Source organism: Diuraphis noxia, unplaced genomic scaffold (genome assembly GCF_037042655.1).
Source record: "Diuraphis noxia isolate RWA-SAM2 unplaced genomic scaffold, SU_Dnox_SAM2 contig0003, whole genome shotgun sequence".
Lineage (NCBI taxonomy): Eukaryota > Metazoa > Arthropoda > Insecta > Hemiptera > Aphididae > Diuraphis > Diuraphis noxia.
The window spans coordinates 80851047-81139404 of record NW_028301713.1 but is presented as its reverse complement, the minus strand read 5'-3'; the positions used below and the strand labels follow the sequence as shown (position 1 = coordinate 81139404).

Sequence of the window (288358 nt, the reverse complement as noted above, 5' to 3'; positions counted from 1 at the left end):
AAAAATTTTAAATCCAAAATATGGTGGGGACTTTATTACGATAAATCATGCATTAACTTTGGAAGGGCGTTGCGTGAGAAAACGTTCATTTAAGAATAAGGGCGTTACAAGTAAAAAGACTTTGGGAAGTACTGGTGCTTAGTGATAAGTGACTGAACGTGTTATCGTATAGAAAAAACCATTAAATGTTTCAATAATGTAAAAAAATATTTTAGCTCGTTGGAGTTTCGCAAGTCTACTTTATTTTATTACATACATTTGACGTTTCGACGTAGTTTTTGCACATATGTCAAAAAAAAAAAAAAATTTATAATAAAAAAACTGATTTATTTCTTAAAATGACCGTTTAACTATATACGTGTTTGGACACTCTATTAATAGTAATAGGTCCACGGGGAATGAATGTTTTGAAAAGTATTTGGTCTACGGAGTTTTTTTAAACGAATTTTGCAGCTATTACCTACTTTAAAAACTAAAAAAAGATTTACGGGCTTTTCCTTATCCGTGTATTTACGTTGAAGATACATTGGTTCGCTTCAATTCTATTCCACCTTTTATTTCTCACTCTATGTGTTTTTTTTTTATGTGTATGTCTAAAACTATCATTTTAGACTTAAAAAATTACGAAGGTGACAGATTATGATGGGTATAACAATATTATAGACAGTGTTGTAACTTATTTATTTTAAATTATATAACAGTTTATATTATAATGTAGTTAAAATTTGAATTAAGATGATTATTATTTTTATAAAAATCATCGTTATATAACACGTTTATATATGATCATTGATTATACAACGTTACAATTCGAATAACATTTAAATATATTTCATCACACGTAGATGTAAATTCAGACTGAATTAATATAGTTTTGTTGTTTTTTAGGTATATCTATTACGGAATACTGAAACAGTAATAGGATATATTGAAAGTGCTGTTCTTCACAAAATCAACAATTATGAATAATTGGATGTAACATGTAAAATGTATACTTTTTCAATAGATAGATATTATTTTAAATTGTTTCTGTTACCTACGTTATTCTCATGACTCTGCCATATAATAAGGCTATATAATATATAAGCACTTGGTATGACGTAATATTGTTTTAAATATTTTTGAACAAAACTAATGTGAGAAGTTAATATTTTTACTCGACTCTTGTGAAAATATTTATAATTTTTTTCAAGTTAAAATTAAAAACACTGACACGAATAAATAATTGTTTGTTTAATTAAAACAAAAATAATTTCTTTATTGTACTCAAGCGTACTAAAAAAAGGAGGAAAAATTACAACATAAATTGCTGGTGGCAACCCATCATCATTTTTATTCTGAAAACTTCTCAGTATGCTTTATGCTATTATAACTCCTAACAATATTGAGAGAGAGAGAAAGTGAGAGAGAGAAGCAAAACAAAGTTAGAGAGAGATCTCAAAACGGACCAACTGTTATAATATATTAGAAAACATCCTAAGTAATAACCGCAGTTATTTGCGTGTATTGTTTTAAGAAAATAGCCTACAGGAGCTTTTCATTCCAATAGTCATCGGCTACACGAATGTTCGGGCCAAAGTTTGTCCGATTAAACCCATACGCATACAAGACTCGCTTTCTTATCCTCAAGTCTATTATTTTTTGTTCCAATTTATCATATCAAGCGATGAATTTAGAATAATAATATTGTAGTAGGAAACCCTATATACAACGACTGCAACCAAAGAAACTGCGAAAAATGTACCTGTTCCTAATAACTTATATATATCACAATTTATTTTTCAATCATACATTAATAAATATAATTGAGTTATTATAGTAGCCAGTAGGTATAATTTTACTTTACCTTTATTCTTAAACTTTTATTTAAGATTGTTCTCTTAAATTATTCTATCATAATTATTGTTTGCAAAATAATATGCTTATTTTTAAAATGTTATAATATCGCGACAGTTGGTTTCTGAATTTAAAATTGATAATGCTATTGCAATATCATATTTAAAATATTGTATTATAATTTATAAGTGCAAGGTATGTTTTTAAATAACTTCATAAATTTTTTTTTTAAATATTTATAAAACAATAGAAATTAAAATTTTTTTTAAAGTTTCATCTTCTAATATTAACGCATTGTGCATAAAATATCAATGCTATATAATGTTGAGATTTTTTTAACGTCCAAGTATCAAAAGCAAGTAATCATCTCCCTTAAACTCTAGAGCGTATTATATGCATCAAGTATCTTTACTTAATATAATGAATGCACATTTTAAAAGTGGTTAATCTAAATCTAAAATATTATATGCGATGTGTGTTTTATCTTATGCATGTATTTGCGATATTACGAGTATATCGCCATTATCGCGCGACAGTAAAACATAGGATATGGGTAACAGCGCAAAAATCAGTGCATATTTATCGGTGATTTATAAAAAATTACATGGGGTCAGACGCACATTGAGTGGTAAGAGTGTGTTATTTAAAACGAAAACGACCGAAATATATTATTATTACGTGAACGATTGTACTTATAATGTGTTTTAAATTTCAAAACGTATTTCACCAACGGAATTATAAAATCGTGAATAGGCGTGCAAACGAACTAATCGCCGTTAAAAAAAAAAAAAATTATAATTCATTTATAGGATTGAAATGATAAAAAAGTTTTAATGATCGTTGGTTCTCCATCGTATTATTGCATACAAATTAAATACAGCACTTTTCAATATCGTTTACTCCGCGAGAGTCCAATTGTGTGCATTCAGTGTTCAAAGTTGGTTCCAAATAATCCAAATCAAAATTACGCTTTGTAGAATTATTCATCTATACCCGTTTTATTTTAGAGTATTATAGATGTTTGACTATAGTTATTGTACTGCCACGAGCACCGAGTCTGGACCATTTTATGGAAACAAGTCTTTAAATTTTAGAAGTTTGATCGCAAATTACCGCCGGCTTGATAAATGCTGAACAATATTTATACGATATTTTAAAAGTTTGTGTTTTTTTTCTAAAAATGTATTTTTTTTTTTTTATTGAATATAATAAACTCATGTTAATAAATAAAATACACCGGAAATTGACAAAACCTTAATAGAGCTCGAGTGTGAACTTGTGGTATCTATAGTAATAATACGGATACAGGTCGTCAGGTCGTGTAAGACCGTAAAAATAATTCTATACGAGTATAATACTTACATGGTCAGTTTATTAACGTTTACCAAAAGCCGTTAAGGTTAACATTTTACACATTGTTGGTTCAGTCGACCGAAATTACGAATTTACGATTTTATATTGGCGCGTTAAATTAATTCCAGCTATAGGTATAGATATATATTACAGTGTTAGTTTTATTAGTTTTAATTAAAAACCGTAAAATATTAATATATAATTTGTTATACTGTGTATGCTTTTTAGTTACTGTGTATCAACTCGTTTTAATATCATAAAGATTAGGTTTGAGGACTATTTTTTTTTTAAATATTGTAAAAATTGTATTTCATAATATAATGATGTGGTCGTAGTCTTTGTTTAAAAAAAATAAAACCCTCACAGAGATGCACCCCAGAACGTCCTCTTTACAGCAGCTTAATATAATATTACACAGGTAATTTAGTTTCTATATTATTATACAGGTGCCTTGCACACGTGAGGCTTTATCAGCCCTCCTGTAAATCTGTTTTTTGATTTACTGCCTACGATACTTAATTTAATGTGCCCATTGTAGTTGCTTGTATAAGACGTATATAAACGTTTATAAGTAGTATGCAATATGCATATTATATCCTCTTACTTGTACCTATTTAAAAAAAGGAGGTTCAAAATCCTTAGAATATTTAATATTAAAATAATTAAATTAGAAGACTTAAATCAATATTTCAGTTTATGTCATGAACATCATTATGAAATCGCCCATATTGTCCATTGTTTATAAATAGATACTATAAATTGCTCACTGGGTGGTTTTTCGGCAGCGTACAATTGAACTCTGGGTATAATATGGCAGTAATATTTATAAATTCGTACTTAAAATATCAACCATTATAACTATGATTGAGATCGTTGTGGGTATAACTGGTCACCCAGACTTGTCTGCTATCCACTGCTCGAGTACGACCACGATTAATGTTTTAGAATGATTATCGATTTGGTTGATTTAGTGTTTCCGCATGCCAGTGCTGGTAAAATAGTTACGATGATCGATATTGGCTACTATTTCATACGATACCATAGAATTGTAATCAATTAATAATTATGTATATTATAATTATTTTACAGACAAATTTTGAAATTTTTAAAACATGTATTCCTACAGTTTAATATAGTATTATGTAGGTATCTTCATATAGTTGTAAGTAAAATATAGCCCTGAAATTATAAATTCGTATATGCTCCCCTAATATTGTTTTTTAAATAACTATAACTATGCGCCTGCAGAGGTGCAGAGTAACGCACCGTTTAAATATAATGCCGCTAAAATACCACTAATGAAGTGGCCAATCTATAGTAGTCATAATTAGTGGTAATACAGTTTTATTAATTCAATTGATTGATCTCTGTATAGTACACCTGAATTTACAATTTAGTATATGCTCGTAAATAATTGTTCACAAACAAAAAAAATTGATCTGACGGTTATGTATGTATTTTATCAGCTGACGTTATTCAGAGTCATTTTATACTGACCTGACCATGTTTATAATATAAAATTTCAATCAAATTATTCGTTCATCCCGAATCCTGCCATATGATTGTAAAAAATTAAAATACTAAGCTATAAAAAATAATCAACTTTCATGTTTGATTGAAAAATAATATAAAAATGCAAATTAACCCAGGGATTGCATAAACTGTAATTTTCAACAAGTGACATTACACGGGGGTTATTCCAAGAAAATATGACTCATTCCAATTTATTTTTAGTGAAATTGATGAAAATAAAATAGTCAGATAGATGTGGATGTGACGTAAATCTAACTAAAAAATACAAATAAATAAACTGTAAAATCAAATACTTAGCATTTAGCAACAGCATATAATATTATGACTTAACCAACATCACCAATAACAATAATAATTATTAACGTTTGTATATGTACATTACATAAAATACATAGATAATGGTATAATGACAATAAATCACACGCACGTTACAAAATTGCATACCTACATACACACATAAATAATAATATATTCTATATAATATATAGTATAGTAATAACTGTTGCCACCGTCGAAACCTTTGATATATGTTATTATTAGTATTATTATATACGTAGACAGTGCTTTCAGCTCAATCTAAATTACGAAGTTCAAAATAATAACGTCATATGGTATAATATTAAACGAGATTAATACGGTCGTTGCGGGATCAATCGAAAGCACTTAAAATATAAATATTGGATATTTCAAAAACAGGGTTTAATCAGTTATAACTTATGACTAGTGCTGTGAATTTAATACAACTTGATTTTTTCCTATACTGTTTCAAAAGAAGTCCCTGAAGTGGAAATTGTATTTTAGATGATACTTAATTTTTAATGATCATTTATTTTAATTTTTTGACAAATATAATCATTAAAAATTAAAAATTATTTAAAAAGCTTTATTTTTTTTTTCGTAATTTACTTACTAAAAAAATTATTGTTATTAAAACCAGATTATTGGAAGGAGTAAATCGTACATAAAATGTGAACATAATGGCTGGAGTTATGTTCCAAACATATTCTAGGTATTAAGCAGTTCACGCTCATCACTATTTTTACAACTAAAAAATGTAACGATCAGTATTAGACAGGTACTTAGATTTTAGTGATATTATTCATTAGTATTTTAAACTGCATGCATAAAAATATATCACTTTTTATATCAAAAAATAGATTTTTAAACTCATTTTATATTGCAATTTTAGTGTAGCTATTAAAGGAATTTTGTAATTTTTTAGTGCATTAAAATCCAATCTCTAGATATAGTTGATAAGAAATTATAATCAAGATAAATTTAGTTTTGTCATGGGTTCAGATAATATAAAACAATAATCAACAAAAACAACAAGTATTTTTTTAAAAATTATGATTGTATTGACTTTAAGTGTTAAAATAGTTCACTCTATATTCATAATATATTACTTGTACAGTTATAGGCATATAGTATAATAATTACAATATAATAAACTACATATTTACAATACATCATAATTCGCTGATAAATACAGTAAGTACCTACGTAGATAATAATATATATTATAACAGTACCTATATAGTAATTATCAAATTAATTACTATATAATATTTTAATAAGCGTCTGTCAATATGAACGTCCTGTAAACGTCGTCATCATTTTATCACAATGATTATGAATGTCAAAATTAGCGGCAGTGATAAAAATCGACAGTTTAATTCATTTTTACCCGTACGTAGACTATACCCCGACGTACGCTCGTTTCTCAGCTCTGTTGGTATTACATAATATTATATTATCATAATAGGTATAAGCTTTCTACTGTTACAAACACCTATAATAAATGGGTTGATTTATTTACATTTTTTCACACGTCAAATATTTGAATAATTTATTATTAACACTTCGGGATATCGATGACATGTGTGCCTGAGCGATTATTTCGTATACCTTCATTTTATTATTTACAGGTTTAAATACGATGAGATCGGATCGTACGTTAATAATAATTCAATATTATATTCGTTGCAATGACCCGGCTTGGAGTATATTATTAGATTATGATGATCAGGTGCGGTGAAGCGTGCTTTTCTTAACTATTGAACCTAAAATGGTGAAATAATGTTTTAAACGTGCTTCGAATAGGCTAAACTTTTATCACTACTACCGCTGTTTCGACGTGTTTAAACACGAATGATGTTTCAACATTTTAAAAATTTTCCATGAAGATTCCTGAGAAAAACGTGACAAAAAATTATAAATATGGCAATAAATGCGTGGAATTTATAAATAATACAGTCCACATTATAATATTATAGATGATTATTTATGAATTTATAAAAGTTTAAAATCTATACATATAGTACAACCATACAAGATACAGCAACGTTAAATCGCTATTGCCTATTTGGCAGGTGGTCAACGGAAATTACAGGTTTATATTTTTTATGAATATGAATTATTTTTCTCAATCATCCGATTGTTTTTTGTTATATTTTGTGAACGGTCATGACTGTTGTGCAATATTAATATTTTTATTTTGATACGTTAGTGGTCTAAGTCTGATAAAGATTCGTTTAAACCAATCAAAATGACATCTGTCATAAAAAGAATGCTGGTTGTATCACTTGTATCGATGTAAGTGTAACTGAATCGCTTTTGACTCCATGTAAAATAAAATGTATTATGCTAATCTTTTTATGAAATCAATAGTTATACAATTAACAACGGTTTTAGTTATTTTATTATAGTTAAAAGTTTAAACAATATTATTATTTATATGAACTTGCAGAAAATTTTCAACCTGTACATATAAGTAATATATATATTGCAATTTCATAAATATATTTAGATTAGTTTTAAGATATTTCAGTTATTTATACGATTTTATCACGAACCTATCAATTCTTATCATTCTACAGTATGTTTTATATGATATTAGATGGCATGCTGGAGATTTTTGGAAATGTCTACCGACTACCAGTTGTACGTAATGGCGACAGGAAAACAACATATTTTAGACAATTGTGTCAAACATTATTCACTATGAACATATTTCGAAACTTTGAAGCTGATATGAGAACAAATACCAATTAATTTTATTTTTCTAATCAACTACATAATTAAGCTTGGCTATATAGCACATTGGAAATGCCTGACGAGTTTTCAAACTATGTAGCTATCATGCAGTAATAATACTACAAGGTGTATTTTTGGAGAATGGAGATATAATATCACACTATTTGATTCAAATTACAAAGAAAACTTACAAAAAGTTTTACAAAGAGTTTTTCTTTGCCCACATAATGATAATTGCTGTTTTTAAATGACAACATGTCGAATCATTTAAAGACGAAGTGAAAACCTATTATAATAGTGCTTATACAATTAAAACAGAAAATGGAAAATGAATACAATATTTTAGTACAAAGTTTTTTAAAATTATATTGCTCTTTAGAGCTGACCATCAAATAATTTAACAATGAAAAAACACAATAATAGGTAATAATGCTTTTAATAAAGCTATAAATGACAAATCGGACAATGGCTGTCCAAGGGAAAAATTTGCTTAATCATATTAAAATTAATAACCAGTTTTATTGACATTTAGTTTAAACGTTAAGTTGAATGAAAATTAGGTGTTTATTTCTTGTATTTATCATCAGGAAAGAGTAACTAGCCATTTATACTAAACAGAAGGATTCTAAACTGTTATCATATATAATTTAATGAAGCGAATAAATGGTCAAAGTACACAAAAAAATCAAAAAAATCACAAGGACACATGCAATTTTTTTCATAATATTATACCATAACCCGATATATAAGAAGGTACCTACTACTATTTAAAAATGAATGTATGATGGAATATAATCTTGTCATTATTTTTATTATGTGTGTGTGAAAAAGAGAGCGATCAACAACCAAATCTATATCACTCATGGTTATGAAATTTTGTATAAATTGATAAAGATAATATTATACTCGGATATATTATCCACTTTGAACCTAATATAAAAGAGATGCTTAAACGGGGATTTGATGGTTTTCAAAAAACTAATATTTGTTTGTTTGCGTAAGGTTGCTGTTGGTTACATAAAACAACATTGTTCTTAAAATAATTGTTCTTCGTTTTAGATCTTTTATATTAGAATTTATATTTGTTCAAAACAACTAAAAAACAAAACAGTGTTAAAAATCTGTATGACTTACATTTAACGGAGGTTAAGAAGGGATGAATCCATGGTATTTAAATTTCATGATGGACATCACCGTATATGATCAGATAGCATAATACAGTTTAATACATAAAAATTAATGTTTATTTTATTTTTTATTATTATTGATATAAAACTTTAGCAGATAATACCATTAGTTTTGTCTATTTGTGAAGTTAGAATTTTGTATGGCTGATGAGACTTATAGAATCAAAAAATATCCAATCGATTTTGATGATTCATGAAAGGTTTAGATAATTGCTTGAACAAGTTATTTTAGGGTGGATTACCCGCAATTAATAATATTAAATATTCGTATATTTCTGCTTCAGTTGATTTACTTGAGACAACCATTACCTGTTAGTTACCTATATTTTCTGGATCCACTGATCTGAGATATCCTGGCAACATCGGGTAAAACAGTTAGTAATTAATATTTATGTCTTACCTATTAATACCTTTATTGGCTTTATTAAACAATAGTATTTATAAAGTAACAAAAAATATGAATTATTCACTATTTTGTGTTGTATTTATTCATTTCATTTAAACATTATAGATGATTACATATGTTTTAAAACAAGTTTATACGAAGCTTTTATACCAAATCCTCCCAAAGTTTAGTATTTAAATATAGATAAATTAAAATTAGTTTAAATATTTTGTGATATCTAACCACTCCTCTATCGATAAATATTGTCTAAATGTTCTCTAATCTTTAAATGTATATCTTTAGTTTTTGTCTGAAATTTTTTTTTTTTTTATTGAACTAAAAAAAACATCAACAACAAAGGCTATTAGTTTTTTGTTAAGATACAATGTTAAGGATATTACAATGTTTATATGATGCTAACTACATATGGTTACTATTTAAGTTAATGTTACAATTTTTTTTTTAACAATATGTTTAAATTTTGTTGTATAAATCTGATCCTTTGAGAAAGGCTATCATGTTCGATGTGGTCTCGTTGCTCGGTCCCAGAGCTCCATACAAGTTGGGTGGAATTGTTTGAAATTTAATTAACGAAAGACGATAAGATTTTGAAATTATAATTTTATGATTATTATTAACATTTTATGTAGATTAGTAACTAAAGGAACCTTGTGTTTAACATCATAAGTTGTAGTGATTATATTCAAATAGTATAATTCATATAACTCAAAATAAATGTTAATTGATAAAATACATATTTTATCTACAGTAGTTTAAAAACACAAATATTTAATGAAATATAAAAAACATTCTTAGTCATTATAGTGTATGATTTAAGGTTAAAATAGGGAAAATTACTAGAAATTAGATTGTATTTTTAAAGAAAAAATAACGACGTTCAATTATTTAAATGTAGTTGTCAACTGTACCTACTACCTAGTAATAAAGAAAGCATAAGAACCATGTTTTCTTATAGAACTAATAATCTCGTGTAGGTACTCATGGGCACACCTAGTTCAAGTAGATTCATGAAAAAATCTATTGCATAAAACGAAAAGTAGGTTGTTAAATATTTTTTTATTTATTTAAAATGATAACTATGATATGTACAGCGTAACTAGATAAATAATCACTTATCATTAATGACCATTTTTAGTATTTTGGACAGTTATTAATGTTTGTATAACCTGAAAAACATAAAAATATAAAAATTGTGTAATAGTTGAAGATAGTGGCGCTTTATCGTTGTTTTATTGCTTCCGAAATTCTTCAAATTCTTACATTTCTACATCATATGAATAGTCAATACGATAACTTTACGTTGCCTCAATGTCCACTAGGCATAATTAAAAGAAAAATATGCAGATGATTCGATTCAAGTTTTTCATCAACTTCTGAATTCAATGAATTATAATTTTCAAAACTCAATTTTCAACAATCCGTACACTATTTAGTTTAACTGTGGTTGATAGCCGCCTCGTATGTATCTTATACCAACTATACAACACCAATATTATAATGTTTATGTTTATATTTCGCTGATAATTGACAGTAAGAAAGAAATAAATGATCATCTTACATAAAATATAGAATTTGCACATAACACATCACTGTACAGTGGTCCTAATTTTTGTGTTCAGTGGTAATTAAGGTGGCTGTAATAACCACGTATATACAACTGAAGATATATTATTAAAAACCCCAAGAGGACGTCACACCCGCATGCGTTGTCTCCGTCTTACAAACTTAGAACATAGCAAAAAATGCACTTGCACACGACCACTTTTCTCCTTCAGTATTTATAATAGAATTATCAAAATTCCACAACGCATAGGTAAGAACTCTATCTGTGTCATGACGTCGTTATTTTTTTTTGATAACATAAATATAATTAAAATTATAAGCTTAAGAAAATAAAGTTATTTTTTATTTTTTCATTCAATTGTTAAAAATTATTGGTTTGTGCCACAAAAAAAATAATCACGCTACGGCATAGATAAAGTTCTTACCTATGCTTTGTAAAATTCTGATAATTCTACTATAAATACTGAGGGAAAAAAGTTGTCTCGTGCAAGTAAATTTTTGCTATGTTCTACGTTTGTAAGATGGAGATATCGCATGAGTGTGTAACGTCCTCTTAAAACGAATTATGTATCACATACATTTTACAAATAAGATACCACTTAGAACCATTTAGCCATTTAGTAAAATGTTTTGGAAAAATTAAAATTATATCATTAAACGAGTTAAACTGAGTACGATTATTTTATTTGGGTTCCTCCTTTTTTTTGGAATATGATTAAGACAATACGACCATAACTATGACACATTATTTGTTCAATACTTGCTTATTTTTAGTCATAAAATAATAAAGTATTAAATCTTAAATTAATAATGAAGTTTTAAAACATTAATTATTGCAAATTAATAGGAATAATTAGAATTTCAAAAAATCAAAATAGCTAATAACAGAATAAGTGTATTATACCTATTATTATTATTTAATTTTTAATCGACAAGAGGTGTGTAGTTAATTTTAAAAATATTAGAGAAATCAATCAATAAAATAGGTGTTTTCAGAACAAAATATTCTCCTACACTCACAGAAAACAAAAAATATTTCATGATAATGTAATAGAATTCTTTTAAAGTACTAAACACTTTGTAAACAATTAATTCCTAGCTTTTTTACCTGCTTCATTTCGGCATTACATTGTTAGCTCATCGAATATTCTGAACGTTGGCCGTCTACGATATCCTATGTCACCGTAGATAGTTCTAAAGAACTTATGTTTCAAGTGATAAATTACGGTGGAACAGTCGTAAATTTGGAGTAAATTTCGATTTTTCTCGTGACCGGTAAATTGTAGCTGATGGCTGGATATCAACTGCGTGCGCTATTCGACAGACGACCACTGATTGTCAGACGTCAATGGCCTTTGAATATATTTTATGCCGTACGCTATTTTCATGAATTTATTCAGAATAGTGACAATTAATGGTTAAGATTAGATATCTCAGAGAGACGAATAGAGTCATATTGTTCAAGTTGATTGTGATTAGAACGTGTGAGACTATGATGATCACAATAATTTTAAACAATGGACTCAAAATGTATGTAATTATATGACCAAATACTTCGGAAAATCTTTATAGTATTTATTGTTCTGGTTGTAACAGATTACGTAATATACAGTTTTGTTAAACAATTATTTAATTAGTTTATTTACACAATCTAATCTTAGCGGTGGTGCGGTTACAGCTACGAGACAGTGGCAGTGTGATACTCATATCGTTATCACACCTTTAAAAAAATCCATCTATTAAATATACACACAGATATTATGATAGTGCTATAATTTATAATGATATCAATATTATTTATCGACAAATTGATGTAATCAATTTGCATTTTTAACTTGTTATGATTGTTTTTAATATGGTTATGAATTATAATAGTAATATAAATATAATAATATACATAAAAAAATATTATATTTTAATACAATTGATACACAAATTATTAACACAAATACAAAAACGTATCTGTATACAAACGTCGCAATCTTTCAAATCCGTTTGAATACAAATACCTAGTAAGTTTTTTATAATTCAGTGTTTTTTAATATTTTTTTATTTTTTATATTATTTAGTTTTGTCGAATTTGTATGAGGAAATTAAATAAATTCTATGTTTTTCCTTAATGTACCAAATAATATATTTTTAACCATCATTATAATTTTGTTTATTTTTAATTTTAATTGTATTTATCTTAATTAATAATAATAATAATAAGTATATAAATAATTTAATATTTATGCCGACGAATTAAAAAAAAAATTAATATAGTTTATATTGTTTGACGTTAACAGAAAGTAATAATAAGAGTAAAATATATATTAATTAATAATAAATAATATTATATTAAAATTAAAATTAAAACACAAACATTTTTTTTTTAAATATATAATTTTGATAATTTATTATAGATAAAAATAATTCAAACATTACAACAAAATGAAAATAATATTATAAAGGGTAGAAAATATTATTCATATCCTCAGAACGACAATATGGATTTCTACTTAATATGAAAATCGTTAAGTAAAAATAAGTAAAAAATAAACGAGTAATATTTTGATGTTTCGTACAAATTTTAACTATAATTTATTTTATATTAATTTAAAAAAAATATTTCATCTGTTATAAAATTGTGGATACATTCTGTATTAAAAAAAATTATGGAGTGTATTAATTTAAATTGAATTATCGGCAGTATCTTCTTCTTCTTCTTCTTCTTTTTCTTTTTCTTCTTCTTCATCATCACAATAATATCGTTCATCGCACCATTTAAACCATTCTACTGTTGACGGCTTATTGAAAATGTTTTTTAAGCGATAGTCTGAAACTTCCTTCAATGTTGACAAATACAACTTTAACTTTCTGTTTGGAATATAATTCACTAACGGTGATAAGATCCTGGAATTTTAATGTGAATTATTAACAAAATATTATTTATTATTATTATTGTTTTTATTGTTATTAATACTAGTTGTCTGTATTGATTAGTGTTATTAACATTTATTACGATTAATTATTAGGTTTTATTTTAATAACTAAAATTGGTCAAACCAAAATATTTACAACTTAGGTGGCAATTATCAATGTCTAAGGTTTGTACATTACCTAATCTACCTAATATCTACTTTAAAAGTCAAAACGTTTATCTGGTTACAATAGCATTCTGGTAAATGAAACGTATTTTAAGTCTGGTTTGAATATTTTCAAGAAAACTATTTACGAAATAAACATAACAAATCCAATGAATTGTCCATAATAATATAAACTCTGCAGCGTGTCCTAAAAGGAAGTTGTACAATTTGACAAGTAAATATTATTTTAACTACTAATCTTCTTGTGAACCTATAGGTGTTTAAATTTATTTGTGAAAAAAAACTCTTAATTAGTTATATAAGTACCTTATTTCGTTTATTTTTTTTTACAAGAGTGTTTTATAATTGAATAAATATAACAGACACGTATCTTCTAATCATATAGCATTAAAGATTAAACTATACAAAATGGAATTAATTGTAAATAATGTTAGTAGAAAATATAAATTCAATTTTACCATTAAAAACTTATATTTGGATTTCGATTGATAATTTGGGTAAATACTCATTTTTAACTGAATATTTTAATATGGGCTTATAAAAATATTTTATAACTACTTAAACACAGATCAAATTTACATAAAATTTTTTACTTTAAGGTATATAAATAATTGGAATTGTTCATGAAAAAATGTCTCATAATAATTCGTAAGCAACTAATAATTAAATTTTGACCATTTTAAACATTAAAATTTAAAAGATTTAAAAAAAAAATGTATTTAAGTTTTTCATTTGTTTAACTCTTTAACTCATAGTGACGTGCATTTTTAATTTTATATTTCAAATCGGAATGTTTTTCGATACATTTATGTTGTATTTTAAACGAGTGGTTAATCTATAACTTTATTAATATTTAAATCTTAGATGAGCGTAGTAGAAAAGTATCCCACAAAATATTGGTGCATTCTTTCGTTAATCTAAACTTAAAATAAGGTATAATATTTTTTAACAAACTATTCGTTTATAGTATAGTTATAATACATATTAAATTGTTTTAATGTATATAAATAATATATGATGTTTAATAAATAAAATATCTTAGTTAAAACATGTCAGAAATATCATTTAAAAAGAATTCATGAATTATGAAATAAATTCAAGTCATTTTATTTTTAATGTTTTCGATTCACTTATTAGTGCATATTTTATTTTTATATATCTGTGTAAGTCATGGAAATAGTATGTAATTTTGAATTGGGGATAGACATTGTAGACTTATCTATTGTCAACATTTCGTTCCCGTCAAAATCCGAATAAAAAATATGTCCCAAATATCGCGGTTACTCGTATAGTTTATGCGATTTAAAATAAGACGGAAACCTATAATTGTAAAAATCATCAGAAATTTCGGACTTTAAAATGTTATCAACTTAACGTTAGAACGCGATTGTGACATTTTGCGATAGAGAAAATTGAATTGACGTTTTTTACCAGTTCGTCAATATGGATTGTAGACTCGGTGATTTGGTGCCGGACACAAGACAGGCTGTCTTCTCCACGCACTTGGCCGATTGCACGAAGGCCACAAACTGTAATAAATTTCCAGCCGCACCCAGCGTGTCCAGACCGGTTGTGCTCCTCCTGAGTACTGAGTCGGTGATGCTGTCGTTACGCAACTGGATTGCGGTATTAGCCATTCCGCTCATGGGTGGTGGGGGCATCCCGGGGTTTGGCTGCATCATGGCCAAATTCTGGAGATAGGTCAGCAGGTTGGGCAACATGGGTAACAGGAGCAGCCTCATAAGCTTGCAAATAATGGTGAACTTGGCGAACAAGAATCCCTTTAGCACCACCAACAGCTTCAACTTGACCCACAGGAAGACGAGGAACTTGATCACTGTGAGCACCTTGAGCTTGGCCAAACCGATCTTGACCAATACCAGCAAGGCCAACTTGTATATGTCGATGGACATCTTGTGGCTGGGTTGCCGGACCTCAGCCACGACGGTCGCCGGTCGCGAAGATTGTGTCGGCGGGTCGCTGTACCAACCGATGTAGCCGTCCCCGCCGCTATTGTCTACGTTGACGTTTTTGAACGATTCCGACTCGTAATTGGCGCTCCCGGAATTGTGGTCCACGCTGTTTTCATAAGTGTTGTATCCACCGGTGATGCTGCTGCTGCCGTCCGCCGCCACATCCGTCTCCATGATCATTGGTCCGTATTTTTTCAATTGCCTATGACTGGGGTAGTATCTGTAAAACACGACAACCGATCAAACGCCATAGAAAGTGTGGCACCTGAGGTGAAATTGGGTTAGGAGAGAGGAAGACTAGACACCCTATACTACAAAACTGACTGTGCTTAAAGGTCTCTGCGTTTACTAATAATTAAGGTGTACACTGTTACGCTTTGGCCATAGCTTAATCAAAAAAAAAAAAAAATTCCTCCGTAAGGATTAACAAAAGTTTTTTTTCTTTTTAAATTTAGATTTATCAGTTATAATCAATTATCGAGTAAAGCATGATTTTTATAGTTTTTTTTTTTTGTTTAATAAAACTATTGAAAATGGAAAATATAATTATAGTATCGATTATATTGATTATGTCGATAAAGAAAGTTTCCTACTTAATCGAAAAAAAAAATGTTTGGTTCCTCAAATGAATGAATAATCTATTCTTTAGTGGCGGTTTATTAAGTGGGTATATGAGAAAAAACATTCATTTAATAATTCTATTAACGTTAAGATTTGACAGATTGTCGAATTGACTGAAACCAAGACTTTTCTTTATAGGTTCCTACCTACATGCTATGTTTTCTTATTTCATATAATCATTGTTCTTGATGTCATGATTTTTAATCATACAATTGTTCAATTCAACGCATTATAACTTATTCTCGTTAGTCTTAATAATTATAAGTTGACCATTAGTCGTGAATCACTATTATATTTTCATTTTTCCTACCTATATTTAATTATTCAGAATTATTACTATACTCGATTTAACACAATATTTATAACTTATTCTCTTTAGTCTAAACAATTATTATTGTTTATTTCAAATTAAATTAAATTGTAATTTTTTCTATCGCAAATAAAGTGGTCACCGCTTATTATGATCACGGTTAATGTTATCAATCATCTATTATTATCGAAAAGTATAAGTACGGGCTGAATTTATACTTATATGTGTAAAATAAGCCGGTTATTGTAATCAATACGCCAAATGTTATTAGAAAATTATTTGAAAATCGATGAAAATATACTTAGGTACTACTCAAATTATACTGAAGAAGATATTGTACATCTTAATCACAAACAAAACCTGGAGAAATTTAAAGCGATAAGAAATTGAGCTCGAGCCGTAAACAGATACCGAAAAATGTCCCAGGTTCTTTTTAAATGAGAGTGGCCCAACGAGTATTAAAAAGAGGAGTGCAAAAACACTTTATCCAATTTATAATTACAATATAAATACAACATTTTATCAATGATCTTTTAACGGTAAAAAAAAAAAAAACAGACATCAATCAAAAAATTCTATTGTTCAAGTTAGTAGTAATTAATATTTATTTACGTTTTATTTTATTTTTTCAACAATTTAAAATTTTGTATACCTACATAATATGTATTTTAATTAGTAATCAATAATAGTAAATTAAATAGTTAATTTTTTTAATAACTATGTGTATATTAAATTAAGAACTTGGTACATTATTATTATTTTTTCAATTTTCGTTAAGTGTTATCAATCGGATTATGTTATCAGTTATGTCCCGACCAAAGTGATTACATTAAGCGGCAACCACTAGTTGTATTATATTATTATTTTGTTAATTGAAAAATTATTTGATTTATTAAATGATAAACGACTAATATTGCGTAGAGTGATCTTTTTTGAGACTGTATTTATTTATTATTATTATTATATATTGAATAGTCATAATAATATATGTAGGTGGGTACTTATTATTTATCAGTGTATGATTGTGCTACTTGTCTGTAACTTAAATATAGAATTATAATATTGTAATATACGAACTAAAAATGAATAAACTGAATATGCATTGACGAATATGCTTATGCATCTATAAACACTATATAATATATCGCTCTGTTTTGATAATTAAATATTGTGTTGTTAAAACAATATTCTCACCACTCACCAGCATTATTACAACACAAGTTTCCAAACACTGTATGTACATAACCCCGTTAATTAAACAGACTGTTATTTTACGGTTAACTCAACAATAAAATATATTATTATAACGTCTTTACCCTTTATACCATTATAAATCGTAAAAACATGTTATAATATATCATAACTATTAGCGATGGAAATTTCACCATAAAAAATTTTCGGTAAATTTTACTTAATTTTTTTTATTAATTTATTATGAAATCAACAACATACTACCACATTAATCTTGAGCAATATAATATGCTGATGAGTTAAAATTCATTTTAAATATTAAAATGCGTTCCATATTACGTATGACTTTTGTACCTACATAACAAGTCTACCTAACGTCTTAGTGCTTCGCTTTATGAGTGTTTTAATATTATAATCTAAACATTTGATCGAATAGAGCAGCGGTTTTCAGCCTTTTTATAGTCACTTACCACCTACACAATTTGAAAATTTTTACGTTCCACATGACCATTTTTTTGCTTATTAATAATTTATAAGTTTTTGTTATATATTGTATAGAATTTTATTGATAAATTAATTTTTTATAAAAGCAGATTTTCTTCGCGTACCACCTATGAGCTTTCCGCGTGTCACAGGTTGAGAACCGCTGAAATAGAGGATAACAGGCGAATCGTGATATCTATTCTAATGCGACACTAAAATAAATTTAAAATTCAGATTAAACGTGTATGAGGTTGGTATATGCACCTGTTCCATCTTGCCGCCGAATACTCCGAACGCTGGTCTTCCGGGTCGGTGGTTTCTTGTTGGATGTTCATGCCGCCACCGTACAGATGATGCAGGTAAGGCGGGTGCAGGTGGTTGCTGACGTACCGACTCCGTGTGACGAACGGCGTCGAGTCTGTCGTTAGCGCCGGATAGACGTCGACCTTCGCGGTGACCGGCGCCGGACCGTCGTCGGCAGTCTGCTGCAGCGACGACAGCGTTTGGTAATCGTCCGACGACCACTTGTGGCCGGTGGTCTTGAGCCCAGCCGACAACATGTCAAACCCCTGGCCGTCGGTTTTCTGCTCTCGCATGTCCCTGGGTGTTCGGCGGTCGGTCCGGGCGCCTTGGACCGTGCTAGTTTCGAGCTGACGATCGGCTGGATAAACGATTGCACCGCAACCGGCCAACAGACCGAACGCCAGCAAAACGGCCGCGTCGCGATATCGGTCGTCCATTTTTTGTCGTTATTATAATTGTTATTATTATTGTTGTTGTTGTTATAGATCACCACTGCTGTTGCTATAGATGAAATCGTTTTTCTGTGTGCGACTACTGTTTGCTGACACTTGTTTTTAAGAATCACTTGTACCTGTTCAACATAATATACCAACAGAGGCTGTAACAAATAGACACTATTTTTTTTTTTTTTTAATCAAGGATGAAGTGCACGAAATAAATATGCAACTTTAGAAGTCAGTATAGTTGGCCAACTCGCGACTCACGGTACTCTGAGTCGTTTGAACTGTGTCTGGCCTTGGTCACATCCAAAGATAGTTTCCAGCTACAAAAATTAATAGCGATAGCCTAGAGAAGGAGAATAAATAATTTATATTAATTCAAAAATCTAGAACAATATCGTACTTTTATTATGATTTTTCTTTCTTTGTAATAAAATTATACCGTTTAACCATATTATGGGGGAAAGTATTTATTTTTTTTGCGAAAATTAAAAATCATGTATGCAGAATCACATAAACGACTACTATTACTAAACTGATAGAGGAAAAAAAACATTGAACAATTTGTGGAATTATTAACGAGCCGTAATTCATGGAACAAAATTTAAATAATATGTATTATTATAATATAATGGTATTATATTTAACCATATTATGATGTAGCGAAACCATTTATTAACTACATAGATCGGACGTGTAAGCTTCAATATAAACTATATTAATAAAACATTTGATATTCTTTTAAAATATTTTTATATATTATATTTATTTTTTATTCCATGTACATGTGGTAGGCTGATGATATAATACTACTTATGTATGATTAATACAAGTATTAATATATCTCACTTGAGGTGTGTTACTCAATATTCATAAAATATAAGTAGGTAGGACATTTTGAAAATATTTATTGAGTATTTAAACGATTGGTTTACATGTCTACAACACGCATACTGATTACATTTTAAATGGTATTCAAGAAAAATCCAGAAATCTGTAGGGAATATCTATAAGTACTCATAAATATATTATAAGCAATTGGCAACTGTAAATAGCTATCTATTAAATCTTTAAGGGATATTATAAAAGTTATGGCCCTCGATGAACATGCTGCAAATATATAAATTTTACTGATCAGACATTATAATATAACTGACAAACAAACAATACAATACAACAAGATATGTAGATTATATTTATATATAAGATATTTTATTCTATATAATATCATAATATATTGTAATTAGATTAGGTACATTAGAAAAAATAGATATATTTACGTTTTCATAAATTGTATTGGGAAAGTAATAATTAATATAACATATTATAATAATATAATATAATAGTTACATCATTACATAACAAGATTAAAAATGTATAAAATAAAATACTAAGTAACTTAAGATTTTGCATTTAATTAACCACAAATCTTGGTATTTCACATACATCTTATCTTTTATGACTACCTATATCAAACATTGAGGCATAGATATAATTAATGATGACTACAAAAATGAAAAGAAGAATAATAATGCTGCAATAACTTTGTCAGATCTTTACTGCCTATGGGAAAAAGTCTTCAATATAATAAAAAAATTTCATATGAATAAATTTATGTCATTAACTAATGCATTATATGCTTTTTTGATAATTCAATACAGATCCGACTTTATTTTTATGGAATTCACTAATACCCAATGATGCTAATACAATATAATATCGAATCGGCCAAAATTGAAGTTTTTTCGTTAAAGAAACTGTTGCTCCTAAGTCCTAATAAGTTTCGGTGAAGGTCAGTTTCAAAACTTGTAAGATTCTAAAGTTTGGAATACCTATTGTAGTAGAATCAGTTGGGGATAGCCGTTATTAAATACCTAATACATATTTGCGTTACCAAACCAAAACTTTAACATTTTACATAATTTATATCAAAAAAGATAATCTATTTTCTGGAAAATAAAAAATCATATTTTTTTCTCTTCAGATTATTAAAATAAAGATCCGTTTATTTTTACATACTAGGTGCACACTATACAGATTGTGTCCGCTCACTTTAGATAAGTATCATGGGCCATGTAGATTAGTTATTTCGTGACCATAATATAGTGACACAGTCCGCTGAAGTGGATATGGTTTAGGGAGACTGGGGAGATAACACGTATTACTTTATAACATAAAACTATGAAAATATAACTTACACTTGATGCACTTAAGTGGCTTGGCATGATAGAGTACACGCTTTATTATGTATATATAAGTATACACAAATATACTTTTATGTACGATACACACGAACTTATTGATTCGTATTTTATGTACTTGCGATGAAGACAAAACTTGGGGTTGATACACTACACGAGGTTACTGAAGATAGGGTCGTTTACTGTGTCATATTATACGGAAATATACGGTCGGGAAAAGGAAGAGTGTGTGTGCGTACAGTGCACCTACTGTGATTTTCTTATTAAACAGTTCGTCTGTCACATGGGCGTTGCCGATATCGCACACACAAACACACATACATTGCCTGTGATTCATAGCCGATGTTCATAGAACTTTATATGTAGTATGCTGGCACTGCACATTGGGGATTTGTGTTAGTGTGAGATTGGAAATGCGCTATAATAGTGTCTATGTAATGGATGGGAAGAGGTAGTCTGCCCGATGGTACGGACCGAGTACATGCTACATTGTGCAAAGGCGAGTATACCTGTGCTGTGGAATAGAAACGACTCGTCGACAATCGAATACATCAAGTCAGTAAAATCAACGAGATGAATGTGTCGACAGGAAAGCGGTGGGTGGGCTGGTTGGCTAGTTGGCACTCGGGTGAGGTAAACACGACGAGGACCACAGCAGAAGTGGCGTTGTATAGTGATCCCTTCGGCGGTCGCCGTTGCTACCGGCTTGACATAGATTAATAGCTAGTTCACACAATACATTCACTAGTGCACATGAATTCACACCCGCCATTCGCCGTCCAGGCGATGGGTAGGTATTACACGAGGGCAGGAAAAATAACTCCTTCCACATACTTTGTACTCGTTGCTGATGCTGTGTGTTTACCGTCCTCAAGAATAACATTGTCCCATTAAAAAGAAAGCGCACACGCAAATTATACAAGTCCTGTTGACATTTAACTTTTTTCAGCTTCCCTCGGTCGGCCCAATTGCTTTCGCTCTTTTTATTCATGCTATACCAGGTTAACAGTCCGTGAAGTTGAATCGAATTTCTTCTTAAATGAGATACCAAATTGCTCTTGATGATGGTAGTGATAGAACATGTGCGACAAATATTTTTTTTTTTTCAAGGTTTTAGTCACACACTACCAAAAATAGTTTTTTTGAACATCCAACGAGTATTAGCTCTAAAATGTAGAAGTATTTATGACGAAGAAAAGTAAAAGTAAGGGGTTTTCGTCGTTTTATGTGTTGACTATGCAAAATCGTGTAAAAGCAACACATTATCAACTATATAGAAAATATTTAACTTTAGAATCGTATTTATAAAACGTATTTTTATTATATTAAAACCTAAAACACAATAATATGTATATTTAAAAAAACATATAATGATATTAATTGGTATATTATTATTTTAAACTTACTCTTATATCACTAACCTATTAGGTAAATATAATATATGTATATATATTTTGAAAATTGTGTATAATCAATATACATATATATCATAACATAATTTATTCATGTATTTCACTGTAACACGGATATTTCTCTGATAATTATTAATACGGTCTAACATTGTTAAAACCGTTATTAGTTTAAACATATTATAATAGTAAAATATTAGAACATTAATAATTCATGTTACCATTATAGTTCTCAGTTTATCGTCTTTATTACAATATATGAAACCTTTTTTAATTACCCATAACGTGTAGTTAGAGATCATTTAACTAAAACAATGAAAAATATAAAATATTTAGTAAGTTATCTCATAGTTTTAAATTTTAGTATTTGTATGAATAATGTACAGTCAAATTGTCATTGCAGAATTTAATTATCGTTGAAAGTGTTATGAATGGTTATTATAAAATATTCAAAGAACATATTATATATGTATATATTTTAAATTACAATAATTTGTATCTGTCATATTATGGTGATAAAAAGAATGCTTGGATTATAGTTATGAGTAAAATATTTAAATGCAACATATAACATAATATATTTATAAATATTAAATTTCTTGTCAGGTGGCACTGCTGGGAACCTTCCTTTTCTGTAATTAATGTTATTTTTTTTCTTTTTCTTTTTAAGTCACCACACTTACTTATTATACACTGAAAGTATAGATTGTAAATACACTTTTATCTTCAATAAAAAAAAAAAAAAAAAAATTAAATTCATTGCAAAATTAAATTAAAGCATGATGTTTTTTATGGATCTACAAATATGATTTTATATACTATTCAAAACAATTGATTTAATCTAAGGTTCTTATAAGATAATGTATAGTTTCCTGTGAATTAATTAGTTTGTATAGGTACCTACCACAGGATTAATGAGTTTAAATGTAATGACTATAAATAAGTCGTCTGTATTTATATTATAATTTAAACCCATTATCATTGTATAAACCTATAAGAATTTTAATGATAGATTTGTGATCAATACTAATCACAAACCTCACAATAGTTAATATAATTTCAAGTATTTAAAAAAAAATAATGAAGACGTAAAAATTAAGTTTAATATTTACAACCTTGTGGAAAAACAATAAAAATAAACACACAAGAATATTACTAGGTATGTATTTTAAAATAGTTCTTTTTGAAACTTAGAACCTTTTAACTAGTTAAAATGGTATTTGTGTTTTTTGGCCATTGCATGAAAAACTACATTTCCTCTTTTTCGTTGTGTTCTACAGTGTTAAGTATAAAATTCATAAAAATACACAAAAAAAACTTGCTGAAATATATAGAAATTAAGTGGTTGTATTGTTTAGAAAGACTTACTAACGAGAATGTACCTAAAAATACACTTAACAATTAAGGGATTAATCGCGAAACAATCAAGATATTATTTTTGGGGAAGAATTTCTGTCTGTAAATACATTTTGCTTGACGGTTATTATTATACTAATTGCCAACATTATAAATTATATTAATTTAAATTAAAACCATTGCGTTAAAACTTTAACAACCAAAAATCGAAAAATTTAAGGAAATATAATTTTTTATATTTTAATATCAAAACTAACTAATTGAATATTATTTATAAAAAGGGAAGCAAGTAAGTATTGTTCTTATATGTACAGTTGTCGTAGAGTGGGTCACTGTAATAGAATGTTAAATTTGAATTCAATGATTTAAAATCATCACGTATAGTCTGTCCGTATATATTACTTAGTATATTTTATGATTATTATGATTTCTATTAAAATCATCTTTTTTTTTCAATTGGTAATATGATATATTGGACTAATTATGCATTTTAAAATGTAATTGTGTGTACAAAATAAAACAATATATGAAAAAATTTAGGAACCTTAAAAAGTAACCACTATAATAATATTTTTAAATAACGATAAAATAACAAAAATTATATTTAAAATATAGTTATTAATTTATATATCTTATTCCATGAAAATGTGAACTTAAAATTTCTATAATTCGTGAATTTATATAAAATTTTGTCAAACAGTTTTAACTTTTTTTTATAAAGATATCTACGGTCTGTCAACTAATAACAATATGTAAATTTGGTTTAGGGTAAATAATAAAAGTTTCATCTGAATAAATTTTGGGGAAGCTGTTCACTAATGGCACCACAGAAATTGAAACCTTTAAAAATAAATCATCCTGCACAATATGCAATACCTATGTATTTTCAATATTTTTAAACTGATGTTAAAACAGATTATGAAGAAACTTGTATTCAATTGTCAAGCTTTTTAACCTAGTGAAAAGTTTTTAGAAATAAAATTAAAAAATAATAATAATAAAATGTCTATAAAAACACAAAAATAGTAATTAAAAAAATAAATATTTTAACTGTTGGAATATTCATTTTTTCTAAAATTTTTGGTATTTAAAAATATTTATTTTATGTTACATTGAAAAATAAAAATAGATTTTGTAAAAAACTGATTTTGATCAAAAATTATAATTTTTACTCAAATATTTTACTGTTCTTTCCCTCTGTTGTTTTGATCAATCAATAATCATAAGGACTAACTCCATCATTTTTTTTCTTAGAATACATCTTCAAAATTGAAAATTGAATTATTTTTTCTGCTACTTGTCGTGTTTTCAGACACAAATAAAAACAACGAAGACTCAAAAATAGCCACATATATGATTATTTTAAACATAATACATAGTAAAGTAAAAAACAATTTTTAATTTAGTGGTTTTAACTTTCCTAACTTATTTGAATTGAAGCAATCAAAACTCTATAGTATATAATTAGGATATTAGGTACCTACTGAATAAATAATAGATATTTTATTATTCCTAAAATTACAATAAAACAACCTAATCCACATTGGATCATTAATATTCATGAACATGTCTTATGAATTGCAAGTATAATTTTATTCAAAGTAATATATTATAATGTGCACTTTCTTCATTGTAACAGATTATGTCATATCAGTTACTGAAAACACATCTAGTATTACAAAATAAATATATCTTATGAATTTCATATAGCCCTTACAATTTTAACTGAAAGATATTATTATATATCATTAGCTAGGCTATCTTAATTTTAATAACTTTCCGATTTTAACTGATTTTACAGAACAATTATCAAAAGTTAGATCAATACCATAATTTTGTTTTGATTTAATTCTTTAACTTTTTTTAAATCTATTTTTGTTCCATCTAAACTTATTTATATATTTGAAAATCTTAGAAACCATAGTCAAAAATTTCAAATTTGTAAAATTAATTTTAATATTATAATATTATTTGAAGCAACAAAATAAATGTATTAATAAATAAGTTATTTGTATGATAGGTACTTACTTTAAATAACTAATGTACTTAAATAATTTTCATATGCCACTATTAATAATAAATAGAAAACATTTTAAGCGTACATATTTTAATATAATATCTACGCTTAGTAAATAATCTTCCATACTCTAACATCGCCTCAATATATAGCTTATTCGAAAATTTAACAAAATACCAAGGTAAGAGTTAAGTGGATTTCTTTTTGTAGATATTGTACAATTTTAAAGATAAATTAATTTTTTCTACTGTAAAATGTTTGTACGCCCACAAAAATGTGTATTTTAGGTAGGCCATCTAGCAAGTTATACATACGTTAAAAATTGAGTTATTTGGATGGTCGATAGCAAAAGATCCTGAATCACTATTTTTGTCCTACTACAAAATTGTAAATATAATTAACTCATGTACACTTATACTATAGGTACAGCTCTCTTTTCAACTAGTATATCACACCAGAGGATGGATTTATAAGAATAAAATTAAGAATTTTTTTGACCTTGCTTAATAAACAATTTTTCATTACAGTAAGATGAACATAGTTTTGATGACCATGCTTGGCTAAAAGTTTACATTGAAGCCGGGAAATAGAAAAATTGGTGTGATCATTAAAAAATAATGTATATTTATAATAAGCGAAGTATTTTTTTTTAGAAAACTACTTTTTTAAATAGACGGAAGAAAGGGGAACTCGACAAGCTTAAGAAATTTCAAAACATTAAAAAAAATTGTGTAGTGTAAACTATCATATAATATAATATATTCTGCCGGTTCCATACCCATATCAAAGAAGAAAGTTGTATGCCAAAAAAGAAACAGATTTATTTAAAGGTGTAGTATGAATAATGTTACAGTAAAATATACAGATGGTGCTGGGAAGTATGGATCAGGGTCACAACACGATTAGGATACTGTTCAACTACTATAGAATTATTAATAAGTAGTAAATAGTTTGAGATCAAACATTGAAACATGAAAAAACTAATTGTTCTTGATAAAATCATTAAGTTTTAGCACTTCAAACATTCATGTTTTTTAAAAGTCAACAGTGCCGATAATCAGTCCATTGATATTATTAAGACAAGAAATGCTAAGGATGTTATAGGCTCAACAGAATAAAAAGGTGCAGTAGGCGAATGAGGGGTGAGAGCTTTATCATTTTCATATTGAGAGTCAGATATTATACTTATTACATACGTAATATTACGCTAACTTATGAACTTATGTATCTAAATAATAAATTATAAACTTTCATAATAAATTGTTGTCCGAGATAGAAGTTCGATATGAATATTCGATAATACGATACGTTATCCTTATCCATTGTTGGCGAGGAGAACGAATAAAATATAAAACACGAATGACAACAAATTTTGAATTTCATTATAATATGTGTTCAGACCTCTTTTAATAGCCGTATGGTGTAAAATTGTGTCAAATTAGTTATATAATGAATCATTAATGAGAAATAAAAATGTTCTGTATAATATTATACCTAATATGTGTAACAAAAAAATATTTTCTGTTCAAATATGTTGCACAGAAAATGATGAAGAAAAAAATGAATCAACTAAAATTTAAATTATTCTATAATTTAAATTCATTTTATGAATTGATATGTATCCTGATCTATAGTTAATAAATAGTTCGTAAAAATAGTTTCAATATATTTTTTTTCAACGTGAATGAAATATAGAGTGAAAAAAAAACTCAAACATGTATTTTATCCTACATTATATTTATCACGAGGCTCATAAATAATACATATGACTACGTTTGCTGGAATTCAATAGTGTACTAAAAATTGAATAGGTAATAATATTCTGAAATACGACATATTTTATAGGTAAGTACTTCCATAGAGTAACAAATTGGCCATTTTGACGTGTTTATGGAGTGCGTTGTATTATTTGGATTAGTAGATGACTTCTAAGAATAATGTATTTCTATCCTGGCTCATAACTTATATTGACGAATTAATCCCATTAAAGTCTTAAAAAACGTATAGTACGATATACCATCTTTTTATTAAACAGTTAAAAAAAAGAATATCATTCTTTTTTCATAAACAGGTAAAACTCATCAACTTTTATGAGATAAGAGTAGAAAACCACTTGTAATTTTCACTTACCAAGGTTTAATATTGTCGATATTTTATTGTAATGAAGAAAATTCATGACAAATAATTTATTATCTTGTAAATGAAAATATTGTTGAAAAAAAAATTATGTAGCTTTAAATAATACCATTGATTAAATAATTGTATATATTTAATCAATGATAATACTAAGAAAAATCTGCTATCCAACAAATACTACGAATCAATATTGGACTGTTTGTAAGAAAAACGTATTGGAGACATATATCGACCCTTAACTGAATACAATATAAAGTAATAACATATGTTGTGGAAAGTAAAATAAACGAAATAAAATGAAAAGCTTCCTATTTTGCTTCTCCACGCGTGAATAATCTTGAATCTTATTGGATCGGAAAATAAAGATTATTTATAATATATATAAAGAACACATTATTTTGCATACATTTTTACAGGAATGCATTTGAATGGTGAATTTTAGAGATTAGAAAAAGAAATCATCTTCAAGTTAAATTAATGAAAAATGTAGTTTGAAAATATATTATAATTTGTATACTGATATAAATACCTGTGTAAAGGACTTAACGCAGATTTTTACACGTCTCATAGATAAGAGATATCTTACATAATGCTTTTTTAGAGTAGACAGGTTTTATTTATTGAAATAATAATGACTGACTTATTATACTGTGACTATAATATATCATAAATATTATTTATTGGTCACCCTTAAATAGTAAGTAATTCACCGAATAAGTCTGTTACCACTAATTTTCATAAACAAGTAATTATTATTGAATATAATAAAATATATTTTTTTAGGGTTAAGGCTTCGACAACTGAGATCATTAGCCTGGGAAACTGTAGGGGAAGGTACTGTAGGTATTAACACGTGGATTTTTTGCCAGAATTTTGAATGGGCACCCGTAGGTTTCTGCTGTGCCAGGTAGGGGGGAGGGGGGGGCGGCGGTTTCTCTCTCCAGACACCACGAAATGCCCGAAGAGCGATGCCGCCCGTGACCGAGATTCGAACCGGCGACGGCGCGCTTCGCAACCAACGCCTTAGTCCGCTTGGCCACTCCGATATTGGTTCAAATAAATGTAGAAAAATATGTAAATACGATGTTTATAGATAAAAAAAAGACATAATCACAGAATCAAGATAGATCAACTTTGAAGTGGATGAACCTTGAATTTCAAAATATATATTACATTTAATAAAAAATAATACAATATACCATCATACAATACAAATAAATAATTATGGTTTATGGTTAATTTCACTAAGTAGAATTTGCTTAGGCAAATAGTATTTTTGTTAACATTTAGTATACCAATTTATCTATAACACAACATCTTAATAATTTAGTAGCAATTTAGTAATGTTTATGATGCAATTAATGTAAATTCAAAAATAAAAATGTAACGCCGACTAATAATCTCGTTGTTGATGCTTTAAACAATTAAAAAAAAAAATTTTTGTAATCTTTAATAATTTAGTATCATTATTAAATGCGTATCAAAACCAGACAAAATATACAAACTATACGTTGTAAATAGATAATGATTGTGTTCACTTCGATGTTTGCGTTACAATCGTACAGGTTTTTAACGATGTGTCATGGACCTAAAAAGATCTAAATAAGCGAAATAATATTTCCAGCATTGTTGATTTTGCGTTCGTTCAACCGTCAGATAATCCGCATTTGTATATCGTAAATACATTACACATTGCACGTAATTTTACATACTACCAGAACTCTCCATTCAAACAAGCATTCGCGATTCGGTTTGTACACACACGTAAATCATCGTAAAATGGAAAAGCCAGAATAGTCATTAAAACGATGTGGTTCGATAATTTGTGTGCATTGAACCCAACAATGAATGGTAGGTATATACATTATACTTACCTACGCGGTTTAATCGGGTGATGGGTATACCAAATATACCCACGTGCATTTATTCGTTATAATAACATTATGTTTGATAAAGATTCTAAAAAGTTACTGCTGTATGTTTATCTATTACGTAAATGATGATAATATTTACTTACATAAAAAATTGAACAAATAGAAAAAAATTGACTGTAATTAATATATAGATACAAAAATATTTTTTAAAGCCTTTAAGTAGTCTCAAAAAAAGATTTATTAATCTCACATTTACCACACAGATACCTGATTGACTATTTGTCCATGGGGTACAAATTTTTGCATATCATCATAGCGTAATATAAAATTTAAATAAGAAAGTGACTTCAGGTTTTGATTGAAATTCTCACTAATACGTGGGGATTACTTTTATTTATAATAATTTATAATGTTAGGTATCTTGAGTAGATTAACCGTAGTAACAATTAACCTGGTACCTTTTGAACAGACCTCGTATGACGCTAACCATTATACATGGTAAGCATATCCACGGAGATAACTTTAAGAGTCTGATCAAATAATGTTCAAAAAGAAATGGATTATTCAGTTCTACGATGCTAATATTTTGGATATTGCAAATTGTTTGAATTAACTTTTTTATACATAAGGAAAAGTTACCAACAGCTGTCTATTGGTTTTGAATTTATTTTACGTTCCATACACTCCATAAATGACTATAACTATCATTTAAGCTAAATAAATCATGACGAGTACCTTTCATCTGGTTTATGTATCATGTCTAGTTTTTACTTACAATATACGATATGCTCTTTTATTATATTGTTCAAGAACTATAGGTATTTAGCTACAATTAGGATTATAAGTAAAGCTCGGATGTTAATGACTAACATTTTATTAAAATATGCATTTAAAAAAGTCAGAATATGCAATTATATGCCATAAATTATATTAAATATGCAAAAAAAAAGGTAAACATTAATTCAAAAAAATTATATTCTCTTTTAAATGTGTATTTAAAATTACTTTGTTACGAAACACGCAGCAATTAGTTATGAAAAAATGATTAATTAGTTTCCGATCTATTAAAATTATATTTTAGATGGGTTTATTACATTAATTACAAACTATAGCAATTATTTTTCTGGTACTTTCAAATTTTAAAGATCTTTGACGATTCGACAATAAGTTTTTATAAATCAAAAACGACCGCTCCACGTCTACATAGTTTATCGGTACATATGTCTTACACCTAACAATGTTTTCAGTTCAAGGACGGTTTTTGAGAAGCCATAAGGAGGGAGGCGGTGAAAACATTTTGCATATACTTAAAATGTACTTGCATATTCCATTTATTTTTTCCTATTGCTTTCATTTTTTTTTACAGTCCATTGGAGGGGTGATGGTTAACCTATCTCCCACCCCCGGAAAATCCACCACTTTGTCAGTTTCTAAAGCCACTGCGTTTCTGGTTTATAAATATCTAATCTTCTAATTCTATGAGTGTGTTAATCATAATCACAATAATATTATAGTGATGGGAGATATTTTTACTGAAGTATACCAATTTTTTTGTGTTATATTTAAATAAATCTACAATATATACGTATTCTTTATACAATGAATAGGTTTGATAAGTGAAAAATAAAAGTAGTTAACATGAATCGTGAGATTAGAGAGGATACCCAGTGGTAACACCCTATAAGGGGCGTCATCCGATTGCGTTCCGTTTCAACCTTTTCAGTATGTCAATTGCGCGTACAAGTCGGATAGGTAAATTATTTTGTATTGCCTTTTTTTAATCTTATTGCATCCCATTATATAATATATAAACATTAAATTACACTATATTTTAATGGGCGGTACTGGTTTGCGCACAAATACCAAAAAGACAACTTGTTTGGGCACAAAACTACCACTCGTTTGGGAACAGTTGAACCGTAACCAAGCACATGGTTTGCGCACAGTTACTTTTTAGCCTAACCTTTTAGACCTTAATAGTTTAATACCTACCATATTAATATTTGTAGATTTATAAGTAAATTATTAAAGTACTATACATTTTCATTCTCGCTTAACAGACTTAGGACTTTCTATGAATATATTCATAGGTATGGTTAAAAATGCTTGTTAATACTTGCTTTTTAATAATAATTGTTAATAAATTTATAATATGTTAAAAATGCATGTTAATACTTGCTTTTTAATAATAATTGTTAATTTATTTATTATATGTTAAAAATGCATATAATATAATACTTGTTTGTGTAAATTTTAATTTTAATTTTAATATAACATGATTGGTAAACGTGTCTATTATTTTCCGTAAAAACAGTTTTCCATTATTTTTATGTACCTATTTCATTTGGTCTATATCGCCAGATCTATATCTTGTCCATAAGTTTATGCGATGCTTGACTGATTCTATTGACTCCTTACTCCTTATTTTCGTGTGCGCAAACCAGTTGTACATTTAATATAACTGTGTGCGCAAATGAATTCCGATTTTTCAGGTAAAAATTGTAGAATGTGCGCAAACAAGTTGCAGCCATTTTAATATGATTTTAGCAATGACTATTGAACACATTCGTAGTTCTAAGATTGATATATTATAAAACAGATAGTCATAACTAGAAGGCAATTATTTTTTAATTATTAAATAATTTAAATAATAGATTTCTAGTCCATCAATGAAATGGGACGGATGTCTCCTCCTGGAGCTACCAAAAGGAAGCAGTTCAACAAAAGCAGCCAAGACAATCGCTTCGGCCATGTCAAGCAAGCTCGGCGACTCCGTCGGCAAGGTGATCCAGCTCGGGGTCCAGGTGGAAGTCGAAGTGTTGGACATCGACGCAGCCGCCACCGCCTCGGAAGTACTGGAGGCACTTCGCAATGCGATTCCCGGACAGGACGATCCGGCAGTTATGATCGATAGGGACGTAGTCAGTGACGTCAGGATATGGGGCACCCGATCCGGACAGCAGATAGCGACGGCGAAAATGCCCAGTAGCATTGCCGCCAGCATTGCTAGGGTCCCGATCGGGTGGACCATGTGCCGCGTCCGGCCAAGAACGCTGCCACCGGAGAGGTGTTTCAGATGTCAGGCCTTCGGTCACAACTCCAGATCTTGCACCGCGGAGGACAGGACGGGCGCCTGCTGGAGGTGCGGCGTGGTAGGCCACTCAATGAGGGACTGCGCGAGGGTGACGACCGTTGTGTGGCCTGTGAAACCGCTGGTCTGCCGAGGGTCGCGCACAAACCAGGCTCCGGGGCGTGCGCCGCTAGAAGACAGTCGGGAGTAGCCAAGATCTCAGATGATTAACTTCCTGCAGATTAATCTGAACGCAAATTGGGCTGCGGAACAGCTTATGGCACAGACGGCGGAAGAGATCAGGGCTGACATCCTTATCGTGTCTGAGCCGGCCACCCCCTATGGCCATGAGGACCGGTGGTGCTTCAGCACGGATCGCAAGGCTGCTGTGGGAACATCACTGCGCTCAGAGCTCAGTCATGACGGTCGGGGCTCCGGCAGCGGGTTCGCCTGGCTGTCGCTCCGGGGGTTGACTGTCTTCAGCTGTTACTGCAGGCCCGGGGCCTCGCTGCCGGAGTATCGACTGTTCCTGGGCGACCTTGAGGCGGCGATCCGTGCTAGAGGGGACTCAGCGATCGTTCTGGCCGGTGACTTCAACGCCTGGAGCGTGGAGTGGGGTTCAAGAACCAACAACCCCAGGGGCGCACCGCTGTCTGATCTCGCCACAAGTCTGGGGCTTACCCTGGCCAACTCGGGCACCTCTCCTACCTTCGTGAGAGGGGCGGCCACATCAATCATAGATCTCACGTTCTATCGAGGTGTGGATCTCATGGACTGGCAGGTACCCGACCTGGAGACATTGAGCGACCACAACTACGTCTGTTTCAACACGGCCGACCTAACCCAGGCCCCGGTCCGTGCCGTTATACCCGCTTACGTTGCCCCGGGCTGGTCTGCCAAGAAGCTCGACCCAGACGCTCTGTGTCGTCATCTGAGCACCACGCACCTAGGAGCTACCATCGGTGCCGCTGGTGCTGAGGCAGCGCTGTCTTCGGCTGAATCACTGGACGTGTTTCTGTTCGGCGCCTGTGAAGCTTCCATGCCCAGGAAGAGAAAGGGCCCTCAGGGCAGGCGGCCGGTGTTCTGGTGGTCGGATAAGATCGCCGATCTGCGGCGCCAGTCCCTTGCCCTCCGTAGGCGATACCAAGCCTGTATCAGACGCGCCAGCCAGCCTGGAGTACATGAAGCTAGGCTTTCCTATATTGCCGTCAAGAGGGAGCTCCGTATAGCCATCCGGGAGGCGAAAAACAAGTGCTGGGCTGACTTGTGCGCTCAGGTTGACACCGACCCCTGGGGCAGACCCTATAAGCTCGTGATGAAGAAGCTCGGCGGCCAGAACCCGACTGCGAGCTCCAAGGGTAGGGAGGCCGTCATCGCCGACGCTCTGTTCCCGGCGGCCCCCGTCACGGATTGGGGTTTGGCTCCGTCCCCAGCGGTGCACAACATCTTCCAGGCATTCGATCCGGTCCTGAACACGCTCGAGTTCACCAGGGTCATTCCAGCTTTCAGGCCGGAGGAGCTTAGTAGAGCAGTCCAGAGGCTCGCACCGGGCAGGGCGGCCGGTCCTTCGGGGATCCCTAACGAGATCCTCAGGGCCGTCGCGCTTGCCCAGCCCTGCGCAGTCCTCCACGTCTTCAACGATTGCCTCAACGCGTTGACGTTCCCACCACGTTGGAAGAGGGCACGGCTAGTGCTACTTCGTAAGGGCCCGGACAAACCTCCGGACGTCCCGTCGAGCTACAGGCCGATCTGTATGTTGGACGCCCCGGGGAAGCTGCTCGAGAGGCTCCTTCTTCAGAGGCTAGAAGAACACCTGGACGCTCACGGGGGACGGAGAAGAGCCCCGAACCAGTTCGGCTTCAGGAGGGGAGTTAGCACGGAGTCAGCAATCGGCACGGTTCTCAGCATCGCCGCCCAGGCGGCCACCACCCCGAGAAGGAAGAGCCTCTGCGTTCTGGTGACGCTGGACGTCAGGAACGCCTTCAACTCTCTGGGCTGGCTGGTCATTGACGCAGCTCTGAGGGGCATTAACACCCCGGAGTACTTGGTAGAGATGCTCCGGTCCTGGCTGGCTGACAGAACTCTACTGACTGGCGAAGAAATGGCTGAGAGACCAGTGACCTGCGGAGTGCCGCAGGGTTCCGTCCTTGGCCCCACCTTGTGGAATGTCGCCTACGACTCCCTCCTGAAGATGGAAACGCCGCCCGGGGTGCAGCTCGTTGGCTTCGCGGACGACCTCGCGGTTGTGGGTACGGCCGTGACCGGACAGCAGCTCGAAGATGCAATAAATCCCACACTGACGGCCATAGACGACTGGATGCGGAGCAGGGGCCTAGAGCTGGCTCATCAGAAGAGCGAGGCGGTGGTGCTTTCCCGGAGGCGGGCGTTTGTCCCTCCGCGTTTGACGGTCGGCGGCCACCTTATCCCATTGCGGAATGAGATCAGGTACCTCGGTGTCATTCTGGACAAGCGTCTGACCTTTGCTGCACACTCTAGTACCGTCGCTGCGAAGGCGGCCCGTTCGGCTGCTGCGCTATCCAGGCTTATGCCCAACATAGGCGGATCGGCTCAGTGGAAGAGAAGGCTGCTCGCGTCTGTTGTGGAAAGCCAGTTGCTGTACGCTGCTCCCGTCTGGATCTCTTCCGTTACAGAAGTCGCCAGAACTAGGGCGATCTTGATCCGTCCGCAGAGGACCGCCGCCTTGAGGGTAATCCGGTCCTACCGCACCGTGTCGGACGAGGCCGCTCTGGTTTTGGCCTGTATGCCGCCCGTTGATCTGCTTGGACTGGAGAGACAGTACATCGGATTCCGACTGCGCGCCGCAACGGAGCCCGGCGAACAACGGCCTTCTAAGGCGGCCGTGAAACGTGAGGCAAGAAGAATCACGATCGTCGCCTGGCAGGCGAGATGGCAGGCTACCCCGAAGGCGGCCTGGACGCGCCGCGTCATCCCTGACCTGGCAAGATGGCTTGGAAGGACTGTCCCGTGGGTGCCTCTGACGTTCCACATGACACAGGCACTCACGGGCCATGGCTGCTTTGAATGGTACCTCCATCGCATGAACAGGGCCGCCAGCCCTCGCTGCTGGCAGTGTTCGGGCGAGTCAGACACCGTTGAACACACTCTGTTCGACTGCCCCCATTGGGAGGTGATACGGAAGTAGGCGAGAACCTGGAACAAAAAGAAACCCGGGAAAGAACGGGGGTCGGCCTGGGAACATTTCGACCGGAACAAGTAGAGTCGGGACCGATTGACCCTTGCGATGTGGAGGAGGTCAAGGGAGCCATCTGGAGAATGGCTCCGAACAAGGCACCAGGCTTGGACGGCATAACGGCGAAAATACTGAGACAGGCGTGGCCCGTGATAGGCAAGGACATAACATGGGCCTTCAATTGTTGTCTTAGGACGAAGCGATTCCCGAAATCGTGGAAGATTGCACGTCTAGTAGTGTTCAGGAAAGCCCCGGGTAAGGACCCGGCGGAGCCGAAGTCGTATCGACCTATTAGCCTGCTGCCGGTGATCTCGAAAGCGCTTGAGCACATTATAGTAGAGAGAATCCGCAAAGATACGGATCCCCGCATGTCGAAAAGACAATTCGGGTTCACGAAAGGCCTCTCCACGATCGACGCGATCAATCACGTACTCAGCTGGACCGAAAACAGGACAGAGAAATACGTGCATGCCGTATTCCTGGACATATCGGGCGCGTTCGACTGCCTCTGGTGGCCCCAGCTCATACTCGATATGCAACAGGCAGGCTGCAGCAGCGGGCTCATCGAACTGACAAAGAGTTATCTCGACGGCCGTCGGGCCGGTATGAGGATCGGCGGCGTCGACATAACGAGGACCCTAACTAAGGGCACGCCGCAAGGATCGAGCTACGGCCCGGACTTGTGGCGATACGCGATGAATCCGTTGCTAACGCAGGAACTGCCTGAGGGAACAGAAATTGTCGCGTATGCAGACGACATCGCGATTCTAGTCTCCGGTAAACACCGACCGGAAGTCACTAGCAGAACAAATGCGTTACTCGAGAGAGCGTCGCAATGGGCGGAGCAGCGAAAACTCACCTTTTCCGCGGCCAAGTTTCAAACGCTATGGCTTAAAAACTCGCTCTCGAAGCCGCTGGAACTCCGACTGGGCGGAGTAAAGATAAAATCGACCGCCAAGGCGAAATACCTTGGGGTCACATTTGACCAAAAACAGGACTTCAGCCTTCACCTAGCGGAGAAGGCAGAAGCGACGAAAAGCCTGTTCAGCAGACTGCATGGAGTCGCCAAGACCCGATGGGGACTTAAGAGCAACGTGGCACTACGGATCTACAAATCGGTGTTCGTACCTCAGATGGGGTACGCGGCATCGATTTGGGCGGAGAAGTGCATGGCTTCGGGACACAGGAGAGCGAGGGCAAATATGGCACAGAGACAACCGTTGTTAGCGATAACGGGGGCCTATAAGACGACGTCCACGGTGGCGTTGCAGGTCCTAGCGGGAGTGCCCCCGCTGGACCTCGAGCTAAAGAAACTGGCCAGAATTGAAAGGGACAGAGCCGCGGTAAGGCGAGGCGCGATGACGGCCCTCGAGGCAGCGAATAGGGAGGAAAGATATACCGCTGAAACCATCCTCCTTTGGCAGCAACAGTGGGTCGCCTCTAGTAAGGGAAGGTGGACTGAGAGGTGGTTCCCGGACGTCCGGACGCGGCTGGACCGTGGGTGGTGTATCCCAGACCACTTCACGTCTCAGCTAATGTCGGGGCACGGGGACTTCAATCATTCACTCCACCGTTTCAACCTTACTGGCGATGCAGCTTGCCGTTGCGGGTTCCCGGCAGGAACCGCCGAGCATCTGCTGTTTGAATGCCCACTTGCTGACCGAGAAAGAGAACAACTCATAGCTGCGGCGCAAGCGACCGGTGCGGACTGGCCGTGCAGCTTAGAGCACATGACAGGATCTGAGGTCATGTTCCGGGCGCTTCAAAGATTCGCACATGAATCGCTTGAGAAGCGCACTGATGAAGGGCTGGCTCGTTAGGCGTGCTTCGGCGTTAATGTAAGATTCCGACACGGAATCCTGGGGAAGCCAGGATCGAGGGTAAAGAGGGATAACCCCTTCCTAATCCGCACGAGGAAAACCAGACCCGAGTAGGAATAGGGGCACAACTGAAAGGAAATGCCCGCTGATCTGCGACATACCGATGGGGAAATTGGGCGAGTGGAGACGGAAGGATCGGGAGAAAGTAACCACGCGTAGGTACCTCACGCCAGCCTATCCGTGGAACTCCGATCACATGCCGGCTATCACTCGTCCGACTCCGATCGAGAGTCCGACCAATTGAACCCAGACCGTTCAGGACGCCTAGTGCACGGAGAAGACCGGCTCGGGGTCATCGCCGCTAGTAAGTACCGCCGAGAAATCGGTGCGGGAACGGAAACCCGCGACAAAAACCGTACCGCTCCAACAAGGGTTGCGCCGCGGCGGACTAATACTCCGTCCCCGACGATAATGCCAGCGGGAAAACGGTCGTTGTGGGTACCGGGAAGAATGGCTTCCGAAATCCCATTCCACGGGAACCAGAAATACGCCCCGCCGCGAAGACCGACAATGCCTCACGGCCCGGAAGGAAAGCGACGTTCTGGTTAGCAGTGGAGCGCGTGCCCGACGGGCCGCACGCGTGCGCCGGCCATGCCCCGCGCCCGCGCCCGGCTCGTCGCACACCCGCGCCTATGTGGACGGCCTCGTGGAGACTGTGGGAGTAACGTATTAGTAGAAGGGGAGAAACTTGTCCGGAGGTAAGATACCGGCGGTCGCCGACACGGGACTCGAGACCCAACGATCGATCTCAGAAAGAGAGCCGCCGGCGGGCGGGAGGCGTGACTGGCGTCCGGGCGCCCGCGCATAAAACTCGCCGGAGGGATGAGACCGTGTCACGAAGGCGAGGAGAGAGTTCGCCCGTGCAAGACGGATAAGGGCTTGAAACACAGCCACCGGGGTCAGAGCCTCGTTTCTCCCCGTCACAAAGTTGGTTATGTCTGCCCCCATTGGGACGGCTTTCGCGAAGCCCTGAGTGCCAGGATTGACCATCGACCGAGCACTGACGACGTTCCGGACATCATTTGTGGACCGGCGTTTGAGCTCCTGCCGGCGGACGCTCACGGGAAGGATGCGATCCTAAGAGAAGCCGAAGAGCGGTTCAGGCTGTTCTACGGCATGGTGGAAAACATCCTTTCAGCCAAGGAAGAGGAAGAACGGGTGCGACAGGCCGTGAACCGACATAATTCACCGTAGTTAAACCGTTGTAATTTATTATATAGCCTAATATTGTTCATGTAATAGCAGCGAGTGGGGGATTGGCCCGCCGCTGCTAATTGTCGTATGTTTTTGTTTTGAACAATAAACGATGGGGGCTGGAGGAGAAGTACTGGCACCATAGTTCCTCCTCCAGTCCTCGATACCATAAGGAAAAAAAAAAAAAAAAAAAAAAAAAAAAAAAGTCCATCAATGAAATTAAGTCCAAATATGTTTATAGGAATAAATAATTAAATCATAGGTACATTTCTAATCACCATTATAAAATAATAATAATACAAAAACCAATAAAATTAACCTAATCTAATCTACTATACAATAAGACGCAATCGGAACACGGAAAAAGTGGGCAAAAAATCGTTTACCCTGCGTCTAGGACGCAATTGACAAACTCCGCCTATAAGTGACAGGATAGATTTTAGTAAATTTTGTAAGGACAAAATGATAGCAACATCCAGCACTTATTCAGCTCGTTTACTAAAAAATAAGATTTCTACACCATTGCTTTTTAAGTCTATGACGCTGGCTCCCAGGGAGTGTGTTCGTTGATAATTTAGAGATTAGTAGATTTGTGTGTTGTTAAAGTTTATTGTGAAATATAGTGTAATAGAATTTAGATATTTGTCTAATATTTTAGATTTTAAGATCTTTATGGAGATTGTTATTGGTACTCGGTTATAAGAATTTACATTTAAAAATATTAGGTATTAATAATTTATATTAGCTTATATAGGTACATATGTAATCAATATTTATTTAATATACCTATTGAGTTCAAATTGTTTTTATCTGGTCGAGCTCAATATGTAACTTAAACAATATTACTGAAAGGAAAACGAAGGCGTGTAACCACACTTGTTATTGAGTCTGCTGTTTTTATGGGATTTTTTTGTAATCATATTATATAGTTTTATGCGTTATGTGTATGCCTATACTTATGACTTTGAATAACGAGTACACACTTTCCATTTAATATATACTTTTCGATTTTTATTATATTATGTGCATGGCTACACACTCCTCCGATACACTCCAATAACTGTACAATATTAAGCACCTACATTCAATACACAATTTGTTTTTATCACTAGTTTTTAAGTTTTAAATAATATCTATAAAAAAAAGACTTCATAGTAAATAATGATGTTATATTTAAAATATTATAAATTAAATTTCAAATTTCAAATTTATATTTTTATATTTTTTAATACATTTTATAACATTTAAAATGTAGATCCTATTTAAATTTTAAGTTAGTGTAATTTTAAAGAATAATTATTGCATAATGCATACGCATATACTTTGAGATTTCTTTCGAAACAACTTGGCTAGTTTATGAAGTCTTAAACTTTTTTTTATTCTTTAGAATATATTATAATGGAACATGCCATTGTGGAGTTCCATCGCCCATAAGTGTACAATTTGTAATAAAATGTATTTTAAGTAACTGCATTGAATATTAATCAAAACAATTTTTTTTTTTTAAGGTGTATTACCAATACCATATTGTAATACATATAATGTTTATTTTACATACATTAAACATTTTTTTTTTCTTTAATTTAATTTTATTCACACCAATCAGTAGTTTTGTAAATATATGCAAATATAAATTGAATAGGTATATTATTATACAGTACAAATATAAATTAAGAAAACAAAGTATTTTTAAATTAAACATTTATCATTGACTCAGAAAGATGTGGGTTCCAAAATTATTTAATAGTTGGAACATTCGATTTAATAAAAGATTATAACCATAAGAAGTTGAATAATAGATGAATAAAGAAAAGAGCATGGTTCCTAGAACTATCAGAAGAGATACATAGTTTTATATCAGTAAGATTTCAGGATATCCAAAGAACCATCTAGGAAAGATGAGATGAACTTGAGATTTGAGGTCACTGCCAGAACCATGATTAGAGAGTAGGTGTAGGCTAAAGTCTGAAAGAATGAGTAAGTAGTAATGGCTCTATTTTTAGTACAATATTATGTGACTTAAAAAAGATAACTATTTTGTTTGTACACGTTCTAGTCAGATTTTTAACTAGATATGTATGCCAAATGATAAGAAGTAAACATACTGAAAGCAGATTATTTCAATAAGAATATAATATAAAGTCTAGTAATTAGGTTTTTGATTAATTTGGAAAAAATATTGTAAGAAAAATTATCGACAATATTTTTATAGTGGTATTAGATAAATTGTCATAACTGGTAAGACCTAGATTTCCATTAGACCGAGTAAACTTTGTTGGATTATTAATACCATATAAAAAGACAGAATATAGATTTTCAGAAAAATTACGTTGTTCAAAGGTGGATGTTTGAGTTTCTATTGTAAGTAGCGTAGTATTAGAAAGTAAGTAAATTTAATCTAATGTAGAAGTAAGTTTTTTTTTATTAATTTTTTTTTTTTATTAAGAAAGGCAATTTACAATCTGTACACAGTAATTATTATAAGCAAATAAGATAAAAACAGAATAAAGTAGCATGAATGACGTGATGAGGAAGAAACCCAATGGTAACACCTCCTTTACTAATTTAATAGGTCTCTACACCATTTTCGCTTTAGTCTGCGAGGTGGGTTATTTGGGAGGGTGAGGGAGGACTGTGTGATATTGAAGTATTGTGATAAGTGCTTAAATTTTTGTGGAAACGATTATACATTGTTTTGGCTAGTTCAGTGATAGTTAATATTTTTAGGTCATTGTGTAAGGTAGAGTTTGAAACGTACCAGGGGGCTTTGGTTACTAACCTTAGCGCTATTGATTGAAAAGCCTGAATTGGCCTGATGTTCGAGGGCTTGGCTGGGCCCCAGATTGCTATTCCATAAGACCAGACTGGTCTTATGATTGTCTTATAGAAGTAAGTTAAGCTAACTATAACACTTAGACAATTATAACAATTAAATTATATTCAATAATTTAATATCAATACTAATATAATGTTACATAATACATTATAATATAATTATATTTTTCAATAACTAATTAATGATATTAGTTTCATTTCCAAGTTAAAGACAATTTAGACATGTTAATACAATGAAGGTTGATTATAAAATAAATACGGACACCTTAGTATAATAATGGTTTGTTAATGTTACTATAATCGGCCCATAATAACTACATGGGCCGTATACATAAGTAGTCAATATAAATATAAGTTTCAAAAAATGTGCAAGAATATATTTAAATTTAATTCAAAGAAAAATAACACAATATTATCGTAATTCATACCATATTTTTGTACTTTAAGATAGTACCTATTAACATGTGACATTTAAACAGGGTGTCGCGTGAGGATATGCCTATTAGCCGTAGAGGGAGACTCGACGCCCGCACAAAAATCAATTTTTTGCCGTTTTATCTATCAACTAAAAAAATTAAATTATTTATTTATTAATTATTAAAAACCAGAAGATGAATGAAAAAAATTTTTAAAAGGTTGTCATTTTCAGCGAAAGAAACTCTGTAAAATTTGTATCTTTATTTTTTTCAAAATGTAAAGAATAATTTTTTTTAAATTTGTTGGTAAAAAAGTTAATTAAATTAACAAATATATGTATACCTTGTCTAGTGAGTCTAATATAAAAAAAACAGATTTATGATGTATATAATATTTATCAATCGGGAGATATCGCAATGGGTAAATGCGTAATGTGAGACACACAGGGTATAGTTATATTTTTTTCATTGATTTTAATCTTGGCTTTTGTGGACATTAGGTATTATATTATGATATTGACAAGTGAAAAAAATACAATATAATATATCGAGAAGGATAAGTACAATAATCATAAAACAATAAAATTTTTTTTTAAACAAATTCTAGGTGCTATGTGTATGGTTGTCATTTTTTTAACCGATATTGTACAAGAAATAGATTATACAATAATTACTTTATCTTGGAATTTGTTCCTTAAAGCTATTGTATTTTTTTTTTAAAATTATTTCACTTAAATGTATTAACATGCTTATTCAGAACTAAACTTCCCCCGAGGCGAACTCCCCCCCCCTGACAAATACAACTTTCTGACTTTCAACAAAATGTACCTATTTATTAAATGCACAATACTAATTTAAAAATAAATAATTAATAGGTTTCTAATTTATTTTGTAATTTTTTCAATATTTATAATTCCTGAATTGTAATAAATTATAATAATACAATTTATTACATGTGACGACCTTAGATTAACCTTAGATTGATTTAAAAATTAAAAATTAAATAATTTGTTTTATAACTTTTTAAATATTTATAATTTCTGAATTGCAATAAATAATAATAATAGGTAATACGATTTATAATGTGTGACAACCTTAGATTGATTTAAACATTTAAAAAAAATTTGTTTTGTAGTTTTATTTAAATTTGAAATGTCTAAAGTATAAATATAAGAATAACAACCTATTAATAGATATAATTCATAATATTAAAATAACGTATCACCATTCACCAATGAAAAAAAAAGTAAGCCCCCCCCCCCATAAAAATTGTCTGGATTCAACACTGCTTATAATAATATGTACTTTAAAATTATCAGTATCACCAAAAGCCATTTTTACCACGAATTTATTTAAAAAAATATATCGATTTATTTTTACATCGTGTAAAAAATAGAAGGTATAATACAATTAGGATTGTATTTAAAGCGCACAATTTAATAAAAACGTTTTTTACGATTTATTGAAATTGTATATAAACTACGTCGTGGTATTGTTTAAATAGTGTTTTAAACGTGTTATTACACTTTGTACACTTAAAGCTACATACAATTTATGCTGTTCTGAAAATATAGGACAGAAGACAAATCGTATAAGAACAAACCTGAAAATATACTATCAGTTTGACAGATTTAACGTTTACCAAGTCACGTATCGGCAATTTGAAAAAAAAAAATCCATTAGGAAGATCTTATAGGAGATTAGTTTTTTTGAAAAAATATAGAACACTAAAACTAAATCTGAACAGAATAAAAATGTTTGAAAATAATTCATTAACATCAAAGCTATTAGAACTTAAAACATCTTTGAGCTTAACATTAATTAAATACCACCGTCGGACCAGATATTTCTACACACAAAATACTGTGGTATCAAAATGAAAATGTACGAGATGTTGAAAGAAATGAAGATTTAAAATTATGCATATGCACAAGTAATGCTCTTTATACTAGAACTTATTAATTATTTGGATTCTTCGTAAACATGTACAGGACAAGATCTATTTTTTCCAAGCAAAAAATATTCTTTAGTTTTTTATTAAACTATCTAAAGAAATTTGGTTATTTATGTAATCCAGATAAAGTATAGTTTAACATTTTAAATTGAAAATGTCATAAAATGTGTTTTTAGAGTCTCGAGAATTAATTTTTCTAATTAAAGCTTAAATGATAACATTATAAATCAATTGTATCATAAATAAATTTGTGAAAATAAATTAAGAAATTAATGAGAAATAATTGCTACTGAAATATTAATCATCAATTTACTATCATTTATCACCAAATATGAATAACTAAGGCTGAATGACATCTGGTGAAAAAACAGGTGCATCATATTATAGAATAGTGATATTTACTACATTAATCAGAAGAAAAAAAGGAAAATAAATACAATTTCTATTTACATAAAATCAATAATAATAAAAAAAAAAACTTTCAGAATACAAGACACTCTAATTCCTGACAACAAAGAATTCTTTAAACCAAATTACATCAGAAAGATTTAATTTTAACCAAAAATAGTGCAAACACTATTATATTGTTATTCGGTGCAATAGTTTCAACAGCATTACTATGAAAGTGAACAGAGGATTAAGGTGGATAGTAGATATATCTTACCTACAATAAGGTTTCTATTAATTATTATAAATTAATGAAACTAAAGTACTGTCAATACAGTTAACGCGGATGGATAAAACATGAGATATTATTACGATATTACCTAAGTTGTTATACCTACAATCGGACATGATAATTAAACACCTATTTTGAACTTATATTTCATTGTTTTTTGAGATCCAGCCACTAAATTTTAAATACATTATATTTAAATGTGTTTAATAACTGACTATTAAATAATATACAAAGATAAATATTAAATTTCAACAATATTGACAGACAAGTAAGCAAAACAAATATAATTTATTCATTTAATCTACATACAATTTAAATATAACACTTTCATGATCAGAAATAAATTAGCTTGAAATTGCCTTATACTCATTGTAATGTATTTAAACTGTCGAATATATATTAACATACAAATTACTAATGAAGCTGATATGGAGGGTAGTTTTCCCTGATCGATAACGTGTTTATATGATTTGAATTAATTTGCTAATAGTAGTTTGATTGACCAATTTACATGCTTAAAGTTTTAATTGATGAATGTCCAATACTATCCTTTTTATAAACTGGTGTAATAATTTAATGACCAATTCATATTAATTTAATAATATGATTAGCATTGTGATGGGCATTATTACGATAATTAGATATGTATTTTTATAATCACCCTTTTATACAACATTGTTGAAGATATAATATACTATTATAAATTTATAAACATTTTAACTAAGACAATAACCATACTTTTATAATATTTTGAATTAAAAATAATAAATTTAGAACACACAATGCAACATTTTAGGTTTTTAAACATAAAATATATGTTAATGTTTTTAAAACACTTTAAATTCCTGTTTTTTTTAATCCATTAAGAGTATCAGTAGGTATATAGTTACGAATGTTTTACGATTGTTGATATTAAGATATTTATTTATTCATTTTTTTTGTAGTTAATTACATATTAACTATTGTTTGTACAATGATTTTTAATCTAATTAAATTTTGATTTTAAATAAGTTAATAAGTATATATTATATCTAAATAAAACTATCATAAATATATCACCAAAATATTAGGTTACCAAATTATTTTTAGATTATTTTTAGGATTATAGTTTATTGCATTGTATTAAAATACGTTTATTAGAAACCAAGAATTTAGTACCTTCGCTTGTACAGAGCAAGCTTTCCTAACTAGATTTCAAGTATATTGTCTATATTTATAATAGACAGTAGGCGCTTAACTTTGTTATATTTTTATTATAATACACATTATTATGCATATTATTATAGTATCGTATTATTGAAACAATATTACTTAATGTCTATTATAATTGTATAACACACATGCATTTATTTAATTAAAATGTTTCCTCTTAAAATTTATGAAGTTACTACATAATATATTATACATATAATATGTAGTTAATATTTTTAAAACATTTCATAATATTATAACAAAATATTTACATATTATATCAAAATTATATATGTATATTAAAAAATGTAAATATACTAACTAATAGTCTATGCTGCCAAAAAAAAATGAACTTGGATCAATTTAAAAAATAATAATTCTATTAAATAACTAAAAAGTTTTGTACCTATTGTCGTATACTGCAGTAGACAAATATAATAAATATAATGTTATCAAATATATTTGATGGGTATATTTTAATATTAAAAAAGGTCAGGCAAATGGAGTAAAATGTGCCGAGGTGACAATATTACTCGCCTACATAACATCGCCGCACGCGCATGCGAGTGGCTGGTTTACGCTCGGCCGTATATCATTTGGGCATCGTCTGTTTACCTGTTCCAAAATATTATCGTACATCGTTTGCGCATCGGCGGCAGATTATCGTTTGCGCATTGTTCATTTACCTGCACCAAATTATCGTACATCATATGCGCATCGACATTCATGGATATAAAAAATAATTTTTGATTAAAAATTCAATTTTGTCGTAAATCATATTATATAATAAATATATATAGACAGTTAAAATAAATTGGATTAATTTTATTGAACTTTTTTTATAATTATATAAATGTAGGTACATACACGGAATATTATATAGATAATGACTAATTTAAGATTTTTAAGTTTAAAAATAATAAAGATACATAAATTGTGTTCATTTAGGCTCATTACAGCCATAGTTATAAATTATAATACAAACATACTATACATATATTTTGAGTAAAAATTATTAATCAGACAAAAAAAGAAAAAATAATATTATAAATCATTACTTGGTACATTGTAATGTCTCATTATTTTTACGAAATTACGAGAGTAAATTTAGAGATGTGCGAATTTTAAGATTAAATTAATTGTTAGAAAACAACTAATGCTTTTTGGTATGCACCTTTTTTTACGGTTCTATTGTTAAATAATATTGATCCAAAAAATTATATATTATGAACTTATAAACTGGTGTTGTACGATTGAGAACTTTTACCTTTTTAGCAACATGATTGAGAACTATTGTCGGCAGATCAAAGAAACAATATTTTGTACCTTAAAATCAAACGATTGAGAACGATTTTTCGAGCGACGTTGTCATTTATCTTAACTTTTAGTAATAATTTTTAGGACTGGGATTTTGATCCAAGGGCATATTTTTTTGGTGTTTTGAAATGTTACTGATTGAAACTGATTTTTTTTTTGTATTGCTTGACAAAATTAACCTTAAATTTGTTTATAAAATGACCGAAAATTTTTGCGATTACCAAAAGACTTTCGGCATATTTGCTTTTTTTAAATTTTTAATCTTAAACTGACAAATAAAAATATAAATATGTTGTAAATAAATATTAATTTTTTAAATTTTGATCTTAAAAAAATGCCTTAAACTGGCAAATAAGTGATAAATGTATTGATTTTACAATGATGTGTGTGTTTATTTTTATTTATCAAATTTAATTCTACGTAAGTTTATTCTTTAACCAAAATCTCAAAGAAATATAGTAATAATTGATAACTATTATACATATTGTATATTTTATTTATATTTTATATTTTTAATTAATGTGGCAACGTTGTATAAAAGTTATCTGGTAAAAACGTTCTCAATCGTGTTATTAAAAAAGGTACAGCCGATAACGGCCGTTCTCAATCGTGTTCTACCATTTTAAACGAATGATGCACAAACTATGTGTCGATGTATAATCTAAAAATCGAACTATGCACAACTGTCTTAAAAATAAGTCTAAAATAACAATAGTAATGCAATACGATAACCGGCGTTACGCTGAGAATTTCCAGCGTGGGCATCTCGTACGACGATTGTGCGTGTGAAACGACAATCGAAATATGGGCTAAATATTAAAAGTGAATTTTATTTTTGTATTGTTTCTAATTATTAATAAAAGTGTTTCCAACCTTTAAAAATATATCTTTTATTTTAGTAGTCACACAATTCTGCTGTACTCCTTGAATCCGGTTAATTTATGGTCGTTGAGGATTTAAGGTTTAAGCGGTGAAGGTAGTCCTACGTTAATTGTATTCTGTCAATCTGATCTTTAACCGGTCAATTTATGGTCGTTGAAGATTGAAAGTCTAAAAAGTAAAGTAGCGATATCGACTTCTTGAGAGCCAAACTGTAACCCGTTAATTTATGGTATTTTGGTAACTCAAGTGTCGATACAGCAGCACTCTGAAATGTGATTAAAAATATATATAATTCAATAATTTTGTATTTGGTAATTTTAAATGATTAAATATTTAAAACTCTATATTATATATATAAAAAAAAAAAATAGGAATAGATTTAGATTAAATTATTGAAAAATATTTTTATCTAACACATATTCATTTTTGAATATATTAAATTACATATTATTATATTAAATTTTTAAGAGGTAAAGTGGATGACACTTTAGTCACGAAATGAACAAAGATCCTAGGATATTGTCGTTAGTAGACATGTGCCTTGAGCGAAGTGCAAATTGGGACAGAGCCCAATATTAATATAAAATAATTTAACATGTAAAAAATGAATGCGTTAAAGATGATCGATGAATTTTTTTATGTTTCGAACAACATTATATCGTATATTAAATAACCAATTGAATAAAGCTTATATCATATAGAGTTTGAATTTTTAACAGGCAACAGGTCCTTATCGTTATATGAGCAAAGCTGGATGGAACAAGTTGATTATATTATATAGATTATGTCATTATATGATTATGTCATAAGTGAAAAATATTATGTACAGTAATAGCTATGTGTAAAATATTATTTGTATCGTCAAGATGACAGCGGAAATGCGTCTCGATTGAATTTCTTGGTATTTCAAAAATCTAGTTCCGATGCTCGAACGACGATGATGGTGGCTGTGTTATTATATGGTAGTGATGATAAATATATGTTCAAATATTTTCGGACTTGCAGGTTTATGATAGCTACCTTATGGATGAGTATTACTACAATAATATATTATGATATAAAATAGAATATTGCAGTGGCATATTTAAGAACTTTTCATAGTGGAGGGGGGCTTATGTTTATATATAAATATAGCTTGCCAACATATATAATGTGGGTTAAATTTATAATAAATGTTTTATAATTCAAATTGAATATCGATATGGCTAAATTTAGAATGGGTTCACCACCTTGGGAATACACCATTGTAGGCAAACACCATTCAGTGTTTAATTGCAGTAAGATTCGTTTTGTGTCAAAATACGTTTAGATTTTCAGATGAACGGCGAATGATGCACTCAATATGTAATTTTCTATATTATTATAATACTTACATAGAGCATATATTATAATGTATATTATTGAATGCTCTATATAGTTGGTTACATTATTACACCATGTCTAATGCAGATGCAGCCATAGATAGGTTACCTATATATGAAATCTAGAGCAATACGATCGAAAATTCGAGACGAGTTCTTGACCGGAAATTATCTCAGATGTGTATAGAATGGTTTCATGCATTATAATAACCCATATTATTTTGAACGAGCAATGGCTAGGTACTGTTAAATGTCCAGACAATAATCTACAGTGCTTACTATAGTAGATGAATTCTAAACTGTGCCTATGTATTCTTCTTAAAACGTGTACAGAAAATTGATTTGGTTAATGTAAAAGTTATAATTATATATATATAAAAAAAAAATAATATATAAATTATGAATTTTGAATATTATGATGTATATATTGTATGTAATCAATTGGCCACCGTTTTATTAGTCAAGATATAACGCACTCACCAAATATCTACAGTACTCACCTATTTTTGTGGTGTTATATGGTTCTTAAAATCGTTTAACACCACACAAATCAAATGAAACACATGATTTGTACATACATACATTTATATATTTCTTGATAAATTAAAAAAAAACTACATGTTATCATTTTATGAAATAAAAAGGCGTTTTTAATAAACCAATAATTATAAGTATGCGAAGTTCCATACGCAAAATAAAAATTGCTTGTATTGATTTATGTAATCATTGATTATTATAATAGCTACCAAAGTACATTATACATTTCTAATGTTCATTAGAACCAATATTTTCTTAAATCTAACCAGTAACCAGAATAATGAAGACTAAAAGTTGGCTATATTTTTAAAAACAATCTAAATAACAACCTAATAAGCATAATATTTTTTAAATATTAGTTGGGTGTATATTGGGAAAAAAATCTAATCTATAATATTTTATGTCACGAAATGATCCGATAAATTTCATTCGCCAGAGGCATGTACAATAGTATCAGTTCAACATCCACAAATTGTCATTTATTCAACAAGAAAGCCAAGGAACTATTCGTATTTTTCATCTTATTATTTATTTATTATTAAATATGCATAGTTTTTGTAAAATGTAAATAAGTTATTTAAATTTTAGAAACAAGATTAATTATACATGCTTAAGTTTATAAATAATTTATAATTAGGTAGAATTATTAGTCAAACGCTAAAAAAATGTATTTTTGATTTATATTATATTTTTAAAATAACATAAACGTATTAATTATAAATTCATTATTCATATACTACATAAGTATATACAGTATTACAGTTTTAATCAAATATTTATACAATGCGTTTAACCCAAGTAACCTTACCACTATTAAAATAATACAACATTTTGAATAATCTATAGTCATTTATTTAATTTACATGTTTTATTTTCTTGTTAAAATTCATCTATTAATTTAACAATTATGCTTATTAACAAATTATTTATACCAACTATGTATTTATGAAGTCGTTATAAACAAAATGGTATAATTATAAAAAAATTATCGTTCAGTTTATCAAATACTTTATTGAAAATTAGTTCTTTTAGACATCAATTTATAAAAATTGTATTTTCTTAAATTTAAACTGTGAATAATACTACTAGTTTATCTTGATTTATGATTAATATTTTGAGATCTGTTAACAAAATATTTAGACCTTATATGCTATTTGTTAATACTGTTAACATGTGTACATTAAAAATGTAATTCACTGATACGTGTAGATCTGAAAATATTATGACGTTTACAATAGTTTTAAAAACACAATTCAACATTTTTATTTATGTAAATAATATAGAATACCTACCTAGTTAGTTACGATGAAATTTAAATAGGTTTACTATCTGAGAAAAATTGTGGTGCATAACTCATTTTTAGAAATCCAGTCAGAGTATAATTAATCTAAGAATAATGAAGTATAAAAAAGGTACCCACATAAACGTTCCCACTAGTCCATAGGAATATGATACAACCATCTATTACAATTTAAAAGCATTTTAAGTAAAAACAAAAAATTGTCTTTAACCAAATATTTCAAATTAACAAAATGCATTAGCTTGAATTGTTTAGAATGTAGCGCCAAATATCCGTTAAAAATATTTTCCTAGACTAGAATTGATATAATTCTCAGTAGTATTAAAATCACTATAAAATAAACACATAAATCAAGTTCATTAAATCCATCTGTTAAAAGATATTTAAATTTAATGTCATTATACAAATTATTTTATATTTTTTCATTATAGTATGCAATGTAATAGGTTATTCGAATTTTATAAAAGAATTTTTCAATTAATTATATTTTAAAATTTAATCACATTGGTTTATAGATGTTGTATTTTATATTATTTATGTAATGCATTCTCGTAAAGTTGTAAGTGATAATAACGAGTTTTGGTTGATGGATTTCATAAAATATAAAGGAAATGTCAATTTTGTACTACATCGTCTCATAACGTGCATGATTTATGAACGATATGATCCTATTATAGACGGTTACAATAGTATCTATATCCAAGGGCTCGTTTTAAGTCGATAAAAGCTGACTATTTATGTGACCAACATATTTTTTGATCATCCAAAAATATGAAGTTTTTTTATTGATCATTTACAACATAGACTACAATCTATTATAAACCATTAATCAAATAAAAATATTTATTTATTTTAATAAGGCTAGGTTAAATATTGTAAATAGTAGGTACTTACTAGAAGAATCGGTATAATTATAATATGCATATCAATGCTTAGTTTAAAATATTATGTTTATTCTAAACATTAAATACATTATTTAACAATATTAATTAATTGATTTTTAAAATATTTTATAAAATATTAGTGCATTGGTATTTTATACCTTTCTAATAATGGTAATTTAAATTTATAACTGGTCACAAATAATTAAGTATAGTTTGTCCTTTGTGTAAATAAAAATGTAGAGAATTTTTACTAGTTTTAAAGATGATTGTAAGAACCTAATAACCAATATGTTTGGATTTATAAATATTTTTCACAATTGACAACAATTCATTTTAAACATATTATAATATACATATAATTACTTTGTAATGCATCATAAATCATAGCATATAAACGTCTTAGTTAAAACTCCAACAATTCAAATAATCTAAAAAGAAGTCACATAATACTATTATTCGATATTTTATGACAATCTTAGTTCAAGACGTAATCATTGTTAATTTTATTATTTTTGACATGTTTATTTTGATTTAAAAGAATTATAGTTTTGTAAAGCACAGTTAAGTATTTCACAAGTTAATTAAAATTTATATTATATTTCCATAGGAATCAGGAGGGGTGAGTTATACATTTGCTTTCTTTAAAAAGTATAAATGACAAAATATTGAGACATATTTTATGTGACATATTATATTGTACACAATGAAGGTTGCCTCTATATTGCCCCTCCTCCCAGTATATATTTCTGCTGGCACTAATCCATTTTACGTCGTTGAAGTTAAAAATATTTTTTTTTTCTGAATTTATGATTGATACTAGGTATCATTATTTATTGTAAATATCATATTTATTTTGATAATCATTTTATTAATAACCGAGTATACACAGTTTTTAAAACACAAGATATAATTAAATCATTATGTAATCGGGCTCTTCTGTGATTAGAATATTTAAAGTAGCTACATATTATAGGATACATATTTGATCTTAAATATCTTATTCTTTTTTTTATTTTGAGTTCAATAATTATTATTTACACTTACATAATGTAGTGATACGAAGATACTATGGGAATTACAAGCTTCAAGCTATCATTATTGTTTTGACTTTACGTTGATCACTCAGTGAGTCAGGACACATTTGATTATATTATATTATAGCCATTCCACTCAGTGTTCCGAGAGACACGTTTATAGTTACGTGAGCAGTATATTTTCAGATCTTGTAAGGTGCGTACGTAATTACGTAATTTATTAACATGTTGAGTGCCACGGTGTTTATGATGCACATGGGCATATCGATCCAAAAATAAGCTTTAATACTATCATTTTTACAAATTCATATTATGGTTCAGATCAAATTTAAAATACAGGTATAAAATTATATTTGATCATAATGATTATTTAATTTTTTTTTTTTATCAAAATAGCCTTATAATAAATAAAAAGCGGGAAAGTGGTATCACTGTGCTGTACAGTAGGTTATAAGTGGATTACTGTAATGGATGGAATTAAATTTGAATCCAATGATATTATATCATTGTATACGAAAAACGATTCTGAGCAGAGACGGTTTATCTGTCTGAGATAATATATTATTATAGACATAAATTAACAATATTTAAATGGTTATTTAATAGGTTATTTAATAAGTTACATAAATACTTATTAAAATATTTTACTTTCCGGTGGACATTTTTTTTTTTTTTTTTTTTTTTTGATAAAGGTAAACAAATTTATAAGAAATCTTGAATTCAATGTTCAAATCTTAGATTTAAATATAAATTTTTTTATGAATTTCTATCTAAGATAAGTTGAAAATTACGTATTTAGTAAAAATTTTAACTTTAAATGCTTATAAAAAAAATCGTGCATATTATGTATTTTTAATATTTTTCAACTGCTATTGAAACAATATGTTGGAAGTCTTATATTAAATTTTGAAGCTTTTTGGCCTAACCAATAAAATTGTATTGACATTAATAGAAAAAACAACTAAAAAAGTTTAAAAATTAAAATGTCAATAAACAGCTCAAAACTAATCAAAATATTTTGAAAATTTTATCTCCAAAAATATAGTACACTAGAAAGTGTTATTTTTTAAAAAAGGTGTACAAATTTAAGATATTTACTTATATATTGGAACTAATAATACTCAATAATCTATATGGGTTTTCAGTTGATTCTTCCATTTCAAATTGGAAACAGCAATACAATGCAATATAATAGTTATTTTCGATACTGAAAAAATATTTTAAAATAATAACACAAAGGCTTAAGACAAAACATTTATTTTTTAATAATATTACAATCATAGATTTTTAGACGGTGAAAAACTTGAATACCAACGGGTTCTTTTTTTGAATGAAATTATACCTATGTGTAAATTCACAAAAACCCTATCTCGTATTATTGTGAAATGTGTTATTGATAGATGATACAATAGCACAGGATCTTCATAAAATTTTAAATAAATATTATAGACTATTAAATTATATAAATAGCATGTACAATTAAATTTAATTAGGTAAGATATATTATACTACAGTGCATGACATTAATTTCATTAATGTAACTACTTTTATTTTTTGTTAATTACAATTAACAAAAAATAAAAGCAGGTTCATGGATTAAATATTTATACACCAGAGTAGATACTTTACCTAATTAAATTAGACTGTACATGTATAAATAGCATACTTATGCCTCTTAATAGTCTATAATATTTATTTAAAATTATCTTCATCTTCAAAAAAATGATTTAATATTAAGATGGCGACTCCCTTTTTTGCTGCCTTTTTAGATGAATCTACAAAATTAAAATTAAAGGCAATATTAACTGATTATTTTTGAACAAATTTAAATATCAATACTATAATTCATCCAACCAATATTTTTTGTACACATGCCTATCTTTTTTTAACCTTACTAGATTTTTATTTTTTATTTATAAATTAAGATAACTTTGATATTGATGTTTTGACAGAAAATCGTATAATATATTATTATTGTATATATTAAAGTGACTGTATAAGAAATCATACATCATATATTATAAGTTAAATGAAATATTAAAATTAATTTATAATTCAAAATATTCAAAATGTTAAAATCTACCTGATAATATAATGTGACAGTATAAAAATATTACCAAATGCAAAAAAATCTTTCCATCTATCATACATTCCATTAAGATCACTGGTGGAGGATTTTTGACGACTGTGGTTATAAAATTTAGACAGTAAAATATCTCATTTAAAAGAACCAAGGGTTGATTCTTCATTTTATTGGCAATGTTTTTCACCATCTAAAATAAAAGAGCATAAGTTATAATATTTACTATTATATTTTATTCCTAACAACAAACAGGCTACACGCATGCACAAAATATTATGAACTTAACACTCATATTCTTAATCTTGTATAAGTCTATTCTTATTTACCTCCGGTATCAAAATTCTTGGTTTTTTGCTGAATATAACTGACTCTATATCGTCTTGAATGATCTAAAACAAATTACATACCATTTATAATAATAACATATTATGCAATAAATTTGATCATTTACACAAGTTTTTTTTTTTAAATACTACCTCTTATATGTTTCAAACTGTCTGTTAAATTCGTTTCATGTGATTTTGCTAGCAGTATAATTTCATACATATATATATATATATATATATATATATATATATGATAATAGTTAAAATATACTAAGTAATAATCATACATACAACGATATTCAATTTAGTTAAACATTATGTAATTTAGTTCGTTTTATCGAGAACAGACTAAGAATAATTCAAATATTCGGTTGAATGATATTTAGGTTTATCGCTTTTAATTTAATTCTATCTTCTGACCATAGTTCTAATATATCTCTGTACCAAATTTCATCACAATCAGTTCAGCCGTTTAGAAATGCATACAGAACAAACAGACAGAAATCCATTTATATATATACATATATATAGGTACATAAATATAGCTTTAGCAGTCATCGTCCACGGATGGCGAGCCGGACAGTGAACGAAACAGTCCTGTATGTTCGCATGAGTAATTTCACGGGATAAACAAAACATTATACATTTATACGTACGTATCGTATTTATAACATATTAAAAATTATTATGTTAATATATTAATTCGTCCAAAATGTTATACACAGAAATAAGCTAACATTTTTATAAAAACAATATACTATTAGCCTTTCCTATTCATAGAAAAGATAATATCAATATTTAGTTCTACAAAATAAGTAATCTCATATATTATCTACTGGATTAAACATTATAGTTGTTACCTATAATCTAATCAACCAAACCCTCTTATGTGTCCATTTATACAGACTGTACAAATTAAAATAAATAAATATTTTGATTACCTGTACAATTTGCACGTGATTACTTATTATCATTTAACAATTGTTTCCGCTTGCTAATGTAATGAATAATGATATAATATGCCAATAGCACCTATAGCGCCAAACGTAAAGCCTGCAAATAAAAATCTTTTCGATATTTTTAGAACGCTTTTATTGACAGCCAATGGATATATTCAAATTAACAATATTTCAGATTTCTATTGAAAGAAATAATAGTTATTTATTTATTATAATAATAATCAGTGATCAGTCCATTGTATAAATCCTGCTCCGTATTTTTAAGGCCCTAAAATTTGTAAAAATTGTAATTAACCTTTCTTTTTCTTTTTTCGTCTGTACTAACTTTACTTATCTCTTTACACTGTAAACCTACTCCAAGCTAATGACTGGCGATGTCAAAGCCTTATTTCTATTAAAAAAAAATAATAATAATCAGTGTTGTCCGGGCAAAAATTTGTTTTTGTTTATATGCAGAAGCATTGATTATAAATACTATACAGTATATTTTATAATCAATGGTATAAGTATATAATAACATTATTATTACTTTTTTTTTTATTAATTTTAAGTCCGGGAACTATAACAATTTGTTTCTGCAATTAGCGAATAAAATACAATGATTTATCTTTCTCATATTACTATAATTATATTACGATAATTTGTATGCTGTAGACAAAAGTAACTATTTTTTTTATCTTAAATCTCAAAAAAACATTTCTTAAATGTTCAAAAAAAAATAACGGGGAAGTGGATATTATTGTATTTTATAAACATGTTAGAAGCCTTGAATTTAACTTTCAAATCTTAGATTTAAAAAGAAAATTTTTTTATGAATTTTTAGGTAAGATAATTTCAACTTTGTCGTAATTTTTACGTATTTAGTCAAAATTTAAACTTTAAATGCTTATAAAAAAAAAAATAAAAAAATACGTGACTATGTATCTTTATATTTTTCAACTAATATTGAAATAATATGTTGGAAGCCTTATATTAAATTTTGAAGGTTTTTGACCCAACCAGTACAATTTTATTGACATTAATAGAAAAAATTGGAAAAACTAAAATGTCAGTAAACAGCTCTAGACTAATCAAAACAATTTGATAATCTTATCAAATATAAAATATGCCTATATAAACATTCAGTGAAAATATCAAGTATCCTCGGTTAGTTGTTTTAGAGTTACACTAAAATAAGAAAATCGTTAAATGAGAAATCTAGTGAAAATCCAATGTTGTAAAATTTTTTTATGAATTTCTAGCTTAAAATAATTTGCGAATTTTCGTGATTTTGTCAATTTTCAAACTTTGAATGCTTATAAAAAAAATTGTTACTATGTATTTATTTCATTTTTCAACTACTATTGTAGCAATATATTAGAAGTCTTGTATTACATTTTCAAGCTTTTCTATCCAATAAATAAATTTTTATTGATATTAATTAAAAAAAAAAAAACTAATAATGATCGACGATTGTATATACCTATAAATAGTTCGCTTATGTCGAAATTTTTTGAAAATTGCATGGTGGATAGAATATACTTATATAAACATTCGATGAACATTTCATTTATCTATGGTCATTTGTTTTAAAGTTACATCTAAAACGAAAATTGATTTTGTCGAAAACTGATTGTGCGTAAAATTTCCCGTTTTTCGCTTAATTTTTAGTTTGTTTATCCTGATTGTTTAGAAAAATATTGAATTTTTTTTGATTTTAATCCCCCAAAGTACCAACTAGATTCACTTTCTGATCTAACAAAGTACTGAAGTAGAAAATCGAAGCATTTTCACTGCCCCAAAACGTGATGACAGTCACAAAAAACACACACACACTACATGGTAAAATCAATACATTCCTCACTCCGCTCGGAATTTAAAATTTAAAACATTTTATTATTTAGTATATTTTTACTGGCCGGATGGAACCACATTATTTTTGCCATATAGATTTCATTACTTTCCGGTGGATTTTCTTCAAATCCTCTTTCATGCAAATTCTACCCGCACAATGTTACGAATACAAGAAAAAAATTTAGCCAAATCAATCAAACCGTTTTGGAGTTTATCCCGAAGAGAAACAAGCTTCTTTATTTTATGAATTGATATGATGATTTATGTTTGTTTTGCCGATAAAATTTCGAGTAATTACATATAAAATCTTATATAATAAAACGCTAAAGTCGCCGACAATGTTATAATAAAATACTAATTGAAAATCTACCCCTCCCTCAGATATCTGTTTTAGCACACCACAAGTACGCGTCTAGGCAGTGACGGCGATAACGATGATTTACCCAACAATTTCGAGTGGAAAATTAAATAATTTATCACTCACGTGTGATCGGCGATCCTCAATGTTTTTGGGTACTTGAGCATGACCATCATTAATACAATTTGTATTGTAAACACGAATTTCCACAAACGTAAACCTCGCGACATCACACTGGTTGCCACCTTGGTAGCCACGCTATGTTATGTAATCGCACCACTTTACCATAATTGAATATGTATTTATTTATTATAATAACGCCTTAGAGGACTGTATTATAAAAAATATTGGTACAAGTGTAAGCGTCATGTTTGCTACTAGCATATTTTATTTATATGTTTTTGCTTATATTATGGTACTTTAATTAGTTTGAGTGCCAGGTTTAGTCACCGCAACCGAAATTGAAGTGAAAACGGATACCACATAATATTAATCACAATATGTTATTTAGACTAGGGCATAATGTGTAGCCGTAACAACAAATCTTCAATATATTGCACCTGTGCTTTTCAAATATCGACTTCCTTCGACTCTAAATGTACGTAGATACTCATGACATTCAAGTTCAGGTTAAAATTGTATTCATAATATTATTCCCGAAGTACCTATATTATACAACGTTATTTTCGTTGTATATTCTAATGTTTTTAGAAATTGAACGAATAGTAATAAACTTAAAAGGGTTAAGTGCCCCTTTAGGACAGCTCATTATAAATTTAGAAACTTTTAGCTGTATTGTTATAACGATCTGGACTTAAACTGATAGGTGTAAAGAGACCGTGATCATTATCTATTCCCTTACGGAAGAAAGTTATTGTAGATTATAAGTTGAGCAATCACCCAATGTAAAATAATTCGTACTCCAAAACCACATAAAGGTCAAAATGTCAAATACGCCGCCTTACTCTTTAGGAAGGTTATGTTGCAATGGTAAAGTATTAATATTTTTCGCGTAGACAACTGGATAATAAACATTAATAACCTTTCATTAAACTTTTATAATATCAACACATAATATTTTATACATGCCGGTTAGATTTTGTAATATTCTGAAAGTTTTATATTTCAATCAAATCAAACATATTTTGATATTAATTAAACTGGCAGTTGACTCGTTTGGGTGAATATATTACATATTAATTTAAAGCAGTTACGGCGATTTTCACTGGAAATAATAACTTTTAATCATTCAATGGTTACGTTTTTAACATAAAACATGATGGTTTTGTAAGTTTATAAAAGCTATCATTAACTAATTATGAAAAACCTGCAGTATATACAATATACATATATACAAAATCAGACAGCAGGGTCACAACGGACCGGCGTCCGAAATAATAACTCTTGAGTTTTCGCAATTACGTCTTATTCTGTATTTTACATGTATGTATTATACAATTTGAGGGCAGTGAGGATCGAAGGTGCCACGGTTGGTCTATGAAGACGGACTGTGGCGGCGAGAGCTCGACGCGGCCGGCAGTTGCCAGGCCCTAGTCACAAATGTGTAGGAATGTATCGGGGCAACGGACGGGGTTGAAGCCACCGTATAGACGAGGTCAGTGACTTGCAAGAAGCGGCTAATGCGGTATACTAGACCCGGGTTTCGACACAACTCGATTAAATGGCCATCGGGGAACGTGTCAGTCTCCGAACGATGGAGTTGGCGGCGGCTGTGAAGACCGTTGTCCGGCGGAGCGCGGTGACTGCTCGGCCTCGGGTAGGTACTTTGTGCGGCGGGTGTTCGTAGTCGGGACGACGTGTGTAAGGCTGATTCCCCGTGCACAACGAGGCGGGCTGCTTCCTGCGAATCTGGACTGGTCCTCTGAGCATACTGAAACGTCGTCTACTTTGACGGCGCGTCACAGCGGGGCTTTTGTTGCCGGTCGTGTGCTGTGGTCTTGAGCGATTCGGATGTGTTGAATTGCGGCCGGCGGTTCGTCGTTCAAATTATTCGGCTTCGTAGGTCGTATGGATCGTCAGGTCTTCTATAGTCTTCGTTCCCTCAAGTGTTTGTGTTGTTAAATGTGCGATTCCTTAAGGTTTGAGTGTTGAAAGAAGACTGATATCGGTGCTTTGTTTCGCTTTGCTTTGGGGGGATGGCTATGCCGTTAACTATACCAGGCTTGTTCCTCTACAAGTGGGTGGAACATTGAAGATGGTTAGGTTTATTGGTTAGTCCATGTAAATGGATAGGGTTTGGGTTGTTTTTTGGTAGTAGGAGGAGTGTAGGTTAGAAAGAAGTCGAATGTGGTCATGATCTTAGAAGGAACTTTTGTAGAACATTGATTTGGATTGGTACTGAATAGAGGTTTAGATGGATTTGAAGTTTGCAGATTTAAGAAGAACCGAATTTTTGACGATAGTGAGCATACCCATTATTTGTACGTATACCGATATTTTGGACGGATCGATACGCCTCCAATGTGAAGGACCGATGAAAGGTATTCAAGAGGGTCCAGCATATGTAAGAACGGGGGAGACATATAGTTTAAGTATGCTAAGTTTGGTTGTTGGTGGGATGCGACATGTTCGGTTAAGTATAGGGTAGAGTAAACCACGAGTGCAAGTGGCCTTTTTGGTAATGTTTTGGACTGTCCGAAGTTGAGTAATATCGGTGCGGTAAAAACGTCCGGTATATATATATATATACTAGGTACCGTACCGACTAGTAAACTCTTGTTTTGCCGCCTTTGCTGTTGTGTTTACGTTTTGTGCGGGAAGTGGTGTGAACTGCACAGTTTTGGGGCTATAGGTATGGGGGTGGTATTGTTCGACGCGTCTCGGTCTCCCCTTTGTGACACTTGTTGTTTAGAGTGTGAAATAGCTTTGGGGCTCTGTAATGAGGGCGCAAAGTTATTCTACCGGGTAGTGTTGTTGTGCTGGGCTGTGATTGGTGGTCCTGAAAAGGACCGTTTTATGTGTACGACGGTGTACTATTATAAAAGTTATTCAATCAGCGTAAGACACATGACGATCAGTGTTATACGTTAAACTATACACAGAACTATTTTTCAATATTAAATACATTTACGATATTGCAACCAATCGCAAGTATTGTGAATCCAAGATACGAGTTTAAGTGGAACCTACAACTTTGTACATTTAATTGCAAGCATAGTATTAAATAAATTGAGTAGTTTTTATTTTATTTATTTGTAAAGTTCAAAGAGAGATGTATAAATATCATTTATTAATGCATTTTCTATTATTCCATATTCAAGTTTGAAAATTACAGAAATCATATAATGTAACATAAGCATATACTATCTTAGTATCATTGAATATTTTAAACTACTAAATTTAATTTAATCTTAGAAGTAACTACCAAATATCATTAAGTAAAATTTAAGTTTCGTTAAATTATATAATACAACTTTTATTATATTATAAGCCTTGCCTAACATTTGTATGGTAGTTAATTTATAGTTGATTTAAATAATTTTTTATTAGAAAAATGTGTAACAATTGAAAGGTGTATAAAGTATGATGAGTAAACTATGGTCATCAGTAATGAAACATTACTAATTTTTCCATCGTAAATAATGAACAGCTGTATTAAATCACATGAACCATAATTGCAACAATTTATTACAAGTTATTATTTTATATCAATCGATAATAAATTTATAAAATCACTAATGATAAAACATTATATTTTCCGTTTTAGATAAATAATAAAAAAATCAATTCCTGAGCTGCCGATCTTAAGTACTTATATGTTTTTTGAACTGTTAAATGCATTTTTATTGAATATATAATATTATTGTAATTGATATACCTATATAATATGTAATGTACTAACAAAATCATTGTAATAACTAATCTTATGTCATTGTTAATTGTCAAACGTCAGCCAGTGGCCTTCGCTGCCGAGGCTTATTCTAATAAAAAAAAATATACCTAAATCCATTTTTTTTTTTTTTTAATATCTACATTTATTATGTGTATTATAAAATTGGATTTTGTTTTATTTAACTTTTAAATAAAAATATTATTTTTCAAATATTAAAATAAACATTACGAAGAGGGAAAAGGGGTCGCTATAGTTGAAAAGACAATATTAACAAACTCATTGACTGAAAAAAAAATTATTTTGGAAAATTTGTCTCTTATAACTAATATTCGTGACTAACTTTTTCATATTGATGTTGACTTAAAAAAGATAAATAACTATGTTTTTTATTGACTGGTTATATCATATGTGAAAAAAAAGTTATTATTTTTAGATTAAATTGATAAATTGTGTATAATTATATTATGAAATAATTTATGGTATTAATGCAAATTTTATACTAGTTATCAAAAGGGACTTTGAATTATAACTTTATTAACTTATAGTTCTGCTAAAATTAAGATTCCTGACATAATCACTTGGTTATCACTCTAAGATCTAAAGTCTTCATGTTATAAAAAAAGTTCTTGTGTGTTAAATCATATTTTTTTCTTACCGTAGCTGCTGTTAAGTTCACCAAAAATAAAATAAAAATTGAATTGAAAATTCTGTAAGTTGATGTGCAAAATATTGGATTGTTTTTTAAATTTGAAAGTTGGATGCTGAAAAAACTTTCGAACGTTCATCAAAATAATAAAATATCGATTTGAAAATACTTAAATCCTATTTTTTACTAGTGGCGATTAATTTTAAAAACGATGGAATATATTAAGAATCGGTTGGATAACGATGGGCTCTAACTATTCGTAATATTTTAATCAACAAATATAAATTTCGAACAAGTAACTCGTTAGTTATATAAGCATTTAAAGTTTAGATTAGCGGAGTAGATTGGTAACTCTTTGACTAGAAAATTGTTATCTACTAAAACTCCGCAAATCTAAAACTTTAAAAACCTAATTATCATAAATATTGAATTACTTCTTTAAATATAACTTTTATACAATGAAATATTCCAAAGAATATTCTGTTTCGGAATATGAAATCAAAAAATGTGTGGTTAGGTTAGCTAGGTTATCAAAAAACAATAAAAAATTATACAACAACAATAGCTATAAAATATAGAAAGAAACAATTATTTTCTCAGATATATAAAATAATATTTTCTAAACAATTAAATATTTTGAAATAATGAGTGTAGATGTCTGTAAATGGATTACCTGGTATAGGTAATCTTGATTTTTATAATTAATAAATGCAATGTACCATCAATATAAATCGTTCATAGGTAAATCAGTTACCAATTTTTAAGTTTTTGAAATCTAATTTTTCTTTAAAACAAAAAATATAGTATTTTTATAAATGGTTAATATGTTCGATAAGACTGTTTTATGATTTTTTTTTTTTTATTAAACAAATTAGCCGCTGCATCTGTGGATTGTGGCCATTGGACGTAACAACACATCTCACAATATTCATAATTATTTACATAATATTAAATAGTGAAAAAAAAAGAAACATTATGTAATAATATTTTTGAAATAACAGAACATGTTATACATTGTTATATACAATTACAATGTATTAATAAGTTGCGTTTCTGTTAAATATTGTATAATTCTGAAGTTGTTGATTGGTTCAGGGTTGAGTGATTCAGCGAAGTTACAGTTGTCTTCTTTCCTTGTCATAAGTTCTACATTCGGTTAAAATTGTTTTATAATTATTTGTATTTTGCATGATGTTTAGATAGCACAGGACCTATATTAAACATAATGCAAATGCCTGAATAATAAACATAATACTATGGAAGTATTATAAATCAGATTTAACGTTGTGCGGTAATATTATTATTTCTACGATTGAAGAATATTAGACGTTCATAATATAATTTCAAACACATGAGTGATTTAATGTACAATATATCATAGGTAGGTACAACTAGATATATGTTTGTACATAATATGCTTTTGCGTATATTATGTAGATGACCCCAGGACATTATTATATTTTCCATTATGTATGTACTCCATAGTTTTGTTACGGTTATATTATGGTAATGTACATTTTAACATTTCACCTAGTCCCAGTATAATATTATGTTCATATATTATTATATATTTGTTGAGGAAGGTATTTTGAAAAATTTTAAATTTTAATTCATTCAAGTGAACTGACGTAAGAAATTAGTCCGGACTTGAAGTTCAATAGATAAACATATTATGTGGTATATAATCATAGGACTAGGAAAATTAAGCACTTAAAACCTACCATAAAGGAATTAAAAAATTGCCAATAACGCTACAAAAAAAAGTATTTTAACCAGGAAAATGTAATTAAAAAAGACTTGAACATTTTTAAGTTTAGCTGAAAAATACTTTTAATATCAAAAAATAATTTATTAAACACATTTTTATATGTTCAAACCAATTAGTTCTTAAAACCACTAAGCACAATTTATAAATATTGAAAAAAATAAATTAAAAACGGTTTTATTAAATTTTAGGTACCTGTCTATTTTATAAATATTCAATAAGACAATAAGATATTTTAATTTTCTTTGATATTTTTTAATATTTTGACAAAATATATAAAATAAATAATTAATAATACAATTAGAATTAATTAATAAATAATAATTTAGATACATATGTACGTAAATGTTCTAAAAATGCGTAAAATTAACAAAAACTCATTAAAAAGCTAATAAACTGACAAAAAAGTCATACTAAAAAGCATTTATTTACGAATATCATATGAAAAAGCAAAAAAAGCAAAAACAAAATTGCATATTTGAATTCTGTGATGAGTGGATCGAATTTTGTTTTTGATTTGCTATGCCTTGGAGTACTATGAAAGAAAATACAAATGCTACAAAATCTTAGCTCTAATTATAAGGTTAGAAAATATAAACAGTAAACACTTTACCCAAAACAAAAAATTAAAATTCCAAAATTAATATCAGATACTTTTAATACTTTAGGAGTACAATTATTACTATAAATTCTTTGTTTTTAGCTACTTTTAGTTAATTATAAAAAGTAAAGGCCGTGTTCACGCTGTGATAGTACCTATTTATAGCGTTTAATATATGCTTGAAATTTAAACAATGACAATGAGACATCTAAATACGAATATCTGGTGATAAGCCCTAGAAGAAGGTATAATATTATATATTTGTGTGTGTTATACTGAAATCTGTAATCAATAGTGATGGTCATCGATTTAATAATTAAGATTTTAATATCTAGGTAAGAAAATTGTGGTATGTTCCGAAATTTTGACATAGCCGTGAAATAAATTTTTTATGTTCAAACGGTTGAAAATGAATTTATTGCGCAGAAACAATCATCTATATAATAATATACAATTATGTTTTCATAACGTATATACGATCTCTGACCAGGCAGTTCGATAAGGCAGTGAAAACTCGTGTAAGGAATCAAACTAAAATTTATACAAATCCATGTGGAGTAAAGATTACTCATGTTATTCATTACATAATAGATTTTTAAAGTCCTGTTAAAAGTGGAATATAAACTTCAAAATGATGATGTTCATTTATTATTTTCTTAAAACACCTAAAATATAACTGTAAAAACATTATAGATATAAATAGTAACATTAGTATGAAACAAAAAAACAAAAAAAAAAAAAATCATAGAACGTTAATAACATAGCAATGTGTACGCGTTTTCTCTGACTTATATTCAGTGCCGGTAACATGCTTAGTTGGTACATACTGTAGAGCAGCGTTTCTCAACCTGTGGTGGTACTCAACCGCTATAGTGGTACGTAGAATGCTTCATGTGTGGTAAGCTTAGAAAATCTCGCTTCATGAAAAAACTGGAATTGATCATTATTCGTATAACATATTACTTGCTTTATTTTATATAAATAATAATTGTAAATACTTAGTTTTCCATTAATTGTGTATTAAACGTTTAAACAATTATAGTTTTGTAATTCCTAGAGAAATAACATTCCAAACATGAAAAATAACGTTTATATTTTTGGTGAGCAACAAAAACGTTATTTGGTTAAGTGGTATACGAACATAAATTTCAAGCTGTATAGATGGTACGCATCCATAAAAAAGTTGAGAACCACTGCTGTAGAGTAACCACTCACGCACATAAATTTATCTACATTAAAGTAGTAATTATCACACTATTCACCACCTTCTGTTTTTGATTAAGTCTTCATTTATTTTTAATATTAAAAAAAAACAGGATTGGAGACCTTCAAACGAAAATAATCCCGTGACGTCTAATATTAAGTGCACCATAAATTCTCGCAGACCACTGTGAGGTTATGTGAGTTGAGAGGAGAAAAAGTAATCACCACAAAACTCGTTTTTTTGTTGCCATGTTGGTTGGGAAATTAACCATCTGGTGCCCCACCAAAAGAACAACACGGGAGTTAGGGTTTCGATTCCTGGTTTTCTTTAATACCGATGTTTTCGCTAATGAAGAAACGTTCTTAGAAATAAAAAAAATACCCTTTCGTTGTCATTGTGCATGAGCAGATTTTTTAATTTCGTTGTCTGTTTGATTATTATTTTACTTATTTTTTTATTATAACCTCCTTTAGAGCCTTTGTTACGTGCGTAAAGACTACGAAAATAATTGTACGCAATTTGTATATTTGATCCTATATTGTACAATGATGTATATTATACGTGTTAATCTACTGTGTCTGTTTTAATATTTTTATTTTCTTACCTACGTAATGGCTAAAATCGCAATCATTGTTTGTGCACAAACAAAAGATAAATAAACCGTTCGTTGTACAACAGTCTTAATGACAAAAATTAAGATGAAGTAAATGTTTGCGTTAAAAAAAAAGAAAAAATGTACAGTAAATTATTTAATCACTATTAATAAAATATAATGTAAGAAGTAACCTAGAACCAATAATTAGATGATTTTATTATATACAGGGTGATTCTTTTATCAAAGTATTGACTTTTTTCAAAACATTTTTTTACATAGTTTCAAGTTGTTCAAAAACCAACGTTTTTATTAAAAAATTATATTTTTTATCCTTATCGTTTTTTAAGTTTTTTACTTTTTTGAATGACACATAGAGTTTTAATTTTATATTCCAAAGCAGAATATTTTTCTAAGTATTTTGATTCATAAAAATCGAATTTAGGACGAGTAGTTTATAAGTTATAAGTATTTAAAGTTTAGACAAGCGGAGTAGTGGACAAACATTTTGGGGGGTAACCCCGTACCACGAAACTCTGCCAATCTAAACTTTAAATACTTAGGTATAACTCATAAACTTCTCGTCCTAAATTCGATTTTTAAGAAATAAAATACTTAAAAAAATATTCTGCTTTGGAATATGAAATTAAAACTATGTTTTCATTCAAAAAGTAAAAAACTTAAAAAATGATAAGAATAAAAACGTTGGGTTTTCAACAACTTGAAACTATGTAAAAAAATATTTTGAAAGAGTCAATAATTTTTTAAATAATGAGTGTTGTTTGGTAAAAGAATCACCCTGTATTTATATAAATATAGCATTTAATATATTGTAATTATTTAATTAACTTGATGTTCATGTTTTTCTAATAATGTATAGTGTGTTTAAATATTTACACGTCTAATATCAACAAATTGCTAAAATAAACTATATCCATTATTTTTTTATTCAGCCTGTTATAAGATCTTAACATTACAAATAAAATAGACAAACAATTTCGTATGTAATACTCCTATAATGCACAATACAACAAAAATAGTTAGAATCTCTGTTTTTGCTTGACTATAATTATCAAATACCTTTTATTTTTATTTTTTTATCCTCTTCATCGCCAAAAACTTCAGGTATCTACATTTTCTGACTATGGTGCTACAGTTAAATTTTTTATTTTTTTCACCCTATTAATTCTATTTCCTAAATTGATAAATAATGGTAAAAAAAAAAATAAGTTTATTTAATGATTAATTTTAGTATTTTTTAATCTTACAGACAGGATATCTTAAAATGAATAGATATATTAAATAAAAAATATTTTATTGTTATGTCACATTGCTGTCAATACTATTTATTTTTACAATCGAATTTTAAATAAACATTTAATTTAATTTTTTTTTTTTAAATTGATACTTAAAAACGTATGTACATTATGTTATATAAAGAATATACACGCAGATACATATTAGATAGTCTAATGTAAATAAGTTTTTTAAGTATTACTGCCAAGGAAATCATTTCCTCAGTAACTTTCCAAAAACAAGAAAAAATAATTAGTGTAAATCACAGACACACTATACATCCATCGATATTTACTTAAATGAACAGAAATCACCGCTCCCCACCTAACACAATTTATCACGTTGTAAATTATAGCTATTAACGGTGCCATTTAAAAATATAAATCAAAACATAGTCGAGCGCAAAAATTTACACACCTATAACCACAATATTTAATGAATGGAAAATTAAATATGAAAACAATATTTTAAACCAGAACATAACAAGCTCAAAATAATTAAAGATACAAATCATGTTTCCAAAATCAAAATAACCTATTACGGACACCGCATTTATTTTTAAACACAAATATAAGACCTTTAATGACAAATTATTATTAAGGGGTGACTCCTAATGAAAATAATTTTTTTTTTGTTTCTCATAAACGCATATTATGTTCTGGAGATTTCCAGTCAAATTATGAAAATTATACTGAATTTATACAACTTATAATTAATAAAATTAAAACGATTACAAATGAATGTGTTCTAAAATAGTAAATAATATTATGTTATTGAATTGTACTATAAACTATTAAATTATAAGGTTCCAAACAACAGAGCAACATGCTACAACTATTTTCAGGGTAAAAAAATAATCTAAACAATTTCGAACCAAAATATTTCAATCAGTTCAGCTGTTCTTAATACGTACCTTGGTATTATAATTATAATGTAAATTGTAAGATTTTAAGGACTAATTTACAAAATATTGTTTATTCTCTAATATTGAATGGGCCGGGAGCGTATAATAATATTGGATATACGCGCGCCCGGTCACCAGCTACTTCGTAGCGCACGCACACACCGACTGACCTGTGTAACTGTGTATACGTGTATATAGCGACTCAAGGGAAGTGGACGGGGTCGCCGAGCAAAACCGAAGAGTGATAGTGTGCGGTGTTGTGTGTATGTGTGTATGTATGTGTGCGTGTAGAGACTTAAATACTAGACGAACAGGTAACTCTAATAAATAAATGGTAACTCAATTTGGTAATGGAGAATAAAATATAATAATAATCAAATTACGGCCCTTCTAGCCCAACAGATAATAATATACAATTTCGGCCCTTCTGGCCCAACAATAAAAAATATAAAAGATAATAGCTATTACGGCTCCTTTAGCCCAACAGGTAAAATATAGTTTGGCACAGGCGCACAGCTGATAATAATAATAGTAATAATACCAATATAATCCTTAAAATAAAATAATAATATAAAATAACTCACATAATAATTGTCGGTGCTCTGCTGGCCAGCTGCTACCTAGCTATAATGATAATATATAACAATATACGACACACACTATATCGATACAGTAAACAAGATAATAAAAAGTGGCGATTCGCGCCTGTGAAGAATATAAATAAATGTGGCGATTCACGCCCTCACAATATAATAATTAGATGGCGCTTAGCGTCTGCACAATATAATAAACACGTGAACCGAACGGGACGATTCACGTAAGCGAAGTATACAAACAATTAATATATAATAATATCTATAGGCGATTAGCGCCTATAACATATAACCAAAAATATAAAAAGGGTGGTGATTCGCGCCCTCACGATTATAGTATAATATAAAACGGCGATCACGGAGGTTAGGTTAGATGTTCATGAAATTAATTTCGGCTTATGTAACATTGATTTTTGACAACTTGAAAAATAATTAATTATTCATAGAATATTTAACTTGATATTAACTAAATAATTATCTAATATATTTACATTTCATACATTTAAGTTAGGATATTCCTTTCTGATTAAAACTAATAAGTAAACTATAATAAACAATAACGCAACAGATATAATTTTTGAAGTTTAGAAGTTGTTAACTTCAAATCAATTAATAATTATATTCAGTATTACGCGTTAAACCACGATAAAATAGAAAATTATAAATCTAGTTGTAAATGGTGTCATTAAATGTTATTAAAATTGTTGTTAATTAAAATTATATATACATACATATTTATAAATATATATAATTTAATTATATTGCTAATATTCGATGAAACAATAAAGGAGCAAAATAAAAACACACGTGATGGTACCATAAAACTTTTGTTATAATTTTTGCGGGGACTTCGCTGACGCTCCGAAACATGTTTCAGTTTTAATAAATCAACAAGTAATTCAAAAGGAAGTTAACAATATTTATATTTATCAAGATGTTATAGAAAAGATTTGTTCAAGGATTAAATAAAACTCAACCGTGTACTTAAACTTATTCTATGAATAATTATTGACGTAGTTGTTATATGTGTACACTGTTAATACACCATCACAAGCTTAGCTTAAGGGTGTAGGTAATTTTTCTATTTATTTTAATACCTTTATAATCCATGTTGTGTTTTTCAAATAATAAATTTCTCTTAATTCAAAAAAAATAATCATGATATTTATTAAATCATTCAGTTTATGTGCACAATACGTCTTGTATTTGACATTTATTTTATTTACATAATGAATTAGCTATTTAGGCCTCCATTAGGTCAAAATTAATTTTAAATAAATAAAATTACGTGAGAAAATTCAAGCATCAAACTTACTATATAACACCGACTAAGATCGACATATTATAAATAATTAGTGTTTTGATAATTTAACTAGATATTAAATGATATAATAACACATTAATTTTGTTCTCAGATGTGATAAGGTGTAATAATATATTTTGATATTGAAAATGAGTACGCCGGAAAATGGCCTAACAAAAAACAAAACTCTATTAAAACGATGTGGGGAAAAAATTAAAATTATGCGTATTGAGTATATAATAACAACAACAATAATAATAATAATAATATTTAAAATGTATCATTATTTTATAGTTTACGGCATTTTATGAATCTTCCCGGCCGAATGTCTCAGACTTATATCCCAGTTGAGCAGCCCGTCGGCGACAGACGTCTGCCATCTCAATGCGTCCAGTGATGGCGTTGAGCGTAGCCAGTTGGTGCCACGCGTCACCATCGTATGTTCCATCTGCGGCCACCGCGCTAACCAGCAGCCGTTCCGCCTCGGCGTACCGTTCGAGGGCCACCAGGCACGCGGCCAGCTTGGTCATCAGTGCCGGCGCGGGGATCGCGGCGCACGCCCGGTGGTAAACATCCGCGGCCTCGGCGTACCGGCGGGCGGCAGCGAAGTGCCCGGCCACCCTTGAGTACGCCAAACCGTACCGGGGCTGGTGCGGTACCAACGACAGCCCGATGTACCGGACCACGGCCTCGTGGAAGCGGCCGGCCCCGTAATCGACGTGCGCCGCCAATAGCATCCACTGGCCGCCATCACCGTCGTCCGTTGACCGTCGGGAGCCCATCGAGTTGAGATGATCGGCACTGGCCAGGTACTCGCCCCGTCTGTAGTGCGTCACGGCCATCATATAGTGATACGGGTCGGCGCGCGTCTCCGTGAAGCACCGCAGACAAGTGGCAGCCAAGTCGACGAGTTCCAGTCGGCACAGCAGCACGGCGCATTTCACCGCCGGATCAACGTCGCCTGCACCGGTGACCGGTTCCCATACGGTGGCCAGCCCGATCTGTAGCACGCGGTTGGTGCCGTCATCCGGCCCGTCGTCTGCAGTGAACCGCCTTGCCAGTGACAACGAACGGTCCTCTCGTTTGCGCATGTCCATACGGCGGTAGTGCACGGCCGCTAGTGAGTGGCCTTCGCTGAACCTCGGGTGTGCCGACGCCAGTGAGTCCAACAGTGTTTCCAGCTCGTCGCAATGGTTCGTGTCGGCGGTCATCAATATGGCCGCTTGTGCGAACAGCGCAAACTTGTCGCGGCCGTCCAACGCGACAGCCCGTCTCGCGCACACCAACGCCGCGCCATGGTCACCGTCGCGGGCGCAAAACGCACCGTACAGCACCCAATAAGTGGGATCCACGCTTCCCGTGGTTGTGATCAGTCGCAAATACAACCGTCTCGCCTTTTCCATGTGTCCCGATTCTGCGGCTTCTCTCGCGTACAGTACGAGATCATGCAGATCTTGGCGGTCGAGTCTATTGCTCTGCTGGGTAGACGGATCGTCGTCTTTGGATCTCGCCAGCAATTCCGCAAACACCCGAACCTTGTACGCATCCGGTGTCTCGTCCGACCTCCGCTGTTCGATCGCATACTTAACGTAATTTAATGTCTTACTGAAAATTGCGGAAATGTCGAAATTTTCCGGCTCCTCTATGAGGTCGATAATTGTCTTCTGAAACGCTGAAATAGGATTGGAATGATAATGGTTGCTATTACTCTCCTCCATATTAGCAGTGATAATTAGGTATCGATTATCAGCTTACACGTCATATGGATGATTATATTAATATAATATTAACGATTATTTAGATATACATAAATTTCGGCATAACATAGCAACGTGGTGGTCAGATTTATAACAGAACTTTACATTCCCAAATTATGCCAGGGTTAGGTCGAAAATGATTAACTAAACGTTGCTATTAACTATTCATTCTAAAATATTAATGATTATTAATTATTTCATTTTATTATTTATTTATTATTATTTATTAAGTAGTTACAAGTAAAAAAAAAAAATCGAACGTGCTACGAACACTCACCATTATCTAGATCGATAATATAAATAATAAATAACCATACGAATATTAAAAATCAACTATAATATATTTCTATATTAATTAATAGTTGGCTATATACTATGATTACACTTGTGAATTTGAATTCAGTTTTAAACGGTTATGGATAGTGGCAATTTATTTGTCATCGTGGTAATTAATAATATGATAAGTAAAATATAATGTTTTTAACATTTTATATATAGTTCAGAGTTAAGAGATGTGAAGTCGTGTTTGGTTTTTATTTTTAGGGGAAAAGAATTTTATAAGCAATTTCAAACCGGGCTTGCAAGTGCATGTGAATGGCAACCTAGATGTTGACATAAAAAATAATATATTGAAAAAGTACGGTTCGGAGTGACGGACAACGGCCCAGTGGTTAGTAGTACTGGTGTGGGCGACTACAGTACCACGACGATGGAGACTGCAGAATACGACAGGTAAGCGATAAGGCTAATAAAAGAAACGTGGTCGTCAGCATCGTCAAGCATTCGGAAATCGATAACGTTTCAGGATGGTGGTTGACTACTGGACAGCCGTGAAACCGCGGTGCGTTGTGATGGTGTGGTCTTACGATCACTTCCTTTTTCACCGTCCAATGGTGATCTCACCACGTTGAGTCACGCCACCGATTTCGTTTTTCACCTATGCAACGCTAAAACTGTGAGAGAAATAAATATTTTTATTACGATCGAATAGAATTTTAGACTTGTATTTTATATGACCGTATTAAAAATCATTAATGGAGATTAAGATGATGAGGTAAATCCAAAGGAATTTGTGACGGCAAGTTATGAACATCAATACACTGAGCATTAAACTTGATCAACAATATTTTGAATCAAATAAAGTTAGTATCTTTAACAGATAATGAAGTGTAAAGGGATCTGCCGCTATATAATATTATTAATTATCTATCATATAATAATATTACTATGTATTTCACAAACGAAGTTATTAAGATAAGTTTTAAATCTTATTTAACAAAAAAACACCTCCTTGAATGGACATTTCTGTACTTCAGGTTATAATAAATGTAACTATTCAGTAATAGTATCTATACATTAAGCTTATTGCCCGGTGTATATATAACTGCAGATATCCTAAATAAAATATAATGTCACAGCACTGTTAAATTTATTTTCAATTTTAAAATTGTATAATATAATATCAACTCAAAAAATAATTTACGGATTCACATAATATAAAATGATGAAATGTATGGTTACAAATTATCAACGAAAAAAACGAGAATGAAATAAAGTATTTTTAATCCTTCTTCAATTAACGTTAAAATACGCATTTATCGTCAAAAATGTATAATATACGATGCGTGGTATAAATGATCGTTTCATAGCATAAACAACCGAGTGAAAATTAAGCACTGATGTTAACGCGTAGGATTTTTCACGACATCTCCTTATCGAAATGCTAGGCGAACTTTGGATGACAGTTGTTTATGGTCAAATCGTTATTCACGCCCTTGATCGCACATGAAATCGCTTCACCTACCACCAGCTGGTATGATAATAATTCGTTGGACTTGGCGATGTCGAACAGTATATATTTAGCCCGTAAATCGTTCAGAGGTCCTTGGCAATATGTCATTCGGGTGTGGGTGCGCTATATATGTATATGTAAAAGTGAAGTGTATATATATATATATATATATATACATAGTTTGTATATCAAAATCGGTATCACGGTACGTCATGTATTATGTATTATAGCTAAAATACGTTTTAGGTGTGACTGTGAGTAATGTTACAGTGGATTTGTTGCCGATTTTTATTTTTTTGTTGCCGAAATAGTAGGGTCGGATACGTTTGAACGATATACTATCTCTATTGCCTTTATCCGTAGCCTAAGTGTATGCCGTAATCGGAAGTTAGAACACTGACTCCTATAAACCGCATTGTTGTCTTAGCGGTCGACGTCATGACGAGCAAGTAGGTACGCTTAGTAAGACTGATGGTGTGTAATCTCAATTATTAACTAATGCTTTTTTTCATGTTAACTTGATGTAATTTAATTATCTGCTCTATAAAAATATTACGATGATAATACAATAATATATATTATGAAAGATCAATTTGCGAAACAATACGATAGACATCATAATAATATGTACAAGTAACGCACGATCAATTTTTATTCTAATTACAAATTATTTATTTCCAATAAGAATAATAAAATAACTTTCATTTACCAACCTAAACCTTAATCCACGACTTTTTTCGCACTAAAAATTATCATGAATTTGGGAGACTGGCAGAAAACCAAATTTGCGCCCCATAATTTACGCTAAAAATAGATGACAGTTTTTTTTTTTAAGGATTCGACAACAAGGGCCATTAGCCTGTGGAACTGTCGGGGAGGGAACTGTTGGTTTTGGTACTCGTGGATGTTTTGGCAGAATTTCGAATGGCACTCGTAGGTTTCTCTCATGTCGGGGGGGGGGGGATGGGGGGTTGGTGGCCTAGGAGGTGATGCCGCCCATGACCGGGATTCGAACCGGCGCGGTGACGGAGCGCGTTGTAACCGACGCCTTAATCCCTTAATCTGCCTGGCCACTACACCACAAGCATTTTTTTGTAAATTATCATATTTTAATTGAGAATGCCACTCGTAGAGATTGCGCTTTTCATATAATTGTACCCTTGGAAAATGTCCTTTTGCCAGTGTCTAGTACATACATACTCGAATATATTTTGTTCAAGATAATATTTTACAAAAAGAACCACGCATCTTATTAAGATAATAATATTATATGTACTGTTTTCTTATCAGGATTCATTATGTTTATCTTTGATTTGGTTTAAAGTACATATGGTTATAAGGTTTCAAATTACCAATTTTATGGTTACAAAATAATAAAATAGTTATGTAACATTTATAGGTAATTATTTTATGTTTTATTTTTAAATTCAATTAAAATTTTAGATAATATATTTATGAAAACATTATCAGTATAAAAACGCAACATAATTAAAATTAAAGTAGGATTTTTTTTAACAATATAACGTTAATTAAGTACTTGTGTGTGGCCACGTTGGTATGCTACAATACTTCACTTTAAAATAATGTCATTAGAATTTCCCTTGTACATAAAAAGCAAGTGGATTTGTGGCATTCCATTCATTTGTATTTATTTTATTTTTTGTAGGTAGGTAATAAACAAAAATATATGCTTAAATCGATAAAATAATATAAAGTTACAAAATACCATGCAATTTTTGGGTTTTTTAAATCACCATATGAAACCTGGATGGAATTTAATGTATATTTATAGTGTAGTGTAATATATAAGTATTGTTATAGAGTTTTAAGTTGGAAATATTTCACTACCTATATAGTGTATTTTTTTTTTAATATAAATTATTATACATGTTATTTTGTACCTATTAAAAGCACAATTAATATAGTATTACAGTAAGTACACAAACAATTTTATTCAAATGTTAAAATGTATCACAGTTTTATATTATGTTATACTATTAATTTTAAAATATTTTGTGTTACTGCACTTTACAACGATAGTAAAGAAAATTGTTGTAGGAAGATAATATTATAGATATTATATGTTCCGTAGTTATTAGAAATTTAAGCCGAGTGAAATCATTATAAGAATATCTCAGTTGCTATTAATTACATACAAAATAATCTAAATTAATGGAACCGTATCAAACATCATAAAAAAATTACTTGTCTAAATAATAATTAAATGAATTATTTGAGTAGAATATTTTTAATTATCAATAAAACTTTCATAAATTTAGGATTTTGAACTGAACGATAATTGTATTCATTTTAAAATTAATATTTTATGTCTGCATCACCTTTTGAAACAAAATAATTCTACTATTACTTTATTTCCGAAACTTATTAATTTCTAAAATAATTCAATTTAATACAAATTCCCCCATTATAAATTCTTACTGATTTTAACTGAAACCCAAAAATCAAAAAAATATTTTATCACTTTTTATTTATTCTTCATAGACATTTTAAGTTAAAATTTTCATTTTTGACGAAATTTGATATTAAAACATAGAATACGAATTTAGTTATTTTATTGTTCACGAATATTAGCAAATCACGAATTCACGAAATATGTTTGAAATATTATATACATGTATTAAAATATTTACTATTTTCATTGATATTCTCAAAACAAAATAAACTAAGTAATTAAAATATTAAATAAAATTAATTTTAAATCAGATGAAATTTAATCAATTTTAAGAAGTTGTATTTAGGCAATATTCTATGTTCTCCGTGAGGTATGTGATTGATCATTAGTGTATGAGAGCTTCCGCGCGGTACGATTTATGTAATAAAAGATAAACTACGGCTAAGATTCTTCGAAATACATAATATCCATACGCGTAGCCACATGTCATTATTTTATTACACGTCATTATATTTCGTGATCAAAAAAAATTCAATACTTAAGTCTCAAAAAGCGGAAGAAAAATTCACATTTTTAATTCCTTATTATTTTATTTAGGTTATGTAAGGATTTGATTTTTGATTATTGTTCCTATAATGGATCACCAGCACCGAGTTTTCTCGTATCTTTCTGAGTTTGGTTGACTCACGCTTCAGGGTTTCTTTCTCCCGCTAAGATGGCGTGGTTGGTTACTATCCAGCAATGGTTCCACAGCCACTGAGTTATAGCTGAGGGAGGCTCCTAAATTTTAAGGGGCACTGACTTCGGAGTGGCAATCTGGTCCGGCGTGCAGTAGAGCTTTCCCTCTCCCGTGGCACTGACTAGGTTTAATGTTGGATTCACTGGGCCAACTCAAGATTTTCACCTCTACCACTATTCTAGCTACCCACCCAAGCCGTCTAGTGGTTGGTCTTTGTTTAATAGTACAGCACCAAATTAATTTGATTATTTTCTTTTTTTTTGGTAAATTAAATTTAAAAAAAATATATATATTCCCTGTAAAACACTGTCTTGAAGCGAACAGATTGGACACCAGAAAGTATATTATATCATATTAGTTATTTCTTATCGTAAAATAAATTACTATGTTGATAGTATTGTAAAAATATATTATGATAGAATTTATTATAATATTTTGATTCGGTCATATAGGCTGTGAGATCGTCTCTGTTCATAATCGTTTTTCGAAAACAAAATTTACTATTGTGTTAACATTTGACATATTATACGCTTTATTTAGTGACCTAACTACTCAATGATGGGTTAAACTCGACAACTACAACAATTGTACTGCAGAGCGATCACTTATTTGTATTTTCGTCTTATTATTTTAATAGTTAACATTAATATTTAATAATATATTATCGATAAACATCATTACCTAAAATTTAAAAATATCTCCATCTGCTCCATTTCAAAAATATTGAACTGGTAAATATTAACGATGGAATCATGTGTTTATTTCCGTGTTATTATTTAAGAAATATTTATAAACATTAAATACAAAATACAAAATACGCACACACGAGTTGGTACATGGGTGACATGACGTTTGACGTGTAGGTATGATAAACGTTGTACATGTAAACCGAAGTCCATTTATTCAGAATCGTCATTTCTAGGCAGGTATTGTAATTTCATTGACCTCCAACACAACTGCATTACGCATCAGTGTCTTACGAAAATACTCAATATCACCAGCATTGATGCTGTGTCGTGATATTATTATAACAATAAATAAATTATTATCTATTTGAAAACGCATTTCAAATAACAATATATAGAGGTTCCCACATTTTTCACAGTACGACCTATTTTGGAAAATCTTCGAATTTTGACAATCCACAACCTCATAATGGTATTTTTATTTTTATTTTTTGATAATCATTAATCACTTTTATTGCGATAACTTCTAGTCCAACAGCGTAATAGTGACATGACAGAGGTATACACTAAACTTGTAATCGTCGTGAACAATGATAAATATGGTAAAACTAAATTTGAACATAAATGGGCACATTCTATAAGATTTAGTTACATGGAAAATACTGTATCATATTTATTTTAATTTATCCTTATTAATTATAATATAATATCTTATATTTACCTATATATTCTCAAATGACAAATACACCAATATTAAATATTTTACATTTTTTAAATACATATATACATTTTTCAAAACTTAATGTGATCCATCAAAAATCTAAACGTGACCCACTTTTGTGTCACGACCAGATGCGTATTTAGGATTTTGTCAAAGCGAGCGATAAACGTTAGAAAACTTTTAATTTCCCTAAGGGGAAGGGGTAGTTCACTTACCATCAACATCACAATACTAAAAATAAGAGACCAAGTGGGGATCTCTCTTTATATCTTTCCCTTAAATACGCCACAGTTTGGGAACGTCTGATATACGTTTCTACGGTCACTGTGGACGTTTCTACGAGAGCAATGCATGCGTGGTTTGAGTGTTATTGTACCAAATATAATGTTTATTAGGTATAATAAGGGAGATTTCCAAAGTTTTGTCACTTAACTATGATCTAATAAAATTGTGAGAGATCCTCGACACCGGGCTCTTGCGGTATCATGGATTCTACGTTGAATGGATGTGGAAGGTATTTAGAGGCGGTTATTATTGCAAGATCATCGTTAATTCAACGTACAGGACATTATCGCTGCGAACGAACATAAGTAGGTACCTAGTTATAGTATTTTGAATTTAGCGTAACATTGTTTTCCAGACTTTCCACATAAACACGCGTGCGAAAGTCATTAATCAAAACTTTTGGCCGTTTCAAATGCATGTGCTGACTACGAGTCAGGTTATATACTATTAGATTTAAATATAAATATACACGTTTATACCTAGGATTATTGCCCATCGTGGCATGATGTTATTACAGACACATACAGGACATGATTCTGTTCGTATCGTATAGGTATAGCTTAATATACAACACGTACACGATATCATATCGAATAATAGATATACATGTCGGGTGGGAATGCATTTCTTCGCCACAACAGATGATTGTAAAATGTCAATGGGACGTATGTGCATAATATGTTGTTTCGTGACAACATAGAATATTCTCAACAAACATCGAAACGATACAGTGAGGATATTTTCGTCGCACCACATTATGACATTACAATAGGCACACATATATAATGGCTGCAGCTGTATTATTATTATTATTTTCGTTTTATCGTGCCGCGGGTTTACCGCTCCCTAATATCGGGCGTATGTCCGTGATCGGAATATCGTTAGAAATCGTATTGTTCTTTACTCAAAGTCCGGTGAATACAAAAGTTTGAAATCTATGCGCATACGATATCGGGAACGATTTACATATATATTGTTGGTATAATTGCGTAACCTCGGGTCAGCCAGGAGTATAACTTTATAATCATGTGGCGGACGTGTGATAGGCACGGTAAACAGCGAGGGCGGACGCCATCGGTCGACACCTGACACTACATCCAGATAGTGTTGGTGACATTTGCCGATGGGCTTTAAGAATGAATATTATTATATCCTCTGCACGATCGTTCCCTGCAGGTCGGTCTCCTGTAATCGACCCTTATCGTCAACTACAACCGAATTTCATACTATTCTCCCATCCTCCACCACGACAGACAACTACACCTGAAACTCACGTTTTCGTGTTATATATATATATATATACACAATGCATCTTTATTGTATTAAAGTATTTTCATTAATATGCATCACATAGACTACGTGGACTACTTACTATTGGTGTATTATTTACTCTCGCTACCGCGCTCTTCATCGTTTTCAACACCACCCAAGAAGGTCCACTTGTACCCCCCTCCTCTACATAGTTTTCATTTTCCGGAATTCAATCGGGATCAGAGATATTTTTATGTATAGGTACAACTGGGTGCTACGACACTGAACTACTCATCAACCTCACGATTTGCGTGCATAGGAATAGAATTGTCGCTGCATGGTGTCTTGTTACGACACCAGAAAAAGGATGGATTTTTTCTTTATAATAATGAGGAAACGATGTGGAATAAATATTATCTTCCATTCGTTCTTATTTCTTTTGTACTCACATTTTTTTTCTATTCCTGTCGGTAAAGGATTATATTATCCCGAATCCCTTAGCCCCCCAGTGCGTCCAGCTAACTGTGACCATGGTACACACCCAAAATAAAGTAAACGATTTCGGTACATTTGTCATATTATATAATATGTTATACGTTATCTTTTTGCTATGTATCGAATTCCATCCATCTATATAGCACACATAAAAATATTCTAAAAAGCAATGTGAACGTTAGCCACGACGTTAGGACTTTACATAAACTTTTTGCCGGTCCACCCGATTTCACTCAATTTCCATGCATTCATATAGTTTCCACAGGATAATCCCATTTTTCATACACTTTTGATGAGGGTTGTCATCGTTTGGTGTACCTGCAGCCAACAATAATTTTTCATTTTCAACAAAAATGATGACCGTTTATATAAATCGCTAGGGAAAAAATATATTCTTGGGAATAACGTTGACATTCAATAAAAGCTAAATGATAAATATCTAATAAGTACCTACATGGTGTAATATGTCAAAATAAATACATTTTTACCAAAAGTTGAAGGTATAATTTTTTCAGGAAATTGAAATTAGTTTTCAGAATTTTTTTAATAACATATGAATGAAAATTCATTGAACTTAAACTTTAATATTATGAAATTCCACAATTTCTTTATGATTCCCATGAACTTCCACAGTGAATATTAATATATATCCAAGGTTAACCTAACCTTCAAGAAGGTGAAAATCAAAAAATCGATAAAAAAAACTGTGAACTAAGATTGATTTCTATTGTATAGTAGAAGTATATTCTCAGTTCAACAGTAATCATTGATAATTAATGTGATTTGTGTATTTGTTTGTTACATAATTACGTATTTTACAGAATAATAAGTGAAAATAATATAACATTGGTATGAACTATGCTCTCAGTATATAAAAAAAAAAATCGAAATTTCAATTTATATAAACATTAAAAGCGGAGAATATAATGTATTTTGTATTTTACGATGTACAGAGTGTATAGATAACATTAGTTTAAAAGTAAAATGATGGTTAAAATTTAATATACTAGGTACTAAAAAGCCATCATTATTTATCTGGAATGATTAATACGAGGGAAAAAGGCACAATATGGATTCGGCTGAATTGATTCAAAAGTGAATAAAAATATACAAGTTTTTAACGATTCTGAATAAAAATGGTTTGTCAATCTAGGTTCTAGGTTCTAGAATATTTTAACTAAATAATTTGAAAATTTTGTCAAGATTCAAAATTTAAACAGTTGTAAAAAAAAACGTGATGAGTATCTGTTTTTAATATTTCTCAAATGATACTTTACAAACTTATGAGGAATCTTGTATTAAATTTTATTTTACATTCATTGCTCCACTCAAAAACTAAATTTTTATTATCATTAACTAAAAATTAAACTAAATAATTCTAAAAAATTAATTTATCCATATATTTCATAAGAAATTTTTCAAGTATCTTTATGTAAGATATTTCAAGGTAACTACTTTTTAAATATGTCCAATCATTACAGCTTACATTAATTATTGAATTACTTAAACATAAAAACAATTATTTTGTCAAAAACTTTTGTTGAAATATTTATTTTTTCCTCTGTTTTCTTATTTTAAAGAATTTTTAAGATAAATAAAGTACTGACGATTTCATGAATACTATTGACGTTAAGTTTCAATTATATAGAATTTGATACTAGAAACCAACCTAAATTAAAGATAATACTGTTTCAACATGAATTTTTAGACACAAAAACTAAAAGAATTAATAAATTATTATATATTAATAATGATTTAAGATTGATTGAATTAAAACGTAAAATAATCACTCCGATGACTATCAAATGCTCCAACATTTATCTATTTTAATTTAACTCATATAATAAACTCCATATACTTATGGTCAAAGAGGAAAATACATATCTTCTACACATGCCTCTATAAATGACTCCAAACTCATCCTAACCCTCTCATAAATAATCTTTCCATTCTCACCTCCCAGGGAATCCTAAATGCAGGCCAAAAACTAAGTGGTGCCGTGACCTTTTACAAAACGTTTATGCCTAACAACTTAAAACAAATATATATATATATATATATATATATATACAATAATATATAATTATAATTATAATATATATAATAATAATTAAAATAGTAAAATTAATCACTAGCAAAGAGTTACTAATGTTTGGCTTCAAAATGAAATATAGTCGATTCTCGGTAACTCGAAGTTCAAGGGAGAATAAAGATTCGACTTACTAAACGTTTCGAGTTATCAAAAACTTTTAAAAAGTATGTCTTTGGCTATGTCTTGTTTTTTTTCACCTTTTCAATAATTTTAAGCGAGTTCAGTTTTCTGCAAGTGATGATGTTATTATTTTCTTTTTTGAGACATAATAACCACTGTCACACATACACGATAAACTATTAAACGAACAGACGGCATAGAACTAAAACTGATATCTATTGATGGAGCTATCAAGGTTTAAATTGCAAATATGTAGTTAACTATAATGGTCAGATTTAATGGAAAATAATCGCGTTGATAAACTATTTTTAGTACTAAATTTGTAAAAGAAAATTCGAGATATCAAAAACTTGTCAAATTAATTTTCGAGTTAATAAGATTATTTAACGTTAAGTGTTATTGTTATTTGAAGGGGAATTTTAATTATTCGAGATATCGAAAATTTCGAGTTACTGAGAGTCGACCGTATTATCATTTATCATACTTACTCGTACCATTTAAAGTTGCTGTGCTAATTTGTATAGATTGTATACGTCAAATAAATGTGTATAAAAAAGAAAATAGATAATATCATCATTAGAAAAGTTTGCGTTATACACTAATTAGAAAAAAAATAATCCAAAGACCAGGTGGTAGCAGTGTTTCTGCTGAGGCCTGAGACTCAGCTTATTAACCGTTCTTATAGTCTACGTTGATATCAACTCGACTCTAGAATAAACTTTCTATTTCCTTCCAACTTATAACATACATTTTTTTATTCAATATTAATTATAGACTTATGTTGTATAGTATTATAGTATACAGTACTTGACACCCGTTATTATTCAAGTTGTAATTAAATATTATAAAAAAACAAATGTATTCAGCCTTAAGCTACATATTTTTTGAACTTATACGAGTATATTAGGTTCAAATGTTAAAACAAAGTTAGTACCTATTCATATTATATTGATTTAAAAATATTTATTTCTTGCTATAAGTTTATTGTATGGTTGTCAACAACATTCAACTTTAAAGCTCTATGCATGAAAATACAAAGTATGTATTTGTACGATAGCTCATACTTTTAAGAAATAAATCAAAATTTCATTCACCGCAGCAATGACCGAATAAGTATTATATACACAACTACATTTAATATTCTACGAAATATTAAAAGTTTTGAAACAAAAAACTCATATTTTAGTCTAACCGTAAAAAAAAAAAAAAACAAAAATTATTAGAACAATGAGTAATAACACATTTGAATCCGTTTGGAATCATAAGGATAAAGTATTTGTAAATTTTTAGTGTGTAAAAATGTTTATATTATAATTACCTAATTCTGTATAACTCAACTTATAAGTACATATAGAAGTTATCATTGTATACCTCATAGATTAATTATTAGAATTCCATTTAATATACAAAAAACATTACATTTTAAAAACAATCATGTTAAAAAAATGAAAATAATAAGAAACTAAATAATTAAAAGAATATTTTTAGATTAAATCTACGTAAAATATAAATGTTTAAAATATTCGTGATTTTGATAAAAATTTTAAATTTCTAAATTCAGCGGTCACACATTTTTTTTGTGAATTTACGTACAGTTTTTTTTTTGTTTTTTTAAATTACATTTACTCAAAAATGATAAATTACAATGTTCAAGTTTTTCGACAGAGGCAACATTCTTCATTTTTTTTTTTGACAAATATTTATGTATAAAAAAAACTTATTACTGGTCAAAATATTTTGTCTGAAAATGTACGCAATGCTAATATATAAATTTAGTGAAAATATCAAATATCTACGCGAGGTTATTCGGTTTTAAGTTAAGGCAAAAAAAAAAATATTTTGCAAAAATATTGCAACAATAGTATGATTAATAGGTTCATTAAAAAATAATAACAAAAATTTATATTATATGCTATTTTTCTTTTAAAAATTATATTCATTAGTTTAAAGCCATTCTCACTGCCAATGTTTTTCTGAACATTTGAACTAAAAATCTCATTTCCTATATTTATGAATCATTATTGATTATATAAATGAATTTATTGTGAAAACAATATTTCAAAATTTTCGTTTTTCAAAAAAAAAAAAAAAAATATTGAAATATAATGTACCTATCTTACATTGATTGAATAAATGCGTTTATGCGCTTAATGAAAAATGCTATTTGTAACAGATAGATAAACGTTGTATTATATGCATTATGAGATATTAAATCTATTATCATCAGTTGGAATGACTATAAGAATATATATTAATTATTTTTGAATTAAACACACTATAGACATACCTAATCTAAAATATTAATAAAGTTGATGACATTTGTAAGAACAAGTTGATAAAACTTACCTTTAACAATTTATTTGAAAAAATCTGAACGTTTAAATACTCTTCGAAAAGATTCTGTAATGACTCAAGTCATTAAAAACCTTTCACGGATAATGAAAAAGCTACCATATTTGTTTAGAGAAAATGTAATCCATCAGTACCTCTACCCAATAACTTGTATCATTCATGAAAACTTCTGAAGTAATTATTTAGAATAGTTTTTCTTATTTAAATAATATTTAATTGGATTCAGAATTAATTATATAGAATATAGATGGTTTAATGATTATTTTGATATTATATTTAATTAGGTATGTATAATTTATATAGAATATCCAGTAAATTGATTAAATAATATTTTCGTTTGTCTTTGTGTTTTAAATATAACAATAATTATTAAATCTGAAGTTTATATACATTATATTCTTTACAAATTAAATATAAATTAATTTCATAAATAAATAACAAAAATTAATAATGTACAGTTTTATACGATACCGGAGTAGGTATTTTTTAGAGAATATACAGAAAGGCTATTTTTAATACAGAGTATACAATTCATTTAGTACTTTACAGTTTTTGTTTTCTTTAACTTACTAAAATTAAGAATAAATTCTATGTTACGATAACAGTTAAATTTAAGAAAAGGCAAAACAGTGATAAAAGGGACCCGGATCATAAATACGAATAGGGGCCTAGGGTGCTACTTGGTTTATAGCACCCTGGGTCATTCCACCACTGAATATAATATACGAGTACTTTCTCTTTTTTAATGCAATTATAAGGTTGGGAATATGACGTTAGCATTACTTCTACCTCTGCTCTATTCTTTAATGTACTACAAACGTACACCCAAAATACAACATAAATTATTACCATAATACATATTACGTTAAAATATTTGAGTTCACTGTCATCGGTAGAGGTTGAATGGTAGAGGTAGAGGAGCTCCAGTTCTGATTATATATTATTCAGTATATAGGTATTAGCTGACCACCGTTTGTTTTATCTACAAAAAATACGTAACCATACATCTATTTTAGTGTCGTTGTTCATTAGTATTTTAATTTTACTATATTTTGAAAAAAAAATATTTATTGAACAACATGTTTTATAATATTATGTATTTTTTAACTGAGTAAGAAACATTTTTAAACTTATTTTTTTTAGTGCAATGACGTTAGTACAATTCGTAAACTATTTTTTTTTTTGTGTGTGATTTTTTAGTGAAGGTACCTATTAAAATCTTAGCCTTAGCTATTACTTTATAAGTAATATCTAAGGCTGAGATTTATTAAATTAATCATACTTATAGTATGACAAGCTTAAATTATCGGAGTAACGGATGTAAGTTTTTCGGCATTAGTATTGTAATTAAAAAGAATAAACTTATATAATTATAACGAAAACAGCAGAATTATAGTTTTATCGATCATTTCGATGTGAAAATTAGATAAAACTAAAAAAGGGTTTTTAAACTCGGGAATTATACACGAGTACGTATGGCGGTGCAATATTCGACAGTTATATCATTAGAATCGTAATTTATGTAGTTACGATAGAAAACAAAATAAAAACATTCTGATTAATAATTGTTCAAATATTAAAAATATCCATTTTAAATTTACCTAGATATTAATATAAATGTCTGAACATTTTATTTTCACGATAAAATTTAATATTATGGCAAATGTGTGTTTTAAATATTTAATGCTATTAAGGAAACTTATTGAAAAACTGATTAAAGCGTATATGAGTGACTTGATAGAAATTATTAATATTATTCATCTTGGTAAATTCCAAAAGCATTAATATATGGTAATATGGTATGATATCAATGTAATTCCACCGGTTTTAAAAAGAATTTTATTTTGCTGTGCTATACATAAGAAATAAATTAATACAAACTATCTATGAAGTTGTTCAAACAGATTGAATAATAACATTACAATTAAGTTTGATCACAAAACACTGCAGCTAGAATAGATACCTATCTCACTACATTTTTAAAGTTAAGTAGTTATATCATATCTCAAAATTTACAATTCTATTTAAATTAAATAGTATCTTGGTCCAAAAACTGGAGAGTTAAAATCAATGATGAAACATCCGCACAGGTGAATTTTTTACTAAACAAAAGGGAATTACCCCACTAAAGTTCAATAACAAATCAATTCCACTTCACCAGTCAATCAAATACCTAGGTATAACTCTGGATAAAAGATAAACCTGATCAAACCACATTAAACAAAAACGAAAACAACTTAACTTCCACCTCCATCTACTTAAACCTCTACTAAAATCAAACTTGATTCTCAAAAACAAACTACTCCTGTACAAAGTAATCATCAGGCCAGTATACTCATACGGAATCCAAATTTGGAGTTCAGCAAAACCCACTAACATTCGACCTATTCAAGCTTTCCAGTCAATTAATCAAAGAATTATCACCGGTGTTCCATGGTATATAAAAAATGCAGCCCTCCATAATGACCTAAAAATACACACAGTAAATGAGCTTGCATAAAGCCACTAGAAAAGTTTCCATTCAAAATTAACAAACCATATAAACCCCTTCATTCAAAATATGCTCTCTCTTACATTACCACGAATTCACTGTCAATTAAAAAAGGGGGAAAAAATGTCTGAGGTTCTGTCAATGACACAGTCTCCTCTTCACGTTATTTATGTTTGTATATTTTTTATTTTATTCTTATTACTTATTGTTTTGTATTGTAAACAGATTGAATATATTTAATTAAATACAAAAAATAAGTAGTTTAAAAATTCAACCATGTATAGTTTTTCTTAATTAAGTACCTACATTTTTTTTCTAATGTACCTATATGATAATTTTTTTAGTCCTTACCTATAAATTAAAATATAAGTAGTTATAAATTGTGATATTTAATCTATGGAATCCGAGATGTATTATATATCTATAAAAAAATAAACAGTGACGTATACAGTTTTCTTAAGCAGTAAGGTAGAATTTTACCAGCCATTGGTATACAATTAATATATGAATAAACATATTGATTAACATATTAATATATTAATTATTAATTAACCAATTACCTAGAATTAATACTTTAGAAATAAAATTATTATCATAATTATATTATTTTCATACAGAAATTATAAATAAATAAATATACAAGCACACATATATAAATATTAATTAATTTAGGATAAAATATATTGTTAGTAACGATCGTTTTTCTAACCACCTAAGTTATAATTGTATACTTTCTACAGTAAAGATATATATCTCTTTATAATTAAATATATATATTATATTCATGAATTAAATTAATTATATTGTATTGTATATTTGTTTTTTTTTTTTTGGTTTAATTAGATATCAATATATCATTATTCAAATTGTTTTAATATAATTATTTTTCTAAGGGTAGGTATTTATTTATTAATATTTTTATTATTCTAAGTTTTGCTATTGCTATTATATTTTATGCAGGAGGTTGGTCTCTTTGAGAAATTCTAAAAGTGATGATGTTCTCTCTTAGTTTGGTGCAAGTATTTCACACAGATTGTTGGGGAGCATCAGTTTGTGTCTGGCGTCTTTTGTAAGGAGGCATTCAGTTTAAAATGTTTTACTGTGATCGTGTTGTTACATGAGGTGCATATCCGTTATTCGGTTTTGTTCATGCCCATGTTAAATGCTCGTGAGTGTATAATGTGAGGCCAATTCGTAGTCTGTTGATGATGATTTGATGTCTGCGTTGGAGTGACATATCGTGCATCCAAGGGAGGGTGGAGGATTTAATTTCTTAAAATGTATTCTATAATGTATATTATATTATTTTATATATTTTTATTATATATCTACTCTATTATTTTATCTATATTCCATTATGATTATTTTTCTATCGGGAAAGTTTGGACCCCTAGAGGGGTGATGCCTGTGTATGTCACTTTTAATAATTTGTTATACGTTATGTTTTTTTATTAATATTTTTAGTTTCACTATCTGAATGAATGAATAATAAAAAAAAATCGAATTAATAACAACATTTCTAAGATTATATTTTATTACCCGAAGAATACTATTGATATTTGATATCTATTAAAAATTTGTAATTAATATATTAGATTTTATTAAGATACAAATAATCTCATATTTGAACATATTCTTAATATTTTTAATTAATGGCTGTTAATAAAAATCAATTTTTAACTTTAATTGTTATGTTTATTCAATGTGAATATAATTTATTAAATTATGTATTTTTTATTCGTATTTTATAATATAGTAAAGCTGGATGGCACAATAATAAGTAAGCCGTGCCATGTGCAATATATTTATATTATCTACTACAATGTATGCCTTTATTATTTATTTAATTCTTATACTTGTCAAAGTGTCACATACTTTCGATTCATACAACAAAAGCCGAGAGCATCTAGTTATTTATTTTGCACTCAACACACTAATTTAATTAATTATCTTGTTGTGATTGATTCATCCATACTTTACAATGATTGAAAAATATTTCAAAACGTTCAGTTGTTCAAATTTAGTTTAGACAATTATTATGTTATACGTAACTTATGTTTATCATTAAAATCAAGGAAACAATTGACAAATACTAGGTATATAATATATTACTTTTACAAAATTTTAAGTAGCATTTTTTAAATTTATTTAAATTTAATAATATTATTTGATTAAAATTAGGATTCATTTTCTTCTTCGTGGTTAAAAAATAATAATAACTTGTCAGATATTATATTGGTGACTGGTGTAGTCTATAAAGGTATTTTTGCTTAAGTATAGAATATAATATAGTAGTTTAGTGTATAGCTCAATTTATTAAATTTTCTTTATTTTATAATTAGCAAAAACAAGAACGGAACTTTGTTATTTATTTATTTTCCGGTAGCTATTTAGTGTTTATTCTTGTTTGATGGAGAAAAAAAAATCACAATCTATATTTCGTATCGAAATGAAAAATACGATGACTAACATAAACAACAATTATATTTGAATTATTTAATGTGTTGATTAAATAATTATTAATCTATAACTAAACTGTGTCATAATATAACAACAAGAAAATTAAAATATTTACCCCCTTAATTTTTATAATATTACTTGATAATACTATTATTTGTATATAGTTATTGATTAAAATAGTTATTTTACTTACCTATCTAATTTTTGTCAGTTAATATATTTTTTTTATTTTATTCATAAATTCACAATATGCTCAAAATATAATGACGTAAAAGATAAAATGCATAATTGTATTTATTTTATTTATTTTGCAATATCTACAAATAAACTTACAGCACAAAGATAATTTTCAACATAATAATGTATTAGGTAGTCAATTTAATGTATTATATTATATTATATTATACATATAGGAATGTGTTTTTTAAGTATTTCTATCTGGTGAAGTAGAAAATAATAATTTAAAGTGAACATTTTACCAATGTAATACTAACACTGAAGAAATTTGGCCCAGACCTGTTCTGTTTGAACAATAATTTATGTTTGATCCACACCACACACTGCTAAAAGATAATACAGAGAAATGATAAGTATAAATTTAGCACAAATAGTTTTTAAAATTGGTTTTATGGCTTCCAGCAGCATGGTGGTATTACACATCGCGAGTATAACTCCCATATTAGTTTTATGTCTGTATTTTCTTGACAGACAAAAAATGTCCTTTAACCTAAATGAGTTTTTCTTTCTTTATTAGAGGTAAAACCGTCTACGCAAACGAGTATCATCTTTTACTCAAACGTTACAGCCGTAGTTGAATGTTTGTTGTTCGTCAGAATGGTCTCAGTATTGTTTCCGAAAATAGACTGTGTATCTTATAGTGCCTTATAAGAAATATTAAGAATCGATTTTTCACTCGCATTTATCGAGTGATGAGTGACAACTTCAAGTCATTTAAAATACTGCATTCTGAAATTGCATGAAATAAATTCTCATGAAAGCCGTAACAATAGGGTAAAATAGCCTTTAATAATATGATATTATCCGGCGAATAGATGTAGGTACATTTTAAAGACTGTATAAATGTAAATAAAAACAAAAGTACACAATAAATGTCAAAGTGTATCTGGATAAGTGTCCATCCACCGATATCATCGAAAACTTTCAATTTTCGTCTGATGTAAAAAAATAATAACCTAACGATAATATTATTACGAAATAAACCGTTAATATTGTAATAAAATGTAGTAATAACTATGATATGAGTCTATCATAATTTTTTCCCATAGATGAAGTATCTACGTGGTAAACGACAATATTGTTAATTACTTCTCTTGAGTTTTATTCAAATGTTGACGAATTGATTATTGACTTTTAACTGTGTTAAATGTTAATAAATTATATAGACGAATTTATTATATATTATACATAATTATTAATTTATTTTAATAACAATTTTAAAAACTTACCACATTCAAGATGAAAAAATAAAAAATGTTGATTGTTGGTACTTAATGAATGTTAATAAATTATTTTAGTGTTATTTTGTTTCTGATTATAAATTTGAATACAATTTAATTTAGATAATCGGATTAAAAAATAAAATAAAACATACGATACATCCTATACGTCTAAAATAACTCTGTTGTTCCCAAAATAATCAACTCCCATGGTGGCGATTATTGTTAAATCACTGGAGCAAGTCAAGGAATAATAATAATAATAATAATAATAATAATAATAATAATAATAATAATAATATTAAAATATCATTAGTAAACAAGTTGGTGGGCCGAGTCGATTGGGCCGATCGTCCGACCACGTCGACTAGCCAACCGACAAGGATCACGAAACTTTCTGCGGTGTACTTGAGAGTTTTGCGACCACCCGAGTGTGACCATCGATGCAGCGATAGGTACAAGTCCAATAAGTTAACTGTACAGAGATAATGGTGTAAATAAAACGTATAGCTTCACACAAATCATGATATATTCTGTGTGGCACAATAATAGTATATTATAACGTGAGTACTGTAGTGTAAATTGGAAAACGTACGAGGTACCTACCCAAAACAGCTATTCTGTTATTAATCTGCATTGCGTACTTGAATCACAATATCTACAATTTCATCAATTCAAGTGTATTTGTATAAAAAATAATATGATCAAATATTATTCTCATGGTAGCTGTTAGATTTTAATGGGTTTTTTTTTTTCTATAAAATTATAATATATACTATTGGACTGAAAGATAAATAAACAACTAATAATTCGCATACTTTTTTTGTGGTTTGTATGTATGTATGACATATGACAATAAAAGTGATTCTAACGTATATTTATTGTGTATTTTTACTGTATTAGATAGAACGATTTAATATATTTTTTCTGACTTTTGCGCAATACCATAATTTTGTAGTCGTATAGTTAAATTATTTATTTTAATTGCAAGGAATCAGATTTTTTAAAGAGCTTAGTATCTATGCAAATGTTTTTTTTACATATACAAAGTTAAAAAGGAAAAAGAATACCGAAAAACTATGGTTTGTCTTAAAGTTTTTTGTCAATAGTAGATTTTCTATTTTGAAAATAAATCAATACTTTTAATTTATCATTTATCAACTGACCGTGAAGAAGTTTTGTTTATTTTTAAGTTAATTATGTTTATATTTGCCTTTAGTAAACATTTTGCTTAAATTATTTTATATAAATGACCTATTCTAGGAGATTGAATTATTAAAGGGGATTATTATTATTATGATCCGAAAGTTCAACTTATTAGGATCGTATAGACATATACACTTATGACTTAAACGTGACTTTACCGTAGTTCGTATAGACATTAAATTAGTATAATACTCTACACTGATCATGTATCTTATTTATTTTCTGTATAATTTTAATGGGTACATTACAACATAAAATTGTTCATATATGAACCACCCAATGCTAACGATTTTTCCATTTATAGCTTGTTTTCAAAATGTTCTGTTAAATATCAAAAACATTTTTTATAAAATATAGTACCTAATAATAATGTTATATGCTTGTAACGATTTTTATTATATTAAAATTATTTACAATCTACACCATAGTTAGTATAATTAACAAATTCGGTAGTTAATGAAGATTAGTGACAGTAGATTATGGTTTAGGGGGCGGCATTGCTGATTACTACCCGATTTAATACTTTTAAGTATTACTCTGTATTTTTTTAATTTTTTATTTTTTATTTTAGCAGATCTCTAGGCAACAGTATTTTGAGTTTTTCACTTAAATTATCTCAAAGTGAGATGAAGGATGATTATTTGATTGATGGATTAATGAATTAATGTGAAAGTTTAAGTTAGTATGTAATTTAAATTAATATTATTTTGCCAATTAGTTAAGGGTAGGAATCTTTTGACCTTTGTGAAGATAATCGATTGTGAAGTACCAAGAAGAAGTTTTAATAATTGTATAGTGATCGTAGGCAAATGGATTGAAATACCTGGGACGTTTTGATGTTGGATGGCTTTGCAAAGCCCCATAACTGAATACTGGATGTCCCAACTGGTCAAATTAGTGACTTGTACTCAGTAGGTTTATTGGGTAGGAAGAGTTTGGATTTCAAGAGTTGTTTTAGGAGATAGAGTCTTGAGTTAATAGTTTTAAGTTTAAGTTGTATGCGTGCAGTGGGCTACAGGTTAGGTGTTTATTTAAAGTTTGACCAAAATATTTAAATTAATTTATTGGAACATTTTTACTATTTAACATAATAGGTGGCGAGATTATCGTTGTAACTAAAAACACAATGTTTAGCCACAAACCATACATTTTCAGAAGTTGAAATATGTTCAATGACATATTTGCAGATATTAATTTTAATTTATTATTAAAAAATAAATAAACGAGCGTATAGTTTTAATGTGTAAATATCTTTGTGCAGTAATATGTGTTTTAATCTTATTAGGAAAATTATGTCCCTCGATAAATAAACTAAATCGTATTGTATGTGTTACAAAGGTATTATCGTTTTATTAAATTTATAAATTTTACAAAATTATATTTTTTAAATATTTAGAACATGTTTTAGTGCAGGTAATAATAATATATCATGCGTCTAAAATAATATTATAGTTATTATAGTAGTTATTTTGTGTATGTGTATCATGATTATATATCATACAATATTTCAAAAACATATATTCACATTACATGTATACATTTACTCAGTCATCAAATAAACACAAAATTCAGACAAACATACACAAGTACGGTAATGTCAGTAAGTTATTTCGAAATTGAGTGAATTTGTCAAGCCTCAAGCAACGCTTACCCAAATGTAGATTAATGGTTGATTGTTATTATAAATATTACCATGGCTAGATTATTGCATTGAATAAATTATTTTAATCATCAGGATTAGAATGTTTGTATTTTATGAAAACACATGCCTTAATTTAATGTTGTTTTGTAATAATGTCTCACCATATTTTCCTCGGATTCATAGGGCTTTCTAAAAAAAAGTGTAAAAATTATATTTTGAAACTTGTTCCCAAAACTATGTAACTTAAAATCTATAAAATATATTCTGTACGTAACTTTTTATGCATTTAATCATCACATTATATTTACAACCTCAAATAAATAGTAAAAAAAAAAAAACTGTGTTAAAGGATGGGTTATATGTAGACAGGCCATAGTATTGATACCTAATTAAAAAAAATGATTTATATTAATTGCATTTGCTTTTGAATTATACTCATAACTCACGATATATGTATATGTATATAGCATCTATATTAAGAGATATTTTTCTCTTATGTTGTATGTATAATAATATTGATATATGATTCGAAGATCAATTACATGTGTTTTTTGGCTATGATTCTGGACTATTATCATATGATTTTATAAATCTTATAAATCCCTACATCCGTAATGACTATACCTGACAAAGTCTACCACCGACTGAGATTAAACTTATATTCGAAATAAAGAATATACTTGAATAATAATAAGTATGTTTATAATTAATAATAACCTAATAATGAATATACAATTATTATGTTATTATAATATAATAATTATGCAATGGTATGAAAATAGTCAGAGAATTTTACATTGTTAGGATGGATTTGATAGGTGGATGAAATAATGAATAAAATTAATTAATTAAATAATACGTGATAGTTCATATTTCATTAAACGGTCATACAAAATAATTGAAGAATTCAATATACATAACGTCATTGCACATCGCGATGAATACTCCTTTGAACAGCAAAGAAGTGTATAGTCGTGCTGACTGGCATTGACGTTGTGCATCGGCTCTTCTTGTGGAAACTGCGGTTTTCGGGCTGGTTTTTTATAATTCTCACTTAGAGCTATTTGTAATCCCTTCTTTATTAGTATATATTGGCGGAACGTAACGTAAAGGTATTACTATGTGCCTATGAGTTTATATTGTACAGTGCAACGTAAGCACCGCTAGCATAATGTTAATTTTGTAAAGCGTCCGATCGTACTTGACAAGGGTGAGGAGACGTGGGTATTATTTATGTGTTGCATATGACGAAGTGTGTATGATGAATAAACGTATATGCCTAATGTTTGTGTTGTGTATAATATATATATATATATATATAGCTAAACCCAACACACTGCACGACCGTTATTGTAACTAACTATTTCGTTATTTTATTTAAGAATAATAATGCGTAAATATTTTGTACTACAAATGTGTGCACCAATTCGATTTTGTATCATGATATGATGCATATTATATGGTATACAATTAATGATTTTTAAGAGTTATTGATAATTGTAATGTTATTGATAGTTATATGATATAAAATGTTTTAAGTAGATATTTACATTGTTATTTATTGCTCGTTGGATATTTTTATACATATTGTTATATGTGATTTGTCACCTGTGACAAATGTACAAATGGATAAAGTACATATTTTAATTAATTTTACGATATTATTGAGTTATACATTTTAATATTTAATTAAAATGTTGCATCATGTTCTTTTTTAGAGATAATTATAAAATATTGAAAGCATAATTTTTATCAAAGTTTTGTTAAAGACATTTTTCTTTGAACAAGCTACCTATATGAAGAGAAATCATTTTTAAGAATTTATTTGGTGTTGTCATACAATGTACTGTAAAAGTGTCTTCACTGGAAGTTATCTTTAATCCGTCCTTCACGCCATAGTTATCTATTTCATCAATTTCACTTATTGTTCAAAATGTATGTAACAGATTGTGGAAATATAAATAAAGTAATAAAAAAAAAAAATATGGAGTTGTCATACAATGTATTTTTATCATAATGAGGGTTTTGTAAAGTAAAATTAAGTGTATATAGTAAAGAATGGAGAATTTACTAGCTGTGATTCAACTAAGTCTATATTTAAAAGGCTATCATTAACTTTAGCTAATATTTAATCGATACAGATTATTGTATTTTAATTGATAGTTAATTTTACATTGTTTTGAAGATTGTTAAATAAAGGCGGTTATAAATTCTAATTTGATTAGTGTTGATGATGGTTGAATATGTTCTTATAACAATATTATTTGTGAATGCAACATTTATTTTTCTATAAATGTAAATTATTTTTAGTTACATCATTATCATAACTAATCTTTATTATATTATGTACTTAGTGATACGAATTCTTTGAGATTATTTTAACATATTTAGTTTGTCAACAATTTTAAATTAAATTATAATATCATGAAAAGAATTAATATTAAAATGTATGTTTAATGTAAATATATATTTCTTGAGTGCTTATTGTTAAAATGTAAGGCATTTATTTTTCGTGAAATGAATGAATAAGCAAAATAAAATAAATTAGGTAGTGAAATATTGAGTCATTGAATTTTATAAAAAAGCTTAATTTGTTTTGCATTTAAGCTATTTTTTACATTATTTTAAAATCAGTACACTAAGCTGAGATGTAATAAAAATAAAGGTATTTAAATAAATTGTATACTATGATACATATTTATGTATTAAAAATAAAGCAACGTATACAATTTTATTTTTGAAGAACCTGTAATCAATGAACATTATAATGCGGATTATAAGTATTAGAATGGAAATAATTAAATTTATTCTTACGAATAGTCTTAATTGTTTAAATAAGTTTATGACTGTCAGAAATGAAGGTACTATAAAAGTACGTTGTTCTTAGCTTTTTGTACAACATACAATTTGAGTACATATACTTTTTATATTTCAGTTAGTTTGGAAGCTTTAACAGAATGTAAATAAGAGTCATTTGAAGTGAGCAGTTTAATTTGTCTATGGTTGGTGTGTCATGGTGACATAAAAAATGGGCTTACGTTTCAAAAGTGTTCGTAAAGAACGTGGTCTTAGGTTTTTCTCAAACGATACTTTATAGTATAAATGTACCTTTGACGGCGTTTATGAAATATTTCCACCTCAAAATATTGTAGTAACAAGCATTCAGATCAGACCATAATAATATTATGTCGTTAAGATCTGATTTTATCGCAATACGATTTACCATAATATGTAATAACTAATAATTGTGCACCGAGCTTAACGTTTTCACACGTTAAGTGAATTTTGTCAATGTGAGTATAGTAACCATTGCAGAATAGTATTTGTTTTACATTTCCTGTTTGGTTTAATTTAAATCCGGTAAACCGCTGTTTCACGTTCAACTCGTTCGTCAAAATGTATGAATATTATATAATATAATTTAAATTATATATTATATAATAATATGTTACTATAAATGTGTTTGTATTATGTACGAATACGGGTTTACGTGGATCACCATTCAATGTTGGTTTGATTATAATCTGAAATTGTGCAAATTACAACTGTTCTAACGTCAAACAGTAATGTTTTAAAAGTGTCAAATAATATATAAGCACGAGTTAAGTTAAGCAAACTTTTATATAAGTAATATATTAATTACATTAGGTTTTAATATTTATAAAAACTTTCAGTCTTTCACAAATTGAAAACTCAACACTTAGTATAGTTGTCACTCTTTATTTGAAATTGTAAACATTTAAATCAGTACAAAATGCAATACAAATGTAATTATTCATAAAATACGCATGATAAGTAATACGTGTAGTTGCCATTTGAATGTTCATTCAACAGAATGATTCGGCACAATAACATCAACTGACACGATAAAAATTGTAAACCAACCTACTAAAATATCACATTTTTATACATTTTTGATAATATTCAAATAACTGATGATTAATTATTTTGAAAGTTCTAAATAAAAAAAAAAAAAAAAAATTATTTTAAAAAACGATGTGCAAGAGTGGTATGTAAATGTAAACAAGTTGCACATTTATAATTTTGTTATTACTTATCCTGAAAATTCATTTTACGTCGCATAAAGATAAGTTGATTTGTAAACTCTTAGAATTTATAATGTAATAAAAAAAAAATATATCTAATAGTAGGTACATACTAATGTTGTACGTGCACTGACTAATTAACTAATTACATTACGTATGATTTATTAAATGAGCCGTGGTAATATGAATAAGTAAACTATGAACTACGTAGAAACAGTTATTTAGATAAAAATGTTAAAGGTATAATAATAATATACAAATTTACCGGGAGTAGAACTTGTTATAGAAATGCAAAATAAAAATCTAAGTAACATTTTTCAAACATAACATATAAACATAGATTCATATATAACGTCACCACCTACTCTAAATACGCTTCCAAATCAACTTAGTATTATATTGTAATATTATTACAACACTAGCTGACGCCGTGCGCTTTCATACCCATTAAAAATGTCAAAAGTAAATAATTCAAACTTTGTTCAATCCATTTTAAATATTTGGTGCAATGGTGTTTAAAGCTTAAAAATGTTCATCTGTTATTTTGAATCTTAAAAAAAAAATACTTTCAAATATAGTTGTGTGCAAGCACTACATTAAAAGTGAATTATGAATGGTGATAGAAAGAAAATATTTTGAATGTCAGGGTTTTACTAAATTTGCAAAATTAAGTAAGAAATTCTAAAAAAATTTCTTTTTATATTGAAAATCTTACTATTAAGAAAAAAAAACGATAATAAAATAAATAAATACATCGATTGTTAAGTAAAATTAAATTTGTATGAGCTTTTAAAGAAACATTTTTCACATTGGATATGCAATAGATTCTTTATTGGACGATTTTTTTTTTTGTTTAAATTCAAAAATAAATAACCGTAGATACTTGAAATTTACACCAAATGTTTATTTTATCATTTCATATTTTTATAAAATTTTCAAAATATTTTCATTCGTTTTATGTTAACAAACATTTTTTCTCTATAAATGTCAATAAAATTGTATTTCGCGTTGATTTAAAAAGATTGACATTTTATAAAAGACTCCTCGCACACAATTTTTCAAAAATATTAAAAATTTAAGTAAAAAATAAATTTTTTTTACTATAAGCACAGTTTCTTACACAAATTTTAAGTGAAAATTTGAACGAAATTAAATATTTTAACTAAGAATAATGATTTTAGTTATTTTGATGTTATTTAAATGTAATTTAAAAATATTATTTGTGGGTTCCTATACAAGAAACTTTTAGAGCAGCCAGGTATATTATATTTTATACGTAGGTATTATGGTATTTTCAAATACAATTTTCTATTATAAATAAATTTAAATTACTGGGACACTAATACCTAATATTAAAATATAATAATTACATTGATCAGTTGATCATATTAATATCATAGAATATACCTACATATTAATAATATAGTCCATCTATGTAAACAATGATTTTATATAATTGAATTCAAATTTAACACTTAATTACAGTAATCCTCTTGACACCTAATGTACAGCAGAGCGTTACCCACTTGGTCGCTTTTTTATATTTCTTTTTATCATGAATATAATATTTATGATTTATCATGATTTCAAGCGAAAATCTTGATTGTTGATATTTAAGTATTGTTGTTAGAGTGATATGTAATATACTATATTTTTGTCGATAACATTGTACTACATTATAATAGTTATAACTACTTGCAATGCTATGAATTTTGTTTTCAGGCGTTACCATGTAATAACAATATTATATCGTGTCTTGTATGTATTATATTACTATCATAATTATTTCTTTTATTATAATTTTTACTAAATAGCTTAAAGAAAAAATTATAGACAAAATAATGTAATAATAAGTGGACATTAAAATGTACAATGTAAAGAAACAAATAAGAGAATAACATTTTGTAAATTGTTTAAAGTATATTTATATATTTTTCAACAAAGATATTAAATTAGTTATGTTGAAAATTACTTTAAATGTTCTTTATTATTATCCAATAATATGACAACTGATGTTTATAAATTAAAAACAAAATTTCAATTTTACTTCGGTAACACCTTCTTACAAATTAAATTAATAATAAATCACGATTAATTAAAATCTGTTGCTGCCTTAATAATTGTAAATATTGCCAAAGTTCATTCAGAAAGTTTTCAAAAAGTTTCAATTCTTATAAATAATACCTCTGATAGTAACTACGGTTAGTACTTTGAAGTTACAACGGATAATTGATGTACTTAATCTTCAAAGCATAATGCTCAAATTCACAACCATTTATAACAGAGTATTTATAACTTTTACTAAAAACTAACAAATACCGGTTGTAAGTATTCAGGTTGGAATTTCTTTCATACTAACAATAAGACGATACAAAATATTTTAACCACTATTATATTTTTCAGAATGTATAAAACTAAGAATAAAGATTTATACTTATAACATTTTAATGTTATACCTAAAGATTTAGGTAATTTTTTCTCAAACATCATCCTTTTAGACTATAATATACCTATAGGTATTAGTTCTAAATTATACCTATGATAATAGATCTCCTACGTATTTATTTTTATTTTATTATATTAAATTTATTATAGTTTTGAAACTTTTTTGATTTTGTTAGAATATTTAATGACAATATTAGATTATAGGTACTTGAAATACATTTAACTGATGAGATTTAAATCGGTAAACTATTAGCTCTCTTTGACTAAACTACGCTAAAAATAAAAATGATGCTAAATTACAACTAATCTTGAGTTAAATCTAAAATCTGTTCCCATTTAATGAACAAAAGGCAGATAACTAACCAAAAAATTGTATCAAACAATAGTTAATTTCGTTCACAATTACGTTAATTAGAATTGTGAACTTACTATAACACCAAAATTAAATATATACAATTCTCTTAATCAAATTAAATTAGAATATGAGACGTATCTTAATGATTTAAATTACTCAATAGTATAAAATAGATGACTTCTAGATGTCTTTCACTGAATTTTTATATTGTTTAATAAATAAAGAATTAAATCCAATAACAAAATGATTTTATACTTTAAATAATGGACTTTCGGATGATATTTACGTTGGTAAATTAAAAATCTAAACAAATAAAACGTATTATATCACATTGCAACATTTGTATGAAAGGTGGTCAACAATTTTAATTCATTATTGAGGTGCGTTAATAATTTATTTTTTAAATGGATTGAATCCAAAGTATAAAATTATTAAGGAAATAAAAAATATAAATATAAAAATATAAAGTTATTAAGAAAATGGAAATTTTTATATTATTATATATTGTCTTGATAAAAAATATCAAATTTAATTTCAAAGTATAGAAATATGGATTATGCGTTTGATTAATTGTTATAAAAAGTGCTTGTTGTTACATGATATGGGCCGATTCCAACTCCAATCCATGGATAAAACTATAATTACCTGATAGGTCATTCGATAACTCAGGATATCTGCTACTACGTTTATATAAGTACCTGTGTATGGGATAGTGGATTAAATAGGTGTTTGTACGTGTTACGGTTTACTAGATTACTTTATATAATTATTACGAATGGTAGGTTAACTTAGAATGACTAAGGTCTTAGGTATTTGCTAACGTTGGTGGAAATGACATCAGTAGTTCGATTTCCACAATGAAATCATTATACAGTGTACACCGTAGGTTTTCAGATCTTATCTGACTCGTAGTTTAATCAAAGTTGAGATGAGTATGGTTTAGACACTTAGTCAGCGTTTATTTTTCTTCCCAAAATTAACTGATTATAATTAAATTTCAATTAGCTGTATAAATCAAAATATATACTATCATTTAATATTTAAATCCTATACGTTTTATATTGCGTAAGTAATTTACAAACGTCAGTATTAATACGTAAAAAATTATTATAATACATATTATGTATTTATTTCATCCCGGTTAGACATGAAAACAAACTTAATTCAATCTTACATTCGAAATTAAATTAAATTTTATAAAGTTTCAACTCAATGCGAAATTGTTATTTCATTGCATATACCATATTATTATGATAAATTTAAAAATAAAATGTACTGTCATTTTCATACGGTGACATTGTTAAACATAAATACGTCATGTACGTGATTTCAATTTTATGGTTTTAGTTGTGTTTAAGAACGTATGAGTCGCTCAATGTGATTACCCAACAATGGATTTATACATAAACTTTTGTACAGCTTAACTTTAGATAAATCCTGCCTAAAAATAAATAAGGTTGTAAATATGTTGGAAATGAATAAAAACAATAAAAAGTTATTATTTTTAAAATTAATAGTAAATAATTACGGAAATTATAGTGATATTTTACTGACTTGAAATATTATTTTGAATACAAATCTGCATTTATTTGCACAATCATCTTTGAACATCCAATCAAGAATTTTATTACCTATGCTATAATTAGTATTGGATTAACAACTCAATAAACAGTTAGGATTGAAAAACGCGATTTTAGACCACTAAAATGGTTGGCATTACCATATTGTACTTAAGAAAAGTATTTTGTTTGCAAAATTATGAAAAAATTACTCACATTTCTAAGAAAAGGAAAATTACTTTTGTTTTTAATTAAAACAAAACTGTTATTTTATTTTTCGTTTCTTTATTGTTCTTTTTGATTAAATGCATTTTTACTTTAAATTTTGACGGTTCTAGGTCATAACGGTTTTTATTGAGTAAAATATATCATCGGAAAAAAATCCAATGAGGAGCCACCACAGTGAATAATGCAATCTGTACAAACAACTCGACCGAATATTCCTGTGAGACTTAAAAATTAGATTTATATTCCCTGGTGTATATACCCTTGTATATAAAATATTCTCTTTGAGTTTCATTTTGAGGTCAATGTTTAACGATTTGCAAATATTGCCTTTGCCCAATACAGATTTTTATTGCAACAATACCCATTGCTGTCACTTTTAAAACATTTAATCCTAAAACACCGTTAAACAAAATAATTACGATTGTACTATTTTACAAACTGTTTCAAAATATTATATCCATACAATTATTATAAATAGAACTTCGTACATTTTTATTTCACCATCAACATATTAATAATACAAATAAGTAAAAATATTTTTAAAAATGAAAATCACCATTTTCTGAAACTCACTCACTGGTTATTGGTTAACTGTTTGAATTGTTTGAAGTAAACCTATATGAATTACGTTTACCTGATAGTTTCTTACTATCATGTAATGGAACGAAAGTATTTTTTAGATGTTTGTAATAAAATATGCTAAAAAAGTTCTGAGTGGTTTGTTTATTCATTATTCGTAAGAGCGATATCAAACCACAAGCAATTTTTAGTATCCAAAAAAGTAAATAAAATTGTAAAAGCGACTTTTACACAGGCACAAATCACAACAGAAACCCTGTAGTATGTGATATAAGTGTTTAATCAACCAAATACATATGGGAAAAGTTACCAATTTATACCAAATCTAATAGAATTCAAATGGTAAAAAATTAATCTATATGATATATCTAATAGTAATTTGAAATACCGATAAATCGAATAGGCATATTTTACTGACTTAAGTATAATTTAAATATATTTACTATATTATAGATAGTAATATTTTTAAACTACCATAATGTAAAAAAAATATAAATAAAATATGAAAAGAGTTATTTATTTTATTATAATAAACTATTATTATTACATTAATTTGTAAAATTAACAAATCTAATATGAAATTGTATAATGTGTTGAATAAGAAATCAATTGAATAACTATTCATTAAAAACGTATAGCGAATGAGCACAAACTTAAAAATGTTTATTCATATTGATATAAATTTAATGAAAACACTATAATCTTGAACTTATATTATTTGAAAAATAATAATTTATAACTCTGTATAAATAAGTTAATTGTTGAGCTGTAATAGTTAATGCACTAAAAGTTAATAATAATAAAAAAAAATTGTCTTCTTCTTTTCCTTCGCTTTCACCTTCGCCTTTTTTCACAACTATTTGGGGTCGGTCACCCTGATCCTCAATTTCCAATTATTTCGATCCTTAGCATCCTCCTCACAAACACAAGTTATTCTCATATCGCACTTTATAACTTCAAACCATTTTTTTTCGGTCTTCCTCTTCCTCTTCTTCCATTCACACTAATATTTTTTGTCACTGAAACTTCCTCAGTTTTTCTCTTAAAAACCATTCTAGTTTTTTTCATAAAACATATCCTAGCAATCTCAACCTATTCCCACGCAATTTTTCAACTATTTGAACCACTCCGATACTACCTCTTATATACTTATTTCTTATTCTGTCCTCTCTCGTCAATTTACTTATCCACCTTAACATTCTCATCTCTGCAACACTCATTTTTCTGAATTTCTCTCTATTGTTTTATTGATAGTCATGCATCATTGTTGGCCTTACTACTGTCTTATAAAATTTCCCTTTTAACCCTGATTGGGATTCTTCTATTACATAAAACACCCGATGATTCTCTCAACTTCGTTCATTCAAACTTAATCTTATGCATAATATCTTCGTCAAAACCACAATTTTTTTGTTATACGGATCCTAAATACTTGATCTACATCGCCCACCATATTCACTACGTACCTATTCTGATTTGATCTTTGGGCTCTAGCTCCCAGATGAAAATTAAATTCGATGTACATAGTTTTACTTCTATTAATTTTTAATCCTTTACTCTCAAGTGCTTTCCTCCATTCTTCCAGTCTATAGTTCACCTTCTCCAGACTCTTTCCAACCAACACTACATCATCCACAAGCAACAACATGCACCATAATTAATACCTTAACTTGTATATTTTTTGTAAATTTGTCATTACTATACTCTATTCAGAATAAGAATTCCTACTTTCACGCACGTAAATGAACTGCTGGCCACTGTCAAACCCCCCGGGTGAGTGTCGGCTGCGCTGTGATTGGTCACCAGTTGTCGACGGTTGCAGTCACCCGTCATTATCGACAGCCGCCGCCGTCCATACAGATGATCATAATAAATTAATAACGATTAATAATATTGTAACAATTATAACCTATTATTTTATAATGCACTTTTGGCATAAGCGCATGCAATATTATAGTTCACTATGTATACACCTGCAGAACGTCGGCTGCGCTGTCAACAACAAAAACCAACTAGTAGCAACAAACATGCAAGAACAAGACGAGTTTAGGTCAAGCGAGTGAGAATTCTTATTCTGAATACAGTATAGAGAAAACAAGTAAGGCTCAAAGCTGAACTTTGGAGCACTCCAACTCTAAACTCTAATCTCCTCAGCTTCGCCAACAAGGCTTTTAACCTTATCACATAACAACTCTTTCTCCAAGCATCTGGAATTTTTCCTTCGACTAATAACCCGTTTAAGAACTTATTCAACCAGTCTACTAAATCCTAATCTCCCTGGAATTTTTTAAGTTTCTACTGGTATTCCATCTGCACCTAATGCTTTTCTATTTTTAATTTTTCTAACCACCTTCCACACTTCTTCCTTTCTTATCAAATTTACCTTACCTAAGTTCACTTTGTATTAATCTACACCTTCACTCGAAAATTTTTCATTTATAAATTTTTTAAAATACCTTTTCCATCTATTCATTATATCCTTATTTGTTAACATCTTTTTATTTTCGTCTCTTATGCAATTTAAATTTAGTATATCTCTGGTTTGTTTTTTCTACTTTTAGCTAGCTTCTACAATTTAATTTTCCCTTTGCTTGTTCCTAATCTCTCATACAACTCATCATATTTATCCCATTTTGTTTTACTTACTGCTTTTTTGCCGTTTTACACCGGTGGTCGACCTGACGTAACTTCGTTTGTCGTCTTTTATGAAAGCCTGAGGAGCCGCGGAAGTATTCTAATCCTCTTCCACTGGGGTAATAATAAAAAAAAATAATAATAATAAAAACGACTTTCACATACATTTGCCATACAATTGTATTTGATCCCCTGCTATCATTTAATATTATATGTCACATAAAACAAAAAAAGTATATTTTTGAATAGTAAGAATACCACAAATTCGGAAGCATTGGATTGGGTTGGTTAGGTACCATAATCTACAAAATATTTATATTATATTACCCAATAAAGGATTTTTTTAAATATTTAAACTAAATATTAAGTTATGTTCTTTTAGGAAAGGACAGCTTCAGCCAATTTTTTTTTTATAACTTATGTTTCACTTTAATCAATAGACTCTAGGGAACTATTAAAAATCATTAAAGAATAATTAGTATGTATGTGAAAATGTTATCAAATTTATGAAAAATGGTATAAAATAAATGTTGTAATTGTTTTTATTGATAGGAAAAGAAAATGTATCTGAATTAATTTTATAAATTATAAAATAATACAATATTAATATGAAAAGTACATGAAAACTGTATTGATCTGAGCGTAACGAAATCTAACTGAATTACAAAAAGTAATGCTGATCCATTAGTAATAATTTAATTCGCTAAAAATAATATTTTAACTTTACTTATAATCAAATACAAAGTTTCGTAAACTTGTTTATTTTAAAGATTGTAGATTTAAAATAATTATATCTTGATATAGATTCTTAGTAATGCCTCAAATGACTTAAATATTTATTTTCGACAAGTATACCCAATATATTCATATACAATATCTGAAATATATTCTAGACCTAAAATTTAACTTTTTAATATTTTAAATAAAGACATCTCAATCGATATTTTATAATATCTACTCTTGAATACGTACAAAACCAAGACGTTTTTCTTTAATCTACTCTACATAATATCTCTTTTTTTTAATGATAAATTCGAGAAATGGATGAAAATAATTAATTAATTATGAAACCAAATAGCTTTAATTTAAATAAGAGAAGATGTTTGTGGTATTATAATTTATATTAATTTATACATAACGCAACGTAGTTATACATTACATATTCTGAGTCAAATTTTGAATACATAACATAATAAAAACGTTTCAAAATGTTTAAGTATGAACAAAAGATACATATTTGATATTTAAATAATTTTGATAATACTGTGAGTTTAATTTGATGCAATTTCAACACTATTAACTGATTTATTCTAAAAAATGACTTTTTTTATACGACATTTTAATACAGAATAAAATAAAACAAATGACCATAAAATGAAAAAAAAAAAGTTAATCAAATTGATTTGATTTGTGTGTCACGTAATTTATTTTCCAAATTATATATAATTATAATTTTAGTTTGATATTGAAATTAAAGAATCATTTGCTTAATATTTTTGGAACAATTGAAAACTCCCTGTATTTTAACACTTTTAAAAAGACCCTAGATATTATGATAAAATATTGTTTAATTTATGGACTGAGGCATTTTTGTTGCTATTGCTGCTTCTCTCTACAATTATGTTCTTAACTTCTTATCATACACAACATTTTAATTATATAAGAAGGGCCTGGGTGGTTATGGCAAAATGTATAGTTTCCCTAGAATTTAGCAATAAAATTCTCTAAAAAAAGTAGGTACCGTCATTGGATAAACTAATTAAGTGTAAATTAATCAATGTCAATTATAATTGGTAAAAAAATAAATCAATTTAAATTATTGAATTATTTTGGTACGCAGTGATTCTTATTAAATGTTAATTAAAAATTTAAAACTAAAGATTTTGTTTGACTTTTTTAAATTTTGATTCGAATAAATGGCTTATTGCATTAATCAGTTATCACATAAAATGGAATTCTCTGTTCTTGAAAAATATAATATTATTAGGTTCATATTAACTTATTTTCGTTTAAACAAAGTTTAAAAATAATTATGAAAACAACTTAGGACTTAAATTTGAATCTGTGAAAATTCATATACTGGCGGAAAATACTTCCATATTTAAAATATGATTTAGCAAAATTATTTAACATTAGATTTTAATCTGCTTCTTCGCATTTACTCTACATGAATGGTGTAAACTCCTCTTTTATGTATCAATAACGATCCGTAATGTATATGCTTAAATAATACCTCAAATCCTCAAATCTGATCACTAATCACTGCTTCTTTAGTTTTCCTCTCTCCTCATTCTCTTATCGTAAGATAATATATAATTTGAATTATTTTTAATCTATCATATTATTATAGTTGTTTTTTAGTGTTCCAAAAATATTTTAGCCAAGTAATTTTATTACAGTTGCTCATATTATGTATGAGATGCATTCGTAATTAATGATATAATTTTTAAATTTTAATCTTTATCGTATATTTATAGTTACTTTAGAACAGTGGTTTTCAAACTGTTTTCTTCCATTGGGCCATTTTGTGGACCAGATATAGCCGCGGTAGCCTTGCTGTGAATACCATAAAAGACAGAAGACAGGACAAACAAATACTCATTAATAACGAATTGTCGAAAAAAAATTATTTATTATGAGCTATAGATAGCTGCGTATTTAGAATGGACCCCCGGCGCACATTTTGGGAACCACTTAATTCGAATATTAAATAGTTAGATAACATAAAAGTATATATGAGAGAGCCGTTTTTAAAGATGTACTAATTTTGGAAAATTATTAAAATTAAAAATTAATAAACCACGGGGATTTAATTTTCTATTAAATTTATCAAAATCGATAGAACTACAAATATTATTGTTTTATTTTTAATAGCAAAACTTTGTTTGGGTATTTTACCTCGATTCAATTATAAATATATAAATATATTTCGTACCTATATTATTATTAGTTGGTTTGTTGACTGAATTCATAAGATGGATTTGGTTTGGATAGCAAGCGACCTAACAAACTGTATTGTTTGATTATTTATTTTATGAAAAATATAATGAAGTATTAATTACTAGTAGGTTCCTCGCGGCTCACAGATAATCAATATTATCCAAAGATACAAAGCATAAAAGTGGACCGTCATCGAAACATTGCCCCTGGATTTTTCTTTTTGGATTATTTTTATAGATTGTTAGACGTTAAAATATTGTATTATGTAAAAATACAATATAGATAGGTACTTATAATATTATAGAGTGTAACAGAAAGAATTGACTAATGTAATAATTCTTGTTATTATTTTTATAATTTATAAACACTTGTACTATATTTATATTAAACATTTTTTCATTTTTATTTCTTGAAACTGGAAATTCAAATCTTAAAATTATATTCAAATATTTTTTGAAAATTTCAAAGTAGCCAATTAATAAATTTGACTATAAGAACAAATTTGATGGTTAAATATTTATCTTAGGACAGGTAATTTATTTTCAGAATATTTTTAAATATTTGTTATTTATTTGAGTGAATTACCTAATTTAAACCATAATAATATTTTATCAAAATATTATTTTTTGACAATAGTATATTTCATAGATTATTTACTATCCATATTAAAATTTTCACAATTTTCGTCATACATTTAAATAGCATATTTTTTTTTTTTTTATCAGATTTTTCTGTAACATCTAGTATAATATAATACATATTACCTACTCATATCGTTCGTTTAACACTTATTTCGTTTCGGGAACGAAATCATATTTTAATTATTGTGTATGACCATCGTGCAAATAGAATAATACACTCGCTGCACGGATGATGTACGTGATAATATAAATTTGAGTGTAATAGGTAGTTTAATAATATTATAGTGATAATATAATATATACTTATAAAACCGAGCTCGCGGTGGGACGCTTGCGACAAGTCCATCTCACGGCTGCCGGGCATGTGACCATTATGATGCGATGATTAATACGTTACGGTGCCGACAAAACCGATTGCAATGCTACAGATCGATCATAATTATATAATTTTAACGTAGACGGGGTTAAACGGTTGGAGTGACAAAGCCCACTCACGGATGGCCGACGGAATCCGTGTTCAGCGAGTCATGTGCGTATCGCGTCAATCGAAGCGAAACCGATCGATACCATCCGCTGTAGTTACCGGAGACGCGCTGAGTGGATGATGTCCCTGGTGCATAATTTATTATGAATTTGGGAATTCGCTGATGTGGTTGATGAACCATTCGATGACGACCGTCGTGGCCGCGATGACGATTGCAATCAAAGAGAGATTTTGAGTTCTTTTTTTATTATTATTTTGTTTTTTGTTTTTTTATTATTTCGATCCACTCACACCTCCGAAGCAGATACGTATGAAATGAAGTGGTAACTCTTAACCAATAGCCTTATTTTAGGTCGAAAACAAAAATAGCCAAAACAGCATTAATTTTTTGGCATATATAAATATTTTAAACAATTTTCTCCTTAAACAAAATAGCTTCACACTTCAAATAATTATTTCACGACTTTTTCCCCTTTTATACACTTCAAAGGGTCGTGTTAATGTTCTAAACACCTATTATACCATTCCTTTAATTTATACACATGCACTTAATATCCTTATCCCATTCACTGAACAGTGAGCTGATGTCAGGGATATTGTATTCCAAAGTTATTTTATTGTTATATTAATTTTTGTTAGAATAGTTATTAGCGTAGGCTATAATATATAGCAGGTCTGCTGTAGAGTATAGGCTTAAAATAATATATTGTTTCCATACTCATCATTGAAAAATTTATTTATTTTTTTTAATGTTTTAAATTTGTATATTATTTTTTTGTTATTCATTAAGGTCGCTTTTCTAATAAATTGAATATTCAAATAAAATTTAACTAAACAATAAATAAAATATTGGTTACAATTAATTAAAAAGTGTTTTTACAGTTCAATACTTCTAACGTGAACTTTCTAGTTATTTGTCAAAATAAAATGCTCATTTAAAGGTCCTTCCTTACTAATGCCAGTTGTATACCTAAAGTTTATTAATCTACAAAATTATTAAATTAAATATTTTAATTGTATTTATAGATATATAATAAAGAAATATATTATATCTGTATTATTCAGTTTGTTTGGAAATAATAATATGTTTTACAACAAAGCATGGTTATATATTCTAAAAAAATATCACTATGTTACGTTATAGTAAGTACCACAATTTCTAAAAAATCTGATACACTAAAATATTTTATTTACGTTTATATTATTATGAATTTCGTAAAATGAATTAGATTCATTCAAACCTCATCATTATAAGATTTAATTATATGTATAGCCGTGTAAGTATAGTTACCTAGATTATGTTTGTGATGTGAATATTATATTCACTAGTCAAATTCCGTTTTTTTTTCTATTAACGTAGACCTTATGTACTAAACATGTGAACAAATACTCTTGTAACAGAAATATTGTAAATATAAGCTAATAATCTCAGATAATGAGGTTTTAAAGTAATAATATAAAAATTGCTCATTTCTATCTGTATTGGTCAATTTTTTATTATTCGTTGAGCATAATAAAATATTATTAACACAATCTGTACACATTTTTTTGTTGGAATAATAGTCATGCCAGAATTTATAATAAACAATATAATATTAGAATCGTGAACTGAAATATTTTCATATTAAACCTCAACAACACCAAACGCGTCAATAAATAAGTGTGGTCATGTATCTTATTTAATTCGTAGCGTGTACTTACATTACTGCCGTGAATAATAGTATATAGACATATACCTAAGTATGTGATGGAAAATGGAACCATTATGTGATTGATACTAGTTTTACAATCAACTTAGAGTCGTTTTCTAATTAAAATTGATGTGAGTGATTAATCATAGTAATGGACGTTTAAAGTTAAATAAAATAAAAATAAATACTTATTGTGTCAAACCCTTTGAGAACAATTCAATGTATCTAAATAATACAATATTTTTGTTGAAGTTTTCAATTAAATCATCGATTATCAACTGTGACAAATTATTTAATTGGATGAAAAGACCGGCAACCACCAACCACTAAATATTCTAAATTATGTAATAAACTATTGCTATACTTTTAACATAAAAACCTGTTATGCATTATCTAATATTGATTATTGAAGATATATTTTCACCACTACTGAAAAATACTATAAATTATTAACATAATAATTATAGTGGGCGAGTAGAAACGGAGTTGATGAAATCTTTATTTTATAATAACTTTCAAAATGTTTAAGAATTTTCAAATAATTTATTATAAGTAGTTTTTATTATTTTCCAGACAGATATATTATGTATATATAATACCTACTTCTAATACATAGGCGTAATAATATATTGCATTATTCAGCTGATCTAGAGTAAGTACAATGGTGTACAAGATAAAATTGTTTAAAACTTCATTGATTTGTGGATATTTATCAAATTCGAATGTACCTACGTCCTACATATTATTATAAAAGAAACTCACCACACATGATAAATTTATATGTAAATATTTGGTGGTAAAGGCTTTTAAAACGTGCAATATTATTTTGGAATCTTTTCCTAGAATTACAATTCTCCGAATAGTCAGAAAGTTAAAGGATCGGAAAACTGTCCCTACGAATAATATATATATAAAATATGTCAAACGAATCGATAGAATGTCATTTGATACTTTACACAGCACCCAAAATCTAAACCCACCATACATCCAATGATTTACGTGAAATTTTTTCTACCCCCCGTATATTTGGAAACCATAACGTCCCATTTTCGTAGAAACCAAAGAATAGGAAGTGTCAGAAACAGTTACCACTCTTCCATTCCCACTATAACGTTCGCAACAAAAAGCAATATCTATGTATCATGGACTTTTACATTGCACATACACGCATCCTATATTGTGGCCAAGGTTTTGATTTGATGGTGAAATCAGAGTATAGTCTGTAAATAGGTCCTGTAGTTGTGTATCGTTGTACCTAAATAATAAATATATTACGACGTAGATTTATGACTTTTACATAGTTATGCTTATGCGCTTACTTTACTATGATTATTATGTGTCATATAATTTTCACATTTGCATTGTTTTGGGGTAAAATATAAATGATTGTGTGAATTAATCGTAAAGTAAATGTAATTGTGTTGTACGGAGACCCTTAAACGTTAGTATAATTAGGATATTTTAATTCATAATATCAATGTAACTTCCTCATTTATAATCAATTTCGTACCTATTTCGCAGCATGGTTTATTCGAAAATTTATGTTCGAATCCTATTTCGATAAACATGAACGTATTATAGAATTTATTTCCGTGAAGTTGTAATAATTTAACAAAACGCAGTACGTATATATATATACTGTACTATTAATATATCACGATGTCAATGTTAAGGCAATTACAGCGTTATTAATAACAATAAAATACCCCAATGGCCTTTTAATCGGAATATGAATATTTATTTGTTTATTGTTTATTAGCTTGTCTGTATATTTTTCAGTGATGAAAATTATGACTTTATTTAAAACGATTAAATCTCATTTTTGGTTTAGTTAAATTGTTTTAATCAGGTGTAGTGGACCATACTGTACTTGTATGATGTCGTTCAAAAACTATTTTTGCTAAATATCATTCTAAAGTGAAATTGATAAATAATTAAGATTAATAAAATCTTATTGGATAAAATAAAATATAAGCCCATAAAGGCCTTAAATTTAAAACCGTCAATAGAAGACTGATTTTAAGAGGTTTCTAGCGCATTGTTAATTTTCTCTATTGGGCCCAAGCGCAACATAGACAAAATGCGTTCACGCACGAAAATTTTTATAATTTGAAGTTGACTAAAGTAAAATTGATAGAAAACCATTATTTTGAGAGTATGATATCAAAGTTTCTGAATATTATTTCATAACAATTAAAATATATTTATTTAAATTAAATTTAATTTTTTTAATTTTAAGGTCAAATAATAATAAATTTTAAATCCAATAAATCATACTCTTAACATATTATCTTATTCTATAATTTCTGTAGTTAATAAGTGATTTTACTGTAAGTATACTCAATAACCACAGTAGGTGATTTTATATGAATGGGTTTGTTCTATGTTGCGTGTGGACTGAGAAAAAAAATTATTACACAGACATACGCTTAAAATGTTTTTGAAAATAACCGGGTTATTTTTTTTTTTTTATTGCGATTTCAATGTGTTTTGTAACAAAACAAATCAATAAACAGTAATTAATATTTGATACATGATGCGTATATTTATAATATTATTAATTATATGTATATTAATTACTACTACTAATTATTAATAATAATTTTTATGTATTATAATGTAAATATAAATAAATAATACAAATCATATAAATGTATGTAAATACAGTAGGGTCTCGATAATCCGAACACAGGCTAATCCGAAAGACGTGGTAATCCAAACGGGTTTGAGAATTACCTTATCACCATAATATGTATGTATTTATAAATAATATTTTCTGGTAATAACATTTTTCGATTATGTGGGACAAGGCATTATACCAAACCATAATAAGAACCAGTGTACAAAAAATAAATCAATATTTTAAATAGTAAAGTTCATAATTTTATTATACTCATAATATTATATTTTTATTTTTATATATTCATTTTCTTTTGAAATTACGAGTTTTTACACGATTAATACAAAATAAAATTTCATGATTAAAATTAAAATAAAATTGATGTTTTTTTTCAAGCCATAGATAATCCGAACAACCCCTTTCCCCAATCTCGTTCGCGGATTATCGATAACCTACTGTACCTATATATGTAGAAAATTAGGTTCTAATTAAAATAATAGAAATATGAATTTTGCAATTTACGAATTTTCTTCTTCCAGTAGTTTTTCCATCAACGTTTCAGAATTTTAATTTGATTTGAAATATGAATGCAGCAATAATATTAGATTGAGTCATTCAAGAGATAATCTTTTTCTTTTTTTGGAGATGATTATTCCAGCTTCGCTAAATAGTCGTTCACAAAGAACACTAGTGGCCACTATACTTCATCGAATTATCAATATAGTTGGCCAAAACTAATTATAATATAATTTCAATGTATATATGTTATTGTTTCTTAAAAATAAATGAATAAATTTAAAATACAGAGAGAAACATTTATCAAAAAAAAAATTATAGAACTTTCACATCAACTGTAATTTAAAATTATTTATATACGTATGAATTTAATACTTACCTATAAAATTACATTATACTATGATATTATATGTCTTTACTCTTTATACTTAAATTGCTTGGTTGGAACGAATATATAGACATAAATATAAACAATTAAACATTTACCTAAATTGACATTCTATTCTTTAATTTGAAATTAACTGAATTTCATTTTATCAGATTTTAAGCATCCAATAGGCAATAAGCACTTGATAAATATAATGAAATAAATATTTAAATTCACTTATTTGCTTTAAACTGAACAAACATTTGAATTTAAATGTCAAAACACTCGTTAAAATAAATATATGTTCCTCCATAATTCCTTAAAGTTTATAATCTCGTTTCAGAACATGAGCCCAAAAGTGACTTTATTCAAAAATAACTTTATTCAAAACTACCAAAATGTTTACTTAATTATTTATTCAACATAACTGGAGTTAACTCAAAATAAAATAAAATAGGTAGATTATTACATAATTTAAATATATATAAATCATTATATATAAAAACAAACCAGCTGACCCGTCAAACGTTTTTTTGCCATATAAATTATTTCTAATGAATATATATGTAGTCTAATAAAAAATAACTAAATTATTATAATATTGTGTGTTGATGTGTTTTCTGGTATATGACTGAAAGAGGAATGGATCACTGTGAAAAATAAAAAAACACAAAATATTCATTTTTTTTAAATTCATTGTATTTTTATTATCCTAGCTAATAAATTTCAAATGACATCTCTACACACATTATGAAAATTAAAAAAACACCATCAGTCTCCTAAGTATTATGGAGTGTATACCACAGTGTAACAGAGTGCCACCAAATAATTTTTCATTGTTTTCATGGTTATTAATACAACTTCTATACGTCTATACGTCCTATACCTACAACGTCTCAAGTGAATGTTTGAGTGTTCTGTGTGTGTGTCAACTATGAATTGACGAGCTTGTCTTTGCTCCACTCTTTGTTGTTCATTGCGTTCAGATCGTGCCTCTTGTGATTGAAATTCACACAATTGCGCCATACTCACACAAAAATTCGTATTATCGGATTGGATTTATTCGTCGTTCTTTGGCCTCTTTTATTTCTCATGTTTGTAACTGCACTTGTTCTATTACAATAAAAATTTGCACATTGGTGTCTTGTTGTCGTTTTTAATGACACAAAAAAAAAGAATATATTCAAATTATAAGAGTGGGCATGTTGGTATCGTGCTGTATAGTAGACATGGAGAGTATATCACTATAATGGATGTTTTAAATTTGAATGGATTGACAGGTATAATTGTATGCGTAAAATGATTTTGAAAGGAGATGATTTGTCAGTCTAGGATATATTATATTTACCTATATTTAAATTATAATATATTTTTAAACGCTCATAAAATATTTTCTATTTTGCTCTGGAGCTTTTTTCACAGTTATTTGAAGAAAAAGTTATGGAGAACCTTGTGTTGAAGTTTTTTAACCTTAGATATAAACCACAAAAATTTTATGAATTTTCAACTTCATAATTCCATGAAAATTTTCGCGATTTTGACATATTTCATAAGCATTTGAACTTTTAATGCTGATAAACAAAAATTGTGATTAACAATTTTTTATATATTTTTACTACGATTAGTACAACTTAATAAACCTTGTATTAAATTTTAAAGATTTTTTTGGCAGACAAATTTTTTTTATAGGCATTTCAAAAAAAAAAAAAAAAAACAGTAATTATTATTATAGCTTTAAAACCCATTATTTTTCTATCGTAAATCCTAAAATTCCTGTTTGAACACCTCCTGGGGGTGAATTTCGATCCAAAATAAGATGAACCAATATAATTAGACAGTGTTAATTAAAGAAGAAATCTTGAGCTTAATTCTTGTCCATTAAAGAGAAGAAAAGCCTATAGAAAAATATGTGAGTGATGCGCCATGTTGAACAAAATTGTTTTGATAGTAAAAAACCATAAATTATTAGAATTTCCTGTAGTTATACTTTGACATGAAAATAGAAGGATCTCAATTAATGAAAATATATTTCAGAGTAGATCGGATAAGTGACACAGTAATGTAATTTATTTGAGCTTGAAGCCTGAAGAGATATGTTGAAGAAATTTTTTGGTATTTTAAGTTTTGCAACTGAAATAACGCTTATAAATATAAATACAATGAATTAAGATAAACATCAGGTGTGATGATAATATAACCTAGGGTAGGGGTCGGCAACCTGCGGCTCGCGAGCCACATGTAGCTCTTTTGATCTTGAGTTGTGACTCTCCAGTTCCACACGCAAAAATATATAATTTATGTGTTAAAACAATATTTCATAATATAAAAAATGCACATTATTTTTGTTGCTCTTGAAAATATAGAATAATACATAACAATAACTTGATACTTAAAACAACAACTTATGAGCCGGACTTAACAAAACTTTCAAAAGACATACGAAACCAATGCTCACAGATCCCATTGATGTGACCTTTTATATATATATCTCTTGATGTAATCCATTAATAATTAATAATAGTAAAATGTTATTATTAAGTCTTTTAAAATTTAAAAATAAAATTATATTGAAAATATTATGAACATTTTTAGTAGCTCTTTAAAATCAGAAAATTTTAATTTGGCTCCTACTATTAGTGTAATATTATTTCTAATTACCTAATATTTGTGTGATGGGTTCATGGTCATAAAGAGTGGCGTATTCGTTCACCCGGTACAGAATTTATAATCTAGCAGTAATGTATTGAAACAAATTTGTACGGAATGATAACTGATGAAGTACAAGTTACAGAGATATAACTTATACGAAATTAGTAGGTACTGAAGAATAACACGAAATACTCACATTTTAAAGAATAATTTTAATATGTAATATTGATTCAAGTATATACAGTTATCTTTCTAAGTAATATTTAAAAAATCTATCAAAAAAAAAAAATAACTGTCGCTTATTTTGATGTATTATACCTAAAATATTAACGGAAAAAAATATACATCATATCAACTCTCAAGTATCAACAAAAGTGATAAACGTTGGTTGAAATTGTCTATATTATTTCTGTGGTATTTACAGTAAGCAAATTGTATATTAGTATGGTGTAAATAATGATACGCTGATTTTGTTGTTGTATTTTAACTAGTTTACTGATTTTCCATGTCGCCTATACAATGTGTGTGTTTAAAATACACACAATGCAAGAATAATAAAATACCCTGAAAATAAACATCTCCATAAACAAAACAAACAAATAAATTTAAGACCATTAAATTAATTGAATTTCAAATGTGTATGTAAAATAATAATAATAATATAATAAACTAAATAATGGGTTGGTAATTATAATATTATTAAGAAATAATTAATTACTATAATAATTACTCAATTTGATTGATTATACATTAATTTTTAACTTGATTATCACTCAATAATATAATATTCTGAAAAAAAACATAAAACAAACTTTTCAATTATAATTAAACTTCCATTTTTTAAAAAAATCGAACTTGTCAACCATCCCTTATTGTTCCCTAAACAGCTCATCAGATTTTGGTTGGCAAATTAACAGTTTTTGCTTGCACCCAGTTCGGATAGAAAAGTAAAAATGTGTGTTATCATAGCATATATTATATAATGTTTGATAATTTTTGCATTGTAAATATTATGAATGCCTGCGTACGTGGTGTGCGCACGCGAATGTATTCATTTTAACGTAGAAAAAACATTTTTTTTTTTTTTTTTCTTAAACGAATAAGCCCGTGAGCATTGGTTCGTTGTAGTAATAATAATATGCGTATAGGAGTTTTATAATATATGATCCAGATGCACACTGCGTATATTATTAGTTATCTCGTGCACCGTATACAAAACATCTATTATTGTAATCTCTGTGGGTTGGCACACACACATGACACCAGCGCGCAGTTTTGTATTGTTATTGTGCGCGACAGTAATATTACATAATATAACAATATAATACAATATTTAATAAAACCCAATCGCATCGCGCCGGCAAGCACCAAGGCGTAAAGCAAATTTCGTTCTGATTCAATCGCAATTCCATGGCGCGACTGATGGTGGGTAAATTCCCTTTTTCGTTGGCACGTTTAAATTATAATCGATTGTCCCACAAAAAGCAATCCTATGACTGGATATAGGTACCGCCTTTGTACACATTAAATAATAATATGTTGTATTATTATGTATATACTACATAGTACCTACATAGTCACACAAGTATATATTTAATATGCACTATATACATGACGTACTACATACAATTGTAGTTGTTTTGTCACTGTAGCGTCAACTTTATGGTTTTCGGTCATAACGATATAGATATAGAATATATTATTCTATAAACAGTTTTTTTTATTGATTTTACTAAACAAGTTTCCTTTTAAAACTTTAACATCATCCTTTTGACACTTCATTTTCAACGATATTGATTTAAAAGTTTGAAATGAGCTTTCACTACCAACGAGCGTATAAAAAATGTTTATCGAAGTTGTGACAAAATCGTTATCAATTACCTACCTGGCAATGCTGAATGAATGAAATGAGAAACATCATATTGTACAGCGAATTCACAAAAAATTGTCTATCATAAGGCCATGCAGGACTTGAAGGTAATTAAGTGTTAAAAAGTCTATAAATACCCACGTGTCCCGCCGAAGTGGCCTGTCGCATATTATTATGATTGATCGGGTATCCGAGACGTATAATTATTAATCAGCTCTTTTGTCGGTCGCTTGTACAACTAAAGCTCCTTCGAACATCCCCATGCAGTTATCAATCACGACATTGTGCCGGCAGCAGATACTAATTGGAACCTGGTTTAATCGACCAGCCGACCGTCACAGGCTTTTAATGACACCGTCATTAATTATTAACGTTCAGTGATTATTGTGACTACCACTTCACCATGCCTATGTTACGACCGCAACTAAATATCATTGATACCAAACTATTACCACGACAACCTCAATCTTTAGCTGTACGTAATAGGTATATACGCACTGGCAACTATTATGGATTGAGTAGGCATACGAACATTACACTGTTTTAAGTAGTGATGTAAATGTCACCCAAGCAACCGGCAATATATATTATTGTATCTTGAATAGTCCAATGTAAAGTTAAAACTGTGTCACGTTAATATTAACCCCAATTTTATTTAAGTTAGAAAATAATAAAACGTTTACGACATAATACTGTTTGGTAATAACATCCCGTTATCGCCCATGTACAACGATCAAAATACTTATTTATATATTTTATAAGCTTAAATCGCAACTGTATTATCGAATTGATCAAAGATATTTCGATTGAGATTAACAAATATATGGATTATATTGACTATACAAGCATGCTTTTATTTTTATTATACCTAATAAACTCATAAAAACATTTTAATAATAGGTATTTGTAACTAATAGGTAATAACTATTATATTTGTTTTTCTAAAGACATAATATTACTGTTATAACAAGCGTGTGGTATTTTTATTTTACAGTACCATTGTCCATTAAAGTTATTTTGATGGAGCATTGTAATTTGTTGCGGGAGCGTTCAGTTCTAAATTAATTAGCAAATATTAATATGAGCTCTATTTTATTGTTCGGTAATTATATCTGTTGATCGTTACAAGTTCAAGGCCAGCCGGTAAGCTATTACGTGACAATATTATGCATATTAATCAGCGCCGTTTCGGTCATCTTATAGTTGTTGTCTGAGTATTACTATTATTATTATAAAAATATTACGCACGACGTCGTTTCCACTATCAGTTGTGTTCGTAACTTCCGTTACAAGATCAAAACTCGGCTTCGGTCACAATATCAAAGATCTAAGGGTTAATTTCAGGCCTCCTGATGCAAAGATTTTTTTGTTGGAAATCTATTTTTTTACGTAATACTATATAATTGCTTGATAAATTTATGAAAAAACATTCTAAACATTTGATCTGTTTAGTTCTTATATTACTGTAATTTGAGCTATCGAACTTATCTTTTTGGAATTGTAATATTCAATGATTATTTTCTGTAAAAATATACGAAGGTACATAGAGCTTGATTTGTTTGTGGGGAAAAGGGGTTAAGATGTAGATCAGTGGCGTACCTGAAAGTTGCCCACCTATACGAACAGTTTTTTTTTGCGACATTCGTATTTATTTTAGATATTAATGTATATATTTTGCATTTGAATTTAAATAGTTTTACAAAGTCAGGTATTAATTATTTCCCCCTCCCCCCCCCCAAAAAAAAAAAATGTTTCATAGAGAATATTAGTAGCTTAACTAAATTTTTTTACATTTTACCACACCCTATTACTTCTTTTTTTAACACTTGTGATTTCATTTAGAATTTTTAGCAAAATAATAAGTTAATGTACCTTATATATATATTTATTTATTTTTTAATATACATGATTTTAGATTATATGTATATTTTATAATGATACATAATAATTACGTGATAATTTCTTTTAATTTGGACATAAAGTAATTAGTAACCTAACAGATTATTAACAATATTTACAACTTTGTAAACTTAAATGATTATACACGATTTGATACTATTATCCTTTTGTATAGATGTACGTCAATGATAAATTACATTGGCAGAAATTTGACGCATATTTACATTCAATCGTTCATATTAAAATCTAAAAATTCGTAAACAATCAAAATATCTAATTTATAGTTTTTCCAAATGCAAATTTAGTTACTCAAAAACATACATGGTGTAATAGTTTCTAAAAAAGTTACACACATTTTAATACTTTTTTTTTTTATTTAGGTAAATCAAAATGTTATCATTTTCAAAACGTATAATACGTAAGCGTTATGTATTTAACTCATTTTTCTGTACTCATGTATCGATATATTCAAAGAAACCTTGACAATACAATTGGAATATGCATATAGAATTAATTAGAAAATTAAGTTATCACATTTTTTCGCTTATTTTTATAACTTAAACCTAAGTTAAAAAAACTTGACCATGCAATGTACCTAATATAGTATTTAAAAGTGCTTGGGAATGAAAAGATTAAAGAAATATTTAAAAATATTTGTTCTAAAAAGAAGAAAATACTCCTATGAATTTCATAAATTTCTTATTTATAGAGTTTTTATAATTCAGATTAATAGAAATATAGAAATATTTAGAATTCTATGTGGGTAGATATTGTATTTTTACAATTATGTTGAAAGAATCTTCAATCTCCCGAAATGTTAGACTAGTTTTCCCATAATTACAATTTGAGACTAATTTTAGACATTTTAGACAAATAGCACACATATTATGTAATATGTATAATATATATTAAGGATATATCATAAATTACTAACTCAATTAAAATATTAATTTTTTTTTTTTTATTATTATTGATCCATGAATAAAATTATATCAGTTCTAAGTACCTTTATTGCCTACAAAAGTTTATCAGTTTCGGACGCTTATGGATACAACGTTAATGTACTTAATCGTAGGTTATTAAAATAAATGCATGTTGTTTTGTGGTAATATATTATATTTGAGGTTGAAATAAAGCTGAAATGTCCTTAACGGTTTTATCATGAAAGGATATTAATTAGATAAAGATGCAACTTTTTGTTCCATCAGAGTAATTTTACTATTTTCCCAAGTTAAACATTGTAGGTAATTATATACTAATAGCAACATGAATAATAAAATTATTAAAAAAATACTGCAGCTTATTGACTTTTAACCTTTTAATGCTGGCAATGGAAGAGAAACATAAACAATCACTGCAACTTTTATATATGTATAACAAGAGTCTTATGTTGATTCAAGGAAGTTGTTTCGTATATCAGTCATCGTCATTCGCTAGCTATAGTTACAATTAATGAGAATGATTAACTATAAACAAATATAAGCAATATGGAGAATAAAACAATTAAGGAGACTCTTAAAAATTGAAAAAGTAAAAGCATAACATAGTGTTGAGTTGTGTTACTTTTTTATGAATTATTGTATGTTAATTATATTTGTTGTATTGATAATGCTCCAAAATTGTATAAAATATAGTAAAATAAAAAAAGGGTGACCATGCATATAGTGATTATCATTTAAATTAATAATCAAATATTTTTAATATTTAATACATGGATAATGGATAAAGTTCAATGAATAATGACTGAGGTATATACTTTTGTTCATTGCTATTGAAAGGTGTTCTTGTCAAGCTTTTTTCTTATCAATAAATAAATAATTGTTACTATATTAATATATATTATGAACTGATTACAAACATTAAATATATTATTAATACCAGCTTATATTTTTTTTTTCAGTATAATGATGATTTTTCTATAAACATATTTAAATATTTATTATATATAAGAGAAATATAAAAGAAATTGCACATAATATTGTATAGTACCTAGTATAGTTTGGGATTTTATTTCCCACTTAAATTTCAAAAATATTGAATTAACCAATAATAATGGGTACTTTAATGATTATTATGTAGGAAAATTCAGATAATATGATAGGTATGTATTTATGTTTTTATAATGGTCGAATTAGTTTTTAAATAATTATTACTTTGACGTCCAAAAGTCTACATTTTTATTATTGAATTGACTGCATATATATATATTTAAAAGTGCTAAAAAGAACAAAAAAAAATGAGAAATATCAAATATTATTTTCTTAAAGTATTCAGTACCTATAAATATAGTATAATTATAAGTATCTACTTATTACTTATGTTCCATTATTTAGTATATAAATATATACTTTGATAACGTAGTTATTATTTTAATATAAATTTATGAAGTAAATATTTTTATTTTTATAGATGGAAATGATTACAACAAATCTGAAAAATTTTACTATCATACGTTGTGATATTTGTACCTATACCGATATACATATTTTTATAATAATATTTATTCCAAATACCTAACTTACAATAGTGTCAAATTAACACGCACATATCAGACTTTTATGTGAAAGAGTTTGTCAAATAAAATAAATTTGATAAAATTATTAATTATTTTGATTGGTAAATAACTATAACTTAAAATATTAACAATATAAACATTGATAGATGTAAGTAAAGTAAAACGAGTAGGCCATGTACTAAAATGTACTAACAGTGATAAGTTATTATTTATTTATACGTTTATTATGTAGTAAATAAATTAGTAAATAAATACGTAGATACTAAATTGATTTTTTTTTTAATTTTTCCTTATTATTTTTATTATAATTATATTAGGACTTAATGGACATTTTTTATTATTTTTATTTTTCACAATAATATATACAATCTGTAAGATTGGTGCACAATATAAGTACATACATATTATGAGGACTATAAATAACACGAGTATTCGACAACAAACCACCCACTAGTGGAGCTTGTTGGAAATTGTTTGATTATTATAGTAAAATTTTGAAAATATAATGTTATGATATATTTTAAACTCAGTTCATGATAAAAAGTCAAATTTCTATAAAATTAGTGTTTGCATAAAGTTTAAAAATTTTTAAAAAATATTTCAAAATATTTTTAAGAACAAATCAAAAACTTCAAGTTGAATTTTTGATAAATAATTTATAATCAATTTTCAATCAATGTTATAGAATTACTAATTAGTGACATTTGTCGAATATGCATTACAAATTGAAAAAATGAAATAATACCAATCTATAGTAGGTATATCAATATACAGAAGACAGATGAACAGATTTAAAAAAAATTAATTATATTGTTAAGATTTATATTTTATGCTTATCTAAAACAAAAATAAAATATATTTTAATTGATTAAAACTTGTACAATGCAAATTTATTGTAAGATTAAATACGGAAACTGGCAAGGATACTAAAACTAGTAGTTGCTAAATATGGGGCTTTACGTTTAATTACTTTGCTGAAGTATTATATGGTGTGTAGATTCATTAAATTTTAAATAAATAAACAACTATTACATTTAAAAAAAAGATTGAGATCTTGGCTCGATTCAAGTTGATAAATACCTAATTGACATATTATTTATTTTATAATTATAGGTAAGTTTTAACTACTTGACAGCTGTTAGTTATATATTGCCTCGCTAAGCAATGGTTTAAATAAAAGTTTATAGAAGGAAATTACTATAATAACAACATTGCACATTTGTACAACGATACGTTCATCACTACTCTATAGTTTTGGATCAATTATAGTATGAGATATCTATTCAATATATTTTTTTATACAATAAATAATTTAATGTTTAATGTTGAATGGCTGAAATAAAAAATAATTATTATAGCACGATTTGTAATTACAGTTATTAAGTAAATTAATATAATATTAATACTATATTATAAAAATAAATCGTCATAATATTTTAAATATTATAATATTATACAACAAAATGTTATCAATAATTGAACTTAAAACGCTTAAAATAAAAAAAAGTGTCGACTACGTATTTTATTTTGTATAATTTTCATTGCTTTAAAAACATTTCATGTAGAATATTGTATAACATTTTCAAATTTTGTTATTTAAAAATTATATTTTTATAATGTATAAATCAAATAAAACTTTAAAAATACAAACATTTGAAATGTCTATAAATAATATAAAAAGATCAAAAATATTTCAATAATTATATTGTATCTAATAATAATAATATAGACGTATGATGAAAATTTCAAATATCTATGATTATTAATTCTGTAATAAAATGTATGTTACGTTATTGGAAAACTGTTACACTCAGCTTAAAAACTAATAAACAAGTTTGAATTTTGAAGATTATTCTATGAATAAAAGACATTTTAAAACTGGGATATGCCTCAAACATAAAATAATATAATGTGTTTACATTAGTTCTGAAAAAATTATAATTAAAGAGTTTTTTATATAACGTTTTTATTAACGTTCGGTTACTGAATCAGTTAATTATTATGATATAATGTGTACCTTAAAAAGTATTTATGAAACAATATACAGTTTTACCAATTCAGCAATACCATAATATTTTAATTACCGAATGTTCTTATATTTGATTTACTTACTGAACAATAAATAATTTGCCATTATTTACTATTAATTAAATTTGAAATTATCAGTAAAATGATAAAATTGTTCGAACCTACATAAAATAATAATTTATTGCTTATACAATATTTAGTTAGTCAAATCAGTCACACGGAAAACTTTGTTATTGGTTCTTAAATTGCAATTACAAATTGTTTGCTATGCTATTCAACAAAAATATCGAATTTCGGACACGTCAAGAATAAAATCTGCATTTAAAATTGTACAAACAACAATCTTCAGATCCAATGTAATTTGGGTGTGTGACTTCCAATAATAAATATTTATTTCTATAATATAAAATAGAAATTATTTTTGTTATATTATTAAATTTATTTGTTTTGAAAAAATTTTTCTTGAATTAAAAATAAAATTCTGAACGTAACGACGAATGCATTATTAGTTCCACAATTATGTGAGATTTAATCAAAATCTTTAGATTTTAGGGTGGTAGGTGAAGTATGTATCTATGTAATAAACTTATTGAGCAGTAAAAACAAAATGCTTCAATTTTCAATTTTAAAAGTATACTAAGGTAGGGAGTAATTAATATAAATTTATATTTTAGCATATAATATTTTATTAATCATCGAAAAAACTAAAAATACTATTTACGAAATAGCAGAAATATTTATGCAACATTCACTATTGATAATATCAATTTTTATATTCTAATGTAATTTAAAAATAACCAGACTGAGAATAGGACACGCAAAAATCTCCCACATTTTTCTAATGTCCAGGGAAGAACCTCCAATATGCACAACCTGAGGTGTTCAAGTAACCATTAAACACATCCTCACCGATTGCCGAACATATCTCAGTACCCGTACAAGCTTCAACCTACCCGAATCATCACTTTCAGAAATATTGTACAACAATCCTCAATCCATTACCAACATCATACAATTCATCACAGCCGCCAATGTTCTAACCAAAATTTAGTTTAACTTAGATATAGATACAATTCATGTAAATTTTTTTCTCTTTAGGGTCAAATGGGGTAATTGTAAATCGGGGCATTTGTAAATAATAATCATAAGAAATTAACCAATCATTTTTAATGTATTTCATATTAATAACATGAAGGTATGAACGTCAAAGTATAATATTTGGGACTAATGTAAATTTGTTGTATTGGGTCTATCAAAACGTTAAATAAAAGGTAATACAGGTTGTTTACATTTGCCCCAGATCCAGATTCTATTTCACTCTTATAACGTGAAATCATTGTTTACATTTACCCCAAATAAATGGGGCAAATGTAAATGAATGGGGCATATGTAAATTTTTTTTTTTCTTAAGTGATTTAATATTCTGGTCTTGTGTAGGAAATTTTATAAGCCTAGGATATGTTTATGAATGGTTTTGATGAGAAAGAAAATGTATTGTTAATTATAATTTAGAAAATAAAAAAAATATTAAAAAGTAACAAAATTTATTTACAATTACCCCATTTGACCCTATATATATTTCTCACTTTAAACCCGAGGGTTTCATTAATAAAAAAAAAATTTAAAAATAAATTACTTGCTAACTAAACTTAATATTATTATAAAATGTTCTGTATAGTATAATTTCGAATATATTCTGGGTTTTCAAAACTATTTGTTAACGTTTGAAATTTTTTCCTTTTATAAGTTCATGTTCTTTAATTTTTTAAAAAATATTTTATAAAAAAAAAGTTAAAATGCTTAAAGATTTAATACAATATCCCAGAATATGAGATTTTCTTAGAAAAATTTGAAAATACCGTAAATTCATAGATACAAAGTCGTTTAAAATTATTCAAAAACAATTTTTACTTTTTTTTTATATTTAGAAAAAAACATATCAGTTTTATTTTTATTTTCAGTTCAAAGAAACACTTATTCTCAGGAACATGTAAGTTTTGACCTGTTATTATTTAGTATATCAGATACCTACAAAAAGTAAGTTTTAAAAAATAATAATTTTTTTAATTTAAAATGGACCTACAATTGTACGTGTAGTACGTGTGTATTGACTTATACATTCTTAACAGCAGATAAATAGTTATAATCAGTAATGGTTACATAATGGATATTAGACATCATAAACAGTGATCCCTCATTCAAATCATACTCGATTTCTACTATATACAACGGAGGAACATCAGCTTCTTAAATACTAGTGTACAACTATTTTTCACGTTTAGAACATTTCATTGAAGATGTTTTAGATAATATATAAGGCTATATATATATATATATATATATATATGTATTAAATTGTCATCTTAAGTTTAATTCAACATCGAAAGTTTTTGGTCAAAACTGTTTCAGAAGTTAAGCTAAAAGTTGTTTATCAAATTACTTTCTGTAAATCGAGTTATTTCTAAATGAAATACTAAATAGCAGTAGTTTCCAAACTGTGCATCATGGTGCACTAGGGGTACATCGGACACATTCTAAGAGTACCTTGGTCTACGGCTCATAATAAGGAAATACATTTTTTCGTTATTAATGAGTATTTTATTTTTATCTTGGATTTTATGGTATTCAGAGCAGGACACCATTGATATATTTAATTTAAAAAAAGGCACCGCGGAAAAAAGTTTGGGAACCGCTGCTATATACTATACCTCTACACCTCCTCTCTTAATTTGATTGTTTCGACGAAAATACAAACACTCGAAATCTTTGAACGTATTAATAATATTAAATCACAATGACTAACTACTAAGAACAGCTCCTTAAATATAAATATTACGATTACATTGAGATTATATCAATTATTGAAACTGCTGTTTCTGAAACGCGTAAAGGAAGTACATAAAATAGAACACCATCTACGTATTGTCATCATGACTTGGATTGTCAAAGAATGTAAATATAAAATATTATCCACGTGCTCTCAAACTTCTCCATTGAAAAATTAAAGACAAATGTCTTGAATAAAATGGATAATAGCATGACATTCGAAGTAACTATGGTAACTGAATACTCCCGATCAGTTCATGCATTTAAAAAAATTCAATACAATTTAGTGTTACATGGATATATTTAGCATATATGCCGTTATTTTTTTTTTGCTTTACCACATTTGCGTGGTTAAAGTGGGTTAATGATTTAGTTTTTTTTTTTTTTTTTTTTTTCTTAAAGTCATATTCAAAAATTAAATCTTTATGCTTATAATGTATAACCTCAATAAAATTGAAAGTCATTTTGATAAATTATTTAATATTTCCTAGTTAGCCTTATTCATGATCATATCATATAATATATATATCATATTAATATATTTATTGTTTGTCATGGCCGCCCAGGATATCTACAGAATATTATGTACATGTCTTCGTTTTAATGGGTGTTCTACGCCTTCGTGAAATAAACTTCTAAATATTTTGTGACAAAAGAGTGTTATAAGTTATAACGTATAACTATGATTGCTGAATACATATTTCATTAATTCCGAACACTTGCATTTTTAAGTTCAGAAAATGAAATGCAAGATTTTCTGATACAATTTTTTATTTAGTCGAGTAGGTTTATGAGATAAAGCTTATATTATTAAATACGTAAAATATAAAAATGAAATAATTTTAGAACAATCGTTTTTTCATGTTAGGAATACTCAATATCTTCACCTAAGAATTTATAGGAATATTTAAAAATTCCTATGTACTAACTTACTGCGTCCATATTCCATAGTTATTGATTTGATGCATTTGAACTCTATTAGAAATCCTAGCTCACGTGCTTTAAATCACTTTACAAAAGGCGTAGAATTTTGTTCAATGATTAAATCACGCAGAAACTAGACATAATAGTCAACAAAAAGTGAAATATTATTAAACTGGTCGAAAATAATTTGTTTGTAAACGAACACATCGCATTTAAGCATTATAATAAATTATGTATCTTTGTTTATCTATTAAAATTATGTTGATATCGATTCATTTCAAAAAAAAAAAATAAAAATCATAACTAAAGTTTTTCGTGTACCTATTATACGTATCTAATGTACCTAAAACAAAAATAATTACCATTTGAATTATTCAAATTATACTAAATATGATTTAAATTTCAATAGTGAAACAATGTAATCCTATATCAGCATTTGACATAATTACAATGATGAAATTATTAAAAAAAAAAATTCAAAATAAAAATACAGCCAATTAATTGTTGACTAATTTACATCATAATCCAATTAAAAATATAAAACCTCTCGAATATGTTTATTGTTATAAAAATGAAATATACAAAGTAATATAAATATATTTTAATCAAAGCTATAATGAGAACAGTTTTTGCTGAACTCATTTATTTATTAATTATTAATAATCGTTTATTAATTATCGTTCTTATACTCGAAGTTTGTATTTTTCATCATTTCCTTCTAAGCATAAATAACTTACTCAATGCTCTAGTCGAAAATTATTTCTACTCTGAATAATAATTACCTGTTGTATAATTCACCATTTGGAAATAATATTCTTACATATTTTATTTTTATAATGTATACTATATTATTTAAGTTAATTCTGTGGATTAATTCAAAATATACAATATAAAATGATTCTATTAGGTTCTTGTAATTTATTACGTTGATAGAAAGAACTTTGGTACATATTAAAAAAATAAAAATAAATTTATCATCTATAAATGGAAGTTTATATTATGGCTTAAAATGTATTTGATATTATAATTTAATATTGATCACTCATTTTCTATGAAGATCCAAATATCCAAAAGGTGATGAAATATTGTACCTACATTATATTGGAAATAATTATTATTGCTCATTAAAAGTTTCGTTTGACGAAAAACAACCAGTTATTAGTTAAGTACCAACAAGTGAAATTGTATATTCGTTTTTATTTTGTATTTTTTTTTTTTCGGTAACCCTGAGATTTCAAATTCTTTTTTAATTACTGAAGAACCAAATATTTTAATAAGCTGGTAAGAAAATCATTCATACTGGTGCATCGTTACCTCTTATTTTCTGTCCACGTTCACCGCTACCAATTTATTAAGATGACAGTGACGTAGATTTTAATACAGTAAAATACGATTGAGAGCGTACCGTACCGGTTAAGAACAAATTTCTTACTGAACAAGGTCGAGAACCCTTAATTTTTTTTTAAAATTTAATAATATTGATATGGTTCGATAATTTGAGAATATATAAATACAGTTTCTAATTGAAATACATTCAGAGATGATTTTAAGAAAATAGCTACAATAGAAAAAGGGAAAACATAAATACTAACAAAACAAAAAGATAAAACATTAAACATTCCTTATAAATAAATATGGTATGTAAAAAATAAAACGCAAGTAATTTATTAAAATATTTTAAGTATGATCGCATTCGTTATCCCGTTACTTAACCTATTGCATATTTATTATATTTATTATATTTATTATAAGTTAATAATTATTAAATCGATTGATACAAATCCCAAAATGATCTCAAACTTATGATCAAAAACTCGTTTTGTTAGGTGCCATGTGGTTTCAAATTTTATATGATTATAAATATTAAGTTATGAATCTTTCAAGAATAGTTGGATTACACATTTTAAAATCTTAAAATATATATTATATTAATATAAATTTACTACTAAAATCCACCATAAAAAAAACTTGTATTTTAAAATGTAATCTTTAGGTTGACTTTAAATTTAAAATAAAGATAAATCAAAATAAAACAAAAACAATACACACTGTTTAGAACACACAAATAAAATTATAACTATGAATTATTTAAAAAATAGTCAATAATCATATTTTACTTAGTTTTATTAAGGGTCACAAAAGTCCCTTTTATATTTACAAGTGGAAATAGTTCAAATCTCGTAGTTTTGTATTTGTTTTGTAATATCTAAGATAATACAATAAAATCTCACGAATACGGAATCGCTTAGGACTATCCAACTTTCCGTATTGACAGAGTTTCCGATTTGACAGGAGGTTCACATTCATTATGTATTTGAATCGGAAACAAAGAAATTGTTCGTTTATCAGGGTTTCCATTGTACAGAATTTCCGTCTTACCGAAGTTTTACTGTATATTATGAAAAAAAAAAATTAAAACAATTAGCTATTCAATAGATATTAATTATGAGCAAACCTATGAAATTCAAAGTATTTTCTACAGAGAAATGGGAAATATTTAAAGGAAAATTGAATAATTAAAATATTATTTAAAAATTAATTGTTCCAATAATTGAATTATGTAATAATACTGAAGATAAATTCAGTATGACCATGGATGAATTTATCATATTATATTATTATTATAGCAACTAGAAAATCTGGGTCAGCTGGTTATAACTCGTACACGCGTTTTGTAAAATACTACTGTTATACGTGCTAGACAAAAATAGGATAAAAGCCGTTCACGTTTTTAAAATTCAGGACACTATTTGTTGATGAAGCACTCTAATATTTGTCATGGAATTCAGACATTAATAATAATAAATTATATCAATAGAAGTTAAATGTAGATAAATCTAATGATATTGTCCAGTGCTCATGAACAACGCATACATTTTATAGATTATATTTTGAATAATTTTCAGATTTTTTAAAATAAATAATAAATACGTTGTAAATATACGTATAGGCATTATAATATAACCACATTTGTCTAAGTCGGTGTGACAATAGTTTAATCTCCAAGCCCCAAATATATCACGGATCACCCGCCATGTGTCAAAGATCAAAATCTATTTGGAGATAATATTCAATTTTAATTGAAATATACAATCCTATTTGAATTGAAAGTTATGGGTATATCTTTAAACTGAAGTTAAGTTCAATCAAGCTCAAAATATCATCAACAGAATAAGACAATTTTTAAATTCCACATAATATAATTGCTGTTCAAACGTAAATGTAAAATTTACAATAAACGTTTTATTTTTGACCGATCCGGTCCAAAACTAACTACGACGATCCAAGCACATCCAACTAGAAAATTTATCTTATGGTCAAGCCGGCCCAAGCCCTGATGCATATGCCATACAATTGAGTCCCACGGAGGTGAGCTTAAACTAGTAAATACTATTTCTGACGATGTCCATAAGAGATAATATGTATACAAGCCTGACCTGATATGCATTAGGTTGGGCAAGCGCAACTCGTGTAGATGTCTAGTATGGATACCATCAGAAACAGTATTTGCTTGGATAAGCACGTCTAATAATTAAAAACAAGCTGTACAATTGTATAGACTTACTGTAGCTATAACCCTATAACTATATAAACATAAGATATATATTCTTTTAATTACTAACAGTACAAGTACTTCAATATCTGTCTTTTTCGCTTCCAAAAGCACTCTTAATCAGACCATGGTATTGATCTAAGCAATACAAATTAAAAGTTGCGATATATGATTTTTAAAATTAAAAGCGCTAATACACATGATTGCTGTAGTGATTAAATAAAAATTAATTATACCATTATTATGATTACAATATTTCTAAAATTATTTTTAATTGTAATATTAAGGGTCCATTAAATTGATTAGTATTCAATATTTTTAAGCTCTAGGTTGTATTTAATAAATAACTGCTATTAAAAATATGTTTTTTTCTGTTTACATTCTGAGTTTAAATAATAGATATAATATAGTTCAACGTAGTTCGGTTATTGCAATCAATCACTCTCACAAAACATGATCGAGAGTACGCACTGCCTGCTATCACTAGTTCCAAGATGGGTGGGCCACCCAGGTTCCAAGTGACAAAAATCTTTTCACACATATTATACGTGCTATCAACCTACTGTAAAAATCCCGTAGTTAAAAACCTACTAAGACTAACAACTGAATGTCCTATAATATGTTGCCGCTAGTTATTTAATGAAAAATCATTCGATCAAAAATTGAAGTAAATAATAAACAAGAGTATGTGCATAGCCTTGTTTGTTATATATCTCATTTCTTATACATATAGTATTTTTTTGCATGGTTACAACTAATAGGCAACTGAAGTGTAAACCTGTGTAAGTTATTAATGTACCTAAAATATTTTTAATATATTTAAGAGTTTTTGAAATTTACAGGTAATTTTCAACTAATGTATTCATTTGATGATTAATGAACATTCACTTTTAAATAGTATCTTTGTTTAAATTTAGTGTAATAAATTAAAACTTATATAGGTAATTAATATTGTATATAAATATTTTTTGTTTATACTTGGAAACCATTTACATAGAGTAAGTAAGCATTCCATAATATTATCAATTGAACTATAAACTAAGTTTCAATTATATTTTGATTGAAAATCTGGTTAGGTACATAAGAGAACAAAAGTAATATTATTACTCTATTGGCACTCACAGAAAGTCCAGGGAACTTTCCTTTACAGTAACAGAATAGATTACATGAATAAAAAAATTATAATTATTTTATTATTTGATTAATATTTTATAATTTTAAGTTAGAATGTAAAAGAATTTATAATATTGTGTGATATACCATTGGTGTTATTACCTGATGAATTATGCTGAAAAATAAAATAAAATTTAAGTTAATATATTTTTTACAGTGTCTGTCTTTGCCTTTAAAGCATTTGAAGTGCGTCAATCTTAATATTATCTTGCGAAGTGTTTCTTGATAGAAAACAACATAACCTATTTACCAAATATTCTACGAATATTAAGTTAATTGTGAAGTTGTTATCATTGTTTTTAAATAAAATAAGTTGAATATTTTATTATACATAGCACATACACCAAATATACTTTGTAGTTTTGTGAATTTGAAATATAATAATAGACTTTTCAAGGAACCAAAACAAATTATAATGTAAAATGTGTTAATATTATATATAATATCAGAGTATAAATAATGATGTTTAAATTATCCAACATAAATTAATTAAATTTTATTTCATATAGCTTTTACAAAGAACACTTAATTATTTCCAAATTTCTTACTAGAACGATGACCGAATGACTGCGGGTGAAAATACCTCTTTTCAGTACATAAAATCTATGTATTGAACAAAAACTTTAGTCATGTCATCAAAATTAATATATACAAAGGTACTAATCTTCTTTAAGAAGATTATTATGGGGAATCGTAGAATAGGTTAACGTGGCTGTTATATTGAGTTTAAAATAGAAGCTATAACCATATCGTGTAATATTATTTAATTAAATTCAATAATATTTTCACAATTAACTTATTTATAACAAATGAATAAAACATTAAAATTTTGAATTTTGAATTTGTAAAATATGATAAATACAAGATAATTTTATTTTATATCAATCCATAAATAAATACTGAATTTACTAGCAAGCTATTTATTTTAAAATGTACTAAAGACATTAAACTATCTACTATTTAACTGAAAACTGGTTTTGTGCAGAAATTTTATCTGTCACCCATTATTAAGAAATGTAGGTAATGGGAATTCATCGTATTTGGCTACCTTCACTTAAAAAAATTATATGTATACATATACAATATACATAAATAAAACAGATTCATTATTCTATCAGATATTGAATTTGAAAATTAAAGTATTCTCACTTCTCCAAAATCAGATGAAAGAAAAAGACGCAATTGCATTTTAAAATTCATCAGAAATTATTTTTACCCTGTCAATATTTCGTTAGACAACCTAAAAATACCTAGCTTTTATCATATTATATTTATGTACATAATGTATATTATATTATTCGTCAAGATTCTAAACAATTGAAATAATTATTTATACAAAACGTGTCTTGGTGAATGTTAATCATGTCTGAGGGGGGGGGGATTCATTTAATTTTAAAGGAGTTTAAAATTTAAATCTCTTATCCTATGTTTAATAATGTGTAAATTGGATTATTGAATACGAAGTTCCAGAAATATAATCTAATGCCTAAAATATAATATTGCATTTAATATAATTAAAATCAAAAAAATACATGGATCATACATTAGACAGATACATATTATTTTCAATAACGGTGTATATATTCTACATTTGTATGTTTGTTCGTATTGTTAACTCCTATGTATAAAGGCAAAACTCAAGCTATATTGTAATAATATGTCGTTATTACACATTCCAACGCACTTACTTAAAATTAATTATCAAAACTCAGAATATATTTTAAGATATACAAGTATTTGATTGAAATAATATTTTAGATTATTAGCAGAGTGATGGTTGTATTGATTTAATAATAATGCTTCGATTTCAACTTCTGTAACTTTTCTGGTGAGAAGTAAAAAATTTAAATTTCCATTCAATTTTAAAAGAGTGGAGAAAAAAATAAGAAATCCAAGAATACAAAAGGAAAATCCGGTTTTGACAAAATGTATTTAGTTGTTTTGTGTAACTCAAAAATGAATATCCGTAGGTATTTGATATTTTCACTGAATATTTTTATTAGAAATTTATTAATTCCATGAAATTGTTTAAATATTTATACTGTTTTTGAGCTATTTATGGCCATAATATACTTATGATTTTATTAATTTTTATTTAATTATTGTTAATAAAATTCGTTCAATCAAAAAACTTAAAACTTGAGTGAAGTGGAAAGCTGATAACACCTTAGTATCCAAATCTATGATAAAATATTATGTATTTAACATTAAAGGATTGTAATTTATTTTCCGTTTTATTATCGATATTCAATGATCGGTATTAGGTAGGTACAGAGACAATGAGCTCATAAATTCATGAATAGAAATAATATAATATTATACAACATCTTCTTGTTTATTCATCTGTACATGTACGAAATGTCATTAATATAAAACTTAGGTTTAAGGTGTGATTTAATTTGTCATATATATTTTACTATTGATGGTATATCAAGTCGATTGTGAGATATTTTTGGTCAACGAGTTATTACTTTTTTTTTTTTTAATTGTGTACTTCAAACATTAGTCGTTTCGGAAGCTATATAAATTTTAAAAAAAAATTTGAAGAGTTGCATTATTGAAGAAAAAAAGGGATGGAGTGATCGATGAATTATCATTTATACTTTAGAAGATTTGTCTCAAAAACCACTTAAAATTTACTTGTCGAATATAATACCTAATTTTTGTTTGAATAAAATTTTAGATTCAGAACAAAGAAATGAATTTATTGATTTTACAATGATATGTGTATTTTTTTTATATATATACATTATACACGATAAGTAGTCGAGTTACTACATGATAAATTTATTAAAGGCAATTTCATTATGGTTAGTTAGAAGTTTGCTAGGATTTTGTTTATTAAACGTAAATTGATCATAATTAATAAAAAATCAGGTAAGTGGGTATCGCTCTGCTGTACATTAGGTGGTGGGGTGGAACTCTGACTAGGGTAGGTAAAATTTTAATGCAATGATAGGTATCATTGTATACGAAAAACAATTCTGAACGGAGACAGTTTATGTGTCTAGGATATATTATAAATTATTAAAAATTTTCAAATCTTAGATTTAAAAATAAATTTTTTTATGAATTTCTAGCATAAAATAATTTATGAACTTTCGTGATTTTTACGTATGTTGTCAAAATTCAAACTTTGAATGCTTGTAAAAAAAATTGTGACTATGCATTTCTTTTATTTTTCACCTGCTATAGTAAAAATATGTTAGAAGCCTTGTATTTAATTTTCAATCTTAGTTTAAAAAAGAAAATTTTTTATGAATTTCTAGCATAAAATAATTTACGAATTTTCGCGATTTTGACGTATGTTGTAAAAATTCAAACTTTAAATGCTTATAAAAAAAAATCGTGCCCATATATTTTTAATATTTTTCAACTGCTATTGATACAATGTGTTAGAAGCCTTGTATTAATTTTTCAAGCTTTTCTACGCAACAAATAAATTTTTATCGATATTTATAATAAAAAAAAAACCGAAAGAGTTGAAAAATTAAAATGTTAGTAAACAGCTCAAAACAAATCTAAATATTTTTAAAATTGTATCAAATTTAGAAAATGCCTATATAAACATTCACTAGATTCACTTTCTGATCGAACCAGGTTCTGAAGTCAAAAATGGAAGCACTTTTACTGCCCCAAAACGTGATGACAGACATAAAAAAAAAAACACATCATGGTAAAATCAATACATTCATCACTCTGTTCAGAATCTAAAATGTGAAAAAAATACCTAATACTATTTTTTATGAAAAATTATTATTTGTAATACACATTCAAGAAGTATTTATTATTAAAACATTATTTGTTGAGTTATTTATAAATATGTATATTGAAGTATTTAATACTATACATAGATAATCATCAGTAATTATGATAAATTAATTAAATATTTTTGTGTAAGTTTTACAGAACTCACGATTGATAAAATGAGATAAAATACAGGACACAGGTATTATAACATTATGTATTATTTTTTTTTAGTAACAGTTTAAAAAGAACGAACTGCGCATAGTATTTACTAATGGTCTGAGGGCCTCACTGACAGTCGTAATTGTTTTTCAACCACTACGTGACGATAGCAACGATTATACAAGTTTTAAATTGAGTAAGGAAGATGCACAATGACCTATATATTATATTTCTGGTGGTAGTGAAGGAATTTTTATGTTATTTAAAAAAAAAATAAGTTCAGAACAAAAAAAAGAACAAAAATACTCTTCCGTACGTTATGTGTATGACAATTTATACCCTCGCAAAAAGCGTAAATTTGGTCGAATTTCACGTACTTAAGAAAAAAAAAATAAAGAAAAACAGAAAAAATATTCTGTCATTGTTTTAAGACACAGCGCTGTTTTAATGGTTGCGTGTGCGGTATGGGAATCAATTCGGTGTGTAGTTTTTGACGTTGACTTATGAGGCGGAAATGGGCGAGACGTCTCGCGATTTCATTGTGTTTTCAGGCACGACACATACATAAACACTACACAGCCCAGCCCGAGCCTCTCCGATCGCACAATTGGTGACACATACGTGAGGATGTGTTTTTCTGCAGTGTCTATATGCCCTTTCCAGAACCATCCCTCAGCAAGAAGAAGTGGTTTGTGCACGGTGTGTATTTCTATTTTCACTGATGCTTTCCCTCTGCCGAGCGATGTTGGCAGACGAATCGGCGTCTTCACATTAATCTTTTTAGTATATAGGTCTGCCGTAGGTACCTACGTAATATATTATATATATATATATACGTATACATCATACATATGTATGTATATATGAACATAACATTGCTGACGACGGCAAGTGTTACACAACTACAAATTACAGTCTTTGCGTACAATCATTGCTAATAATATTCCACTGCTTCAAGGCCGTCGATAAAATCCATCATGAATTTATACCAATTTATTATTGTTCAAGTAAACAATTGCACACTTGTACAGTAAGTTGTACCCAAACGGAGTTGAATATATATTTTTTAAATCTTTATACAAACAGTGCTGGTTATTTTTATGAACGGTCTCAACTCGCAATAATATTATCATTATAATATAAAAGTATACAAAAGTAACGAAATCATAGCATTAAAATAAAATATAATAAAAAAAGAGATTATAGACACGATTGTTTGACCAATAAAACATTTTTATCGAGAATTGCATCAACATCTAACGTAGTTTCTAGATATATTAATATCAGGGCATTGGTAGAAAAAACTGAATATATCAACAACTTATAATAGTTAGAAATGATTCGTGAATATGTTAAAAATAACAGTAGAAAACGATATTTTAGAATATACAATTTATATTAATAGCATTTATTAATTGTATGGAATATTTTATATTTATTGCTAATTTTTTATCATAAACCTATAATAAACTTATGTGTTGTGTTTTCATAGATTTTTTATAAGTCGTCTGCAGCTTGTTGGAATACGAAGACCACAATGGAATGGGTAATTTGTTATTAAATTACTAAAATATCAAATTTTTTAACCGGCACTACTGAATATTAATTTTTAAATTATAGCTTTTTGAAAGATGGTACCTGACATTGTAGAAATATATTGAAAAGTTTTTGTGACGTTTGATGTCGACAAATAAAAAGTGAACATCCGAAATTGAACATGTTCTTGCCGCAATTTTGATTATTTACACACAATATTTTGTGAATATGATGTTGCATACTATCCCGCAGACAATAATATTATGAAACGACATGTTTGAAGTTTGAACCATTTTTTCCCAGAAATTTAATTAATAAATCTTAATGTAAGTTTTCTTATAAATTTTATTTTTTCGATCATTACATTACTATATCTAGCAACTAACAACAATAAATATTCATATGTCAATGATTACTACTAATCTAGCTGACCGTAAAAGCTGTTTTGTGTGCTTATCTATTAAATTTAAACATAAATTACATGTTTTATAAGTTAAATTTCTTTAGATGCAGTAGCGTAAGCCGGCTTCATGGGCTGAGCCATTGCTACCAAAAAGCGTCAAGGCGTAGCTTACTCTAAACTTAACCATCATTCAGACGATCGGATTTTGGCATTAGGTCAACGTGTTCCTTTAATCGTAGTAAAATATATTCTGGAAATACCGAACTGGGTGATCAGATCGGCTGGAGAAAAACGTCACTGCTTGTTGACCAAAATCTAACTCAATGGGTAAAAAAAAGACGTTTGGGTTTTACCGGACAGTTCTCGTGTTCATCCTAGCGTATTAAATATGCTAAAGTCGGTGGTGGTGGGGGAACTGACCGGCTGAAAAAAAAACGTTACTGTCTGTGACCACAATCTATAACTCTAATTATATAAAAAAAAACTGACAGCAAAATCCGGTCATTTGTTTAGACTTTAAGGTTCTTATGTTAATTAATAACAACCAATTAACTAATATTTGACGTAATGAAACTTTTTTTTCTTACACTGTAAACAAGTTTCACTTCATTCACCCGTACTGTTTAAACACTGAACACGCAAGATTTTTTCTGTAGTAACTATGTTCTAAATTTTTCTTATCTATATAAACATATGTATAGAAAATTTGATTATCCATTATTTTTAAACACTTTTGAGCTTAAAAAAAAATTAATTGTAAAACTATAGTCATTTTGAATATATTTTTATGGTATATTTTACTCAAATAAATGATTCTAAGTTACGGTTAAATGAATCTCACTTACACCATAAAAGAACCAACATTATACAATCAACAGTAAAATGCAATATTTTTCAACTATACAATAATTGTTAAATTGTTTTGAAATGTTAAATTATTCGTGTATAGAATTTCATTGTACATACACTCAACTCGATGATTGAAGATGATGAAATAAGTTTAAGAAAACTTATGATTAAAATCGAAAAAGATCCACAGCTGATTCTTAAACGCGTAAAGTATGGTAATAAATAGGGATGGGATTTATATGTAATAAAAAACCAAAAATATGTACAAAAATATGAAAATATTATTATTTTGAAGATAATTTTAACTTTTATATTGCATGTATGACTATTTAATAAATACATTTTTTTTTGTATGTTTGTTAAAATAAATGACAAATGAACATGAATAATTTACTTTATTTTTTTAATGTATAAAACTATATATAAAAAAAAAAAGCGGGAAAGTGGGTATCGCTCTGTTGTACATTATGTGGTGAGGTGGACCTCTGACTAAGGTAGGTTAGATTTGAATGCAATGATAGGGTTCATTGTATACGAAAGACGATTCTGAACGGAGATGATTTGTCAGTCTAGGATATATTATATTTAAATTTTGTCATATACCTATTCTATTTTGAAACAAATATTTTATTTTTCAATTAGAACGCATTTTGCATAGGCATGGTTAATCAATTTTTCCAAAAACATCACATGTAGTTATCATAATTCATAATACCTTACATTAGCATAGATATACATATATAGGTTTGAGGATAAATCAATATCATCACGCGATTTCATAAAAATATAAAAATCAAACGCTCAAAATATTTTTCCTATAATGACGCTTCAAATTTCCTCTATAGCTATTTGAAGCAAAACTTATGGAAAACTTAGTGTTGAATTTTATAACCTTAGATAAAAATACAAACAATATTATGAATTTTGAACTACAAAATAATTCGCAAATATTCATGGTTTTAACAAATTTTTGTCAATATTTGAAATTCAAATGCTAATAAAAATTTAATTTGCATTTCCATTGGACATTTTTTTTTGTGATAAAGATTAAAATACTTTTAAGAAATCTCATATTAAATTTTTAAATCTTAGTTTAAAAAAGACATTTTTTTATGAATTTCTAGCTTAAAATAATTTGTGAATTTTTGTGATTTTTACGTTTTTTGTCAAAATTCAAACTTTGAATGAATATAAAAAAAAATTGTAACTATGAATTTATTTTATTTTTCAACTGCTATTGTAATAATATGTTAAGATCATTGTATTAAATCTTCAATATTTTCTACCCAAAAAATAAATTTTTATTGATTATAATTAAAAAAAAACTAATAATGATTGAAAATTGCATATACTTATGAATAGTTCAACTTAAGTCAAAATCTTTAAAATTTCATGTATCAATGGTCATTTGTTTTAAAGTTACATCAAAAATCAAAATCGATTTTGTCGAAAACTGATTGTACGTAAAATTTCCTGTTTTTCCGTTAGTTTTTAGTTTGATTATCCCGATTATTTAGAAAAATATTAAGAATTTTTTACTTTTGACCCCCCCCCCCCCCCAAAAAAAAAAAAAAAAAAAAATAAAATAAAATAAAATTGCTAACTAGGATTTACTTTCTGATCGAACGATTTACTGAAGTCAAAAATCGAAGCACTTTTACTGCTCCAAAACGTGATAGTAGACATAAAATAAATACACATATCATTGTAAAATCAATACATTCCTCGATCGCTCAGAATCTAAAAGAAAAATAATAATCTTTCAGAAATAAGAAGCAATAAGTATTATTTATTTTTATAAACTATTTATCTATTTATCTGGACTATTATTAAGAAGTATGTTGGTTTTGTAAAGTAAAACAGTTTTCTCAATTATTATTCGTGTTTATGTAGATTGATGTAGTTTTTTGGTGTATAGTGGTTACTGATTGTGACGGATGCAGTTATAATAAAAAATGTAATAATAGTTAACTCATGCAACTAAAATACGTAGACATCGATAATAGTTTAACAAAATGGCTAACTATCGTGTTTTTTTTTAAAAATAAGTGTTATACCTAACGAGAAAGTTTAATTTACAAAAATATGATAAGATAAATATTTCTCTATATTTGTATTTTATTCAATGTTGATAATAATTATTTTCTTAGTTTATAAGAACATCAATAATAACAATATTGTAATTCAACTCATCTTTCTGTTCGATTGGGAACAACGTCAGAGTATTTGCTTTAAAGTGTATTAAATCGTTCGTTGAAAACCATAAAAGCTATTGGACGAAAAAATCTTATAAAAGTATCATACACCGTATCATATTATCATATTATATGCATAATGTATATGGTTAGTATTTTTTATTAAAAAATATATACAATTTGAAATCTTCTCTAACTAATAATACAAAATGTTTTTATAAAAATATATTTAATATTATTTCATTGATGTACACAAATGCTTTATCTGTTCTTCTTCGTTATCACCGAAAAGCATTTTTTTCTTTTTTATTAAAATACTTAACTGTTATTATCCATTCCACTATGGATTTATCTCTATACATATATTAATGGTTCTTATTTTTTTTGTCACTTTAGACCCAAAAACTACTGGACCGTTTAAAATCAAAGTTATATCGAAAGATTTATTGAGACTTGGAGATGGTTTGTTAATTTATTTCTCAACTCCAATAGGTTTTTATAGGGTATCTTACATAATTTATATTTTATGTGCGACAAGCCTTCAAATACATCTAATAATTATGTAGGTACCTTGTATTAATTCACATATTGCAACACAGTCTTAGTATGAAACAGATGATATATAAAGCACTATATAATTAGATAAGAACATGGTTCTTAAATCAAAGAAAATATTGTTCAATTTCGTCATAATGTCTTAAAATATAATTTTGATTATTAAAGTTCGTATTTAGTTTTGTAAGAGTTCTAAAAATTAAATTAAAAATGTGGTTTACATCAATATTGATTTAAATTCTGTATTCTGAAACAAGAAAACATGAACATTGAATATTTACATGTACAAAATTAAAATATTAATATTAAAAATAATAATTATATACATTTATTTCTTGGTAATAGTGTAAGTACATCCACTTCAAAGGGAAATCGTTTGGATTAAAAAGTAAGATGATTTGATGAATATGATTATTCATCTGTAGTGGATGTGATTTAGGAATTGGTATTGATGCATGATTTTATCTCATCTGCCCGAGTAACCATGGTCATAATTTATATGACATATATTTAAAATACTAATTTCTATTAATTATAATTTTTACTATTATAATCTGTAAAGCGTAAAAAAAAATAAACTATTTCTAAATAAACAAATATTTTCGATTGCCGTGTAAGCACCTCTTTGAAATTCAAATTTTAGAAAACCACGACTTACTGATACGTAATTTTCATGACAATTTCAAGTCTCCAGCTATCATATATAGTTAAGGCTTTACGTAGATCATTTAGTTGGTTAGTTAATCAAAAATTACATTCGTTTTTTATAAATTTTCTAATTTTCCCGGCATTTTTTCAATTTTTATTTTCTTATGAACCTATATATTATTATAAATATTACAAATATTTTTAAAAAAATCATCCAAAACGGTCCAGTTATTCTGAAGTAAGTGATTCAATTATCAAAGAACAATATTTCATTTTTATGTCTATTGATTATTTTATTACATGAATCATAAAAGTTAAATTATTAAAAAAAATTTTATTTTGGTCAATTAATAATGTTTAATAACATTTTAAAGACAGTTTATAGTTATTTATAGTGATTATCAGTATAAAAAAAATTTGATTTGTGAGACTTATACCACAAAATATTTATCAAGTGACTCAAATAATTTATAGAAGAGTGACATGCTATATATTTATACTTATGTAATTTATATTTCTTAATTTTTTCCATTGATTTGATAATTTTCACTGAGATTTGACTGTGAGTCACACTGCAAGTTTTTCATAGTTTAACAGAACACAATAATGTAGATTGGGGGACGAGGTGGCCGAGTGGTCTACCGCGTCGGCTGTGGCTCAGCCGGACCGGGTTCGATCCTCGACCATCGGGCGGAATTTTTCTCCGGGCAAGTTACGGTGTCCGGAGAACAAGTGCCGCCATCTCCCACTCCGGGGCCATGGCAGAAACCTACGGGTGCCCCAATAGAAATTCTGCCAAAAACTCTCACCCACGTGTAAAACCAACCTACAGTTCCATAAGAACCTACAGTACTGCCCCCTTCCCAATGGCCTTAGTTGCCGCGGGATAATTAAAGCAAAAAAAAAAATAATGTGGATTACGAGCATATTATATATTATTGGCATAGCCAGGCAGTCGAGCATGAATCGCTTTGTAGAAACTATCGAACATCAGTCGAATCTCAATCACTAAGTAGAGACTATCAAACAATAGTCATCTCTACAATTTTAAGTAACATTGATGATTAGATTTACAATTGGTATAATAACCTATCACATACATAAATCATAATAATTCAATGGTTTGACTTGTACTCTGATTCTCCTGTGATCCTCAATATACCACCATTTATAATAAGATTACTCAGATTATAGTGTACTGTATAATATTATTATTCAATCATATAATACACCTTGCTTACGTTACTATGAAGGTCTATGAACGCAGGTCGTAAGTTTCTTGTAAAAGGTAATTTAGGTAATTTTCTTGTCGATTAAACCACCCGTTTCTTAAGACCTTTTCGTGTAGTGGCAATAACTAACTAACTAACTACTAAGAGGATTCAGAATAAATATCGACAGCCACTTGGTTTAAAAAAAAAACGAGGAATGCGTCAGGGGCGTCATTTGGGGGGGTGGCAGGGTGTGCGGTTGCACCCCTTACTTTTAGAATGTTACAATTGGCCTGCGCCTTGCTGAAGCCTAAAATAATGCACAAGCCACGAATGCACAATTATTTATATGATTAAAATCAAATTGTAATAACCGGTCTATAATGTATGGAAATAATTGAATGCAGGATAATATACATAAACGTATGTATATCTATTTTTATATGGCCTGGTGAAATTTCAAAATTGCCTGCTTAAACTTCGCATACCCGAAAAAAAACCTGAAATGACGCCCCTGGAATGCGTCTAGCAGCAAATTTGTTTCCTTCATATCAAAGCTGAGTGTAATAATATTATTATAGCAATTAAACCCATATAACAAATACAATTTTGGATAACAGTTTCAAGTCACAACCCTTCTAATGAGCATTTTTTTATTGTTCAAAGGGTTTGGATTTCGCATTTTTTCGTTTATATTTTATAGAGATTAAAATCTCTTAACAAAAATTAAATTTATAAACAACATGATGGGTAAAAAACATGTGATGGTTTTTGCAGAAGGCTTCAGATTCGGTGACGCCACAATTTTTCCCGTAACAATAAATAGGGAATGGGTCTCGATTATTATATTCTTGAAAGATTTGGCAAACGATTTTGGATCCCCAGCCAAAAAAAAAAATAAAGCTAAAAATATTTTTATTGATATTATGCTCCTCCTAATATACCATGTGCGTGTTTTTGACTTTTTGAAGGACAGCATTTTTACGTATTTTCATGACCTTGCATTGCAGTAATTTTCTCTCTGAAAAGTTATAAAGTTACCTATACATCTGTATTTAACTATACATTTTTTTAATTTATCCTTCCTTGTGATCAAATATTTTATAACCATAATTAAAATAGATCAAGTTATATTATATTAATCCTACAATAATTATTATAAAAATGATAAAAATTCATAATTTTTAAATCGTTAGCCTTTATTGTACTTTAATTACAAATTATTTAAAAATAAACTTTTATCAACTCATGAATAATATAGTAGGTGACGTATTAGTTTATTAATAAAATATTGATCGATATATAATTAAAAACATATAATACATTTTTAGTTCTTACTCGTCTTTGGTAAAATACGTAGGTACATTACTAGAAAAAATAAATATGTTATAGAAATTTATTTTGTAACATTTTAAAATCGGTTTTAATGTATAGGTGCGTGTTGAAATTTTTCTAACAACCAATAATATATTACGATATATTTACATTTAAATACCATTTATAATTCTACATAAATTATTAATATGCCTATTAAACATGGATTACCTAATTTTACGTATAGGTAACATAAGTCTGGGTAGTCTCATCCCTTCAAATAGGTAAAGTATAAAATATAGATAAAAAAAAAGATAACATAATCTTCACATTACTTATCGTTAAAATTTCATGGTTAAGAAATTTACATTAAATTACGAAATTAATTAGTATGTTAAGTAAAAACAAACTCAAAATAATCTCTCATTTTAATGATCATCTTCAAGAACTGTTTTTTTTCAATGTTTAAAATAAAACACATATTATACCTCATAAGCGTATATATTTTTTAGATAACATAAATTAATATGGTGGTTGTAGCTTGAATATATAATATATAAATAATACATAATATATTTTACTAAGATAACAAATATATTTTTTTTCTTTTGTATCGAGAGCCAGAGAAGCAGCCACGTTAGCATTACTCCTCCTCTGACTCGAATCGTTTATTGATTACAGTTACATCAACAATTATTAGCAGTGAGACAATCCCTCACTCACTAATATTACAACAAAATCGTTCAAGTTATGCGTACAATACTGGGAGGCTCTGCCTCCCTAGGTACCTTCGGCTACAATAAATTGCTTAATCAACTAGATTGATGACCGCATTCTGCATCAGGATCTCATCGCCACACCTCCGCGGCTTAGTGGACTCGCTCCTCTTCTTCCTTGAGTGAGAAGATGCGTTCAACCATCCCATAGAACAGCCGAAATGACTCCTTCGCGTTCCTTAATATAGTTGACTTTTCATCCGGGTCTGCTGGAAGCTGGTCAAATGGCGGACCGCAATTTATGTCCTGGATGTCGGCTGTACACGGTCTGCGCCTAAGCTGGATGGACAGAGGGTCACGGAGAGCGTTCCAGTAGTAGCACTCAAACAGAGTATGCTCCACCGTGTCCTCGCCGGCCCTGCACTGCAGACACATCGGACCGGCGGCCCTGACTCTCCTGTAGAGCTAAGACTGGAAAAAGGCCGCGAGCCGTGTCTCGTTAGCACCTGTGACATGTGGAACGTAAGATAACAATTATGTATTAATTTTTTTCAAATTGCTGTTAATGTTATAGAAAAATAACTGAAAATGAACGTCTAATTTTTAAATTCTGAACGAAGTGATGAATATATTGATTTTACAATGATGTGTGTTTTTTTTTTGGTTTTGTGTCTGTGTACAGCATAACTAGTCGAAATAATGCTTCAATTTAAACTTTGGGGGTGATTTTCGATGTAAAAGTGAATATTATAGAGGTCAAAAGTAAATATTTTCCAACAGTTTTCAAAAAAATCGAGAAAAACAAAAAAAATGACAGAAAAAACGGGAATTTTTACGCAAAACCAGTTTTCGACCAAATTGATTTTTTTATATGGTTGGAATTCAAAAACTAATCACTGTAAATAATTGAAATTTTTACCAAATGTTAATGTTAGTGTTATCTATATACAGTTTAATTTTCAAAATTTTTTGATTTTTTTGAGTTATTTACAGACCACTGAAATCTTCGATTTTTATGAGAATTTTTTTTTGAAGTGTCAGTAAAAAATTTTAGATGACCAGAACCTCTCGAAAATGTAATACAAGGTTCCTTATGAGTTGTTTTTATTGCAGCTAAAAAAAAACTAAAAATCGATGGTCACAATTTTTTTTATAAAATTTTCAAATTTTAATGAAATCTGTCGAAAACGCGAAAATTTGAAAATAATTTTGAAGTTGAAAATCATAAAATTTTTGTATTTATAACTAAGGATTAAAAATACAACATTAAGTTTTCCATAAATTTTTCTTCAAGTAGCTATAGAGAAAACTCGAAGCATCATATTAGGAAAAATTTTAAGTGCGTTTGAATTTTAAATTTTTACGAAGTAGCGTAACGATAACGATTTATCCTCAAACGATTTTAAATATTTGTTATTATTCAAAAAGCATAAGTCGTAGATACTTGAAAATGTTACCAGTTATTTAGATTAGTATTTTATTTACATGATTTAATTTTCAAATTATTTTGACTTTTTTTGAGATATTTATAGACAACTGTAATTTTCAATTTTTCTGGACATTTTTTTTTTGAAGTGTCGATAAAATTTTTTTGGCCCAATCAAAATACTTGAAAATTTAATACAAAGTTTCTCATAAATTATTCTTATAGTGATTAAAAAATTATAAGAATACATAGGCATAATTTTTTTTTATTAGCATTTGAAGTTCAGATATTGATTTAATACGTACGTAAAAATCAAGGCAATAAGGCAATGTTCAAATTATCTTAGATAGAAATTCATAAAAGTTTTTCCTTTTATATCTAAGATTTGAAAATTAAATACAAAGCTCCTAACATATTTTTACAATAGCAGTTGAAAAATAAAAGAAATTTATACTCGTATTTTTTTTTATAAGCATTCAAAGTTTGAATTTTGACAACATACTTAAAAATCATAATAATTTGTAAATTATTTTAAGCTAGAAATGCATAAAAAATTTTTCTTTTTAAATCCATGATTTGAAATTTTTTAATAATCTGTATTATATCCTAGACAGATAAACTGTCTCCGCTCAGAATTGTTTTTCGTATGCAATGATATAATATCATTGGATTCAAATTTAATTTCATCCATTACAGTAGGTAATCCACTTGTAACCTACTGTACAGCACATCGACATCCACGACTTACCCGTTTTTAAAATTGTTATTGTGACATTCATTTCACTAATAGTTCAATCCTGCATTCTATATAATTTTGAAATTGTATAAATTGTAAGTTCGTATATACTATATATAGAATATACATTATTTAATGTATACAATTTTATTATTAAACATAAATTTAATTTTTAATTAAATGCATTTTTATAGTATTATTTCATGGTAAATATTAAATTAATTGTTTTTACCACATACTAAACTCGACTCTTTGCTTTAAAGTTGTTATATTCTAACATACTATTGCTGTATAAACTAACTATAGGAACTTACAAGTTTTGGAATTAGATGGGTACATGTTTTGTGGTATTAAACGCTCGAAGTAGTGCTAAACTTGATGTGATACAGTGGTCGCAGCTTATAGTGAACACATTCATTCAAGAGTACTTTTATAACTATAAAAGATGACTCGAAAAACAGGTAGAAAATAACGTAAAAATATTTAAATATTAAAATTAGATTTATGTAGCATTATTATTTTTATTTATTATAATTTTTATATTTTTATTTGTATACTATACATAGGTACCTACAACAGCAAATGAACGACGGACGAAAACAAACTGCCTACAAAGTGTAAAATATCAGTGTTTGTGAGAATAAAAATGGTTTCAAACATGTACGAATGTACGATATTATACTTACGTATATGAAGTATTGCTCGTTACATTAGGTAAGATTAGCTTGATTAAAGTTCACGATTAAGATAATAATTGTCATTCGTAATCGTTTTTCCTGTTTCTCAAAAAGAGGTGATATTATTGTATATTATATTTATATTTTATATTTTTGATCACAATAATTGAAAACCTGGATACTGTATGCGACGAAAAATTCACTTATAATGGCTGTTTGTTTCGTTCCTGGCATTTTTAATCACTATAATTTATAAGTGGCCGATTCTTATAACCAGTGAACACTATAAGCGGCGATCACTCTAATTAAAAATTAATCATCATTGGCATATACACACAATTATAATTTATATTTATACACCATAATAGAATAAACAGTCAATATTCAGTTATAATGAATTGCGTCACATAAAGTATAGCTAAAATATCAAACGTCAGTATAATTTACTCATTTTAACTTGTATTAACACTTGTAATCATTCAATTTACTATTTATACTCATATCCATACATTCTTCTATCAACCCCCCCCCCCTGGATAAATCACCACGTCATTATCTTTAGTGTAAAATTTACACTGTAAATGATTAAGTCAACTTCCTAGGCAAATAAAAATAGTTACAACATAAAAATTGTATCTTTATACTAATAAATTATTGTACTTAGTATACAAATAGTAGGTAAATATCATTTTTCTTAATCATACATAAACAAATAAATATAAAATTGATTTGGTTCAAGGTATTAATTTCTTATTATTTTTGAATAGTTGTGAAAAAAGTACTATTTAATACTAGTTATTCTTATTTGTCAATGAAAAATCTAACCTTTGTTGAATAAATCAAAAAATACGTATAATAGATTTACAAATGCTACAATAAGCTTATAAAGATAATATTAGAATGTTAATTGCATTAGGCATGTCTTATTTGGCCACATAAGTTCAGTATTACATTATAAAATTATGTAAGTGAGATTTATTTTCGGCTTCTGAAAACATATAAAAATAAACTTCATAAGCTCAGATGAAGACAACTGTGTTTTTGAATTATTTTTAATAAACTACAACCATTGTATAATATGTTTCGTAAAATAATTATTGTGATTTTGCGTGGTGTAGTTGCTGCAATCATTCAGGCTTTGTCTTGATTGTACGCACTACTTGCTGTCACTAGTTCCCGGATGAGTGTCTGGATTTTCAGTGGCAAAAATCTTGCCATATATACGCATGTTTCAAACCAACCGTATTTTCCTGCACAGTTAAAAACCATACTAAAATTAATCACCCAGTGGCTTATGTTTTTACGGGTTGATGAATAAAAAAAAGTATATATAGTATATATTATATACATATATTATTGTTAATGCCTTTAATATTGAATTACGATACATTTTATCTCTGTTAATAATAATTTACCTTCTGCTGATTTTAATTTTAAGAACATCAATGATTAGAGTTTATATGAAATCAGTTATCTATCAGTATAAATAGGTTATCGCATTGAAGTACCTGGCTAATACTAAAATGGATGAAATATCGAAGGTAATTAAAAACCTATCAGTCTAAAGCATAGTCAAAACAATAATTATTGTGTTTGAACAAAAAGTTATTTAAACATCAGTGGTTGAAAATGTATAGCCAGCTAAAAAATCATTAGAGTGGTCCATTATAATATGTGTGTACTGTGTAGTATGTGTAAAGTGAAAAAGGGGCAAAATTGTTGAACATATTTAACAGTAATGTATTCATGTTTCAACATAATTTTATCAATATATTTTGACATCAACCATTTATATGAAACACTAAGTTTATTTTAAAAATATTCAAAATATAATTTATATGAATAATATTATAATTATCTAGGCGTAAGGAAAGTGGCGCGCCCATCACCCAATGCACGGCAGTGCATTGCAGTAGCCCTTTCCTGGTCTTAATTGGCTGAGGTAATCTGGTCCTCCAGGTTGGGGGTTGGACGACAGGCTAACAACCCGTATCCATTAAAAGAACATTGTTAAGAAACTGAAACTAAAACAAAAGCCTCGGGACAGAGATACGGATAAACAAACTTGGACACGGCCCGGATACAGGATTTTCGAATTGGAACATGGAACATCAGAACATTATACAAGGCTGGGGCTCTTAAGACCCTAACCGATTCTTTGGAAAGATATAAAGTATAACTAGTAGCATTGCAGGAAACTAGACTGCCGGGTGAAGGGTGTATTACAACAGGAAATTTGAGCTTAATGTATGTAGCTTAAGGTATTACAAATAACAATCATGAAAATGGAGTAGGATTCGTAGTCAACAAAAAACTATTACCTTGGGTCAAGAAATTTAGAGCAATCAACGATAGAATATGCTATATACAAATTAATATGAAACATAGAAATTTAGCGGTGATATGCACATATGCACCCACAGAGAACAGTCATGAAGAAACAAAAGACACATTCTATGAACAGCTGGAACACACATATGACTACATACCAAGATACTACACAAAAATTATAGTAGGAGACCTCAATGCTCAAGTTGGTCAAAAAGAGGAATATAAGCAAACGGCAGGGAGTTATAGCCATTACAAATGTGAGAAGCTATAGGGGCGCAGACGCGGACCCAGATAATTATCTAGTAATATCAGATTTCAAAGTTAAATTATCAACAAGATGGAGCAGTGCTAAATCAAAAGGAATAGAAAAAATTGATGTTGATAGGCTAAAAAATGAAGAAACACGCAAAAGGTACGAAGAAAAAATAGAAGAGAAACTTAAATACGTGGACAATTGCAAGGAAGAACAAATTTATGAGAAATGGGAAAGACTAAAAGATACAGTAATACAAATAGCAGAGTCGGTAGTACAAACGAAACAAAGGAAGAAAATAAAACCATGGTTTAATGAATTATGTATAAAAGGAGTACAAGACCAAAATGATGCTAGGATGAAAGCGATCCAAACACCCACACTTGATAATATTAGATATTATGAAATAAAACGAAAAAGAAGTGAATAAGATACTAAGAAGGGAAAAGAGAATGGCAGAAAAGATGAGGATGGAAGAAATAGAAAAATATAGAAGAAACGCAAGAGAATTTTATAAACACTGCAAAACATTTAAAATGAGATATATACCTAACACACAATTCCTGGAAGACGAAGAAGGAGAGATTATAACATCACCAGAAAAAATTGCGGAAAAATATAAGGAGTATGTCGAAAAATTACTTAATAATAGTACGGTGAGCAATGAAGAAATTAATAAAGATAATATACTATACTACACAGTAGACCGGAAGTAAAAGCACCGAATTGGGATGAAATACAAACAGCAATAAATACGCTAAAAAACAACAAAGCACCTGGGGATGACAAAATTAATGCTGAGCTATGGAAAGCGGGAGGCAATTAATTAAAAACCCAGATATTGAAACTAATACAACAAATATGGAAAGAAGAAAGAATACCAGAAGGTTGGAACGAGTCACTTATATGCCCTATGTACAAGAAAGGAGATCGGAAGAAAGTTGAAAACTATAGAGGTATATCATTACTGAACACAGGGTACAAAATATTAGCACTAGTAATACTAAACAGACTACAGGAGTACTAAAAAGGAATAATAGGTGACTACCAGAGTGGATTTAACCGTTTAGGATGGGAAGATCAACTATATATCACACATTTGTTATTAGACAAATCATGGAGAAATATTATGAGTATGCTCGAGATTTACATATGAACTTTGTCAACTACAAACAAGCATATGGCAGCATTATACGAAAAGAGGTATGGAGGACATTAGCATACTTGGGAATACCAAAAAAGTTAATCACATTGATACAAATGTGCAACGCAGATACCTATAGCAGAGTAAAATTTAAGAACGTATCATCCCACACCTTTAAAATTGAAAATGGTCTACGCCAAAGGGATGCTATGTCACCGGTATTATTCAACCTCGCACTAGAAAGTGTGATACGAAAAGTACCGCGAACAGAAGATCTAACATTAAAAGATGGAAATATAATTATTCTAGCATACGTGAATGATATTGTGATTATGGGAAAAACACAAGATGAAGTGAAAAGGAGCATGATAGAAATGATGAAAGCAGGGAAAAGTTTCGGACTAAAAATTAACACGGAAAAAACGAAATACATGACAATGACCAGAAAATTAGGAACTCTAAGAGACATAACTATAGGTAATAGCCAAATAGAGCAGATAAGAGATTTTAAATATTTAGGAGTGACATTAGACAAGCAAAATAACATTCATGGAGAAATAAACATAAGACTGGCCACGGCAAGCAGATGCTACTTTGCTCTAGCAAACCTATTTAGATCAAAATTAATATAAAAAAACAACAAAAGAACAACTATATATCAGCTACGTGAGGCCAGTCCTTTCGTATACATGTGCCACGTGGGCAACAACGAAAGATGATGAAGAGAAGCTACTAAGATTCGAAAGAAAGATACCAAGGAAAATACATGGCCCAATATATAGTCAGGAAGAACAGAAATGGAAAATGAGATCAAACAATGAATTAAGGGCGCTGTTTAAAAGAAAAAGGAGCACGAGACTAGAATGTATGGGGCATGTGTTTGGCGAGCAGATGGGAGACTACTGAAGAGAGTCTAAAGCGAAGAAATGGAAGGTGGTCTCGTTCCTAGGGACACCATGTCGAAGGTGGATGGACATTGTACGGGAGACAATGATGGAACTTATACAATCAAGAGAAATAAACTGGGATATGGCAGAGGACAGAGGGAAATGGAAAGATTTAGTTTTAGCAGCAAAAAGCCTAAATGGCTTGTAAAGCTACGAAAAAAAATTTAAAAAATATTATAATTATATATTTTGTTTATTGTTTTTTTTCATTATTCAAAACTTTTTATGAAAATATGCGTATAGTTACATTTTAATAAATAATGAATGATTGATATTAATTTTGTTTTTTTCATAATAATAATAATTATTATTTCCAATGATAAAAATATCATTAAATAATCAAATACAAAATTTAACAACTTATACAAATTAAACAATACTTGACATAAAATGTTATAATTATCAAACATTATGTGCACATACAAAGCATAGTACCCTAAGTTTTAATAAAAAAATATATTGATTGATCTGCAGTGGTCCTAATAAATTCATAATAAGTAAATATACTCATATTATAATTAGAATAAATTTTTTGTATAATACTAAACAATATAGTTAATATATCAATGGTTTAAATTTAAGACTATTAGGTGTTATTTATTTAATGGCATATAATGATATAGAATTATTGATAGTTTTTTTGAAGGTGTCTGGACTATATTCAACTCAATACCAAGTCTTTAAGATTAACTGATTATTGATAAATATTTGTATGAGTATTTATTTTTTTAATCATGAGTACAGTATAACATAATAATAAAAACAAACTGCAAGAAAACTTAAAATGATACGTGGCCGTCAAACAAACAATCTATAAATCTATATTCTATACTATAGAATCTTTAGTATGTAGTGTAACAGGATGGTTAATATGTTATTGGTAAAAATGTATACTTTATAATAATATAAGCGAAGCAATGAATTTATTGGTTTTACGATAATATGTTTTTTTTTTTTTTTTTAATCATCGATTATTTTTGAAAGTAAAACTACATAAATTTTCAACTTTGCGTATTTTCTGGAAGTATATGAATATAGTTGAGATCAAAATTTAAAAAAATCTTAGTTCTTTTCAAAAACGTGGGAAAAATTGGATTTGATTTTAGTTGTTTGGGGTTGCTAAAAAAATAATACAGTTAGGTAAATACGATTATTATTCATTAAAGTTTTATATGACAAATTAAAGATAAAATGTTCATGATATTTTTTTTATTCTTTTATCTATAAACATAAAGAATTTTTGGTTTTTATTATTGTATTGAAATAATTGTATTAAATAATTATTACACAATATAACTAATGAATAATACTACAATACATTTCTACGAATAATACCATAAATTATACTTAATACGTAATATAGACTGACAGAATGTTGGATGGCAGAATTGTGATGAACAGTTCCTGGTTTTTGAACAGGAAAAAAAGACTAATAGAATGTATTTGCTTAGAATCATTTTTTGTATTCATACAATGGTCAATGATTTTATATCATTGATTTCAAACATAACAGAATTTCCATTACAGTAAACCACATGACACCTGATGTATAGCACTTTACTGTAGATGCCCACCTTTTATTCATGTAACTATATTACATATTTCTGTTGTATAAATGGATATTAAGTTAAAAAAAGAAAGACATGGTTCATTTTATAATAACGTAAATTTTTAAAGAATTTTTTTCTTAAAAATAGGCTTTAGTTGATACGTATTTATTTTATATGAGAAACGGATATAAACTTGAGCTTAAGTTTGTCAAAGTTATAATATTGAAATAACTTTATGATAAAAAAAATCACAGTTTTATTATATCGAATACCTATCAGTTATTTTGTGGTATTGAGGGATTGTCCCACCGCTAATAATTGTCGATGTTATTGTAATCAATAAACGGTGGGAGTCAGAGGAGAAGTAATGCTAACGCGGTTCCTTTTCTGGCTCTCGTTACAAAAAAAAAAGTTATTTTTTAGTAAATTTAAATTGTTAAAGTTCATATCGTATGTCTAATTTAAAAATAGATATGAAAAATGTTTGGCAAAACGTTGTATGGTATCTATGATAATTTTATTTTTTTCCTGACAGTTAAAACGGGATATAAATCATTAAATATTATAGCATATATAGCATTAATTATTTTAAATTAAAACTTGATTTAAACTGAAAATACTATTATTTATTTCATTTAATATTTAAAATTTTTAACTTACAACATTTTTAGTAATATTTCATTAGTATTATGATTTAAAAAAAAACTTCCCTACACTTTTCTAATGACTTATTACATTTGATTTTAATAAATCGACATTTAAAACACATTTTGACAGCTGTCATTTTGGTTGACTACCTACACTACACATAAAAAATATTAACAAACTATAAATATTATGCAGTCACAGTTTGAATTTACTAAATTATGTGTATACGTTCTTCTAGATCATTGAGCCGTCTATAAGTAGCTACATATAATTACATAATCCAATTTTCGTCATCAAATAAATTTAAATTGTATCATATGATATAAAATGTAATTATTTACTACAAATATTCGGGTTACCCTTTTTAACATTAAATTAATAGTATAATAAGTAATAACAATTAATAAAATATAATGACGTTCTTAATATATTATACAAGGTGTCCCTCGAGAATTTACTCATTGTGATATCTCTGAGATAATTTAAATATATCATAAATCTGTTTTTTTACTACACTCACATAGACAGGGGCTAGATAAATTTAATTTTTAGTTTTTGGTAAGAAAGTAAAAACAATTAATTTAAAAAAAAAAAAAATAAAGATACTAATTTTTTAGAGTTTATTTTGCTGAAAATGTTGACCTTTCAACATTGTATTTTCATTAATCTCGTGATTCTTAATAATTATTTTAGTTTATAGATAAAATGGCGAAAAATTTGTTTTTATCCAGGAGTCAAGTACTATTCTACCGCTAATGAGTGTATCCTCACGGGACATGCTGTATATTATATTGAAACAATAAAAATAATAATATTAAAACATACCATTATCAAAATCAGAATCAGAAACAGAAACAGTGTAAGGATTTCAGATTATAGATCCATATTCTAGAATAAGACAGACTAGATAGAAAATATAAATATTTTAGTGATTTTGATAGTTTGAATTCTTTAAATAGTAAACTATCATGGTTCATGAACCCTTAAACTTTAAATGCTTTACAAAAAATCACTTATATATGAGGAATTGAACTAAAGATTCTAGTTCATGAAAAACCAGAAAAACCAAGATGACAAGGTTATTAACAATGCATAAAATGTTCATTACTAAAATATATTAGTTATAGAGTGTAGGAGCACTAGAATCTAGTATCCTGGAATCCCTAAATTACTCACATCATCATTATTGAGTTCACAAGAATAGACAAACTTGAAGCCGTGTCGCTAAATCATGTTTTTTAGAACGAACAAAATAAAACACCAATAGAAGTTGATATTTAAATAAATATCAGAATTAAAGCGTTGTAACAATATACATTTTCGAAAATTTGTAGGTTTTTTACTAATTGATAGTTCAATGATACCTGGCACATACAGGTGGTATTATATTTTGGATTTATGCTTATTGAGTTATACTCTGTAATCATCGGTTTAAAAATGGATTTAAATTTTGTATGTGCGTTTTTTTTTTATAAATAAAATGTGTTTTTGATTCATTTGTGAACAAAACAAGATTGAAGATCTCGAGTGATGAATGGGTACAAAATATTATATCTAGACTGGGAAAAAATCATATGATGTGTTATAAATTGAAAAGTCAAAATTAGAAGTAAAATAATGAATGTTAGAACAGTCAGCTTTGAAGAAGTCAAAAAAAATAAGTCAGATATTGAAATGTGTTAAATTCTTAGATCAAATAATTAAATGTACATTAATTTATATCAAATTAAAATATATAAAACAAAATACATTTATACATTTATTTGATTCAAATGAAATCGAAATTACATCAATTTCATATTGTATACACTTGATTAAATCTTCTATTTGTTAATATAAATTTCTTTCTTTTTATAAACATCATTAAACAAAATGTTGATAAAAATTCGTTAACAAATCATGTTAATTCATATTATTTATTTATCATATAATAATGAAATATAGGCTTATACGTTTATCTATTGATATACAATGTATGATTAAGTTAAAATTAAAGTTTATACATATGTTATACCAACTTAATATTTAAACTTAAAGAAGTGAGATATAGGAAATTTGTATGATACGGCTTTAATATTCGTTTCTCAGATAATTAACAATTTGGAAGGATATAAGAGAAAAGATAATATTAAAAATTAAACTCGATACTTTAAAAAAATTAGAGAAAGAAGAGAGGCGGAATCAATAATAAAAATAATATATAACATTCCATTAAAATATACTCGTAGTTAGTTTAAATTTCATATTAGAACTAAAATCTTCGTCAATGTATAGTAAATTTCAGACACAAAACTTAAATTGGGGAGACTTGGGCGGGTATCATGTTCTACGAAACGACAAGTGTCAAAGTACAATCTAGAAATTTCACCTGATTAAGTTCGTATATATTTTTTTTCGGTAATCACACAATAGTTTTAATCAACACAAGAGATTTTAGGATAATTTGAAAATTTCCTAGCTAAGCCCAATAAATTTATCTAAATAAGTTAGTACCATTTTTATGGAATAATTAATTAATATATATTAACTATGCATCCGCTATGATAGCACCAGCAAATGTAATGTCATTTATAACATTGAATTACTAGTTTTAATATGAAATTTCAGTTACAAAACATAAATTACAATTTTAAAATCAAAATGGAATTTTTTAATTTAGTGAATGGCTTAAAATTAAATTTAAACTTTATTTTAATATCACAATATAATATGTACGAAGTAAATAATTCCCAACGGTACAATAATTTCATATAAAATAATCGACAGAAGTTATTCATATTATATGAGATTTGATACTATACATATTTTTTATAAATAATTTCAAAATCATAATGAACAAAATTATAAAATTAAGATATTATGAAAATATACGACGTCCTTAATGAAATTCAGTTACAATTGAATTACCAAACTTAAAATAATTTAACATTTCAACGAAAATCCATTTTGAAATAATACAATATTATAATAAAAAATGTTTTGTTCAGATAATAATGCATGGAAATTTAGTATACCATTTAGCATCTAAATTATACTATTTATTCAGCTAAAAGGTTAATTTAAAAATTCCTAGTTTGCATAATTATATTCATGATATTATATTTTTTTTTTTATTAAACGTAATACACAATCTGTATCGACTAGATACAATAAGCATATATGATGAGAGTAACAAAGATTGACATAGAAATTTGATGAAAGAAGCCACCCATCGATGGCATTTTCTATAGATTTTTATTTTTATTTTTATATTATATTTAAAATGAAAATAAATTGTCTATTATATTAATTGATTTTCTAAATTGGTCTTTGATATAACTAAATATATAGAAATATTAAAAAAAATATATATATATTTTTATAAAATAATAATTAATTGATGTTTAAAATTGAGATGATTATATTATTAGTATAATAAAAATTATAATTTTAATTATTAGAATGTAATATTCTGGACAGTCTAGAAAAATAATCGTATATTCATGACACGAATATGTGTAATTATTAGTGCAGTAGTTGTCGGCACGTGGCGTCGCACACATAATATGTGTTCCAACAGATTGCCATACAGCATAGCATCGAATAAATTGTATTAACTATCAAGATAAGCACGCTAAAAAATATAAGAATTGATATGGGTTTTTTCATACTTTATCATATCCATATAATAGTCATAATAAATAATAATAATAATAAATATCATAATAATATTACGACTATAACAGTTGGACCAATATACAATTTAATAATATAATATTATACTACAGTATGTAATATATTCAATTCAAACAAAGTTGCGAAAATCAAATGAAATATACGGTTACAAAAATAAATCATTTATGACTCAATCTTTCAAAGAATTTAATAAAAAAAGAAAATACGAATTATAGACATTACAGCTTTTTAAGAGCCAGCTGTCACCGTTGTATTAATAAAGTAAAATATTTTGGTGATCAAAATAAATATAAGTAGGTAATAAGAATATCGTTATCATTTTGAATTTTAAGTTTTATTTTATTTCATTTAACCATGAAAATCCAAAATTGGTATTTTGTACATTTCTGACATCACTGTACGGCTATAACAAATAATACTCTTAAATTATAATATTATATGCGCAGGAGATTAAATACGTTCACCATTAAGATTGAAATCGGGACACTTGATTTCTTGTGAAATTTGCATGCCTAAAATACTTGTGGGTACCTACATGTGTTATTGAAGGTATAGGTATAATGTAATATAAATTAAAACACAAATCCACTATACTGGTGGAAATTAATTATAGTTGTTATTATTATAACTACTTATGTTTTCAGTCCACCGTCCGACCAGTTTCCGTTTTACCATCTTTTTTCGCTTAATCTATTCTTCGTGGTAATGAGTTGTTAACACTATAATGTATATACATATTACATAATATTTATAATATTATACATGTGCATATATAAAATAATATATATCTGGTCTCCCTATAAAAATTGTGATTTTAATATATAAATGATACCTTTGCTGAAAATGTTTTTCTGCGTTATATTTCGGAAAAATTAAAAACTCTGTTAAATTCGTTTATTCAGAAGCCTACAAGATAAATAGGTACCTGATTTGACGTGATAACCAAAAAAAAAAACTGACCAGTTAAATTGGGAAACTGAATTTACGGTGGTTAATACCTATAGAAGATCAGGACGCACGAGTGAAGTAAAGTAATGAGTATTATATACACCAAATGAGTAAAAGAGGAAGAGTTAAATTTGAAAATAATAATTAGTGAAAAATATTAATGACCCTTAATTTACACTAACAATTAAAACCAACATAATCTTCACTATTAAAACAAAGAAAAGAATGATACCAAATAAAAGTATGTTATAAGTATATTCTACGAATTTTTTTACAATTTTTATGAATTTATAATGATGTTGTCTGGCGATAACGTTCGTCATGAACACACGTTCGCGTGCACGTCCGCTCCGTTATCTTTACTCGTAATTACTTCAAGTCTGCTACACACATGGCGCCGCCTCGACCACCACAATCCAAAAAATCAAAACGGCATTGGTTCTCGCCTTCTAGCCCATCACCACAAGAAGAAAAGAAAATCAAGCCATATACATCACCAGATCGATAAGCGGCATTGGCCAAGATCACTGATGGCTAAATCGAAAATGAGGTAATTCAAGCAAACGATAACTATTAGTAGTCTGTGAGCAACTATCTAAAACTAAAATCATACCTATACCTACCCGAATACCAGTGATCTACACAAAGAACGTCATCAATTTCTCAATATTCAGTGAAAAAATAATATCACTCACAGGCACTAACAATATTTCATTTAATTCCACAACATATTTTCTTATAATCCAGCACAATAACCACATAAACTACAATATAATAATTGATTACTTAAAAGAAACCAAATGCTGAATTTCATTCTTTTCAGCCGCACTCCTAACGGAAATTCAAATCAATAATTAGAAATTTTCATCACTCCACAATCATAACTGATATTAAAAACGCTCTGGCTGAACTTGGACACTCGGCCACGCGTGTGGTTAATATAAAAAAGAACCATCCTCCTTTACCACTGTTCCACTGGCTCTTAAAGAAAACAATAAATAAATCTTCGAGATTACAAAATTGTTTCACTCTGCAGTATTCTTCAGCGAAGAAAGTAGTATCCCGGCTAAATGTGCCCTATGCTCTGGTGCACATACACCATCATATAAAGGTTATGTCGTATACAAAAAACTGACAACATTCACAAACAAATCAAAAAAAGTAAAAGTTCAAACACAACAAGGTATCTTACGTTGTCACGCAACGTATTCACCCACGTCCGGTCCATCATACGCCAGTATAACATCCGCTCAATCAATATCCAGCACTACAGATTCAATCTCAAAAATTTTAAATGAACTCAAAATATTATTAAATCCATTAATCTCTGTAATAACTGTAATTTTAAGCAAACTCACAGCTATATTCCCACAATATTCTTACATTAAATCTCTTATCCACAAACTTCATTAAAATTATCTACAATCCCTACACTATATTCTATTTTTATAAAAATCGAAAATCATTAACTAACCGTAATTAAATTGTAATCTAAAACTTGTAATAGCATGCACTATGTGCAGACACATTTTAATTGCAATAAATAAAATACAAAAATCACGAAGTTATTTCTTATATAAAAATCAGTGCTGTTTTTATAATACTGCGTAACCAGCTTGTTTTTTTATTACTATTAGTAATATATGTCATAAAAAATAATATATTTTATAATACGTTTGGTTGACATTTTATGATAGTTTTTATTCAATTATCAGTTTTTACAATTGTAGTAAATTACAGTTTCTGTAATAGTTAAGAATATAAATATTTTCATTTACCTACCTATAATAATTTTATTTTTACCCGTAATCATATAATATTATTAGATGTATTCATGTTTAAATTATACACTATATTTGTTTAAGACTTGTAGATTTTACTAAAACACGGCTAGAGACAGACTGACATATAGCTATCACAATACATACTGATTCCATTAATTGTAATTACTGTAAACACAAGAACTAAAAAATGTATTTGTCTATTATCTTTACTTTTCTGATATATCAATGCATTTTATTGGGAGCCAGGTTTGATTAGCTGAATATTAATAAAAACACCTTATTGATTATATTTAATTTAAGGTTATGTGTTACAATTAATGCTATATGGCTCAGATGGGCTAATCAATTCTATACATTTGATACTCGATTAGATCAATTTTATAGGCCGTCTAGTCGAATCAAATATCATTGCATTCTATTCACGTATATGTACACCTGATTGTATAGATGTCTAGCATCGCATTGAGATTATCCTTATAATTATAACGGAAGCAAAGCCAGAACGTTTGTTCAAACAACAAAAAAACAGCATCCAATGCGTATTTTCTATGCGAATATATATCTATATGCCAAGATAAACGCGTATGGTAATCTAATTTAACATTTCCAATACCTACTAGACAAATTTTTTATACGATGTAGTTTAATACAGAATATGTAATTAATATCCGATAGTCAAATCCAACATATGATATATTATTCAATAGCACACAAAATATTATATTGAATTATTTCTAATAACATACTTGATTTCACTTTTTCATTTTAATTAACTCAATTGTGCATAATACTTATGCAATAATAAAAGTATTCATAGGTGTATTTGAACGTTATTAATTATTATCACGGGTTAAATTTGTTTCAGTCTAATTTACCTATTTCATGTAATATTACACGTAGGTAAAACTGATTTTAATAGATTATGTGTGATGAACTAGTATATATTATGCATTTAGACTTTTTGAGTAAATATTTAAGTTGCGTTCATAAATAATATTAGCAAAAATGTGTTATTATTTTTTATTTATATTTAATAAATATTATTGTTTATTGAAGTTCAAACACATAACGTTTTCAATAAATTACATTCTCACTTAATATACATATATTTATTTTGTGTGCAATATTTTGAATCAATCATTAATGACTCAAGTTGTATACCCTAATTGATAATTAATAATAAAAATAAAAATAGTTTAACTAATTTAATTTGAAAAGATTCAAAAATTATAAAAATCTTCAATATCACCATTGAAATAAACATTTATTATATCATATGTGTATTAATTTTTTTACTGAACTTTAACTAACATCAAAAACAAAGGTTAATAGTTATTTTTGATTATTTGACCAAGTGCATAATAAATACGTATATATTACATTATTAATAGTCATTAAATCATATTAAGAACATAAAAGTGATTTATCGATTGCAATTTGGTAAGTAGTATAATATAATATTATTCAATTATAATTTTACAATTAATTCCTTGTAGAACGTTATTTAAATAACAATAATAAAAACAAATATTAGTATTGACATAAGCATAAAATAAACATTTAAAAATGTATTCTAGTCTGCAATTTGTATTAGAAAAAACCACAAATATTTTTTAAATGTCTTATTAAAATATGTAATTTATACCTTATTATTTTTTTTTTGATAGCACAAACAAATAATTTTAAGTAATTTAATGAAAAAATAAATCTATTTTCTTAAACTTATAACTTTGAATATATTAAGTTGTCAAAAAAATAATGACGCTATGACACACATAAAGTTCTTACTTATGCGTTGTGGAATTTTGGTAATTCTACTATAAATACAAAGGGAGTAAAGTTGTCTCGCGCTAAACAAATTTTGCTATGTTATATGTTTGTAAGACGGAGACAACACATGCGGGTGTGGTGTCCTCTTAAGAAACCATATTGGTGTATGACATTATAATAAAACATATTATTTCGACAAAGGTGTGTGGAGTTTCAAAAAAAAAAAAAAACATGTTCATGTAATTTACTGTGTGCTATTTGAATAATTGATTATATCAAATCATGACAGTAGTTACTTAATCGATATTCAAAACGCAGTAAATAAAATATTAAGTTATGAGGAATTATTCAGTTAAGAATATTTCATGTAAAAATTTAAAACAGTTCAATATGGTTAACCATATAATATAAATATTTTAAAAAAGATTATTTTAAAATATAAAGTATCAAAAATTTTTTAAAGCGGGGAAATTATGTTATTAAATGGTTTATCATGAATAATTAATTAAACTGAATAAATTACAACAATTAGTTATTCTTAAAGACGTTCGTGGAATCACTGAATGTTATGATGGATTAGGAGAAAATTAATTTCTCTAAAAATAAATCCAATGGCACCAATTTAGACAACATAACTTTTTGAACTCGAATATTACCATTCACAAGAGAAATGTTTGTATTTTATCCATCTACAAGTGGCTCACCTTAATCTCTTCAAGTTAATACCTATCGTTTTCCGTCAAATCTGTGATCTAGAGACTAGACCCTATAGATTTCTTGTAAATGTTTAATTATTTATATACCGGTAAGTATGTATAAAAATGAAGATATCAAAATTGTGTAACACTAGGCCACTGTAACGGATGAAATTTAATTATAATCATTATTTTTTTTTTAACACCCCTGTGTGTTGTATTTTTTAATATGGCGACAATACATGTAGGTATGAAGTGAAAAGCTGTATTCACACTATACCATAGTGTAGAGCATAATATATTATTCAATTTCTATTTAACGTGTTACCATAATTATGCCAGCTCCATATAAAACATAATAATATGAAACATGGCGCGACACGCATTGTATAATATGAAAACAACTTTAATGGTTGCGCGATTTTATTAAATGAAACTCTGTAACTGGTTTAATTATTGTAATTGCACCTATATATATACACACCAAATTTAAGTTCAGATATTACATAACTTTGGTTTTAATTGAAATTCTTATTTGATGCCGTATTATGATTTTTAGAACTAATTAGAGATTATACATAGTATCTAAATTTTTAATGTTTATTTCAGAATATTATTTGGTTAATATTGATATTTTAACTCTGTAAATTTTGTACTTTTCATTTAGTACTTACGAGTTATTGATTTTTAAATAATAATACAAGAAGTTAAATGTAATAATATATAATACCCCCACACACCTTCCTAGAAAATTTGAAGTTATACTAACAAGACTACGGATCGGCCACACCAAGATCACTCACAGTTATTTAATGAGTAAAAACGATCCCCCGATATGCACAACTTGCGGCACGTACCTATCAGTCAAACACATTATGACTGAATGTCTATCTTATACCGATTCAAGATTGGAATCAAATCTTCCTGAACACCTGGCAAAATTACTTGGCCACAACAACTCTTCACTCGCAGTCACCTTCAACTTCATTTCATTGGCAGAACTTCAAAAAAAAATTTAAAAAAAAAAAATGTACACTTATTCAAATATAAATTCTGTAAATTATAGATGTAAATAATGTAATTTCATTGTTCCCAATGGCCGATGTCGCCGAGGGCTTATTCTTAATAAAAAAAAAAATATATATATATATATAATACCAATTTATTGTGCTTAAATAATTAAGTTACGATCACACGGCGTTCTGTCTAGGCGTTTTAGGTACACTATTGCCATATGGTTGATTTTTAGTGTATTTTCACTGTGACTTTAATGGAAATTTTTTTAATGTATTAATAGATTTATTTAGTACTTAATTGAATTTATAAGCTTATGAGTTTTTTTTTCTATAGGAGATAAATCGTTTCAGTTATCAAGGTAATAAAGATTCGTTATCTCTTAAATAATCTTTATTTTAATTTACCTACCTACTAATAGTTATGATCACTGGTTTTCTCTCTTATTTATATTTTATCATACATTTTATATGATTCATACCTATACTTATTAATATATTAATGCTTGACCAAAAATACATTTTATTTTAAGATACGGATAAGGACACTTATAGTGTACAATTAGGTAAGTTTACAAAATATTAGATTTCCAGTTTTATGAGTTTTATCTCATATCATTAAAATAGAGCAATTTTGTGGTTTACGTTTTTATATTATAATATAATATAATTAATATTATTTAATGCTATTCCGAAAATAAGTTACTTTAATTAAGATTATGCGCGGATAAAATCAGACAAATTTTGATTTAAAATCAAAAAAATATTAAGTAGTATAGTATTTTTTAATATACAACAAAATAATTTTTTATCTATTTTTAAGTTCTCAACACTTCTCTAGCTCATATAACTTTTTTTAAAATCTAATACCTATAAATATTTACACGCATTTTCCAATTTTATTTTCAAAAGCTCGTCTTGCTTTAATCAAGTGACATATGTTGAATACCGGACATGATGAGCTGTGGTCAGCGTCCCTTGTGATTTTGAATTTCCGACACACTTCATCGAATGCACCCAACATATCTGTGGTGCCCTCACCCTGTAAATATTAGTTCCTCCATCTAGAACTATTGTTGTCTATTTCGTTCACATAAATGTAGTTGTGCTTATCGTATTAAACTTGACGTGGCAAGAACAATAATACCTACTGATATTATCATTTTGTAATTATTTATTTTAATCAAGTTTCACACCACAGCACATACTAAAAAAATATATATATATATTTTTTTATGTAGATAAATAACTGTTTTAGACAATATATTATTATGAAGTTTTATTTACTTTATATTACCTATGTTGATATTATTGCTTGATAAAGTTAGAAAATTTAATACAAGGTTGCTCATAAGTTGTTCATATTACACGATTTAAAAAATAAATATTAAATTATTAATAATATAACATTTAATAAAAGTTTTACCGAAAAATAACATTAATTTTTACAAGAGTTTGAATTAAAAATTTTTTTGGATATTGGATATTCATCCTTAAATTAACCATATCTCCTAAATCGATTTTTGATAAGCTGTTGTAATTTTAAAGTAAATAACCGTCGCCAATGTTCTATACTAGAATTGTTATACTTCTATGTAAAGTTATATATACATATATATTTGGTCGCCTTTTGAGTTATATACTTTATGGATATCATTGTTAGATTTCGAAATTTGAAATTTACTTAAGTTTATTTCAATAAATATCTAAGCGACTTTTTTCGTAACAAGGTTTCTTATAAGTTGATTTTATAGAAATTTAGAAATAATAAAGATAAGTATTGATGATTTTATTGTGAATGAACGTCACCTATCATAATATTAATCGTTGGACGGGGAGGGGGGCAAAGCTCTACGCTTACGATCAATACGTACATTCTACATCGTTGTTATTATGTATGTGGTTATTCTGGTAATTTCAACGACTATATAGATTTTAGAAATGTTTTGTGGCTGACTGGTTGCAAATAGTTTGCACCGACCATGCGTGTTTTCAAAAACTATTAAAAAATATTTTATTACAATATATGACCGAAAATTCCAATTTTCTGTGAATGCTGAAAAACTTTTGATTTTTTGACGGATGGCGTTTTTAAGGCCAACAACACCTGCGGTCAGAAATAAGCACTGGCTGTAACACTTATGTTCTTCGCGTAGATACACAACTGCATCGAGGAAGCGAACGTGCGACGACGGTGGTGATTGAACGTGGTGCACGGCCGCGACGCTTGGCGCCCTCGTCCACCCGTGTCAACGTTGAGGCGGTCGGTTTAGTCGCTCGACGGTGCCAACAGGGTTCGCACGTCACCAACGTCGCTCAGGGTGGTACGCGGACGCAAAGCAACCGCCGGCCACTGACGAGTTTTCACACGCGTCCAACACGATTTTTTTTGTCCGTTCGCCCCGGCGGATGCGTCCCGGCGTGATCGTCGGTTGAGAGGGTTGAACACAAGACGTGAGATACACACACCCCGCGGCCGCAGGCACTCGTTCCGCGAATTTGCCGCCAAATTGACGGCGTCCGTCTGTCCGCGCGCGCGACGATGGCCTGCTGCGGCCGGCGGGCCCACCGATGGAACACGCAAGCGACTGTCGTAACCGCTTCGGTGTGGCCGCCGCCGCCGCCGCCACCGCCATCGCCGTCACTGCAACAGCCACAATCATGTTAGTGGCAACCGTGGTGTCCATGTGGGTGCTGAGCGCCATGGCCGTGACCGTCAGGCACGGCCGGTCGAGGATGGCCAGGTGGGCGCAACAGCAGCACTTCGACATGCAACAACTGTCGGTGGCCAACGGCACATCGGCCTCGGTCACGTCGCCAATCACGACCGTGGCCACGGCCACCGTTAACGGAAGATTGCACGACCCGGGCGGCGAGATGCCCGGGCCACTGCACCCGTCGATGGTGACAGACAACGTTGGACAGCAACAACAACACTACCGAAACAAGGCAAACTCACTGCTCCGCATTGTCGAGTCGCAACAGCAATTGGGCGGCAACTGTACCGCTGGCACGGATCTGAACATGGGCGACGGAGTCGTGGACAGATACGCTCAGGTACCTAAGCTACAACTCTAACTCACCCATCATCGATTTATCTGAATACTAATAACATTAGCGAACTTTGATTATGAATTATGACTGTCATACAATGATACGTGATCGACACGTCTTATAGATTTCAAGTGACATACCATGGACTAGGTACATCTGAGATCGGCCCAAGTCACACGTCACCTCTCTGAGTAGCTCCGATTAAATGAGTAATACAAGCGTATGGCGGATTTACTTAATGTCTTGGATATTTTGACAACAAAATAAATAATTTTCCGTACAAAAAATATAAACCTTACAAATTTGCATAAAAACCATTTGAATAATATTTCCTTAAATTGTATTTAATTTTTTCGATGCTATTATTTATTTAATTTCAAGAAAACGACGTACAAATTTTTTTTTTTAAACAGCATACATTTATTAAAACATAATTAATCATAAATAAAATTTAATTTGAAAGGTCTATTCCAATGATAATAATTAAAAATAAATAAATAATTATTTAAGCAAATTAATTTATAATAATATTAACCTCCAAAATGTATTTAAATATGCATTATGCATAATATCATACAATATAGATCATATTAAATAGAGCCAATATAATAGCTTGTTGAAAGAGTATATTATAAAATATATAAAGTGTAATACGTATATTGACATAGTTATTTTACCCAATACCCCAATAACACTTACTAAGTATATAAAAATATCATTTTTTATTGTCTGCCATCTAATATAAATATTATGCCTATATTGAAATACATGACCAAACATAATATTATTGATGTTTATGAAAGTCGTTTTTAATATTTATAACCATATTTCAAAAGAAAATAGAGATAGTTACAGTTATTATTGCGCGTATATTTTTTTTAATATAAACAGTCTATTTTGATTGCTAGTATAGGAACTATAAAACTTGAAAAAAAAAACTAGTCAACAAACCTAACCTCTGTATAGTGGAATATGTATAGACTTACAAGGTTTGTGTGTACTATAAACGAATAATCTTAATATTATTCGCATAAAAATAATGTATGATATATTTTTTTTGTTCAATAACGTATACTTGAGGCGCACTTAATAAAATAATAAGTCATATGATTAGCTCCAACCAATAGAAAAACTAAGTGTTTTAATAAACAAAAAAAAAAAACATATATTATAATTAAATTTGGTTTTCTCATGTGTGATCCGTTCAAAAAACATTTAATTAACCGTGTATACATGTCACTGGAAAATAAAATAGCATTTTAATGGAAATTTGTCGGTACTGAAAAAATATTTACTGTGTACACATTATCAATTTATCATATTATATTCATATGATAATTTATCCTTCAAACAAAAATATTGACCGTGTTTAAAAATTTAATTTTTTTTTTTTGACTTCTTTTATAAACTGAAATCATTTTTTCGAGTAATTCAAAAAATACAAATCACTACCATAAAAATTATGTTTTATTAATATAAATTTTAATTTTTTACTGAACTCGTATCATACAATACGTATATGATGTGCATTAAATATTATTAACTAGTTCTAAAATATAGTTTATATACTATCAGTATATTTAGTACAGTTTATCTTATCACAGTAAATATTTCTGCATGGTTGACAAATTACCTATCAAAAACTGTGTAATATCCATGTACTAACATGGTTGTATGAGTGCCTTTGAGTAGAGCATTACAATTTTTTCATAGTCAATAAATATTGTGTAATTTCCACATAATATGTTTTACGTCTAATCTGAAATACCTACTATTTTTGACATTTATAATAGAAAGTTTGATACCATTAAATGTTTTCTTGTTGATAATAATTATTACTATACTTGCAAAAAATGTGTACAAACTGGTCTTCTTAAAATACTGAAAATAAAGTCGTAATCTACTAATTACCATCCACATATTATTAAACCTTTAAAGTTTAAATTAATATACACTGGTGGCATTTAATGCCTTATTATTTAGTAACTTATTATTATTTCATTAAAATTATATAACTATTATTCAATTTAAATCTATATGGTAGGTACTTATATGAGTGATATAATAAATATGTATATCAGTGCTCTCGATCTATTTTATTATTTTAGTTTTTCGCTAAAACAAATATTTGATGAAAAATATCTCTGCAGCCATAAAAGTGAGGTACGACCTTCTATATTCAAATAATTTGCGGTCGATACTAACGTTTATCCATGTTAAATTTTTTATGTATAATTTCTTATGAAACGCATAACTTAAGCAGTGAAACTATATTCTAATAAAAATATAGTATCCTTCGATTGCTCCGTGAGTTGTGTGTCAGTACTTATACAACCTAATCGTACGCAACGGTTTATTTATTTAAACAATAACCTAAATATTGTATTTACTCATAGTTTTGTTATCTATTATTGTGTTGTATGCTTGTGAATATAACTGCACAGGTTTACATTGTAACCACATAACAAGATATTATTATGTACCAAGACCAGTTACGGTTGCCAGTGGTGTTTGTTTTATTATAGGCATACAATAAAAAACGTTTTAATCTTCCGATTGAAATATTTGCGTAGATATATGAATACTTGTGTATTTGCTTGCAACGATAATTATAGAATAGGTACTAAGGACATTTGTGAGTTTGTAATTATGTGTTTACTACAATTCATAACTTTTAAAATGATTAATACATGTATAAGACCCACTAATAATTTTTAGGGTAAAATTCACGGTTATAAAAATGTATTTAAAATTATGTTAGGAAAAATTAAGTACTAAGTGAATATTTGAATGAAATAATCACGAGATTTTATTAATACAGAAATGGACTAATACGAATTTATTATAATATTCAACTCTTCGTCTAGTGTTAGTGGATATTCTATTCGTTATTACATATTAAGTAAATATTTTACGAAAAATATGTTGTTATTTGAATTGGTAAAAGAAATCATGAATTATTATACTTATCCGAAAAAATTTTCGATGAAATTAGGGTAAGCCATGTTTTAACATAACCCATTGAAATTATGTATTGAAAAATAATAGTAACTTACTCAATTTAAAAAAAAAATCTGATTATGCAAGCTTATCATTCCTCCTAGAAAATGTTTACTTTTTATAGTTAAAAAAATTATTCACAAATATTTTTATTTTATCCATACACAGACTAAAAATAATATTGTATCACTTTGTCTTTTATGGTTATTAATCTATTAAAAAATTTGTGTCACAGGATACTTTGCTCACTCGGTATTAGTTATTTAATGATATATTTTTTATTTTATATGTTCAGTGTTATTACAGTGTGTTTTTTTCTCATTTGCGTGATCATTTATACTTTTAATTTATTTACCACCAATATAATTTTATCTACTTTTGGACTACATGTGTGCAGGATACATAAATCAGTCATAAGCATTGCATTGTAACACAATGTATATGGTCTATTTATATTTTGTTATTCGTTTATTAACAAATAGATAACTAAATCTGTATGTGAAAATTCACATACAGTAATTTTGTTTTAATTTTAGCTCATTTTAATTGCAATGTAATTATTCTGGTGGATAAAAAGCTAAGGTATGAGCTTTCAAAGTTACGAAGTTAGCCAACTCAACATCATTAAGCTAAAAAGTTCAAAGATGTTCATATTAATTTGCTTGTTATCAAAAGCTTGAGTATAAGTTTCCAATGCTGTAAAGTTGATAAATTTTAGTTTTTGTCTTATTTGATATAGCGTCTGGAAGGTTTAATAAAAACAGGAATTCGTTTGCGTCAAAAGATTTGAGTAAGGTTAGTGAGTTACCTGAAATTTGCTCACCTTTAAATAGCGTGGGAAGTAATGACTAACAAATTCTGGAAACAGACTCATGAATTCTAATAAAATCTAATAAATGAATGCCCATATATTGGCATACATTTTGAAAGAATCTTGAAATATCATTAAATCAATATACCGTCCTTTTAAACTACTTCAAAGTCTTATTTTCATTTTCATGCGAAAAAAAAAATTGTAAATAGATTAAAATATGTTAGGGTGAATTTATATCTGTATATCAATTATACTACTTAAATGAGTATTACTATAACACAAAAGTATCAAAGTATCATTCAACACCTAACTAATGATTTACAGTGTATATATACTATAAATATGGGTTTTATTTAAATTTATTTTTCTAAAAAAACCAATTTTTGATTGAGTTATTATAAATACCACGTAGTGATTCAATTTACAATATTTTGTGATGTATATTTTTTAAATTGTTAGTGTTTGTGTTTTTGCTTCTATGCGTGGTAAATTAAAAATTGGGTCAGCTTCTATTATTTTTCAATAGATAATTATTAAAAGCTTTGTATGCATATAATGTGGTTAGGACATTTATATTACTTTTATTGGTAAACAATAAACTGTAGATGATTTATAATTATGATTTTTGAAGACAGATATAATTATTTATATTTTTTTTTTTTTTATGAATTTAAACATTTCTTAGGATTGCTACTCCATCACACATGTGGCTGTATATATATATATATATATATATATATATATATTAGTGTGGCAGTGCTTTTTTCTAATCTAGGTATACTGAAATATTTAAACGAATATGTGATGGAGGGTAGGTACATAATTAATCTTCATGAGTGTAACGACTAACAACTGCTTGTCGCCATTAAATCTAGTAACATTAGTCAATGACACATGAAATAACAAACAAGTACGTTATATACTTACACCAAATGATATTATGTTTTACATAATATATTATAATACTATAATAATATTTTATTATCAGGGTCAAGTGTGAGGAACTATAACGATAAAAATAGTTTATATAGTATATAATTGTAACGTTATAATATTACAAATTACATTGCATAATTCATTCAAGTTTTTTCAAATGTAGGAAATAAAAAATAAAAAAACCAAATGAAAATTAGTCAATTATAGCTTAATTATATACGTATTTTTACTATAAATCATAGGATATTATTTATTTATCATTGATTATTGTTATTGTTTTTGTTAATCATTTAAATCAATGTTTTAATATTTTTACCAAAAATAACGTTTTAATGATCTATATAAACGAATAACGTAAATTGTCAACGGTTTATAACATATTTATGTATTAGTCTTCTCCATTCAAATACATATACCACGTATATTTATATATATATGACGTACCAACATTTATATGTAAATCACTTAAAAGTATTTAGTATGATGAATATTCAAAAATAAATGCATTTTTAATTTATTTGAATTTAGTTGATTGTATTTGAGCTCCCAAATATATACCTATGCCATGTATAGTGTTTATTTATTTTTCACTACATTTAGATAAATTGGTAGACAGGAAATACGATTAGAGGATTCAATGGTTGGTTGAGCTTATTTATCGAGCATTATATTCATAATTTATAATCAAATGTCCATAAATTTAAAACTTACGATTTTATGCTTTATTTAACTATAAAATGAAAAAAAAAAACATTGTATTTGCTTGAATTCCCCTTTGAATAAGTTCATCATAGAATGAATATTTTTGAATGAGAAGTTTATTGACATTATTTTTGGTCCACGGAGACTAAAATCAAATATCTCCTAAATATTATAATGCTGGCGAATAAAAAAATAAAAAAACTTACGAAATGTTTTGAATAAATAAATATGGCTATGAATATTAATCAAACTATATTTACTATATAATAGCAAAAATTATAAGAATTTTCATATGTATTATTTCATTTATAGAATCGCTGTGACAAAAATGAAAAATTTAGAGAATGAGTGGATCGATGAGTATACTTTAAAATTTCCTACGAATATGCAGGGCCGGATTGGATAGTCTAAGCCCTTCGAGAAATATTTTTCAACCGGCCCGTCATTTGCTATAGTAGCCCCATATTGGACGGATTTTAAATATCAATAAATAATAAGAACCTTATCACGTTAGTTGACCGTGTACTATTATATATCTGTCATTAAAATCGTAACGTGGGCAATGGGCATTGCGGAAAGTTTCTCATACCAGTTCAAAGTGTTAGTGGCCCTTCGAGATTTTCTCGAATGCTTGACTGACTTATCCAGGCCTGCAAATATAGGGATTTTGTATTGGGATTTTTCTAATAGATAAAATTCGCTGATACTTCAATATGAGGAAAGATTATGCTGGAAATTTAATATAAGTTGAGAGGACCAAAAATATAAATTGTCCAGAACTTTTTTGATTAATTGAGATAAAAAAGGGAACAAGTTGATATCGCTCCACTGTATAGTAAAGATGAAGAGCATGTCACTATAATGGATGTGTTAAATTTGAATTCAATGACAAGTTTATCATTTTATACGAAAAACGATTCTAAATGGAGATGATTTGTCAGTCTTGAGTATCTTATATTAGCTATATTTAAATTATAACATTTTTTTTTTTTTTTTTTGATACAAGGAATTAATTTTTAATCATGATTTCTCACTAGTTGCATATTTCTTTACGGCAAGGTTAATCGATTTTTTCCATGAGCATTTCATGTAGTTATCATAATACATTATGATTATATCATACATTTACAACATAAATTATGCTAGAATATAGAAAAATAAATAATTTAATTAATCTAATACTAATTAGAAATGTATAAATATCGTTCAGTGTATTCTTATTGCAATAAGTATAACGTATAATAAACCTCGTGTTAAATTTTTAAGATCTTTCGGGCTGTCAAATTTTATTATGGGCATTTCAAAAAAAAAAAAAACTTAGAAAAATCAAAAATTTCAACTGTCTATAAATATCTTAAAAATATAATCGTAAATATATAACACTAATATATCATTTGGTGAAAATTTCAAGTATTTTCAACGATTTTTTTTTTTTGATTTACAGTAAAATAAAAAATTCTTTTTTTTCCCCTAAAAGTTGTACGTAAAAATTCCCGTTTTTTCGTTACTTTTTTACACTGATTTTTCCTGACGCTTTTGAAAACTATTGAAAATGTATTACTTTTGACCCCCCTATAAAGTACCAACTAGATAAATTTTCCTTTTCAAAGAGAGGCTGAAGTCAAAAATCAATGCATTGTTTCTAATCAAAAACGAGATGACAGATGCACGACAAAACAACATACATCATTGTAAAATTAATACATTCCTCACTTCATTCAGAATCTAAAAAAATACAGTCATATTTTAAAATTATAATATCATTATTAAAATAATTATTTGGTTACTATGGTTACAAACATTTAGGTAATATCCACTCAGAATGATTTTTCATTGTATATTCAATGATTTATGAATATAACTATGATGAAACTTTATGTTCTTATATAGGTACCAATCTTATTATTTTCTTTACACAGTAGAATTAAAAAAAAAAAAAACATTGAATAATTCTAAGCTATTTATACTAAAAACCTGTACTTACTGTGCTCTGTAACCTATCATAAACACCTATTAATAATTGAGAGTCGGGGTCGAATCAATGTGTAAGCAGTTCTGTCTCCGGCTCTCAGTTCAAAAAAGAAAAATTAAGATAACTATTAATGACTTCTAAGTGAGTAACAATAATTACACATCATACGATGTTATAATATAATATTCAATGTTTTTTACTAAGATTAGTTCAATCTACTCTTATACTATTATAAATATTAATTACTCAAAATTTAAAAAACGGATTTTTAAGTTCTTAAAATAATCTTTAAACTGGTATAATAATATACCAATTTACATTTACCATCTATTTATTACACATCAATACTCTAAAACTTAAACATAATCATCGCATACTTTTACATTCATTAATTATTTGACGTAACGCTTAAAATTATTAAACAAATAAATTAATCAATTAAAATTTTTTAACTATAAAAAAATATTGAACAATTGCTTTAATATTTACTACTTTTTTTCCTATTGCAAAATGACTTAAACTCGAGAAATGAACAAATATGATTTTTTATGAATCGATAATACAGTATATTCTTAAATATATAATATAGGTTAAAGGTTCTCTAATAACAATCAGTTGGTATTCAAAATAATTTTTTTCTAAGAATTCTGTTATGGATAAGTCGTCCACATTGTCCACTCCCGATGAGTGCAAAAAGTCGATACATTATTATTATGTAAATACCTAAAAATCCGCTCTATACACATATTAGTACAAATAAATTATTAAATATTATTAGATATACATTATATAGATGTAAAATATGTAAACTACAGCTTCTCTGCTCAGAATCGTATTCAAAATCAAATTTATATTCAAAAATTATATATAGTGATGTAGTCAATGACGACATACTCTCGAAATATATTGAGGAATATATTAAGGTCTGTACAGTAAAGCAAGTCCTTGTTTTTTAATTTGCTTTATAAAATATTTTTTCTATTGTTCGTTATTCAACATTTATTAAAATTACTAACCACATAAATATGTAGAAGCAAATTAATAATGTTGAAAGAATTATCCAAGAAAAAATATTTATTTTTTTTGTTTTATGAAAAGTGTGCACTCGACAAAATTAATTTTAAATAAAATAAGAATAAATAATTTTTATACTAAACACTTCAATACAAGTTGATTTTAAATTATAAATTAAAATGTAGGACGACCAGAGATATACAGATACATAGTAGTTTTTAGTATTAATATTTTTTTTTTATAACGAGTTGTAAAATACTTAGAATATAATTAATATATGTATATATATTTGATTATATTTACTAGAATACAACAAAATCGTAGAATGTGTAATTTTATAACTAACAATTATTTTTTTATTTTTGTGAATCACTAATGGATATATTTTATATTTAAAACTGTATAAAATACAATAATGATGATATATCAAATATCAAACGCGATATTAATTACAAAATTAATAAAAAAAATATTTATCAAAAATTGCACCATACGGTAGATTATTATAATGGTTAATTTAAATATTCAATTGTGATTACCCGAAAAATAATACACAAAACACCTAAAATAATATTTCAAAACATTCAAATATTATATAAATTTTAAACTCAATACCTACATTGTCCACAGTATTAAAACGGTAGTGGTAAGAAGACTAGGGTTCGATTCCCCGCCGCGTACCAGTTGTTTGCGAATGACGCATAGAAAGAGTTTGACCGTGTAGATTTGGATTGAGAGGTGTTAGAAGCGCAACATAAGAACGATTTACCAGTATAGTGCAGGGTATGTACATTATAATATGATTATAATTGACAAATGTTATAGAACATTATGCTACGTTTCATTAAAATGTTATATTGCAATTTATTATTGTTCATGAAACCCAGGAAGTTGATATTAAAACAATTACAATAAAATATCCGTTGTACAGTGTGGATTTGTGGCATCGGACTTGGTTTTAGTAGTGGTCAATACAACGGCTCATAAATTAATTACCGGGCTTTGCCATCGACCATAATCTTATGTGACACTGTCCTCTGTCCCTTTTGTTGTCGTTATCGGACACGATGATGGCAGAGTCGGCCATGGTCGCGTTATTTATATAATTAAATTATAGTTATCTAAATGATTTCAAAATTACGTACTTTCAAGAACACGTTGAAGTTCTGTGGCCAAAGCAGAAGTGGCTACAAATCGTTCTATTTTACTTACATACAAGCTAACAATTACCACTAATATTATAACGGAAATTCGTACAAAACAAATTAAATTTTGATTTTAGACTAATAATTTAATTCGATTACACATACGTAATAAACACAACAGGAAAATAAAATAAATTAATTATACACCAACACAATGAAAAAATCGATCGGCGATGGTCACAATCATTATCATGTATGTACAACTATAATGTCACGACCAGACTAGACCGATTATCGTCCAAATCGGTTTGAAATAAACCACGCACTGACGCAATTTGGTAGTGACGTTTTTATCGATCACCTACTTTACACTAGTCTAATCGACCATTAATTGTGTATCTACAAAATTATCAAATTTAACAAAAAAAACATGGTCATTCCATCATTGTAATATGTATTTGTGACTAAACAATAATATATATCAGTGAACATAACTTTTTTGGAGGTGGGAGTTTCGTCTACTTTGGATGCACCACTTGTACATGTCAAGTTACTAGTAAATACAATTAAAACAACTACTGGAGTATACAAATTGTATATTTATTAAATGATATTAGTTTTTTATATTGATTTTGACATTTAAACTCTGATGTAATATAGCATATTCTGAGAATGGCTGTGGTGTAGGTTTAGGTTAGGTTAGGTTTTAACCGAATTACCGTCCAACAGCGTATATATTAAATAGTATGATTATATGCAGGTATGTAAACAGAAACTGTGGCACTACAGTTTATCATAAAACAAGAAAATTATAAAAAATTACAATAAAACAGCCGTTGTACGGTGTTTTCCGTCGTCGTAAGATTTGTCGTAGTTGTCAATTCGATGGCATAAAACGAAGTTACCATATCTTTTTTTTTTACATCTTAAGCGATAACAAACACTTCACCCAAACCGTCCAGATAGAACAATCCAAATTTTTTTTTTGATACAGTTAACTGCATTTATTGTTCCCAAATTTTGTTTCAAAAAACTGTAATATTATGCTGTGATAATAACCGCAAGAGATCGCATGACGTGTATGTATTTTTTGTAATCATTTTTCAAAATTTAACAAATTTAGTACACGAGAACGGCTGTATAAAGTAATAGCATTTATAGTAATATTGTGTTAAAAATTAAGATGCACAAAGATAATAGGTGTTAAGATGATAATGAATAGGTTTCTGTTGCATGATTAAATTTAAGAAGTATAGATTGCATACAATTTTGAAATAATTTGATGATAATGATGAAAAAAAAAATATGTTGACATTTAAAAATAATTATCCATCCAAATATATGATTACAGAACAACTTCGATTATCACAACTATAATTTAAGTTTGAATAGTAAAAATTATAAAACAAGTATTATTTGTACAATAAATATATAATTGTTATTGACTTATATTATACATACTTATTATTACATATTATATTATGTTGTGTTATATTACTCATTACGAATATTACTAAATACATTATAGACTTATTATAATTGATATATTATTATTTATTTTAGACAAACTAATTGACTTTTATTTAACGAATTGTTGCTACGCAATAATAAACTGTGACCAGACTTGTGCGTCGTGATATTTTACGCATCGACGTTCGGATACAAGAACGATCGGATAAATGAATTAAAACGAAATAACGTTCAGATAGCAGAGGGTTCGTATAACAAAAGCACGGATAATCGAGATTCTACTGTACTTTCATATAGATAAAATAAGCCAATAACTAGAGTTTTAAAATGTCGTGAAATTTATTTTCTAGAAGTGTTTTCTGAAATTGTTTTGAAATATTTTTTCAATTGTGTGAAAATAGAAAGAAAAAAATGTTATTTAATATAATATTATCTAAAAGCTTACTTTCATAAGCTTACAGCAAGATAAATTTTTAAAAGTTGGTTAATTGTATCGAATGCTTATAAACAGTTAATAGATAATATTCAACAAGGCACAATTAATAAGAGATAAATTAAAAAACAATATTTTACAAAATTTATTATACATAATTTATAAGAACTATGAACTAACCATAAACATATACATTCGTACACTTTGGTTGATAACTCATTCATTATCAATATTTTCTGTACATAATCAATAACTATTTCTAATTCCATACAATTGAATATTGTTCAAAAAAGAAAGCATATCAATAATGTCATTGAAATACTTCACGAAGAGTGAAATTTCCAAACTTTAAATGATTCGACTTCTGAAACCAGTATAGAATATTATCTATGTTTGACTATATTTATTAAATGCCATGAAAGAAAGGTTTTCCCATCCTACATAATGTCATTGGCCATCATCATGTAAGGTGGAAAGTCGATTATGTCACGCTGTTTGAGTCCTATTACGGTGGGTGTGGGCGTCACAGACTGACCGTCATTGTGCTTGTGTATTATATTTATTTATGTATTGATAGAACTTACTGTAGCACCCAGTGTAACATTTTGGTAAACCAAGATTCCATTCTATAAGCTAAATAGATATTTTGTACAAAGATGCACATTTATAATTGCATTGAGTAGATATATATTACATATAATTTGAATTTGTACATAAGCAGTAAGTGTCAATCAAAATATCAGCAATATGTGAATCGGATGTAGTAGAACATGATGTTTATTTAGTATTCAAATGTAGGTAATTATCTTCATACAACCATATTACCTATATCATGTTTTATGTTTTATGTCTTTATGATTAATAATCAAGTGTCAAAAATTACATGAACTCATTCAACTTTAATGCAAAAATAAGGATAATCAAATTTTGGATTGATTATGAATTATGGCATAAAATATGTATAACATAGCTAATTTATAAACAATTGTCAATGAAAAAAATAATCAAAATAAACAAGTTAATCATAATTATTAATTAATTTAAATACTGTATTTTACAAAGTATATAATGTTTTTTTTTTTTTTTTTTTTTTTCTTTATTTGAGATAAACAATCTATACCTTAGGGGCACAATAAGTTTATATGGTTAGAGAATTTACAACATGATACGCTTGACGTGAGAAGTCATCCACTAATGACACTCAAATTGATTGATTTTTTTTTTTAAATTTTTTAAATTTTTTTTTTTTTAATTTTTTTATTTTTTAGAATAATTAGTTAAACAACTGATACTCTGTAAATGATTAGTTGAGGGCAGGGGGGTGAGCAAGTAGGTCGCGACACCATTTACGTTTTAAACGTCTGGGTGGGTTACCAGGAATAGTATGGACTGCAAGATTACGTATTAGCGGGTTGCTATTTGAGGAAAGACGATTGTGGAAGCGTTGGTAATGATCTATAGCTTCTTCATGTACCAGTTTCATTTTTAGATCAGTGTGAATAGTGTGGTTTGAGACGTAAGGAGGAGCGTTTAGAAGTTTCCTGAGTGCTATGTTTTGAAAAGTTTGTATTTTGTTTATATTTGATTTTTTTGCATTACCCCATAACTCTATTCCATAAGTCCAGACTGGTTTGATTAAAGATTTATATATGAGCAGTTTTGAGTTGATATTAGTGAATTTGTTATTGTTAATAAATGTTTTAAGAAGGCGTAAACGAGCGTTTAAGTTTGTTCGTTTAGACTTAATATGGTGGGCCCAGGTTAATCTACGATCTAAAGTTAGTCCAAGATATTTAACTGTTTGTGAGTTTGGAATAGGGATGCCATGAATGGAGACAGCTGGGCAGGTAGGAGGTCTAAGGGTAAAAGTACAATGTATGGATTTGGACTGATTTATTTTCAACCGCCAGTTGGTGTACCATTCTTCCATGAGGGAGAGGTGATTTTGAAGATGGTGGGAGGCAATAACCGGGTCATTATTTATTGAGATTATAGCTTTATCGTCAGCATAGTCGGCGACTAGCGTATTCGGGGAGGTTGGTTGATCAGAGGCGTAGATGTTGTAGAGCACAGGCGAAAGAATTCCACCTTGTGGAACGCCTGCCGATATTTTGGCTATACTGGAGAGGGTTTCACCGAAACGAGTACTGAAATATCTGTCAGAAAGATATGATTTAATGATCAGGAAGTATACAGGATGTAAAAATTTTTTCAATTTGAAAAGGAGCCCATGGTGCCAGACCCTATCAAATGCTTGAGAGATATCAAGAAAAACGCAAGTACAATATAATTTTTTTTCTAAAGCATAAGAAATTGCATCTACAACTCTATGAACTTGGTGGGTTGTTGAGTGGGTAGATCGAAATCCAAACTGAGAGTTGGGAAGAATGGAATTCACAGTTAGGCATGGTAGAATACGTTTAAGTAAAAGTCTTTCAAGGATTTTAGCGAAAAAAGGTAATAGACTAATGGGGCGATAAGAGGAAATGGTGTCAGGAGGTTTATTGGGCTTTGGAACCAGAATAATAATCGAGAATTTCCAGAGGGAAGGAAAATATGAGAGCCTAAGAACAGAGTTAAATAGATGTGAGAGGTGGATGATCGCTTTTTTTGGCAGGCATCTGGCAACTTCAGCAGTAATTTGATCAAACCCGGGAGATTTTTTGAGAGGGTATTTATCAATAGCATATTTAACTTCATTCGGAGTGAAATGTTTGACAGGGAGAGCAACTGGTAGTGGGGAGTTTAGAAACTCTTCCACAGAGTTGATGTTATTTGGAGAGGCAATATCAGGGTGAGGTTGGAAAGTTTCAGATAGGTGGAGTTTGAACAGTTCAGCTTTATCTGTATCAGATATAGCAAAGCTGCCATCGTTTTTTTTTATTGGGACGTTAGGGGCTTTAGTTTTACATGCATTTTTTGTTGCTTTCCAAAGACTACCATCATTTGCAGAGAGATTAGTTAGAAAGCTTTCAAAAGATTTAGTTTTGAGTTTAGCTAACAATTTTTTTAGATGGTTGGCTAATTTATTGTATTTTTGCTTGTGTGAAGGCAAGCGGGTTCGCTGGTAAAGAGCCCTTGACCTACGTTTTTCAACAATGATTTCACGAATGTGGACTGGTATAGCAGGAGTCTTAGAAAGTTTGAGGGAGGTGACTGTAGATGACCAAGCTGCACTTTGAATGAGGTTTGTGAAATTGTAAACAGCTAGATCCAGGTCGTCATAGGATTTTAATTTAATGTTTAATTTGATTTGTTGGTCTACAAGGTCATGAAATTTGATTTTATTAGTAGTATGGTTAAATAATTTCGGGGATTCCTGTCGAAGAGGAGGAGAGACATTAAGAGTTAGCAGTACTGAGGAATGGTCAGAATTTAAGTCAAGTATATTCTCCGTAGTACAGTGAATGTTGTTTGGGATTTTTGTGATGAAAATATCTAGAATATCTGGGTTTTTACGTGCTGAGGTCGGCCAATATGTTGGGCCTGGTGGAGCAAGGACTTTAAGATTTTCTCTAGTTACAAAATTATGAAGAACCTGACCACGCGGATTGTTTGCACGGCAACCCCAGGAATGGTGTTTTGCATTGAAGTCACCACCAATAATGCAATTGTTATGCACAGAGTTAAAGTAATTAGTAAAATTTTGAAACGTTATCTTATGTTTTGGAGGAGAGTAGACGGCCGCAATAGTAATAGGAATATTATTTAACTTTATGATTAGGGAACAGGATTGTAAATAATTAAAACAAAAATGTGGAAGAGGTTGAAATTGAATAGCATTTTTTATGAGAATAGCGACACCACCATGAGCCGTGTTATCAGGATGGTCGGTTTTTAAAAGCTTATACCCTGGTATATAAATGTTGGAGTATTTGGTGAGATGGGTTTCAGTAATAAGTGCTAAGTCAATGCGTGAATTGTAAAGAACTGTTTGGAGTTCGTTGACGTGATTTTTTATTCCATTTGCATTAAATTGTAGTATTAAAAGTGATTTATTTGTAGCTTTGTCTGACATTTTATTTAGCAAGAAGTTTTTCGATTACTTTGGTGAGTAGGGATATTAGAGGATTTATCAGTGATTTGAAATCCTCAAGGAAGTTTGTGATGGTAGAATTTAAATCAGGAGCGGTTGAAGGAGTTGGATTATTAGCTGACCTACCAGAAGTAGCCTGGGCATAGGTGGGGGAATGAGAATCGGGCTGAATTGGGTGGGTGTCATTTATTGGATGACTATCTCTAACATTTGTGGTATTAAATCTAGTGTTAGTTGGTACAAAGTTACTTTTGGTGTATGGTTTTTTGGCACGCTGGAGATCCTTGTATATGGAACAGCCTTTGTAACTTGCAGGATGATCGCCTCTACAGAGAGCACACTTTGGTGGATCGGAGCGTGGATTTGGACAGTCGGGGGACTTGTGATTTGAGCCACAGCGGACGCAGCGTGAAGGGTAACCGCAGTAGGTTTTTGTGTGACCGTATTCCTGACAGTTTGTACATTGGCTGATTGTTTTAGACTTGTAGGGCTCTTCGACTTTGATTTTCGTGTGCAACAGTGAGGACAGATGAAAGATTTCAGCTGACTTGATTGATGGCTCTAGATCTACGAAAAAGAGCGGAAGTGGAATTTTTGTTACTTTGTGGAGAACATTTGTAACACGTCTTATTTCAAACAAACGAACTTCTAGTTCTTCTTTAATTGTGTCTACATTAGTGGTTGGATGAAGGTTACGTATGACGACACGGAGTGGTTTATCTTGTTTGAGCTGGTAAGTGTGAAATTCCGCTTCTTGATCTTTTAAAAAGTGAATAAGTGCCCTGTATGATTCAGGATTCGATGTTTGAATTTTTAAACGGTCAGCAGACGTTTTGCAGAAGAAATTATCTACACCAATTAATTCAATTAGCGATGTACATAGGTCTAAGTAGTTTAACACGCCCCTTACAAAAATAGGAGGTGGGGGTTTGAAAACTTCGTCTGAGATATCATTGTTTGGTTCGTCAGGCAGCTGTTGAGAAGACGAGTTTTGGTCAGGCTCGTCAAGTTGATTTAGGATTTCAAACCGATTTGTTGATTTAAACAGTTTGGTTTTTTTTTTTTTAATATTTTGCGATATAATATTGACCTGATCGCTTGTCGATGAGGTTTGAGAAGATGAAGAGAGATTTCTTTTACCTTGAGTAGCATGAGTAACATTGTCATTTGGATTTTTATTTGAAGTTGCGTCGTCATATTTGGTATTAGAAGCGTGAGGGTTTGACTTAATTGGCTGACTGGACGTTGTTGTTTTGCGTTGACCGATTTGCTGATTAGCTCTATTATTAATATTATTCATAATTAATTAAATTGCGGCGGCGGCGGCGTGTGTTTGTTTTATCTAGACCGCCTGGTGGCGGTCGCAGATAAGGAGAACTCGTATGCACTATTGCGTAATAACGCAGTAATGTGAGTACGGCGAACTTATGTAAGGATTTTAAACGACGATTTTGGAGAACTTATACAAGCGACGTTGGTAAGTTTATCATAATAAAAACACTGCTAGTAGGTTGCGAAAAAAGAAACACTAAAGTACAACTAAGATTTACTCATTGTCACTGAACAGTGAACGCTAATGAGTGCGATTATATTAATTACGAGAGGAGCGCACAGAGACACGTGTGTATCGGATGGCTTCCACCGCGGAACTGAAAGTATATAATGTATTAAAATATTATGTCCATACAAGTGCATTTCAATTTCAGCTGTAGTAATTTGATGATGATCGAATTAAGTAAATTACGCGCATTTTAATTGATTATAAAATTGATACGTATACTATATAGTAACAAATAAATTGCATTAAAGCATGGTACACTAAATGATTTAGTTCTTACATAAAGTTCGTGAACAGTAAACAAAATTTAAATAAACAGAGTTATAAATCGCATATTTCTTAAATGTTATTAACTTAATATAGAAATTTTAATTCTCACATAGAAAATACTGATAATAAAATAGGTAGAAGTAGTGTGGGAACCAAATTCAGGCCGGGAGATTAAAATGTATCCAGGTGACTCTTGATTTACCATTTAAACCATTAAATATTTAATGTGCCTATCCAAAACTATATTGCAAAAACTAATATATTTTATTTCATTTATAATTATATTACTAGTTTCAGTTATATTAAGATATTTTAATTACTATTTTACTATTTCGTTTAGCTTAAAATGTATTAATACATCATCAATATTTAAAAAGTATAATTAGATTAACGCAATATTAATAATTATAATATGTTGTGATTTAATGGTTAAAATATAATATATAACCAGTGGCGCATTTAGGAGAGGCAAGACAGGAGTTGGCATATGTATGATTTTAAAAGCAGCCTGATGAGCAGATTTTTTTTGGTTTGACCACCATTATATTTTATTAGCGCAAAAACATGTCTATTTTATATTTTTAAGCATATTTGGTTATTATGGAAATAGTTGAATGTGTGTGTTTTATGAAGGCAAAAAAATATAATATTTATTATGTGTTTGCTAGTGGTTTTTTTCATTAAGTTATTCATTATGGGTGGATTTGGAATTATATTCGCCTCCCACTTTTAAAAACTTAAATTACGCCACTTTGTATAATATTAGATAATAAGTTACAAAATATACATATAAATATATAATTATACATTATACGTGATTTTTATTTATATTAATTGTGTAGCAAACATTAAAATATGCATATTTGCTTTTATCATGGGCAATTTACTAATAATTATAGAATGGCACTCTTCATTTTTCAACCGTCTAAGATATGTGGCGCTTTTGAGTTACTAGGTTTACTCTGAAACGGTACAATATAATATATTATGAATACTATATATTTATATTAAAAATATGACTGTGTTATGTCAGCATTCAGCTATCAATATATTTGGTTTAAGTTGGGCTGATCTATGTGGAATGGTTCTGTGGTTGTTATTAAGAATATTTTTCCGATAAAAATTTAAATTAAAAACAATAAATATAGTATAACATTTATCTTGATTAATTCTAAGGAAATATATGTGCTATATAATATATAATAAATATATTTTTGTATGATGTGAGGATAAGCATAAAGTTTGTTATTTTTAATAAAGTTTTAAAATTGCAATCCATCGTTAACTACTAAAATATTGTAGGGTAAATGAAAGGCTTTATGAATATAAGATTTAATGAAAAGGAATAAGTAGCTATGTATTCAGAAATGATGTATTAATTTTAAAATATATTTTTAACAAACATTACCAGCAAAAAAATCAAATAATATTTCGAAATTGCTCATAAAACATTGGATCAAAAAGAGTACCTTTAATGCTATATATATGATCAATGTATAAATGTGACTCGTTTTGTTGACAAACACAACTAAGATTGGCAGTTCTACTTCCGTTGTTGTCTTTCAATAAAATTATGTTTTTAATAAGAGATTTTCTCAGTTAAATATTTGTACTTGAACGATTGCTTTATTTTATTTACTGTACTGCTGTTGTCATATTGCAGAGCATATTACAAAAAATATTATTGTTAGAACTGATTAGAGAAATAAACTTTACGACACAGAATTTCTGTTTCAACAATTTTTTTTTATTGATTATGACTAAAAATTATTTGAATTATCTTCAATATTCCTTAATTTACGTATTTTATGGTATCAGATACACCTAACAATGAACTGTATTGTAGCGAGTACTACCTCTACCATAAGGTACTCTGCAAGGGCAAAAGAATTTTAGTGTTCAAAATGTATTATTTGAATTTCGATCCATTCATGAAAAAATCTAACATTATGATTAGTAATAATTTTTACACACATAACTAACATTTTATATTACGCCTTTGGCAACTAAGGATTATTATTTACCAGTCTGGTAGAATTGATCATAACATCGTATATGTTTAGGTAGATGTTAGACAGTTATTGTTATTTAAATTGAAGTTTAATATGTCTGAAATCTCTCGTGCTGTAATGCTGGTATTTTGTTAAATCTCTAATAGTACGATTTAGGGATTAAAATTTTTTTCGATTTTTTGAGTATTTGAATTTAAATAGAGATTAATTTTGGATATTATTTAATACACATGGGTGCATGTATGATGTTTATTCCTATTGAGTAAATAGTAAGTTTTGGTTTGATGTGTTTGGTTGCTTTTAGAAATATGTATTACATAATATATTAAGTGAGCCGGTTTTAACTTCTGTTCCTTAAAATAATTTTTTTAGATAAAAAGATTTTGTGGAATTGTTAAAGATCTCCATGGACTTTGCATTCTTCATAGTTAAATTTGAGGCAGTTGATAACTATACATGCACAATTTACCAGAGGTATTTATTATTTATATATCCCCTTGAAATGTTATTTTCACCACATTTTACACATCTAGATTGATGATTACAGTAGGTACCCTTGGGTGTAACTATACCGTTGTGCATTGAACTATTACAAGTCACTTCAAGGGTGAATATAGTAAATTGTAATTGCTCTATGTTAGCGAGTGCTTATATCACTCTATATATATAATATAAAAAAAAAAAAAAATTGGGAGATGTATTTTTATTTAACTATGTTGAACAATAGTCATGTTTCTGGTATAACCCTCATTTGCATTCATAGCATTTTTTATGATTTCGACAGGAATGTGTGAAGGTGTCCTTATTAGTTATTACGTGTGAAATTAAGCATTTTTTCTCAACTTATCATTTATTTTTTGATATCCGTCATTTAAATATTATGTAGTTAATTTTGAACCATTTCAATGATTTTGGCGATTGATTTGTCAACATTTTTGTACTTTCATTCCAGTTTTATTTAATGTTTAGGCTTTGTGCAAAAGAGGCAGTAACTGGCAAAAGGATGTGTAAGTTTTATTGTTGAATTAGTTCATGTATTCGTTTCCATTGGAATAAAATCATTGGCTGAGCAAAATGGAAGATATATATCTTAAATTTTTAAAGACTGTTGGAGTTAAGCAGTTTAGTTTTATTAGAATTATATGTTTAACAGTTGGGTTAGACATCTTGCATGCCGCCTATTCAAATATGTTTGAATTTTTATTATTTTCAAAGTGCTTTCTTTGTATCCAATAAAATAGAGTTTTTATTTATTGGTGGTACTAATGACTTTTTCTGTGGCTTTTACTATAATCATTGTTTAGGCAAAGGTAACTTATTAACCATTGTTCTATTTATGAGAGATAGAAAGTGGTATATCCTCTAGTATAAATGTAAATTATCGGTAGTATGAGAGGGAAGGTTGTTTTTACTGACGGAAATACATATAGAATTGAAATTAAATTCTTCCTTGCAGTGTAATATAGTGAATACATGTGTTGCAAACGTTTTTTTGAATTTTTTTTTTTTTGGTAAAATATCGAATGTGATAAAATAAATTTTATTTAGCAGTAGATAAAAACTATCTGACTTTAAGGCTTTAAAATATATTTCATGATTTAACAGTACTTATTAATATAAAAATTTAAAAGCAATACAAAAATAACTTACTATGCTATTATTTACATGAATGTAGTGAAATTGCATATCGATAACGCCGTCCAAAATATTAAAACAAAATAACATATGGAAAAAACATTAAAATTACACAACGAATCCTATATTATTATTTTTAAATTATCGAAAGAAGGCATTTAGAAGAAAATAATAAAACCCATTTTTAAATCGCCAGTAAATAAATTGTGGTTTGATTATCAAAAAAATTTTAAGACAATTTTAAATTAAATCAGTGTTTCAAAACATCTGTAGCTGTAAATTTTTTTTAATCTATAGTTTTTAATATTAAAAAAAAATAGATATATATTATTACAATTGTCTAAACAATATTTTGTAGAGAACTAAATTTACAATAATGTTTAACCTTTAAATTGTTTTCAAATATTACAGTTTTCTAAAAATTCTAATTAAGACATATAACCTTGTATATCATATATTACATTAAGAATTATTAAATTTATAAATCTCATTAACTGTTGTTATCACATATATATATATATATATATATATATAATTCGTAAAGCTCATTATAATGTGGAATCTAAGATCGTTATATTATCACTATAAGATCTTTATTATTTTTTGTACTCTTTTGAAATATTAAATTATGTTATTGGATTTATTAAATAGGATCATTGCAGATAATCGACTATTATGTTGCAATCGACTATATAACCAGTTAACACAGAATAACGACCTAACTGTATAGTAATAAATTTGTATATTTCTTAGTTAAGAGTTTACTGATAAATTATGCTAATAGTTTACCATTATTTGTTATTATTATAATTATCTGATATACATATTATCAATGTATAATTTTCAAATGCTTTAGTAGTAATTGACATGAGTAAAAAAATATTTTTAATTAATAAATAATAATTGTTATTGTTTGTTTGTTACAATAAAATATGATTGCAACAAAGAATTAATTAATTTATACAGTATCCCACTAGGATTTACCCATTGCGATATATCTCCTGAGATAATAAATATATTATAAAACCCATAGACAAGGGCTACATGTATTTAATTTTTTGGTGAAAAGTCAAAAAAATTATTTTTTAATTGTTGAAAATTCAATTTTTAATTAAACTCTAGTTTATTTTGTTAAAAAATTTTGACCTTTCGACATTTTATTTTCGTTAATCACATGATTTTTAATTATACTTTAATTGATAGATAATTCGTCAAAAACTAGTTTTTATTCGACGGCGAGTCCCCCTCTACAGCTGATAGGTATATCCTCACGGGACACCCTGTATACATGCAGCTTGGAGTTTAAATATTACAGGATATTGTGACATCGATACATTTTAATTATTAATATAGTAAAACTGTAAAATTACACGTAAAACTACATCATTATGCATGTTAATAATTACTGCAAACAATTTAATTTTCAAGTATTAAAACTTTTATGAAAACATTTTTATTGTAAAGACCGTATTATCATATTGTTAATTTATCCTGCTTTCATAATGTAAACATTAATAACAAAAAAAAACTTTTTAAAAGTATAATACGTCATCCACACATTATAAAAAATGTTTTAATTTTAAACTAAATAAAGGATATATATGACATATATACCTTTTACTACTAAGTTTGATTTAAACACTTTTTACTATGGTAGTGAACATGAAATATCCATGAAAGTTGAATCGTGTTTTACATATTATAAAACGATGCCAAAATACAAGCCGATAAAATATGATCTATTAAAGGATGGAATTTATGTAATTAATTGTAATTAATTAATTATTAACTATTTACATTCTTCACATACATATTCTATTGGAACCACTATTATTGGCAGATAAATTGATATTATATAATATAATGCACTGTTATTAAAAATAACTCACAGTTGTATTGATTTTTAACTTGATAAAGTGTTCGCAAACATAAACTAAAACGTACTCATATAACTATAATTTAAATTTTAAATCAATGAATTAATTGCATAATATAGAAAACCAAGGATATTCAAGTGTTAAGATATTATATTAGAGTTGATAACAGAATTATTTAAAAATGTATGAATTAATTTCTAATTTTGAAAACAATATCTTATATTTTATTTTATTTTATGGAAAACTGCTTGATTTTGAATTAAATTATAATAATTTTTGTTTCAGTATTATTGTTCAATGTAGGTGCATATGTTTAAGTATTTGACTCTACTGAAAATTTAATAACTATAATCTATGTTAGTCAACATCAAAATTAATAATATACAAAACTAAAATAACAAATGTTGATAGAAAAACATTTTCTTAAAATGGCTATGATAACATTATTATTATGCTATAGTGATAATAATAATTTATCGTCATATTTTACGCAACACTTAATTAAAATGTATTCTATGGTCAATTAAACCCTTAAGACTTGGCTGTAGTTATGACATTATACTCTGTTATCTGGAAACCGTTAATTTAGATTTTAAGATCTATGAGCTGTGAATTGTAAAGTTCCTAATTATAATTTACCAAACATTAATATCTACATTAACGTTATAAATTATAATTTATAATTTATTAGTTTTTTATTTTAATAAGTTTATTTTGTATAACATGAAATATTTAAATAATTCATTTTTTCATGAATAATAATAAACAACATTTTTAATAGAATAAATATATTTTGTAAAATTATTGAAATACTTTTTAATCTTAAATTATTAAACTAAAGTTTTTTTAAATTTATAATTTTAATATTATTAACTACTTAAAATTGGGACAAAATTAAAATGTCATTAAAATATTAAAATTAGTATATGATTATTATTAAATTATTCATATTTATTAAAATGTACTTTTATTGAGTAAAATAAAATAAATTAAGTGAACTAAAAATTAAAGTTGCATCCACTATATATTTTATCATAAATCTTGATTATTGAGTATTTATTTTATTAAAACAGGGCATTATTTTGAATTTTATCTGTGAACAAAATATTTTAATGAACACATTTTACGTAAACTTTTACCCCTTAATTTTTAAATATATATAATGATGGATTGTATTGAAATTAATTATATGGCATATCTATTTTTCTATAATATAATCAGCAATTTTCATTCAACACTGAGTATTCAATGGTAGTTTAGTCTTGTAATATAATATTGTATGCGCTATTTTTACAGTGTATAATATGTTATTCTTGATTATAAGCGATATCTGATGTTACAAAAATCTAAAACAACGATTGTATTTTACGTAATATGATTCATTTTTTATTAATATACTATACAATAATAACCGGATTTCATAGTCAAGTATTATATTTGTATAAAAAAAGTTTAATCTGATAATATTATAATGGGTCTTATAACTACAACAGTAAACAAAGTAGGTAGTTGTTTGGGAAATACATTTAGAATTCATGAATCGAAATTGACTTACACATTTTTAGCAAGTATGAAATGCGAATAAAATACTCAACTCACTAAGTTTTTAAGTATATTTAATAGTTAACACAAATCACAAGTAATTGGACTTTAATTCCATAGTTGAATAAGTTTAGAAGTTTAAGTTACAATTTTAGATTTAAAATGTTAGGACTATTTTTCAAAAATTTAAAACACAAAAATTATAATAATAATAATAATAATAGTAAAAATTTTAATTTGATTAATAACTTTCAAGGCATTTTTAACATTGAGTTAAAGTTATTATTAATACCAAATTGACTTAATTACTTAACAGTACAATAATCTCAATTAGGTCAATAAGTCATTTATTTCTACTCAAGTAATTGTTAAGAAAAATTAAAAATGTTTACAATAGCTAGATTTAATTGCATGTTTTCAATATACATAAAATAAAAAAGCAATATGGTTAAGTTACCTGATGAAATGTATTCGTACCGGAGACGGATTAAAGAATTTGTAATATTTGTTATGTAACTAAATGTGTTATGGAAGTTTTGATTTTGAATTTGTTTAGCAATAGTTGGAAACTGCTATGTAAAAAATAATATATGGGGGAAGAATTTTGTTACAGACGTCTAGGTGTTTATGAGGATAAATGATACAAATGTTAGATGTTATTATACTGATATAACAGTCTTCGGAACTTATGTTTAGTCATCAGTGAATAGAATGATCTTTCAGCATGATGGTCATTAATAACAAATGGCGGTCGCTGTGAGACGTATACCGACATTCCGTCTCTTCCGATTAACAATATTCGCGTGAAAATTTGAAGTGTCGGTAGAGGACTAAACGTTATTATTCCTTTCGTTAGATTTGCTCTCGGCAGATAAATAGTATTATATTTGATATAACCATTTGTTATTATATGAGTTGGAAAAAATATGTAATAGAAATGAATCAAATTATGTAATCTTTTAAATAAAATTAACGTACCTATATGGGTTGTTTTACGATACTAATTGTTATGATAAAATTGTTACACCACTACCCAGTACCTATGCCAGTGAAAAAATTGTAAAGTAAACATCAGATAATTCACCGGATCACTAATTTTGATCAATTATTTTTTGAAGAACTCCAAAAATTCACAAAGTGATTGCATATAAATATTTAAAAAATCAAAAGTGAATAACTAATTTCCATTAAGCATTCAAATATTTATGATTTAATATCAACTTTAAGTACTTAAAATGTTGGTATAATACATTTGCGTATTATAGAAGTGTATAATATTTTTAGTAGAGAAACACAATCCCGAGTGCAAAATATGTGGTAAGACACTCTGTGATTGTGAATAATAAGTATATATCGATTTATTTTTTTAACAGTTAAAAGTAAATACTTATCATTTCTAAAGGTTTGACCATGTTTAAAATTATCCTAACGAGAATTTTTAAATGTATATTATTGTTGTGTTAATTTATTTTTCAAATTATTTATAATATATGACGCATTTTACAAAATGTTTGCAAGTATTTTAAATGAGAACATACATTTTGCTTATGCATATGCGTTCCACAAAATAGTATTACGTTTATAGTGTTGTATGAAATATTGCAGTTTGTAATTAATTCTAAATTAGTATACAATCATTAACAATGGCATATTGGTTTTCCATGCATTTTGATATGAATAAAAGAAATCACAGCAAAACGATGAAACAATCTGTACGAATCGCACGTGATTTATAATTCGTGCGCTACAATCACAATATTTATTGCATAAAATAGTCTGTTTCTTCGCAATACCTTAATGCGAGTTCATTGTAAAATATATTAAAGTTATGTCAATACGTCAAAATAAATCATTAACCGATGTTATAATAACTCACTTTATTCGTATTATATTGGTACTCACACGCACCATAATAACACCAATGTAATCTACGACAATGATGATTTTGTTACGCTGTCTGCTATTGATTTCCTCGTGATTACACTCGTAATATGTATAAGATCTGCACAACTTCTACTGCAGTTCTAGGCAGAAATGACCTCGGTGGGTTAATAATATCAAATTATAAATAATAAAATTCCGTATAGTTTTGACTTCCAACATAACTAAATCACAACTACTGAAAAAAAGCCGTGTAACTCACTCCACTCCGTCACCCGTATACCTAATTCACGTTGAAGTTTGAATTTTATATATAGACGAAACGAATTCAACTCAAGTATATATTTTCTGTTTGAAACATATTTTCTAGAATCCTTCTTGCGTAAAACTTTTCGAAATAATAATCGTGGTTACTCCACACAATTTAAATAATTGTAATAGGTTGTAAATATATCTATAAAATTATAACTATCGTGTTGATCATAATATTCTATCCGCCTATTATAATATTACTTATTATTTATCTTGCATTATGATTTACAGCTGTTTAAAAATTCAAAACCAAACGATTGATTTTTTATTTAAATAAATATTTAGTATATTAAGTTGTACCTATTTATTCTTTAAATAAAAAATGTTGTATCAACAACTATATTATACTACGATTTTCATACATGTAACCGTGGCTAGATTAGAGTTAATCGTGACGTGTATATTTTGACACGCTAAATTAAAAGAAAATAAAATTCTAAAAATATTTTTTCTTCAAAATAATGACCGTTTAAGAGGCATTTTTACCAAGGAACGGGAAAAAATAAATTTTATTTTTAAGGTTCATGGCGAGGAGTCGTCCTATATATTCGTAGGCATATCGACTTAGTTTTTTGCAAGTATTATGTGGATATGTCTCCGCCGCACCGGTGAAGTAACATTGTACACCGGAACAATACCGTCGCCGTTAGGCGATTATATTTTTCTGACACGTATTATGTATTATACCAAATTCGAAAAAGCAGATGTAGTAGGTCATTCTGTATGATATTCTGATAACTACGGGTGTGTTCGGATCACAACATCAGATTTCTAGTAATAAAAACTACATATCAGCTATTAGTTATACAAAATAGAAATAGTATATTATGACGATCAAATTCAAAACTTATGGAACTAGTGTGCGAATCAACGTAGAAATTTTGATTTTTTTTTACTTTTCAAAAGAGTTATCAGTCTGAACGAAATGGCATTATTAGAGTTCATCCGTAAAAATATATTTACCAGTCCTATGTAATGGAAAAACATTCAATTGTTTGTGTTAATTTTCATTTACAGTCACATCTCGTTCGACAATCACTATTGTTTCATTAACACACAGACCTGAGTATACAGTTTGTATTTTTTTTATTTTTGCTTTATCAAAAAAACATTAATTTAACAAGGGCTTTATTTAAAATAATGTAATATAAATCTGAAAAGAATAAAGTTAAAAATATACTAAAACAATATTAATTAATCGTAAAAATAGGGCCAGCAATAATGAAAAACTGTAACAAAGTTAAATAAAAAACTATGATTATTAAAATTTAGAGTTGTAAAAATAATATTCATTGCCTCTCTTACAGAATTTAAACACATAAATAATTAATTTCGAACACCATTCATTTTCGATACTAATTTAATTTATTGCATATAATTAATTCATACAATAAATTGTTCAATATATTATTCTTCGTTATAGCTTTACTTGTTGTAATTTTATGATTTATGATTATCATGAAAATAAAAACATTAATAAATATTCCGAACTGTTTATTTGCAAGATTTTTTTTTTTAAACAAAACTTATTTTATACCATGACAAAAGTTAACAAATTAATCTATTTTAATAATCTGTTTTAATTTTTGTTGGAATATAACTCTTTTAATCTTGGAGTATTTTTAATTAATTCCACGTGTGACTGAAACTTAAAATACTTTTTTTTTAATCTACTAAGAAAGGTAAGGTGTAAATAATAATACTATGTGCCCTTAACTTTTATACAATCTAACTTTGTATAACATATATTTTAATGTTATTGTAGTATAATTTATGATTTGTTTTATTGCTATTTTTAAGTTAAGTTTCTTTAAATTTTAAAATTTTATTTTTATTTGGAAAATCATTAATTCAGTGTTTCCAGTATTCGCCACAAAGGTGCTGTAGAATCAGTAAGCATCAAAAAAACAAATACTTTAATACTCATATATTATATTTTGACAGAAAAAATCCACAAGTAACTTAATGGCATAATATACATTAATAAACAATAACAATATAGTAATATAATTTTAAATTTTATATCAGTTGTCCTGTTTTAAAATAATACACCAATGTCAATTAAATTTTTAATGATAATGTCTTCATTAAAATGAAGGGCCCCAATGAAGATGTTCAGTTTGTTTGTATGGAAAATAAAATCACAATCATGACTTAACAAAACCCTTGCCTACTATTTATTGTGCGATGTTTTTAAATTTCACATTTTCACTTAAGTCTCGAATAAAGGATGATGCGATAAAAAATGTACTTAAAAAAAAAGCAAAGAATAAGTCACTCATTATTAGCTCGCAAATATCAGTAGTTGACCCTGCTGGGTATCCAGATAGAGTAAACGACAATGTCGAATTTTTGACGATTTTTACATCGGCAAGTCACCATCAGAATTCGGATGGTTGCCATATGCATTCTATACAGATCCTGTGGTTGTTAAATTTAATAGTCACGCATGTCTTTTGTTCTGTTCCCAGAAAACTCCATGCATGACCTGTATTTTCATTTTTCAGGTCGGTTTATTTCTTGCACTCTAAAAATACGTTTAGCAATTACTTAGCCAACCCACATTTGTTTTTACTTTTCGTTGCGTGCTATCTCACCACGGTAATATAATGACGTTCTCGCTGCAGTGATTGGTATCCCTTATTCACGCGATCATCGAAAAAGTTAGAGATGATACGTAATTTCAGATTGCTAGTCTACCATTGTTACTACCGCCTGAGCCAATGACGCATCTAAAGCTCATACAAGGACTAAGAGATGATACATTTATATATATATATATATATACATCCTTTGATAAGTACTAAAATATGGTAATCACACTTGCTGTTATATTTCTTGATTATTTTAATAGTAGTATATCTTGTTTTTATACAATAATTTTATATTATAAAAGATGCGTTTATTTATAAACGCATAACAAAAAATCATAGCCAAACATAAATGCTTTTATAAAATACATTCAAGTTGTGATCAAATACAACCCAAACGGTCATATTATTACCTAACGTTGGGTTGGAGTGATTTAGATATTTTTGAATAAAAATTTAATAAAATAAAAAAAAATAAGAATTCAATAAATTTAATATTTTATCTTTATTGGTGAGGATATACAGCTGGTTCCAGATACAAAATACAAAAGAAAAACACATTTGTTTCTCCCACTTTATTTATTTTACTCATATTTAATTTCTTCATCAAGATAATATATTTATCATATATTTTCTTTATCAATTAAATATATTATGAATTTAGAAAAAATAATTTTTTTTTACCTGTATAGAAATATAGTTTGAATGAAATCTTTCACAATGGTTTGGTTACTTTTTTTTAGTAATATTACTGTAAGTATGTTTTGAAATTCAATCAATTTGAGATTCTCAACATAGGTATAAGTAAATGATAATGACTTTTCATACTTCTTTAATGATCTTTGTTGGAAATAATAATTATTTCTGAAACACTCAGTGAGGGCATTGAAAAATAAAGCTTGTCAGTTTCATTTTGTATGATATTCCAACCACAATAATATAGCCATACATTAAAAGTGTTATGCCATATTCAAGTTTCCGCTGTTAAAAAAAAAAAAATAAAAAAAATAATAAATAATAGACATTACAGCAACGGCCAACGATGTTGTATATCAACAGTGAAATTGACCATGTGAATATTTCGCATTAAAAAATTTAACCATATAATTTAATATAAATATTTTGTCAGTTAAATCAAACTAATGAAAAACACTTATATAAAAACATAAACAAAAAAAAAAAATTGTATAAAATATAGATACAATATTTTAATAATTAACAGGAAAAAGGTCAACTGATTTAATTATAAGCTAATATATATAATATTATAACTATTTAGTAAACATTTTAATAAAATGTGAATGAATTCATTTTATACTCGAGCAATAAGTTGTTGGTTAAAAATATTAAATAGGAGTTCAATGGAAAAATCCAATTGGTTCTTCTCGAAAAAATTGATAAAAATAAACAAAAAATGAACATCAAAACATTAATTTAATAATATGTTTGTAATACATTATTACTGCAATCGCTATTCATGTTTTATTTTAAATTTCTAATTAGACGATTCTTGTTTTTATTGTTGTTATTACAACAATTTAATATAGTCTGCATAATTTCTCAATTATTAGTTTTTCAGCTGTTATGTACAGATAATCTATACAGCTGCACCCTAATACGGTGCTTATTATATTTTGGTTTCCATAATAGATATTATGATTTTCAAATTATAATGGATCTTATTTTAGTATGTGCCTAAACGCTTAAGAAACATAATGGTTCTTTAAGGTGGATTACATTTTGACTATGAATTTGACATTAAGAATAATATTATGTATTCTACCGTGGTTAAAAACAAGGCCATATCTACAAAAATTTTCTTGGAAATAAAGGGTGATGTGCTAAAATTGTAGTCCTTATAATACGGATAATGGGTATGTCATAACTTATCGTCTGATTACATTTTTCGAAAAAATAATTAAAAATGCACTAATAAATGCCTTTTCATCTCAATAATGCCCTTAAAAAAATTCTAAAATTGTTTTTATAGACACAATACTAAAAAAGGGACAGATAAACAACGTTTCAATTTTTAGCCTTTTTAGCACCTTTTTAGCACACTTAATTATTAAACTAACAATTACCTATACAAAAACAAAATACTTAACTTAGACACACTACGACAAATAAGTATTATATTGAAAATAAATGAGATCGATATCTCCAACTGACCGATTGATTATTATTTTTCTGAATCCCGATAGTACATTACATACAATAATCGCTGGAGATAGATAAAAAAGTTATCCCATTCATAAATATTAAATATAACCATTGATATTTGATATAAATGGAAAATACCTAGAAAGCAAATATAATGAAAACAATGATATACGTATAGGCGGTATCTAATTTTGTTATAATATTTTGAATTTAATAATTTTCAATAAAAGCTCGTACAATGAATACCTCCATTGACAGTGAATAAAATTACCTATAAAATCGCAAAATAAAAATTTCACCTCTGAAGTGTCGGTTAGGTGCATCAAAGTTATTATATACTTGAAATACATAGTCCTTGACCACCCAAAAAATAATGTACTCTGTATTTAAATTCGGGTCCTAGTCATTACTCATTTACTAAATTATAGTCATTCAATTTATAGCATATATAATACATATTTAAATTGTTACAAAGAAAAGAAATAAGTTCAATATACCATTATGATTGATAAAATATTGAGTGTGGATTCACCAGTTTGACCTATATGGACACCCTCACTAAATACAACATTGATATAAATTATAAATAATAGATCTAAGATATCAGATATTTGATATTAATGTTTGATGTGTCAAAAAATATACTGCGTCATTTTGCATAGGAAAATGAACCACAGAATATGAAATAACGATTTTAAAATAATACAACAATTTGTTTTATTATAGGAACGGTTCAAAGTAATGGCTAATGTGGCAGTGAATCGGGCTAACATGCTGACGCGATTATGGAAGTATGGTGATCCTGAAGTAACAGCCTCCGAGTATTTACTGCACGCCGGAGTTATATCTATGGTAGAGTTCGATAACGACATATTTGCCGCCGGAAACTGCTATGACCAACATCAGTACAAAAAATATTGGCTTTTTTGTCCATACGCGTACAGACTTCCAGACGGTGATGGCATACTGGCTAAAGATTTGGCCGTCGAGTATAACTACTTATCCAATACCAGTGAATGGTTTTACATAGCTAGACATAAAGCGCAAGGCGTGATCAATAGGAACAATCAGTATAGTCACGGTAAGCTAAATAACAATATTATTGTGTACATTTCGTTTTAAAAACGTACTGTTGAATTAAAAGTTTTACAACTGTGATCTAGAATATGAATTTCACCAAAACGATAGTATATAATATTATTCCAATAAAAAAGTTGAAACCAATCTGCAACCAGTGTAATGGATTTCTAGAAACTTGAAAAAACTCCCGAGTGATTTTGAGGAATTCGTATAGTTTTGTAATATCTCATAATGAAAATATTTTTTAGATTTTCTTGTGTTATATTTTTATTTTTATTTTCGACGTAATTATGCATTTTTGTGAGGGTTTCATAGAGATCCGACAACAAACAATATATTATATAGTAACCGTCTCAAACTTCAAAATCTCTAAACATTTTTGTTTTTCATTATTTACTTTATTCCGCCGTTCAATTACATGACAATATTCTTTCTCTAAAGTAAGTGTTTTTTATATTAAAGGAAGATATTCGTATCATTCTAAATTATCAATATTGACGATAAACCACAAAATCATAGAATTGTTTTAATTTTATTCAACAAAAAAGCAAATATTTATTTCCTGTATATAAAATGATCAGTGTCGTGTCCTGGAGGGGAAGTGTATACTTCTCAGATAAATCATCTTATTTGTATCTTTGGTAATATAAACACCACAATTGATTCAAAAGTATTATTAGTAATACCCCCCCCCCTCACTAAAAAAAAAATCCCAATTGATCGATTGATAATATTATATTTCTGGGTATGCCATTGATATTATGGGCGATTGTAAACTCTCCCGATGGTAAACTCTTCGAACATACAGATTTTAAAAAATGTAGGGAATCTATTTTTTTCCTAAAAAAGGTTTTAACATTTTAAACAACTCGGGAGAGTTAACATACTTCCTACAGGTAACTATAAAGTTAACCCGGGAGAGTTAACAATTTTACTTTAGTTAAACATAATAGTAACCCGGGAGAGTTTACCATCGCCCGATATTATGAACTGATTTTTTGAGATTTTGTTACTTTTTTTAATAGTATCTATGCCTACATAATATATAATAATAAAATAATAAATTTAGCTGACAAAATTATTCGAAAAAAATATTGCATAAATCTCTTATCAATTAACTGTACGTCTTTACTATAATTAATAGTTATGTTAGTTATGTGGTTTAGGGGTAATGAGAAGTGTTATCAACCAAAATTTGTGGTTTGGAACTCAATAATATCAATTAATGTAAATAAATCAACTCAATAGTATTCAACACCATCAAGAAAAAAGAAACATTTTCAATTTTTCTAAATTATATACCTATGTTTTACGTTAATATTGTATTTAAATTGTAAAGATTAATTACTGCAAAGATTTCAACGGAAAATACAGCAGTGACAAACGAGGCAAATCGATTAGTTGAATAACGATAAAATATGACAGTATACGAATAGTTTATATTATTTTTAGGACCTATTTTATACAGTTAACAATAATAAATAACCAAAGTAGTCGCTATTTACTATATAGCAGGTTAATTCCACAATGTACCTCCTTATCAATTTAGTCGTTGTAATTAATTTCCTACATTTTAATGCAATGATAACATTAATTATTGCGTTCCAAAAACAATTCTAAGCAAAGACGGACCGTTGGCTAATAACATTTTTAAGGGTAAGTATAATTATATTAAAATAGCATAGATAACCTTAAATGCATTTTATGATATACTATTGTGATATACTTCTAAATTTTGTATTATGGTAAACCGGTAAGCGGTATTTATAATACAAACATAAATATTTTGAAAATGTTATTGAGTCTACTCGTACTAGTAAATTAACGGTAAAAATAAGTTCAACTAACCGCGTTTATCATATAAAAATAAATAACTTTAGTTATATAATACACAGCCCTAGAAACCTTATAGGTTAACGCACCATATTCCCGCAGAATCTTTTACCTATGGAATATAGTATTATTGGACATAAATTCAACATGTTTATGACTGTATACACTCCACTACTCTTACTCAACGACGAGGTACAATCGACACCAACTAACAACACAGTGAATTCCATAGTTATACATATAATAGTAATGAAAATATTTTAGTTCTCAAAGTACCAACTAGATCCGACACTAGGTACTAACAAAGTTTAATTGAATGTGACATCAGACACAAAAAATAAATCAAATTTTATCAAACGTAATATTTTTATTATCATTATTTTCTAACCACTTAGTGAGCATTTTAATCAATTGTACCACAAATATACCATCTTATATGGAATAGACATTAAAATAAATTAAAAACGTCGTTTGGCAGTTGAATGATAGTTTTTCATAATAATAATAATTACACGACCTTTACAACTATTATTCTTGTGGTATAAACTCAAATTGTTACTAAGGTATATAACACTTATTAGGTAATATAATAATCCAACATACCTTCATTTTGGCTAACACACATTACAAATTAAGTAAAATATATAAATATATAATATATATCCTATGTCCAGGATAAAATATTAATAAAAAAAAAATAAATAAATAAACCAAAATGTCATATTATGACGAATCGAAAAAAATTCGTACTTGAATAAATAAAAAAACAAATGAAAAATAATTTGGAACATACAAAACACTAAATTAAATTTGATCAAAAGAGATATTTACTGTTGAATAAACACAAAACTCAACCACAAAAAAAAAAAGATTCTGTTGAGAGCCACTCCTCCATTCGTCAAACCTGCAGTATTGTGTTGACCGCTAAACACGTCTTAATAGCAGACTGTTTAACGTACAATCATGAACGGGTCGATCACAAGAATTTCCTACCACCTACACATCGCACTTGGACCTAATCAAGAAAAATATATCTAGATATAGTTAACTGTACGAAACTACGAAACAAACAAAATTGTCCAATCTTATAAAAAAAAAAAAAAAAAAATATTAACTCAAGCATATAGCCTATCTTTGTATTTAATATCATAATTCAAAACCAGTTTGTAACTAATGTCTTGAATTTTCGATGTATTTTTGTGATCGATAAAAAAAAAAAACACACAAAATGTTCAGTGCAATTTACTAGCTCAATAATTTGTTTAAGAATAATTTATCTAATAATCTACTTCACTATTTTACGATGTAAATAATATAAATATCATACATATAACATCGGCTGAAATGAGAATCATGCATTAAAAAAAAAAATAATAATAATCTAAAACATGTTTTTTATCACAAAATAATATTAACATATTATACAGATAAATTTAATGTAAACAATTTTAACAATAACTATTTGGGAATGTGATATAAGGACTAAAATAATTATTTTATAAATACTTGAAAATATTATTTTAATATCTATAGAAATCGTAATATGGTTTATACATTTATCGTAAGTATTTATTACCAATTTAAAATATTACCAAAGTGTGTTGTCAATGAAATATCGAAAACAAGTTTTGTCATAGATGCTTGAATATTTTACTAACCATTATTTGTAGACTGACATTTCATAACTATAATACACTAAACATTTTGAAAATTTTAAAGTAGATTGCGTATATCTGTGGATTTTTACCTTTAATCTATGTTCGCTTCATATTGGCATATTCTTTTATTGTACCGACCTATTATTACTTTTAGGGAGTATTCATAATAATTATTCAACTAATACGTCATTTAACCGTTAGTGGACGTGACATAGTGAATTACAATATGATGACGGAACAAATTAATTCATGTAGTTTGGAAAAGGCACGACTTGAGTAAATGGTTAAAATGGAGGAGGCACGTCATCTCAAATAGTTGGCCGGAATGGATAAGGAGTACAATGGCTGCAGGATGATGACGTCTTACAGTGAATGGTCGATGTCAAGAGTTAATTCACCGACTCTTGTATAAATTAGAGAGCCTTTAAAAATCAATCTTCTAATTATTTAGAGTAGTTTTTATATTGAAGAAGATAAAAAACGAGAATGGCGTGGTCCTCAGACACTTATATACAATATATACATACATCCTCGTCTCCCTGTCCCAATGCACTGTAATTATATAGATAGGTACTTAAGTTCAATATTACAATTTAAATTAGGTGCATAAAAAGATCGTTGCAATTCAGTATATTCAATTTTTGTTTAGTTTACTTTAGTACAAAACCTACTGTAAATAATATTAGAAGAATAATTATTTTGAATAGATATGTTAATTTTATAAGAGCAAAGAGCAAAGAGCACTAATGAGCTAACTCAGACTCCCATCGTTCATCAGCCACTCATAATTACCTGTCACCATCCATCATTCACCAAGGATCAAACTCAGTATAAGTAAGCACATGAGTATAGACTTCAATATAATAGTATAGATACCAAAATAAAACTGAATGGTAGAGAATTAATATAAGTGATGAGAACGGCCAACGTAACTAAAATTTGCATAGCTAATGTAAATAATGGTATTGCTTGGGTAGCTTCTTACGTATTCTTTGAATTTAAAAAATATGATACACAGCGATGATACATGGGTGGAGAGTGTTTAAAATCTTATTTGATATCATAATATATCAGCATGGCATATTTAAATCAGTAAAAAATGGCCTGTGTGAAAATCTTTTTGAATCATATGATTAATTTGATATTCAATATAAATTGATCTTAGATTAACATCGGCAAGAGTTGCTATTAGTTATTATATTAATTAAAATATTAATTTACTTATGAATAAAGTTATAAAAAAAAATAGCTTCTTTAATTATTGACGCACAATCATAAATGATACCTATGTCAAAATGCGTTAAAAATCAATTCTATATGAATCATATTTCAAAAATATAGGTTCCCATTTGAATTTAGAAGTTACCCCTAACTCTTCAGATCTACCATTTTTAGTTAATAAAAATTATCAAAAAGTTTATATAAAATTAATTTAGATAAGATATTTACATGATTCAAACAGTTTCCCACTTCCCACATGCGTTATTGTTTCCTAATAATATATATCATTATTCATTCTAAAATCTGCTGTCATTATACAATTTAAAACACAGTTTAAAGATATTTGGTATATACGACACACACACACACACACACACACACACACACACACACACACACACACACACACACACACACACACACACACACACACACACACACACACACACACACACACACATGTACATATATTATATATACAATATTACTAGTATGCTAATAAATAATAAATATCAATATATGTTAATACCTACCTATGTAATTAGTGTTTTAAAAATGGTGAAAGCTTTTTAATTAGTTTGTGCGATTGTAGACAATTGCATTTCCACAAAATATGTCAAGATTAAATTTAACGGGTATTAAAATATAAAGTTGATTTGTACTGTCATGAACTAGATACATTAAAAATATACAATAGAACATTGATTTTCTGGAATATGATATAATACTACGCAGTAGGTAAGCTAATAAATCAAAAGAAAAATTTTTGCCGTAGAACTTGACGAAAACTTGAGTTTATACAAAGTATACAAATGTATTGCCATACGAATAAATGAATAAACATTTATATAATATTTGAAGTTAACCTAACCATGTATTCCTTCCAATACGGAATTATTTATTATTATATGATGCATTGACATTGCAGTGTTTAAGTTATGTGTTTCATAATTACAGCAGTGTATATTATTATCAGTTTAGACAATAATTACGGGTGTTGGTATAGTATTGTAACGAGACAGAATGTAATATTCCTGTCAATAGTCTTTTCGTCCGCTGACAGCTATTAGACTGCAGGTCGTCTGACCGCAAGAGCGGACAACAGAGGGCGCGCACTCACTACATTTTATCAAAAGTGCTAAGTTAAGGTCGTTGTGTAAACGTTAATGTAAAAAAATGTATGTATAGAAAAAATTACCAGTTAATATAAAGGGTTACATATACACACGCCCAGGTGGACTTCGAGGAAATAACAAAAATAACTAAAAAAACATGCGTATCCCAGTGTCCCGCGCGTTCGCCAAGGGAACCGGCGATATACATATAATGATATGGTATCCGGACATTTTCCCCCCGGACATTTTCCCCCCGGCTGTTTTCGGCGTAGTAGGACATTTTCCCCCGATAAATTTTTGGATGCGGACATTTTCCCCCCGTATTTTTTTCTATTATTTACCTTCAAATATAAAATTATTATCTTTAACACATATTTTTTAGCTTTTGTTCATATATTTTTTTTTTTTTTGTAAAAACTGTACGTTAACTAAAAAGTCTCTAATCTTAATTTCAATAAAAAAATAATGAATAATATTTAAAACAAGTTAAGTAAAAATATAATTTTAAATAAAAGTAAAATAGTAGTATACTAATATTGAATTAGATGGTTAACATTGAAATCTAAAATTGTGTCCAAACCCCAGTCAATTACTAAGACTATTAAGATAACATTCTATACAATCTTACATCGTTATGAGGATTGAGTCAATATTTTATATCAAAACTGTTCAAAGCAGTTTAGTAGTGGTTTAGTGGTTATAGTGGTTATATACGTTTTAAAATAAGAATTATTGTTGTACATTTTTGTTTTGTGATCATGGATAAAATACAAATTCTTAAAACAAACAGAGGAGGTTTAAAAATTGTTTTTAAAGACTATATGTATACAAAACAAAAAAATCTTGCCAATAACAAAATTAGATGGGAGTGTGTGTAAAAGAAAAAGAAAAATTGTAAAGGTAGTGTAACAACTGATCAAATGATTGTCAATGTATTAAAAAATATTGGACACGAGAACCATCCACCGTCTTCAGCACAAGTAGAAGTAACAAAAGTCATGTTGAATATGAATACTAAGGCCCAAGACAATTTTTATACTCCTTCCAGACTTTTCGCAGTAGAAACGTCTAATTTATCAAACGAAGCAATGATTTTATTAACAGAAGAAAAATCGGTCAAAAGATCACTAAGAAGAATTCGAAATAAAAAGTATCCTTCGCTATGCCCTTTATCGGAATTAAAAATAAATGGTATTTGGACTACTATGGGAGGGCCCGAACCAAAACCGTTTTTATTATTTGATAATGAAAACAATACCAATCGAATAATTGTTTTTGCATCTCCAGAAGGAATAAATATGAAAAAAGACTAAAAAATATGTGTTTAGGGATAACCAATGAATCAGAAATAAAGAATTTTTTACAAACTGTATCATTTTTATGTCGAAATTTTTAGTTACTAATTATATATTGTTTATACAATCTTTTTTTATTTTTATGTCGGATTTTTTGGCCAGTTGTATTGTACTATATTATATTATTTAGACAATCTATTTAAAATTATATTTTTACTTAACTTGTTTTAAATATTATTCATTATTTTTTTATTGAAATTAAGATTAGAGACTTTTTAGTTAACGTACAGTTTTTACAAAAATAAAAAAAAAATATATGAACAAAAGCTAAAAAATATGTGTTAAAGATAATAATTTTAGATTCGAAGGTAAATAATAGAAAAAAATACGGGGGGAAAATGTCCGCATCCAAAAAATTTTCGGGGGAAAATGTCCTACTACGCCGAAAACAGCCGGGGGGAAAATGTCCGGGGGGAAAATGTCCGCCATTCAATGATATAACCAAAACACCAGCATGACAGTCGAAATCTGCACCTTCCCAGTCTATAGTCTGGAGACATGTTCGAGATCCGGGCTCCTGAACTGTTCACCAGTTTATATAAATAAAAACAATTTTATAAAACTACAACCACCAAAGAGTTACTTTTTTTTACTGTATGTTATAGTAATAATAGTTTGGAGAGATTTTAATCTATAATTGTGTTCCTTTATTAAATTTAAATTAAAACATAATTATTCTTTAGACTTTGTATTATTAATAAATAATAATTTACTTAAGAATAACTGTGAATTAGGTCACCACCCTGTTAGTATAGAAATTGAGTTTATCTCGCTATTGAGTAAGTTCCTAACTCTAATTGTCCGGACCAAGTCCAATTAGAGTAGGCTAGCTATTTTTCGACGTCGAATTATAATCCTGTTCTGGTTGCGCATGCACCGCCGGGACCGGGTGGACCATCGGCGCATTCTCTCACGGACCGTCTTGACAGTGTGTTTGTAGTTACCAAGCCATCTCACGTCACGCCAATGCAACAATTTTTTTTTTATTCTAACCGTGTACCGTTCGTTCTTTTGTCACGTGTTTTGTTTTTATATACTTTGGTTTATCCAGTGCGCGCGATATGGCATGTTGATGTTCCTTTTCACTGTCGTTAACCTGCGAGTTCCCTACGGGTATCGTCATCGCACGCGGTTGTACGATCACTTTTTAAGTCCGTTATCATTATCATCGGTCATGTGTTGTTTTGTCACCATTACTGGTTGTTGTGCGCATGATTCTATCATTCGCGTTACCTAACTTGTTGTTGTTATACGCTCAGATTACGTGATATACGTGTCGTCGAGAACCGTTGGGGTAGTGTCAATTATTTAGTTTCACTGGCTCATTGTTTTAGTTTTTGCCTTGAATCATAAACCACCGTGTATATTTATTATTTGAGAGGACATCGCATTCGTCGACACATCGCACGAGGCAATCATCTCTCGACCCAGACTGGAATACTAAGACCTCAATGGGGAAGCCAACTATTCACCAGATCAGACGTATCAGTCCATATTATCTCGTTTGTATAAACTTACTTCGGTTGTTGATGTCAAAACCGTGTGCTTATGTTTGTATAACATTATCAAACTCACGTTTGTGATTTTTTGTTGATTAATTATTATTTTGGGTTACTATTTATTTGTAATTTGTGAGGACTAACATATAGTATTTAAGGTGCTCTCGTGTAGCATATTTTCCTTACTTCCACGGACACAATAAATTGTATACAGTCCACTAGTAAGACATTATTCATTTTAATATATATAATATATATATTATAAATATATAATTTTAACTTTACCTTTTCAATTGGATTACATTTTTAAGTATAATTCACCCTGAGACAGTTGAGATACAACCATGTTTATTTAAACAGGCTATCACAGCTTAACAGTAATGGATGTTTAAATTTTAATTTAATGATAAATAAATTATACGTAAAATTATTATTATCAGAGATAGTCTGTTAACCTATATTATGTCAGGGTTATTTATTTTATATCATCCTCAGTGTTTCTTTCTAAGGATATTTTATAATTTATTTACATAATTATTAAAAAGGAGTACTATACTAGTTAACTAGTTTTTTTCTTTTTTTTTAATTTTAAGGCGTAGGGAAAGAGGCGAGATAAGAATCAGAGACCACGTTCTGATAAATAAGAGATTTAAAAATGTAATTACTAATGTTCGAACATTTTGTGGGTTACACTTGGACTCTGATCATTTACTAGTGGGTTTTCGGATACGAATATAGCTAAAAAAGCAGCACAATAAGTGTAATGCAATATCCAAGAGAAAGTATGATGTGGGAAAATTGAAAAACAAGAGGACTGTCAGGGATTATAATAGCACAATCGAGAAGATTTTCGGAGAAAATCAGATAAATAAAACTAGTGACGTGAATGAATTATGGAATAAATCAATGACATAGTAGAAACAGCAGTGACAGGAGTAACAGGAATAAAAAAAAATGTAACAAAGGCTTGGTTCAATAATATATGTCAGGAAGCTCTACAATGAAGAAAAGTGGCTCACGAAGAATGGTTAAAGGATACGATTGATGAGACGAAGAAAACGAGGTTTATCACACGAAGAAAGGAAACAAATAACATTTTAAGATGTGAAATAAAAAAATTCGTACGTTACTTAATAGAAAGGGCTGAACAAGATTTTAAAGTAAATAAAACACGTGTTATGTGTAAGACTATTAAGAATTTAAGTGAGAATTTCGAAAGAAACGGACGTTTTATTAGAGATAGTAGTGGATTCTTGGTCACTACAGATGAAGATATAGGTAAGAAATGGGAGAAATACTTTGACGCGTAACTGAACTGTGAAGAACCAGACGAATTATTCGCGTTTGACCTAGGAAATATAAACAATCAAGAATGCCTGAGCCAATCCTAGAAGAAATAGACTAACAAATAAAGAATTTGAAAAACAATAAGGCTCCAGGCGAAGATGGTCTTCTGGCTGAATTGCTTAAAAAAGGAGTAGAGGACGTGACACAATGGATCTGGCAAGTGATTAAAAAAGTGTAGATAACGGAAAAATTTCCAGAAGATTTAAAAACGTCCCTAATCTGCCCAATACACAAAAAAGGTGACAAACAAGAACACAATAATTATTAGGAAATTTCTCTATTGAATGTGGCGTTTCAAAGTTTTCTTAAATTGTATTCTAACAAGAATAAAAGAAAAAGCAGAAGCATTGGTGAGTATCAAGGGGGTTTTAGACCGTGGAAGTCAACGATGGAACAAATATTTATTATTCGACAGGTATACCAAAAGACATGGGAATTCCATAAATAGGTATATTCGTAACGTTATTCGTTGACTTCAAAAAAGCATACGAAAGTATTCATTGGAAAAGTCTCATAAATATTTTGAAAGAGTTTGATTTCCCCCAGAAGTTCATCAATTTCGTCATATTTTTAATGACCAATATAATATTCAAGGTTGATGTATATTCTTTAAAATTTGTCTAAAATATATTTTCCTTTTTCCTAATGTCAAGTGATTGTCAGTTGTCTGATACCTTTTAATACATTATATGTTATCTATTATCTAATGTACATACATTACGTCATCATTATACATTGTTTAAATAGAATATCAAATATGTACAACTCAGACAAAGAACATGAAATACTGCTTAGTCGTGATACCTGGTTCAACTAAACACGGTTGTACCTACCTCAACTAATTTTGTGAGAAAATAAAAATTATATTTCCCTTTTATAATATAAAAGAAAATAACTAGACTATTCTTACAGTGGACTGTATAATGCTATAAATTGTATTTTTTATAGTACTATACCTATAATTAATTTGTATACATGAGTGCAGTTTAATACTATGTTAGTCCTAACACAATGCAAAATAAGTATAATAATAATGGAGATCAAGTAGGCGATTGTTAATACAAAAAAACAACAATTGCGTACGATGCTGATGATAACAATCATCGCATTAACAAAACATTAATAATAATAACAATTCAGTTATGATACGTCTGACTGGACTTTTGCACCATTTGACATAAACTCGCAGTTGACTTATATCCACAATCATACAGCTTACATGGTGGATTTTCGTAATGTATACAAACTATCCAAGTGTACGAGCCTTTAATCCGCGCACGTGGCACAACAACAATGCGGCGAAAAGGCAATACCATAAAAATAACGAGAAAGGATGGATACGTGTGCAAAAACAAACCCAAAATGGCGATGATGACAACCACGTGTAGGTACATTAAGACAATACGGTCTATTGGGTCCGCGATTTTACGACAGCAACTATATTAGAGAAAAATGGAGATAACGAACGGCTCATAATATCACGCGTTAAGAAAAATCGACCGCTTCAGACGGCTACGCACCAAACCACACACGTGACGAACAAAAAATTTAAAATAGCACACGGCTAATAAAGGCACTATATCATATTATTATTAAGGTGCGAATATGGGTAAGTCACGGTGCAGTCATGACGACGAAACTAGTGAGTGTTAACTAGAGGTGTTGCTAAAATTCACGAGAGCACGCAGCGGTTATCAACGGTCGCCTGCGGCGCATGCGTAACATGAACCGGCTCTTATATCGCAACCAATTTCACGTATGGCGTGCTCTAGTAAGCTGTGGTCTGAACAAATACATTTACTCAATATATTTTCCCATGGGTTCAACTATTATCTTCCATAAAAATGTATTGTATTTTCTTTATTACATTATATCCATACACTTAAAGACACCTAACCTATATGTCTTATATTTTATCTCGACAAACTGTTTAATTTTGATTGTTTTAAAATGTTTAATATTGCAAATGTAGAAGATGCTTGAAATAAATTAAATGAAGGTATACTATATGTATAATATTTACAACCTAATAATACTTCATGTGTTATTTTAGAGAAACTAACCTGGAAATAATATATCAATACAATAGATATCAGATTATTTAGATGTTTTTTAATTTTAGATGTATTGATAAATCTAGTAGATTGTTAGTAGATATATAATTTATAGGTAGGTAGTAGATTTATCTACTATAAATTATAATACGAACAAGTTTTCTAAATGAAAAATTAAATGATGAACTAACTTTTTGATTTTACGGAAATAAATAAATACATTTTTTATTTATTCACTTTTATTCGTTCTTATCGTACATTTTTTATCAACTATGTTTATTGAATATTAAATGTACAACAAAGTATTTTGGTTTGTTTTATGTTACATAAAAATAATAAAAATAATTTCATATTATTGAACATTATTGGTATACAAAGCAAACTAAAAATAAATAAACGAGTAGTTAATTAGGTAACGCTCTTCTGTACAGTATTTTACAAGTGGGACACTATAATCAATAGTGATAAATTTTAATTCAATGAAAATATCATTGTATACGCCAAGCGATTCTGAGCGTAGACGGTTTTATGGCCTATGATATATTACATTGATATTATTATTACGGTAGGCAGTAGGTTTAATTAATATTATTTGCATGTTATCATATCTGTGTGTAATAATATACCTACAAATAAGAATTTTCAAGAATCCACAAATTAATAATATTTTAAAATTACAAAAATATAACTAAAATGGTTTTTCATACTTAATAAATTATTCAATTTTGTACAAAATTTAATTTTAAATGTTTATAAAATAATTGTGACTATGTATTTTCAATATTTTTCAACATTCTAACTTTCAATATGTCAGGAACCTTGTTTTAAATTTTGACACAATAAATAACATTTTATTGATATTTATAGTACAAAAATTCAAAATGTTTATAAAAAACTTATGACAAGACAAAATATTAGTATATATTTATTTGTTTTTATATTTTTATTAAGTATGAAAATGATAAATAAACATATTATGTTTAGATGAATATATCGTTATTTTTTGTTAACCCCAAAATCCAAAATTGATTTAATAACCGAATTAGCGTAGAAATTCAAATTCTCATTCAAAAAAAATCATTTCTTTAAGCATTTTTCGACTACTTATCGTGTACACAGACAGAAAAATAAATAAAAAAGAAACACTCAGAATCTTAAACTCTAAACAATAATTATTACAATAATCACATTTTTGTGATACCTTAAAAAACCTATTTTTAATATATTATAACTTTAAATATTACCTACTTATATCATAGTCAGTTAGACAAATGTATTTAGTTGGAAGCATTTTAATATTTTCATGATTTCATGAATAATATTTCACAATATCTGATTACCTAGGTACTTTTATTATTTATTTTGGAATTGGACCCTAATCATATTTTTTATGTTGACTTGTATCTAGCTATAATATTAATATACTTATTAAATACCTTTTGCTTGAATATTTTATTTTTAATAATGTTATACGATATTTAATTGAAGTGCTTTATTTTTAATTTACTATAACAACTTTTCTTATTAAAAACGCTCTTTTGTTTCTTTGATTAACCACCATCATTAAACAATACCATTAATATTAATCTATTGCGGTGTACAGTTTTAATAAACTGTATAATATACTTTGAAATATAAGAATAAGTATAACGTGTTTTTATAAATTTACTCTTGATAATTTGTTTATTTACATTGTTTAAAGCAATTATTTAGACCAGCGTTTTGATGTTTCAAGAATAAATTATTTTCTAGATTTCTAGATTCCATAACATCGAACACTATCGCTTAAAATGTTGTAAAACAATTAGCCATTTAGAAAATCTGATATTAGAACAAGTCACAGTTTTTTTCAGTATAGAATTATTATTTTTTTTTTTTTTTAAATATGAAATTTTTAAAATATGTGTACCTACGTAAAAGAAATATTTTGTTTTGCTGTATTTTAATTTAAAAAAATGTTCCATTACAAAATGATATCTAAAAACAACATAAAGTGATAACATTGAGTTCAATTGACGAAATATTTTGTCTTAGAACAGTGCTTCTCAACTTGGGGATCGTAGATATATGACTGAGGGAACATGAAATATTTATTTTATTTAAAATGTCTTCGGTTATTTAATTATATTATAACCGACCATTTGAATAATCATTCTCGATAAAATCTAATGTTAGATTACTGTTATTAAATAATAATCAAACTGTTAAGGGGGTCTTGAAAGTATTACATTCAATTTAGGAGGCCCTATAACAAAAAAGGTTGAGAAGTACTGTCTTAGAACACCAATACCTACGCTCAAAATCAATATTCGATAATATTATATGAAAAATAATTATGTATTATGATATATGGAGAGGTATACAGTATGAATGGTATGAAGTATGAATGGTTAAACACATTGTTAAGTGAATTAATAATATAGTTTACTTTACGAGTGCCTTACTCGTGTATTAATCAAACTACAATGACACGCTCTGTCAAATATGTACATAAAACTTTGTTCGTGGCAGTTACTGTGGAATTTTTATCATGTCTTATTTTGAATAAATTAATATATCTTTCGTTGTTAAGTTTTTTCTTTGTATTATATATATATAACTAAGGGCCTATTAAGTATAGCCAGTATAGATAACTTGAATAAATGGGCAAATATAAATTCAATAACATCCATTATTTATAAACTTTAAAAAAACATTTATTCATCCATAATTATTATTCAACATTGCTCTGGGTTAATATGGAAATGTGGAATATGTTTATTTAAAACATATTTTACCATTATATAGTTATGTAAATATTATGTATGTGTATAATTATTGCAATTATCTCAATTATTAATAAAAAAATATACATAATATATATAAATAAGAAAATATTAGGTAAACAAATATATTTGAGTTATATTCAATGATAAATCGTTAACCTTTTATTAATCACTAAATAAATATCAAAATATTATAATTTATAATCATGATTATAAGACCAGAATATTATCTTATTGATTTTAAATATTTTTTTTTTTTTAATTTTAATTTTTAAATAGATTGATCTTTTGTTAACGCATAATATGAAAATAAGTTGATTAATATTTTAGTTTAAATAGTAAACACATATTATAAAAGTATCAAAATGTTTTACTTTTTTTTTTTTTATTTAAAGGCTCATTATTTTTAATAAGAATAATGAAGATAAGTATTAAGTATATCATACTAAATAAGTTTTAACGAGACAAGTAACAACCAGATATCAGGACATTGCGTGTCACAATTTACTGTATTATTAATAATAATAATGTAGACTAACAAACATATCTTTGTTAAAATGTTAAACTATGTAACGGTCACACCATACACTAAAAGAGTCCTTCTAAGGAAAACACAATTCGTCAACCAATCAGAATGCGGCATTGCAAGAAATAAACGTAGCCATTGACCTAGAACCAAATTTAAGCTCATCTGGCTACACAACAACCCTGTGAGTACAGCCATGGTTAGAAGTGGTCAGAACGAATATAAAGAGACCCTCTCCATGACCGTGACTCATAAAGTCAGAAAATAACTGCCAAATCCGTCCCGACAGTAAACACAGCTTATACGGTGACACATTCAAGGTTTAATAGTCGGTACTACACTCAAACTGACTTACCGACCAAGACATTATACCTTCTCCTCGACATAATTCCTTTGAGCAAGTTTTCAACATGAATAACACTCGAAGACAATAAGAGAAGAGAAAGACCTCCAGAACAACCAGACGCTGACGAGCAGTAAACCGACTTGCTAAGAAGTCTACAATAGTGTTTTTTAACCTGTGTTCGCGGAACCCTAGGGTTCAAAATAAATATCACTTACGGGTTCCGCGAAAATTTAAAATCGCAAGAGAGAGAGAGAGAGAGAGAGAGAGACCGTCGGCGACCGATACTTTAAAGATAATTTTCAAAGTGGTTCAGCATGAAAAAATATTATTTTTTGGGGTTCCGTAATATAAAAAAGATTGAGAAACACTGGTCTACAGGCCTATAGTGCTGTTCGGTGATATTGACGCCGGTAGATACGACTATCAGCACATCAAAATTCCTCGGACAAACCTGTAACCAACACATCCGAGCATCGCAAACACTCCATTTGTACGAGAGCAAAACGGTTTAGGTTAGGTAAAACAATCGGAAAGCCAGAAATCCTCGCAAAGACCGTTAGTAACCCATACGGGCATCGCCACACATACCTTCCATGTGAGTCGACTCCGCGGATAACACTTACAGTGGTAAATAAAACCTGGTCGCTGACAACAATTGACCGAGAATATCGGTGTCGCCAATTGTTGTACGCATACTATTTTAATAGACAGTATTTTCAAATTCTCGTTATTTTTTTATCACCTAAGTTCTACGAAGGTATTTACTTTTTCCAAGTTAGAATTACCTTTTTCATTTGTAAATTTATTACTTAGCAGTTTATTTTTCTGTGGATAATATGTATCAGAGTAACAACTCAAACGGAGAGTTTTTGATTTTATTAATTTAAGGGCTGAAAAGGTACATGGCAATGTACTTATAAGACAGAACCTATAGTAGTTTTAATTTTTTAGTGATAAATATTTATTGATTAACATAATTGATTAACATAAGCACTATATCTATAAAATATTAAATTAGCTATTTTATACTTTAGTAAAACCATTTTCAAAGATAATATTTTCAGCATAAATATTTTAACAAATTAGAAATCCGGTTCGAATTTAGTATTAACTGTATCAACATTTAAAAAAAAAACTATCCAATGAATATATTACATTACAAATGGGACCTTATTTAAAAAACAGGAGTTTGTATCACTATTTAATTACTATAAGTTCTATGTAAAACACACCTTGAATAGTAGGTACACAGAAATTCAAGAATTCAAAATATCAGTCTATGATGAAAATATTAAAAATTTAAAAATCAGAATTTGAATAAATTAATCATATACTTAGAGCTCATTATTACTCGTATAACTTATATTTATATCGTGATTTTTTATTTTTTATTTAAATATGTTATAATTTAGTTGTTAAAATAAATCATTTATCATTATTATTTTATATAATTAAATTTTATTTTACATATTAATAAAAAATATTTTTTTGTTATAAGTTAATTAGATACACAGAACGTATAGCTTTTATTATAGCACCAAATAAAAGTGTTTTTTTTTTTTGTTTTTTATATATTTATAGACCTTATCGGTATTTTTAAATGTTATTTGTATTTTTGCTCACCGTGTAAAAGATGATATTATAAAGGCATAAAATAAAGAAATATTCAATTCTTTTGCAGTGTCAATAGGATATATGTACCTATATTATACTTATACATAGGTACTGAGTGATGATCGATATAATATGAGTAGAATATGTAAAGTAGTAAACATTACTTACTAAGTATCAAGTCTGTGTTAAAAGTACTGAAATTGGGAACATTGTAGAAGTTAATATTTTTCTTATCTTATACCGACTAATATTAAAATCCATATGGTGTACTATAAAAATAATATTATTGATAACCATTATATTACCTACTATTTTACTAAAATGTTCATATATTATATTTATTAAACACCTACGTAATATGTATGTTATAAATTATAATACCTATAATAATATGCAGTTTTTGTTGTTCATTCTATAAATATATATTATTCAGGTGATAACAGATATTTGTTAAAGTAGTGATCGGATGGGAATTCATTGCCCACCCAACCTGAATTAGTGAATCCTCACGCGACACCGTATGCTTAATATTATTTGCATTTAATTAAACCACTTAAGTATTATATGATTTGATTGAAGTTTATATGTTGTAAGACTAAATTTTTGACTGTTGTTTAAAACTTTAAACAATATTTAAAAAATAGTAAAATATTTCAATTTTTAATTTTAAAAAAATAATGTTTTTACTTAGTATTTTACGAATATTTATTATTGGGTGTGATTGTTGTCAATTTTTCTCTAATATTACGATAAATGTTTTAAAAATGTATATAATTTATCATATGGTAATAGAAAAATCTGGTATAAAACAGAGTTTCCTTTAACATGATTACCCATAAGAAATTAATATATATATTATATTATAACATGGTTTATTGTGTTATATTTTATATAAAACTATTTTTATCATTGTAACATTATATGAAGTTTTTTGGGTGAGAAAATTGCAATTAAATATTTCTGGTTATACGTTGTTGAATATTTATCCAGAGTTAAAGCACGTGATAACTTTAATATTACCGCCAACTTAAAATTTAGTGAAGACAGAAAACGTGAATGCTAAAGTTTTTATTTTTATTTTTTTCAATATTTATTATATTGATTTTTGTTTACAATATTATAATAATATATATCACTGACATTTTTCATCTCACGGGATAAGTTCCTAATAGAGGTGTTTGAATGCTGTCTGTTTTGTGTACGTACCTACAGAATATATACACGCATAAACAGGTTTGACACATTCGAGTATAAACATATTGCAATAATATTTTTGGTTGTTGTATTAAAATATGAATATGACATATACATGAAAAGCATTCCATTGAAAACTTTAAAAGAATTTTATAATACGTTGCAGAAAAGGTAAAGGACAAAATTATACATAGTGGTATCAATTGTATTATACAGGGCTATTCAAAATGATTCATTTTATTTCAAATGCTCATATAACTTTATTTTTAAGTTTAGAAATTCGAGGATTTTGACAAATTTTATCAAGATTTGAATTTGAAATGCTTATAAAAAATTATATAGTAAAATATATCTTTAAAATGTTATAATATCTTCAGTAAAAAATCGTATGAGGAATCTTGTATTCAATTTTGAAGCGTATAGACCGAGTGAAAATATCATATATCCACAGTTATAAGTTTTGAAATTACAACAAAATAAAAAATAATATTTTTCGAAAACTTAAATTGCATAAAAGTTCCATTCCAATTCAATTTTTTTTTTTAGTTTTATACACAATTTTCAAATGTTCATTATTAAAAATATTATTTAAAAATATTATCCTAAAGCTCTTCAACTAGATTATTTTTCCTATTTGAAAATATATTTAAGTTGAAGCTTGAACCAATTTTTTTTTTTTTTTTTATTAGGAAAGAGCCCTCGGCAGCATAGGCCATTGGGCTTACAAAATATGAATAGCTTAAATTAAATATTTACAGTAAGAAACATAAACGAGAGAATTGAACCAATTTTGTTACTTCAGAAGACGAAGAATAAAAATAAAAAATAAAAGTAATAATAATAATATACATCAAATAAATTAATACAATCATTTCTTCACCAAGCATCTAAAATGCGTACTATTACTCATCAAATCGTAATTTAAAAACACCACAGACAAAATTTGACAATGCTCATAACTTACTTCGATATTAAAATATAAAAAAAAAATACATGAACCTCAGATAATATTTTTTGATTTATATTTTTTAAAGTAGGTCGAATCAAAGATATCAAGAATAACAAATAAAAATGTATTCTTCTTAACGTAAAATTGTATATGTTTTACGTTCAGTAAAGTGGAGTGAAGGATACTTTAACCACTAAACACGTATAACAATTGTAATTCTTTTTTTTTCAACCAACATTTGAAAATACATGGTAAAATAGTTTACTATGGAGAAAATAATTTTTGTTTGAGTCCTTTCTTATTGTACGGTATTTTCTAATGTAAAATAACTTTAAAAAATAGAAGGCTATTTTAAAATAATCAGTTCTTTTACTTAGAAAATACTCACATTTTGTCATAATACATAGTTATCTGATATCTTTAATCAACTGAATATAACAAGTCTATGTTTACCAATTACTTACTCTAAAAAGATATCCAGAAATCACACAAAATACCTCTAAAATGAAAGTAATGTCCTAACAGTAATTTAAATATTCTGCAAAGTTACTGTAATTTCCACTTTAGAATAGAATCTCTCATTTATCAAACATAATCGGACATTAGTTTAATGATATTCAATAATCGTATATAAAAATACCAACCATGAAAAGAAAACTAACAGAATTTATAAAATTATACATTATACCAGGGTATAAGGTGTAACAAAAAGATATGACGAATTGACGAATGAAAAATATAAAAACATATAAAATATATGAAATTCTGTCATATTTTTCTGTTACTATTGTATATAATTCTACATAGGCACAAGTTGTGCTGCACAATACTCTTTAACTATTAACATTAATACAATGTACAACAAGTTAAATATTATAATTATAATGTTTTAGTTCCATTATGACAATGGTATTAACTTCCTCCTAATTGATCCATTCCGGCTTGTAAAAATATTTTGTGTTGCCTATTAGCAAACGAGTTATCACAATAACCATAAATGAGATTAAGGAAAAAATGGTTCACGCTCAGAATTAAGTTTTAATTTAATTCCAGGGCTCAGAATATTATGCATCGTATATGTATTAGGTTTTTGATTACAATAGCATTATTTTTATCTTAAACATTAAACTAAAGCTTTTTAGAACAATACAACGTAATTGGCTATCCAGGGAAGTGGCTAAATATGGGGGGATGGCTAAATGGTTTTTCTCAGTTACAAACAATTATAATATACTGAATCGGTTTATAGGTAGGCACTGTTTTTATACTCATCAACGATTTATATATTATAGGTCTTTAATAACTTATTAAATTTCTTAAAATATAATATTTTTGGACAGCATAATCTTTGGTATCTGTTTAAAAAAATTATTACACACAGACACAGCTTTAAGTCTATACATTATATTATAAATACCGATAAATATAATTTTTATTCATTCAATTAACAATATTAAAAACAATTTTTTTTTCATTTTCTTTTGATATTTGATAACATTATTTTCCAATTCAAAATGTGTTAAAAGCAATTACAAGATATTTAAAAGTAGTTTTTACAGAAATTTTAAAATATCAAACATACATAAGCACATTATTTTAAATAGATATTTGAAGTTAGACATATTGTAAACATTGGATAATAAAGATACGAAAAAAAAAATTTTCTTTCAATGATTTTAGACTCCAGTTATTTTGTTTTTATTCAAAAAATATTAATTTTATAGACTTCTTTCCATTTCTCGTATGTTATTATTTTCTATACAAAAAGATATATTTTACAATATATTCAGATTTAAGCTATGATGTTGTAGTTATACATATACCATGAACCTATATTCACAGTGTATAAGTTTATGTAAGTATATGTAGTTATATATATGTAGGTGTATGTAGTTGTATATATGTAATTTATGTAGTTTACAGTGATAAGTTTTATAACAGGAAACCACCACAACACACTTAAAGGCCCTTTCCAGAGCCATACACAATAGATAGTAAAACAATTGAATGTAATAACTAATATTCAAAATGTAAACTACTAAGTAGACAAAAGTGCCACACCATCGCAATATAACAACACACATAGCTGATGGTGTAGTTTTTTCATATATCAGACTGTGCTGTAGTGCACCAATCATAATAAATTGTGTATTAGGTGTCCATTTAGCATATATACCACGCTTGGACACTTTGAAAAGGCCACTATGGTTAAATGAATATTATACCTACCATTTAACAAGAAAATCTCAATTCCTTATCCAAAAATATGTGTTTCATACAAATCATGCTGTAGGTAATCAACAGAAAATTATTATGATGCACTAAAAGATAATTAATCTCTATCACTATAGATATAATGTAAGCAGCTTAGCTAATTGTACCTTATATATTGAATAATATATATGTAAATTTGACATTTTAATTACATTGATAAGGTTATATGATTTTTTGAGTAGGGAGGAATAAGTATAAAACTTGTTTTTGCGGGGCAAATGTAAATTAGGTTATCTTTTTTTTTGTAAACATGGTTCTGAAATTTTAGGTTAAAAAATGGATAAATATTGTAAACTCGGCCTGAAAATTTAAGATATTAAAAAAGTTTGGTTGTAAACTTGGTCTGATAATTTCGGCCAATTAAATATAATAAGCACGACATAGGTAATTTAATCTGCAAGTAATAAATAACGTATCTATATCTATGGCGCTTGTAATTTTATTTGACCAAACATTAAAATGTATGGTTGCCGGTTCCACGTAACACAAGCTTGGTTTAGGAATATCAACAAAATGGATTAAGTATCGACTAAACAACAAATGATATGGAAATAAGCAAATTATTGATTAATTGTTATGGATTAGTGTTCTTAGAGACGGAAAATGTTTCAAACTTTTTTACTTTAACCCTAATGGAACCTGATGATAATTGAGTTACTAAATTCGTAGATTATTTACTCGACACATACCTAGGAGAAAATGCTATTTTCGCACCTGATGTGTAGGCCTGTGCATTAGTAGATACATATTTAACAATTAGAATGCATGTGATGCATGCTCCTGGTGTCCTCTGGATAATTCTAAATGGTTTTCAAAAATACTATAAAAAAATTGTACGTATATTTTACGTGTCATTTATTTTTATCTAAAAAAACCCAGGGCTGAGTTTATTTAAATAATTTTTTCTCTTATTGCCGACTTTACAATCGCCCACAACTTATTTACGAGCATTTACCTTTTTTACAACTCGTTTGTGCAAAAAACATAACTCGATTACATACATATATTTTGGCTACCTGCTGTGACAAAAATCACTAGTATCATAACTCTATTGTGCACACATATTTCTTCTCACTCTAACAGGCTTAGGACTGTTTATCAATCCGTGATAATGTTTTTTTTTCTAGATGCATACGATCTTCGTAGCAGATTTACATCTAAGTTCTAAGTTTGTTGTAAAATTCTATGTATTTTATACTCGAAGCGTATTGATTTTTTTTTGTTTTACATATTATATACATATCATTTTTTGCACTACGTTTAACGGTACTTCTGATGATTTTTAGTGTCATTGTTCGATTATTATTCTCCTCATGATTATGAATATTCGTTACTTTTATTAGTTTGTTTAATTCATTAATCATAACACTCGCAGTACATTTTTATTAGTACGTACGTCTAAAACTTGAATATACACTCACTTAAATACAATATTCACTAAATTTATAATCATCGATATTCATCGTTTTTCTCACCGAGTTTCAAAAATATTAGATATTTCTACGTCCATAGTAAAGTGGTCAACATACTAGTCATCGCTGAACTGAACCATAACTATTGAAACTGTACTAAATTTAGTTAATTACGGAAAATCTAAAATTATTACATCTACACAATTGGTTATAACTTATAAGATAATATTGCTTTAAAATATTTTATAGTTAGTACTGCAGTATGTGACAATATAGTTTTACATGTGTGTGAATGTATCTTTGTGTGCAAACGAGTTGTCTGTTTCCAAGTAAACAACTGATTTCGTTGTACGCAAGCGAGTCGTAGATTATTAGGTAAACATTTTTGACGAAGAAAAACAGACGGAGATAGGTCCAAAATGGATCATAATGGGATATATCGAGGCGAAAGTGAACATTTTTTGTAGGTTTACAAATGGTGATTATTTCAGAGATGAGGAAATAACTTAAGGTATGGAGCCACACACTTATATTATTTTATATTAAGAATGAGCGATGAATATTTTGTATTGGTATTATAATAATATAATATGTGTGAATAATATGTTGTTTTTTTGTGCTGATGTCTCCACTATGAACAATGAAATATTGAAATTAAACTTATAAACGATAACGGTAACTAGGAGAAAATTTGATTTGGATGGTACTTTTGGAAAAATTAACATTAAAATAAGACCACTTATTTTCAAATTAATTTCGAACTAAAAATAATTGTGGAGAACTTCCACTCAGTTATTGAACAATTTTGAGAATTGGATTTTTTTAAAACTTATTTTAGATTCCTACAGTAGTTTGAGAACTAAAGAATTTGGTATGTGTATGACATAAACATATGATTCTATCATTATATACTTTTCAGTTATCAGTTTACTATTAATTAAATTTGCCAGAATTTGGCAAATTATAACTCATCATTTTAAAATACAAAACATCTATATAATAATATATTAATCAATTGTTCTTTTTATTTTTTGGCTAATAGCATTCAATTCTTATACTTGGAATGATACAGCTCATACAGATTGGATACCTGATGACGTGTTAACAGTGACGTACGAAGATGGTAAATGGAGTAAACCATACTACGATTGTGGCGGTGGAAATATTTGGATGCTTACATACACTGTTCCATTTTTCGGTTACAAAGATGGAAAATATTTTTTCAAGTAAGATAAAAATAAATATATTTGAAGTTCTGGTTACCATAAAAATTTATTTTATATGATTTTAAATAAATTAAAAAAAAATTTAGAAACTTCAACTGATTAATGATCATAAAATGAAACGTTAGATTTTTTTATCATTATTAATTTCAATTTCAAATTGAGAAAATTTAATAATTAAACTAAATTAATGTTAAAAGTTACTTTTATAGATGATATTTTTCTTTTTTTTTTCATACAGTGGACTTAACTGTTTATGAGACGTGAATAGATTTATTTACTTTCACATAGGTTTTAGTAAATAAATGCCTACGTAATAATAATAAAAAAAATTCTTTAAATACGTGTTTTTAAGAATATTTTTCAATGAACTGAATTAATATTTGTTGATAAAATGAATATATTAAGCAAACAAAATAAAAAATTGAAGAAACCCCTATGCTTGATGTGGATTCTGAGTGTACCATCTCTACTTCAATAATTTATTTAAATAACTCTATATGTTATACATTAGGTTGAATAATTTTGAAAAATAAATCACAATGTTATATTATATATATATATTATATTATTATTATTGCTATCAACTAATAAGTAACAACAATATACATGTACTGTAGAATGGTATGGAATAATTTCATGGTATATACAGTTTAATATTAGGTAGTCTAACTATTTCGATTGGTAGTTTCTTTGGGGATGTAAAAAAATAACTTGTTAGATAAACCCAGGTTTTACTAGTTAATGCTAGGTTTTACGGTTTGTACTCAGTAAATGATGAAATTCTTAATTTTATTTGTTCTTTCACTTAGTAAAAATTGATCATTACATGACACATAATATTTAAGCGATAAGCTGTGTAAAAATTATAATTATACATTATAAAACAAATAACTGACAGTTGTTTAAATTTTTATACAAAATAAAAATGCATTTAAAATAGAGTAAAATTGGTGGGTTGTTAGAAATAATTATTTAAATTTTTATTTATTGCTCATGTTGTACTATTATGGCATTTTAAATGCATTTTTATTTTGTATTAATAAGTTTGCTTTAATAATATATAATTATATTTTTTACGCAACTTATCGTTTAAACGTTGTGTGTCGTGTATCGATCAGCTTTTACTAAGTCAATTTGTATATCCTAGTATGTACACAACGTGTTAAGTGAAATCCCAGATAAAATTAAGAATTTTTAGCATTTACTGAGTACAAACTGTAAAACCTAGGTTTACTTAGTGATTGGGCATTTACGGTAACATATACATTATAATATTATATTATAAAATATTCGAGTTACTTTCAGGAAAATCAAAATTTGTTATTTATAAAATTATATTTGTAATTTCAGTGTCCTGTATTTTTCTTATAAGATATTGCGACAATAATTTATCTGATGCATAGTTGTCTGTTAAGCTAGAAATATCAAATTGGTTTTAAAATGTATGAATATAATAATATGATAGTATGTAAAAAAATTAATTTAAGTTAAATAGTGATAAATGATAACCTAACCAACTATTACTATGTGGTATTCAAAAATCTAGCTTAAATTTTATATTAAGAATGTATTTGTAATGAGTAAAATAAAATTCTCTATATTGTTATCTAGTAGATTTTACCAATCATTTAAACTATAATTCCCATCGATTTTGTATGAAATATTGTTCATATTATTGATGTAAGATTGACAGAATACATTTTTAATTATAAACTCTATAGAGCATAAAGTTTAAGTAATAATGTCTAAGCAAACTTTTATATTTCTATTTATAATTCATAATTCAAAATTTTTATTCGTTCTATTTAAACATTTTTATTTTTCTAAATTATAATATTTTTGTTAACAAATTGTCACTTTTTGATACCTAGTCCATTTTATATTACTTTAATACTGCACTTGTTATGAACTATTCAATTGCCATGTTTAAATATATATATATTGTTATTTACTTTTGCATATAAGTAAGTTGTAGAGAACATTTTATGAAGAGTATTTTTTATGAGATTATTAAGATTTCGACGTAGTGTTTCATTGGTACCTAATAAATAAAATATGGTTTTAAATTGAATTAGATACATAATAAGTAATGAACTGAGATGAATATATGGCATAATACCGAGATTTAAGTAATTAAACAATAAATATCATTTTAGAATTTTTTTAATATCATTATTTGGTCATTATTATGATATAATATTATTTTTATCTCAGAAAATAATATTTGATATAACAAGAAAATTGTATTTAATGATCAAAAATGTTTTCTCAGCATTATTTTTAAACCATCATAAAGCTCTATAGAACGATTTTTGTGGTATAGTTTGTGGTTAGTCATGTTAGAAATAATAGGTACGTTACCATTGATTGTAAATCTCAGTAGAGAAAAGCGATAAAAAATATAATTGAGTCATTAATGTTATTTCTTTTTAATCACTTTTATTTCGTTCATTATAATTCACAAACTTTAATATTTTTGATATTGAAATTGAAAGCATTAAAACAAATCTTAAGTCAAGATAACGTTAACAATTACATTAAGTTAATCTTTTTTTATACAACTCCAATACAATTATCATCACTATTTAAGTGTATGAAGCTATGATTCCCGAATTTGTTGCATGCAATTTTATTTTAGAAGTGTGCCATGATTTTTACTCACAAAAGTACGTAGTAGTATAATAACTAATAATAATAATAATAATAATAATATTGTTCTGCATTTATAAAAGATTTTGGGAACCATTTGTGTCAAGCAATATACAAAATATAAAATATAAGTATACATTTTGAAAAATAAATTTGAAAAATGTCCACTATAATATAAGCAGCTGTATATTCGGTACAGTTCCATGGATTGCAAAAGGAATTTCATTCCAAACAACTTTTTAATAATTAACATAATTTTAACTATGGTCGATTATATTTTACAATTAATTATTAACAGCAATTTGTTTATAACGGGCTACGAATTCCTATAAACTTTAATAATATACTGGTACAAAAAACTCTATCTTTATATTTTAAATCAAAGACTGATGACTAGTTTTAAAGTACTTTAAATTTAACTTTTTTTAAATGAATTAATTAAATTATTACAGAACAAAAATAATGCTATCACCTATGATGAAATTTTTCAATATTAAAGATTAGAACATAATTGTTACCTAATTTTTTGAAACTCAAAAATCCTTTAATATTAAGACAATTTAAATAATATAGAAATTTTCCAGAACATTACATTTTATTAATTAATTTAATAACATGATAATATGTAGGTATATGAGTGTAATTTACAATGACATTCGAATTTTTAAGGTATCTATTTTGTTAAAACTCTATTTTAGTTAAGATAAAAACAATATAATGAATGTTTTAGAACTATAAAACAACTACAATTATTCTATCACGAATTTAACAAAAATAATTATTTATCTTTAGTTATTATTTTTAAAATTAAAAGGAAACAATATTTTTTATGAACAAAATATTTTTGTTTTTATTTTTATTTTTTATAAACTCGTAGTTACTTGATTAGACATATGCATGGAAAATTAAAATAAGCAAAAACAAATCAGTTCAAGTTAATTTTACTCTCAACCATAACGATTGGGACCAACTATCCATCAATAACAAATCGATACCAATTTAAAATGGACTAATTACTTAGGAGTTCATTTAAGAAAACAAATAATTTGGGCCTAACATACAAAAAATAAATTAAAACAATCTAAAACTCGCCTACATCTTCTTCGCTCATTAATATTCCCCTCAATTAGCCTAAAAACAAAATTCTGATATACAAAACAACTTTAAATAGTCTCTGGTTGTATGGTATTTAGATCTAGAGCCAATCTAACCCTCTAACACAAGACCAATTCAAACTTTTCAATCCATAATATGTTTTAGAAAAATCACTAAAAACTCATGATACATGACCGACAATGACATGAGTAGGTTCTATGACAAATACAACATAACAAAAGTTGTATTCCAAACTTTACTCAAAACCAGATCCACTAATTTCTCATATGTCATCTAACACCATTCTCAACAGCACATAAAGAAAATTCGAACAAAAATGTCCGAGAGACGATCTTTTTTAAATAATATGTAATAAAAAATTATTGTTTCACATCAAAACCCATCAAAGTAGAAGGTTCTGTTGCTGAACAGTTTAACCTCAAGTAATTCAAGCCAACGCTTATATTATATGCCTTAATTTCATTAATTTATTATACTCATTTGAATAATTTGTAAATTTAGCGATCTCTCAATAATGATTATATAAAAAACAAGTATTACTAAGTATTTTATGAAGGAATCGTAATTATTTTCAAAATTCGTTGTTTCTGTTTTCTATACACATTAGTGAAATGCTTAAGCAGCAAATTCTGACTTCTGAGTATAATAATATGTACTAAAATCAAAATATATTTAGATTAAGTTCTTGTAATAATTAGTTCGTTATAAAAATATTGCATAAATCTAATAGCGTGAAGTAAGTTTTATTGTTTACTGACTAAAATTATCATACGTAGACATTCCATAATTGACATATTATTATTATTATTATAGTGAATCATTTTTTTGTTTTGTTACAAAATATGCATTACTTCTACGTCTGAAATCCTGTAGTTTGTTTCTACTTAAATACCTGTTATATTGATAGTTGATACAAGTATATAAAATTAATATCTTTTCAATGTCGGATTATACAGATCGTTGTACATTTTAAATGTATTATTAGTTATCATTTGTATTACATTTTAAACAATTGATTTTAGTGGATGATAAATTAAATTTTTTTAAATTTTATTTATTGCTTCTTATTTCTGAAAAATTATTATTTTTCTTTTAGATTCTGAGCGATCGAGGAATGTATTGATTTTACAATGATATGTGTATTTATTTTGTGTCTATTATCACGTTTTGGAGCAGTAAAAGTGCTTCGATTTTCGACTTCAGTAAATCGTTCGATCAGAAAGTAAATCCTAGTTAGCAATTTTATTAATTTTATTTATTTATTTTTTTTTTTTTTTGGGGGGGGTCAAAAGTAAAAAATTCCCAATATTTTTCTTAATAATTGGGATAAACAAACTAAAAATTAAGGAAAAAGCGGGAATTTTTAAGTACAATCAATTTCCGACAAAATCGATTTTGGTTTTTGATGTAATATTAAAACAAACGACCATACAATTTTCACCAAATGTTTATATAAGTATAGTAGATTCTATCCACCATGCAATTTCGATTTAAGTTGAACTATTTGTAGGCATATGCAATTTTCAATCACCATTATTAGTTTTTTTTTTTTTTTAAATTAATATCGATAACAATTTATTTGTTGGGTAGAAAAGCTTGAAAATGTTATACAGGGCTCCTAACATTTTGTCACAATAGCAGTTGAAAAATAAGATAAATTCATAGTCAATTTTTTTTATAAGTATTCAAAATTTGAGTTTTGACAAAATACATAAAAATCACAACAATTTGCAAATTATTTTAAGCTAGAAATCCTTAAAAATATTCTCTTATAAATCTAAGATTTGAAAATTTAATACAAGGTTCCTTACAAGCTTGTCAATCTTTATCACAAAAAATTCAAATTAAATTTTTATGAGCATTAAATTTAAATTTTTACAACATTGGATTTTCACTTGATTTCTCATTTAGCGATTTCCTTATTTTGGCGTAAACTCTACAACAAATAACCGCAAATACTTGAAATATTTATTCAACGGTAATATAGGAATTTTCTATATTTGATAAAATTTTCAAAGTATTTTGATTAGTTTTGAGCTGTTTACTGACATTTTAATTTTTCAACTTTTTTAGTTTTTGTTTTTCTATTAATTTCAATAAAGTTCAAAATTTAATATAGGGCTTTCAACATATTATTTCAATAGCAGTTGAAAAATATTAAAAATACATAGGCAACATTTTTTTTTATAAGCATTTAAAGTTCAAATTTTGACTTATTACATAAAAATTACGACAATGTTCAAATTTTAGCATCGATAGAAATTCATAAAAAATAAATCTAAGATTTTAACATTTAATTCAAGATTCCTTATAAGTTTGTCTACCTTTCTACCTTTATCAAAAAAAAAAAAAAAAAATGTCCACCGTAAAGTCAAATATTTTTAGTCAAGTATTAATAATAAATAATAACAATTTATAATATTATATCCCAGACAGATAAATCGCTTCCGCTCAGAATCGTTTTTCGTATACATTGACATAATATAATCATTGGATTCAAATTTAATTCCATCTATTATAGTAATAAACCCACATGTAACCTACTGTACAGCAGAACAACATCCACTTTCCCACTTTTTTTTAAATTAATTAATTTTTAATTGTTTCAATATATTATCTTTGTTTTTACAATGTTTAAAAGATTCTAAAGCAGTGCCATTGTCAAAATCGTATGATAAATTTTAAAATATTGTTTGTTTACCATGACATTAAACACATTAATTCTGTAGGTATTGATTAAGATAAATTATGGTAACGCATAAAATGTACAATTGCTGTGAAAAAATGTATTTCATTAAGCCCAGCATATTGTTTTAATTGATTCTTTAAATATACATAAGCTTGTGGCTTACATGGGAATATCTTGACTTTAAAAATATCTATTCAGGATGTTTAGATACTGAAATGTTATTTTATAAATCGTCTGATTGATAAATTTAAAAGAAAAGTCTATCCCAAGTTGTACACACATATAATATATACACGTACATATAAAAAAGGTGGAAAAAAGAGTACCACTCTGCTATACAGTAGTTGTGAAACATTTCATAGTGGATGGGTTGTAATATATTTGAATTCAATGATAAAAAGTTGTAAATAAAAGTTATATGGACTGCAGTGATAAACTATTCGTTGACTAAATTCTTAGGGTGGATGGATTAGTGTAAGTATCGTAACGAGTAAAGTAAACTTTGAATACTTCATAATGGCGGTGAATGTTAATAAAGTTACTGGACTATCAAGTGGGACGATGAAGTGGCTCATAGAAAATGAAAATATTATTTTATAATCATTGAATTTGTAAATATCTGCAGGTCAACAAAATATTGTATACTTTCCTTACGTATGGTTTCCCTATTTTCCATCTAGTATCCCCTTTCAGGTCACTCAGAGCTAAATTAAATTTACTGGTGAATCTACGTTTTTCCTAGGTCACAACGTTATATTTGTAGTATGGGTCCCGACGATGAACCATTTGATAGAATGTAATGGACATCTCATCTCTAATATCCTATTATCCAATTGATCAAATTTATTTACATTTTATTTTTTTCTAATAGCTTTTCGACTATTTCGATCGCAATTGTGGAGTTCTTCGTGGAATATTGGTGGTCAAGTTTTCAAAAACAATATTGACCTAACTTCTGGTATATGCTATACTCTACATGCCACATGGTCAACCAAGTGAAGCTCTACTCTTCCCCAAAATTTCGCTTTATAACTCGATGATTCATATAACCCTGGCTGGTCACTTGTATGACGTTCAGTGCACAATCAACTTGTATATTACAATAAGCCATATCAAAAAATTGTTTTCCTATTTTCTCAGCAGATTCCTGATACCTCATTTTGTTTGAAAATGTTAAACCAAGACTATTTTTATCCAATCTTTTAATCTTCTATTTTTTGAAATTTACATATTAATTACGTACAATAAAATACAGACAACAAAGATATACAATCGGGTACCATAATCGGATCAGACGATCCATTGTATGAGTCTAGTCATTTACAGATGTATAAATAGTTATTTAATGTTTGTCATTACATTTTTGATCGCTTAAAATAGATTTTTTCAGGTTGATAAACACAATAAAACTAGTGCACAATTCATTCAACAGTATACTACCTAACTTGTATGAGCAATTATTTACCAAACTTGTAGTAGATATTTGTATTTGTCTATAAACTCTATAATTGGTTTAAAATAAGAAACACAGTTGTAACGGGGCTACCATGAACGATGCTCCGTCACTTTTGATAAAATATACAGGAATGTTCTTGTGTAATTGCAATGTTATATTTTACATACAATTGATATTTACAAATTAAAATGGGAGTTGATTTCACGCGTCCCCGTGACTGTAGGTCTTAGTACTCGGAGACGAGGCTATCTTACATTGACGAGTGTTTGGTCCTATACATATTACAATGACGGGACGACCTGGGTGGCTATGAACAGCCCGCTCGAAAAAGTGGCGTCGATCTATAGTCCCGGGCAGGAAGCGTAGCCTAGGCAGGCGCGCTTGGGAGACCTATGCGTCGTTAGTGGGCTTGATAAAGGCCATTTTAGTTTCCGTCGAATGCGTGTAGATCTTGGTTTTTGGGCTTTTTCCGGAGCTCCTCGACCTGGGCTCCCAGGATCTATCAGCGGTCTTGGCTTCAATCGGCTGATCTCCGGTGTGTCTATGTTTCGGTCCGGGGATGGTTGGGTGGTCCTTCTTCCACTATAATATGCGTCCTTTATTGACCGCTACGATAATCGTCTACCGTCTAGCGTGCGGCGTGGGCTGGATTGACCCGGAGATGTCCGTGGACGATGTTGCAACTTCAGTTGGTGGATCCGGTTCACAGACACGTTGGGTCGGTTTAGCCCGGGAACGGGCTGTTTTATGTTATGCGGTCGCATCTGGCTCTGACGCGACTCCTTGTGCGATCGTCAGCGTCTACGAGACCGTATAGTCTCAAAGCGTCGGTGTGACTGTTGAATACTGTCCCGATCTTTCGGTGATGTTTGCAGCGTGGGTTGGATTAACCGTGAAATATCCGTATACGTTGTTGTTACTACGGTTGGTATATCCGTTTCACAGACACATCGGTTCGGTTTAGCCCGGGTACGGGCTGTTTTAATATTATGCGGTTGGTGTCGACGGTTGGCTATATCGCCGTCCGAGGGTCTTGGTTGTACGGGTCGTGCTCGGGATTCCGTGGGCAGTTTTCCTAAGTGACGGCCGGCTTCGGTGGTTGCAATATTTCTTCTCGGCGTCGGTAGTTTTCCTTCTACTCTTCACTTGACAGTAGAGTGTGTTGATTATTCTGATGTCTTGAGGTGTTGAATGTTGAAGGAGTACTGATAATGAACTGATACTTTCCGAAATTTAGTCTTGCTTGTATTTATTGTACACTTATTCATGTTACTTTATATCGTCATATTGTATGATTTAGTAGCCGTGAAAACAGCCGTTTTATGTGTGGTCGTTTGTGCCGTATCACAGTTTAACAGCCGACTTGTGCGCAGCGCATTTCTCACATGGTTTTTGTCACTTTGTCCACAACTAGGAAACACCGATATAGATAGGTGAATTGGTGGAGGTGACAAATGAGTTCCATTAACGAAAACAGGTCACCGCTGATTGTGTCTCTTATTTTGAACTGAGTACAGGAAAAAAATTAAATGTGCAATGTATACATTTCCCTTTCATTATACATTATGTCCTGGTTATTTGAGACAATTTTTATTTTGGCCGATTGTAAAAAATTGAGCACATTGCCTAGACATTTCATACATTGGCCAATTATCCTATTTTCCCATAACAATAAATATATTTATATATTTAAAGTTCAAGAAATCAGATATTTAACATTCGTTAATTCCTTTATTAATTATTATTTACTATTTATTTATTTATTATTGTCATTATTATTTATGTTTTAGTTATTTTCTTTTAACTTGAATTTTTTTAATTGTAAGGACTTTCCACGCATTACATATTGTAGGTATTATACATTTCTATACGCAATGAAATTTTAAAAATATTTTATCAAAATATGTTAAACTATTTATCTATACTATAGACTTATTTACACAATTTTATGATACATAGTTGACTAGTAATACAAGTAGGGATTTTCAATAAAATATATTTACTATTTGTTTTATTTACATCGATTTCGTTAGGTAATTTATTGTGATAAGATAACTATACTGTGAATAATATATTATACTACCGCGTAAATAATAAATACTACAATTACATATATATACTTATTAACTATAATGAAAAACAAAATGTATTTAAATTTTAGATTAATACAATTTGTGCAGTATATTTTTAATGTTATAAAATATGCTTATAAATTAGTGAGTATTTCTAATTTTTATACAGTTTAGCTATTATGTAAACATTTTAGTTCTACAAAATAATTAAATTAAATCATTAACATCATTGAGAAATTTCCAGAAATGTCTTAAGTATTGAATTTCTAAAATGTTACATCACTATAGTGTTGACTTTTAAGTTGATAACAATGATAATATATTTATTATAGCATGCAATGTTTTTAAGTTCAACCTAAATCCTAATGCCTTACTTAAAGTTACATTAAATATCCTTAAGAATAGTGGTTGTCATCCGTTTTCATTCAGAATCGTTGTTTATATGGAATGATTTATCATTGAATTCAAATTAAACACATCCATTAGTCATTAAAGTTACTCAATGAATAAGTGCACTCAAAACTTGTTATAATATACAGCTGAGAAACTTTTCTGGTTTTTAAAAAATGTTTAGCTCTCAATTCCAATCAAAAAACTTTAAAACAATATCCTTCATTGTGCAAATTCTAATGAAAACAATGACGGTATAATAATCATAAAATTAACTTTTAGTTCTCATTAATTACGCTTAAATTTCCGATATTTGTTTTTAAATAAAACCAATTACTATTGAACTAAAACATTTATTTTATAAATGACGAATCTTAATAAAGATAAGTCTTAACTATAATTATTATGCTATTAAATAATTTAAATTCTAAATGTATGTATTAATAAATAATATGCATATAAAATATGTATTTATTTCTATCATTGTTCAAAATATTAGTTTTCTACTTATTTTGTTAAAAAATTTGGAATTAACGATAAAAATAACTATAGAATACTTGTTGTACGAAATGTATTTTTTTTCAGTGATTTTAGCTATAACTGATTCAATAATAAAATTACATTGTGTTTAACTCTTATATATAAACATAGTGTTCGGCGAGGATTTACCCATTGTGATATCTCATCAAAAAATAATGGAGATATAAAAATTCTGATTTTGTTATAAGACTCAAAGGGATAAGAACTACAATTATTTAATTTTTTAAATTTATTTTAACGTTTTGGCAAAAAAGTTAAAAAATATATTTTTTTATTCAATTATTTCCCAAAAAAATAAATATAACAATTTTGTAGAGTTTATTATTTATTTTTTTTTTTTTTTTTTATTGTTCTTATAAACATCAGCGACAAAGGCCATTATACCAGTTGCTCCACTTGGTGGGAGAAATTAGAACTCGAAACCGCAGAGCGACTTCATTTGGATGTTTGGCTGACTTGCACTCTCTCGGCGCAATTAGTATAGTTACAGTTATTTACACATACCTACATTTTTTTAGATTTTTCTAGTTTTGAAGAAATAAAATATGATAATAACTAGACACTTAAATCGTTCGGCCGGCTGTACGACAACGGGCGTAGTGCAAGGTGTTTAATAATTCACAATTTTTCTCGAAATTAAAAAAAATATATTAAAAATCAGAAAATGTATGTAAATAAAATTTTAAAATGTCAATATTTTCAAAAAAATAAACTCTACAAAATGGCTATCTTTAATTTTTTAAATTTTTTACCAAAATATTAAAATAAAGTAAAATGTAAAATCATTGTAGCTCTTATCTCCCAGTGAGTTTTATTACAAAGCCAGAATTTTGATATCTCCATTACTTCGAAAGATATCGCAAATGGGTAAATCCTCACGAGACACCCTGTATATATTATATAATACATACAATATATGTTATATAAAATTGAACATTAAGTAGAATTAATAAGATAAAACTTTCGACACTACATATTAGAAAATTCCTGAAACATTTTTCTTTATAAAGGTCATTGTTAATTCAAAATAGATAGCTAATGAAAAGTTGGTAATAATTGGGATAAACAAATTGAATAACAGTTATTAAAACTTTGAAAGTCAATTGCGCTGCAGAAGTTTCCATTATAGTTAAATTCGTAGATGTATTAACGTATTGATGATCAAACCAACATTTGGAAAATTTGGAATTTTCTGACTCTGTCTTCATTGTCCATCGATTATTACGCTATACAGTAGTAACTATATCATAATTATATTTCTGTCACTATTCACTTTGTGGCTGTCAAATCTGAAGTGATTTCTCTAACAATCGGATAAATGAACGAATCATTGACTATAATGGTTTATATTTTTATAACTACGTGGGGTAATACTACTATTTGAACAAATGGTACCTACTTTAAGCACAAACCGTGATAACTAGCATTCTCATACAACTTAGTTTATGGTCGTTTCCATATTTGCCACAGTAAAAATATTATATAAATAAAATATGAAATTGTTAAGTGATTTACGGGTATGCATATTGTAACGATTCATACAAGACAGCCAGACATCTATTTTAACTCAATAATGGTTCAACTAAACTTTGGATATACCCGACGATAGTTAACTTGAATCAGGCATAAGTAAGGGTGAAGAGGTGGATGGATGAGGTAAGACACTAACTTGATACGTCACCATGTCAATATGATGATAATATGCATAGGTACCACATATTATGCATACGTTTTAAAAATATATTTTTGTAGGTTCTTTATGTCTATGGAAATGCAATGATGTAAATATCATATTTGTAATTCTAATACTATAATAATAACGAAGTACTGACATACATGTGACAATGCGTAGATAATTAACTTATATTAAATTTGTTCTTTGTCTTCCAACAGTTATAACATGTATTTATATTTTGTAATCAAATCAACTGTGCTTCATTCCCGTATTGTCTGTTTCGTTTTGTCAAAATTACGAGATCAAAGTTACTTTTCCACCTTAAGTAGCCAAGAAAATTATTGAATTATGATGTTGGAATATTAGGGTGAATATGTTACAATTCTGTACACACCTATGAAGTGCAAGATAATTTCTGGCTGTGTGAAATATAGTTATCAATTTATACGTAAGATCATTAAACTGCAAGACACCATATACCAGAAACTTATAAGGTCACCTATATATTTCAATACAACTTTTTTTTTTAAATATCAGATATATTTGAACTGAAATAGTTTCAAACATTGAGATATTTATTATATTCTGTAAAGTAAAATACATTAACGTAATTAAAACATATATTTATATATATAAATAAATGTACGTTGTACAACAAGTATAATTTTTAATGGGCTTGAGTAAGCCAGCTTTTATTATTAGTTTATGTTAAAATGCTGGTGAGATAGTTGATATTTTAATAAGATAGGTATTAAGAAAAAATATAAAAATAAAACTTGAAGTTTATTAAATCCACCGACATTTATTACTTTCTTGTAAGTCATTTTCTTGTTTTCTGAATTCATTGAAATATAAATTAAATATCTGATTCAAGAAATATTATCAAAAGTTCATTTTTTAAGAATGTAATAATGTGTTTTTTTTACCTACCTGTCATCTTCTTTAGAGCAGTAAAAATGCATTGATGACGAACTTTAAACTAAAATTAAATTTTGAAGTATTTGGTACTTTAAGTAAAAATTTCCAGTTATTTAAAAAATAGCTTGGAATGAAAAAAAATGAAATTTACGAAAAATAGGAATTTTTACACTAAACTAGATTTTTTCATAATCAAATTTGGTTCATTAAATTAATTTTACTGGCCATGAAATGTTGCAGAATAGTGCAAATAAATTATGTTTTTTTTTTTAAAACTCATGAAATAAAAAAGTTGAAAGAACAATAACGGTCCAAAATGTTTGCTTACAATGTTCAGCAGCCAATTTTAAAATACTTACACATTAATTCAGATAGTTATGAATATTATGATATAAATATGAATTTAAATCTGATTCAAAACAATGAAAATATATCATCTAAATCAAGATGCAATCCTACAAAAAAAAAACAATAAAATTACATCCTATCTTAAACCTAATCAAAATTAATAAAATATTTTGTGAAATTGAACTATTAAATCGTTAAAATAATTAACGATTCTATAGTGTAAGAAAAATGTGATTTTTATTTTTATATTGATAAGTTTAACTGACTTTATTATAAAAAATACTTACCATTTTAAATAACATTTATTTTAAAAATTATTATTATGTTAATGATTTAATTTCAATTTTTGTATATGCAATGGGTATATGTTTTCTATAACATTCAAATTGTATTATTATTACTATTATTTTTTTTTTTTTATTGTACCATATAAAAGCATTTAATATGATCATCAAATTCTATATTATTTTATTTATTTTTAGGGGTACCAGTGGTATCGATATTGATTTGAGAAGAGTTGACATTGATCAGTGTCCTTTACCACCAGGAAGTAATCATTTTAACATATTTGCTTCATCTGACAAGTGTAAAAAACAAACTACTTACGTAAGTTATTATATTTTATTAATGTAATAAACGTATACTTTTTCATTTATTTTAGATTTTTTCATGAACTATTATATGTGTTATAATTTTTTTTTTTTTTGTGTGTTAATTAAATTACTTTTTCTTAACATTAACATGCAGAGTTCTAATACCTTAGTGTTTCAAATATAAAAATATAACCGTCACATAATAATTTAAAAAAAGAATTAAATTCAACATGCTTGTAATAAATTATTTTTGAAATATTATCTATTTCAAAAGATAAATATATATATATATATATATATATATATATTATATACATATATAGTATATACAGAGCATCCAACGAGGATTTACCCATTGCAATATCACCTGAGATAATAAATATATCATAAATCTGTTTTTTTATTTTATTTTTCATTTTTATATTTTAAAATGTGTCAACATATTACATGTTATTACAAGTTTATTAATACAATTGAGAATTTATATAAGTATTAAATATGGTATGATCAGAAGATATGTGATGCGTTCGAAAAAATAAAGATACCTATTTTATACAATGTATTATGCTGAAAATGTTGATCTTTCAATATTTTATTTTCATTTACCTAGGTAATGGTTTAAGATTCTAAGCGGATCGAGGAATGTATTGATATTACAATGATGTGTGTGCGTGTTTTTTTTGTGTCTTTCATCACGTTTTGGAGCAGTAAAAGTGCTTCGGTTTTCGACTTTAGTAATTCTTTCGATCAGAAAGTAAATCTGGTTGGTACTTTGGGGGGGTCGAAAGTAAAAAATTTCCAATATTTTTTCTTATTAATTGGTATAAATTAACTAAAAATTTAGGAATAAACGGAAATTTTTACGCACAATCAAGTTTCGACAAATTCGATTTTGGTTTTTGATGTAACTTTACACAAAATGATCATGGATACATGACATTTTTACCGAATGCTTATATAAGTATTTTCTATCCAGCATGTAATTTTCAAACAATTTGGACTTAAGTTTAACTATTTATAGACATATGCAATTTTCGATCATTATTAGTTTTTTTTTAAATTAATAATATCGATAAAAATTTATCTGTTGGGTAAAACATTTTTAAAATTTAATACAAAGCTCTTTACATATTTTTACAATATCAGTTGAAAAATATAAAAGAAATTCATTCAATTCAAAGTTTTGAGCTGTTTACTGACATTTTAATTTTTCAACTTTTTTAGGTTTTTGTTTTTCTATTAATATCAATAAAATTAGAAATTTAATATAGCGCTTTCAACATATTATTTCAATAGCAGTTGAAAAATATTAAAAATACATAAACCCTGTATACAATAACTTTAAATGTTTTTATCGCACTTTTGTTATTTCACAAAAACATTTAACTTAAGACGACTATTTTATAGGCTGCATAATGTTACAGTGTATTATTAATTGTATTTTTGAGGTTACATCTGAAGAAATTTGTATGTATTAGGTACACCTTGCTCAAATAATTCTACTGATATTAAAATAGCTATAATATATCCTACACATTTTCCCATAAAATAATAGAGTTTCACTCAAATACAGCATTTATTTCTAAAAAAAAGTATTTTCAATTGCTATTCCAATGGAAACGAAAACTTTAAATGGTTCAAAAACACGAATAAACTATTATTTTCCCACCGCGTTATAGTTTAAATCATAAAAGTTTCACAAAACTCTAGTTAATAACTAGAAAGATTACTAAATTATAATTAATGTATCTGTCTTCTTAGAAATTTCGGGTGATCCGCATAGACGGATAAACTATACTTTTGCCTTAAAATAAATTAATCATCGTGAGACTTTTCCTGATTGCTAATAATTGCAATACATTTTATATTGTAAGCACTTCTGATTTATTCAATATATAATGTGTATGTGTTGATTGAAATACGAGGATACCTTTGATTAAAAAAAAATTAAAAATATCTATAAAATACATTTCTACCTATTTACTTTTATTTTGTTTTCCAAGTAAAATTATTATAATAGTTATGCCTACAACTTGAAAATATTTTTTTCGTTATATTTTATATAACATAACTTAAATTATCTAGAGTTATAAGAGTAAAATTTTATGAGTTTAATATGTATATAAAACAAAAAAATTATCAGCGTATTATAAATTGTATTAAATATTAATAAAACTACGATAAAAATATTATGTACTTTTAAAATTTAACTTGCTAGTTATATTATCCTGTTTTAAAATATTATTTATAATGTTTATGTAATAAATTATTTACCTACCTACCATTAATAATTATTGAATTAACTTCATTTTATTAAAGAAAAAATTTTGATTTTCAAACAAATTTTAATTAAGTAATTTATTTTTTAATCATAAAGTAATAACGGTTTTTTTTATGTTATGCTAATATTTTTGAATGGATTTTATATTCTGAAATCTCTATCATATTATATTTTATTATAATTATTATTTAAAACAATGAATATATAAATGACTTGGCTTACACTGCGTTTAATAGAGTAGTAATCCATACTTAACATTTCATAATATTATAATAATGTCTTAAAGTAACTGACCGTGCATAAAGCAACTCCTTTCATAATAGAGCTATCAAAACTTTAAGAAAACTAGAAATTGATTTATTCAAACTCTAAATTGCTTAAGTTCTTACTTCATAACATATAATTATAATACTATAGTGATAATTCTGTATTCATTATATTTTCATTATAATTAATAAATAGTATAAATTATTATATTATTTTCAAATTTTGTAAATGTTAATTAATGGGTTACAACAATGGGTTTATGACCGTTTAAAATTAATATTAAGAAACATGGTAACAAGTAACGTGACATAAAATACTTTATTTAAAAAAAGAAATATTAATATAATTCAATGCTTTTAAAACTTTTGTTGTATGAATATTACATACGAATAAATACAATATGATATATTATACATATAAGCAACTTTTAATTTATTTTTATACTTACATCGAAGTGCAATTTAACTTTTTGATTTCGAACGAAACAAAATATTTTATTGTTCACTTTAAAAAGTATTTTCAAACTCGACATTTGGAATTTATGTATTTATATGTTTGTTTCATTTTTTTAATTTTAATTTAAAAAAGTTGTCCTATTATTTTGATTTTTTTTTCTGAAATTAATATTTCTGTTTATTTCTCCCAGCCTCAAAACCGCATAAGCAATGAGGTATGTTATTTCGATTAAAATTGTTTTTTATTTAATGTATCTAGTTTCAACTAACCTTACAAATTGTATACCTACAACTAGTACCACTTAATTTGTATTGGATCATTTTGATGTCAATTATTAGTTAGTTGAAAATAAAACTCAAATAACGTTATTTTACCAACAACCAATTTAATTATTTTCTAAATTATGATTAATACTACTTATTACAAGTGTATTAAAATAGTTAATTATATGTTATCTAATCATTCTTAATTATTATCATGCTTTGTATAGTTAATATTATATAGGTAATTTTTTTTTTTTAAACCATGTAAGTTTATGATTAAGTCCCTGAAAAAAAACATTAATAATTCTATGGATTATGATATTAATAAATAGGTAGTGTAACACGAAATATTCGTCGGTTAAAAGGCTATTTGGTGAAAGACAATTTTTGATACTTTTTATTAGAGCCAAAAAGCCAAAACTTTAAATTTAAAAATTGTATAACATTTCTAGTTTTTAGATAACCACTCATTTTTTTTTTTTTTATATATATTTATATATATTCTATTAATATTTTAGTTGAATACAATTTTATAGTGTAGCGTCATTTTCATCTCGCTTGTATGCATTATAAAATATGCTGCGAACAACAAAATAAATTAATCTAAGTGTCAAAAACTTTGCGATTCGGCGTTAATATTAGTATTAAAAGTAATATGGTGCTTAACTCAACAATTATTGCTTGTTACCTCATTTAATAATAGATTCACTTAATATTCACTCAGTTAATATTAGAATTGCGTTTACATTAATTTTCGTAGATAACATGTAATTTTTTTAAAATCTGTCGCTTACAACAAAAAGTTTGATTATTGATAGCATTTTATAAAATAGGTAGTGGTATCACTAGACAAAAACAATGTATGAAATCAGTACAACGTTGTTTACAAAACTATATAGCTGGTGATACTGGGCCCTGGGAAAAGTGTCGCTTACAGGAAATAACCATTTAATCGATGAATTATGTACCAATAGTACTTGTTACTGTTTTATAAAATCATTGAACTTGTTTGAAAACACTGAAAACTTTTATAGATAGGAATAATGATTATTTTTTGAATTTCTCAACAATAAAAGTGGCCAAAATAGTTATTCGAATGTTATGATTTTTAGTATTTATGTCAAATTCATAGCCATTGTTCACAAACAGCGCAAGATGATTGTGAAATAAAGAAAGATATGTATTTATTATGCTGTAAAAGACACTTTATAAGATAATTTTTTTTTTAATGCAACAAAAAGACACTGATACGGTACAAAACATCACACAACAATTAAAAAGGCCGTTCTCACGGCCAACAATTATTACTCGTTTGGCAAGTAAATACCACTCAATGGCTTGCACACAACTTACACAAACAATTATATTGTGCACGAGTATTTTTACGAAATATTGCCGAATGAAAAAGACATCCTAGATACCTGGTGATCTGTAAATCGATGTCACGTTCACTCACCGTACCCCGATACGCCCACCAACTACAACAACACTAGAGTCGGTCGATGCGTATATATACGGGTGCATTCGAACGATTCTAACCTAATCTAACCTAACGATCATTGGACCACAACCCAGTACTAATCATACTGTCTGACTCTCCAGTCACCTCTTCGCCTGCTATCAACTCAAGATGCGTAAATTGGTCTAAATGCATGGCCAAAATTGGCTCTCTATTTCCGCCGGTAAATCCACCAATCAGGACGCCCCATGAAATCGACAAGGCTCTCGCCCATCTCACTACAAGCATCGTAACTGATACAAACGAAAGCAGTTTCACCAAAGTCAACCGTATTTACAAAAACGCTTTTCCTCCTGAAATCGTCGAGGAAATCACTTTAAAAAATCGTTTACGCCACGGATGGCGACGCTATCGCGATCCACAGATCAAAAGACGTCTTAATAACAAAATAAAATTTATTCGCCTAATCCTCAAAATCCACCGCGCCGACGAATATGATATTTTCTCAACTCTTTGGACACCCAAGACGGTTCAATCTATAAACTTAACAAAAAACTCCTAAACAAAACCCCAGCTACCCATCCACTGATAACAACTCAAGTCATCTGTCGGTCCCGACATACCAGAGGTCACAGACCTCATCTGCTCACTTCGTACCTCTCCTTCATCCTACTGCTTCACGAGGCACGTCACCTGGTGTAGTTCAACAAATTATCAACAAGATCCCATTCGCAAAACAGCTGGCGCAGACTCAATCACAAACACGGCTATCAAATTTTTACCCAGGAAAACAGTATTGCTCCTCTCGCACATCTTTAACGGTTGCCTACGCATTGGCCACTTCCCAACGTCCTGGAAGCACGCGATCGTCATTACCATCCCAAAATCCAGAAAAGATCACCGCGACCCAGCCAACTACCGCCCTATTGCGCTGTTATCTTCTCTATCGAAGATCTTTGAACGAGTTATTCTGGCGAAGCTCAACGCTGCTATAGGCCCTAAGATTAGATATCGAACAATTTGCGTTTCGCCCACAGCATTCCACGACTCACCAGCTTATCAGTCTGGTCAACCAATTTACATAGAATAGCAACAGCAAGTTGCGCACAGATGCCGTCTTCCTGGACATCGAAAAAGCCTTTGACCACGTTTGGCACGCTGGCTTATTGTATAAACTTCATACTCTCGGACCCCTATCTCTCTTCTTAACATCATAAACTCATTTCTATCGAAGCGTAGCTTCTCGGTACGTATTCACAACTCAACATCAAGCAGCAGATCAGTTCAATCAGGTGTCCCTCAGGGTTCATGCCTCTCGCCAACGCTTTATCTGGCTTATACCAACGATGCGCGACGTCCCTCTATATCCTAACGCCCGACTCTACCTCTTCGCAGACGAAACTTTGTTCTCCACCACGAACAAAAACTCTAAAAGAGCCTCCATACAACTCATACTAACACCCAACCGTCCGACACCGCTGTCCGCATAAAGTGCGGAGGCCGGAAACTACAAAGCATCGTCATCGTCAAGGGCTCTCCACAGAATCTCATTTCTGTCGTAGGACGATTGACGAACGCTCTCAAAGTTGTGGTAATTACGATAAGTGATTATCCATACGTTGGCATGACAACGAGAACACCATCTTCCGACAAAGCCGACACATCATCGTTACGCCTCCGGCTGTGCGACGATAATCCAAGTGGACGCAACCGCCATCAGCAGTGTTAGCCGTCCCGCCAAGTGAGCTCCCGGCCCAGAACGAGCGGCCAAGCCATCGGATCGGAGCCGGTGTCCTAGGACGACGCGGAAGAATCACCGATTACCCGGATGAGCCAGCTACGCCAAGAAATCCAGCTCCACGGGAATCCGAAAACCGCTGCCGGACTGGAATACCATCAAACCTGTTTTCGGGACACATAAATCAAACATGTCTTCTCAAGCGTGCCTGCATAGGCCACGCTGTCCGTACGGGAATACGTATCAACGCCACTTATTTGAGCGGACCGGACCGGACGTATCCACCCGTACTTTCCTGAACTGTGAATAAACCAACTCATTCCTCACTTTGTCTCGACCCCGTGAACCATACCATATGGCCTCGCGGGGACGTGGACCATCATCTCTATATCTTGTATATTAACATTACATAGAAATAAAAACACGTTGATTATCCGAAATCACCTGAGTGTTACACTTTCTTTATGGTGGCGGATATTCGCCCACGGTGACTCCGTTACAACACCAAAATGTAATATGTGGTCAAAAATTTTAAACAAATATTTTATATTTTTATGTACCATAAATTTTAAAATCCAGTGATCTTATCTTTATAGTACATTTTAATAAACGTAAAAAATATTAAAAACTATAAAATATTTAATGGAATTTCAGTAAGCGTTACTTTGGTTGAGGTACACTTGTTATGGTTTTGGATGCATTGTATCATTGGTTTTAAATTGAATATCACAAATCAGAAATTATTTTAACATCAAAAATGTTGTTCTGACTCTCTTCAGCGTCCATGTTTTAAGTCTTCAAACATGCGTATAAAACGCATTATACACTAGTTATGTCCAATCATTAGTCACTAGTATATAGGTACAGTTGTTATGAGATTATTAATTTTTCCATTTAAAATTAAGTGTTTATACTTCAAAATAATAAAATAGAAATTCATTAAGTTTAACTTACATCATATTGTCATAAATATTGTAATATTACAGTAGAACAAATAAATATCCAATTAAATAACAGTTCTATTCAATATAAATTCATATAATTCAATATTAAAAAATAGTTTATTTCGTTGTATGATATTAAAATTTTAAATAAGTACACTCAGATACCGAGGGTTAAGGTCGTTTGTCGTTTATTCTCACACGTGTTACATGAAATCAATTAATATAAATGTTGCTGTAAGTTTTTAAGAAAATAGTATATTTTAAAAGTTGAATTTTAAAAATCAGAGTCATTTATATTTTAAATTATTTGTATTGATTCTTGAATTCAGTAGGTAGGTTTTTTTGTAATCATTGAAACATTTTAATTTACTTAGTACGAGTAGTATTTTAAAACGATATAATATGTGATATAAATTATAATTGGCTTAATTTAATTTAATTTTCATAATATGATTTTTTCTAAATTTAATGTCTTGAGAAATGATATACCTATCTCATAAGTTTGTTGTTGTTTTTATCATCGTATAATACTTGTATTTATCAATGCTCTTACTTTATTCATTATTCATTGATATTTTATTATTGTATTTAAATATAAAGTTACATTTGAGAATAATAAGACCAACAATTATGAAATAACCCTCTAAATATAATTTATCATTGTGGTTAGCACTTTTGAGTATAATAATAATAATAATATCTCTACTTAATAATAACAATATAAGTACATATGCAGTGTATATTGTACTATTTATTAAACACAAAATAAATGTTATTGTTTACAATTATTTCATGATTATAGTTTTACATATTTATCACTGAAATTCTAATAAAATATAGATGTAATGGACCCAATGTGTACTTCTAGTGTTTCTGGTTTATATATACATCGATACTTAAAATATTACTTTTATTGGGAATAACCAACTATGCGTTGGGACTACACTCACTTTTAATGAAAATCAGGAGCACTAAATAGTTTAAATACTAATACTATGGATGGTTGTGTGTGTATGTGCGAGTGCTTGCCTTTGAACGTTTATGATTTCTCATTTTTCTATGTATTTATTGGTTCAGTTTCATATTCGTTTTTCATCATTTCACCTTTTGCGTTTGCACTTATTAGTAGAAAAATGATAGATAACCAATAATTTATTTACTAATGTTTTTCTTTTATTACCAAAAAAGGTTCTGAATTCAATGGTGATAAATGAGGTTCTCGAATTTCTTTTGACAAATGCTAAAAGATATTAGTTACAGGCCTTTTAAATATGTTATATTTTTCCTTATGTCAAATGATACTTTTCTTAAATCCATTTTTATTTGACTCTTTATAAATTGAAGTCACTTTTAACAAAATATTTTTTAATGTAATTATAAACATTTTACAAATTAGAAATAAATACTATAATTAAATAGATAAATTTAAACAAAAAAAAATGCTATTAATTTTCACATTGATTCTTAAAGGAAAAATAACAATAAATCTAATATTAGTATTATTATTATTCAAAATTGATATCTGCATACAAAAAATGTGCTTAAAATACCCTTTTTTCAACAAACTATATCATAAATTATTATTTTTTTTCAAAATGCGCGATCAGTTTCAATTTCTTGTAATAACGGTATCCGATATATGTTTCAATTATTTCAAAAGGTACTTAATGATGAACACGAAATCAGTATATGTGATAAATATGGCATTTTCCAAAATGCTTTTCTTATTTAATTTCCAATAAGAAAATTATTAGTATATTTTTTAACATCATCAAAGTAATTATTCTAAAAACCTAAAATCTAAAATAAAACTTATCATGCCCTATTCCAACTCTCTCATACCAATAGTGTCATCATCAATGCTTCCAATCACATCTTATGCAAGGTGCATTGATACAAACTCCTATATCAATAAAGCTCCCAGCACTAATCTCGAACTAGTACTACCTCAAAATTACATTCGGATCTTATTTCCATAATCAATTCCAAATTATCGAAAATGATTTTAATTAATACTTTCATCTATCATGTAATATTAGATACCAAAATGTGAAATAAATCAATATCAGGCATTATCTCGAATATGGGTGATTTCTCCCCTTATTATTGTCTCACTTTTATTCTGGCTATTATCATATACTCTTATTATACATATATACTGTTGTAAACAAATTTAAGTTTATATATAAATCTTATCAATCGAGGGATTTAACCAATTGTTTTATATTTTAGGGAAATGTTGTCGTATCTTAGAGTAATTTTAACACAACTGTCGTCTATTAGATAAACATAAAAATAATATCAATAAAAATCGTTGTATATATTGGAGAAGAATATAAATCATGTATGGTTAAGTACATAAGATAAGTGAGATCACGGCACAGTCACCACAACTTTATTATGTTTTTCAATGCAGCATATTATATTCTCATTAAATCAGTATAAATATTTTATTCTTCTAACGCCTACGAAAATTATTCATTCTTATTGTTGTAAAATGTATTTAAACTTAAATTTCAAAATATCTAAAAAATCACTGATTTTCTAATTTTATATAATTGAAGGTAACCACAATAGATACCTACTGCCTAAAATAATTTTGTATGTACCTAGCTATTTTTTAAGCTAAAATTCCTAATTAATTATGCTGCGATACAATTACGCACATAGCATTCAAAATATTTTGAAAATACAATTTTGGTATGTGGGTATATCTATTTAGCTTGGTGAGACGAGGTCTCAACCTATGGAAACGCACTGAACATACGAACTGGTAGCAGTTGCTAGTTCCTGGATGGGTAACCACCAGGGATTTCTAGCAACATATTTTTACAACACATACATTTTACAAACAAGTGTAACAAGCCTACCGACAAAATAACCAAAAAAAATCCTTACCGTACTCCCACACCTAATGGCCTATGTTGCCTTGGGGTTTCCCAACTATAATAAAAAAATCGATTTTAGGTACTAATAGTTGGTATTTATTAAAATAAAATAAATACATTGAGTAAGAGTTATTAAAAAAATTTGTTAGACTAAAATATTTCAATTTAAATCTTATTCTAGGTAAAGGCTTAATAGATAGATAAAACTTCTATTGAATTACAAAATAAAATTTTATTAAATAATTTTATAGGTGATAAGTATATAAAATTGACTTAAGTTTGCATCATTTAACTGAATAACTAAAAAGTTTATGAAAAAAGAATATGTCAGTTCATGACAAATATGTAAGAATATCAGTTTTAGGTTTTAAAACTATAGCGAACAATGGATTTCCTCACATTAAAGTGTTACAGACAGTTGGTATAAATAAAATTATAATGATACACCTGTTCGAAATTTCGAATAGACACTTTTAACTGGAACTCTTATACTAAATTATTTGATGAAATTTATAAGTTTTTTCAAGAAAATCATATAAAACCATCCAACTAGAATGGTGAAAAGGCTAGTTTATTGAAATATTTCTTCATAGGTACTTGAAGACGCAAAACAGTTTCATAATGATTTGATGCAAGATCCATTCCTAATATTATTCTTGACGTTGAAGAATACAAAGGTTTAGCTTAGGGTGTCACCGTTTTCGGCCAAAATGTACCATTCCGTTTTCGGGCCCAGTGTCACTTTTCGGTCAGCACTTACCCTACTCTTTTCGGCCACTGTCACTTTTCGGCCAAAACTTAACGTTTACTTTTCAGCCACTGTTCCTTTTCGGCCAAAACTTAACGTTTACTTTTAAACCACTGTTCCTTTTCGGCCAGCACAGTTTTCTTTAAAATTTACAATTTTGACAACTTATGAATTATGATTGTATCAAAAAATGTGATTTAAAAAAAAAAAATATTACGTAATACTTTGTGAAAAATAATAAATTAAATAAATTGAATAAAATGTTATAATATAATACATCAGTCGAATAAAAATATAATAATAATTAAATATGCACAAAAATTAATTTTAATTTAACAAAATAATGTAATAATTTGTTCAGTTGTTAAAATTGTAAATTTTAAAGAAAACTGTGCTGGCCGAAAAGTAAACGGTAAGTTTTGGCCGAAAAGGGAAGGGTACATTTTGGCCGAAAAGGCAGCCGCCCTTAGCTTATTATGGCCAAGATACGTGTTAAAATGTCATTATTTTTTATTATGTTTGAATAATAGCGATAGTACCCACTATCTATATGTTTTGATAAAATTCTATATTATCTTACAAAAAATTATTATTAGCAACTGTACTTTTCTCAAAAGGTACTATTTTTTAAAATTAATGTTCTTTTCAAACGAAATCCTAAAATGAAAATGCGCTTTATTTATAGATATACATATAGCATAATAATTAAATAATTATATCTTTCAATAGATCCATGAACAAAAATATATAGGTATCTATCCTGAACAATTTCATTTTTGACTATGGTGCATTTTGGAAAAGAAATTATAATTATTTGTTTTAGGTGATAATTTTAACATTTTAGATACTTTCTATTCACACATTGAAGGAAGCACTTTTTTGATGTTTTTTATTTATTGAGTGTTTTAGATTTCTCCTAAAATTAATCAGAATTAATTCGTTGAATTTTAATATGTATTTTTCCCAGTTCATTATTTTTATCCAATATATATTTTTCATTGACAGCATATTAAGTTTTAATTTGGTTCATTAAATTTATAAATACTTTTTTGAAAATTGTTTTATGTTATTTTAATTCGAGTGACACCGTTAGTACCTATTATTTAGTTTAAAGAAAAACTATTTTGGGACCTAATAATATAGGTACATATTGCATACATTATATAGGTAATACAGACTACCGATTTATAATCGAACTTACGATCGAATTCCATATTTTAAAATTATTATTTTTTAAACGAAAGTGTTAGAAATATTTATTTGTTTCAAATGCTTAAATAAGCAATATGTAACTTTCCAAAATTAGTTTTAGATTCTAAGTGAAGCTATAACAATGTATTGGTTTTACAATGATTTGTATTTTTTTCTGTTTTGTGTCTGAAGAAATTTTTTAATGTAGAAAAACTGATCCGATTTTAACTTTGGGGATATTTATGGTAATTAAATACATTTTGAAGATTTTGTGTTTCACTCATATGCAGTTATTACTGCTTATTAGGTACATTTTTTCATTTGATTTTATTAAAATCAGTTGCGTGAATGTGTTCTTTTATTAATTAATGTTTATCAATTAAGTTATTTATAAGGATAAAAACAATTTTTAAGGCTCTACCATGATTTCTTTGCACTTATCCAATAATGTACATTATTTAGTGAATTAAAATTCATTTATATTTAACAATATAGTTTACTGTAAATCACATTTAATAATTATATTGCATACAATATATTATTATAGATGATATAGCACAGTATATAATTATTATAACCTAGGTATTAATTACTTTTTTCATTTTTTGATATTGATGAACAATTCATACTTTCTGCAATAGACACCTACTATCTGTTAGGTATATCCTTTTATTGGACTTTGAGTATAGCAATAACAATAAAAGGAATAAAAACAGAACAACTGATATCTTTCAAATAAATTACATTTTTACAATCGAACGCGTATTACGATATTTTATGAAATCCTAAATAAAGTCAAAAATAATAATTTAAAATGGCTAATATGATATTATATTAATTAATTATTGCTCTTAATTAAAACAATAAAAAAATATGTAATCAAATAATTTATTATATTATCAATTAAAAAATATTTTATTACGTTAAAATAAATCGTTCGATACGATTGGTTATGGCGTGAACATAATATGTGATGTACTTAAATATTATTTTTATAGAATCTGTTTTTTTTTTTTTCTTTAGTGTGTAGCTGTTTCGGGTTTGGGGTTTCGAAGAGGAAGTTACAAGTGCATGTGCCGTAGAGGTTATTACTTCCCCGCTCCCAAATACGTAGGGCATCCTGGAGCCAGATATTTCAACGGAGTTATTATTGAAGAGGAATACGAAAAACTTATGCAGGTACGTGTTGCTTATTCGCTTAAAATATTGCATGTATTCATGCATATTCACACATATTCAATATGATATATGGGGGATGAGGTGGCCGAGTGGTCTAACGCGTCAGCTGTGGCTCAGCCGGACCGGGTTCGATCCTCGACCATCCGGCGGCATTTTTCTTCGGGCAAGTCATGGTGTCCGGAGAACAAGTGCCACCATCCCCCACTCCGGGGCATGGCAGAAACCTACGGGTGCCCCAATAGAAATTCTGCCAAACAGGTGTCCGAACTAGGCATTAGGGCCTACTCCCAGACATAGCGCCATACGAAAAAAAAATGATATATTATGGCATGTGTATATTTCATATCCATTTTAATCTCTTATGTTTCATCTCCTATGTTTCATGAGATTAATTAACATATTTTTTTTTACATCACGTAATTACATAAGATAAATAACTTTTCATGTTTTCATTTCAACTTTTTAACTGAAATGGTTATTAAGTAGTTCAGAACTAATTCTGTAACCTGTACACTGCACATGTAACGAAACAATGATACGTTTTACATTTAAAAAAAAAAAAAACTATTCAGTAAAGAAAATGTATACATTCTATTAAATAAATATAAATTATTAGTAAACATAATTGAATAAAGAAATTATAGAAAAAAATGAATATATATATATGTATATGTTAGTTATTGCAAAACCATAAAACGCAATATATCTACACTATTTATTAAAAAAAATAAATAAATAATACGAGCCAATTTTTTAATAATTTTAAATTAAAGATTTAATTATTTGTTTTTGTATACAGTATTATTATGAAAACAAATAGTATACCTTTTCCAAAACTAGTGTACCTAGTGGTTTCCTTGCGCAACAGGCTGTTATTTTATTAAGAAAAACAGTTTATCTGCACTTTATGAAAATTGTTGTTTAATATTGATAGGTATGCAAAGCAAAACAATCAAGTAATTAACTGACCAAACACATTTGTTGTTTATTGTTAATAAAATAACAAAGCCTGGGGCTTTACAATAGTAGATACTATTGTAAATAGCGAACGAACATCTGAAACTAATGTCTTATGACTAGGGCTTGGAAGTTGTAAGAGCTAAAAAAGGTAAAATATGCACGAAAAAATTGCAAAATATGCATTAAAAATGTTAAATATGCAAAAATATTATTCTGAATACCAAAAATATACGCACTTCACCTACTAACAATACGACGTCTAAAACGAAACTGTCACTGTCAAACATCAATCGTGTACAATCAACAGTAACGATAAACGAAGAAACCATCATTATATTTACGATAACTTATCGACGATAAGATAGTACTACAAATGAGTATTTCGGCATACTAGCGTGATAGACTAAATGCGTATCACATCAGTACATTACTGTTATCAACTTCGTAATTGACTATGGCGATGACAATAAATACCTTCGTTGGTCATTTTGAGTTTTATATTCAATATTAGTTGAAATAAACAGGTTAAGAAAGAAAAAAAATCAATTATTTTTAGAAAATATGAAATATGCATAATATGTGTATAAAATTAATGAAATATGCACTTTTTAGCTAAAATTGGCAAAATATGCAAAATATGAATTTTCAATTTTCAATTTTTTAACTCGTAATTGTATATTTCAAATTTCTAGCTAGGTCTGCTATAAATTGAGATCATACAGAACAATATGCAATTCCTACAACTTCCGAGCCCTACTTATGACGATTCAAAGTAACGCATCAAAGAAACCAATAAAAATAAATGGTGAAACATTTGGGATAAACAAAGTTACGAAGTAACATACGAGGTCAAAACCTCACTCAAAACTGATGGAAGAAACTGCACTAAACAGCCTGTACATATAGGACACACAGGAATCACTATTGAACTACCTTATATGCCAAACATATGGCAATTTTTTGAACTCCATTATGCAAATTATTTCAGATTTTTTTAAATACGCTCAAGGTGGCATCCACAATAACCATAGCCATCACTAACCTACAATCTTGGATCCATTCTTGGACATAATATTTTCAACGAAATCCAGATCTAATAGATTTTCTTAAAAATCCATCCAACTACAAAACTCAATATTCATTTGATCACCAATAGTAAATAGAATAATAGAGTCTAACGAGCATAATGATACAACTAAAGTTCGTTTGTGACTATTCATTCGCTATAGTCACGGTGAATATGACGTCACAGAATCATTTGCCACGGCGGCGACCATATAAAATACACTGCAATATTTATCCATTTTTGATTTAACGTAAAGTAACTGCTAATGAACTTTACATGATCTCATTTAAAATTAAAATTAAAAATTAAAAAAATGTTATCAAACATTAAAATAATACAAAAACCCAGAATATTTGAAAGAAATATTTACAAATTCAGATAACATGTTAGACAAAAAAAATGTATATATTATATATAATATATATATTATATATAATGTGACTGTAATATAATATGCTTTAGCAGCAACAATTTTAACTTTGATTAACTTCAAAAAAGATTTTTTTTTATTGATCTTTAAATTTACAAACATAAATTTCCGCTTCGACAACACGGGCCACTAGCATGACATTTTTAGTTAAATAGAATTATATAATAATAAATATGGTATATATTATCTTTAATAATTTTACAATATTTTAGTCGTGACCTACAGAAGGTTTATTATTTTTATTGTGTTGAATTCATTTTCAGGGTTTTGACCTAGACTTATTTCGATGCCAAAAATATTTTTATATATTCATATAAATATAAAGTTATTAATTAATATTAAAAAGAAGAATAATAATTTTAGATTTTGTAACTATCATAAATTTTAAATTTTAAAACTATGTATCTATATTATTTTATTTTATATACAAAATGACGTTTCTAAAACTTTATATTCATTTTATGCTAATACCTATTTATACCTTTTAGTAAATTACTAAACAATATCTGATAATAAAATTGCTAAAACATAAATCGCAATCATAAAGTATAATTTTTTTAATGACGTGAGTACAGGTATGCAAATTAGAAGATGATAAATGCCAAGTATAAAATTTAAATATTTACTAAAATCTCAAAAATGTATATTTCTCTATGAAATTATAATTATCTTAAAGATAAGTATAACACGTATGCGTGAAAAAAATTAAAAGACTATCTTTATAGGTATACCAAAATTATATAATTTTGAAAATTAAAATATAGACAAAATTGTATTGGGTTAATGAAATGTATGAAATTTTTGCTTACAGCAAATGGCCTTTTACCGACGTAGATCACCTTTAATCAGAATTGTTTTTTGTATGCGATGATTTATTATTGAATTCATATTTAACGGTTCGATTACAGTACCTCATTTAAGGTAATAATGAATTATACCCGAGTGTATACGAATGATTGGTAAATTTTAATAATATTGTTTAAGAGGATGTCAGCGCACTATTTGTTTTCTCTCTTTGACCCACGCGTAACATACTAGACAAAACGCATTTACGCAGAATCATTTTCTCTATGTCTTAAAGTAATTTTAGAGTAAACCTCCATTACAAAAAAGATACAGAATAATATTTTTGGGGGAATGACATATTGATTTTATATTTTATTGATATTTGTATTCGACTTTCAAAATAAACAAAATAATACTGTATATTAAAATAATGTTTAAATTATTTAGAGACAATATTTAGACAAATCGATATGTCATTCCCTCAAAAATATTATTTTCTATCTTTTTTGTAATGGGAGGTTTTACTCTAAAATTACTTCAGGACATAGAAAAAATGATTCTGCGTATGTGCGTTTTGTCTATGTTACGAGTGAGCCAGAAAGAGAAAATAAATAGTGCGCTGACATCCTTTTAAGACTCTTTTTAATTTTTAAATAATACAAATGAGTTAATAGTGGCTTGTTGTAGCGGGGTTATACGCTCAACTGTAGAAACGTTTTGAGTGTACATACCTGCTACTGTAGCTAGCTTTCGGATGATGGGAGACTATCCGGGTTTCTAGCAACAAATTTTTGCCATACATACAAAACATGTTCTAACAAACCTTTCCCCATACAGCATCAGACTAATGACCTAATGACCTTAATGGTTGAATTCTTAAATTCAATAATATTTAAAAATAAAATGTTAATAAATAATTATAAAATAATTGGTAGTATCAGTATACTAAAAGATTATTGTAAATAAAGGCCAAACATAATATTGTATCATGAAATTCTAATCAAAATAATTATGTAGATTTTATTCATATTGCTCTATAAGCTTAAATAGTTAAATAAAATGGAGAAGTAAAAATATTTAAGCATTTTTGAAAAATAAACTACATAATGTTTGACAGTTTGCATTCAATAATTATTCAGTACTATGAACTAGTTGTGATATTTTAAATAAAATCTAATAAAGTTAAAAATTATTATTTTAAAATAAATATAACTCACACTATTAGTTATCAAATTGATGAACATACAAAGGAGTTTTACATTCTAAAAGAATTTTCCCATTATTTTTTATTATTGGAGGAATTATTCTGAATATAATATTTGAATTCATTTCTTTTGATGATCAAATATTTAAGTGTATTCTATAAATTCAATCGATTTCAGAGTAATTGTTTAAATATTTCGTTTTTATTTTCACAAATTTAACAAACAGTATTTATCTCAACGCTCTATGCTGGCTGACTTTTATCCGGAAAATGCTATGTTGTGAACAATACATTTGTGATTTCCGTAATATTTAGAACATAATAATATATTTAAAATGAAAACGAATTCGATCTAGTGGGAGATAATAATGCTGGATATTAAAATGTTCAATGAAATGTATTCTTACAATATCATACTGGAATACAAATATATGAAGTGATATATATTGATGTTTTTGTTTTGGTGCCTTTACAGTACTTACTATTATTTGTTTGACTTATAGTATGGTTCTACTGTTGAAGTTGTATTCGAAAACGATACGTTACCTACCTAGTGCTTAAATAAATAGTGTAATTTTTTTTTGTATTTGTTTATCAACAGGGAAAACCAAACAACTACAGCCAACATAGCATGTTCGAGTGTTTGCGATGCGCTGAAGGATGCGACGAGTGCATCGACTCTAGTCCCTGTATAGCATCATTAAACTGGGTACTCCGAACGATTATACTAGTGCTGTCAATGGTCATAATCGGATGCCTTCCGCTGGTCGTGTTTTTTACATGGAAATACGGACATCTAAAAGTAATCTTGTGCATTGATAAACACAATGAAATTCGTGATTATGATATAATGTCATTGATATAAATATTATTACTAATTTTATTATTATTATTGACTTAATACTCTTTGATTGCTTATGCCTTATCCATTATTGGTAGATAATATTATTATAGAGTGGTTTAACTTGATAAACATGTTTGGAAAATACATAGAAATATTAATATATGTGAACGTTTAAAATTTAAATATTCAATAGAAATTATATGAACCTAGTTCGAAGAAGGTAAATGGTTAGAACAGTGGAATAATTGTATTAATAGATTCTGTTATCATTTAAAATACTTTTTTAATATTCAAAGTGTATTATTAAAATTTTTATACTATCACATATTCATTTATTATAATATCATAAGCGAAATTCTAATTAAGTACAATATTAATAGAAAACACCGTGGATCAGGTAAAAATATTCACAATAATATGGTGAATCAACATTTTAGTAGTTGAATAAAAAATAAAGTAAGGAAGATAATGGGTGGCTAATATAATAATTATATTATAGGTAGATGAGTTATATTTTAGTGTGTGTATGTATCCGTGTGTGTGTGCATGTTTCTGTGTATGCTCGTGAATATATATTTTATATATAAATGTGAAAGTACACCACAGACATGTATTTTATAATATGTTCAGGTTGATGATTTTAATGTTTATAGTTCTTTTTTTACATTTTGAGCGAATGTTCAATGTATTGATACCATAATAATAAATATATCTCTTATTTTATTTTTGGTATCTGTCTTCGCCATGTGAAACGGTAAAAAGTTTTCTTCTTCAACTACATTATTGTTGGAACTGAAGTGAATAAAGTAAAAAATCTTTGTACTTTTCATAACAATTTGGAAAAAACAGAAATGCTTACGCAACACTGATGTTTTCAAAATATAATGTGGTTATGTTATTGTAATTTAAAAAAATAAACTAATAACCACAGATAAATGGAATTTTCACCAAACACAAATTTATATCACCAAGCATAATATACATTAATATATTAAAATATAATTTAAAAAAATATTTTGACTCATTTTAAGTTAATATATTCGATTATTTTAATTTTATTCTATTAATGTTGATATAAGAAAAGCGGGAAAGTGGATATCGCTCTGCTGTACAGTAGATTACAAGTGGATTACTGTAATGGATGGAATTAAACTTGAATCCAATGATATTATATCATTGGATGCGAAAAACGATTCTGGGTGGAAAAATTTTACGAATTTCTAGCTTAAAATAATTTGCGAATTTTCGTATTTTTACGTATGTTGTCAAAATTCAAACTTTGAATGCTTATAAAAAATTTTTTCAATATATATTTCTTATATTTTCCTTTAAATCTATTATAAAAATATATTAGGAGCCCTGTAAATAATTTTAAAATCTTAGATTTAAAAATAAAAATTTATATGAATTTCTATTTAAGATAATTTGAATATTGCTGTGTTTTTTACGTATTTAGTCAAAATTTAAAATTTAAATGCTTAAAAAAAAAAAATCGTGCCTAGGTATGTAATAATTTTTAGCTGCTATTGAAAAAATACGTTTCCAACCTTATATTAAATTTTGAAGCTTTTTGACCCAACTACTAAAAATGTATTGACATTAATAGAAAAAAAAAACTAAAAAAGTTGAAAATTTAAAATTTCAGTAAACAGCTCAAAACTATTCAACATATTTTGAAAATCTTATCAAATACAGAAAATATTTACATAAACATTGAGTGAAAATTTCAGGTATCTGCGATCATTTTTTTAGAGTTACACCAAAATAAGAAAATCGCTGAATGAGGTTTCAAGTGAAAATCCGATGTTGTAAAAATTTAAATTTCAAACGCTCATAAAAATTTAATTTGACTTTCCAGTGGACATTTATTTTGTGATAAAGATTGACAAACTTGTAAGGAATTTTTTATTAAATTTTCAAATCTAAGATTAAAAAAAATAATTTATGAATTTTCGTGATTATCACATTTTTTGTCAATTTTTTTTTACTTTTCACCCCTCTAATTACCAACTAGATTCACTTTCTGATCGAACGAGGTACTGAAATTGAAAATCGAAGCATTTTTACTGGCCCTAAACGCGATAACAGCCACGAAAAAAAATAAATATAAAATAAAAAACACACATCATTGTAAAATCTATAAATTCATCGCTCCGCTCAGAATCTAAAATTAATAACTAAGAACCTTGAACATAAAATCTCAAATAAGTGATTTTTATAGACATTTAAAAATTATAATATAGGTATTTTTTATAAGTGTTTTTTAAGACATTTCCAAACAAATCGAATGTTATTTATTTTTTTGTAATCTTTAAAAAAATATTATTTGTGATAACTATTGTAATTATTGCCTATATTATTATATTTTATTATACACAACTACATTTTTAAAGTATAATTTAGATTATTTAAGGCTATTCCCTATTTTATCCCAATAACCTATAACCCATCAAATTGCATTACTGTCAACCTAGGTTAGTCCTTAATAATTCTGAAGTTGATCATTATAGTATATTTTATAAATTTTTACTATTACAATAATCATAGTATAATAAATATAAAATTTGATGTTTTAGGGAAAAATTAATTAGATCAAACATTTATATAATAGGTGCTTAGGAAAATAATTTACTAAAATAATAGCAAACAAATTGAAAAATATTCTTAGTTATGTATACTTATATAGACCATCTCTGTTTAACATTGTTTTTTATATGAAAAAGTGTATCATTTAATTCAAACTTAATTTATCCCTTAACGTGTCATCTTACTCAATGATAGTATAGGTACAATCATTATTTACTTATTTCTATATAACAGAGCGATAACCCATTTTGCCACTTTTTTACAAAGATAAATATTCTTAACTTGAGGGATATCTTTTTTGGACGTAGTTTGATGATCAAGATAATTTCTTTGTAAGACAATTCATTCAGTCATAGGTTTTTTAAAAAGCTGACTTTGTGTTGACTATTCAAATTAATTATGAGTTGGAGTTATGAGATGTATACAATAAATTAAATGAAGGAGCCATAAAGAAACGTTTCGTCTTAGCGCACTTTACAAACTATAATACGTTATATGGAAAGCCTCGTTTATCATTGATACTCAAATGCTGACATATTGTAGTTTGTTTCGTGTAGGGATAAAATATTAAGATTTTAATTATGGCATTTGTTTATGCAATGAATAAAACTCTTTAGTGCTGAACTCGTATTTAGTCTAATATTCTAATATCGATTACAATCTTATTTCAAATGTCCGTAAGTAGAATATACCTTGGCCTTTTTGGTCTAGGAACAATATGTATATTTTTATAAATATATATATTATATATGAATATAGTGAAACATCTCTACAACGGAATCGCATGGAACCAAAGATTTTTCCGTTATAAAAGTATTCTGTCATAGAGAGGTAGAAATTGTAAATATTATTTGCACTACTATTGACATTTTCCGTTATATAGAGGATTCCATTTAATAGATGGTCCGTTATAGAGAGGTTTTACTGTATATATATATATGTAACAACTAACAATGTAGGCCTAATAGATTAAATTTGTAGTAAAATTGATGGGAAATAGGAGATGGTAAAATAAGTCATTTAAATTCAATAAATTAATTTCTATAATCAGCTTTCTTATTAATTATCATTCACAATTGTTTTTTTTTAGATTCTGAGCGGAGCGATGAATGTATTGATTTTACCATGATGTGTGTAGTTTTTTTGTTGTGTCTGTCATCACGTTTTGGGGCAGTAAAAGTGCTTCGATTTTTGACTTCAGTACTTCGTTAGATCAAAAAGTGAATCTAGTTGGTACTTTGGGGGGTCAAAAATGAAAGGTGCAAATATTTCTATCACTTTTTTCTTAAATAGGTATGTGCGTAGGTCTTAATGTCAATAGGAAACTTAAATTTATTTGTTCATTTAATATTAATTTATTTCATTTCTTGATTTATGTGATTTTCAAATTTCTAAGAGTTCAATAGTCGAAACAAATATTTTGTTAGGTACTCTAATATTAATTAAGAAGTATATAAATAAGTGTGAATCTCTCAATCTCATAACCTTGTAGATTATGTTTAGTGGGTTCAACATCTAGAATGACGTTTAATTGAACACGGAATTGATAGATATGCAATTGTCACAAAAATTTACAGAATAATTTGATTCTACATTTAAACACTGTCAGATACAGATAATTCTAGTGATTGTTCAATCACGATTTCTAGTTAGATAAAATGTACAATGAACATTATCAGATAGATTTAAGATATAATGGTTAACGTAAACAAAGGTTTGAAATATAAAGTATCAGAGTAAAATTAACTGCGAGCACTCTGAAAGACTATGTGTTAATAAATTTAAATTATTTTAATTTCAGAGCATTCTAAAAATTAATGGTTAATGCAGTTTTAAAGTTTTAAAAAAAAGTTAAACGAGATAATATGATTTCCCATTAGTATCTATCTATCTATAATAGGTATCAAGGTATATTAAATGATTATGTTTTTTTTTTTTGTTATTAATCTAAAACAAAATGTTGAAATAAGGTTATCAACAAAACGACTAAACATTTTCAAAAAATGATTGTATAGTTTTCATATTCTACCATTATACTTCATTGATAAATTTAGAAAAAACGTTCTGAAACAGAAATAGAGTCATAAAAAATTAAATATAAAAATATAGTATTTTGTGTACGTTATTTTTGAGTATTGTGATTAAAATTTTTAAATATGGATCGCAAAATTAGAAAATTGGACATCATTATGTCATACACATAATAAAATTACTGAAAATTATACGCTGTATATTTTTGATTCTAACACATACCAAACAACAATATTTACATAACAACTTACAAAAACTTGAATGGTATTACATAAATATGAACTAAAAATTAATAAATTTGATAAACTTATGTAACTATCCTGTTTTTAAATACTAAATAATTTACTTTCTTAAAAATATCGATGTATGTACTCGTATATTATATAAAAGCTGAAGATCATACATAAAAACTGAAGATGTAGATTATTCATTTTTTATGAATGATCTTAAGAACTCGATATAGTCATTAGGTATGGTAATTACAGTTGTTATAGATGTGTTAATAGAGATGATATATTTGAATCATTTGAGTTATACCTATTAAATAATAATGTGATGGCAATATTAGTTATAATCATGATAATTACAGTATTTAAAATATTTACGTGTATTTCAAAAATAAATTATAATACAAATATAAAGGTCATTATAGCAACACACAAAATAAAAAGGGGATATATTATTAAATTAAACTGTTAAGTACTGATGCATTTAAAAAGTCGATCATTTTTAAGTTGTCTTTGGTTTCAGGCCAAAGTGCTGCTGTGTCAAGGTTCTGGTCGATTTTGTTTGTTTGTTGGACAAGTTCATGTTTTTAGTAATCAATTACAATGTGTTTCACCGACTCACCGTTAGCCACAAACTACACATATGGAGGGTTCTTTTCTTACCATTAGGAATCTGTGATTTGATCTCAGATATCCGATCCATGTGTGGTTGAGAATTGACGCTTCTTTCCTTTTAAGAGAGTGGTTAGCTGTGAACGTTCTTTCTTTATAACAGTTTTTATCGACTCGAGAATCTCTGTTGTTTCAGCATTAAATATGATGCATGTGTTTGATAGTTTAGACGATACATATCGGTTTTCAAGTATTATATGTATATATCCCTACTCCACCTTGTGTTTTAGATGTGTAATGTGTCAGTGTACGTACTACGTACACTTCGTGATAGTCTTGTTGTAACCTTCTAGAATTTTTAGGTGCTAACTTTTGTTTATTCCATGTGGGTATGTTATATTAAAAGGGATATAATTTCTGTATTTATTCAATATTTGGATAGAAAGGTTTTAGAAGGGTTTAGACTTTAGAGTAAGTTTAGACAAATATTTTCATTGAAATATTTAGACTAAATTGATACCAATATCTTTTAGATCTTCCAGAATTTCTGAAATTTTCTTTGTGGTGGAAATATTATAACATGGTAATATTTATAATTCTTATGACAGTGTGCTCGAAGTTGAATTCAGGTGATTTTGGAATTTTCTATCAAATATAAAACATAATAATATAATATGATAAACTAATAATTACTTTATGTATAGTCATTATTTTAAAATTATGTAGGCTACATCTAAAAAAAAAATTCCCCCCAATACCAAATTAAGAGTTACTGTCGATGAACAGTATTATATTTTAATAATAATTAATTTTCAATAACTTTTTGACAGAAAATCGTTAATAAATATTCGAATTCCAATAGTATTTTCAATAATAACTAGGTATAGTTATTTAAATTCTAAAACATTCATGGTTATACCAATTTATGTCTTATTAGTAGTATGTTTTATACAGTTTCAAAAATATATTTTTCAATTTCATTTACAACACCCGACTACCAAACCATCTCATTATCCCGTTCCTTCATATATATTGTGACGTTGTGTTTATATTTACTAGAAATATATAAAGTAGGTACATACTAACAAATGAATAACATTTAAGAAAAGTTTCTGTTTCAAATAAAAAACCAATGATTATTTGATGTTCAAGATAAATGAAAAGAAACTTTTGGGTTGGTACCTTTAGTTTCAGAATTTATTTTGTTATTGCTTATTTTGTATTAAGCATTAAACTCATTATTCTGCCAAAATTATTTGAAGTACTTTCAAATGTATTTTTGTCTGTGAATTACATCGTAAGTAAATAGTAGGTATAACTAGTTTATCATTGTATACAAATATATTAAATTATATATCGATGGTACAAAGTATATTTTATGTTTAATAAATTATATGAAGACAATATCCGATATACTTCAAAGTTCAAAGTACCTATTTGACTAAAAATTTAAATAAATAAAAAAAAGGTAGTATCTACAATCTACGAGAATGCGTTTGTAGATGAAAATTTATACTACAATAGATACTATATGTTATATCATGATTTGGAAATAGTGTAATAAAACCATGCTGTAAAGTTAAAACGCAACCATGTATTAAAGCACGCAGTCCGTAGTTTTTTATTTTCACTCAAGTGATTTCAATTTTATTTAATTATTTAATATTAATTGTATAATATTTGACTGGTATTGCGTTTATGTTTGACTTATAAATAAAATGCCTGGTATATGTTTGCAAAAAAAAAAAAAGTTTACCACAGTGTACAATACATCATAATTATTGTCCATGTTTTAATTTAACTGTAACCGTATGATTTATTTTCTATACATTATACTTAGATAATAAATTATTATTCTTAATAATATATTAAAACTTTTTAATATTATAGGTTGTCCGAGCAGCTAGTCCGGCATTGCTCAGAGTTATTGCTCTTGGTGCGTTTTTTATTTATGCTACGGTAAGTCTTGTAAAATTTAGTTATATCGTCTACAATAATCTTTATACCTTAGATAAACTGTATTGTAAATCACATATTGCTTAAAAGTTCAAATTAAAAATTCATCACATTTAGCTCTATGGCAATAATTAGTGAATATATATTTTTTAGATGATTGTGATGTATCCAAAACCAAATGTGATTACTTGTATTGCTCGTGTCTGGCTTCGAGAAATTGGATTCTCACTCACCTATGGAGCATTAATGCTAAAAACCTGGAGGTAAATGTAATAATATTTTTAAAATAAACTTAATTATGACATTGATAGATAGTTTTAGTATATAACGCCTTGATAGCCTATAATATTTACACCCATAAATTAAATTATACTTATACCTATATGGGATAAAATTCAAACTACATGTTGCTAAGATAACTGAATAAACTGATTTAACTCAATATTACGGATCACTGAGTTAATGTATTGTATTATATGACACAATAAAAATAGTTAAGAGTTCATATGATCATATGAAATAATTATTTATTTGCAATTAATTATTCAAGACTACGATTACTAGTAAAATTGAATTGGTTTTATTAATTTAATGACTCTTGATATTTATTTTCAATCCTGCGTTTGAAATGTTATCAAACGATCATGAAAGTAAATATATTGCATTATAGTTATTTACAATAATATTCTGCGTGACCTTTTAGTTTACTGTTACATTTGATCCATGAAGTTTGAATTAAAAAAAATCTGCATATATGAAGTTTAAGTTTACAGGTGAAGTTGCTTATACATCTTTAAGAACTTTATAAATGGTAAAGTTTGGTCTAAAAGTTATTTATACTAAAACGTCCAAGACATACTACTAAATACAGATATTTTTTTTAGGCTTTATATTAAGTAACAATTACGTTGTTTAACAATATACACTTTCAATATAATTACCTTATTCCCCCTCAAAAAAAAAAAAAAAAAAAATATTATTTTTGAAATACTACCTACATTTTGTAACAAATATTTTTAAAATTAGCGAAATATAACTAAAATTTGTAAAATTATTTAAGTGATTTAATATTTATTATACTAATTAATTTAAAATGTTATTTCATCATATGTATTACATTGTAATTAAGTTTTGCTATATAGTAGAGTTTTAGTAGATTTCATTATTGAATAGGTCACTGTGATCATAAATATTTGCACACAAAACAATTTTCAGCAAGTGAGTACAGATATTAAATATTGTGTTAATCTCTATTTCTAAGGATGATTAAGAATTTATTTATATTGCTATTGATAATGTGGATAATATGATAGTTATTAGGATTCGTTACATTTTATGACTCACTAAATACCCATTTTAGTTTCTTAGCTTGACGATGAATGAATTGGTTTTTTGTGCTTGTCCCCACTTTTTGAAGCAGGAAAACTGTTTCCTGTTACATTTTAGAGTTTTTTGGTACGTTGACAGTTACTTCAAAGTAAAATATTTAAGTAAAAAATAATTTTCAAATTGTTGTAATTTTGATTACTTTTGTTAAAATTTCCATTTTTGTTTATTTTTTTTTTTTTTGTTTTTATTTTCCTACAATTTTAAGAACTACTGGAAAATGGGAGTTTTTACTATCCTTCCCAACCACCAATTACTATACCAACTACATTTACTTGCCTACCAGAAAAGATGATGGTTTAAAATATAAAATACGCATGATTATAAAATTAGTACATTTGTTGCTCTTCCCCGAATCTCAAATTGTATATATATAGGTAATAACTATAGTAAATAGGTTCCAGGAGTGCATGCTCAACAGCTTCCAAGGAAATCCTATGCTGCAGCGACCAAAACGGGAACTCCTCCCATGGATTCCATTCAAAAGTTTTTATCTGAATTTATTTCTAATTTTAATTCTCTAATTACCCCTCTAATCAATATCCTTACGGAGATCATTAATAAACGTTTCTGCCCATAGCGATTGGGTTTTGCTTTTTCTCCTTTTTATCTTTTCATTTTATATCAAAGCTTATCTACAATTTAATTATCCATATTTCTTAGTTTATAGATATATATATATATATTTAATTTGTTATCTTTCTTTTTATTACATTTTGACCATTCCTTTTAGGCTAACTTAACTTATTGTATCATTATAAATATTGTAACTGTTGAGCCATAATAGTCGTTGACTGAAGGCTAATAAAAAAAAAAATAAAAAAAAAAAAAAAACTATAGTAAATGCGACAAAATTATAAAATAGACTATATGCTTTATAATATGTAAAAATTAAAGTTTATATTGATTAGAATAAAAGTTGTTTAACTTTTAAAGTCATCATGTTACTCATTATAATCTAGTTAAATAGATTAAAATGTACTAAAAAATATACATTTTTATCTCCTTCAAAACATAACTATATTGTCTATATAAAAACTTATATTTTATAATAACATAACTATGTGTTATAAATATGATAATCATAGGTAATATTGTAACACATATTTTTGCATATTATATGTTTCCGCAAGTGTTTTTTTTTTTGACAAATTAATAACCATAGTCTATAACTGAGATATGGCCAATAGCCATGTTTGCCAAATCTTTAATGTTAATTGAAATTGGCCATCTGGGTCGTTGCCAAATTGGATATTCGTTGTACTAAGAAAAAACCCCCTCTAAATATTAGTAACATGCTATCAGATTAATTTTCTAAAAAAAGTTTACAATGTTTTGTCAAATTTGAGCACAACAATAATTTTGATAAAATTATTATGATATAATTTAGTATCATTATGACATAAATTAATTTGTATTAATACCCTTAGTTGTATACTTTATAAACACCAAAAAAAGTATTTTTATTACTTGAATAAAAATGACTTAATTTAATTGTAATTTTTAAAAACGAATTTTTTTTATTTAATTCATTCAACAAAATATTTAAATTATAAAATAACCTATTGTACTTTTTGTAATTATGTAAAACAGGTAATAATTTTTAAAATAGATATATTACTTTTTATTTTATTTGCTAAACAGGAATATTAAATATTATAAAATAATATTGTTTAATATTGTTCCTGTTTAATTTCTTCTTATATTTTCTCAGACAAATTTTAAACAGGAATTATAAAATATTATGAGTTTAATATATTAAAAATATTTACTATAATTTTTGAATTAACATACCTTTTCCCAAATTATTAATCCCTATATCTTTTAATTGTATATTCCTAAAATATATAATCACTTACATTCTCTTAACATACAGTCTTCAATATATATATATATATATATATATATATATATATATATATATATATTATTTATATAAATAATGGAGTTACAATAACTCAATCATTACGATGTCGTATTGATTATTCTTCTGCTGATAAATACAAATGTTTGTCAGAAAACTAAATAATATTTATACCAACACTGATCACTGATTGATAGTAAAATGTTTGATGTTTTCCAACGATAATATAAGAAATGATAATTAATTGAGTATACATTTATAAAATATGAATAACTTTACTTTACATTAAAATAAACTGTACCTAATACGTATAATATATTTGACATATGTAAACTACCTATTAATTTACTATATATATGTATATATTTATTTATATATAGGTTAGGTTATCGAGTTATCTCAGTGGGGCCCAGAATTCATATGTATTTATGAAATAAAAAAAATAACAATAAAATAAATATTTTCTTTCTTTTAGATAAAATATTGAAAATTCATCAACAAATTTCATAGAATATTCATATTATATAAGCTATTATATTTAAGCTAGTCACATAGTCAGACATGACTTCACAATATTGCAATTAAATTAAATATTATTACACAATTACATGCATGTTTCATTCAAAATAATTAGAAAAAACTAAAATACAAAAATTTAAGTAGATACTCATATTTATTATTTGATTTGTTTTTAATTTTTAATTTTTTTATATCATAATATTTTTATAAGTACTCTTACCACTAAATTAAAAAAATGTAATCAAATAACTAAGGTGATAAATCCATAGAAAACACAGCAATATTGTTTGAAATATTATAATAATTAAAACACAGTACTTTCACACTTGTTGTCATCCATTTAATGAATATCACTTAAATAATTTTCTAAATTGTAGTTTGATTTATTGTAGTTTAAACATTTTAGAACATTGACCTTTGGCCTATATACATTCAAATGCTAGACAACATTTTACACAGCTTCTTATAACTAAAAATATTTAATAATAACAGGTTAATATTTTTCTTTTTTTTTCTTTGACTTCACTGAAATTAGTTTTACACAAGTAATTCGTGTGATTTACTGCACGATTCGTATAATCATATCCTTTTAAAATCATGTTCACAGGATATCAGTTATATTCAGGGTGAAATCAGCAAAAGTCGTGAAAATCACCGATAAGGATTTACTAAAAAGACTTGGGCTAATGATGGCGGTAGTTGGCTTGATAATGCTGATAAGAACTCTTGTCAATCCGCCATATATTATAGTAGGTAGAACTGCAGATAATTTAAAAACAGATCTGTGTCCAACTGGATGGTGGGACAGATTCTTCTCAATATGTAAGTAACTAGATTTTGTAGTCTTATCTTAGATGTATTAAAGTTATAATATTAGCTGATATGGGTGTATAAAAAAGTTTTTTGATTTAATTAGTTGAAAAACAATAATGAATAATACAAAAATGTATTTCTTTTAAAACCAGTTTTGCTTAAAAATCTCCTTTTATCTATTATGTTATTTGACACTTTGGCATATTGCTTAACTTTTAAAACTTATTAGGAATTAAAACCCCTAAATAACAACTACATACATTTCACTTCCATACATTAAAGATTGAATCTTTTTTTTTTTATTCCAGAAAGCCATGGCTAAAATATAAAATTGCTTTATTCATGTAATTATATTATATTTTTATTGTTTTAGTGGAAGTATTATTTTTAGTTTGGGGTATCCGTCTCTGTATTGTTGTGCGAAAAGCACCATCAGAATTCAACGAGAGTCGATTCATGTCAATGGCTATCTACAATGAATTTATTCTCTCAGTCTTCCTGAACGTATCAATGTAAGTTGAATAATTATAATAAAATATATAAATTTAAATTGTTTTCAAAGTTTCAATATGTTGAGATTCAAAAACTTACTGGTAAAAATCTACGATGATTTAGTTTTACTTTAATTAGAAAAGATTGTTCAATCATAGTCTACAAATCTATAAGAAAAAAATACGATAAGCTTAAAAATTAAATTAAAAAGTCAAATGGTTATCTGTGGTTAAAATAAAAACATTTTCACAAAGGATGTTATTACTGAAAATGAAATAAAAATAAAAATAAGGATAAACATACCTATTTAATGTTAAAAAAAGTTTAATTTTAAAAATCAAAAAAATATTTTTTATGAAGGTATATTATATTCATCATAAGTAAAATAAAATCCCCTGACTTTTATTACCAATTAATTTTGAATGGTATTTCAATATATATACACCTATATGTATACAGTGCAAAGTATAAAGTGTGTATTCATATTGTATTCTGTAATAAAAAACTAAGTTTATAAAATTCAAAACAATATAAGACGTCAGAAAAATCTAAAGCTTTGGTAATGACTTATACACAAAACCGTTATAAGTAAATAAAAATATGGAGAAAAAAGTAGATCATATATGGTTACAGAGATATTGAATGAGATTTTGTAATAGGCTATAAAATACAGACACAAGAAGTGAAGATAACGGCTAGTAAAATAATGGTTTTTTTTTTAAATTGTTTGATATTTACAAAATGAGATAAAACATTTGATATTAGTCCAACTAAATTATTAATCGAAAAGTCCCACTTTAACTATCAAATACTATTGATGTATTCTGAAAAAAAGCTTAACTTTTTGGATAAATATAAATTAATTTATAACTTATTTACTATACCACTCCAATGCACCAATTATTGTAGTTTGGTATACAGGGTGTCCCACAGAGATCTGACATTCTGACAAATGAAATTACTTTTGTTCTAATCAATATTTAAAAAAAATGTCTTTTAAATATAATTCATAGACACTTGCGCTACATTTTCAGAATACATTTTTTATTTTTTATTTTTTAATACTGAAAATAAAAAACTTAAAAATTGATAAAAATTTTCTTCGAAATATTCAATATAGCCAATTTGTAAATCTGATTTTTAGAAAAATTTATATAGTAAAAACACTTATTTAAGTCAAATAGCTGATTTTTTACAATTTTTTTAAATATTAATATTTTCGTTAAGTAAATTACGATCTAGTTTATGATAGAAACCTTGTAATTTCAAATAATAATAAAGTTTTCTAAAAATATTTTATAAGAACATTTTTAAATAAGTGCATGTTAAAATCTAATTATTTTTTTATTGTATTTATTTTAATAATATGTGATGTATAAACTATAAATTACTATAATTTACCTAACGAAAATATTGATATTTAAAAAAATTTTAAAAAATCAGCCTTTTGACTTAAATAAGTGTTTTTACCATATAAATTTTTCTGAAAATCAAATTTACAAATAGGCTATTATTGAATATTTCGAAAAAAAAATGTATCCATTTTTAAGTTTTTTATTTTCAGTATTAAAAAATAAAAAATGTATTCTAAAAATGTAGCACAAGTGTCTATGAATTATATTTATAAGAAATTTTTTAAAAATATTGATTAGAATAAAAGTTATTTCATTAGTCAGAATGTCAGATCTCCGTGGGACACCATGTATATTATATAATAATATGCCGTTCACTATCTTATTCAATATTATGATCAGTAATATATCATAAATATGATATTTGACAATATGTGATATAATATAAATAATTATTTACTTACTCATCTGGCATAGCCTCTGTGAAATTAATATTGGGGAACTAAGAATAATGTTATTTTATGTTGTTAACGTATCAATTTGTCTAGAAATTTAAGGACGATTATATTAATCAAATTATATAAACAAAATTGAAATATCTTACAAGATATTAAGTTCTGTATGTTTAAATTAAAATTTTATAAGAGAGGCTTGCAAATCAGTAATTCCCCTTTCAAGAAAAATACCTTACGATTGTAGTGTACAGTGATTCCCGACCTTTTTTCTTTGGCACGCCACTTAAGAAAAATATTGCCTTCATGCAGACCACCAATAATATAAATGTACCTTTTACCAATAAACCTTTTACACTTTAAAATGCAATATCTCATTTTTATAATAATGACAAAATCATAAGTATTTCAACATAAAAGTTTAAAAATTATATTTTTGGAAACATTTGCATTTTTAACACAATTATATGTAGGCATGGTTAGCGGGTTGAGTATTGTCTGAGTAAACTGCACATCACATTATATTAAATGAATCTAACACAACTATGTATACACAGCACTTTAATCACTTATCAGATATTACTAAATAACTAGTCATAGATGAAGCATTTTTGAAGGTTTGCACTAAAATATCCAACACTATAATTATTGTAAAATATCAGTTTTTTTTACATAATTTTTTTCAACCATATATGCAACTTTTACATATCTTGTAATAAAATAACCTAGTTTGATTTTTTTTTTTTTTAATTAGCACCAATTAAAAAAAATCATTCCACTATTCCATTTAAATGTGCGTACTTGCAATACGCTCATCAGTAATTATGTGATAGTATTTTTTTTGCACGAATATAAAGTGGAAATTTTACGAATCTGAAATCTTAACGTTTAATTGGGGCTTAATGTTTAGAAGAAAGAAAGAACAATTTAAACCAACATATCATAATAATGATTTAAATATATGTTTTGATTTAGAGAATAATTTTTCTTATCGCGCATTTACCAATATTGTTCTTGTTTAATTCAGGTTTTTTCTACAGTCGCCGGCTAACCCTGACTTGCAGTACATCATTTTCTTTTGCCATACTCAACTCACAGTCACAACTTTGCTAGGATTTATATTCGCTAGTAAGGTGAGTAATTTAAACTGAAATCAAAAGATACTATTAATGCATATTTTATAGATACCAATACCATGTAAAAATTTTAATGTTTGAATTTTGAAAGAAATAATAGAAAATTATTTAATTGAAATCAAATAGTGTACCTAGCAAAATATTGTCGCATATGCTTTATTATATTTCTGTACTTTAATTGGCATATTGTCATTATCAGTGTATTATTATTATTGTTATAGTTAATTATCATTTTAATCGGTGTCTCTCGCTCATACTGTTAGTCGTACGTGAACACTTTATCGAGCATATTATAATTTATAGTGTTAAAATAAAAAAAAAATATTTACAGTTCACTAAAAGAAATGCGTTAAATTTATTAAGCAAAGAAAAAAATATAATAGAAAAAAAGAAAAATAACTTTTGTAATTTTTGATTATTATAAAATAATAATATAAGAAATTATATTTGAAAAATGATTATTTGCAAAAAATATTTTATTCAATTGTATGATTAAACATTTGACCCCAGCAAACCTTGTTTCACCATATATTATTATTTCTAATGAATGTATAGATAGTCAAATAAAAAAATGTCTAAATTATTATAATTGTGTGTTGATGTGTTTTACTGGTATATGACTGAAATAGGAATGGAGAGTATTAATAAATAAATGTTTGTAATTTTAAAAACACACCTGTATCTCAAATTATGAAAATTAAAAAAACAAAAATAAACAGTATCAGTCTTTTAGTTAAATTGAGTGTACCTACGATATTTTTAGTGAGTCCATATTTAGCCAACATAAACAAAATGGATGGTTTACTCACGCGAATAATATGCCATGGGTAATATTGTCCATGTGAAAAACACGGTTTTCCTAAATATAAGCCACAAACAAACATAGTTCAACTCGTGCCTCTTGTGATTGAGATTCACGCAATTGTGCTATACTCACACGAAAATACGTATTATCGGATTGGATTTGTTCGTCTGTTCTTTGCCCTATTCTATTTCTCATGTTTGTAGATGCATTTGTTCTACGACAAAAATTGGCACTCTGTCGTCTTGCTGGAATTTTTAATGACACAAACAAATATATTATATTCAAATTAAAAAAAAAAAAAATAGTAATAAATAAATATTATTCTCAAATCTTATGATTTGATATGGCTCATATCAACCATTAATAAAAAATAATTGCTACCTAAATCTATCCGATCCCGTGCACTTTGCACTTAAAATATTTACAATCCTTTAAAATTGTGAATGTTCAAAATGTTCAAATTCTTTTGGAGGTAACTCGCAGCAGTAAGTTCAATTCAACTACCCTGTTAGGAAATCCGTAGATTAGCGGCTATTAGTAAAACTCAGCCTACTTTAAAATACTAATTTGTACTAATTATTTCTCCTATAATCAAAAACAACCATTTTTAACCAATGGAACCAATAATTGTTATTATTATTATAGCTTTAAAACCTCTGGCAACCATTTATAAACAACAATTTCTATCGTAAATCTCAAAATTCTTGTTTGAGCACCTCCAGGAGATGATAATTTTCCTTTTGAAATTATCTTAAAACGTATTCTCAGACCTACTAAATATACACAGAAAATTCGATGAAGATCGGGAAAACCGTTTCGGAGGAGTTCAATAACTAATACTGTCACATGACGTTTTTAATATTTTGAAATATTACATTTAAATATGAATATGATAAAACGCATGGTCACAAAATTGATTAATGCCTACCTAGTTTTATATCTAACGTTATGTTACAAATATATAATTATGCCAGAAGAACATGATTGAATCATTATTGTTCTACTAGTAAATTGGATAAAGCACTGTCTAGTAAAATTTATTTGATCATAGTTTTACAATGTGACTGTATACCCTAATATTATATACATTTTAGCGAATAACTTTATAAGTTTAATAAATTTCATTATTATTATTTTGATTTAGTAAAATGATTTAAAATGATCTTATGATATAGGCATATTTAGTGATGAGAGGTGATGAAGCAAACGATGAAGACGGCCAGATAAAGAGTATTAAAGTGACCGGTGGTAGTAGAATGTTGAGTAAACAGACTAGAAATTCAAACAAAGCTAATAACTCCACATTTTGTGGTTTGGAAGAATCTAGCACTGACTTTGTGCTAACGGAAACAGACGCACAAGTGAGTTCTTTATCTATATTTATAACAAATATAAACAACAATAATCGTATTACAGTGTGAACTTTTATTGGTTAAAATATTACTTTTAAAGAAAAAAAACGGATAAGTCGTGGATTTCGCTTGCTGTACAGTAGGTTACAATGGGTTACTGAAATGGATGGAATTAAATTTCAACCCAATGATATTATATCATTGTGTTCGAAAAACGATTCTGAGCGGAAACGGTTTATCTGTATAGGATATATTATAGATTATTATAAGTTTTCAAATCTTAGATTTAATAAGTCACTCGAATGTTTTTGAAAATTTTTTTATGTCTAGGTAAGGTTAATATAAGTAAACAACCCAAATTTCAAGTTTTTACAAATGTTTTAACCGAATTACAACAAAATCTCTCAAAATTAAAATGTCTATAAATAGCTCAAAAATTGCTAAAATTTTCCAAACATCAAACCGTAAGCAACAAAATCTAAAATACAACAAAAAAGATATCTCGTCATTTTTCATTTGATATAATATTTCTGGTAGAAAACGTCATCCGTAATTATTTAATATTATAAAATCGTGAAATCGTACGTTTTTTCTCCTTTAATCTCTATTATTTCGAGTAATATTTCGAAAATCGAAAAACGACCACTACAAAGTACTATATCAAGAACATTACCTTTCAGAAAAGATATAACAAGTTTAGATGGAGAAAAAGTGTTTACAGAATAAAAAATAAATATAAATAAACATCATTGTACAACCAATACATTCATCGCTTCGCTCAGAATCTAAAAATCTGAAATAAACAAAAATTATTGGATTATAATTATATCCTCAGAACAATATATTTTTGACGAATTATTTTTTTTTTTTTTATATATATATTATATGATAATATACCCAACGACGACATAGTGTAACGATATTTACTGTTGATATTTTAGAAAGTTAAAAAAATGTTTTTAAATATTTCGTTAAATTTTTTGATATGATCGTTATCTGAAACCATAATATTTTTTTGAAGCTTAATCATAATGGTGATACCTGTTTATAAATAAATATTATATAATGTAGAAAATATTATGTTTACTCGTGTGTTTATAAGAAATTCTTCAGTTATAGTACAAAAATGATAATTATTATTATATGACGTGTAATAAAACAAAAATCGTTGGTAATTTAATTACATTAAAAACACGAAAATAATCCTAAAAACTCTTTAGTACAAAAATAATTCTTACAACATTAGAGAACGTTCAAAATTCTAAAATATTGACACGATTACAGTAGATATTTTCCAATAAAAAATTACTAACATAAGTTTATTTTCTACAAAATCACGGTTTGTACACCCTCACATATGATAGATGTCAATCTAAAGTATTGAAAAGTTGAAGCCAGACTAATTTTTCGATGTCACTTCAAAAATATCGTATTATAATAGTTGTCGAGCAGTTATATTGTATTTTATAGATTTGATATTAGTAAACAGTCTACTCTAAAGTTTGAACTCACAAATAGTACGATAATATTGTATACAATACATATTATGTACAACTTAATCATTTTTACTATCTATGAAAGTCGTACATTATTATTTTACTATGAAAATTCTTTAAGCTAATTCCATGGTACACTGAATACTTTTTGTTCTTGAAGCGCATTTCATTATCACTTGTAATATTATTTTTAAATTGGTTTTATTTAATATACATAAGTATGTTTATTATTAATATTAGCTATTATAAAGACTTAAAAATAAAATAATATTTTTTTTTACGTTAGTCAATAACTCAAAAAGTGAAATATATTCTTAGTAGATTTTAATTTAAAAAACTGTTATTTATCAAAGTATTATAGTCTTATAGTCTTATTTATTTTTGTGGTTATAGAAACAATAATATTTTAACAATTTTATAGTTTTGTATCGATACAATAACTATAAATATTGTTTTAATTTATAATTATATTAATACTTTACATTTTTTAATAATTTGATATAGTTAAATAAAAATGTTTAATGTTGTACCTATGTGATGTTGTATGTCTAATAAAATAGCATTGAATTTTATTGATAAAATATGAAAATTCACTCTTTTGTGGATTATATTTTTTGATGTTTATGCTTATAAACATTTGATACAACAAGGCATTTATATATCTTTTAGTACAATGTAATTGAAAAGTTGAAAATCTTGATGTGTTTGCAATTTCGATTTATTTTCTGGGTTGTCTCTAGATGCATTTTGTGTTCATAAATAATGGATTTCACTATTTTATGCAAATCCCCCAAAACGTATACCTAATAATATATTTGAAAAATGTATGTAATATTTTATAATATATAAATTGAACATCTCTCAATTTTATTTTTGGATGCATAACATTTAATTTTTTTTTCTATTTCTGTGACATGAATTAAATTTACTGTACAATGTGTACCTGTAATAATACTTTAAAAAAAAATTATTATTATTCAAAGTATCATAAATATGTCTGTCTATTTTTTAACATAATATAATTTATTTAATTCATCGTAATCATTATTTAATGAAAATTATCATGATATAATAAAATGTCTCATATTCATTATTATATAATATTATAGATATATAGAGGTGCCTAGCTACAGTTTATTTTAATGATGTTACAATCCCAAGGGAAATCAATAATAATATACTTATTTTCTGAAATACAATTTATGGACAACTATACATATTATTTTTGCTGGGACTTAACTTATATAAGATAATTTTCTTTTATAAAAAGAGTAATACAAACTAAAATATGATATTTAGATTTAATTTATATTATACCATATTTTTTGAAATATAATTTAGTCATTTTCAAAAATTTCAACTAATATTAAATTGTTAAAAATGCCGGTTGATGAAAATGAAAAAAATAAAATAAATACTAAATTTTATTTCAATTGTAATGTTTATATTTAAAAGTATTCAGATACATGAATAAATTAGGAACTCAATTTAAATAAATAAAGTTACAAATATAAATTATTATTTGAAGACAAGATGTTTTTGTGAACAAACTTAAATTAAAACTTTTTGTGAAAAATTATTCATTTTACAATTTGAAACCCACACTTATATGAATAAAAGTTTACGATTGAATATATAGTATGCATGATATACCTAGTATAATAATATGCAATTCAATATTTTTGTTTTAATTCATTCAAAAAGATTAAAAATATATTTTATTCACATTGAAATTTTAATGTATATATTTTCGTTTTCAAAGAATATGTTTTTATATCATTCCAATAGAATTCAATATAAAAATGTGGTACACCTTCAGGTAACATATTTTCCTGTGTGTGAAACATCTAAATCTTAAAATGTACATAATATTTAATTCTAAAAATAGTTGTTGTCACATGTATATACATAGTATATTACATTCGAAAACCTTCAACATTTCTTGATAAAAATCATAACGAGTTCATTGTCGTATAGATTTGCATGCATACATGAGTTTGTTTTCTATTCAGAATTTCCAAATATGGTGGAATTAATTTGTAAAATGACCGTAAAATGTTTAAATAATAATAATACATTAAAATAAGATACAATTATAATTAGTAATTACTGGTTGCCAATAAGAAACACTTAAACAATACCTTATTGTTAAATAAAGTGTTGAAAAAAATACTGTATACATTATAGGTTTGGTAGCTAGGTAGATAAAGTTTTTAATAATAACCTAATCTACATTTATTGTACTTAATTAAAGTAATATAAATATATATATATATGACCATTATAATGGTGCCTATAAAAATTTAATATTTAAACTCTGATTCCAAATTTGATATAAACTGTTAAAATATGCGTATGTATCGTAATTTCCTCTGTGTATACATTTTTTACATGATTGACTGACAGTAGAACAAATCAAAGTCGCTGGTTTGTACTATTATAAGTACTCCGCTTGAATATCATTAATATAAATTATAGAAATAACTTAATCTTTTTGTATGGTTCATATTGCAGGAAGAATTTGCTCAACTCTTCAAGCAGCTGGATGCCCTTAAAGAGAAAAACTTGAGGTTTGGCAACAGGCATCTGGCTGAAAAGATATCGGCTATGCAAGAGGTGAGCAAACGCGTAGTTTGGTCTACCAATATCGACAAAAAGCCAGTGGCTGCAGTTGTTGGCAGTTTCGCGTTCACTAACCACCACCATGGCTGTAGTCACCCAATTAGCGGTAGCCAAAAATCATTAGTCGTTAATCAAAATGGCAAGAAACCGTTTATGAAAGAAGTGACGGTGTGACGTACATTATAATATACTGTAAATAATTATAGTATTACGTCCAGGGACATGGACCTCCTCTGTCACTGCAGTTCCACTGTTCAGTCGTTCATGATTTCTACCCACCATTTCGATACCTTACCCTAAATATTGCTAAACTATCAGGATAACAATTAAACATGATCATTATAGCTGCACACATAAATTGTCTTTTATTGGTTAAATTTTTTTTTACAAAAATACTGTCTAATTTATTGTTATTATTTTATAATGTTATATTGTATGTATTTTTTAACGTCAGCGTGCCTAACCAACTATAATAGAGTATTAATCAATCATACTAGAAAATTATAGTTTTCAGTTAATGACTTAATTGATATCCCAAGGAAATATTTTGGCAAAATTTGTAGTTTTCGATCTTTGGTCAGAATAAAATTCTAATCACACCGTTTTTTATGGGTTTTTATGTATACAGGATAGTTCTATTATTTTATCTTTTATTTTATTTAAATCCAGTTTTAATTTTAGAGAATATTTTTCCTCGTTAAACATAGTAGGTACAGGTACCGTTGGTATATTTATTGGTATATATATTCATCAAACGATGTTGACAAAAAGTGATTTAATGTAAAATAAAATATACTATATGGCTCAATTTAACTCTAAAATTTTTATCTTGGGTTATGTAAATAAAACAATTCTGAATAACAGAACACCCTTTTTTTAAAAATATGTCTATTTAGATTTAGTTAAGCTAGATTAGTTCGTTAAATAAATGAAATCAAAATGCACTGAATTCAAAATAGAAATAAGATTTTCGGACGTAACACACCATTATTGAACAAAAATTTAATTATTAGCATACATACTATTTAATCTATGTTATGCACAATAATTCTATTTTTAAGGATATAACTACATAATATTATTTTTTTTAATTTATTTTTTTGAGTAAAATTTACTACTGAACAAATGCATTTGAACATACCAAGACTACAGTTTTGACGGGGATTCGATTTTTAACAATATTGAACATAAATCAAACAAAATAGGGTCTTCAATTCAAAATATATTATATATTAAATGAATAATTTTGAGTGAATATAATGTAGATTTTACTTTAAAGAATGATACAATTTAAATACATTACTCGTATGATGAAAAAATGTTTTAATAAGTTTGTGAATATGTTCATGTTTTTTAATAACCATCTTATGAATTATATTGCTCTAATAATTCATATTCATTTAATAACATACCAACTGTTGTTTAGGTTAAAACTAATTGCATTAATAACTTAGTGAAAAAAATTTGGAAATTATTTAAGATTCCTTTTCTTCTGGGTACTTCTTTGTACTATATATATTGTTAGAACTCAATTTATTGTTGAAACTTGCTGTAGTTATGTGTCGAAAATTTAAAGGTCAATAGTGTATACGTTGAGATACGTATATACTGTATATTAATTACAGATTGCATAACACTACACACGTTTACGTAGTTTCCATTAAGTGTCAAAAGTTGTTTTAAAGTTTATGTTATGCATTTTATGAGCAAAATAAAAGATTTTCCAGTGCGTTAATACATTAATTGTATACATATAGCAGAATTATAAGTCTACTGGAAAATACAGAAAGAAAATTTAATTTCACAAGTATTATACGTACATATTATAGTATAAGATTCATTTAAAGTTAAGAATTTTGATAAAATTTTATCCGTAATGTTACACAGAATTTATTCTGTTCGAGAGGGTTCGAAGACATAGTCCCTTACAGGCGTATCATTATGTTAATATCTTTGAAATTCATAAACTCATATAATCCATCTTTTGACAGTTGAATAATTATAAGGGCCAACCACGTAGGATAAATGATAAAAATCCATACCAATCTATAACATTGTTATCAAATGTTTTTAGTACCTAAAGTACAATAAATGTTGATATTATTATGTAAAATGCTTAAAGATTATTTTAATAATATTCACAATACACAAAGTACTGGAGAATATTATTTATTTGTTAGTTCCCCTCCAAAATATATTTTTTAATAAATCCAATTAAATTGTAATTTGTTAACTGCAGACTAGGTGCATAAATATTTGGAGTGTATATTATATTATGTAATTCAATTAATCATACATTCTTATTCGATCCAACAAACAATTACTAGTGATAATAATATTTTATTAATGAAATAAGCTCGAATCAGGGTAAACGATGTCGCTTTTACAATAATGTTTTGTTCTAATTCGATTTTAGATATTACGTTACACTTTAGTTGTGATGAGACGGCGCATTGTGTAGGCAATTTCAATACTTGTTACAAATTCTTAGCAATATATTATTATTATATTTTAGTCATAGAACATAGTGTTTTGAACTTGAATTTTGCATACAATTTATAATAGTCTTTTTATAAATATTATTTTCTTCCGTGTTATTTTTTTTAGTATCCATGATAATTATTAACACTATTTATAGTTCTAAATTCACTATACCAGTTTACAATTCGACGTACTAGATGTAGTTTGTAAGTTTTATTATGTAATAGATACAATAATATTGTAATAGAATATTGAATTATTAATTTCGTTTGTATTATTTTGATTTATCGATATTTTTATCTGTGATAATGTTAATTATTGTATAGTATTGTTACAACATTACCTACCAAAATAATGTATTGTTGTATAAGTAACACTATTTTTAATTACATACGTTCTTCAAATACATCGAAAACCATATTGTCATTCAAGTATTCATTTTTCAATTAATTTTAAATTTTAATGGCGATTTTTGTTATTAAAAAAATGAAATGCTTATCCTTATTCTAATAATAAACATATGAATATGCGTTATTTTATGGTCGCAATATTTTTATTTATTTATAATAATATGTGACTTTACATTATGGAACTTTCCGTTAAATTAATTGAAAAGAATAGCTATATTTATATTTTTTTATTTTTTTCCTTATTTAATTATCTTTATCATATCACATTTATATTATATTTAAAGCATTTTAAAGACATACTTATTTATTACTATCCAATTTCAAAATATGATATTATCAAAGCAATGGAAATTAGCAAATAACAAAATGTTAATAATATTAACTATTTTTTTTTTATTTATTATTGATCACAAAAAAACATCAATAGCAAAGGCAGTTAGTTAAAGAAAGTTAAAAGATATTCATGAATAAGTGTTTACAATGATATTTACAAAGATAAGTTATAAATAAAATGTGATGTACATTTTTTTATATATATATATGATTGTTCAATTTAGAGTGTTTTCAAAAATTCAATAAATCTGAGTTATTTTTAGGATTGGGACCGAGTGCGGAGTCCAGATTGTATGATATCCTGTGCTCATCTCTTTCTTGGTTGTACAATAAACAGCCGGAAATTATGTGTTTGACTGCTAACATAGTTCCACAGGTTTGACAAATGGAGGCTTCTCTCTTGCCATCAGGAATCCGTGCGTGATTTTGGTGTGTCCAATCCGAAGACTTTCGAGTACTGTATCTTCTTTTCGGTTAAGCTTTGTATTTACCCACGATAAATATCTTTTTTGATTTCATTTAGTTTGGTATTTTGCGTATTCCAGATACTTAACCATTTATTTTTTGTATATGCGTTTATGAGATT

At 27.8% G+C, this 288358-nt stretch overlaps 2 protein-coding genes and 2 long non-coding RNA genes across 8 annotated transcripts; 2 read left to right on the top strand and 2 right to left on the bottom strand.

The window, feature by feature from the left end:
- Positions 1 to 13395: 13395 nt before the first annotated feature.
- Positions 13396 to 19583, bottom strand: LOC107169928 (uncharacterized). Its single transcript, XM_015519897.2, has 3 exons — positions 18846 to 19583; positions 15435 to 16196; positions 13396 to 13809 (listed from the first exon to the last, which is right to left on the bottom strand). Exons 1-3 carry the CDS (start codon positions 19319 to 19321, stop codon positions 13587 to 13589), a joined length of 1461 nt encoding a protein of 486 aa, XP_015375383.2. The 5' UTR covers positions 19322 to 19583; the 3' UTR covers positions 13396 to 13586.
- A 130428-nt stretch (positions 19584 to 150011) lies between these two features.
- On the bottom strand, positions 150012 to 182757 carry LOC149057853 (uncharacterized). Of its 5 annotated transcripts, XR_016190736.1 has the most exons (3): positions 182301 to 182757; positions 154122 to 154304; positions 153842 to 154042 (listed from the first exon to the last, which is right to left on the bottom strand). It is a non-coding gene; the product is annotated as an uncharacterized LOC149057853 (long non-coding RNA). The 5 variants fall into 5 exon arrangements; XR_016190734.1 differs by lacking the exons at positions 153842 to 154042; positions 154122 to 154304 and adding an exon at positions 150012 to 150721 and having other exon boundaries at positions 182450 to 182757; XR_016190733.1 differs by lacking the exons at positions 153842 to 154042; positions 154122 to 154304 and adding an exon at positions 150013 to 150721.
- On the top strand, positions 164844 to 166110 carry LOC149057854 (uncharacterized). Its single transcript, XR_016190721.1, has 2 exons — positions 164844 to 165100; positions 165374 to 166110. It is a non-coding gene; the product is annotated as an uncharacterized LOC149057854 (long non-coding RNA).
- LOC107169935 (putative G protein-coupled receptor CG31760) lies at positions 172103 to 284941 on the top strand. The gene is made up of 13 exons (XM_089222180.1): positions 172103 to 172869; positions 204956 to 205310; positions 229514 to 229697; positions 244033 to 244156; positions 257402 to 257557; positions 262605 to 262805; positions 270194 to 270262; positions 270413 to 270522; positions 274636 to 274850; positions 275215 to 275353; positions 278165 to 278270; positions 280254 to 280439; positions 284441 to 284941. The coding sequence occupies exons 1-13, from the start codon at positions 172384 to 172386 to the stop codon at positions 284720 to 284722; spliced, it is 2613 nt and encodes an 870-aa protein (XP_089078306.1). The 5' UTR covers positions 172103 to 172383; the 3' UTR covers positions 284723 to 284941.
- Positions 284942 to 288358: the final 3417 nt, after the last annotated feature.

Bases quoted from the DNA above. Each gene is read 5' to 3' on its own strand.
- LOC107169928 (XM_015519897.2), bottom strand. From the start codon at position 19,321: ATGGACGACCGATATCGCGACGCGGCCGTTTTGCTGGCGTTCGGTCTG. The intron at 16,197-18,845 runs GTGCATATACCA...CGTGTTTTACAG, and splicing joins TCGGCGGCAAGATGGAACAG to ATACTACCCCAGTCATAGGC. The intron at 13,810-15,434 runs GTAAAAAACGTC...TTAAAATTCCAG, and splicing joins CAATCCATATTGACGAACTG to GATCTTATCACCGTTAGTGA.
- LOC107169935 (XM_089222180.1), top strand. From the start codon at position 172,384: ATGGAACACGCAAGCGACTGTCGTAACCGCTTCGGTGTGGCCGCCGCC. The intron at 244,157-257,401 runs GTAAGTTATTAT...TTTTTTCTTTAG, and splicing joins GTAAAAAACAAACTACTTAC to TGTGTAGCTGTTTCGGGTTT. The intron at 278,271-280,253 runs GTGAGTAATTTA...CTTATGATATAG, and splicing joins GATTTATATTCGCTAGTAAG to GCATATTTAGTGATGAGAGG.